Here is a 275352-nt window from a genome sequence, read left to right on the forward strand (position 1 = left end):
GGTTGAATTCCCACTGGGAGAAGTCCCTTCAGCAGCCCAAGATTTATCTCCATCACATTTGCCAGCGTAGCTATTTGGGCAAGCCCTTTCAAGAGTGATCAAGTCCACCGTGCCTCAGCGTAATGGTTTCTCCATTTATGAGAACCAAGAATGAAGGCAAGTGTTAATGAACAGGCCTGATCAATACCCCATCAATCAGGTAAGGCAATTTATGTTGAAATTTGTTACTGTAACACCATGTTACTGTTGGACTCCCAGTAGTATAAAGGAACACTGGCAACACAGTCTTGTCTTGCTTAAACCTTCTCTGCTGCTTTATTACAAAGATGAAGAATGATAGTGAAGAGCAGCATTAGGTCTGTAGTGGCCTAGGAGCATTTATGAGGAAATTAGGAAATATTTGTATTGGATGAAAATGTCAAACCAGACATAAAAGCTGAGCGACCAGCCTGCCAAGGGATCCTTATCTCTGTGCCTGCCTCCAGACATGTTATAATTTACAGAGAATTATTATTCTCATTAAGTGAAATAAATAATTTCAATAGCTTGCCATAAAAATTCAGTTAGTAGAAGTGTAATTAGTAATTGTTTAATCTTTGAGATCAAATACAGCCCAGCTGCACTGCTGGCTTTTAACAGCCTAAGTTCTAACACCATGCAGGTACTATAAAGTCACTGCATGCTGTCAGCCAGCTTGCTGCCAACAGGTTCTCTCAAATACCTTTAGATAGAAGGGCTTGGGTGCTCACCTGCTTTGTCAAGCACACATAGTTTAATTAAAGAGTTATTACCTAATTCTGTGACTTTGGCCTCAAGATTGCCAGGTTATGATGATGCCTATACTCCTGAAATTATCCTTCCCCAAACTTTTGAAATGCAGGTATTCATCATGAGAATGGTATCAGTTGATGTGCCTTACAATCCAGCATAACAAGCTAAGCAAAAGGACCAGCCACTGTGCAAACATCACACAGGTTCTTTCTGCACATCATTTCTGTCCTACAAGCTTTGGGCGTTGACGGAGTCTTACAAAGTCTTACAGAGGCCTTGCTGGCAGTGTCTGGCTCAGAACTCATTCATGGCACAGATCAGGTATTTCACACTGCATGATCACCTTCTCAGGCTCCTCAGTCTGCTGGGCAACAGCAACACCTTGATGTGACTCCAACCTGGCTTCCAAGAGTTGGCTTGTAACCACAGCAGGCAAAAGTGCCTCGACACTTCCCATGGAAACTGAGAACAAGTACAGGGCTGCAGCACATCTGGTGCTTCCCAGCCCTTCCCTGTACCCTACTGGATGCACTCAATGTTGTGTTGGGAAACACAACAATAAGCAAGCAAAATAAAAAAGGTGCAAAGAATATTCCAAATGTTTATTATGTATTAAAAATACTGCAGATAAGCCATAGAGTTCATTTCACAGTAACCTAAACAACATTGTTCAAGAACTTGAGAAGTCAACAAAGAACAGTGCAGTTCCAACAGTGACAACAGTTACCTTAATGCCATGGCTCCCTCTTTCTCTGACAGCAATTCTTTCCTGTTTAAAGTGGGAACAACACTGGATATGGTTCAGTATCCTATTTACCTAGGAGAACTCCTTTTCACGTGTGCTGTTCCCATTTCTGGGAGATGCTATTTCTAGGAATTTTTCATCTAACACAGTCGAGGATCTGTCTGGTCCAGGGTGAGGTGGGCATGATGCCCATGGCCTATTTCCAAGGTATCCATGTGCAGACTCCTTTACCAATTATTTGGATAAAGTTCAAAAGTAGACTTGAAAAGGAGGGATATTAGAAATCCTTTGGAGGAATATTAGAAAACATTTCCAAAAGGACAGAAAACCAAAGAAACTCCACGAGGAAGTGGTTTTTAAAAGACCATCTACAGAATTATGACACTTTTTCCTCACTTTCCTAGAGCAGGTCTCCTCAAAGAATCCTCTGCTACCAGTGCCCTAGCCAGACACCTGGTGACAAAAATAGTGACAAGAATCAGGCACGAAGTCCTGAATACATAACACAAGTTAAGGTCGCTGTCAGCTGTGTGAAAACTTGGAAATGTATATGCCATAGAAGCAATTCTGCTGATTTCATGGTGATTTTCCCTCTTGTGTGTTTTGGAGTGTATTATTGCTGTTGTTAGCACGCTTGTTATATATGGAACACAACAGGTGTAATTTTGGTCCTTCTCTTTCCTCAAATTGGTGATGATTTTACAGAAAAATCCCTTATCAAAGACCAAATCAGATCTTTCCAAGGAAGACATGGCCTAATCACATAAACAATCTAACAGTATGACGAAAATATTACTGTACCCTCTTGAAACTAATCCCATCCTTCCGATGTCCCTTCTAAGCACTGATCTTCTGCACCAGCAGCTGAGGATGCTGGCAAAGAAGCCTGTGATCACAAAGAATGAATCTCTTAGGCCTTAGCCCCAGGCAGTGTCACTTACCTCAGGCCTTGTTAGTTCCTTGGTACAGATTAAGGTCTCACAGAAATACACTACAGCTCAGCTGACCCTTGGTACACTGACCACACATCTGAGTCCCAGATGGCAGAAACAGATGAGGTGCTCCACGCCTGCTCCACTCTTAAATTCACCACAGTAAATAGTTTAAGATAGTGTGTAGTTTTGTTTCTTAAACCAAAACATCCCAGTAAAATCCTCAGTGAGTGCAGCAGTATGCTTTGGGTACCAGAACAGCTGTAGCCCTTCTGTGTGGGGTTATCTAGTGTCAGTGTGAAACACCTTCATGCCATTAAATATGTGCCCATGCTAATGAGGCTGTAGTGCCTTAGTTACACCACTACACTTAACAGTGGTACAACTTCACAGAGAAGATGAGCCCTTAAGAAACTCAACCCCCAACTAAACTCATGTTTTCTTAAAATAAAATTTAGGGGAAAGATAAAACCAAACAACAGAAACTCCAAAAACACTATATGGAAAAGAAATAGGGAAATAAGCAGAACTGTCTCTATTGTATTCTTATTCTCTTTGGAGGTATCAAATTGCTTTTTAAAAGAGTAAAAAACAGGGCATACAAAAGCTATTCTCCTTAACCCATTATTTGCCCAAGGAGCACCACTGCCTAAATGTTTTCATGTATTTTTTCTACTTTAACGAACAACCTTTCCACATCATTCCTCAGGTCATCTATTGAGCTCTTCACAGACTCCAAGTTGTTCTCATTATTTTCAATTTTCACTGAATAGGCGACTAAACTATCCACTGCAATTCTCATCATTTTCAAATCGGAATCAACCTGGCTAACAGAAGACCTCAGTTCATCTACAGAGCCTTCCATAGAAGAAAACTTCTCAAGGTAGCCTTGAGAAAGTGTTTGACCTGCCTGAACATTTCCTTGATCCAACAAAGTACTAATTTGCTTCTGGACATCCTGGAGAGCACTAGAGGACGGCAAGTCACTGATGCTTCTCTTTAAACTTTCCATGTCGTTGTACAGCGAAGTCTGTGCCTCACCAAGATTTTTCAGAACATCTGTGACTGAAGTTTCGTCTGTATTTGAGAGTCCCTGAAGACTGGTAATGCTTCCTTCTAGAGTACTGAGCTTATTCTCATACTCTGCCTCCTTAGAAAGGAAAGATTCCAACTTTTCACTGTTTTGAGCAGCAACAGATGCTAGAGACTCTAGGCTGTCTTCTATGTGCCTCAACCGAGACTCCAGTCCTTCACTGTTCTTCCCAAAAGTTTCTAATGCTTTTCTGAAGAGTTCATTATCTTCCCATTTGTTGAGGTTGGTTTTAACTTGCAGTAAATCTTCATCAAGTCTTTTAATGTCACTAGGGAGCTGCATAATAGCATCCTCAGCTCTCAGAACTTTCTCTTGTAAAGCTTTTAATGAAAGGTGTTCAGTGTCCGCAGCCTCTTTGAACTTCTCATGTTCTTGTTTGAGGTTGACTAACTCTTTCACTTCAGTGTACACATCAGACTCCATGGAGTCTATTGTACTCTTCAAGGTCTCTATGTCCTTTTCTTTCATTTTCATGGATGCTTGCATCTGATCAAAAGCATCTTTTAGCACCTTAATTTCATGTTTATACACATCTGCCTGTTCTAGTGAACCAACCTTTGTTTTCATATTGTTGATTTCATCTTGGCTCCTTTGCTGGACTTCAGTGAATACAGCAATATTATCATTTATAGATTTGGTCAGCTCTGTTAGTCTCTCTTCCACTGTGTTTTCCAGAGACGTGAAGTCTCGTTCCCTTGCATCCTTCACCATGTGAATGCCGTCAGACAAGTCTTTCAAAATTTCATTTTGCAGCTTCTGAAGCACTTCGCTGATCCGGTTTATTTCACTCTCCCCTCGTTTAACAGCCTTCTCGCTCACCTCCTGCTTCTGCTGAACAATTTTCATCATGGATTCAAATTCTCCAAATGTGGTTTGAAGAGAACGTACCTAGGCCAGAAATACATATGGTTAATACCAGTAATTTCACCCTTTTTGTCCAAGATCCTTATCACCCTTGTTATCAGATGAAATTGTTACCTTGCAATCCTACATGCCCCATACCTGGAGTGACTCAGTGGCATACAGATACAGGAGGCACAAAAAGCCCAGCATCTTGAGCCTTACAGCTCTACAGTATATATGCCTTCTGTTAAGGCTCCTTGGCCTCACTGACCTGCCACTCATGATCTATGAAATCTGTGGCAGTGGAAAAGGAACCCAGGTCTCCAGAGTCCGCATGCAGACCCCTGAACTATCCCTCCCCTATAGGATTCCTGGTACTAAAGACCACAAGTCTTTAGCAAAGGGGGGGGGGGGGGGGGGGGGGGGGGGGGAACCAAACCAAAGGAGTATCAGGCATCAACTTCGGAATACAGAAAAGCTGGGATTCGATTTCATCAGGCAATTCCTGACCATGAGAAAAAAGTTTCACGGTAGATTAAGAAAGAGAGAGACAGGAAAAATTAGAGGGAGGGGGAGCTGGGATGGAAGGATCAAGGAATGGAAATAGTAATCATGACATTTTGCCACTCCTAGACACCAATGGAAACACAAGAGATATTTTTTGTCAACTATTTTTTTAAGATTAGAAAAAAATAGGAAGTCTTTAATGTTCTAAATAGTTAGCAGCTTGTTTTTCCCACTCCTGCATACGCCCACACACTCGAAGTGAACAGTACACACAGAGAACAAAAGCACAGCAGCTGCCAAGGGCCTTGCATCTAGCTCAGGTTAACAGAAAGTTTCTACCACTGCATCAGGTACACTGTTAAACTTCTCAATTACAAAAACTATCTTTACAACTGGTTTTAGTAGCAGCGAGAGGGATAAGGTCAAGGGGTGAGGGGCAACATGTTCATTTACTCTCACATTTAAAGATAAGATCCAGGCTAGGGAAGCACACATTACTTAATTTTGAGGCCAAGCAGAGCATCAGTCTTAAGACTGTGGAGAAATCTTTTTGTGAATGTGTGGGTTGTACTTTCTTAAACTTAGTAAAGCTATGTAAAAACTCCCACTGGGTGCAAGAGGAATCCATCACATAGAAAATACCTCAAGGCTTTGGCAGGATGGCAAGTGCTGAGTAATGCACGTTGCCTTGCCTCACACTAGTCCCTGTGTCTGAAGGGTATATTAATCAGCCGTGCCACATGGGCTGCCATGTCTACTGATTAGATACACAGCTGGAGGGGTGGTTTTATTCTATAAATAGAAAGAAGTATATTTTATATGGTTTTAGAGAGAAATACACAGAGGAGCCTTTATTTCTCTTCAACTGAAGCAAGCTCCAGCAGTTCCCATGAACCTAGACATTATTTTCAAAAGACCTAACACACATCCTAATTAGAAATTATTTCTGTGTATTTTTGCAAATCCCTGCCTAAATCCTCCTTAGTTTTCAAGAAAGTCTACACTGTGCAAGGATTGTATAATTTGGCCATGAGACTTGCCCTTGCTTTGACAGATCCCTGCAGTTTGAAGAATACCCATTAAGATTATTTATTTTCTCCATCTTCAGCAAAAAGGTTTCTAATGCCTTTACATTCCCTACACTTGTATTCTCTAGTGTTCCCATAGGAAATTAGAAATGAACTAAGGTGGAGAAGGTAATACTGCCATACACATTGCAGCTGGGCACCCATCATTTGACTGATTTACCAACCTTATTTTCGTTACATCTTAGCTGTCATTCATTCTGATTATTTCCACAGAGAGCAGAGACCTTTTTCTGTATCACTATAAATGGAGGTCAGAAATCTAACAGGGTAACACAGGAAAGTTCTCCTTCCCTTCCTATTATGGTGACACATTTCAACCAAATCACTGAATTCATATTTGCAAGTAACTAGCTTTTTAGTCTAAGGAATCAGAAATAGCCAGAACTCTCCAGAGGGCTGAGTCTCTGCGACTGTATGACTGACAGAGATAGATCCCACCTCACACAGTGGAAGTACTTTATACCTGCTCTGCATTGAGGCAGTGTTCATGGTGTAAGTTGAAGCTATTCCCCATCTGGGCCAGCCACCTGAAGATCAGAGAGCTCTGATAAAATAAAACGGACTGGTATAACAAATTATACCAGCTTCTAATCTGATTTGTCCTAACCAAGAGCCATCAGGGCTCAGAGCAATACCCTTGCACAAGAGGGGTAAAAACTCGCAGCTTCAAAGCACTTGGTCTGTGTGTGAACCTTCATGTGAATTTGCGTTTTTGGCATACATGGCTGGTAAGATTTAAAGCCATAGCCCTTGAAAGATTTAACATCACAAATAGTACATAAAAATGTATCTTCAGCCAATGACTACTCTTTTCTCTAACTGGTCGTATTATCTTGTGTTTAAACACCAAATGATCTTGGCCTCTCTGAGAATGATGCAATGCTAAAGACTAAACTTCCACATAATTTCCTTTCTCCTTGATGTGTAAAGCAGATGAGTTTATATAATGCTTACTCCTGACAGAAGCTGTCTGCAGTCAGATGAAGGGCAAAGCAACACAGCAGCCTGTGTTGATCCTACACCTTCCTAAAGCAATGAAATACAGCCTGCTCTTCTCTCTCTCAAGTACATTCCTGTGTCGCCAAACCACAGCAACCGAAACTTCCAAGGGTTACATCGAAACCCTGTGATCTCTTTCTTTCCCCCACCTTTGACAGCCATCTGCTATACACAGTCAAGTAAGTTTCAGTTGTCTTTGAAATCAACTGTTTATAAACTTCTGTTATATACTCCTCTCCTAGAATTTGTAACTTATGATTTTCTGCAGTGACATGGAGATGGGAGGCAGCAAATTGTCCCCATTCCTTTGATTAAAAGGGCTTATACATTGCATGTACATCTGAGTTCTATACTCACGTATTGTAGTTTTACATCTTGCCACTGCAATTTCTTCCTTCTTACAGTCTACAAATACGGCTTAAAAGCCAGTAAAAAGCAACAAACTTTGCTAGTTCAAATCACTGTCCTGTCACCAGTGAGTCAACACCCCAGGATTTAAATTTAGCCTCAGACACAGCCCTATAGCCCTGAAGTTTACAACTCTTCTCCCTCACTGGCATGAATTTTCCTTTTCCTTCTCGTTGTACGGGACAGGAAACACCAAGACTGATGATATAATCTCTACATGTGCAGGCCACTGTGTTTCTGGAAGCACCAGTGAACAGCCAGACCTCTGCCAGTGCCTCTCCCCCCACTGCAGCCCAGGGCCAAGCTCACAGGGAATACAGGGAATCTGAATGGTCTGCCATGCAGAAAGCAGACAAGCTGAGACAAGAATTTCCTTTTCTTTGATCTGATTCAGTCATAACTTCACAAATTGTCTTCCAACCAATTAACCTACTCCTGGGGAAAGAGTTTATTTGTATGTTGATGATATGTAATCGCAGGTCCCCTTTTAAAAGGTTTTAGGCACCCTAGGACATATCCAAGTGGACAATGCTATTTGTGAAACTATAGCTAGGAGACTAAGGGCCTGAGTGACAAAAATGAGGGAAATGAGCATCTATTTCACTTCACTTGAGCCACATCCTGTGCCAGCAACTTCACAGCTTTTTCCATGTCCCTGGACTGCCTTGAACACTGCGAGCCTCACTCCCTTGGCCAGAGACTGCGGCAGGAACGTGGGAGGCAGGGTACTGCAGCAGTGTTTCTGGCACAGGCTCCGTCTTTCGGTGAAGCTCACATGGGCTTTGTTTTCTAGGGTGCGGGGCCGCCGAGGCAGGATCCTGGCCCAGCCTGACAGCGCTGCCACCCCGCGTCCCTCGGCGTGCTCACCTGCCTTCCCGACAGGCAGCGACGAGCAGCTCGTCCGCCCCGCTAGGTTAAAGAGATTTGCGGGCCTCGAAGATACAGAATTACAGGCAGCAGGCTCCTTCGGAACGGCAGGTCCGCACCGCTGCCAACACCTAATGCAGCGTGCGGGCTGCTTTCCATAAAATGGCTTCGGGCACAGGCTCTGGAAAAGCGAGCCGGGGGCTGCGGCCACCGCCGCGGGTCCCGTCCCGTCCCGCCCCGTCCCGCCCAGCTCCACGCTGCCTGGCAGGGATTTCTCGCTGCTCTGGGGCCACGTTTGCAGGCACGGGGAATACGGCGGCCCCGACTCCATCTGCCCCTTCAATGCCGCGAAAGCATCTTCGAGGGAGCACGGAAGAGGAGGGGAAGGCAAGGGGACACGCTCTCTTTCCCCAAGCCGGGCCACCCGGGAGCCGCACAGCTCCTCATTTAAGGGCGAAGCCCCGTGTCCGGCCCCCTGCACAGGCGGCTGCCGCCCCCCGCCCCGCCGAGCAGCACCGAGCGCCCCGACGGTTCCCAGCCCGCCAGCCCCGGCGGTGCCCGGTGCCGCGCTACCTTCTGCACCACGGTGTCCAGGGTGGCGGCCAGCTCCTGCCGCTGCCGGCCGGAGGCCTCCACCTCCCGGGCGCTCCGCCCGACCTCCTCCTGCAGCTGCAGCACGTACCAGCCGGCGGGCAGCGCGGCGCCCAGCACCACCGCGGCGCCCAGCAGCATCGCCCAGCCGCGGCGGGGGCCGGCGCCGGAGCGGCCCCCCCCGCCGGCCCTGCCGCCCCGGCCGTGCCCCGCCGCCGCCGGCTTCTTCGCCGCCGGCTCCTCGGCGCCGCCGGGCTGCGCGCCCTTCTCATTGGCGGTGGGCGGGCTGCCCCCCTTAGCGCCCCGGTGCTTGGCGGCCGACATGGCGGGAGGCCGCCACCGCCGTTCGTACGCAGAGCGGGAGCAGCGGGAGCGGGCGAGAGAGACAGAGGGGGAGGAAAGGAGGGAGGATGGAGGGAAGGCGGAGGCGCCGGCCCGGGCCGCGCCACGCTCCCCGCCCCGCCCCGGCCCCCGCCCCGGGGAGCCGCCACGCACACGGGGATGGGCTCCGTCCCTGACGGGGGCGAACGTGGCGCACAGGGCCCAGCCCCGTCCCCAGGGGAGCAATGGGACCGGGAAGCGGCGGGCGGGGCGGAGGGGAAGCCCCGGCCCGGCCGCGCGGTGACAGAGCCTGCCCGGACCCGGCGTGGGGGTCTCGGAGCGAGGAGCGCTGTGCGCGCCCGCAGCCTCCGGCGTCCCCCAGACCAAACCGGCCCGTCTGCCAGTTTCTGGCCCCGCGAGTAGTTTTGGTGGCAGAACGCGGCGGGATTCTGCCTCACGCAACTTCTGTTTTGTTTGGTTGTGATTTTGGCTGGAATAACTGCAGCAAGCTCCGGAATGACAAAGAGAAAGGGGTGGAGAGAAAGTTCCTTTCTCCGTCCTCAGCCCCTCTCCCCAGCCCGTTTCTAGCGCCTGCAGAGCAGAGACTTAGCTTCGGGCTGGTCCCTGGGGACCCGACAGCTGCTGCCCTGGCTGGCAGAAGGGCTCCAGGCCCCAAGCAAGCCCCTCTCAGGGCTCGGACGGCTCTGTCCGAGACGGAGAGACCGGGAGCTCAGCACCGAGCCTGCCCGTAGAGCTTTTCTGCTCCGAACATGCTTCTTTGGCTCCCCACGAGCCTGCTGCCTTCATCTTCCCCACGGAGCGGGTCACAGGACAGGAGGGGAAAGGGAAAAGCTGAGCAGGCCTTCCTCTGTGCTTTGGGCTCCAGCTGAGCTTGAGGCACTGAATGCATCTGTTTCACTATTTGATTGCAGCAAGAAATTAAACCAAGTTTTGTCTTGGAAGACATTTTATTTTCTTGGTCTTTCCTTTGATTACAGTATATTCTTCCTTTACATATATATATATATATAGACATACATAAAAAATAAATTTTATGTTGAGTATTATGTAGAAACAGTGAATCGTAAAGTCAGTAGGGTCACACACCCTGATGTCAGCCTGTCAAATACAGTTCCACCTCTGCCAAGCCTTAGGATAAACTGAACTGTTTAGTCTATACATGATGTTCTAGTAACTAATAGAATGGGTGATAAGAGGAGAATTTATAGTGAATTGTCTCAGGGATTTTTAAGCACAATTCTGTCAAATGCACAGACCTGAGGGGATGTTGGAGTGACTGCAGGCTATGGGCACCACAACAGAACTTACTGCCCTGACCCTAACTAGTGACAGAGAGCTTGCATGGGGTCAGGAGGTTGTCTTAAATATATCCTAGAGGTGGCTGAAGCTGGTATGATGGGACTTACACTAAAGCAGGTGAGGAGCCCTCAGAATAATATGTCTTCCTCAATATGAGGAAGTAGAGATCTTGAGAGTAGAAATCTTCAGCAGCAAACAAAGTACCCCGGGAAAGCTACAACAGCAGTTTCCACTGTGAACATCTACCCACAGCCTTAGTTGTCTCACACTTTATGAGAAGGGGATATCAGATTTCTGCTTAGGAAGGGCCTAGAAAGGCTAGGATTTGTAGCAGTACCCTAAGACCCCAGGACTTTAATTCTGAAGCCGTTTATTTCAGAGTTTACTGTAAAAACTGAGCCATATGGACTTCAGCAGAGAATAACCAAGAGGAGCATCAGTATTACGTATCAAGGGATGTAAATCTGTTTCAGGCAGCATAGGTAACTGTCACTATTTCTCCTTCTCTCGCTTGGTAGTGACAAGGAAAATGTTAGCAATGTACTACCTACAGTAGTAGGTAGTAGAAAAAAGATTTTTCTCACCGTGGAACCAACTCAAGCCATTCTGACCAAGAGTACCATTCTACAAATAGCTTTTTGTTGTATTTGATGCTGTGGGTCAACCTCTATTTCCTTTGTACAGAAAGACCAATTACTAGTGCTGAGGGGAGTGTGCATTAGGAATTTGCTGAGGTGGTGAAGTTGCTAGACTCTGCAGACAGGTGTGATTGGGGAAACTACAGATGTACCATTTTCTCTCACAAGTGTCAATGTTCTGTTTTGCCTTTGTGTGAATTTGAAGACAAATACTTCAGTGGGGAGAAGTAGCAAACCTGTTTGCCTCTCACGAGACTTACTTCTCCTTGGAATACAGGAAACTCCACAGAAGAACAAGCTGAGAAAGCATCCTTACACCTGCTTTGTAGTCTTTCTGTCTTGACCTTGAGCCCATTATCAAACCTGGGCCTGATGATCTCAGTCAACCCAGAGTCTTAACATCCATCTGTTAGCACTAAAGCCGGTCTGCCTGGCTGAGTTATTAGGATTAGGGAAAAATGTCTTGTGACTTTAAGTTATGTTCTCAATTTAGTTGTCATGGGCCCTGGTATAAACTATAACATACCTTGCCCTTTCCTTCTCCTCCCACACTAACCATGAGTTGGCCACATACTGGGACATTTCTGACTGACGAGGCCAAATGCAGCTGCACATCTTATCCACTCAGTAGCTGCCTTGCTGTTTGCTGGATAAAGCAGAGCATTAATTGCAGGCTTTACTGTCTTTGCCAGTTTTGCTAGTAACAGTAAGGAAGGTTACAGGCCAACTTGCTGCAAAGAGTGAGCACAAACTAGTCCTTCATTTCAATTAATGATGCTTCTGTAGTAAAAGGCCAAGAGTTAAAGTTGACTTGAGACACTAGTCAAAATTCAAAATGTGTACCTTTGTTGTGGTTTAACTCCATCTAGGAAATAAGTACCACAGCTGCTCTCTCTCACCCCACCTGTCCCCAGTGGGATGAGGGAGAGAATCAGAAGGGTAAAAGTCAGAAAACTTGTGGGTTGAGACAAAAGCAGTTTAATAGCTGGGAAAAAAAATAAAGTAATATTAAATTGTAGTAAAAATGAAAATAACAAAGAGGTAAATAAAAGCCAAGTGATGCAAATGAAAACAATTTCTCACCAGCAACAGCCTGATGGCCACCCAGTCCCCAAGCTGTGCCCCTGCACCAACCTTCCTGCAGTTTTATTGCTGACCATGACACCAAATGGTATGGGACATCCCTCGGGTCAGCGGGGTCGGCTGTCCTGGCTGTGTCCTCTCCCAGCTTCCTGGGCACCTTTCTCCTTGCTGCTGAGATGGGGTGAGAGGTGGAAAAGGCCTTGACTCAGTGTAAGCACCATGCACCAGTAACTAAAGCATCCCTGCATTATCAACACTGTTTTCAAAACATATCCAAAACACAGCCCCTTGCCACCTACTAGGAAGAAAATTAACTCTATCCCAGCCAAATCCAGGACATACATGCATGTACTATATAAGACACAAGGACATTGATCTTGTTAATTGAGCAGAACAAATTTAAAGGATGTACAATTATTTTTCTGGCTGACATTGGGGACAGCAGAAAATGAGAAATGAGCAGCATTTCTCTGTGGAGAAAATCTTTCCATTAGGTAATCTACTTCAAGATCCATATAGTGGCCTATAGCTTCAGTGCCTCTGGATAAGGAAAGAACTGAAACCAAAAAGAAGGGGAAGTGCTGAGTACTGCAGTATCTAATTTATTCTTGAATTTTGGACCACAATCTCAAAGCATGTCCTTGGTGCCTCAGCTATACATACAGATGTACATCTCTGATGTGGTAGATTAGATAGATAGATAGATAGATAGATCGATAGATAGATAGATAGATAGAGTGAGCTGTGTGCTTAAGAATGGGCTCCAAAACAGCTGGTGTGCTTGTGAGAGGAGGACACTGCACTGCTATAGCTTAAAAAAAAATTTGTTTTAAAGGCATTCCTTTCTGGAATCCCATCCCTTACTCCATGATTTAGGTGGTATCCCTGAGATACTTTTCCTCCTGAAGTTATCTTTCATACCAGTATTTAGACGCTACTTTACTTGGTGAAGCTGACCTCTGTCCCTCCCTGTGGAAGCTAGGCCACTGAGCAGCACAGTTTTCCACAATTGCCAGACCACAGAGACACAAAATGGACCCTGAATCACTGGCTCTGGTATTTTTGCAAGCACTCTTTGTGCAGTTTTAGCTCGTTAATTAATAAAAGGTGCCAGCAGCCATCACAGCAAAAACTCATGTTTTCCCCATATTTCAGATGGTGTCTAAGCAAAAATGAATGTAAAAACTAATATTAAATTATGTCCTTGGAAGTCATAACAGTTCTGTACAAAGCAGCCCATCTGTATACCATCACAGTCTTCTCCAAAGGCCTTTTGAGGCTCTTTAAGACTTGTCATTGCCATGTGACATGCATAAAGTGGGGCAAAGTAGTGCAAATACAGTGATTTAAAACATTGTCTTCTTTATGGAAGATATCGGATTAGGCTGTTGGACTTAATCCCATTTAATGTCTCTGAAGGCCGGGCTGACAGGTGCCCTGCAAGTGTTCCCTCTCCAACCAGGCCCTTGGCACTTGCATAGCCAAGCTCCATTCCTCACTTCGGGCCCTTGATTTTATAGCAGAGGTTAATGGGACATACATAATGGGACATAGTGGGCTTTGGTCTACCCGAATACAACGCCTATTCTGTGCAGTTCACCACGTGTGCTAAAGGTTATCTGCAGGAAGGGGAGCTCTGTCTTCATGACGGGCAAGGCTGGCGTTAGCGAGCTCTTGCCTCAGAGATGACGACCGGTGTTTTGCCCTCCTTGCTTCCTGGTGGGTGAGGCAGCAGTGGCACGTAGCTCCTGTGACAGGAACAGGTGATGACCCTGACAGGTATTGCTGGCCCGGTGGGTGCGTGAAGCTGCCTGTGCACGAGGTCAATACAGCAATAAGCAAAGCATTTATAATGATAGTGCTGCACTGCCTCACGCCGCGTTCCTCAGTGGGAGCTCAGCAGGCCTTCGGACACCAGAGCCATGAGCGAGACGGGTGACTACAAGTGAACTCAGCACGGTGCCGAGTGGCTCCCCTGAAGCTGCGCTGGTAGGGCTGGCAGTGGGGGGCCAAGATGGCGCGTGGGGGGCGCCTCACCGCCCATCACTGCTCATCGCCAGAGTAAGGAAGCCAGGGCAGGAACATAGTTAAAGCTCCCTTTGCAGCGCAGCGCACAAAGGCGGCCACACGCGGCCTGAGGCACGCTCCTCGTCCCCTGAAAAGCACACCCCTTTCCCCCCACGGCCGGGCTCTGCGGGGTCGCTGCTCCCGTCCGTGAGGCGGCCCGGGGGCGGGGCGGGGGCGGTGCCGGCCCGGCCGAACGGGGCCCTTCCGTAAACACCGCCCGGGCCGTCCCCCGGCCTACCCCCCGCACGCCGGCACGGCCCATTGACAGCGCGGGGGGGGGCCGCCGAAGCATCTTCCCGTGTCGCCTCATATTTCTCCACGCTTACCGCCAGGTCGCAAGCAGAATGAGGAGGTGCGTGCAGTTGCTACGGGCTTAAGCGGATGGTGGCCCAAGCGCCTCGGATAATTCGCCGTTGGCAGGAGGAAAGAGATGACGTACCTCCCCCCTTCCACCGTCAGAGATAGACGTGCCCGAGGAAGACACTAATAGTCCGGGCTGGGTCTTTAAATCTGAGGGGGGGCGGTGTGCGGGCCCGGCGAGCGCCGCGCAGGACGGCGAGGGGCAGCGGTGAGTGACCGGCTGGGGACAGCGGGGCAGGGCAGGGCTGGGCTGCGCCGCGCCGGCGGAGCTGACACGCGACGGGGTGCCCGGGCACGCTGGCCGATGAGCCGCGGGGTGAGTCCGGGTCAGCGCTGGCTCGGGGGCTGCCACCCTCCGGTGCGGTGTGAGTGGCAGGGAGGTGGTGGACTGGCCCGTCGCTCTGCTGCCCCGGTGGGGCACCCGTCGCAGCAGGTGGGTTTCGCAGTTCTTGCGCTGGGTCCGTAGTTCTCCCCTTGCCCCGTGTCTCCTGGGCTTCCGCCATCCCTTAGTGTCCGCCGGGCCGACCCGTCCCGAGGGCCGCAGCCGCACGGTCCCCCCTGCAGCCCCGGTCGGCAGGGCAGGGGCACCCCGAAACCTCCCGGGGCATGGGGGCCGGAGCGCTTGGGGACGAGTGCCCGGGCTCGCCTTCTCTGGGGCTGACAGGGAGCGTTTCCTCCTCACTTCTGCCCCGGATTCCCTCTTCCCCCCCCCCCCCAGGCACGTCCTTGGAAACGCTGTTTGTTTTGGTCGGCGAGTGCCAAACTCCTGCCTTTGCAAACTGTTAAAAACATGGGGCCGGGGGAGGAGACCGACAGCGAAACAGATGGAGGAAGAGGAGGAGCCGCCGGCTCCCCTCGGTGTCGCTCCCCCCGCGGGGAGCGGAGCGGGCAGAGAGCGGCCCTGGGCTGTCCCGGGGGCTGCAGTCCCGCGTCCCAGCCCGACCTGGGCGGGCGGAGGTCGCTCCCCCGGGCAGCGCTCGGCTGTATCTCACTCTTCGCCGATACAGCTTTTTAAGCCTTCACGAAGAGAAGTGTTCAAGGGGAAGAGCTGTGAAACTAGAAGGCTAGAAGGGAGAAATGTCGGCTGTAGGCTGTGAAAAATGAGGCGGGAGGAAATGCAAGTAACTCTTAACAAAGGCTCTTTTCTGTTCTCGTGTCGTGAGTGGTGACAGAGGTGGAGTCGGTGAAAGGGTAACTCGAGACCGAACGAGATTCAGTCGGTGCCAGCTTGAAAATAGTAAGAATGTGAGCCCAGCAGAATAAACACAGTTAAGACCTTCATAGTGGTAAAACTGGACAGAGCACTTACAAGTCTGTGTGTCCATGCACACTTACTTCTTTGAACAAAGCAGGGCTGTGGAAAGCTTTTCCTTGAAGATGGTATCTGAAGAAAAAAACAAAAACTGAATCTGTCCTCCTCCCCCAGGTGCTTCATAAAATAACTGCTAAAGCAAACCTTCAGGAATAAAAAGTGTGTTTGTGTCTTCTGAAACTAACCTGATCTTGCAGTCTTGATAAGTCCTAAATGAAGAACCAAGTTGGGTGATGCAGTAACCAATTAAGAGCAAGATGTCTTTAAGCATCTACAGTTTTGTATTAATTTTATTTTTATTGAAAAGAATACCTGTCTAAATAGAAGAAATGTGAGAATTTATTTCTTCACTGTTAAATTAGCTAGAATCTTGGGGTTGGTACATGTAGAAGATATTTTTAGCTTGGTCTCCCATAGGGTTTATCCGTAAGAAAACCCTGCAGCATGGTACTGATTGAAAGAAAGCAAATGGTGTAATGAAGCCCACTGTGACAGTGTCTAACTTAATGTAAGTGTCAGTGTGGGTTGTCTTTAATGCAGTGGAGTAAAGCAGGTTGTGACCTCAGGCTGACCCTTTAACAGAACAGGTGGAATATTAATATGTGTATTAAAACAGCAACCTAACATATAAGAATTAATGAGCAAATAAAGAATAACAAGATAGTATTGTTTATCCAAGATGGCGAGTTACAAAGGGACCTTGCAAGGCAGAAGGGCTTTTTGAAATATTTTTATGTGACCATTATGCTAATTTAAACTTGAAGTTCTAAATTAACTTGGCTATTAGTTATTAATGAGGACTTCTGTGCTGTCTACAAAAATGTAAGGAAAATCAGTTCTTCCAGTGTATGCTATAAAGCAAAGACTAAGTGACTCAGTTGTCTATTGTTGTAACTAATTAGAAGTGCCTTTTTTGGTTTGCACTCACCTTTCATATTCTCAATTACTCTATTTTTGCCTAGGTGTTTTAGATGGCCCCTGAAGGTTCTGCTTGTATATTCATGTATGTTTAGTTTGGTGTGTTTGTCTTTTAAACTGAAAATTTAGCAATAAATGTTCTGAATCTGCAGAGTACACCCATTCTTGCTTCCCACTGTGTTTGAAGCATTCTACTAGGAAATATATTTAGTGTGGCAAAAGATTGCAGTGGTTTTTTTTTGTGAGTCATCTCCTGTTGCAGTGTTGAAACTTCTTACTTAAATTAAGCCTTCTGAAGCACTCTACTGACAGCTCTGCTGTCTGTATGTGTGCATGTATTGTAGTAGGTACGGTCTTGATACATCAAAATGCCATGTGCCTCTTTGAAATGCAGCTATTTGTTGCCAAAAGATCCTTTGCTGGGATTGGTGCTTAAGGACTTCATGTATATAGACTTCAAATTCAGCCTTAACCACTTGATCTTCTTGGAAATCAGGATAGGGTGGAAAATGGCAGTGCTAACTTGACTTCATGGCTGGTCTAGTGCTTCTTGCAGAAGCACCTTGCAAAGCTGAGTATTTATCAACATTGTCATACATAGAGGTAAGAAGAAGTTCATGAAATGATGTGTAAGTTGTGTGAGAGTATTTGGGGCTTTAATGGTCATTTGCCTTCTTCCATGTTCTTATCCTCTGAACTGAAGCAGTAGACACACTGTGAAGTGCTCGTACTCTGCAAGCAATTTGAGCCACTAAGCTGCAAACAGCGTTAATCAAATCTTTTGATGGACCCCCTGCTTCAACATTAATCTCTTGGAGGTTAGTTATTTGTATGGAAATAAAGGGATGTTATACAAGATTAAAGCCTGCAAATAGTGTTCTTATATTGATAAAAAAAAATTAGTTGGAGAGTAATAAAAACTTTGCAGACTCTGTACAGTGTTACTGTATTTAAGTAAGCAGTTCAACATGAAGAACCTCAAGTATGGTTTATAACTAGTTTGTCACAGCTAGTTTCTGGTCGGCACTTACTTTGAGATCTGTAACACTGATTTTAATTGAAAGTTTGTTTCTTCTCTAGTGTTAACTAGTGACCCATTTATCGTTGTAACTTAAATACAATTTCCATGCCGAAATATCTCTGGATTTTGGGGTTTTTTTTTAGGTTCTCTTGCAACTCTGTCTTGTTTAGCTGATGGTGTTTTAAATATTTGCTTGTTAGAAATTATAAAATTGCTGTTCTGATAAGAGTTATGATGCTTAAGATCACAGGTAATGCTTCATTTCTGTATGCGTGACCTCTGTGTTCTTGTGAAGTGTCTTGTACTGGCTCCTCTGGAACAATGATAAACTGTTAGCTGTGTTCTTGCTAATGTGGCCAATTCTTTTCACGAAAAACCCCAGATAAAGTATGGCATAAATAAGGTGTTCAAGTGCATCCTCTTGCATCCTCTTTCCTCTTGGGAGAGCAGGAAGAGTAAACACACACTTAAGAAATGTTAATCATCTCAATTAACAGGGGAGTGTTCATCAGTGTAGTAGCTCATCAAGTTATAAAGGCCTATTCAGGATGAGGTGATACCCAAAAAATCAAATGCTTTAAATTGTAACTAGGTGCCAGCATAAAGAAGTCTTCCTTTTCACTACTTTTTGTCTATCCCAGGACTGTACAATATATTGATTCACAAAAGTACAGACAAAGATCTTCCTTCTATTGCTAAAAGCGTCTTTTTTCCCAGTTCAGCAGTTGTAAAGTGCAGTGTCTCCTGCCTGCTGAAGTTGATGTGGTTTAGCAATAAATGAAGTTATATATTAGTTAAATTTGCTGATGGAGATCATTGCTGGCTATGTCTCTTCATAAAGTCCACTACAGAATGCTTCATGGCCATAATCAGAGATGGACAGCTACTTTTGGTATCTGAGCCAAATTCCTTTGGTAGTAATTACAGCTGACTTCCAGCTTCTCATTTTAATATTATTATGAACATATTTTTCACTTCCTGTCATGCAGTTGTTAAATTATCTGTATCTCACTGTGCAGCTGTCCACATTTTCTGCAGTTGCAGATTATCTGCCTGGGAGGCAGTTTCTTTACATAGACAGAAACACTGTGAAGCACTTCACTTCTCAGTGGAGTTTGTTGTCTGTGCTAAATAGGATGTTAGACTCAGAGCTGCCATTCAATTTAAACCTGAAAACCTATCCACCATATCCCTATTTGGGACCCATATTTGGGTCTGTGCCATTGTTGATCTGATTCTGAGCACAGACCCACCTAAAGCAGCAGGCCAGACTTTCAGCTACACCCTGTCAGAAATGTAGTATTCTGAATTACTTGCCTGTTCTCCCCCTGCAACTTCTGTGTTTGCTTCACAGTCATTACACTTGGTGCAGCCTGTTTGTGGAAGGAAACTCATTGCTAAACACCACTTCTTCATGAAGTCAGGTGGGGGATTGTAACATCATGAGATGCCTTTATGGACATTGAACAATACCAAAATTCTTGCAACAAGCAGCTTCAGGGGTTCATGTGGGTTGTCTTTTATTTTTTTAAATATAACAAATTTAGGGATTGTCTCTAACATAACCATCAAGGTATGAAACAGCTGAAGGTGCAAATCTTTCTTACAGAGCAGGTACAGTTTTTGATAACTATATGATTCCGCATGTCAAGCCAGATCCTTCCTTTGCTTTTCCTGTTTAGGAAAGGCAACTTCATCTTAATTCACAATATAATGATCAGTAGCTGACTTTTGAGAAACAAACAAAAGTAAGTGCTGGTTTTATGGGAATTGTGTTTGTCATTCCAGGTCTTGTTTACTGTGTAAACAAGGTAAAGGGAATCAGAATGCCTCTCAGTGATGACCAGAACAGTGACTCAGATTCTTCACGCCTCTCAGAAAGCACAGCTTCTTCCAGTGACTCGGAATATTCCAGGCAGAGCTTTAACAGTGACTCTTCAAGCAAACCCAGCTCCCCAGCATGTAAGCCTGTTTCAGCCTTACCTGCACTGTGCACGGACCAATAAGGCTAACTTACCTTGTTTCTCTTTGCTGTCGTGGGTAGAATCTGGGATTCTGAATCTGTTTGAGTATAAAGAGGGAGGCATGGCTTTCTCTCTGCTGTGGAGCAGTGCATCTCCTGTGTGTGGAACACCAGCAGCAGCTGTATCCATGGGGGTCTCCCTGTGCACTCCTTCCCTTCAGAAAGTGTAAGAACAAGTGTGTCACCACGGTCTTCCTAACTTTGACATTGGTAGCAGCCTCCTACTCAACCAGATATGCCTTTGTGCAGAGGGTGGGTTTCTTCTGTTTGATCCCTGCACTTGAAAATTAATTCTGTAACTTACAGATTTGTAATACTGTATCAAGTTACATGTAAACAATCTTAAATTCACATTTTTCTTTATTTAATATTGGAATCAAAGAGAAAACACAGATTTGGCCAAGGAAGATAATTTGAGTAATGGTAAATAAAACCGTGGTTAGGATGTGGTTTGTGTGTGTTTATAAGCATTTGCAGAGCATGCTTCTTACATCTATGTAAATGAAATCTTACGTTAGAACAAGCTAGTTAGTGAAGCTGCAGTTGGTGGCTGGCTTTTTGTCTTTCCTTGTTACCAGTCTTCCAAATTAGTATTTGAGGATTTAGAAGCTTTGGGCATTTGCTCTTTTTTTCCAATGTAGAGTTTTTGTCATTGCTGCTATCTCCTTAAAAAATGAGTATAACTTACATTCCACAGCAGATAAAAGATCTGCTGATCTTAAGTGGGGAGGGAAGGGTATGCAAGTCAGTAACTTCAGAACCTTTTCAACAGGCAGTATAGCCATTGTGTGCTTGGAATTATAGTGGACATCTGGTGTCTCTTACTGCCCGTGCTTTTGGTTGGGTGGCTTTTGACAGAACAGTTGGTAGGAAATCTGTGGAAGGCAAGATCCCGTTTTAAAGGAAAAAAAGATGTCGTAATTCAGATGCAGAAATACGAAAATGCTCCCCAAAATGTTTTGAGGCTTGTGTGGTATTTCCCCACAAACACACACACCCCTGATAAGCTGGGAGTTTCCTGAGTTAGTGTTTTATGGAGATATAAAGACTTGGTAATCTTGGGTTGCTTCTTCCAGAGTACTGGAGTCCAGTTAGCAAGCAGTAAAATTTCTAGGTTTTAGTATATTCAATAACACTTATCAGCTGTAGGTATTTGGCTTGAATTGATCTTGTTTGTTCCAGCAGCAAGCCCTCCCAAGGTTATCACATTTGATGAACTGATGGCAGCTACAAGAAATCTGTCAAACTGGACTCTAGCTCATGAAATTGCTGTAAATGCAAATTTTTGCATAAAACACGAAGACTACCCACAAAACAGGTAAGAGCCTGGATTTTACGAAGAGAAGCGCTGGTGGTGGAAAGAGAGGAGAAATGAATGGAGCGGTGTAGACTGTATTTTGGGAGCTGATGATCCACCACCCAAGAAAGATGTGGTTGCAGGGCAACATATCTGGGGAGGAATGTTTCCCAACAAGTGATCAGTCTCATCTAAAACATTTACAAGGTTGAAAGCTAACTGGAGTATTTTCCATGTCTAATTGATTAATCCACAGCTTTGCAGGCACAGTGAAACAAATAGTACACAAGGCCTTTTGGGATCATTTGGAATCAGAACTGAATGAAGATCCTCCAGAATATGAACATGCTATCAAGCTTTTTGAGGAAATTAAGGAGGTAAGGTTCTTCCTTCTCTGTATTGTCAGCTTAGCTCTAAGAGTCATTTAGTTCACTGAGGGCTCTCCTTAACCTAGTTGAGCCAGCACCTTCTAGTTCTTCCTTTTATAATATGAAGCCATGATTATTCAGAACTGAAAATACCATCTATTTGTAGTATATTTATATTAACCAGGAGTAAGGCCACAAACAAACAGTGGCATGTTCACTCAATTTTCACTACACAGTTATCAGTTGAAAGTCATGTCTTTTCCCAAAGCTTCACATCTCTACCAGCCTGTTCCAGAACCACACTGTGAGCTTAGGGCATGAACAATAGTATAAACATGACTGCACCTGCCCACGTAGAGTTCATTGATTATCACACAGGTGAGCATACAGACCTTCAATCCTGGCACAATGCTAAGTCTTTCAGAATTTTGAGTTAGCAAATGTTTGTTTTACAGGGTAACCTCCCAGCTTTTGAGCTAGTTTAGTTGTTGACTTGCTTTTTGTTTTATTGGCTTTGAATATTTTTGCGGAACTGTACTGGTGGGGTTTCTTTTCCCCAAACAATCCTTTTTTCCCCACTACCTTTGATAATGTTCAGTCTTAAAATGTCTGGTTATGATCTCTCAACTATATACACCTGACACGAATATCAAAATTTCACTAGAGTATATTTACTTAGTGGTTTGGTTTTTATTGATCAGCTTTTCCTTTTTTCTCCCCCTCTAATTTAGATTCTTCTTTCCTTCCTGACTCCTGGAGCCAATAGGATTCACAATCAAATTTGTGAAGTTTTAGATACAGATCTTATAAGACAGCAGGCAGAACACAACGCTGTTGATATTCCTGGGCTAGCTAACTATATCATCAACACTATGGGGAAGTTATGTGCTCCAATAAGGGACAACGACATAAAACAGTTAAAAGCGACTGACAATATTGTAGAGTTACTGAGGTTGGTATTTGAGTATGGTTTTTGGAGGAAAAAAAACTCCTCTCTGAAAGGGTAGTAGACAGTGGAAGGTGGGGGGGGGGTGGGTAAAGGAAGTCTGAAATTGTGTCAGTTTGCATAACACAGTTCTCAAACTAGAGAAAAACTTTCTGAACCATTAAAGGGGAAGAGCTCTGACACACACAGATTGTGTATCTTACTTTGTAATGAAATGGGTAGGATACCTAGATGAAACCAGGCAGCTTTGAATATCTAAGTTAACAACTCTTGAAATAATCTCTGTTTCAGAAATTTCTTTAATTTTCTGTCTCATTCATTCTCACAAAATGTAAGCAGCATGCTTGTACTGTTTCTTATTGAAGTGTTTATTGCATGCTTCTTCTGGTAGGCCAAACTTTGGATTTAAAGCTCTTCAGTTAAGATCTTAATATTTGAACAAAACATTTGCATAACAGGGCAGAAAACAGTGCTCCTTAGGTACACTGAAATACGAAGAGTAAATGGTAGTTGTTCCACTTTGTGTATATATAGCGATCAGAAGGATTGTTTCTCTTAATGCAATAAGTGGCCAAAAAGTTAAAATCTCTTCATTTCAGCTGAAATACACCAATTCATGTAGGTTTTGAAAAACTTAACAGGGCTGAGTATTTAGTGATGCTACATTAGTCCTTTTTAACTTATACCAAGCCTTATATATACTACTCCTTCAAGAATTCCAGATGATAGGTAACATATCTGTTACTCTGAAATGCCACTGAAGGAGTTCACTTCTCCCAGAACTGATGTTAAAGTGATAACATACATTTGCTTTGCGGGTGCTAGTGAAAATCAATACGCTAAATTAAACTGTGAAATTTTAAATTCCTCTTTTCAGACAAATATTCCATGTTTTAGACCTGATGAAAGTGGATATGGCAAATTACACAATTAAAAGCCTTAGACCATACCTCTGGCATAACTTGGTGGACTACGAAAGAACAAAATTTCAGGAAATTCTTGAAGAAACACCAAGTATGTACCATGCTATATCTAATTTAAACTTTTATTTGAAAAAACTATTTAAATACACACTGTAAATACTCTGTAAATTGCAGTTAACTTAGAGGAAAACTTCAATTTCTTGTCTGTATCTAAGTAATGTGAAATTTTTTTGACAAGCAAGCTATCACTGCTTAAATTGCTGTCAAGTTTGTCTATCTGTAGTCTTTCAGACAAACTTACCTTTGCCAAATTGGTTGGTGTCTGAAAAACAAACGAGTGGTGACTCTTGCTGTCTGGATTCAGAAGCCCTACATAAAATGAGACTTCCCTCTTTTGTGTGCAACAGTTCTGTTGTTAGTATGAAGTAAACATGAAACCAGTGCCTGAAAGCTGGAAGGGGTAAGATCAATTTTTAGTAAACAAAAGACAGGCTCTGAACAAAATTTCTTAGATGATGCCAAGTCAACTTGGTCCACTATTACACGTTTTGTATAATTTGGTTCAACAGTATGCAGAAATATATCCTCCAAGAAGAATTAGTAAACTTGCTAACACCTGGAGCAGGGACTTCTAAAATGGGCGCCCTGAGCCACTGACAGAGCCTGCAGTGTTTATATATGCAGCCTGAGGAAAACTCTGCCACAACAAATCAAATGTTTTAATCTTCCTTCACCTCTGCTTTTCAGTCTTATACCCTATCTGATAAGGCCTCTCCAAAAAAAGGAAAACAATCCTTTGGGAACTCGAACTTTGAGACTTCTACTACCTAAAAATCTTGTCTGAAGTCTTACCAATTTGTGGCTGGGTTTGTACAAATCAGGTAGAATTTAAAGGTGACCAGTGGAAGATGATCACTATAAGAAACTGAGAGAATTACCATGTGTGAAGACTAAGCTGTCCACTTTCTTTGTCTTCAGAAGTTGAATTCTCTTATGTATGTATGCAACTCTTGTATTTTTTTTTTCTTCTCAAGGTAGTGCTTATTTTGATGAAGGCATGCAGTAAATCTGTGCTATTTGCAATGCTTAGGTGCCCTGAATCTCACAACAGAATGGATAAAGGAATCAATAGAAGATGAATTGTCATCTATTTCTCATGAGTCTTCGTCATCCCCTGGTGCTGATAGTAGTTCAAAACCAATTATTAGTCCTACACTGGTGCTAAACAATGGCTACTTGAAACTGTTACAGTGGGATTATTGCAAAACAATTCCAGAGGTAAGAAATATATTTTGGTGTCTTCAGTTTATTATCTGTATGAAATCATTGGTGTGATATAATAATCCTGCTGTTGATGCCAGTAAGTGAATATTGTCTTGCGTTCCTTTAAATTTCTGCACAGTAGATTTGAAATTTGGAGATTATATTCTAGCCCAGTTTCTGAAATTCAAGATGGGCAAGTCAACAACCAGAAAAGAACAAGGTAAAGGCTGTTCTCCCTCTTTACAATCGTAGCTCACCAGCTCCACCCTAAGAGCAGTCTTGGCTGTGGTCAAAGGCTGGGCCATGTATTGACAGTACTTGGCTTTGTCTATCTTCAAAAGGACTGACTGTAGCACCCTGTTTCCCTAACAGCAGCAGGAATTGGTGGAATCACTCTTTGGAACAGAATCAGTAAAAACTTGAGGCCTCTAAAGTAGGTATTTACCCTTTCTCAGTGCATGTAAACTATTGCTTCAAGACTTAGTGTTCAGTTTTTCCCTCCAATTCCTGATTACTGACCTCTGCGACTTTCCATAAAGCTGGTGTGAAATTTGCCATCAGTCAGGGCTAAAATTTGCATCTCCAGGGAGGGCCTTAGCTATATGTGAAGTGGCCTGGCAGAGAATTTGTTAAATACATGGGGATGCTCTCAGAGTTCTCTGTGTTCTTGGTGTTCTCCAGTCAGTGGACAGAAGGGAAACCACCTTCTTACCTTTCTTTGAACAGTTTTGAGTAAGAGCTACATACAGATGTACTCTGGTGGATCTAGCTTGCCATACTATGAAGTTGCTACCAACTACAGTTGGATGTTAATTCCAGTGTGCTGCTCAGGTTGAACTCTTTGTAACCTCAAGTTAATTCCAGCTACATCTTGCTGTGGGGATTACTTATGTTCTTGGTATGATCAGCTGGCTTTTTGCCTGGAGCAGGTTATGTATCACTTGCAGAACCTGCTCTGGTGGTTGAATTGGTGGTTGTCAAGCACAGTTGTTCATTATTATCCATCAATTACAAATTGTGGCATTTTTTCAAAAGACACCTAAAATCCAGAAGACTGTGCCATCTGTAACTTGGTCATTACAATGTCCTCTGGATCCTCTGAGCATTCCATGTCGTGGGCTGAATTGTTGGTTGCAGATTTGTCAGCAGTGATGAGGAATAAGGTGCAGTGTCCTCAGTTTCCTTATTACTTTTCTTTCCACCACAGGTTTACTTCTGGTACTTGTACGTAATGCCACTTGATGCTGTACTACATATTTGGGCTATTTCAGTTGCTGTCTCCTCTGGATATGTGTATTTGTGATTAAAAATAGTAGTGCTTCATGACTGCATCCTAGATCCATCCTTTTCCTCTCTCTCCATCTTTTTTTTTTCCTAAACCAGTTTTATTGTTTCAATTCTAGACTCTAATAACAGATGAAGTTCGTCTTCAGGAGTTAAGAGAAAAGCTCAATGAATTAAAAGTCATAGCTTGTGTTTCTCTCATAACAAACAACATGGTGGGTGCAGCAATTGTAGATGTGCCTGATTTTGCTGACCAGTTGAAAAGGATCTCCCTTCCTCTTCTTGAAGGCATGAACAAGAAGTAAGGCCTTTTCTTTACTCCCTTATTTTTTATTTTTTTGGACTGGGAACAATTCTAGTGTCATAGCTGGTGCTTGTTATCAATAGGAAGATACCAAATTTGATTCATTTATATATTCCCTTTATGATAAAAGGCCACTATATGTTAGACATGTGTTTTCAAAGGTAGATTTTAATGAAATCTTAGTCTTGATGTTAATGTACAGATTTTGGAACCTAGTAGTAAAGTTCATTCATACCCTCCTAATACTGGAGAGACTGGCAATACATTCACTAAATCCTCTTGGGAGTTGTTTCAAACTTGTATGTAGTTCAAGTTACTTGGTTGCCTGTTTCTTCAGCTGCTCCTACTACAAAACTAGTCTGGTGTTTGTGACTGTCTTTTTAAAAAGAGTTTTCCACTCTGTTTTTTCTCATAAAATGTTATGCACGTGGCCCAGAAAAACACCTAGGCACAAGGATAAAGTGAACTGGTGGCACTGCTGCACATTTGAAATCACTTTTCCCATTTGAGTCACAACTAGGTCCTTATTTTATCTTCCACATAGAGATTTTCCTGTGTATGTAAACTTACATAAATCTGCAGCAAAAAATGAAAACTTATCAAAATTCTCATTGCAAGACCAGGTTGAAAATAAAAGGGGGAGAAGTGAGGGAACTTTACAACCTATGCTACAGAAACTACAGAATTTAATGCTTTTCTGTTTCTTCCAGAAGTTTTGATTTGAAGGAGGCTCTGAATGCTATTGGCTTCCAGATTTGCAGCGCAGTGAACAAGTCTCTAAGTGAAAGAGGTCTTCCTACTCTTAGTGAAGAAATGCAGAGCAATTTAATGGGTCAAATTGCTCATATTGTTGAAAAGAATAATCCTGTCTGTTCTTTGATTGGTTAGTAAGAAGCTGCCTAATTGTCATACTGTATGTGTCTGTTTATAAACTTACTCCAAGCAATCTTAATCAGCTGTCTGATTATCTTCTAAAAGCATTTTCTTACTGCAGTAAAGTACTGGCTCAACTAAGACTAAGGAAATGTTGTTTACTTAGAGATGGTGTTCTTGGTATGCTGCAGAGCACGGTTAGTAACAGCTAGAAATAACTGTAAAAATGCATGTAGAGACAAGCCTAGACAGCCTAGTATTTTGGAGAAGAATTTAGAAAAATTAGTGTTATTTAGTCTTCTTTCTGTCCATTTGGGGTTTAAATCTAGTGGGTTTGTTTATTTTCCTTTGAGTCTACTTCATATTAGTCAATGTGACTTGTTGCAGTAGGTTTATGCTGTGTTCACCTTGCCGTAGCCAAATTTAAGAAGCTTACAGTATTGTTTCCCACCCCAACACAATCTTGGGAAAGAGTTGTTGCTTACATTGTTGGATTTTTTTTCTATGCTGATGTTCAGGGTACTTACTGAGTGACTATGGCTTCATCTCGGGTTTACATTTGTTCTGAGCATACTTTGTGTTCCATTTCAGACAAACGGATCCAGCTCTTCATGAGAAGCTTGCTTGCTCTTCCAAGTTTCCAGAAGTGTATGCCTACTGTGCCAGGAGGCCTTTCTGTAATTCAGACAGAGATAGAGTTGCTGGGATCTCAGTATGCAAGCATTGTAAACTTCAATAAAAAAGTGTATGGACCATTCTATGCAAATATACTAAGAAAACTGCTTTTTCCTGAGGCAGCAATGGAGAAAACAGAAGCAGAAACATCTAGCAGTTAAAAAACGTACCCTTTTTTTTCAATCTTCCAAGACAGTGGGGAAGTCGCATCTCTAAGAACAGCCTACTCCAGTGACTGTTGATGGGAAAAGGTCTTGTAAAATGTATACAGATAGTTTCTGAAATTCACTGTAAAGAAATTAATTTCAAGGTCATATATATATTTTAATAGAAAAATATTTGTTTAATGGATTGTCACTTATAACAGCCAGTGAATTACTAATTTCCATAGCAAGCATTTATTGTGACTCGCAGTGGGAAAGAACTGGCAATGTACTTACTGTTTTGCCACCATCAAAACAATGTTATTTTTCAACTCAAATATATTTACATATAGTGTGCATATTACTAAATGACAAAACAACTATAGATAAAATGTACTATGCTTACATTGTATTTTTGTAGAATAGCATCTCAGACAGCAATTATGTTTCTGAAAGTACTTAGAAGAAGAAAGTATAGCATAACTGCTTTAGTAACCAAGCCCAGGTTCATACTAGGCCAAGTTCAGGTACTCCTGCAATTACTGGACCCAGAACTTTGCCTCTTACATTAAGGAATGCCAGTGGTACAAGCTGTTTGCAGGATAGCATTAGTTACCGCAGCAGCACTCACCACTTTGAGTAGGAATCATTCAGAACCTCTGGAGTCTAATCAAGATTAACAAGAAACACCTGAGAAACATGATGGGGGGGTTGGAGTAAATTTCTGTATATAGTGTTTATTCAGTGGAGGTCATACAGATCTTTAATACTTGTATGTACTGGTCTTTGATCTTAATGGATGGGTATGAAGTATTTTTAAGTTAGATCTTTCTAACCTTTATTCCCAAAATCACTTAATACTGACTTTACAGTGTAGCACAGAAGAACTACCCCTTTCATGCCCTTATCCAACAGAATGTATGTTTTTTCACAAGATATTCTTAGGCATGAAAGCAAGAACCCATGTAATTAGTAATTTTTGAAAATATTAACAGATTCACTTATTTACGGAGTGTGTGAGAAATGCTCCCATTTTCCTCAAATTTCTTTGACCGTGCCCCAATACTTAGTTCCCATTTAAGGCATTGGGAATCTTGCATACAGAAAACGAATAGAATTGACATTGAGAAATGTGGAAGCGAACTTCTTTAAGTTTAAACAGGCTTTGTTTTGCATATTTCTGATTACTGGGATTAGGTAGTGCTGGAACACACATTATAGACATGTTCTTGTCTATTAAAAGTGAATAATTTACTTGAAAATTATATTTTAATATATTACCATATAATACTCCTGTAATGTGTCACACAAATTGTTTATGTACATAAAAAAACCTGGGCATTATTAACACTGTAGTTCATTTCTACAGGAATGTGTACCCTTTATAGCAAAGGAAATTACTTCTATTCAGTTCTTCTCCAGTGGCCAAGGACTTTAGTAACGTGTACATGTTAAGGAAAACTTTATTCAAACTGCCTTTTTAGAGAAATTTCTCTAGTGCACTTCTGTTCTATCCTGTGTAAGAACATTGCACAAAATAAAGATGAACACATATTTTAAAGGGAACTGTTTCCTGGAAAACCTGAGAGAAAGGAACTCTTAGACTATAATAACAGTGCCACTAGGTAAACCAGGCTTGCTCATATGAATATGAAATTTTGATAAGCAATGAAAAATCAGTAAGAATACATTTCAAAAGCAGGTAGAGGGAATAAATCTTAGTAGTTTCCTACAATTTTAGAAATATCTACATGATTTTGAGCTTCAGCCAAAAGAGAATTCTATGAACACTTGAAGTGTAATTGAAGTGAATGACACTTGAAGTGTCATTGGTAATATGATTATGAACTTTTAGTTGTAATATTTTATATCCATTCTATTGTACAAATAAATGTCAAATTATAGCTCTTTAATGAGCTGGGAAAGCTGTCATAATAGTTTTTACCAGTAAATAGTCAAAATACAGCATTTATTGGGTAACTTACAAAGGGCATTTTATAGCATGGCCTGTGATTTAAGTGATTGTTTAATGTGTTTTAATTTAATGTTTCAAACATGGACATTGCATCTGTTTAATGTCATGTGTTGCATGCTGTTCATGCTACTGTGACTGAAATGCACTTGCCTCTACTCAGACACTGTCCTTGTGAAACAAGATGCCATTCTGTAGCAGCTTTGTTAAAAACCAAGTATTTGAGGGTTTGTATGCATTAAATTTTATGCATTTCATCAGTGGTGAAAAGTCATTTATACAAACTTTATTAAATGCAACGGATTTTTAAATGCCAAAGAAATGACTCCACTAATATTCTGTTGTGACTGTTTTTCTGTTACTTCTCAGGAGCAGCTCCAGTGTAGTGACTTTAACCCAGCTGTACAAGTACTATTCAAAAGAGTTGCCTTGTTAAAAGTTTGACGAAGGATGTGTTGGGTTTGCACGGCAGAGTTGGGAGGGGGGGCGGACTGAAGGGGTGGCTTCTGGGAAAAGCTGCTGCAGGCTTCCCCCTGTGTCCGACAGAGGCCTTGCATGGACTAAAAACATGGATTGCCACGTATTAAACAAATTATCCACTCCCTGTGCGCTTTAGGCAGGAAATCAAAAAGAAGGAGTGTGAAATGTTACTCCTCTTTAGGGCTGGGGGCCTTAGTGCCGTGAATGTTAATCCTGTAGAACTTGGGCCAGAGCAGATGTGTGTATCTACTGTTTTCACACTCTGCTTTAGAACTTACTTACCAATTACTATATTTACATATATATATATATATATATATATATAAAATCTCAAAACCTTACTACCACAGGAACCTGCCACGATCACTAGTGCTTCGTGTTCAATCTTGAACTGGGGCAGGTGAGTAGCTCTCCATTTGACTCAGATTTTGGTGTCTCTATAGCACCGACCCTTGCAAAAGAGAACAAATAAATTTGTAGGTGATTCAGCTACAGCATTCAATGATAATAACAATAATAATAATAGTAATAAATAAAGCTAAAAGCGGATACCCCGCGTTACTTTATGTGCTAAAAACTGCAGGAAAGCAGTTTAAAGCCCAAATGCTCCGTGTTCTGGCTCGGGAATTCAGGGGGAACACCCAGGAGAAGCCAGGCTGCAGGGCTCCGTGAGGGCCGGGTTGTAGGACACCGTGAGGGCCGGGCTGCGGGGTTCCGTGAGGGCCGGGGTTGTAGGACACCGTGAGGGCCGGGCTGCGGGGCTCCGTGAGGGCCGGGGTTGTAGGACACCGTGAGGGCCGGGCTGCGGGGCTCCGTGAGGGCCGGGGTTGTAGGACACCGTGAGGGCCGGGCTGCGGGGCTCCGTGAGGGCCGGGCTGCGGGACCCTGGCCGCGCTCGGCGCTCGGCGGTGCCCGGTCTGCGCGGGGCCGGAACCTTCGGGCGCCGCGCCGGAGCGCGGGGGGACGCGCTGTGCTGCAGCGCCGCGGTGCGCGGGTGGCGATGGAGGCGCTGGGTCTGGGCGCGCTCACCCCGGAGCAGGCGGCGGCCCCGATCAACACGGTGGAGGTCAGAGGGGCGAGGGGCGAGCGGCCGGGAGCGCCTCGGGCTCTCCCGGAGCGTGGCCGGGCTGGGGTGTGATGGAATGGGGTAGAAGGAGTCGCCTGCCGGCGCACACGTGGAGTCCCCCTGCCCGTGCTGCGGCGCTCGGGGTGCGAGTGTGTGGGGAGCGGGGGGTGGTTTGGTCCGAGCCGCCCCTCATGAACCCGGGCTCGGCCTGCTGAGGTGCGGTCCTGTCCCCAGTCTCTGCCCGACCTGTGTCCCGCAGTGACGGAGCGGAGTGGGGTGGGGTGGAAGGGACCTCAGAGCTCATGTCCTTCCATCCCTGCCATGGCAGGGACACTTCCCGCTACACCAGGAGTGCCCCTTCCAGCCTGGCCCTGAAATATTTACTTAAGATTAAAATCGTTGGTCATCAGTTTAATTGCATTACTATTTGAAAGATTAAACCTTTTTTAAAAGGCATAGCATTTAAATCAACTGCTCTTCACCTTTCCAGACTGTAAACGCTACTGCATATAAGGCACAAAGGACCAGTAGTAAAAGCCACACTATACTGCATGTGTCTCTTTTTACGGCATTAGCTTTACCATTATTAGATGTTAAATTGGGATCACATGCAGGATTAGTAAATTAACACACAACAGCAGTGAAGGCTGAAAGCCAAGAGCACCATCAGCAGTTCTCTGGATATGCAACTTTCTATAGTTTTTTTGGGGTTTTTTTGTTATTAATTTTGTCGTGTTTTTTAATGGTAGTAGGTGGAGAAGCATGTGAGGGCTGGGAACACTCCTCCTGAATAAAGGGATTTTGTCTCTAGCCAAAGATATGTGCAAGCTTTTGCACTGCCGTGGTGGGGGAAAGTGGAGTTGACATAAAGAGATGTTCCCTGTGATCATTGAAGGTTAGAAACCGGGGAAAGTTTGTGGCAACCTTGCTACTCTAAACAATTGTCAGTACTTTTGCTAAATCTTTGTAGAATTTAAGGTCCTGATAAGTGTTACAGAAACTTGTGTCTACAAGTGCTACTCCCAGGACTGAGGTTCTTGCATGTATTCTGTAAAGTAAAAGTTGTAGGAACTCTTTGATTTCTATGAATATAATTCACAGTGTTAAGAGAACAAAACAAAAAAAGTTAGTTGATTCTAAACGAGGACATGATGCTATGAAATTTTCTAAGAAAAATATGTTTTCACATAATTTGCTCTTAGGAAGGGCTGTGTGCCATTGCATCTGGAGTAAATACTGCAGATATGGTTTACTGAGATGATCCACATAATTTTTATCCATCTCTGTTGACTTTAGACAGTCTTTTTGTTTTTTTCCTAAAAGGATCTGGTTTTAAATAATGTTACTGTTCAAAATACAACAATAACAATAAAGCATGCAGACAAAAGGCTCAGGCATGTTAGATATTTGGCTGCTCCTTGGAAAGGTGTTTCAAACTGTTTTTTGTTTTCAGGAAAAGTGGAGACTTCTTCCAGCATTTCTAAAGGTTAGTGCTACACACTCATTTCACAGTGTGAATACTTCATCTCCTTTCTAACTTTACACTCCCTTCTCGCTTTTACTGTTTCCCAGAATACCTGTCCTCACTTTCCTGTGGAATTTGTGGGTTTTTTTTGGTTCCTTACAGTTATCAACAGGCTTCTTCCATGTATTGTTTTCTTGATTAATTTACAGGTTGTTTTGTGGAGACATCCTCCTAGAGGGTTGCATTTTGGTTTGATTATTCTCAATCCATATTGTATCTATCTAATGCTTCCGGATTATTTTCCTGTTTTACTGGTTCTCAGAGGCCCTATCCATGTTCTTTATATGACAGCTCTGGTGTAAACTTGGAAATGTAGTGTAGAACCAGAGTGAGCACCCAGCCACTCACCAGGTTTGTCAGCCAAAAGAATTTAGCACAGTTATCCAAAACTAGTTATAAATGCTTATATATTAATTTCCACCTTGTGTGATTAACGTTATTGAAGCTGATTTTATCTGCTGTGTGCATGTACTTTTCAGGTGAAAGGCCTGGTGAAGCAGCACATAGACTCATTCAACTATTTCATCAATGTTGAGGTAGGCTTTCCTGGGGAAGGGGGGAGAGTGGCACTTAGTCCTCAGAGAAGGCTATGGTTCCATTTTGTTCTTTTTCTCCTCCAGATAAAGAAAATCATGAAGGCTAATGAAAAAGTGACGAGTGATGCTGACCCAATGTGGTACCTGAAGTAAGCATGAGATTATTTCTCTATCAGTAGCAGCATGAATACTGTCTCACGGGTTTGTTATCAGCCATAATGTGTTTGTAAGCACTTGCGTAGGTATAAATCAAAGGGATGTTTTCCATGACTTATCTCTTACTCTATGCAATGAAAGATGGGAAGATTTAAAGGTTTACTGCACATGCAGGCTAAATTTTAACTAATTCAACCACAACTGAAATACAGTGAGTTACTTTGATTAATAATGAGCAATGTTTTTTCCCAACTCTTGTTTACCAAAGTAACTTCATTTTTTGGTGTAAGCAAAATTTTGCTTCCTTCAGGTTGCCTGAAAAATATTTGCCTCATTGCTTATTTTGAAACTGTATTGCAGGTACCTCAATATCTATGTGGGTACTCCAGATGTGGAAGAAAGCTTCAATGTGACACGGCCGGTATCACCTCATGAGGTAATAAAAATGTTTGCATCTGTCTTCTTGTGTTTTTTTATCTTGAGAATGTCTTGGATAGTAGCTGCATGTAATTTGGAGTATGTGCATGTTACATTAGGTAGTGCAGTGCATTCCACCATCTATAAAAAGAAGCCCCAGAGATTTAAACATCACGGAATAAAGCTTTTTAATTTTATTTTAATTTTTTTTTTGCTGTATTCAGTGTTTTGTGTTAGCTGAATTTGAGTGGGTTTCCAGGAAAGTAGTGGAAGTACTTCTCTTGCTTAATCTTGTGGATCTCCTTATGACAGAGCTGAAGTCCTTGTGCTGTAATGTAGGGTTCTTTGATATTTTTATTAACTTATTTTTAATATTAGCCTTGCTACTGTCTGCACCATAGATCACTTCAGTCTCTGTTTCTCTTCTAGTATTTGGGGACATCTGATTTTTTGCTCATATTTTTAAAGTCTGAAAGTTCAGAAAGCAAACATGGAAACTTTAGGCAGAAACAGATGGAAATTGTTAAAATGACAAGCTGCAGAGGAACCTCAGCCTTCTGAGGAGTATATTTAATTTCATTGTAGTGCTGTAGACGTGTAGGTTAACAAATGGATTGTGTACTTCTGGAATAAAGGTGTGTTGCAGGACACACTGCTGTGACTGAAATCAGAAAATCTCTTGGTTTTGACCAACAGGTTGTAAAGGTTGTTTCTGTATGTATGAGAAAGCCATAAGCTAACAGAACCTTTGAACTTTTTAGGATTGCTTTCATGTATCTAGAGCCATTCAGTTCTCTTCAAAGTGCTCAGGAACACATTATTTCTCTCTTGCTACTGTGCTGTGAGATTTATACCATTGTTACAGAGGTAGTGACCACTTTGTTTTGGCCTCTGAAGGGGGAACTGAGCTTGAAACTTGCAATCATCTACCTGCATACAGCCTGTTGTCAGCCTCATAACTGAGTTCACATATCAGGTGTTTTTTTTTCTTTGCTATATCCACTTGATACTTGAAGTTGAAATATCTCTTTGTCATCTAATCTAGACTATTGTGGCATCACTCTATGCTGTGGAGGAATTCTGTAAGAACCAGCTGTCCAGTGGCTGCCACTTGGGCACAGCCACTTTCTGAGTCCAGTGACCTGGCTCAAATCTCATTTTGGTTTGATGGAGAGCTTTGAAATCAAGGCAGTAACTCAGACAGATGTCATACATGAGAGCTGCTGCATCTCACAAAAGCACAGCTAACATTAAACCGGTAGATGTGAATGTGCACAAAACACAACAGAAAAGATTTCTTTCATATGAGTGAAATTGCATGCAAAAAATGGTTTGTGGCCAACAACTCGTATTCAAGAATTCAGGTATTAATAGGCTTGCTTACTTCATAGCTAAAGTTACCGTGTATGTGGAAGAAGGCAAAATAAATGCTTCCAGAGCATATTTACCTTGAGTTTAGAATAAGATACACTTGTATCTCAAATATATTCTCTTTGATGCATAATGCTAGTTCATAATTTCTCTATTTTCAATGTCCAGTTTCTCTATTTTCATGGAGGCCACATTTACTTTCTTAAATAGAATGCTGCTCAGGTCAAACCTGGGCACCTTGAAAAAAAAAAAAGGATTGTATAGTTAGGAGTCTGCTGTTATATTTCTCTGTTGAAGGCTTATAAAATTCCTTCTTAAAAACACCTAAAATAATTAGAATTTTATGATAGTCTGAGTATATATCAAGTTATGCCTGTCTTTTGCTTTCTGTTATCTATGGTAAGAAGTTGTCTCAAGGAAGGTGATACAAAAATACACATACTGGAATATTACACTGTAATTTGTATTTTATACCTGTGTCTTGTGTTAAAAAAGCACACACAGAGAATGCCAAGGCATTTTTTTCGCCTCAAGTAGTACTGAAGAGCCTGTCTAACTGTCTTTTTCCTCCAGTCCTTATGGGAGTTTCATGAGCTATTCATACAGATGAATTTAAAATAATTTAAACATGGAAATATTCTCAGTTACTTTTAAATTGGATGTAGTTGCTGGGAGCAGAATGGCACCTAGTTTCCTGCAAGGCATGGCTGAAAGCTGCTGGAGTATATCAGTATTTTATTACTGAAAAAGAGGTTTACTTTGTAATGTGGGGAGCAAGAGCATCCAGTTTGTGATGATTCTTGGGGCATATTTTTCCATACAGCTGTATCTTCAATACATAGCACAGTATCAATTGCCTTTTATTAGTACATAATCAATAACACTGAAAGACTGGAGAATCGTGAATGTGCAATTCTGACTATTGTTAAACCTGTGATTCTGGAGCTGACAGGTGAAGCATGCTCAGGGAGGCCACAAATGACCTGCTGTGACTTGTTCTGCTGTGTTCAGCAGATGCAGTAAGTCCTGTCTTGCCTGAAGAGACTCAATACCTTAAGGGCTGGCAACATCTTAGAGTGGGGCTGGGGAGAGAACACCAGAAAGATTGGATTATAAATGATTGAGCCTTGAGATATCTAATGCCCTGGGTAGATTTTCATTCTGCTCCTCTTGGTCTCCAAGGAATTTTCAGACAAAATCTAGGAATCTTGGCAGGAAGTGATTCTGTAGTGAACCTTCTGTGAGTCATCTTTAGAAACAGTACCATACAGTGAGGTTGCTCATTCTGCTAATAAGATAGTGTGGTGTCTCTCTCCATCTTGTGCCTTTCCATTATGTCAGACTTCATATGGCAGCACAAGTCTTCAGCTGTTGAGAGTCTACATATATAAATGTCCCTGAGCTGAGCACTGCTCCAACTCACTGTGGCCTTTGTGCCAGCTCTGCTGATTAGACCTCTCTGTTTAGAGAGTTTAGAAGTTATGCTCTTCAGTGCTGCCTTCTCAAGGCACAGATCTGCTGGCCGCTTTTGAAAATGAGAATAATTGTATTTGGATTTTCTTGGATCTTGTTTTAAACAGGAGAGTCCGTCAAACATTGTTCATGTATCATGAAGGTCTTGCTGAAGCTTTACTTTGCTTGATTTCTTCGTGAGGGTTTACAGGACAGGGCAAATACAGGCTGTTTTAAGAGAGATTCTCTTGAAGCTTGAGGTGAGCACGTGACCGTGTGCCTGTTGTCCTTCCAGTGCCGCCTGAGGGACATGACCTACTCTGCACCCATCACCGTGGATATTGAATACACCCGGGGCAGCCAGAGGATCATCCGCAATGCCTTACCCATCGGCAGGTGAGACACCTTTGCTGCCGTGTCAGGAAGAGTTTGTACTGCAAAACAGTTGTAGGCCAACCTTGCTTCCTTGTTAAAAGAAACCATGAGCAGGCAAATCTTCATAAACAACTGTACAGGAGTTTCAGGGTCTAAGATCTTGTTTTGCAAAAGCTTCTGATAACGTCTCCTTCCAGAGAAGGATGGATATACGGATGAATGTTTTCTCTGATTCTGTTGATATAAAACCACAGAGGAAAATGCATACCTGGATCTGCAAGTTGCATTATTGTAAAGTGAAATCAGGCATACTTGCTTTGTAGCTAGATTACTCAGTCTTTCATACGTAATATGTAGAGTAGCATCTGTGGAAGGGGGATGGTAAAACAGTAAAGCAAGCATTAGTTCTGCTGCACAAGTTAAGCTTTCATTTTAAATTGCTTAAGTTATGTTATTAGACTGGCTTTAAGGGCATACATGCAAAGGGATTTTTGCTGTTAAAAACTGCTAATATCCAGTTATTATTTCCATGGGAAATAGTTTTCTTCATCTGTCCCTAGTATTATATTTGTTTCCTTTGGCCAGTGCACCCTTGTTTGACATACAGTTTGGACTTGGACAGATGGTTCACTGGAGTTTTCAGTTATGGCATTTGAGTATTCCATTTTACCTGATGCCAGCTGCTTCCTGTTTCTGATATAAACAGCCAAGGCATTAAGCTTATATTGTGTGTGATAGAAGATTTTGCTTGTCATATGAAGCTTCTTATCTCTAGGAAGCACTTTCTCAGTGAAATATAGTGACAAGATTTTTACTCCACAGAAATACATAATTTGAGTTCATCAGTTTTCTTTTAAGATATAAGAATATTAAAACAGCAAAGAAATTAAAATAATTTATAAGATTTGAATGCAAGAAATATCACCTAATGTTGTTTTTTATTGAAGTAAATTTGAATGAAAAATCTCAGAGGTTGGAAATAGTTGTGCAGTAGAACTCATGAGTAATTTTTGTCAATGTGTGTTTTAGAAAACACTTGGAACACAGTTCTTACAAAGGCTGTCCACCAAGGAGTGCAATTCTGTAAGCTGGATCCAAAGTCAGCTTTTTTGTAGAAGAGGCTAAAGGCATGGAGGTCTTTTGGTAGATGTAGTGGTAAACTCTTTTTGTCTTTTGCAAAATACATCTTTACAAATTACTCTTCGGAAGTAAACTGTACTCTCTTTCTAAAGTTCTAATGAAAAATGTGAGAGTGAACAGGTACATTATAGAGTTGACTGTAAAAGTACATGTTTCAATAATAACTGCAAAGTCATTGCTGGTTAGTTGTTGAATAAGCCAAATTGAAAGTGAGCATTCCATGATTTATCATGGGGTGATAGAATAATTCAGGTTGAAAGAGTACAATCTCCCGCTCAGCCTCTAGTACAGCCTCCAGCTCAAAATGGGTCAGCACTGTGATCAAACCAGGTTTCTCAGTGCTTCATGCTGTCAGGTCCTGAAGACCTCCATGAATGGAGACTGCCCAGCTTCCCTGTGCAGCTTTTCCACTGTCTGACTGTCCTCATGGTGAAGAAGTTTTGCCTCATATGCAGTCTGTGAATCTTTAGTTTGTCTTTTATTTACTTCCCTAAGCACTGAATTTGTTTTTAATTTCTTGGAATATCTTTCCACCACGTGTTTCTTCACAAAATGCTTGCTTGCAGGACTTCTCTGCTAGGACACCAGAGAAATCAGAGCTACTGCTGGGGAAGCTTCATGCTTTGGTTATGAATTAGAGGCACTATCTCTCTGCAGCCAGAAGGTGTCATTCATGTGTGGGAAATGAGAAATGACCTAACTTTATCTAATAGAAACTGGCAACAGTGGATCTGCAGGGGCATGTTCTTCTCTGCAGTGTGCTTTGGGGACCAGGAATCTTTGCACTAATTGTCATTTGCTATGGTGACCCTGCTGGTCACAATGCCTGAGTAGCTACATAACAGTTAAATAGGAAGGCGGTGGTTTCTGCTTGTAGGTGTCCAGTTTCAGGTCTCCTTTCAATTACATGTTCAATGAAATAAGGTGGGCTTAAATTAAAACCTGTTGGTTACAACATGCATGAGTTCTGAATGCCTTAAACGTGTATCTCCATTTTTTTCAGCATGGTTTTTGTTCTGAATTTCACTATTCATATTTTTCTGTCTTAGTCTGAAGTAAAATTGTAACTGGTTTTCTTGCAGAATGCCTATAATGCTGCGTAGCTCCAACTGTGTACTTACTGGGAAAACTCCAGCAGAATTTGCCAAACTAAATGAGTGTCCATTAGATCCAGGTACAGTTTCACTCATGTTCTTTTTTTTTTTCTCCATCTGTACTTTTAGTTTTAAATCTTTTTCAGCAAAGAAATGCCCCTTTGGTATGTTTCCTGCCACCATTAAGCCTTTGGGGAAACTTGTCAAGTGTGTGCTTGCAGCTAAAAGAAATTGTCAGGTTTTTGGTTGAGAACATGAATAATTGGTATTTGCAGACAAAGTTTTCAACCACAAAAAAAAAAGCCAAAAATTTGAATAGTTAATTTTGAATTTTATATATAGTGTTGTACTGTGGTGTGTTATATTAGAAAAAAGATGGAGTTCATGAATTGAAAATTAAATAGATTAGGAATGAATGGAGTATGATGTCCTCCAGAGTAGGAACTCTCACTTGTCATTACCTTTTGTAAAGCAAGAATAAAGTGATACATATTACATAGTATTATTTGATATGTAGAGATGAGTTGGAGGGTTTTAACAAGCAACTTCTTTGGTTTTTATCTGTCAAGTTTGTTCATTACTCTTTTAAGGGAGAATTTACTCTCCCTTTGTGTACTTAAGGTTTCCTTTCTAATAATTTATATTCAAAGGCATACTGGAGGAGGCAAGTAAGGTGCAAGGGTACTGACATGCAAAATATTTTTTTCTGTTAACTAGGTGGCTATTTCATTGTTAAAGGTGTAGAGAAAGTCATTCTTATTCAAGAGCAGTTATCCAAAAACAGAATCATTGTTGAAGCTGATAGAAAAGGCACAGTTGGAGCTTCTGTTACCAGGTATTGTAAATTCCTACTGTTACATGAAGGAGATAAACCTAAGGCTTTATAACTTCATTTTTGTTGTTGAAATAGCTGTGGAGGTTTCTTCCTAGTATAGTTTAACCAGAAAAAGCTGTGGACATCCAATGCTCCTGTCTTGCTACTGTCATTTTGTATGCTAAAACTTCAATCCCTAGATAGTATAGTGTTCCCACAAAAATAGGGGGGTTGCTCCCGTGTTTCAGGATTCATCCCACATTACAAAAAGCAGGTTCTACTTTTTAATGTAACAAAGTGCAACTTCCTAATTGATGGTGTTTGGTCTCAGTTTGCAGCAAGGAACATGAAGTTACTGCAGTGGAAATTGGATGTAACTTTTTGTCTGCCTTTCTACATAAAATTGGCATAAAGCTTTTAAAGGCAAAGGCAGCTGAGGAGGAAACAAACACAGTTTACTGAAAATGGCAAAGCAGTCTAAATTTGGCCTTTCCTCCATCAAGTTTTGTTTCTATTTTGTTCAGCCTTTGGTTGGTTGTTTTTTATTTTTCAAGCTGCATTCTGGTCTGTTTTATGGTGCTTGTCACTGTTCAGTGTGAGGGCTGTTTTTTATTCTCCAGAGGCCTCTCACATCTCTCCTAGCTACTCTGCTATCTCTCAGTAAGTCTGGATGAGGTTAATGTACCACCAAGTACTGTTATGTTGTTATCACTGTTGCTGCAGTACTTGTTCACAGTTTGATCTTGCTAGTTACACTACAACTGATTATTAAAGCATGTAAAGATAATTTTTAAAAGTACAGACTTCTACTTGCTTAAGTCAGATATTCCAAATAGTTTCCAGCACAGCACCCTGTTACCTTGAAGTTACAAGCTGATCCCTGGTTTGATGTAATTTTTAAAAGAGGAGGAAGTGGGATTAATTCAGCTGAAAGATTGTTCAAGCTTGCCAAGTTCTGTACAAAAGAGTCTGTGCAAACACTCTGTTGGACATAGTATTATTTTTATTTTAACTTCAGTTCCACTCATGAGAAGAAGAGCAGAACAAATATGGTTGTGAAACAAGGAAGATTTTACCTGAGGCACAACACTCTGTCAGAAGATATTCCCATTGCTATCATATTTAAGGTAACACAGCTGTTTGTTTGAAAAAAAAAAAAAGCGGGGGGGGGGGAATGCTGAGCTGTAGCTCAAGAATGAAGATTGACAGCAGCTCCTCTCAAGTTAGTATGTACAGAAGGACATGGCAGGACTTAGAAACTTCAAGTTTTATTTCCCCTGGAAAGTCATCTTTATTGTACAGCAAAAAAGAGAGTAAGTGCTGTGTTTTTATGCAAGGAGAGCATTTCTGTGCCAAGACCAATACCTGCCACCCCCTTACTCTGCCTTGTGAGGTGCTTCTGTTGCTACAGGTCAGCAGGATTTTGGTTTGTTGTGAGCTATGTTAAAAATTGTGTTAAAAAGTTGTGTCATTGTTGCTGTTTTTCTGTCTGTGGAATGGAATGCATGGACTGCAGCCGGAAAGGTGGTGTGTGGATATGCTCTGTCCAGCTCCTGGAGAAAACAGAAGGGCATGGCCAGGCCTTCCTGTCATGTAATGCTTTGCTGCTGCCTATGGGTTTACAGCCTGGTATGTTGTGCGTGCAGGAGGAAATGGGGCTGCGTTCTTGGGGCCACAAAAAAGCAAAACTCTCGTGTTGTGCTCTCTGTAGAGGACTAGAGCACGGAAGGTTCGGGGAGGCGGTCCCAGGAAATGATGTGCCAGGAGAGGGCAGCACGAGGTCGCAGATCCGAGCTGGTCGTGCCCGCAGCACGGATGTTATTTGTGGGTTTGTCCGTATTCCCGCAGTGTTTGGTGTGCCTTGGTACTACAAAATAGTTTAATCGTTGGGTTTAGACTTGAGAAGTAAATGTCTGTTACCTCTGATTAAGCAAATCTCTTCAAATAAGAGAGGAGATCATCTGTTTTTAGTGACCAGGGTTAAAGGAGTTTGAGAAGGTATTTATGGACCGAAATGCACATAAAAGTGCCAGGATTAAGTTCACAACTCTTGTGTTGCAGGAAAGTGTTCATGTGGCTCTTAATCCGTTTGCTGCAGTACCAAACTGCTGGATTCCACCTTACCTTACAGGCTTTTATTGCATAATGTCACCCTGTGCTGGTACAGATAAATACCTGCTCACATAGAGTAACTGCTCTGGGTTATTGTCTGAGGGGATGGTTGTTGGGTTGTTTTTTCTAAGCAAAATTGTACTGAGTATTTTATTTCCTTCTGACAATACTTGCTGTAATTATCCCCCTCTTCATAAGCATCTTTTATATTTTACATAATATTCCTTAATTTTTCATTTATTAATTGAATAAGGGTTTACAGTTGTTAGAAGCTCTCGGCTGTAGTGCTTTTCAGTGATTTATATTGATTTAATACAGTAGCAAATTAGCTACACCCACTTTAACTATTGTGAATGTTCCATTCCAGTGGTTCTCATGAGTGGTCATCTTTTTTTACCTTTCCTTTAGTGACATGAAGTTCAGGGATCTTCTGTCTACTTCTGATGAGTCTCCAACTGGAAATGAAAGCAGTCACCAGTCTCTCATTTTCCTTTCTTGGGCATTGCTGTAATGTGCTATTGCTTTGTTCTACTTAACTACTTTAGGAAGCAAGATTGACAAATGCAATAGCCCTCAGCCTGGGCAATCACAAATGTAGGGATGCCTAACTTCAGCTCTCTCACACAGCAGTATTATACACAGGTGATTTGTCAGAAAAGCAAGGAGAATAATTCCTTTTTGCTGACACCGAAGCCTTGGGCCTGAAGCGTATGTCTTCTTTGTTACTAGTAGCTGTTCTGCTTCTTGTGATGTAGAGATCTGCAAGGGACAAAATTAAGCTGTGTAGACAGTCCGAGGTCTGAAGTTTTGACTGCCTTCGAATCCTTAACTTGTACTGAAACAGCTGTGTGTATAATTTCTATTTAAAAACTAAAATGAGAAAGCAATGGCAGAATCAATTGTTCTGCATTTCATCCCAGACCAGCATCCAGGCTACAACCAAGTTTCACAGACCTCTGTGTTCTGACTAAGAAAACAAATGGTAATTGGTAGAGAGCTGCCATTTGGTCCATTGGCCAGCTAGAGGGGGCAGTTTGTCAGGAACTATCTGAGAGACAGTGAGCACTTTTGGATTGTCTTTCTAGTCCCAATATCTTTAATTGACCTGATGCTCTATATTGGACTTAAGAAATAGATCAGGTGCAGAAAATCACTGTAGCCATATAGAAAAGAAAGCAAGTATTGCAGATCTATAATGTGTATTTAAAGCTGCTGCATCTGTAAGGTGGAGGTGTACTGATATATCCTCTAGACATCTTTATCTAAAGCAAGCACTCTGAAGTAGAGAGCATTACAAACACTACCAACTGACAGAGCTGAGGCCTTAAATCCCTAGAGCTCCCTAGACTAGAACCTAAGGTCACTGTTGTGTTTCAGGTATAAAGTCATGGACTGAGCTGCTTGCTAGGGGAAGACCTGAACACAGTGTTTTCCATCCTTGCTTTTGCTGAGGAGTGAAGCCCAGGCACCTGGTCTGTGGGGAGCCATGGAAATAGAGTAGATCTAAAAGTGCCTTGATCTGGATAGATAGAGACAGGATTGTGTGGGCTCACCCTAAAGGACACATCTGCATTCAGTTTGCCCTCCATAACTGCGAGGCAGAATGACCTTGTCCTGTTGCTTTGTTTTTTCTGCCATCCAAACCTGTAGGGATCTTTGGGACGGGCATGCTCAGATGTTTTACAGCCAGTTGTGCCAAACACTTGTAAATTGTGGTTTTGTGAAATTAAACACACTGACTACAACTAACTGAAATTTAATAGGCTACAAAAGGCATGTGCCTGACATTCTTCCAGGGCACACTTGGGTTATCTGCTTTTTACATGTGGGGGACTTAGAGCTTTGTAGCTGTGCCAGCTTAAACAGTTTTCCCTAACCTTTCTTCTTATGAATGGCAGAAGCATTTATGCAGTCCCTATATATGGAAATGCAATTTTATTTTTGAAGTAGTAACATAAAGAAGACAATTTTGCCCTTGAAGATTTTTTGAAATGGTTTGTTGCAGTTTTTAAAAGGCTGTTAACTGCCTTGTAGTGGAAAACAAACACATCTAATTTGCTTTCTGCTTACTTTGTAACACTTCATTAGTTAATATACATATGCAACCACAGGGGTATTTAGGGTGTCTTGAGCACCTGTGTAACCCCAAGAGATCTTTATTTTAGCTGTGTCATTTGTGCAGATCTCATAGGGCTGTGTGAACTGTGCATAGTGCTCTTTTGAGTATGTCAGGCTAGGAAGTACACATGCTTTACTTGGGGAGCTTGGACAGTTTTAGGTAGCAGTGAGCATTGGAGGAGTTGTGGAATATTTGTTTGGTATGTAAGGGTGTTTCAATCCTGAAAACCATCTGCGTTAGAGGAAAGATGGCACTGCTACTTTTGCAGGAAGCTTCCTACATTGCAGGGAGTTAGAGCTGCTCAAAGGTAAGGACTGGTTTTTTTTTTTTGAATTTGTGGTCTCGATTTGTTAGGTTTCAGTGAGCCTTGGGAGCTGAAGTAAGTGAAGGTTGTGTGCTGCACCAAAACTGGTTAGGGAAGGAAGAGGATTATAAGTAACCTACAGGGACAATACAGATGAATTTCGTGACCTGAATCACTAGATGAAGTATCTTTAGTTATGTGGGAGCTGTAAGAAACTCCTCTAGGACCTGCGGCAAAAGATTTGAACAGCAAGTTGAGTTTCATTTTTACAAGGCTGCTTTAGCCTTGGAGCTGTTAAGATGCAGCTCTAGAGGAACAGCTGGATGGTGGTCTGACTGGATCTGCAGGATTATGGGTTCCCATGGCTGTTGTTTCATAGCTCGTATCTTTTGAATTATGAAAGCTTCAGTCCAATTCTCTCTGTGATGTCAACCTTGAACTTCCCTGACATCTTTTTAATCCAGTCATCTGCCCGTCTGTGTGCTGTAATTTAGCCTGATGGACTGCAGAACTGCATTCTAGGGAAGTGCCATGGAAACACCCAGACATCATCATTAAGACACAAGCTGGGGGAGGAAGAGCTGGGCTCATGCTGTCTCTACATGTGTGTGTGTACACAAAGATGGACACACACACATTTGGGCAGTGGGAAACTCCCCAGTCCTAGGAAGGAGTTGACCCCACTTGGACCACTTTCTCCCACTTGAACTCAGGATGATAGGAACATTCTGCCTGCTTGCTTTGCCTTGTCTGTTTTTGTCCATTGACTGCTAGCCTTCGACTGTGGTCTTCAGCAGCGTGATACTGTCTCCTTCCTCATCCTTTCACTGCCACTGTTAAATTATGCTTTTACAATGTCTGCTTCCCCCCTCCCCCATAAAATTATCCCTTTGTGCCTTGCCTTCCAATCCAAAAAAAAAAAAAACAAGACATCTTGTCTACTGCTTTGCTTTTATGTTAATTCCTGTTCTCTCAGCTTTGTCCTGGGACTGCGAGTGTTTTAAGCATAGGGCCCGTTCCTATATTATGTGTCCTTCACCCAAGGAATATTTTGTTACTGTCCTAATGATGTTACAAGCTAATTCTGGAGTAGTGTTCTTGTTATGGTTGGTTTTTTAGTTGTTTGTCTTGGAAGGGTAGCATCAGGCCCAAATTTACTGAAACCCAAAGTGTTAAGATTACGAATCTGCCTGATAGCAGCATGGCCCTGCTGCTTGTCCTTTCGGTGTTGCATGTGGGTGAATTTGTGGATTTGTATGCAACTCTGCTCAAGATTGTTGAGAGTATAGAGGAGAATAAATAGATTTACTGTTAGGCTGTTGTATTAGCACATCTTTTTCAGTCATTTGCCTGAGTTTTAGTCATTACTCATAAATTAATTTCTTTCAATTTGCACATATTTAACAACATAGCATATGTTGTTTGGTGACAGATCCTAGCCTTTCCTGCTCAAAAATTTAGAATTCTCAGTCGATTTTGCTGCTCCAAACTCCAGCTAGAAAATCTACACAGGCATAAAGATCTGCTTTATTCTCATCTGTTTGCTGTAACACTTTTGATCAGAGAATTCATCAAGGCAGAAGAAATCATCAATCCTCTTTAATTTACTGTGGCTTTCAGTTTTTAATGGATGAAAAAACATAATAAAAAGATTGACCTTTTCCCCTCTGGTTTTTATATGACACTTAAGATTTGATTGCCATCCTAAAATTAACCTGATGGACAGAAATAGGGTGATATCAGCTTGCAGTTGACATGCTTTAGATAAATGCATTTATGGTATATGTGCCTAGAACAGCACAAACATTTTGTTCTTCTAAAAACTTCCAGACTAAGTGCAATAATTGTGTGAATATAGTTGCTGTTCCTAAACTAGTTTGCTGGTCAGCTATTAAATCCTAGACACATGGAAACTTACTGTTGTGAAGCTTTCATGCTTTTGTAGACTTACCTTGTGAATCTGGCTCTCAGGTCTGGAGGGATTTTGTTGACTTCTCTGCTGAGGTTTTTTAACTACTGTGTGACCTTATTTGAGAGGGTGAAGAAGTGTAATAATATTTGAAAAACAGAGATCTCAACCACAGTGATATCCCATGGCCAACTTCTGGCTCTGAAAAGAGCCTTGAGGTCAGAGGGATGACTCCTTAATGGGATCAAACTATGATGAAACACTCTTACCTGGTGAAGTAACTGTATCCTGAGTTGGCACTCAAATCTGTCTGAGGCTGTGGAATTGTGATCTGGGCTTTGCCTTAAAAGAGGAGAGTCCTCACACTGTTCTGGGTGTGTGATACTTCTGCACCACTTTTAATTTCTAATAAACCACAAGGTGAAAAGACAGAGTGTGAATTTAAAGGAACTTCAACCACTTCTTTGTTCAAAAAGAAAGGAACTAAAGAAAAAAAAGAAGCTGAATACTTCACAATTAGGGCAACAGTTTTGCAAGGGAGTGGCTTAGCTAGGTGTTAAGCAAAGTGACACTCCATGAAGGCAATAGGAAGGGAAGGTATTTCTGCATTTTTGAGGAAAATGTGACTTTTTGGGGTATTGCCAGTTTTTAATGAGAACCAGAATACTAGAGTCTACATAGGCCATTATTTACAATGATCTTTGTGGCAGGCACTTTGGAGAATAATGTGAATGCAAACGTAACTTCCTCACAAAGTTCTGAGAAACATATTATAACTCAGCCAGAAGAGGTTTAGTGAGATTATTCCATTTCTTGATATGGCTGAGCTCCAGGCAAATGTGTGAAGGGGGGAAGCTTTAGCACCATCTGGAATCCACAAAAGCCTTCACTGCTGGCTGCCACCTTGAAACACTTACTGATAGAGAGATTTTTCTAAACCTGTTAAGCGCTTTCTTAGTTTGTTAAGCTTTTTCCGTGGTTTAAAGTCTAACAAGGTGTCCATGGATCAGTGGAATAATAGAATGTCTTTCAAGTGGAATTGTGTAGTGAAGTCATATTCTAAACGCAGAGAGCTGCAAAGGGGGGTAAATTGTAAACATTTTTCAAATATGATGAGCTACTTCACAGTGAACTGAGTTTGCAAAATTGCTTGTGATAAGAGACTGTGAGTACTCCGTTAAGAAATTTCATCTTCCTTTCTTTATTGCAGATTCTGACTTGGTTTTGATTGTTAAACACTTTGGTTTGTTTTTACTCAGTTTTTTTTTTTTTCCTTTAGAAAAAACACCACGGAATTTAATTCCTGTCAGTGAAGAAAGAAAAAAAAAACCAAACCAAAACAGTTCTGCAAAAAGTGTGTGTGTTCCTGCTGCTTATCAAGACTTCCATTTAACTTTCTTCCATAGCTGGAATATGTGCTGCCAGTGCCAGATGGCACAGTTTCTTAGAGAAGAACTAGCTCTTGCTTAATAGTAATGCAGACAAACAATACCAAATTAGCATAAGCAAATGTCAGTGAGTTAACATAAAGCCTGTGTTATTTCTGTCTTTTCTTCTTTTCCTAGGCCATGGGTGTTGAGAGTGACCAGGAGATTGTACAGATGATTGGCACAGAGGAACATGTGATGGCTGCATTTGCTCCTAGCCTGGAAGAATGCCAAAAAGCTCAGATTTTTACACAGATGCAGGTGTGTCTTTTCACATGGCCAGAGACCATAAAAATCAAGACAGTGGGTATTGATACTTGGCTGTGTCAGCAATGGACATAGACTTTGTGTTTTAAGGTTTGTTTTGGGGGTTTATTTCAAGCTGAGGCTTTTTAAAGGGTCAGGAGAAATGTGAGACTTTGCTGTCATAACCTAACTCGAGAAGAAGAAAATCAAAGTCAAGCAATGCTTTGTTTTCAGAAGCCTGGGGTTGTGTTTTAGTGGCATAACCCTGTATATAACAAGTAGTAATATCCATAAAATTAGGGGGTTTTGTTGAATACTTTTTAAAAAAAGGAATTGCATGCCCCATTTTGCAGAAGCCCTGTTGATGTGGCTATGACCATTTCATCATGAGTAGATGTTCTCCTGTTTTAGTCTCCTGTATGAAGCCTACAGTAGCAACTACCCTGTCTCCTGCTAGAGACTCAGCAGAATTCTCTTAGCTCATGTGCTTTTTTTAGTTAGCCAGAACATAGGCCATTTTGCTGGGAGCAAATTAATATATATTAATTTGGGTATATATTAATCTGCTGGAAGAAGCTTTTGGGGATTAATCTTATTTTTGTTCTTTCACTGTAAACTTTGTCAAATCATTCTATGTGTGATGTTAAGTGTTTTAAAATTAACATCTTTCTAGTTTTCATCTTTGGGGGGCTTTTGAGGGTTCCAGTTAGCTTAAAGAGCTCCTAATTCAGAGTCAGATGAGTAAGATGGTGAGCTGGAGCAACACAGAGGAATGTGAAGTATCCATGAAGTTAGAAAAAGAGGAATACAGAAGTTATTCTGTGCAAGAAATGTCAAATGAAGTTAATAGAAAGATAGCTCTTCGTGGGAGAGGGTAACAGATGGAAAGGATAATCTGTCATTTAGTGGAGGGAATGATTCTTTCACATAGTTTCATGGCTTCATTTCCACGGAGGAACTTCCTCTGTGGACTTGGATGGCTTCTTGACTCATCTAATTAGGAATTCTGCAGACTGATTGACAACTGGTAGGAGAGTAAGAATTCTTTGCAAGGCACTGCTGGAGGCAGATTTGGGTGCCACACAGTAGCTTTTGGGGATACTAAACAGGGAGTGCCACCTCATGGTTTAATATCTGAATGAAATTTAGCAAGTACACAAAAGAACTGAAGGTGAAAAGTCTAATTAAATAAACTAGCTATCTTTGGAATTTTTAGAATCCTCTTTTCTATATCTCTGCCTTATCCTTTCTTTTAGTATTGTAGTAATCATGAATTTTCACCACTTTCCATTCCAAATGTTATCAAACTGTGATAAACGTGTTGTATGCATAGTCAGTTACAATTCAGCAATTTGTCAGGTTACAATTCAGCAAATTAACTCAGGATAATTCCCCCCTTCACAGGCATTGAAGTACATTGGAAACAAAGTACGACGACAGAGGATCTGGGGAGGCCCAAAGAAAACAAAGATGGAAGAAGCCCGAGAGCTGCTGGCATCAACCATTCTGACCCACGTGCTTGTATGTAACATTCTGGGGGTTTTTTAAACAGGAGTAGGCTTGTATGGTTATTTATGGTGTGAGCCTTGTTGGCAGGGAAGAATGTTTTTGATGGCTTTGTAGCTGAGATAAAGTAAATCATGCTCAAAATAAAGGGGAAGACTTGGATTGAGTCAAAAGAAGTCTTTGTGAAATGCTGTACCATTGAGCTAATTAAACTATGCACTTTTTTTTGCATAGCCAGGCAGTATCAGGTGTTAATTCAGGGATTTCATCTCATGACCTATGCCTTTATTCTGATTTACTTTCATTTTCTGTCTGTTTCAAAGTCACTAATGTATACTTTTTGAGTTTTTAAAGAAAGTAATGTGTTAAAATCCCTTTTGTAACTCAGTCAGCCTAGATTACCAGTGATTTAAATGGATATGTTTGTCTGAATGAGAACTAAGGAGCTGATCCTGAAACATTGGTATGTTTTTGTTTTGTTTAGTTTTTCTGGGATTTTTATTTACAGGTGAAGGAATTCAATTTTCGTGCCAAGTGCATATACACAGCAGTGATGGTACGCAGAGTAATTTTGGCTCAAGGAGAAAATAAAGTAGATGACAGAGACTATTATGGAAATAAACGTTTGGAGCTGGCAGGGCAGGTGAGTTTTTTTTCTTCAGAGGCAAGTGTTTCAGGATTTTGTTATTGTCTCCTATTAAAAGATGCAGAATAAGGAATATCTCTTGTCAATTGAGGTGTTTTCCCTCTCATTTTATTTTTGTTGGCTTTTCTGTGTTGTCTCATAGATCTGCTTCCATGATTGAGACTTAACACATTGTATCCTCACTTCTGTATATCCTCTTTATACCAGATGAAAGGACAGAACAGTGCAACTACAGCATCAGTTCTAGTTTTGGCATTACACTGTTAGTGTTGAGAAGGCAGCAGTAAGAGCCATCCCCCAGTGTTCCCCTCCAAGCAAGGGAGGTAAGAGAATATACTGGGACTAAGGAGGTGCCTGCATGTCAGGTCCAGGCTGTCCCACTGTGGAAAACCCAGCTAGTGTAACAGCTCACAGAACCACTCAAGCCTCCTGTAATTTGGTGTCCGTAAGATTGCTCGTTTGTTGTCAGCTGCCTCTGGCCTCTGGAGTAGCACAGATTAACAAAATCAGTGGGTCAAAGTGGTTCAAAGTTAACTTGAGCAACTAATGGAAGTGGAGTTTGTGGAGCTTTCTGCTCGCAGAATTTTGGCACCGGAGGCAGAAACAGTATCAGAGGACTGTAGAGGAGGGAATGGTTTGAGGTATCTGGCTGGCACCATCCTTTTGCAGAGAGGGTGGCAGTTCACAGCTGTTGGCCAAACTGCATTCTCCTAATGCAGAAGGGGTTTGCCTGTCAGGTGAAGGAGCTGCTTAGCTAATATGGCATGAATTTTCCCTTGCCTTGTGCACTTATTTGGTTAAAAAGTTTATATTAGGATTGGACTTCTTTGCTGTGGTAAGTACTAATGTAAGTTAGAGTTTCAGTAGTTGATATCACCTGTGGTTATTGATCATGCATCAGAAATTCAGACAAGTACACAAAATGCACTGGATTGCATAAACCGCATCTTTAAATGCCCTTAGCATTTGTATTGGGATTTCTGTTTCTGCACACGTAACAATATTTGTTCCTTTTTGTTCCTATCCAGTGGAAATTCTCATTTTATTACACTTTTTAATGTGTGCTTGCATATTGTCTCATACTCCTCCTTTCCACCCTGCCCTGCCCTCTATGCACACATGTGAACATGCGCACACACAGTGCAATTATTTTAGAGTAAAATCCACATGCTTTGCTTCCTAGTTTTTTGAAGAAACTAAGATAGCATTCTTGAACACATTCAAAGCACAAATGCAATGAAAAAACTTCTTAACTGGTTAGGATAAGAAAATTCTTTCTTCAAATTATTATCTTCACTGCTCACAAAATTTTTAACCTGGTACTGAGGCAAGATATGTTTCTAAAGTGTAAGGAGTGGTAAGTAAATGGACATTAGAGCAACATACTAATGGGATATGTATTTTAAGCTGTGATGGGTTTCTTCAGTTTCTGCTGTAATATTGCTGTAGTTCAGTGTGATTGTAGTCTGTAAAATTTGTTGTTGATTTGTTACCAGACTGTTCTTCTTTAACTGGATTGAAGGAGTAGGTTGTTTTTTCCTATTATGTCTAGAAGCAGAAAGTAGAGCAGGTAAAGATTTTTCTAGAAGCTGTAAGAAAGAGGCCTCTGCTCACACAGATGTTAACAACCAAAGCTGTTTAAAATTATGTGGGAAAAGGTTTTAAATGTAGAGATCATCATCACAACAAAGCCAATGCATGTTTTTTCTTCATGAAGGACACGTATGTTTGGGGGTTTTAACACTCAGTTAAGAGTAGTTCTTTTTCTCTTGTGGTGTTTTAAATGCTCATTTCAAGCTGAATGGTTGAATTCCCCTCTGCCAGTTTTTTTGTGAAATACTAATTTTGTTGGATTGCTGACTAAATAGTGTAGAGTTTTGCCAGTTTCTAGATGTTTGTGTTTAGCTGAAGTTTGTGTGGATAAAATGGTTGGTAGTGGTTTGTTTTTGTTTTTTTTTTTAATGCCAGCATGTTCCTGGAATAAAAATCCTGTTGATTTAAAATCTGAATAAATAAATAAATAAATAAAAAAGAAAAGTTCCCATGTGAGGAGAAAAACACAGTGGTCTAAACAGTGTAAAGACATAAATGGCATTGTGTTTATAAAAATGTGTGAAAACAATAGCTGCTAATTTCACACCCCACGGGACAAGAGAGTACGAAATGTGCTTTAGCTTTAGATAACAGAGTTGTATCCTCTAGCCAAGCTGGTTTACAGAGCTTTCTCTTAGTCTGTCTGCCACTAGAGGCTTGGTAGGCCAGGTGCCAGCAGAGGTGGTAGCAAAACCTACCGATTTCAGGCTTAATCTTTTCACCTACCTTTTCTCTTCCCTTAATGTGTTCATTATTTGCTAAGCATTACTCTGTTCTTTGTCCTCTTTTTTTTTTTTTTTTTTTTTTTTTTTTTTGTGTCTAATGCAGCTTGCTTTGTATGGGTGAGATATGGAACAGCACCAAAATCCGGCACCCTGGAAAGCAAGGGATTTCTACCCTGTGACAAAAGAATACCGCCTTGACTTCAGAGATTGCCTAATCCCAGCTGTTCTGATAATATAATTAAGGCTACCTAATGTCTTTAATTTTGCAACCAGTTTGTGTGAAAGGGAGAATTTGGCACTCTAAAGGCTTAAACGCTAAATAGCAATCTCAAGGCGCCTAATTAGAATTCTCTGACATTAAGCTAATTGCTGAAACTGTATTTCAGCAGCTTAACTTCTTTATTAATTTTTCTTAGGATTTTCAATGAAAATCAGTTGATGAGCTGTCAGTATTTTTTTTCCTTAAATATAATTTGCTCTTTAGTGCTCCTCTGTGAAGAAGGCTTAAAGGCTCTGGACTAACTATGAAATCCATTGAATATTATCAGTGGCATTCCATCCTTTTTCTTTAATCTCTTGCACTTGACCTAAATAATGTGGTTATTGTGAGATTCTTCTTTGCCAGATAGTCAGAGCTCTTAGAGTCTGTGAGTGAAAGTAGGGAAGTATGGGGCTTTCCAGACTGGCAAACAGTAGCAAGTTGGTGTACTTGGGGTAACTGACTTTATTAGTTAGAGAAGAGGAAGGGTGATGTGGCTTTATAATCCCCATGACAGATGGAATTATGAGATTCTTGCAAGAATCAAGAAATCAAATATGAAAATGTGTTCTGAGTACTTTTTTAAAGTGCTTAGTTAAATGTTTCAATCCTGCTCAAACCTGTTGAGATCAAATGTTTACTGTAGTTAATTTCAAAGGAGTTTAGTTCTTATTTAACAAGACTATCAGCCATCTTAAAACATATCTTCCTCTTACTTTTTCCCTGCTTCTGAAATTCTTCCCTCTTAATCTTATTTTTGGGGACTCCAGTGGGTTCTCCTTCCTAATACAATGCTTCATAGTAGTTGCTTTTATTTCTGGTGGAAATCTAATTTAAATTAACTGTGATGTCGCAGGTTGAGTTGCAGGTGACTGGATTTCTTGTGACAGTGGTGAGAGAGTATAATTTTGCAGCTGTTAATGGTATTGCAAACATGAGGAAGGGAGAGAGGGTGTACAGCACCTTCCCCTCATGACCAAGGTCAGGTCTAAAAAGCCTGTTTGTCCAGATGGCAACAGGATTGCACTTTTGTCAAAGGTTAGCATACAGTGTTTTGTCACCAGCTTCACAGTGTCATTTGCCAAATGCTTTGGTCAGCCCATCTGGAGCATGTAGGTAGAGGAAAGCAAATGGAAGCTAGTAGCCCATCCCAGGGGCAGATGAATGAGCGTGATTTACTTTTTTGTTTCCAGAAGGTAAAGAAAGGTGGGGACTAGGTCACATGGAGACAGTTAAAATTCAGTTTAATTCTGTATATATAAAAACTGTGTAGTACACGCTACTCCAGAATGTCTTGGCTTGTGATGGATAAACATGAAGCTTGTTCAGCCCTACAGTGCTTTGTACCCTGGGAACTACCATTTCTGGCACTGGTAGCAGCTGCATTTTTGGTTCTTCTGACACTTGGAGCTGTTGTAGACTCAAGTCCCAGGACAGGAGTGCCAGGCTTTAGAGTTTACACTGCTTGCTCACAAAGCTGATCAGTGTTAACATTTAAAATATATCATGAAGTATGGATTTAAGTGTTTTGGAAGGCAGTTGGTGTTACAAGGAAAGGCTGAACAAACTGCAGAAACAAAGCAATTCAGAGAACTGAAGAAGTCGTATCACAAACTTCGGGTTTTTTTGGCTGTTTTAAGAACTAGAAGTAATTAATGTACCTCTAGAGGAAATTATTGTCTTAAAATGCAACACATGGGAACGGTTCTGTTGCTGGGTTGGGTTTGCGTTGTTTGTTTGGGTTTTTTTTCCTATTCATCTGAGTTATGTGGCTTTATTGCCTAAACTGTAGACTTTCTGGGTTGGTTTTTTTTGTTTGTTTTTTTTTTTTAAGGGAGAGATGTGAAGAGTATTGCACTTTCCAGATAGTGGCAGTGCTAGAAAAAAGTGACAGATGTTGAACCACGTGAACTTTTTGTGGGTATAATTGGTTTTCCATAGATTGTGATTGGCAGAAAGTAGCAGGATAAAAGTGTGTATGAGTGAGGAAACTTCCTATGAAACATGAGATATGTATTAGAGTAAAAACCAGTCTTACCTCCTAATCGTGTGTGTAATTCAGGGTTGTACATTTAGGGTATTAAATCTTTAGAAAGGTTTGTAACCTCAGGGAGAAAGAAGTACATCAGGTGTATTGTAATGTTGCAGATTAGGGAAAAGAGTTGGATAGTGTAGAGAAGTATGGCTGTGCTAAGATATTGTGAAGGAAGGATTAAAGCAAAGCAAAAATGCATAAACTTAGACCATTCTACTTAATTTTTATTGTGAGATAAGTTCTCTAATACTGTAAGAAGGCAAAATACTGGAGATAAAATTATCATTTGTGAAACAGAAAAGTTAGATTTTAACTGACAAGTAGAAAGGTAGAAATACTAAACTTGTGTCTCCCCTCTCTTTCCCCACTTCCTAAACTTGAAGAAGTATAAATTTTCCCTCCGCTGTTTTGTATTTCCAGCTTCTTTCTCTTCTGTTTGAAGATTTGTTCAAAAAATTTAACTCAGAGCTGAAGAAGATTGCTGACCAGGTCATCCCCAAACAGCGTGCAGCTCAGTTTGATGTCGTGAAGCACATGCGACAGGACCAGATCACCAATGGCATGGTCAATGCCATCTCCACAGTAAGTGTTCCTGTTCTCCTTCCAAGATGCAAAGCTTTCCCACCACAGTGAATGATGAGAATGAGTACATTTATTTTTGATGAATCTTCTGGTTCTGGTTTGAAAAGCAGATATATTTCATGGGGGTTTTTTAAGATTAAAATTGTAAAACTCTGGCACGGGCAGGGTGTTTGGAATTTACTGAAGAATCAATAATCATCAAGGATCTTTTATTTCAAACTGATGTTTTCATTTTTGAGAAGGAATGGTAGAAACAGGCAAATTTCAAATAGTGGTCATGGTTGTATTTATCCAATTGACTGTCCTCTAGGTCCTACTTGACTATGTGGTTTTTTATTATCTGGATTTAGCCAGGTTCAGGTTACATCATTTGTACAAAAGATTTTTGAAAAACAGCAGGAAAACATCATGAACAGGAAAAAAAAATCCCCTCAATCTCAATTTTGAGCTCCTTGAGGGCAGTGCCTTTTTATTTTGAAGTTGCTGGAATGAACAAATTTGCAGCATAGGAGTTAGTACTTCTCTGCTAATGGTTGGTACTGATCTATTTAACAGGGAAATCTGCTGCATGCAGTAATATTAAAAAAAACCTTTGAGAATTGCCCTTTAAATATTTGTCTTGGTTGGATTTTAGCCTGTTTCTGTCTTCTGCTGGAACAGATATTTTCATTCATGCCAGTGGACAAGAGCAATAATAGCTACTACTAACTTTGTCTTTCACCTCACACATCTGCAAGAGCAATTTGTGAGATTGCTCCTGAAATCCAGCTGGTAGCTTGTAAAAGACTTTGAAATGCATGATTTTTAAAAGAAATTAGATTAGACTTAAGTATTTTAGGAGCTGGTAAAAATTGTGGAACTTAATTTTTAATCTTTGGTTCTCTTGAGAGGGTTTTTCTGCCTAGCATGAAACTGAGGGTTGTTTTTGGTTCTTGTAAACAAATTAATTCCACATATTATATCCAAAACCACCAACAGTCTGTAACTTACAAAGCCCAGTGTTAAAGCTTATCACTGTTTAATTTTATGAGTGCCCCAAATGTAGTTAAATCTCTGCAGTGCACGTCACCAAAACAATTGACAGATTTGTTTCTCTAAATGCTAGTGCTTTCTTCTAGCTTGTGCCAGTTTTTCCATTTGGACTGACAGAGATAAATCTGCAAGTATTCAGTCCATATTCAGTAAAGTCTTCGTTCTTCCTCTGTCTTTGGACTTTTTTTTACTGCCACATAAGCAGTTAAACACCATCTGCTCTTAAGCATTGAAAAATAATTTCTCAGGAACAATGCCCAGTGCATACCATTCAAGAGATTAAGCAAATACCATAAAAATCATTCTTGGAAATGACAATCTCCAATCTCACCAGAATGCTTCAATGATAGTCTCAGAGAGCATGAAATAACGAGCAGATTCATAATTACACCAGTAGCATGCAAAAAGAATTCATAGCCCTACTGCATCAGCTGTACAGTGGTGCTTAGAGATATTTGCTACAGGTCCTCTCCTTACCCTGGAAAACCCCAGAAGAGAAGGTTGGGCAGGCAGTAGTGCCACAAGCCTGATGGACACTTCAGCATCTGAAGAATCACCTGATGCCACTTGAGGGGGCAACTTCCCATTCATAAGAGTTCTCAGTAGGATGTTCTCAATGGAGGTGGTCTTATAACTGCCCTGGCCCCTATTGGTTTTCTTTTTTGTGGACAACTTTTGAACGATCCAGTCTGTATCTTCCAAAGCACAAAGAATATTTTGTATGACGTCTTCAGGCAGCATTTTTACTTCCCCTGTTTCCCAGACTTTTTGATTATAGACTCTTCTGGGCAGCAAAGAAGAAACCACATACCTATTTAGCCTACAGATGCAATACTTTCTAGTGTGAAGAAAAACTACTGATTTATTGTATCCTTCCACTTACACTCTCATAACACCCAGTCTTTATAAAGAATGAAATGATCAGTGAGTGAGCTTTTCCCAGAAATGCTGAACAAATGAACAGGTTTCTTTTGGCTAAGTTGCTGTTGGGCACGATGTCTTCGCACTTGCTGTTATAAATTTGAGACTATTTGATAGCCTCAGGTGGAAGCAAATAACAAAATCATTTGTATGTATGGGTGGTATTTTCTTCCTGTTGATCACTGAATGGGATTGTGCTGTTAAAAGTGAAAATAAAAAAGCCAAGTAAATCACTCTCTAAAAGGGTTTTGATGTAGTGCAGCAAGCGAGCTTCAAATGATTTGTTGTTATTGGTGACTTGAGTTTGCCAAAAAGGGCTCAAGAATTAGCAGAAGGCAGTCCTTGGGAAATGTTATCTTTGGACTGACCAGTAATGTGGTGCCTGGAGTAAATAGTATTTCAGGCAGACACTTGTATCCACTGATTCAGGTCCTGAGAACTGGACATGGAGTAAATGTCATGAAAGCAAAAATTGTGACACCAAATTTCAAGATGGGAGTAGAGATTATTAAATCTGCTTGGCATGGAAATATATATTTTTGTCCTACAACATGCTCTGAGTTCCTCTGTTCTCCTAATTAAAACCACAAGTGAGAGTGCCTGTGACAGTCTTGGAAGACAAAGCTCTGAGATGTATATGGATCTCGCATTTCATATTTGGTGTAATCCAAATAGAAGCTGGGTAGACCTACTCCTTACACACCCCCACACACACACACACTCTTCTCTGGGAAAACACATCAGTGAGTCTTTTTCCTCTGGATTCCAAATGCAAAAGGCTTCAAATAAGTACAGAGGGCTTTGATGTCAGACTTCTCCAGCATAAATGTCTGTATTTCCTACAAAAGTAACAAATCATGGAAAAGGCAAAACTGAAAGCTTGTGGATTCTAAAAAAGTGTTGTATAAGTGTTATATCAGTCGAAAGACCTTTTGTTCTTTTTTAAATGCTAAAAAAAAACCTATGAAACAAGACCAAAATAATTTAGTTTAGCTAAATTTGAGTATTGATTTACCTGTGAGGGACAGATGAAAAAGTATTTGTGTGATTGAATATGTAATAGCAAAAGTATCCTCTCATCTGAAAGGGCAGTCCTTTTGTTTCAACTTCTCTTTAATACTTAATACAGATATGCTATAACTAGGAGTTTATATGCAGATAGGTAGTTAGAAACTTGATTTATATAAATGGGCAACGTTTGTTTTGCAGAGCTCCTCAGATACCATTCTGTCTAGACACTGGACAAAGTCAAGACAAGGACAGATTGCACAAATTCTTTTGAAACGTTAATTTTATTCTACAGGGAAATTGGTCTCTAAAGAGATTCAAGATGGACCGGCAAGGGGTGACACAAGTCTTGTCGCGCTTGTCTTACATCTCTGCTCTGGGAATGATGACCAGGATCTCTTCTCAGTTTGAAAAGACAAGGAAAGTGAGTGGTCCTCGATCACTACAGCCATCTCAGTGGGGGATGCTCTGCCCTTCCGACACTCCTGAAGGAGAGGTGAGGAATTGCTGTTTTGCTTTCTGTGTTTCTTGTCCTGAGGAATGGAGATACTGTTTAATTTGAAGCAGGTGGTCCTCCATCAGAGGAATAATTCTGATGAGGAGGTTTCTGGAGAGATAAATTATCCTCAGCCTGATAACACAACTCGCGTGACTTCTTACAGCCTACCTGTTTACATCCTGGTCCTCCTTACTATGTCGCCTTTTTTCTCCTGCATAGATTGTCTGGAAACACCTCTGAAATCCTTTGGCTATATGAGAATGACACGAACAGGTCCCATTTTTGCAGTGGAACTACTTGCTCTCTTTTGGTGAGAGCAGAAAGAGAGGAGTCCTAAACCCCTCTCCCTTTGTTCTGGTACAAACATTCTGTTTTGAAGTTGCAGCATCAACCTGCAGTGTTTCTGGAAGCATGTTACCAGTATTTCTGTAGCCATTAGCTGAAGGAAGAAGACCATCTTCGTATATATTTCAACCAAAGAATTTATTCTGACAGTCTTTTTGTTTTGTTTTGCTTTCTTTTTCTTTCTCTTTTTTTTTTTCCTGAATAGAAGATACTGGGGGGGGAGTAACTGTGAACTTCCTGAATAAGTCAATATGAGCTAGTCTCATTAGGCAACTGAAATAAAGTTGCATTGTATAATATACTTTTTCATTTAAAAATGTTCATGTTTGTCTTAGAACGTACGGAATACATGGAAAATTGATAAATGGACTGATTGTGTATTTCCATTATCTTGCTGAGTAGCTGAGGAGAGAAATAATAGGGTTATACATAGTTGGTTAGCTTAAAATCTGTTTCAGTGACTATATTTTTATTAGCTTGTGAATGTTGAAACATTACATTTCAGTGTGATAGAGAAAGTTCTGCCTCTTTTTTTCCTCCAAAATTTCAGGGTAATTAATTAGTTTAATTTCTTTCACTTTGTACCTCATCATCTTTTTGTGTTTGTCAGTCATAAATACAGTTTGGGGAGGAAAATGTAAGTATGGTATTAACACATAGAAAGAGAAGGGATAAAATTAGAGGGTTTTGGTTTTGCTTTTTTCTAGGCCTGTGGTTTGGTTAAAAACCTTGCCCTCATGACTCATATTACTACGGATATGGAAGATGGCCCAATTATTAAATTAGCCAGTAATCTTGGAGTTGAAGATGTCAACTTGCTCTGTGGTGAAGAACTTTCATACCCAAACGTGTTCCTGGTTTTTCTCAATGGTATGTTACTTTTCAGCAGTCTTGACTCTGATTTGTTGCTGATGGAGAGTTAGGCTTCAGAAAACTTCCAGTAATTCTAAGAGCACAGTCAAAAGCAGATGCTGCTTTCCACGTGCAAATAATTTCCTCTGTAAATATTTTGATAGCGTTGGGCAAAGTAGATGGGCCAGATGATGACACTTAGTTGCATGAAGTTGTGTCTTCAGAACTTTGACTGCAGATGTGTGTAGCTGGGAGATTGAATCTTTCTCAAATTTCAGCCCTCTTTTTAAGCCCGCTTGCATAAATAGGCACAAAAATATCTGTACATTCAACTAGAGATTTGTTTGTTTTTTCAAATATTGGCCAAAGGAGGTGCCATTCATAAAGTACTTTTAAAAGAAAATAACTTCAATTTGTTGTATGTAATATTGTAATAAATTTACAAATTCAGATCTTCCTTTACAGAGAGTTTAGTTTTTTGCAATCTTTATATGTTTTTATGTATATTTGTCCATTTTAAAGTGCCTTCCAAAACTGAAAGGAAACATCAAAATATTGTTTGCAAAGTTTAGCAATGCTGTTCTCTATAAAACTACCTTTGAAGGGCCATCTTGCTTTTTGTGTGATTAGAAAAATTAGACCCTGGAAAACAGGCCTCTCTTGTTAAAGGGATGGTTTGGCACACGTGCTTTGCATCTGCACATTCATATTTCTTTTTACAACTGATTTCAGTGTTTCTGAAACAACAGGTACTATGGTATCAGATTTCAAAATACTGACATTTTTAAAACTGTAACTGTGATTTCAAAATAGCTTTTTGTCAGCAGCATCCACTTCCAGGGACTAGTGTGTAACTAGTGTCTGTCACCATGAATAAGTTCTCCATTTACCCTTGAATTAAACAGCAGTTGTTCTTCAGCCCTGCCTGTTCCTGGTAACATAAAAGCAACACTTGACCAAACTGCATTCCTTTGCTCTGCTTTTCTGTAGCACTGTGTTGAAGATAAGGTTCACTGAAACCACATGTACTCTCTTCTGTCTTGTTTTATGGTCCAAAGGGGAGTGCAGAGCCAAAATACTGGACTCTTCCTTCACAAGCTCAATTTGCAGTATGGAACAAGGTAGTGTGTTCCCAAATGTAGATTAATTAGTAGTAAGTGAGGCAAGCCAAGTTACTGTTCAGTCCACTGGTTTGTGGATTCAATCCATAAAAAGTTGAACCTTGTGGATAGCTGACTTGATCCTGATTGAAATTTATGACCTAAGAAGGCAGATAATCTGTTGAGTACAAATCCTTTAAGCTGTAAAGACCTTTCTGTTGTCTTACAAACTCCCTAAACTTACCAGCCTTAGTTTTCTCCTTTAAAGTGTGACCATAGATGTTTATTTTATATATTAAGTTTACTTTGGTCAGGTGACTCTTTAAATGAATTTTACTCTCTTCTTTGTTCATCATGCATCAGAATATTTAAGTATGAGCTGAAGTGCCCTGCTAAGGTAGCTGAGTTGAGCTAAGTACCTGAAAGAGAAATTCCAATGCTGTTGTAGGTGATCACAATGTATCATATCCTGATATATCAAAGTATCAGGACTTTCAAATTTCTGACTTGGCAGCAGGGCTGTTCCTTGGCCTGTTCTTGGAAATGTTGAATCCATTTCAGTACAGGTGAAATTGCAAGCTTCAGACAGGTGAAATTGCTGACTTCAAAGTTGTTAACTTGTGCACCAGTTGATGAATAGGCACCTGAGCAGAAGCATACTTGAAGAAAGCTGGAAGAAACACATCATTTGTTTTCTTGGGCTGTTTGGAAGCATGCAGATAGATGACTTGTGAAATTCTGGCAATTTTGATTTGAGAGGAAAGAAGAGCCAATTCTTATTCATGTTAGAGAAGGGAGATTTTATAACAACTCATTATTTGCAAGAAGCAGGAAGTACTTCTATGCATACCACACATGGTCAGAATTTGTAAATAGTTTTGGATGTGCAAAGGATTCACCAGGTATTTATTCTCTTTCTGGACAGGTAACATCCTTGGTGTCATACGTGATCACCAGAAGTTAGTCAACACCTTTCGGATCTTGCGCCGAGCAGGTTATATCAACGAATTTGTTTCCATCTCTACAAATCTGTCTGACAGATGTGTCTACATTTCCTCTGATGGAGGGAGATTGTGCAGGTAAACTTCTCATCAGAACTACCTCACTACTGAACTGGCTATGAACACTGTTCTGTGCACTGGGTTAAGACTTTCATGGGAACAGATTTAAGCAAATTCAGTAAGACTTGAGAATCTCTTTTCTCCTTAAATAGCCCTCATTCAAAACAGGTATTGGACAAGGCAGAATGCGTTAATGAATATATATGCATTTTAGCATTGACATTCTGTGTGCATATTCTGTGTGCACTTAACAAAACGGCAGTCACAACTACTGTTGGCATTCCACTTTATTCATTAATGGAATCTCAGAGCATGTTGAATGCAGTTTGAGGCATGTCAAGATGCTCCAAAATAGTAAATGTGCAAACCATCGGTTAATCATACCTGATCAAGAGATCCAGAGTAGAGCATATTCAGTGGCAGAGAAATCACTTTTCCAGTCAGGGCTAATATGTGTAGTTTGGGAGATAGCAGTAAAGCTTCCAATTTTTAAAATAAAAGCAAGGGAAATCATGTGATTCTGCAAAGCTGAACCAAGTTTGTTTTGTGGCACCCCTCACCCTGCAATTGTTCAGATATCCCTATTAACCATTTAAAAGTGCTTATTAGTCTTCTAACAGTTATTTACTTCAGAGGGGACTCCACAAGTATCTTGTAGCTATTTGCTGCTCTTTATCAAAGCAACTTGTCCAAATAGCAACAGCCCTTGACGTTGCCTTCTTGCATGCCATCCTTTGTGTCAGTGTTTTTGTGTGGTGGGGAAGCCTTCAGAGATCCATGTGCTATTGAAATTTATGGATTCATCAGAGATCACTCACAGTAAATTGTACTTTACAGCATGTAGGCAATTGCAAAATGCAGCCTTGCATGTGGACACTTGAGCACAAACTGTTCATTTAGTGTTCTGTAAAATCCCTGAAATAACCATGATACCAAGTGTTGTTCTTAGCTTTGTGGTTTGGGAAATCTCAAATCTTTTGACACCATCATCAAAATCTGTGGGTACAACTTACAAAATTGTAGTTGTACGATTTAAAGGGAAAAAATTACTTTCACCTCAAAATTTAAGTCTTGATTTTTCTGATACATTTTTAAGTTATATCATACTAAGGTCTGAATAGTTACTGATTTTATTTATGTGGTTTTATCAGTTAAAGGCGGATAAATTTTAAGAACAGTTTATAGAATAGGTTGTGCATAGGCAGGGTTCTTAGTGTAAGCATAAATTAAGTTACCTAAGTATTTGCTATGACAATCTTTTTTTTTTTTTTTTCATTTCAGGCCTTACATAATTGTCAGGAAGCAAAAACCTGCAGTTACAAGCAAGCATATGGAAGAACTGGCTCAGGGCTACAGGTACACAACTCAAGTAGACCATATTAATCTTCACCAAGTAAATACTGTGTGGAGATACTTCAGTCAGTCAGTATTTCACAGTCTTGGGGTTAGCTAATTAGAGAAGTTTGCTCTCTTATATAAATTCATTATCTCCGTACTGGAGATTTTCTGTTTAAAGTCTAATTAAGGCTGGTGTTCTTGTTTTGTTACTACTGTGAGATTTGGTGAGTATACAGAATAAATACATCTCACAGCCTCATCTTTCTGCAAGTGGAAGGTATGTGGCAGTATCATCCTCCTGACTGAAAAGTCAAACACCTCGCAGGACTATCAACTTAAGCACCCTAAACTGGACACATTCAGAATTTTTGAAAGTCCTTATAAATTCTTAGCTTATGTATTTTTTAAAAGATCCCTACACTTACACAAAGGCATTTAAATTTAACTCTAATTAAATTTCACAAAATTATCACAAAAACGTACGTGATAATCCTTATATTTGCCTACATTTACAGTGATGATGAGTACATATGGGAAGATTTTATTTAGTTGTTCAGCTAAGTAACATTCATCTGTCAGACTGTGAAGCAGTGAAGGGGCAACAGGATTAAAAGCCCACATTTTTCTTAAATATGTATTATGCACAGAACTTTACATGTAGAAGTATTTGTCTGGTTTAACTTTGCATATTACATTCCTTTAATATATGTACTAAGTATTTTACATTTGCAGAAATATAACACAATACTTCTAGTGAAATTTTTAATTTATCTGTAGGAATTTTGAAGATTTCTTGCATGAAGGCCTCGTTGAATATTTGGATGTGAATGAAGAAAATGACTGTAACATTGCCCTGTATGAAAATACAATCAATAAGTAAGTGTGCATTCAGTAACTGGTACAGAAAAAGCCTTCATAGGGTGACTCTGAAATGCAAACATAAGTAATGTTACTGTTTTCACATGTACAAACTGCTCCCTTGCTGATGGTTGAAACTACTCCAGATAAAAGCTAAAGAAAGAAATCTGTCTGAACACATCCTAAATTATCCATGGGAAGTTACAAAAAATGGTTTCAGTTTTGGGAGGTCTGTTCCTGCTACTAACTTACAAAAATATTAAATACTTCAAAGGTATATCCTTTCTTTCTCTAGATGTGGCTCTTTTTTTTTGTTCTGATCTTTGGGCTGCTCATCATAAATAATTTTATCCGATAGGTATCCAGAAGGCAAATGGTTCCACATGTTATTTGATTATCTTAGCATGTCATGATTGTTTGGAAATTTATTTTCTGGTTATAGACACCCAACTTACAGTAAGTGGAGTGCTGGAATGGAGCATTCCCTTTGACTTTTGGATGTATAATAGGCCCCAATAAAAATGTCTGCATCATTCTGTGTATTCTTTACCACACATCTTAAAACCATTTTTGATATGTGATTTTAATTCAGAAAGATTTCCAGATTTGTTATGTTTTCTATGTATTTGAAGGACCTGCTGCAATTTTTTTTTACTCTTAACTTCTGACTGTGATTAAAGAGCCCACATTAAAGGAAGGATTCTTTTAAATTTTTAAGTCCTCCTATCTTTTTACTGGTTTTTAATGTTTCTCTGACAATATCCTGTAAACTGAAGGCTGAATATGAAATGCTTGAAGTTATCTCTGTGAAATGTTTGATCAGTAGATTAATGCAGAAAATTCTTCTTTTAAATAATCTGTCCTGGTCAAGTACTCCAAGCTAGTAGAAATACATCATTGATTTCAGTGGAGCTGGGTGAGCCCTTCAATTATCTCTAATCTTTGCTAAATGCAATGCATTAACTCTGCTAATTAAATTGCATTGCTCCTGCAGGCTTTTGAAGACTTTATTACTTTAAGAAATTACTCTTGCATGCTCTTGACTGAGTTCTGTATACATGAGCAAAGAAGAGCGCACACAATTGCTGTCATTTGTGCCAAAATTAAATAACTGCCACAAAGCACCAGAGCTGAAAATTGAAGTTACAGGACAACTGACTCAACTAGGAAGGTTAATGGGAACGTATCACATGAAATCATTGTTTAGTCCAAAAGAGGAGGAGAAAGTGAACTTCCAGTGGACCAGTGTGAGGAAAGGACTCTGCAACAACTCCCAGGAAGCTCAGAAGATTCTTGTATTGTCCATCAATTGTTTTGAGTTTGGCTTCAGTGCTAACAGTGCCAGAGTATCTGAGCTTACATCTTATGAGCGCATTGCTCCTCGTGTTTGGTAATGATACTCCCTACATCCTGTGTAGTGAGTTCTGTACTCCCTTCTCCCAGATTATCATCTTGCAGTTTAAATGGTGTGACCATGTTGGTACAGCTTGTTCTGGTAATGCAGCTGATACTTCAGATAGTAGGTTGTATCCCAATAACATTCCTGCTTTTGTAATATAGGCTTTTTTTTTTTTACAGTATCCTCTCTTTTTCTTTACAATCCCATTAGAGGGATTGGAAGAAGTCAAATACTATTTGGAGTATTTGACTCTAAAGTATTCCGTTTCTTCCTTACACATTTGTAACTCTGCTTTTCAAGCTCACGAGGTTGCCTTTCCTTTCTTGGGCTTGGTTCTGGCAGTAGCATTTTTGACCTGCAGAAATTGAACTGCCCTGTAAAGTCTGAAGGTCCCCTGTTAGCACTCTGGAATACTTCATAAGGCAGTAAGATCTGTGTAGGTTGCATCATCTTTGGTTGAAATAGGATGGACCTCAATGGAAGAAAACATTTATTGAATACCCTATATGCAAATGAATATGTACTTCCATGCACTTGTACCCTCTGGAGAAATCTGCAAACTTCACTATCAGCAAGTCTCAAGCCTCTAGTTTTATTGTTTGAAAAGTGTCAGCAGTTCTGTGAAGTTTTGCAGAATGGGGGAGCATTCTCTGCTTTAGGTGTGCCACTGGTTCTTGAGACCATTTTGCAATTACTTGACTGCAGTTTGTATTCTCCCATTAGTATTTTCTTAAGACAGGCTTTAGATAACATAGCTGCTTTTTGTCAAGTGGAGAAAAATAGTGGCTGTCTTCTGGCCAGCAGGTGATTTTTAGGTTGTTCAGGTATATTTGTGATTTATAAACATTTCTAAGACTAATAGATAATTTCATTGTCTTAATCCTCAGGATTTCCGTGCTTTTTTTTTTTTTCAGCTTTCAGATTTCATTATTTTTCCAGTAGTACACATATTGTTTATCTAAGTTCCTGCTGGCACTTGTCTTCAGTCTGTATGTGCTTGTGGATAATTCCTTAGCCTTTTTCAGCTTACAGTGCTTGGCTGTCTTGAATGTTGCCATAATAAAGACTTTTCTGTCACTTCCTTGGCAAGATCCTAAAGTTTAGTAATCAAATTAGTTTATTTAAATAATTAAAGTCTTCCCAAAGACTTCCAAGAGAAGTCAAACATTAAAGATGAGATTTTCAGAACGTGTTGGGTTTAGATGTCTGGGAGAAGCAATGTATGCACAAAGCCAAGCTCTCTGTAATAAATCCAGGACATGAAAGATAGGCTTTCAATAGGTTTAGTTATAATAATCTGTATTACATAATTCTCCACTTCCTAATTATTTATCTTGATTTAAATTCATATCTGCTTCAGCCAAGCTTTACTGTATACTTCATTCTCCTCCACTTGTATCCCTGCATGCTTGATTTGTCTTTGTTGAGCATGGACTTTCTCTTCTGAATCTCATGTCACATAGAACAAATTGTCTCTCTGTCTTTACTCCTTTTCCCTGTCTTTTTACTTCTCATCACTACTGTCTTTTAACAACACAATCACTTCCAAAATATTTGCAGAGCTTTTCAAATAGTGTTCTGTTATGTAATGTACCTGTGGCACTGGATCCGGTTTGGAGACAGATGTTTTCTCTTTAACTGATATAGCTGACCTTGGAAAACTAAAACAGGTTTTTTAATGCCTGAATCTGTTGTGCTCTTCCTTCTTCTGTCTCCCCAGTGGATTTCTGGATCTCTGAGATTAGGAATTTGATGCGGAGGGCTCTCATTACATGAGAAGACATTCCTTAAGGCATTTTGGGTCTTACTATATAAACTGATGTTTTATTGTCTTACTGAGCTCCCTCAGGTTGTAGTTATGTGGGGGCTTTTCCTACCTTATGGAATTTCGTAAACCCTGATTTATTTCTCTTTCTTTTTTTTTTTTTTCATGTGGAAACACTTAAAGCCAAAAGAAAGTTGTTGGGTTTTTGTAATAAAAATCCTGTAGTGAATCTGTGTTTTGAGCTCCTACTGACTTACATTCTCCTGAACAGAATTGAAGTGTTATGAGATACTGCTAAATTAAATAAATTCTACTGAAGTTGTTTGTTCACAGGCTTGCCATAATTGATACTCTTTCTTTTAAGAGATACAACCCATTTGGAGATTGAGCCTTTCACGCTTCTGGGTGTCTGTGCTGGGCTGATTCCATATCCTCACCACAACCAGTCCCCAAGAAACACTTACCAGTGTGCCATGGGAAAACAAGCCATGGGTAAGACTTCACTTCTTATTCCTCTTTGAGGTTTTATCTAGTTTTTGAAGCTATGTAGCAAAAGTGACAAACAAAATTTCTTTCCTGGTTCACATAAAAGCTTTGCTAGAAAAAGAGCTCTTCTTTAGCTGTGAGAAAAAAATGTACCTCTGAAACTTGGAAAGATAAATGTGGAAAAAGTACCAGTCAGTTTTACTAAATGAGGACTATATCTGCAGTTCTTAACACTTAAAATAAAATTTTAATAAGCTGGAACACTTTTGCATTTTTTATGGGGTTTTATTGGAAATCATCATGACTTTCAAGTTTTCAGCATATCTGCAGGATTGGAAGAGTGGGGCTTTCTTTCTCTTTATGCTGCAATGTGCTGTCTGTTTCCAGACAAAAAGAGTTAAAAAGTGTTCTCGCAAAGAGAGACAGAACACAGATTGAGGAGCATTTCCTTGACTGATTGAGTAAGTGTCCTAAAAATAAATGTATCAATAGTTAACATTGACAGCAGAGAATAAGAAGAATCAAGTGTGAAAGAGAGTGGTTAGTAATTTGAACACTTTCCACAGCTATAGTTTAGATTTTGTGCTTTTGCTGTTTTAGACGAAGAGGGCAAGTACTGAAACAAAATTAATTTTCTGATTACTTATTATTTAATTTGACAGTGTCTTAAAAACCCAACTGGTCATTAAAACCCGACTGTAAATTTGCTGCTGGGGGTAATTGACAGCAGTTAAGTTCTAATCCTTTCTTTAAACCTCAGCGAAACCAGCATTAAAGTGTCCATGTCTATGGCCTGTGATAAAGGCAGAGGAGCCTGAGCAGTTATACATCAATTCAGACAGCTGCATTCAGACTGGTGCTCCACAGGCTTGTTTCATGCCTTGTACTGATGGCTTGCTTGCAAGTTGGGAGCTGCAGTAGCACAACTCTGTTTCATGAAGGAACTGCCACTTCAGTTAGGTTTACTAAACTATTTATTTCGTGTTGTGCGTTCAAAGCTGAAACACTGCACCTTTTGTGAGACTTCTCCAGCAGAATTAATAGCAAAGTAACTGCGTTATGCTGAACCATCATTTTGAGCACACGAAAACAGAAAATAGCAAGATGCATGCTTTATATTTAAATAAAATAAAAAAAAGGGTGAGTGGGTGGAAAGAAGAGCAATGCCATCTTTTTCCTTACAGTTCTCCCCCATCCCATTATCTTTCCCCCACCCCTGAGTCTCTATTTTATGACTATTAGTCTCAGAAGGTTTGGTTAGTTACCACACACAGTTAAGCAGGATCAGTGTGTACAGAAAGCCAATTCAGTATCTGTGGAGTTCTTTTGTAGTTTTCTGTGTGAAGGTTTTTTTCCCCGTTTTGTTTTGAGTGTCATTTGCAATTCATTGTCTGTGTTTTCTGAGGTTGGTGTATTCAGCTGCTTTGACCCTAGGTCTTGCACATTTAGCTCCTTGGATACAATCCTCTGACGTTCCTGCTGACGCTGGGAACACAAAAGCCATTGAATATCTTGAGCAATAAAAAAAGCCTTTGTTTCAGTTTGTTATGACAAAACACCTGACTCAAAGAATAAGCAGCTAGATAAAAGTAAATTTTAAAAGTTGGCACATGACTTGAGCTATATTTTGTTCTGTCTGAAGTACCTGCAAACACCTGAAGCTTTTTGTGATAACTGCATTTAAGAAAGCCACCATAAGTGGCAATATGCAGGGGCAGAGGAGCTTTTTCTCTACATTTACTGATCAGATGAGACCTAGAGGGTATTCCTGAAACATAGCACATACTTTTTTTTCCGCTTTTTTTTGTGAAGAGATGCGATGTAGTGCTTCAAACCCAAACTCTAAGTAACCATTCACCTTTAGTGCTTTCTTTCTCCATACTGAAATTGCAGAGCAGCTCCTCATCCAGCACTGCCATGTGGAAAGTCTCATGTCCAAGACTTCTGTGTCACTCCCTCAACTGTCAAAACCTGGGGCAGTGAAGGGAGCCCAGGGTTCAGAGTGGGAGAGGAGAGCCTTGGGCTTGTCTGCACTGACCCACCCCCTCTGACCACATCACAGTGCTGTGCCAGCACCTTTGGACAGTCTTTCTTTATATAAGTCTGTTTTTTAAGCAACATCAAGCTAAGCAAAGGTGTGAAAGCACAAGTAAGTGGCAGAGATTGCAATGAGGTCTCTAATCCAGTGTCCCTGACAAGTGTTAGATCCTAAAATAGTAATGTTTCTTCTGGAGAGCATTACATGTCAGTAAAAATGCCTTCCTTTCAGGGGTAGGTGAGTCGTCTTGTTGGAGGAATAGATCTGCACTTAATGACCAGACTGGATTTCAGTAAAATTAACTTGAAATTACACCCCTCACTTTTGTCATAGATTATTTATCATATGATGCAGGTTGAACTGTAAGACTGAGAGGAAATAAGGTAGTAAATACAGCAGCAACTGCAAAAACCCCAGTTGAATGTTGACATTTCAGTTCAAAGTTAACAGTTGCAGTTTAAAGTCTCAGAAGTACTTAAGATGAAAATACAAGAGTCTGTACTGTTTGCATTTCATGTGTTGGTAAAATAATGCTTAAGAGGATCAAATGCTTCTACAGTTAGAGAAATAGTTTTAAACTGAGCTTTTAAATTCCATTAAGACATAAAAACCTAGTCAGTTTTGCACATTGTACATCTGTGACTGTGTAAAAGCCTAATATGAAAAATTAAAAAATACAGTTTTCCTACCAGTAATCCCCCATACTGCACATGCACATGTGCTGCTGTGTGAGTGATGGTGTGGATACACAAAGCAAGCTGCACACTCACAGCCCAAGTATGCACTCCAGCTTCCACCCAAATGACATAACACAGGTCTTGACTAAGGAAAGGAGGATTTGGGTGTTGATTATTACTTTAACCTCTGAAAGAAAAGGAAGTATTTGAGGGGACAGATGTAGGTGAGTGAGAGCTTTATTGTAGGAGCTTATCACTAAGCAAAAACTTTGATATTACAAAGCAAAGCCTCTTACTGTATCATATACTTTCTGCTTTGCTTCTGTGAAGTAGCAAAGCCCTTTATATATTGCTCTGCCTTGTACTGTAGCCAGCTGAATATATTGAGTTGAGAAGATAAATATGCTTCAAGGAACTGAGTGGTGGGGGGTTTTGACAGTTGTGAAAGTTCTTTGGTGAACTGGGAGCCAGAGTCATCCCAAATTCTGTACAGCTGGCCTAGGGGCACAGAATCTAAACAAACCTCAAAACAAAACCAGCTGTTGCTGGTCATCACAGCTGGATCTGGGAGCACTGTGGCTGCAGCTCTGTTCTGCCACTGCTTTTTGAGGACTGTTTGTGCTCTGTGACACCACCTCGTTTTGACACCTCTCCTTGGTAGCAGCCACAGAAGTGCTGAGGCAGAAATGAACTCTCCTCCCTGCCCCCCGATTTACCCATAATATTTTTAACCCACTCCTTAATCTTTCTACTGTGAAAGGAGTATTTCTAACAGTTAACCTCCAGATCACTTTAATGCATGTGCTGTAACAATCTGTCTGAGCCGAGTCAGAGCCCCCTCCACAAAGTTTATTGGAGCATTTAAAATTGTACTTCTTCCTCTCTTGTGTTGTGCTCATATTAAAGGGCAGAGTCATAGAAAATCCATGGTGAAAACAGGGGAAATACAGAATTACAGTAATTCTTTTCTTGGCATGTGCAGTAATAGCCCTTTTGACTCAAGTAGATTGATTTCTGTATCCTTGTTAATTTGGATTGTACAGTTTAATGTTATTGTGATACACTATAGAATTGGATTATTGCTTATTTTAGCTGGCTGTTTGTTCTGGTGAGTTTTTAAAACTTTCAGCATCAGAATAACAATGTTTCATTTATGCTAAATATCAGTAGATAGTGTTTTTATAGTGATTATTTCAGACTAAAGGATGCTCAAATGGTACTTATAAAGAAAAAAAAAACTGTCAGGAAACGGGAAAAAAGGAAAGAATGTACACGTGCATTCACAATATATCAAGTACCGAGAAAAGCAAGAAAATTATCTTTGTTGTATCCAGGTCAACCTTGTGTGTTTTGCTTTAACCAGGGCTAATTACCTATGAAAAAAATTGGTTCTTGCTGTTGGGATAATTATAAATGCAAGTCATTGTGAGCAGGGTTTGTTATGGTGAACTTTAATTATACTTTACTTTTGCTTGGTTGTTTGGCTGGAGCAAACAAGGGCTCTGTTCTTTCAGAGAGAAAACAGAAATAAAGCTAGTGACTTCCTTCATTTCAGCACCCACACAGAGGACTCATCCCAATACACCAGTCCTCTGAAGAGAGCTGCTGCTTTATTTTAAATAAGCAGATTGTGGTTTCAGGCTGTGGTTTGTTAGCCCAGTTTAGAGAAAGCATTATTTGTATAACCATTAAATCCTAGTAATTAGGAATAATATTGCTGATGTATGGCATGCTTTGTGGCTAATTTATTTCATTTGTGCTCTAGAATCACTCTCTAACCATTTTCTTCCCTGCTAGGATATCTGTAATTGATATATATGTATGTTTTCCATTTGATAGAGCATTCACCTCCTGAAGAATAGCCTGGATACAGTTTATTATTGAGGCTCACAATCTCAGTAATGTCAGTTCTGGCTCCCAGACAGTAGCAGTTCTGTTAGGCTTATCTGAATCTCTGATAAAAATGTTTTGAAAAATTTTTGAAATACAGTTTTGAAATACATGAAACATCTGAAAAGAAATCATTTGCATTACCTGAAATATGTAAAAGTGTCATCTGAAATCCTTGCTATAAAGGGGACTTCCACAGATTGTTACCAGGGTGTAAAGGACGCACTTAAAGTGTAAAAGGTAGATAAAACTTGTGCTCCAGGCCTCATCCTGTCTTAGCATTCCTAACCAGTGAACCACAGCAGGTACAGCATATAAACCTATCAGAGGAGAAAAAAATTGCAAGCATTTTGAAAGTTAAGTTTGGCATGACTTTCTCTTGGGAAGATTTCTCTCAACATCGGGAAAATGTACCTACCTGTGAAACATTTAAGCTGACCTTCACTGCAACCTATCCCAAAAGCACCCAAATTTATTCATTCTGGATGCAGAGGGGGGAAAATGGTCTAAACCTCTTGAGTTTTTAATCTGGAAGTATGTCAGAGTATATCAGAAATAGTGGGGCCTTCAGGTAATGGGCCTTGCAGGGTGGGACTGCAGAGTCTTCAATGTTGATGAATCCAGGCCCTACCAGCTTGTTATAGTGTTGTATTAGCTTATTAGAGACCAAAAATACTGCTCAAGGATGATTATCCTAGAAAAAGACAGAAAACAACTGCTTAAAAGCAAGAGACAAGCCTGTCAACTCTACCAGATTTTTCTTGTAATTTGAAAATTCTGTTCCTGTGTCACTGAATCTGCTTTCTAGAACCTGGGAAAGGCCAGACCAGCTGTAACAGTTCATTTTCAGACTGTAGCTGTTGAACTGTCTCTCCATTCCTGTCCTTGGGAAGGGTAGACCACTTGTGGTTTAGGAGAGAGCCCAGTGCCAGGGACAGGATAGTTCTTTGGAAATGCCTGGTCTTAGAGTCTGGTTTTCTAGACACTTTATGTAAATGGGAAGTGCAAGTAGATGCATGTAAAATGTGAAGCTGGCCTCCCCAGTGAGCAGGTTTGTGTTCAGATGTGCTTCCTGGCCGTGTGAAATCTTCCTTATACACTGACTGCCTTGACCTTTCCAAGAAAGCAGCCAGGCTCTGAAACTGCAGGAGAAAATGGAAAGGTTTTGAGAAACTTGCATCCTAAGGACAAAGTACTGCAAAATATTTAACACTTAAAACTTTAAAATGTTAACTTTTCAGACTGCAATTTCTTAATTGCTTAGAGACCTAGGATAGTCCTGGTACAGCAAACTCCAATAACGTATGATTGCCTTAACTTTTGTTCTGCTGCACAACGGTTTATGTTTCCCTGCTGGGTGTTAATTATTTTTTCCTCAGATTTCAGGAGACACTTTGGCATTCTGATGGGACAGGGCCAAAAATTTCAGTCTCAAGCTGGGAGGTCTATACAAAGGGTTGAATTCTGAACTGTAAATTTAAAATTAATTTCCTGTAAAAAGACAAATATATTATGAGTGGACTTCTACTGTAGTCTTTCTATCAATGATGCTTCTAATTTCAGAAAGTAAATCACTCTTGACTGCTGCTAGTGGTATGCTTTGTTAGTACTCTGTCACGTTCTAACACAGGCTGCTGTTGAACTAATTATAGCCCAAAAAAGGAAGGAAATATGATGTTGAAGATGAAGAGCTAGATCCACAGTTTCTCTTGAACTCAGTGATGTTCTTTCTGTTGATTCTCATGTAATTTTGGATCAGGTCTCTGAAACACAAGTTGAACTCCACAAGAAAAATCCCAAACTTGGTGACTATAAGAACAATAAAAGCAAACTTCATAGTTGCAAGATGGGTAAAAAAACCCATCTAATTTTGCATTTAGTCAAATAGCTTTTATTTCTTTTGTTGTTGTTCTTTTTATATTGATGCGTAAATTTTCCCTGTTTAAGAGAAAATAAATAATTCTTTCTGGGAGCTTACATTAAGAAAGCACTTATATATTTATTTAAATATAATAATGTAAAAGTTTTTAGTTTTGATTCTTTTGTTATTTCTCCCCTTCTTTTCTTGAAGAATTCCTATTTTATTTTAATTAATTTGCATTTTGGTAGTTTTTTAGCCAAGGCATTTCTGGAAAACTCACTAATGTTCACTGCTTTAAGTTTTTCTTTTACTTTTATATGCAGGTACTATTGGATACAATCAAAGAAACAGGATAGACACTCTGATGTATCTCCTTGCCTATCCACAGAAGCCAATGGTAAAAACAAAAACAATAGAACTGATAGATTTTGAGAAACTCCCTGCTGGACAGAATGCCACAGTTGCTGTGATGAGCTACAGTGGCTACGATATTGAAGATGCTCTTGTCTTAAACAAGGCCTCTTTGGACAGAGGTAGGATCCATCAACTCTTTACCACTTCTCCAGTGTGTGTTCCAGTATATATTCTAATAAACTTTTCTTCTAGTGCTATCCTGTAACAACTTCTGTTACAGTTATGAGCATTAGATCTTCAGTTAAGAAATTGAATTCCCAAAATGTTTTGAATATTTCTGTTTGTTTTCTGTATGATTAGTGTTTGTAACCCCATGCATTTAATTGTGTGGTGAAGTTGCCAACATGCATATAAATTTCTGAGTCTGGATGTTATAAGAAAGAAGGGCTAACTTCTGACCTCAAATAAAAAAGTGTAAATACTTAGTTTACAGAAAACATAACAGAGTTAATCTGTTCTGTAGGGCTTGCTTTTTAGATGGTTGCCTGAACCTTTGTTCATTACTAAGAGAGGTCTCGTTATTTGTACCCATAACAAAAGCAGTAGATGAAATTAGACTTGTGAATGTGTTTAGGAAAGGAATAGAACCCAAGGCAGTTTGTGCCTTTGTAAGCTTGGTGTTCTGCAGGAGCAGTAGCAGTATTGCCTGCTTTCTGAGAGAAAATAATAGTACTGTCTAAAGCAGAATAATTTAGTGTTTATTCAGAGCTAAATTAATAACCTGCTTCCTTAAAAAAAAAAAATAAACCAACTCTGTGGTGCAGTATATTTTAAGTAAAGTACATAAGCACCAAAGTGAAGGTTAACTAACAGAGACCCATGTTTGTGCAGGTCTGCTCTGTCTCACTCTCTCCACACTCCTTCAGCACTTCATGTTAATGCTGCTGAGGTCTGGAGGAGAGTTGCCTGAAAACTTAGTCTCTCTTCTCTCCCTTTTCTCAATAAATTCCTTTGAGAGCAGGCATAGTGATCAAATTGGTTTTAGTTTCGGGTGGCCAAAATCAGATTCTTCCATCACTTTATTCCCCAACCCCCCCAACTCCCTTCCTCCTAGTTGCTAGGCAGCAATAATAGTATTCTTAGACATGTATCTTTGGCATTAATGTCTGCTGCATTTAATTTATGCCTCCTTTTCTAAAACAACAACAAGCATGATTTAAAACTGAATGTTTTCTTTTCTGGTAGACTGGTAACATTTACAGGGAGAGCTGTGGTACTTGTCAGGAATTACTTGACATAATCTGAAGATATAGATGTACTGTATGTGGCCACAACCATCTTTCAAATGAACTAAAATAACGCAGGATTATTAGCAAGCCTTGCTCTTGGCTCTCTGTAATTCTAAGTGTGATTGAAGTCTTTAGTATCATGGTTAGTTGCTGTACTTGGATAGAAATTCCACAGATGGACTTTTCTCATCTAAAACACACTTATTTTATAACAGTATATGTAATTTCAAGTGAGAAAAAAAAGAATAATGGGTTGATTATACTAAACACTCAGTACTTTCCTGGTAGACTAGCTTATGCCAGCCACAAACATGAGTAAAAGTTCAGGTTTCTTAGAACTCATGAAGGGAAGAGGTGCTCCTCTCACCCTGTTACAGTCTCTTCTCCCATGTTACATCTTCCTGGAGACCACCAGAATTATTCAAGAGATTCAGTGATTTCAAGAGAAATGATGTGTGCATGTGTGTGTGTGTGCAGAGATACAGCAGCAGATTAGCACAGTTCAGAATTGAACTGTAGTCCAGTGTCTAAAAAAAAGTGGTGTACACAATCTGCTGTTGAAGTTGTGCACCACTAGGTATCCGTGCACAACATTATGCGTGTTCAAGCCAGTGAATAATCTAACTAATAAAAACCACTTTATATTCTGTAGATTTTATCCCGATCATGTGTTATAAAAGATCTTTGGGTTCCTAGGCAGATGAGTTCGTGTTCCATTTTAGGTTTTGGAAGGTGTCTTGTGTACAAGAATGCCAAGTGTACACTGAAGCGTTACACGAATCAGACCTTTGATAAAGTGATGGGGCCAATGCTGGATGCAGCTACCCGTAAACCCATCTGGCGCCATGAGATTTTAGATGCTGATGGTATCTGCTCTCCAGGTAGGCCAAACTGCATCTTCACTCATGGCATGTTCATAGCCAAAGTGGAAATTATTGTTCTGTCAGTATTTCTTGTGCACCTTGTTTTATATTTAGCATTTTGGGAGCTTTTTTGTCTTGAAGACAGCAGTATTGTGATGGAAAATATTAAAAAGCTAGTTCCTGAAAGAAGCATGTTAGCAGTCATTGGGGGGGGACTTTTGTGCATGAAAAAAGTAGCTTTATATTTAAGTAGAAGAGTGAGTTTTTAATAATGTGAATCTACTGAAGCATTAGAATTTGTATTCTTATGTTCCCAAGCTGGCAAGCTTTTAATACTGTAATTTTCCCCTGTTTGTCTGTCGTGTACTGTTGTTTTCTTAAGGATAGAGATAGACTCCTTATTATTTTGATTTCGTGCATCAGAATCTCCTAGCAAGATGTCAGTTGTTTGAGGAAGTAAAACCATATGGTCTTAACACTTTAGAACAATGTTTGGAGAGAGATAAGAAGAATAAATAGAAGTGTACAGAGAGGTGTGTAACTTTCCAGTGGTAATAGATTTGAGAAAGAATCCTCCCACAGTGTCATCCTTTAGTTAGAAAAGGGCTTAACAGATCTGTTAAGATCTAGTAAGAAAGGTGTTTTAAAGGCCACTAAACTTAATTCCATTATAGTAACACAGTTGGGTCAATTTTTCTCTTTAACACATCACAATAGAGCTTTCAAAGTTAATTAAGGAAAAAAAAGCAAGAATCTTCTGAAGTATTAGGCTAGATAGGACTGGGCTGGACTCAAGACTGAAACTGTTCTCAGCATGTAGGTAAAAACCTATTTGAGGTAGTTCATGTGGACAGAAGCGACACTAGCTGAAGTTCAGTGTAATTTAGTGGAGGAGGTGGGAGGTAGATACTTGATGTGCAGTTGTATCATTGGGCAGCCTCCTGATCTGATTTTCAGTGTAAAGGGCAGGATTAGGGAATGGAGTAGGAGAAAGCAATATATGACACCAGTATCAATAGGAATATGTAAATACAAGGAGAGACTGACAGTAGTCTTGCACAGCTCGTTGTGGAAAGATGGGCTGTCCCAAATTTAGATGTGAATTTCTAAAATTTGTCAGTTCTATCATGGCAAAATGTTCCCTGTTAAATTTCTCCATACTTAGAGCAGATGACTTCAGATACTTTTGTGCAGACTTTTGACCCAGGGTATGTTGAATAGCTGTTCTCATTGTGCACCCAGAATGCAAGCTCTTCTGCTTTGGTTTGCCAAAGAAAACTGGTTTAGTGATTCCCTTACCATTCAGTATTTAGTAAAACAACAGAGCATACTTCTTGGGCATCTTCCTCCCAGTTTGTCTTCCACCTTGCTTTTTTTTAAAAAAAAAGGCTTAAAATGTATTTCTAACACAGTCAGATTCATTTTCTTGGTGCTTTTTCTTTGGTTCTCTGCAGGTGAAAAAGTAGAAAATAAGCAAGTCCTTGTGAACAAATCTATGCCAACTGTGACCCAGACACCTCTGGAAGGAAGCAGTGTGCCTCAGCAGCCGCAGTACAAAGATGTGCCTGTAACGTATGTTGCAATATAACTTCAGAGATGGGCAAATTACATGAAAGAAAGTTGTCTGAGAAAATACTCAGTTCTAGAAAACTCCCTTCTTCAACTCTAACTATATTTGGTTGTTGTTTGTTTAATTGAAGATCAAGAAATTGGCGATATATGAGGAAGCTTTTGCTGTCCAGAAGAGCCCACGTGAAAAAAACCCACACCTTGTCCTTTACAAGTTGAGCTTAATTCTCTCTTAGTTTCTGTTGCAGCTCTTAAAACTTTTGTAGAAACATGCTGTACTCTGGAACTTGTATGTAAATATATAATCATTTTTCCTCATATACAAGTTCCAGAAAGATTATAGTTTGGTCAGGAGCTTACCAAGAAATAGTTGTCTGTAACTTGTGTTTGGTTCGTAGAAGTAAAACCAATGTTTTGGCTTCTTTTACTAGCTACAAAGGTGCTACTGATTCTTACATTGAAAAAGTAATGATTTCATCAAATGCAGAGGATGCTTTCTTGATCAAAATGTTGCTGAGGCAAACCAGACGTCCAGAAATTGGAGATAAATTTAGCAGTCGTCATGGGCAGAAAGGTAAAGGACACATTTAATAAAAATAAATTCATGCTGCATATGCCTACTATATGTACATAGTGTATGTTTGCATTGATTGATTCATATCTTTTATGAATACAGTGAGAGAAGGCCATATCCCTTTTTTTTTGTGAAGTTCACCTAATTTAGCAATGGTGTTTCTGAAACAGAAATGTGTTAGCAAAAACAAGTCTCAGTTGGTCTGTGAATCTGGAAGATACAGTAATTGCCCGTTTTAAACAAGTACAGGGTTTTTGAGGTAGGTTGTTTTTTTTTTTAAGTCATAGTTTGTATTTAGGTGGTAGATTTGTCAGCTGGTTGTCAGTAGAGAGATTGGAAAGGCTCTGAACAGACAGAAAAGATGAGAGATTAAATGGGATGTTTGCAGGTCTGTGCAGATATTCTGCTCTAAAGACAAGACTGACTGCAGGTAAATAACTCAGAACCATGGTGTAAAAGGGAAGCAAATCAGAAACACAGCTAGAAGTGCACCAGCAGAGAGCAGAAAGAAAGGGAATGTTTTTAAAAATACACCTGGGATATATGATCTGGAGCACTTCTGCATCTTCAGACCAAAACCTGAAAATGAGTATACTAGGAAGCTGCTTGGTGGCATGTAGTTCTCAAGTTTTAATGTTACTAGGAAAATAAAAATCAGGAACCTACTTCTCTATCTGCTGAAAAACAGCAGTGAACTCCCCTTGACCTGAATGTAAAAAAAGACAAGTCTCAGATCATCCTCTGAATCTCAGAGGGTTGGAAGGTGTGGAAAGGGTGTTAAGGAAGAAGTGACTGAAAACAATCTGACTGTAACCAGCTTTAAAGCATATTTTGTTCGCACTGGTGTCAGTGTGGGGCAGGTTTTGACATGTTTTCATCATTTTGTACGCTTGGAAAATCGAGATTTGTAGTATCTGAAGTGTGACCTGTGTTAGTGTATGTGCTGTGCTATTACCTGAGTGTTGTAATCTTGTTACAATTTTAGGTCTTATTTTGGCTTGAGAGCATTGCTTGGTCTCTTCGTCAGATGTGATGGAAAAGTAAAAAAGGTTGATATTACCAAATCCTTTCCATTGCAGCCCATACACCCTTTGCAATCCTGTCCTTCTGACTACTGACTGATGTAACTGAAGTGAAAGGCTGCATCCCTCTCATGAGACGCAGAGCTAACCACAGTAATCCGCATTTCTGTGATGTCCAAGTTAGGGGATCAGGACATCTACCTACATCAGACGTGTCAGTCAGAAGAGGTGAAATGGCTGCAGAAGGCAGTAGTTTATCACAGTGACAGCTGTTACCAGATACTGCCTCAAATTTGTGTTACCTATAAGAATAGTCAGCGCAGCCTTGCTCAGCACGTGCAGCTCTCTGCAAGATCACCTGTAATTCCACAGTGTCTTTCCACATACCACAAAACTGGTTTTTGAAAAACTATTTTCAGGAAATACTTCCATTGTTTCTGTTGTTAGTAAGGAAGAGAAACTCTTCTGCTAAGCATTGAAATGTTTTTCCGGATTGTATTTTCAGGATGGTTTTTGTTCTAAAAATGCAAAGCTAGTGATACGAGTGACTTGGGAATCAGTATTGTTGAAGGTTTCAAAAAAGTAAAGCAGCAGCTCTACATACCTGATTTTACTTCTAAAACTGAGTCTAGTTCTTGCACTGCAGCCTTATAGGATAGTTATGATAAGTGAGGGGAGGAAGACCATTAGCTTCAGAGGCAACCAGGAGCTGAGCAATTCAACTGCCCTGTTCTTCCTTTTCTCAGGGAAGATCCTCCTTCAGGAATATTTTGTGTAGATTCTCTTTCAAATACTTTTTCAGTCTCATACACAATGAAGTTGTGCAGTGCTTAAAAACTTAGGAGCATTGTTAGAGCAGTGCCAATTTCTTGATACAATTTCAGCTTTGTCTAATTAAACCCTTCTCCTTGTAAGTGGTATGCAGTATTTTAGCAGCAAGTTATTATACAACAATGCAATCAGTGCTGTGCAGGACAAATTTTCTTATTAGAATTTAAAAAAAAGCAAAAAAAGCCTCCAAATTCTATTAAAGAAGCTGCTTGGTTAATCATGATAAATATTTATAGGGATTTGCATGAAAAACTTAAGTAGGTACATTTTTTTTTCCTCCTAGTTTGGGCTGTTAATGTACACCTGTTGGAATAGTTGAGCAGAAAGTAAATGAACTTTTTTTTTTCATATCCCTCCAAAAAATAATAAAAAGAGTACTCCACAAATGCAGAACCATGAGTGGAAGTGGAAGAATGACAGAAGGAAACAGAATTGTGTCAGGCAGGCTGCAGTATGGCTTTAGGGTGCTAAAGACCTTCCATATGACAAAATGCACATAAGGCATCTCACAATGTAGAGCAAGCAGCCACCTGTGAAAATCCCATGGTAATGGAAAGCAATATCCTAAATGCTTTAGGAAACTTTGAGGGCACCATAGTTATGCCTGGCATTGCATCTGTTAACAGTATCATCCTGTATCTGTGCTTGGAATAATAATAATAATAATAATAATAATAATATAATGATGATGATGCAAACCCATAAATTATTTAGAATGTCCCTTTCAGACACGAGTGGGAACATTGCAACAGTTGTGTTACAGAGTTTGCAGGCTTGTGCCTGTAGCTGTCCCATACATAAGTCTGTAGTAATAGTCCCTTGTGATCAGGGGAGTGATCATGTTCCAAATTATTGCATTTTACTAGGACTCATAGCCTTCCTGGCAGTAAATCTCTCAGTTCACTGCCCTGTAGTGCATTATAGAAGAAGATGTTACAGTAAATGGGAGAAAGGAGGAATGCAGAGAAGACACATTTGATAGATATTAAGGAAAAAATACTGGCAGCAACAGTGCAGTTCACTGTTCTGCAGTTTAACTACACAGTGAATGAGCCAATACTGACAATAGCAGAGCTGGAGAAAAAGTATGAAAAGGAAAGGGAAAACCTCCTTTGATAACTTTTTAACATTGTATCTAGTATCATCCTCTGGCATCAAACTGGGGAAGGATCAGTCATATCAGAAGAATACAGATAATCATGAAACAGAAATCATAATACTAACAGTTTTACTAACAGAAACTATTGAGAGAATTTTTAATTAGCTCTGAATTTATTCTCTTATGTTGGTTTGAAGGCAAGCAATTACAACTTCAAGTTTAATTTTTGACTGTTAGGTTTAAGTCTGCCACAGGGCCATTTAAACATATAATGAGCTTAAATTAGCATGTACCTTGATTCACTGAGATGGAGAAAAAGCATGCCTGTCTGCATTGTCAGTCTTTTTTGTGAAATATATTTATTTTCTAGAAGGAATGCGTGAAGATGAGATTTGATTTAATGGCTGTGGCTTTCAAATAATTAAATATGTGCATAATAAGAGATTGTACAAACCACGTCTCAAACTTTCTGATGGTCTTTTTTTCCTGTATTCCAAATTGATTTGTATTTCAAAGCTGTGCTTTGTCACTGGAGCAGAAGGAAGCAGAGTAAGGGAATTAGAAAGTGTCTGGGATACAACAGATTAAATCTCACAAACCAGCTTTAGCCTTTTGTTACGGAAAAGCCTTTCGTTAAATATGTAGGTAGATTTTGTAGGCCTCTGTAATAATACAGATCTATGTCACTGCCTCTGTATTTGCTGCCTTCTTTGTGTCCTCTCACATGTCAACATGGTATTGGCAAGGGTCACCACTTCTGGCCTGTCCACCACACCCTCTTTTCACAAGAGTCCATGTTTTAAGTACACTTCTTCCAAGCTGCCTGTAAAAGGTTGCCTGTCCTTCAAGGCCTCTCAAAAAGAAGTATATGGAGAGAAGGAAAAAAAAAACTCAAACAATTGAGGCCACCATGCTGTGTTCTAAAATGCAAATATTTTGCTTTATTTTAGTAGTCATCTTGAAACTGGATGTTGCAGTAAGATCTTTGGGACTGAGACTGTCTCTATAGTCTGTGAAGTCATTAAGCTTCTAGTGTCTCACAAATAAATCCTCTCTGGTAGTTACATGTTTATCCTGAACTGCAGAACTTTGTTTTCACTATGTTGCATCATATATTTTCCAGAAGGATAGAAAAAACTTTTTTTTTGTTAATTATTTTGTTGTTTTAATCTTGTATTCTTCAAGCAAAGTCACTTTTCAAAGCACAGAAGGCAAAAGGATTGTTAAGCTAAAGAAGCTTCATCTGAGTTTCATACAAAGTAAATTATTATATTTCCAGATTTCCTCTTGCTTTGCTACAAGTCACAATGAGGAAAAAGTTGGGCTCCTTTGATGTGAAAAAAAGCAATATAACACTTCTCTGAAAGAACATTTCTCAGTCTCTCATGTGAAAAAGGATTAACACCTCCAACAAAGGTCCTGTAGATCACAGAACTAAGTAGCAATACTGAACAGTATTCCTGAGGAGTGGAAAAACTGTATTTAAGCAAGAGATTGTTTGAACTGGCAAACAGAAGCTTTTTAATAGCTGAAGATCTAAGATAAAGGATTAAACCTTTCTGAAGTATCTGCACTTAAACAACTCTAAAGACAAGGAAGCAAGTTTAAATTCATGAAAGATGGTCTTTGTTTTCCTAAATGAACCACGTTTTTTAGTGTCAAAACAAAATCCATTCACTGCATTATCAACTGTATAAACTTCATGACAATACCACTCATCTACCAAAGTCTGATCTTGCTTACTTTTTGAATTTTTTATTAGTTTGAGCATCTGCCATCTGCTTTCCTAACTTCATAATGGAGATCAACTTATCTTTTTCCTTTTCATGAGCACTTGTACAGTACAGATAAGCAGAACATTTAAAATAAAATGTTAGTTTTAAATGGCTGCTTGTGTCATTTTCCCCCATGTTGCAAGTCAGAATTAGTACTTTATCCCTAATAGAACATCAGTGTGTTTATAGTAATTAAATGGTTGTTGAAGTGGCATTAAAAAGAATTTGCTCTTAATCAACTGCAGGAATTTGGGATGATTACTAGTCATTAGGCATCAGAGAAGGTAGGGATTTCTTACCATATTTTTATCTTCAAAAGTTGAGTTTGAGAAAATGTCAGAATGCCATTAAAACTTCCCATACTGTTTTTTCTATTTATTTTCAACAAAACCACTGCTTAGATCACTGTCGTAAGAAGAAAAATCACAGCATTTTTTTTTTTTTAATCTCAAGCACCAAACAGGTAACCTTCTGACCTTTTCAGTAAATCCTCAACTGAACCTCTGAAATTAGGGTGATTTAGCATTTTATGGCACAGAATAAAAATCTCTAATTCTGTTTCCAAATAGTGTATCCTGAACGCACATTTTATTAAGCTCTTGACTCATTCAGCCATGTGTATTTTGTAAAGTTCCTATGGTTATTGTTTTACAATAGCTGCTTCCAGAAGCATTGTAAGGGTTTCAATTAATCAGCTCTTTGTGTGCTTCAGACTATGCAAATTTATCACATCAGACCATTCAGCAGCTCATGGGAAAGCAGTGTACAAACTGTATTGTCTTCTAGCACCTCCTCTCATTTAGAGTGATGTTTTTAATAAGAAAACTAATCAAGTTTACTTATGCATTATTTATCTGTTAATTTTAATTCTGTTCTTTACCTCTTATGTCAGATGGGATGTAGCAAGTGATATGATAGATCAGTGAATGATTCAATATTGAACAAAGCTTATGTGATGCAGCACTTTCTTCTTCTAGACTTCTTTTATGCTTAGTTAGTCAACACAGTATGTAATTAGAGAGTTTTGAAGCAGCTGTACATTTTTTGTTCGGCCTTACTAATTTTTGTATATCTGTCACTTGTCCGTAACATAGCACGATGTGTTACAGCTACAACTTTGCTTTATCATGTGATGTTGCCTTATTTCTCAAGAGTATTTCCAAATTCTGGCAAATCTGGCAAAGTTAAAATAGATGCCTTTGAAGTCAGTTTTAGGTCTTTTACCACCATATCATTAGAATGAGTAAACAAGCACGTTTGGTAATGCATTCCTTTTTATCTTGCTGATAGAAACTGGTATTGCTGCTGCTTCTATTCACGTCGTCTCCTTTGCTCGCTAATGTCCCTCCTGCTGGTAGTAATTAGTTTTCTATATTAGGTTGTTTTGACTTATTTGATGATTTTTTTTTTCTTTTTCATTTGGCGTGTGTGTATAGAAGGCACCTTATCGTAGCCTGGTGAAAAACTTTCCCATACTGTTGTGTTGTGTCCCTGCCCCCTCCCGGCCGCCCCCCTTCCCTCTGCTCTGAAGTGAGCTTTTACAAGTCTGGCTGTGCCCGTGTTTGTCAGCAAACTGTAAAGGCAACCACACGAGAGGTACCAGCCCTGGAAACCTGAGTTTCTCCTGATTAGGAAAAGAAACTGAGACAAAAGTACAGGGGCGAGGGGCTCTTTATGCTGTCAGTGCCTTGTGGAGGTACACGGGTTTGAGATGCTGTCAGCATTGATGCTGATAGCGTGTGTGGGGCTGGGGGCCATTGTGTATAGTCAGGGGGCTGTCATTTATTGGCTGCCATACAATAGCATTGAAAAACACTGCCTATGGCTGTTTTATACTTGCATGTTAAACCACTGTGGATGTCTGATTTTAGGTTATTCTAATTTAAACTGTTACCCTTGCATTAAGCTGCCATGCTTATTAATACACGTTTTTTCCTTTCTGATATTGTGGAAGAATTTCTTAGCATTTTCATTGATTTTCCTTCTAAGGTAACATTACAAAATTGGTACATGGAAGGTTGTTTTCTAGAATTTAATTTGTTTTTCAATTGACAAGAAATTAGATGTAGCAAGTTGCTAGATGCTTTCTTGCTCAAGCACACAATCATCTCGTTAATCCACATTAAAAAGCGTGTTTTGTCTGCAGCTTTTTCTGGTTGTTAATACTTGATTCTGGTCCCAGATGAGACTCCAGAATGTATAGGTGAGAGAGATTCAGGCCCACAGCAGTATAGAATTTAGTCTCAAGTTGTATTGCTCAATTCCAGATGCAGCATATAAAAATTACGAGAGGAAGGGAAGTTAATGAAACCAAATTATTTCATGTGTCCTCTATGAATGCTGGGGGATCAATTTTCATGTGATGTCTAAATCAGTAACAATTAAGAAATACTAACCTCTAGGAAGAACCACAGAGCAAAACAGTCTCCTAGTTTGAGTGTGCCTTATTTATAAATATTGTATGGGATGTAGTTGAGCAGCTGAGTTGTGAAACGCAGTTAATATTTGAACAGGGTTTGGAACTTGAGGGTGTTTTAAATCCAGCCTCCTTTACTGTTTTATCAGCCAGTTGCAAGAGATAGTTTCACTTACATGGTTTAATTCACTTGGTCACTTTCTTTCAGCTGTTGGCTTGCCTGGTAGTGCTCTGCTGCAAAAAAAAAAAAAAAAGAGTAGCAAATTCAGGAGTTTAAAGTGTAGGGCGACAAGCGTTAGTCTTCTGAAGAACTTCTGAAAGCAAGTGATTGTAAAATAAAATAAAATCAGGTTTACATTTTGAATTAATTGCAATTACTTACTTTTACAAGTAGCATCATATATAGGAAAGGTATCTTTCAGCTTTTTTAACAGTTGAATGAACTTTCTTAAAACATAGGGTCGGAAGAAGCTTCTCTGTCCTCTAAATACACACAGACATGCTGTAGATCTGCTACAGGCTCAGCAACTTTTTAAAATACAGAAGCTTAGAACTGAGGCTTTATAGCTTTCCTTTTTTTTCTCTCTTTTCCCTTTTTTTCCCCCCCCTCTGTAAAATAGAAACTTTATAAATGGCCTAGCGAGCTTCACATTTCTGGATTCTGTCTAAATATTTTGTTTTTAACTTCTAAGCTCATTATGCTGTCTTTGTGTTAACTTGTATTAAAATCTGTCAGCTATGACTGGTCTCATAACCACAGTCAGCGGACCAGAATAAGTTAATTATTTACTTGTGTCACTAGTGCTCTTCATCTAATGAAATGCACAGCTGTGTTAGATCTGCAGTTGGGTGTGTAGGTCCTATTGTTACACAAGTCAGCGGAGGGTAGAAGCCGCTATGATGGAGAGCCCTCAGTTCTTTCTGCTGTTCTGCCTTTCTGTGTCGATTTCATGGATCTTTTATCATTCACTTTCACACAAAACAAACAACACAGTGGCTGTCTGCTATGGGAACCAGCTTGGCATATAAAAGGTTTTCAGAGCCTAAAGTAATTTTAAGTTAGCTAAGATTTAATTCTTGGCTTACAGGTGCCGTGAAGTCCAGATGCAACCTAATGCTTTCTTAGATGTAAATGCAAATAAGGCAGAATGTATGCACAATAACACATATAAGAGTATTTATGTATAAAATTTTAGGACAAAAAAAAGCTGTGCAAGGAAGAGATAGTGGGTTGGTTTGAGTTGTTTTTTAAATTTATTTTCAGCAAATGATTGCTGCTTGGCAGGGAGGGCTGGAAGGATGTTATTGATTTATCACAGTAGAACAATGAAAATTAGTTTCAATAGGTTTAAAACCAAAATACAACAGCACACACACCCTTGCCCCAGACGTTTTTTTACTGCTCCCTTCCCCCATACTTACCATTCTCATTCTATTAACTACTGTCCCATACACCTATCCCTGTCTTGCTTGGACAGTGGAAGAGGAGCTCCCTCCTGAGCAGACGCTGATATCCCCCTGTGAGCTGGCTGGTCGGGGGATGCCTTTTTAGGGATGTAACCAGTACCCTCAGTCTTCCAGGAGCCCCCTCCACTCCAAGACTGTTCCCAAAGCATGCTCTGGCACAGTTGCAGCAGGCTGATCTCAAATAGCTTGCAGACTTTCTCAGCTCTAAAGGCTTCTGGAAGAAATTGTCCAGCTGAAACAGTAGCTTTGGTTCAAAGGAGTATGGGCTTAAGCAGCTGCATTTTAGCACCTGAATTTGAATGTTAGATCTCTTGATCATTTATAGCTGCAGTATGTTGATCTGCAGAATTCACTATAGAAAGTTGTAAGGGTTGGAAGGAAATTTTGAGATGCATGATGGACACTTAAGATGGGTTTTCATGTTTCTGTTTATTCTTTCTGCAATATTTTTAGTGTTTGGAGGGTTTTCTTTGTTTTATTTCCAACATTGATAGAGACTGAAAAAAGCTTCCAAAACTTTTAAAGGGACAGTTCGTGTTCATGGACTGACAAAATAAAAGCAGTCTGTGGAGTGGATTGCACTTTGTCATTCATTGATAGCAGTCTTTGCTCAGTAAGCAGATGTTACCTGAAAAAATCTTAATTGTTTTTTATTTATTTTCCCCTAGTTATCTCTTCTCAGTCCCTGTCAAAGTCCCATTTGATTGGTTTCTATTGACAGTATTTAGCAAATACATATGATAAATAAAATTCAAATCAATAATAATTCTATATGTCCAAAGACATAACCTAAGAAGCCACATTTCTGATTTTTTTTCTTTCAGGAAATTTAAGCACCAGCTTTAAAAACGGGGTCTCTCTTGAGATACTCCAGTCTGATTGGAAAGAAGTTTCTAGTTGCTTCTGAAAATAGTATCCAAAGCTTTCTTCCCTAATTTGCTAACTCACAAACAACTGGGAGCATTATGTAAGGGTATGCTAATTTTGCCAGTCCTGTCACAAGGGCTCTCTTCTAGTCTGCAGGTTGGGAGTACTGGTCATGGTAATGAATCTGGGTAAAAAGTGTTCCATGAGAAAGAGAGGAGGAGGAACACACTAAAGAAAATCTGGTGATGAGCATCAGCCCTACTGATGGTTTGCTGTTTTGTGAATTGAAATGTTTTCTCTTCTGCAGGGGTGTGTGGACTGATTGTTCCTCAGGAGGACATGCCATTTTGTGATACAGGGATCTGCCCAGATATCATAATGAACCCTCACGGCTTCCCATCGCGTATGACGGTGAGCACTGCTGCTCCACTCACGAGACACGGGCCCCAGGAGGGAAAGAGAAGGGCATCAGCCACCAGAGACAGAAACGCTTGAAGCGTGGTTTCACTGAGAATGTTCTCCAGTCATCATGCCATGCACTTGCTCTTGCTCTGAGTAGTCAGCCCTCTGTTTTGAAACATCCTGCTGTAAAAGGAGTAGGGTTGCAGACTCTTTGTGCATCATTGTCATTTTGTTCTGTATCAAGTTAAGAGGGGTGCAACTGAATGCTTTGCTTGCACCCTTTGTGTTTGAAGATTTCTTGCTCTTCCTACCCTATTGCCTGTGCTCACTAATCCGTCTGTGAGGTGAAGGTTGGAGAGGAGCTTCAGTTATAGATCCAGACCTATAAAGTTTCTTAAATTATACACACCTCCCTGGAACTGAGGCGCCTGACTCTTGCACCTGTGCTGCAGGGTCACTGCCTGCTAAATACCTCGCTGCCTGGCCTTTAATGTGGGACCTCAGTGCTTCCTTCATACAGCCTCTGATCTTTCTTCCTTAGTTAGCATCTTCCCTTCTGTTCCCCCTGCTGCAGGGCAGTCAGTCTCCAAGGCTGTTCCCTACAGCAGAAGGCCACATGGATCCTGCCCATTTTTCAGATAACTGGAAGAAGTGGAACTGCTTGACTTGGGACCTTAAAGGTGTTCCCAGACCCTGTGATGAGTCCAGTTTTCCCCGTCACATAGGAGTACTCCTGGTTCTTGGGCTTCTTCCACTCCTCCTGTTGCATGCAATAGCCCGGGCTGCCATCTGCCTAACTAACTTGTGCTGTGAGCAGTCCAGCCATGTGCCTGTCCTAATGACCAGGATGCTAACTCTGCTTTTCTTTCACAGGTAGGAAAGTTGATTGAACTCCTGGCTGGAAAGGCTGGGGTGCTCGATGGCAAATTTCACTATGGAACGGCTTTTGGCGGCAGTAAAGTTAAGGATGTGTGTGAAGATCTTATTCGCCACGGTTATAACTACCTAGGGAAGGACTATGTCACATCTGGGATCACTGGGTAAGAATCTCTCTTTAGATGTAGGTGTTTCAGGAGAGTGGGGAAATCCTGTTGACACACATCTGAAAAATCTCAGAGCTCGGGAGCTTCCTCCTGTTTGCAAACTGCTCTGTGAGATCGAGAAAAGAGCCTGAAGGATAGTATGCATTTTTTTCTCAGAAGAATTTTGTGGTTCCACATCTTAAAAATTGCTAGTGTATGTGTGGCTGTAATGGGAATGGCTCTTGTGGTACGTATGAAAATTTCCCAAGTTTTACTGCCTGGCACAAAAAAAGCTAAAATCAAGGCTTTCTTGCTGAGAGAGAAAAAAATTCTGATTTCTGTCAGCAGAAAGTCTTACATATGCTTGGAATCAGATAAGCATTTTCATGTTGACTTTAATGGTATTGTAAATACAGATTTGGAGGCAAGCGTCTGTTCCTTGGGAATATTCTGTATGTGCTCTTTTTTCCTTTTTCCTTTTTTTTTTTCGTTCGATTACACAATGTTTCAGTCTGGCATAATACTCTAATCTGCAAACTTCCTGCTGTGTTGATCAGACTGGCTTCTGAGAGACAGAGTTCAAAGAACATAAGATAGTTTAGGAACAGGAAAAGGCCATATGGCTTCACATGCCTGCCTTTCCAAAATGTATCTTAATCCTACCTTCCTGCTATTTTTATTATCCTTCCAGTCCCCTTCTTCTCAAGGAGCAAGTTTAGTTCTCTTTTGCAAGTTTTTTTAATATACTTTTTATTTTAATTGCCTTTCCTACCAACTTATTCCATATGTTGGTTCTCTTTTTGTTTCAGAGATACAATTTTATTTTCCTTATTCACTACATAGTCCATAAATTGTATATCAAGTATCCTGGTGTTTGAAAATCTTTCTGTTGGTATATCATGGTAGCTTTTAAAAAATCTGACTAATCATGTTTCCTAGGGAGAACAAAGTTACCTAACTCTAAAAGTCCATCCCCAAACTTCAGCTTTGTAGGGCCCTGTTTAGAGTTTGTTTAAGGATACTGACTTTTTCCAAGCAAATTACACAGGCTTAATCTGTTTGTTATGAAATTTGAAGGCATATTTCATAAGACTGTGAAAGTTTGCATATTTCAGATGTCTAATGAAGTTTCATTATTTTCTTCAATAGTCAGCTTTTGGAATAACACTGCATAATGTCAGTAATGACTCTGAAAGGAGGGTGCAATACTGTTGTCTCTTGCTTGTTTTTACATTGTACGTACTTGTTTTATTTTTCAATCAAATTAGTGGCCATGCTGAGTCTGTAGGTGTTAAACCTGGTAATTCTTCTGCTGAAGGCAGTAGCTGGGAAATTACTGCTTTTCACTGGTTGCTTTCTGATCTTTAGATGCTTACTTACACTCATTTTACAGTTGGGGGTGTTTTAAACACAGAAATCTTTAGCCATAGTCCAGCTCACAGGATAGAGTAACACCCTCTGTATTGCTCACAGATGTTCTCAAGCTGATGAAAGTGCCTAAATGCAGTTCTCTAGAGCCCTTTACCCAGCTCGTCTGAGTCCCCAGTGCCAGCCAGGGCAGCAGTCTTTGTCCCCTGGCTGCAGCTGCTGGGCAGTGCTGCCGGGGCAGCTGTGCTGATGCACAGCCACTCAAGGAGGGCTTTCACCATCTGGGCCTTGGGCTGTGCCCCAGGATGCAGTGCAGGGAGAATTAGTGGGTGAGGACACTGTTGGGCTCATAGTGTGCCAGTGCTAAGCAATTCTTGCAAATGCAAATTTCTTAAAGTGCTCCTACAAAAGGGATGTTTGGAGCATTTATCCCGGATGTATTTGCTTACATATATGCTTACCTTTATGAAGGAATGTAAACAGAAACACTCTAAGTGGCTCTTCAGGGTCTGACACATTTACAGCCTTTCCTGGCTACTGATGACGCTGTTGAAACCCTCCTGTGCAGATACAGAGGAGGGACTTACCATGGTACAGCTGAAACGGGTACCTGCAGCTGTAGCAGCATGTCTGCACAAGGTAAGACCAGAGTTCAGGAGCTTGCTCCTTGCTGCAGTGGGGACAGCAGCATGTGGTGCTGGCAGTGTACTGTCCCTGTGTTCAGAAGAATTCCCTGGAAGGGGTTTCAGGCTGATTGCCCAGAAAGCCCAAACACATTTTTCTAGGACCCATTGTTTCCAAATTGTTTCACATTTCTCCTCTACATTACACCCTTGTCTCTCTTAAGGTGGATGTATGCTAACTCTAGATGTCAGTTTTGCTTTGCTTTTTATTCTTTCAGGGAGCCTTTGGAAGCATATATTTATTTTGGTCCTGTGTATTACCAGAAACTGAAGCACATGGTGTTGGATAAAATGCATGCAAGAGCTCGAGGACCCAGAGCAGTGCTCACCAGGTATTATTACAGGCTAAGCACAATGTTCTTGTGTACCTGCAGAAGTGTGCCCAGCTGACTGATTGCTATAAAACAAAGTTTTTTTACCTTGTGATACTTGGCACAAAATACTATGAGCTGTTACTACATTGTTGCAGACTAAAATCTCTGACAGTGGACTGTGGCAGGAGGTTGTTCTGAAGGTTCAGGTGTGCTCTATGTGGTTCAGAATTGAAATTTGCTTCTCAAATTTCTGCTAGCAGCTGATAAAAACACTATCGCTGATTCACAGTACACACTGTGGACCCTTCCTGTCAAATTACTCATATCATAGGTATTGTAAGAGGTTTGTTTTTTCTTTGACATTTTTACTTTTACAAAATCAGTTATGAGTAGAAGGAAGAAATTTAAAGTATGGTCTAATATTTCAACATACTTTGAGAAACCCTTTGGGGAAGTTGAAGCCTCTTGCTTTTACTGGTGCTACTTAATTTTTCTCCTTAAAGCCAAGGTCTGTGTCTGCTTGCACTCATGTTCAAAGTTTCTGATATTCCTTGCTCACAAAGAAGAGTTTGCTGGCACAGGCTTTGCTTTGGGGATGCTTCTAAGGGGACATTTAGTTCACCTCTCTCCATCACAACAGGATTATTTACTGAAACTTGTGAGAAAATTAAATTCCAGCTAATCTTGAATAATCTAGTGAAGATCATTCCAAACTGACATTTGCCAGTCTTTCTGGGCTATTATGTAGACCCTTATGCCTCATCTCCTGCATGGTGGTACTCTTCTTTTTGGCCAGTCAGAACTTGTACTGATTCTGACCATAGAAATCTATGTACTGTTTTTAAGATGTAAAGTGTGTCTATCCCACCCTTACTCTTCCCTAGGAAGTGTGATTAGTAATCTTTAATTCTTAATTTCTTTTTATGCCTCTGATCATGGGAGGATCCACTACTCTTTCTTTTCCTGGCTGCACAACAGCTCTTAGTAAGTGCAGCTTCTACCTACTGATGTGCTGTTAGAGAAAGGAGGGGCAGGTCTCTGCTATACTTGATGCACAGGTGTCTTCCTCTTTGGTTTTTCATGGCTATGCCTTTTTGTTTTCCAGCCTCACCCCTTCTATAGGACAAACTTGTGCTTTCCATGGAAATAAATATCAGTGGTTGAATTGGGAAAAGAAATCATGAAAGGATTTTGTAACTCTTGTCTGAACTTCTTCAGCAACCACATTGAGAAAAAGTGGTGTAGCACAACCACAGCCACTTGCCTATATGAACATAAATGATATTTCCAAATAATATGCTGTCTGCCCTGTTTTCTGTTCTTCAGTGTGTTAAGCATTATATTGGTCCTTCCCATGAAAGTGAAAACTCTGTCTTAGCTAACAGTACACAGGATTTTCTGGAACTTCTGGCTTACCCACATCCATTGATCTGCCTTTGTATTGCCTGCCCAACTTCTCAGCTGTTCAGAGATACTGAATTCAAATGAAACCTAAATACCAAGTCAGTGTAATGTTTGCATGTAAAGATGAAGGTTGTCTGATTTCCCTCATCCCTTATTTTCTGCAAATTCTTTGTTCAGTCAGTAGCATCATACTAGGGCTCCTTATTTGACTTTCAGGAAAGCTAGTGGATGTTCAATTTATGCTGCCCCTTGACTAGGCTTTCAGGAATTTTCTTTTTTTCCTCAAATAATTAAACATTTGTTACTGCCGTTGCCTCTGCTGAGACAGTCGGCATTGCCAGCTTTCATACTCGCTATTGTTTCATCATCCATTGCACTTCCCGGAGAGTAGATTGCATCTAACATTCTTTTTTGATTTTTAAAAGTAATCCTGTAACAGCTTCCAACGTGGAATTTGGCTGTCATTGTCTTGAAATGCATTTTATTATATATCAAATGTACCCTAAGTGACAGAGCAAGGCTGTATTTCCATCTGGAATAAGGCAGAATACTTGAGCTTCTTGATCATCACTGATTCTAGCTATTGTTCTGATTAAAACAAGACTTTGCAGAATTGCAAAGCAGCACTCTTTGTCAAGATGGTCAAAACCCACCAGGAGTTGCCCTTCGGACTGGTACCTGAAATGAAATGCAGTCCTTCATTTCAGTGCTGTGGGTAGTTAACAATTAATCTGTGACACAGGTCTATATGAGGTGTAGCTCAGATACCCAGTCCTGCTGAATCTTTTCAGTAGATAAACTGCTTTTAATTTTTCTTACGAGAGAACAGTTCAAACTTTCTGCATGCCTAGTTGTTTTGATTGTCAGATCTGCCACCTGTGTGTCTTTGGACATGTCAGGTGTGCCAGGTCCAGTTTTGCTGCAGGGGAGCAGTGGGACAAACACTGCTCAGGGCTCCCTCTGTGCTCTGGGGCTCTGCGAGCATGGCATGCCCCCTCCTTCAGGCAGTGTTTTTTAGGTGATGTTCCACTTCTTGAAGATCAGTGTTTCAACAAACAGCTCCATTCAGACTAGTCACTAGTTTTCTCTAGCAGGCACAAGGGAGATCTGCTGAGACCATGGGGGTAGAATTATTTCCCCCACTGGCCAGTGAAACAAGGAATAAGACCATTCAGCTGAACTCACTGTTCTTGCAGAAAATGCAGAATTAGTGCAAATAAATTCTTAAGGTGCTTAAAAACACTGAAGTTAATCGTTCTATGATTTTTTTGTAAAGGCAGCAGTTAAATAGAATGAAGATCACCTTTTTTTTAATTTAAAGCATCGCTGCATTTTATTTAGCATTTGAGGATTTTAAGAACTTACATTTTTCCTTAATATTAAAAATATTCCTTTTTAATGATATTCCCAATCTTATTTTCAGCAATCTGCTTTGTTTTCTGCTGTTATATTTAGAATAAAGAAAGAAGTTAGTTGCCCAGGGCAACAGCTGCAGTGTGGATGTGTATAGTGGGAAAGGGGAAGCACACGTGCTTTATAAGTACTGTTTTAACATTTTAGTCAACTTTTTGTATGAGGAATTTTAAAACTTGAATGAGCTGGAAGAAGAATTTTATACTCTTAGAAAGCAGAAGATAGACTCATTTCAGAGGTTCAATCTCAATATTGAATTTTTTTGTACTTCAGAAAACTACTTTTTAGGTAGGCAGGGTTTTGTTTTCTTTCGATGAGATCATACTGACACTGGGAGTGAAACTTAACAGCACTGAAGATTCCAGCTGGGTTTTTTTGTTTGGGGAGTTTTTGTATTTTTTTAAGTGAAATTTCATCTGCCTTAAAAGTCTTCACCCCATATCTGCTGGAAGACCCATAGCATATCTGTGCATGGAGTTGAGGCCCCGTACTTTTTTCCGAGGTTTTGTCCTGCCATAATTGGGGTGAGACTTTATTTGGGCTCACATTTGTAAAACTATTTTGTCATTTTGTCCTGTAGATCAGCACCAGGTGAAACTTCTGAAAGCAGACTTGTGTATTAAATAATGTTATACAAGTCAGTTCATAAAAACGACTCTGGCACTTCTAGCACCGTAGCAAATGCCTGATTCCTTGGAGGTCCAAACTGCTTTTAAAATCTGCCTCTTGGCACTTCAGAAAAGAAACTGCATTCACCACAGGGTGAGCCCTTTAAAACAGCATCTGAGCAGTGATGGTGCCATCATCTGGGGAGGGGGCCCTGGGGAGTTTAATCTGGATGTAAACAACTTCTATCCATTCTCCCAACAGTGGGAAAAACAGAAGGTTATATGAATGAAAAGGACAATTTGAATTGCAAGCAGATTAGTTTTAAGGTTCCAGTGTGGTCAGAGTAAGAGAAACTGCTCCCCCCTAAAAACAAATACAACTTGCATCTTTAGAAGGTATTTTGGTCTGGTAATTAGGCTTAGTTTTTGCATATTATGAAAGATTATTAGATGTTGAAGGCTTTAATAAATTCTTTCCTGTGATTTGCAGCAAGTTGGCAAAATCTTACTATCTTTAGTAAGCTTAACAAATTAAGTTGTTGGAAATAATAGAAACAAAATGTACTCCAAAACTAATGGGCCAGATCTATCATTAAATATTTTAGGTGGATTACACTGCTATAAGTGTCAAAAACGGCATATAAACGTGAGGTTTCAGGGAGTGAAGCTGAATTCCTTCTCTTTGCTGTCATGTTTCAGGGACTATACTAAGATGGAAATACTCATTAAAATGCATGCAGTATATTACTGCTGTAGGAATTCAGAATTGGTTTTGTTTCATAGTTTGCTCTGATATTTGCAGCCTAAGTACAACATCATTGTGCTGGTACATGAGAGTAGAACTGATACTATGAAATTGCAGAATGACAAGCAAGACATTAAAAGTTTTGATTGTGTCCAACAAAAAAATTGGCTTAAGCAGTCTGAATGTTAGATTATATAGAATACCTTGGTTTTTTACTTCAAAATCTTTAGTGTATTGCTGTATTAAAATTTTCCTCTAGTACCATAAGGACAGAGAGTCTCCCCAGACAATAAATTAGTTTGATTTGTGTAAAGGAAGCTATAGAATACAAAAATGAGTCTATTAATCATCATACATGAAAAGAATAAACTAGATAAATGTTACTTAAAAACATTACATTGCTGTAACTGACGTTACAGCACGTCAGTCATGAGTTAGCAAATATGTGCTACTTGTTTGCTGACTTGTTTTGGTATTCTCTCACAGATCAAAACCATCTTTATTTTAGAAATTAGTCTTAGCTGTAGTTCAGCTGAAACATTAGGTTGATGATTGATTCATTAGCTGCTGAATACTGTTTCATTTTGTTAGCTACAAACGATAATATCTCATCAAGAAAGAGTGCCAAATCTGTATCCAGATTGTCTTGGGTACTCTTCAAAATCTTTTTGTTTTCACTTGCTCAGCTGCATTCTGTGAAGTAAAGAGCTGTGGCCTGATGCTGCACTTAGAGAATTGCATCACATTGCGGGCACAGGAGCAACACATTTGTGAGATCAGCAGCTCTGGTTTGTAAAGTTCATCAGCTCTGTGTTGTTCCTGCAGTCTGAAGACAGGCTAGAGTCACAGAATGTATGTCTTGGAATTCTTACTGTATTTCTCAAATATTTATTTCAAAGGCAACCCACTGAAGGTCGATCCCGTGATGGTGGTTTACGTCTTGGAGAGATGGAACGGGATTGTTTGATAGGTTATGGAGCCAGCATGCTTTTATTGGAGAGACTGATGATTTCAAGTGATGCCTTCGAAGTGGATGTTTGTGGGCAGTGTGGCTTGCTGGGGTACTCTGGATGGTAAGTTTTCAAGTGCCTCTGTGTCACAGAGCCTTGCCCTTGGTTGCCCTGCTTCTCAGTTTTCAGGAGCTCACAGGAACCAATTAACAGTCTCATACACTTTAATCAAAAAGTTCAAAATTGATATTTGGAAAAATGGTGACAGGGAATGGTTCTTTATTGTGGTCTGATTGAAGTTAGGACTGAATTGAGTGTATAGTCAATGGGCCAGGGATCACTCCTGTTGTAGGAGCACAGGTGCTCTCTTCCACAGCCAGGCTGTTCCCTTCAGTCTGTCTTGCTGACCTTCCATCCCACTGCTGACCTTCCGTCCCACCCTTGCAATAGATTATCAAGCACCTAGTGCCATATATCGTCTATGTTTTGAAAAGGGGAGAACAGCAGTGTCAATGTACTTGACACTTCTGCCAGCAGAAATGAGAATACTGTCTGGGTTAGACACACATCTCCCTGCTACAGTCCCATGTTGAACCTCACAAGGCTGAGGAGTAGCGAGAGTGGGCACAGAAGAATGGGAGAAAGCAATATCCCCTGTTTTCTTGTTCTCTAGCTATGGAGTTCATAATCCCATGCATTTGGTTTTCTTTGGCTGTGCCCCTCCCAAATGCCTTTTTCTTTGTAGTTTTGTAAAACAAGCGAGTTCCTCCTCAAAGCATCAGGCAAATGCACTGATCCCATGTTGAAGCTTGATAGACAAGCAGCTCTTTGGAAATTCAGCTGGCTTCTGCTTGAATGCCTTGTCCCTGGAAAGCTTCTCTCTAGACTGGCTAATGGTCTTGCTGTCTTACTCCGAGACCTAACACAGTACTGAGTTGGTCTTCTGAAAATGAACAGGTTTTTCATGTAGGGGAAGCATAAAACTGGATATCAAAGCTGTGTGGAGCTCACCACGTGTAACACATTGGGTTTTGTTTAACTGTCTTTTCTCTCCAGCAATGTTGAGATGTCAGATTTAAAGTTGTCTTGTAGCATGCTGAAAACACACCACTATTATTAGAAGATAAACTAAACTTCTGTTAATAGTTTTAGAGGTGAGGGAGATGTTCTGCTTTGACCTAGTTTTGTTTTCGGCAAGCAGAAAACAGACTTGTGAGACCAGTAGGAATTTGAGACAGTTTTCTTGCAAGCTTTTCAAAAACAGGTGACCTGAAATCCCATGACTAAGGGAAGAAAAAATAAGCGATGCAAGTTCAAGTTACAAGTTACTCTAGTATTTATGTTGTGGAAAGATGGAGAGTTAAAAGGAGGAGGAAAAAGATTAATATCTAATCCTCAAAAGACCACAGGTGGAAACTTGCCACATCTTGGATATCGGCATCAATCTATTGGAAGAGGCAGGAAATTGGACTTAATTCGCTTCAATGCCTCAAGAGTGATTTTTTCCATGATATAATGAAGGAGGAAAGTAAGGTGTATTCTCAGTCTGTAGCTGTGTAAAGGTGACAGCTACTGTTTTTGCCCTTGGTCAGACCTTTCTTCTGAGGCATGTGTCTTCTGGCCAGAAACCAAGCACCACCTTTATCTGCTTACAGCAGCAGCAGACCTGCTCCTGGGGGAGCAGATGTTCAGACAGAGGTGGGTAAACACATGTAATCCAGGGGAGAGATGAGCTGTCCTCTGGGCATCCTGTTGTCATTGGTGATTTTCAGCTGGGCATGGTCCTGATGGCTCTTGTGCCATAATTTCTAGTGAGAGTTTTTCTTGAGGGTGTGTTCAGTGTATGTAAGAAGCGAGGCTTTTTTCTGATCCTGGTCTCTTAAAACTGCTGCAATGCAAATAACAATTGTAGGAAGCAGTGTGAAAGGAAGGACATGCCATGAGTCAAAGAGCCAACCACTTCTAACTCTGTAAAGCATTGCCTTTAAAAAACATCACATGCTGATGTAGCTCAGTTATTTTTTCAATAAGACCTTGACTTTCAGAGCAGCCCTTGAAGATTTTCAGAGTCCACAGGAAGTAAAAGTACCTTGAAGAAAATTAGGAATTTGAACTTTAGAAGTAATACTGCATTTTATTTTTAAGTTGTTGCTAATACACTTCTTTTTATAAAGTTCATAGCAAAGTTTAGTAACTCCTTAAATAATTGTGAAAGAAACTGCTGTCTCAGACAGAGCCAGACATTCTTGCAGACTGGTTCTGTGAAAAGCTGTCTGATGTGTGAGAGTAATCAGTGAGAGAGCTTCTGCTAAATTTTACACTGTGTCTAGCAGTATCTGCAGTAAGCGGCCCTATAATGACTATCGCAGTAGAGACGAAATCATTATGAGAAACCTCCAAATGGGCCTTTTCAGTGACTCAGGCATTAATAAGACATTGCTGCAAGAAACGTTTTAGAAACATTGTTTGTGGCTAGCATTAAGGGCACTTGTCTTAGGGAAGATGAGCCCTTCCTCTCAGACAAACACTAGCCCCTGGGTATGTTTTTCTGCAAGATAGTAGCAGCACATTAGTATTGGGGCCTGAGCTGGTATTTTCACAGGGGAAAGGAGCTGTTGTGGCAGTGACAGAATTTGTCCCTGTAAAAAATGAGGTTGAAACTTCCTGTGATTTACTGGGTTTATGCAGATTTTCCAACTTAGACAGGTGCTTAGGAGCAGAACTCCACTGAGTGCAATGAGCACAATTTGGTCTTTTTATGATGATGAGTTATTCTGATCTCTCTAGTATGTGCATTTTAAAATATACATGAAGAAAAATTTTGTTTCTGGTCCAGATTCAGCCTTGAATGATACAGTTGCATTTTTCTGACCAGTTTAGTGTCAATTCTAGTACCAAATGGTCTTTCAAGCAGTTGTTTCTGTGATCTCTGTTTGAGGGAGTTTTGTGCTTACTCCACCTTTCTGGGTGGTCCCATTGCGTACAAAGCAGACCCAGAATGGTGTAGTTTTGAGCCTGGGTGCAGTGAGTAGTTTCTGCTCCTCAGTCCCTAGGAGCTGTAATCAGATGCCAGACTTGTGCTTATACCAGAGAAGTTGTGTCTCATCAGGCTTCCAGGGCCAGCAAGGAGTTCTGTCTGTCCTGTTGAGAGCAATTGCCTGCTTGCCATCACTGGAGAGCGGCTTCCATTTAGGTCACTTCCTCCCACCATAAAATGTGCCTCTCCCTATAAATATGGACTAAGGGAGTATTTATAAACCTGCAGTGACTGTGAGCCTCATTCTGTACCATATAAGCCTGCAGGAGTTTCACTAATTCTTCCTTAATTGGATCTTCAGACTGTTATGACTTTATGCCAGAAATACAAATTTGAAACACGGCAACAAAACAAAAAAAGAGCTTTGTTAGACTGTTAGGAAGTGCTGAGTCACTCTGTGTTCCCAAAGGAGTAGCTTTCTCAACTCTCCAACACCAGAAAATTTAATATACAGGAGAATGAAGAAATAGGGAGGTTGAAAATTGATTTTTATATTTTTTTACCACCACTGAATTTGAGTCCCATTAATGTAAAGATGTCTGGCTAGCTTATTTATTCTTTATATAGTCAAGATTATATCTATATGACAAAAAGTTCCTTTCCCTCTGAATTTTAAGATCTTTAGAGCAAAGAGCACAAAGAATATGTGTTAAAGCAGTTTTACTGAATTTCTACGCTGAATAAAGTTTAAAGATGTAATATGAGAAGGGCCTCTTTTCTGGGAAATGTAATGATTTGAGACATTATAGAGTGAAATTGCATATTATAAACCTTCTTTCTTCCTGACTGTTCTTTTTGTGACTTATATATAACAGAGAATTTGGACCATTAACCATTTTTTCAGAAACACTTGGCTTTGTTCACCCTCCTTTCTGTCACTTGGCAGTGCTGAATTCATTGACATTTATGTGAGTGCTGAAGAAGTAGAAGTCAGTCCTGTTAGCTCCTGAGCACTGTGATTGCCCTCCTAGAAAAGTGCAGGTTTAATATTAAGTTCCTATTTATTTCAGATTATTTAAGGACTAAAAGCTATGAGTTAAGCACTAAATGTGTCTCAAGTGTTTGGTGCTTCCAGGACTGTGGGTAGTGTTTAAATGCAGGTGGACAAAACAACAGTGGCTGGTGTCAATTGGGTTTTTTCAGCAGAAGTTATGGACCAACTCTAACTTTCTTTTTGTTTGTTTCCCTAGGTGCCACTACTGCAAATCATCATGTCATGTGTCTTCTCTGCGCATACCTTATGCCTGTAAACTCTTATTCCAAGAGCTGCAGTCCATGAACATTATCCCTAGGCTAAAATTAGCTAAGTACAATGAATGAACAAGATGAAAAAAGACCCAAAAAAGTACCATAAGGAATTGAAATCCAGCATGTATAAGTGGGAGTTTTTTTGGTGAACAGGAATAAACTCTTAAAGCTGAAGTGAAGAGTGAAGGGAGGTTCAAGACAGTAGGAAATCTTTCTTATGTATCCTCCTTGTTTTTAAGCTGACATGGAAGAGTCTGTCAATGAAATATATTAGGAGCAGTTCTGAAGCCTTGATTAGTCATGAACAGGACACCTGGGAACTGTGGAATAAGGCTAAAGTCCAGCAAAGCGCTTGGATCACTTCAAAAAATTCCATGCTAGTGTTTGTTTGAAAAGGCCTTTGCTAGACTAGGTCTTAAGCAGAGCTAAATACACATCTTATTCATAGAGGTTAAAAATGTTTTCCAAACCATTGTAATAAATGTTTTAAATAATATACTGGCTGAATATGTTGATAGTTGTGTAAGGATGGTAAGGCCTTATCATGTCTAAACCATTTTCTGTTCCTAAAGCAGTTTGTTAAAGTGTTAAAATTTTCTAAAGTGGTGTCAATGTTAGAGGAATTAAACTACTTTCTCAAGAGCTTGAAATCAGACATTTTGAGTGAGGTTTCAGTATGCAGGTGCATTTGTGTGCCAGCAGTAGTGTGCTTGTACAGATAATATGCTCTCAACTAAATGTGCACAGTTTCCATGAAGTTCAGGGGAGGAGGTGACTATATATGTCACAAGTGCATGATACAGCACCCAGATATCCATTCCATTCCATTCCATTCCATTCCATTCCATTCCATTCCATTCCATTCCATTCCATTCCATTCCATTCCATTCCATTCCATTCCATTCCATTCCATTCCTACTGAGGGTAGCAGATCTGATAATACACTGGCTTAAAGTCCTGAAAAGACAGGCTGCAAGAACTAGGTAATGATCATTATCTAGTGTGCAGTCATAGGACTCTAGAACTTTTTTCAAATATGAACATAGCCAGAACATTTTAAGAACAAAGCAAAACCAAACCTGTGTAAAACAACAAATCCTTCACTGACAAGTGAAGCAGGTTTGAATGACCTGAAAGGATTTAGAAAGGGAACAACTGGATTTTTTTCATGAGGTCTCAGGCCTAGAACTAAAGCAGTGGATGAACTAAGAATAATTTAGTACCCTAAACTAACAAGCTCATATTCAGCAAAGTGTGCAGTTAATTTTTTAGGCAAAGGACATCAGCATGTACAGACTTCATCCGTGCTTCAGTGAAAAGCAGCACTCTGAGTCAGTGAGGCTACAGGACACTGCCTATGATGCAAAAGCCCTGAGGTGCTCTTTGACTCTTCATATGGCTGAACTTTGTATGCTGATCCTGCTGATCCTGACGCTCCTCATGCAGTCATGTTGCTGCTGTTCTCTTAGCTCTGAGCATAGGTCAGTATCAGCCAGAGTAGATTTCTTTTTAGCCTTCCACGAAATGCTTAAACTACTTTTGTGTTTGGGCTTAGAAACCAAGCCTGAAGAGATAGATTCTACTTTCCTTCTCTTCCCCCTTCATCCCCCCCCTCCCCCCCCCCCCCCCTTTCTCTTGCAGTTGAACCAGTGACAACACAGATGTCAACACAGCACAGCTGGATTGGAAAAGCTCTTGAAGCACCTCTTCCAAGATCCAAACGGCTCAGGGTTATTCACAAAAGAGTTTTAAGAGAGTGAGAGGGTGACATCCTCCACGCTGGAGGAAGAGGTTAACCAAAAGCCTCAACTGAATGAGCAACCTCTGCTTTGGTGCCTGAGATGGCCCAGCTGCGGCTCCGGAGCACCAGCAGAGGGAGTGAGCCTCTAAGGCTACGGCTGCTGGGGGGCACCACGGAAACCCGCTGAAGATAAGGGCCCTTGCTCCTTGGTCCTCTCCCAGGTGGCCTCCCAGGTTGGGTGGTCAGTACGTGGAAATTGAAGCAGTTACAGCAGAGATGGAGGAGGAACAAAGAATGTGCTCATGACTAACCTCATTGAGAAAAAAGGTCTGTGTGCAGCCCTGAGGAGGAACCTTGCAGCTCATTCACCTCAAGCTGATGAAAGCATGGGGATGAATGGGTTTTTGAGGGTGAAGGATATGGTGTAATAGCTGAGGTTTAGGAAGAAAGGAGCATCCTTAGGAATGATGGATCCAGTAAAGCATAGAAACTAGACATGTCTGGCAGTGAGGGTCACCCACTATCAGCTGCTCTGGTGATATCTACATCAGCTGCATTTACACATCACTGCTGCCTGACCTAAGCCTGTGCCTGTGCTGGAGGCATATTTGAGTGCAGATCTGGGTTGAAACTGATACTTCCTACGTCTCTCTAAGAGTCTGCCTACGTTCCATCATAATTGACACCAGCAAGTAATCTCTTGGCAATGGAATGGCCATTACAAAACCAGCAGCAGCAACAGACCAGGTTGGCTATGGATTCCTGGAACATGGCTGGTCAAAGTGGCAATTCATGGAAGGAATCTTACTGCAGTCAGAAAAAAATTATAATGCATGGACTGATGAGGTAAAATACAGAACCCCAGAGCTGTCACATTACTTTAGTCTAGTGACCCTCATCCTTCCAGCAGTTTAAATGATCTTCCCAGACAACCTCCCTTCCCCCCCTTTTTATACTGTGAATGCCTTCAGAAAGAAGGTCTTATGTCAGCTCATGGCTGTACTGCTGGAGCTGGTCTTGCCCAGATCAACCCTGCTATCACTCTCTAACTGCTGAATTAGATATTCTGAACAACCCCTGGCAAAATCTGAAGGTTTTAGCACTAGGAGCTGTGGCTAGAAAACTACCACAAGGTTTTCCATTCCATTGCAACTACTTTATTCCTTGTATATAGTGCCCAGGAGAAGCTTTCTAGAATTGTTGTTAGGCAGGAAGGTCTTGAGCATCAGTCCTGGCTAAAATGCCAGATGTAATCAATTTTCTGATACGAGCTAGAGGTGTGTGCTGCTGTTGGAAAAGATACCTAACTCCATGTAGTATAAGTTGCCACTTCCTTTGCAGATAAAGGGTTAAATGCTATGTATCCTAATGAGTACTGTACATGTCCAGCCCTACTGTTTGTTTGTGAGAAACAGAATGAAGCCAGGGCTGAGCTGCAGAATTCTATCAGATAGAGAGTAAAGCACAGGGCTTACGGCCACTTCTGGAGCTGAGAGCAACACAGGTCACTAGTTTAGAATTCAGAAAACAGCTTCGCTTCAAGTCATTTACATAAACCTTGCAGGAATTTAACTTTTTATTATTTTTTTTATGGTAAATGTATCCAAACATAGAAATAAGGAAAACAAACTATAAAGGAAAATGAAACCAGACTGGCCAGTTTTGGCATTCAAAGACAATATATTATGAAATAAAGGCATACTGAGATGTAATAATTTTAAGATGAAAGTAAAGGAAGAGCTCCCACTAAGCACAATTGGTCTTACTGGTAATGCCTATATCTCGTTAAGAGTTTTCCTTACAAAGAAGCTTCAATGTGCAGCAAAGAGAGCTTTTTAATTCGTTGGACTCCTTATTTCTTGCTTAAACAGGAAGGAAAACCAATGAAAAACATAGACTTGATGATGATAAATTACTGTCTTTTCTCGTGTTTTCTAATGCAAAATTTTAAAAAAATCTGTGGTTTATAACAAAATGGGAGTATGAATTAAAAACCTGCAAAGGCTGAAGAATATTTCACTGATTAGTGGTAGCAAATGACCAACTAATGAAAAGTTCTGTGCACCTGACAATGGATTTGCAAGCCCTGATCACACGCAGGTGGTCTGACATTAACTGGTGTCACACAGCTGCCAAACCAGACTAGAGGGGCTAAAAAGATGTCTGTAGTTTGCCCCAAGGCTCCTGAGGATGACCCTAGTGAGGGGGAGCCTAAGCCATGAAATAAGGTCGCTGGCTTGCAGCCCTCCCACCGTGCCCCGCAGGAGCCCTCCTCAGCCTCAGCCGTGTCTCAGCACCTCGAGCTGTGGCAGGGAGCTGGCTTAGCACTGCTGAGAGCCCCTCCAGCCGGCCTCTCCTCCCGTTGGAGCTGAGGATTGCTTTACAGCCCTTTGCCGTTTCAGCAGGGCTATGGGGCACTTGATGAATTCCCTCCTCTGAAGGGGACGTGACTTGCCCAGGGCCACGGGAAGACTGTGCCAGAACTGGGATCAGGGCTCCACAGTCCCCAGGTGCCAGACACGTGCTTGCCTTGAAACTGAGCACTTCATCAAACCGTAAAATCCAGCCAGATGGTGACTCTTTGCTATTATCTGGACCAGTGCTGGGAGGCTTAACGTGTGCACAGCACGGTGAGGATCCAGATTCCAATTCCTGTGTCTAAGGCTCAGAAGCCCTGAAATAGATCCATGTTTTAGACCTAAATGCTGCTAGAAACTTGGACATGTTTGAACCAAGTTCTGACTTCATCTTTCTCATGAGATATTTCCATCTCAGCACTGGGCCACCAGTTTCAGTGGAGGGGTTCTTTGGGAAGGGGTAGAAAGGTGCAAGAGTAAGGACAACTACTTTTGTCAGTCTTTTTTGTCAATTCTGCCAGTCTCTGCCCTGGATATGTCAGACTCTGTGCTTTCAGGTAGTCAAGACTGCATGAGTCAGTTTTGCCTCTCTACAGTCATTTAAGAACTCACCATATGAAGCTGGGAGGCAAATACAGCCCCTCTGCCTTTCTTAATATGAACATACATCCCAAAACACCAGAACTCTCAGTTAAACTCTCCAAACCCAAGTCAGAGCTAATACAGAGAATTTTTGAAGCTGACGTTTTTTAAAAAAGCAGTCTACATGGCTTTATTCTCTTTCTGTCTCAAAATCAACAGCAAAGATTTTTGTTGTCTACCCAGCAAATGGACTTGGGCTTTTTTTCCATCTTCCAAAAAATTCTTCCAAACTCAGGAGCTGCCCATTGCTCTTTGCATCTCGCTGCTGGGGAAAAAAAAACAAAACAGCAACTATGTATGTCTCCCAGCTGCAGTTACCCCTTTATTTGTGTGTTTCCCGAGGCAGGTAACTCTGAGCTGGTTCCAGTGGCCAGGTATTTTTTCCAGTAACTTTGTTGTGCATGTCCTTGTCCCCTCCTCCCAGTCAGTATATAAACAGCATGTTATATCCAAATCAAAAGCAATTCCCTGCTGCTAACTGCAGCAGAGCCTTTGTTTTTCTCTAGCCTCAGTTTTGGGGAGCTCCTTGACCTATGCATATGCTTTGCCATTCCAGAGAGTATATGGTAGTTATTTTCTACTTGACAATAAAACATTATAAAGTGAGAAATAGCTCAAAAACTAAAAGAAATTGGTGTGCTTAACAGCGAAGTTCTAATTTCTTGGTAAAATTATGTTCTAATAATGGAAACAGTTTTCCCTTGAACTCCTGGTGAATTGGAAACTTAAACTTTGCATTCAAGCCTCCCCCTGCCAGTCAGACAGGCACTGAAGGTAATTTTCTGTGCTCCAGGGAGATCAAAAGAAGCTCATTATCAGTCGATCATCTAAAAGGATATGACAGCTTCACATCCAGTTGTTCGGCAGCTGAGATGCAGTCTGGAATGGATCTTTTCTGTGTCTGTTGTCTATAATAGCTTTTAGGGCTGGCTCTTCTTCCAACACACAGTACAAATCCTCTGGTAACTAGTACCAGCCACACACAACAAAAGCCAGCTAAATCTGGTGTAAGCTCGGAAATCGATGACTGCTTGCCCTTTTCTCAAACTCAAGTCAGCAAGTGTCTCCCAGGCTGAGTGTTCTGGGTAGCAGCCCTGGATGCAGTGGTTCTTCTCAACTCCTACAGATGCTGATACTGCCCAGGAGAGTGAATTTCCTTCCTCCATGCAGACCGGTGACCAGTGTGAAGGAGGTATTTCCACTGATCTTTTCTGGCAACACCGTCACTGCACTACTTTAGAAACAGGAGAGCTTGGATTGTGCACAATTCCTTTCACAGACGTTATAAAGTGAAGATCATCTAAAGGTGATTGTGCTCATCTTCAGCAAAACTTGGCTTCAGAGATGTCTACGGTTACATCATGCCAGCTGCAATTCATGTTACTTTTCTTTCCAACTAAGAGGAAGGTGCCCCCTGCCCCGTGCATGTGCAGTCCATCATTTGCATGCCTCTGTTCTTCTGCTGGTTTTCTCCCAGATACCTGCGTATGTCTGCCCTATGGTGCAAAAAAATAGAAACCTACTTTCTCATGGTGCTTGTGTCAATTAAAAGCTCTTGAAGGAATCGGTGCGCTTGTTTACCTAGGCAGCCTTTTGATGTTCCTCTCCCAGTTCCTGCATCTGTCAGCATCATGTTCCTCAGACACAGACACAGAGTTGATTCCAGAAGTCATCTGTCAGCTTACTCCATATCCTGTCCTTCACCTATACGAATAGCTTCCTCAGGGGTGTTAATATATGTAAAATAAAGTTAACATTTCCTGTTCCGGTAATAAAGATGAGTAAGTGGGAAAGAGAAGCCAGTACAGAAACAAGATCCTTCTCTCTTTTTTCCATGGGATTTGCCCAGTAGATGAAGATAGCAGAAACAGGAATGCAGCTGGGAAGGAGGGTTGACAGAAGCATGGGTTCATACTGAGAGGAGGAGGCTGCTGTCTCAGGCAAGAAAATATGGAACCACTCACTGATTGCAGGCCACTGCTAAAATAATGAAGTGTCACTGTGTGTTTGGCTATTGCCAGCAAGCTTACAGCCTGCACAGAGATACATCGGATCCAGAAAGATCCCCTGAGTCACTGAACTCAGATCCCTGGTATTGCAAAGAGCCATTTTATGTAACTCCTTTCACAAGCAATTCCTGTCCATTCCTAAAACTAATCCAGGCTGGTGTCTCTGATAATCTGTGGGAAGAGTTCTGTAAAATTTGAGCCTAAAGCTGCCTTTAAGTAGAATTAGCTAAATTAATAGATAACAGTTTATAATTTTTTATTTCTGTGCCAGTAGTTTTGTTGAAAATGCTTGCTTTTCTTGGGGTCCCCCCCCCCCCCCAAATATTTGTTAGAGTTTAGTACAGATGCTCAGAGTGTAGTACCAGCATAAAGAGCTTCTTTATGTCAAAAAAGGTGTGGTCATAGCCTACTGACACAGCTGCAGAGTAAAAGACAGGGCTAGAAATGTATTTTTCTGAAAGATCAAAAAATACCTGGATGGTAAGTTGATACAAACTATTGTACTTCCACTCTGCCTCTGTTTTGCTAACCCATCAAAAGAAACTCATTATCTGTCATCTAAAATGGTATGTCAGCTTTGCATCCAGTTGTTCAGCAGCCTGGAATGTGTCTTCTCTTCTCTTGATGATCTTGCTCTCCCTTCCTGCATCAAACACAGGTTTGTATTCTTTCTTGAATAATTGTATTCTTGTATTCTTTGCACAATAGCAGTAGAATCCCTCTCCACTAAAAATACATCATCTGATGCAGCATAGGGTTATTCTTCATATATTTTATGGCTTGTAGCTGATCTGCATGGGCAAGAATTTGGAGTGAAAATTCCCAGTTGTATATTTTTTACAACCTTGGTGAGACCTGCTCATTGCATCAAATCTAGCTGTGACTTGCAGCTATTGACTTGTAGTGCTTCCATCCGAAATCTGCCAGCCTGCAGGATAGGAGATGCTCTGTGCTTTCAAAGAATAAAGTACTTTCAGAAGAATAAAGTACTTTCATAAGTGTCATATAGGATATCCAGAAGCATGAGATTCTGTTTGAATAGGTAATCAAAACCTAAACAAGAAACAGTAATGGAGCTATGAAGTGCACTGGGGTGATCTGAGACACTCGAGGGGGGATTAGGTAAACCAGAAGGCAGCAGCATTGACAGGAACTAACCTGGAGAGTCAGGGAGTAAACACATTGCAGCAGGTACCTCTGATCTAACAGAAGTGCTGCTGCTGATCCTGCCCACGCATCATCCTCCACAAAGAGCGCACACCTCTGCATCCCGTCAAAGAGCAGCCCAAACTCCTAGACATCCAGGCTGTGCTAAATCCCGTCCTCATTGTCCCTAGAAAGTGCATATCCCTATGTTAACAGATCCTGTATTTTCATTTTGCTCATCTCTGGAGTATCAGCAACACGAGAGCATCTCTAAGACTTTACACCGGTGAAGATGAAATTTCTACAAGGGCAGGGTGCCCGTGATGGATCTCCTGCGGCTGCACCGGCAGGTGTTCACATTTCCAGAAACCGGGGCCCTGCCTGCGGGCACCTCCCGCGCCACGGAGCGATGGATGGCGAGTGCCCGCGGGCTTGTGCCGGCCCAGGGCTGGGCGCCTCAGCCCCGGGGCTGCGCCCACCCGCTGGAAGCCGTGCGGGCACCAGGAAACTCCCCGCAAACAGCCGGCGCCGACGGCATCTCCTGGGGTTTATAGGTGACGCGGGTTTCAAAACCCCTTGAAGAACGAGCCCCTGCTCAGAGACAAAAATGTCCCTGAGGTTTCTGGGGGGCTTCTTCCCCCGCACGGGGCCAGGGGCTCTCCCGAAAAGAGCAGGCTTGGCACCGAGAGGCCCTCACCCACAGCCCGACCTTCCCTCAGGCTCCCCTCAGGGCTTGCATCACCCGCGGTAAAGCCCTAGGGAAAAGAAAGTGGGGAAGAAACACAAAAAGGTGACGGAGTGTCACCGTTTTGGCGGCGACAATCAAACCCCAGCAGCACGGCCGCAGGGGCGTTTAGCGGCGGGGCTGAGCGCGTCCCCTGGCTGTGGGGGAGGCGGCCGGGCCAGAGCCCCGCGGGGGCCGCAGGCGGTGCCCGGCAGCCCCGGGGAGACCGGGGCGAGGGCGGTGGGTCCCGCCGGGCAAGGCTGGGGAGGCAGCGGGAGCCGCAGGCCGCGCCGTCCAGGGGAGGCGGCGGTGCAGAGCTGGCCGTGCCCGCCCCGTCGGGGCCCCGGTGCGGTCCCGCTTGGAGCAGAGCCAGCCCGGCGGCACCGGGTGCTGCGGGGAACGGAGAGATGGAAGTTCCCCGTCCGGATTGCCGTGGCCGTCGGGAAAGAGCAGAGCCTTTGCGTTGGGTTGGGGTTGTTTTTTCGGTGGGATAAAGGGCAGAGGGAGAAGAAGCATCATCCTCCTTAGGCTTTGCTTTCGCCTCGCCGGACACGTCCCCGCGGCGGACAGAGCCGGCCGGCGTCCCTGCCGCCACTGCGAAGGGTTCTCCGCCGGCTGCAGACTCGGTTTTTACACTGTGTTTCTCCGGTATTATCTTTACTTCGTGCGCACTGGGGGCTCCCCACGCCCAAACTCGGTCTGTGGGGGTGTGCAGGGCCCGAGGTGCCCCGGCGGCTCCCCCGCCGCCGGCCCGCCTGGGGATGCGAAGGCACCGCGGAGCTTCCTTTTTAGCAACCTCGCCGCTTGTTTTGCTGTGTGGGGTTGGCGGTTTTGTAAGGTTTTTTTGGTTGTTTTTTTTTTTTTTTTTTCCGACAGGGAGAGGGAAGGGGGGTAGTCTGGGTGTAGGGAGGGGAGAGGGGGAGAAGGGTGGAAAACGTTGGCTCTGTCCATGGTCAAAGTAATTCAGCTATAATCCCCCTTTCTCTTCCTCTCCTGGAGCTCTATTCATATTCTAATCACAGCTTTTCCTTCCCTAAACCAGCCACTTTTATCAGAGCCCTAGCTTTGCACTTTTACTTCCACTTCCAGCACATACGACCGCATGCAGAATAAGCAACTTTTTCCAGCCTCTGTCCTGCCCCACTCTCCCCTCCCAATCCTCTAACCCCCTCGCATCCTTAGACTAAAACTGGGAGGAAACATCAGTTCGAAAATGCACCCTTTTGGTTCTTCATTTCTCTTGCCAATCGGGCTCTCCCACCCCCCTGCTTTTCGCCCGGTCCCATGGAAAGCTCTCCGGATCAGCCGCTCTCCGCTGCCAGACAAGCCGGTGGCGAGCGGCCCCCACCCGCCTTGCCCTCTCTCCCCGAGGCCCGGGGAGACGCACGGGGGTCCCTGCCGCAGGTCTGCAATGCCAGCATCGCTTGCCTTCGAAATACTGGCAACTTCTCTCTATCCTCACAACCCCCCTTTCCTACCCACACACATCGCCTTTTTTTTTTCCTTTTTTTTCTCCAATAAACTAAGCTTGCAAGATATTTGGGAAGCTGTGCAGCTTCCAATGCCATGTGCCCGCGAAGGATCCCAACCCGGAGCCCACCGGGAGGAGGAGAAAGAGGAGGAGGAGGAGGAGGAGGGGAGCTCGGCCGCTCTGCACGCACACCCGGCAGCCCCAAAGAGCACAACCCCAAACCTACTGCCCGTTTGAAGATCTAAGCCAATTTTGATCTCGGTCTGTAATGAGCCAAGGACCTTGGGTGGGGGCTGGGGGAGGGAAGGGAGGAGTGGAAAGACCGCTGGAACTTTAAATAAGAAAAACGTTTCTAATGCTCTAATAGAAGAGGGAAGTCGAAGTGTTGGGATTGCGTAGATCTAAGGCCCCCCTTTTTGGAGGAAAGCTTTTCTTATTCAAAACAGCATCACAATGGGCTTCACATTGAGCCTTGCCACATCCCCATCTGAGTAGCAGCCATTCATCAGGCTGGCTGGCCTATCAATGACATTTCTCCCATCAGGGCTTCTATAAAATGATGCTTTTTCCCATGAAACATCCGCAAACATTTTGACGGGTCTGGCTTTGCCCTGCTGGATTACGGAGTGTCCCTCTCTCCCGCTTTACACCCCCCCTCCCCAACTATCTGCCTCTGCCCTGTCTCCCCACCCCCTCACCGCCACCCTGCTCCCTCTCCCCCGCGCATCTCTGAGATAGGGGCTCTGCACACCCCGGGACCTTGGGGCTCCCGTCCCGTCCATGGGAAGAGCATGCATTGCGGGTTGCTGGAGGAACCCGATATGGACTCCACAGGTAAGTCCCCCCCGCAGGCAGCGGGCTCCTTTCGCCCGTCAGGGAGGACTTTTCAACTTGACCGTGGTGGCGGGGGCTGCGCGGGCGGCAGCGGGGGGAGCTGCCCGCCGCACCGGCCTCGCAGGCAAATGAGCCCGGGCGTGTGCGGGGGAGCGGGGTGCGGGGGCCGCGGAGGGGGAGCTCTCGTTCCCGGGCTGAAGGAGCCCTACGGTTCCTCTTGCAGACACGATGGACCAGAGGGAGGTTTTTCTTCTTTCTTTTTTTTTTTTTTTCTTTTTTTCCCCCTTCCCTTCATCATAGACTGCCGGCCAGCAAACTAATTGCCTCTCCGCTTCTAGTTTTAGGCGCTCACTTTGGTTAGAGCAGCAACGAGGCAAGAAAACGGTTTGGGTGAGATAACTAGATTTACTAGGGAAGGTGGTTGGTGAGTTAGGTCAAACCCAGCACCCAGGTCATCCTGTTCCGCGGGCCGAGTCGGGGCTGGGCAGATTCGGAGTGCAGGAAGTTTGGGGAAAGGCAGGGCTGGGTCTCTCTCCCCGCACCTCCAAAAGATGCCGTGGCCGGTCCTGTAACCGGGCAGGAGAACGGCGGCCGAAGTACCAGCAGCGGGCGCCGCCAGCGAGGAGCAGCCCCGGCGGGAGGGGACAGGGACGGCCGCAGAGGCGAGGCCGCCCGCCCCGAGGGCCGCAGCCCGTGCCCCGCCATCCGACGGCTCGGGGGCGGCGGCGGGGGGCGTGGGGCAGGGCCCAGGCCTAGATCTTCCCGCTGTCAGCCGGCAGCCTCTCGAAACGCCGGCACCTGCTCTCCCGCTGCCCTGCCCGCGCTCCCGCGGCTCCACCCGCCGCAGCCCCTGCGCTCTGAGCGGAGCTCAGCCCCCGGGATCCGCGTACATGGGAGAGCGGGCGGACGCCTCAGTCATCTCTGAAAATGTCATTAATTTTATTAGCAGAGGAGAACACCCCCTCTCTCTGCCCTCCCTCCCAGGCGCTCCCCAGGCGGACCGCTCGCAGGTTAGGTAGGGCTCAGCCCGGGGACGGCTCTGCCTCTGGCCGCTCCTGATCTGTCCCGTCCCCTCCGGCCGCCGCTGCGCTGCCGGCTGTGACCGCCGTGCCCGGCGGAGCTCAGCTGCCCCAGCCCCGCAGCGGGATCCGGTGCCCTCCGCGCCTCCCCGACGGCCTCGGCGGGCCGCGTTCCGCCGCTCCCTCGGGGCCTCGCAGCTCCGTCCCGGCTCCTCCGCGGCTGCCGGCGCTGTGCCGGGGTAGCTGGTGCGGATGGAGACGGGGAAAGGGCGACAGGGAGTGGCAGTCCTGCTTCGGAACCGCTTCGCTCTGTGCCGCCACAAACCCGCCAAGGTCTTTCTCATCCCTCGTTTCCCAAAGCGGGATGGGCGTTTTGTAAAATTTAAATATTGATTAAAAACAAAGGGGAAAAGAGAGAAGGAAGGGGTGTTGCCCGATCCGGTTAGGCTGTTCCTGCAGTGATCCCGGCGCGGGGCGCTCGATGCACCGGGTAGGCTCGGCCCTTCGCCGGCCACCGGCAACACCAGCCGGGTTTGGGCCACGCTTACTGCCGGGTTCCCGGCACAAAATCCAGGTGGGCTGTTCCGGGGAGAAAGTGTTCGGCGGGGAAGGAATCGTTGAGTTAGGGTCCGAGCGTGTGCAGGAGTTAAAGAGGGTGTTAGAGAAAGTTGTCTTCCTGTCCGGCGGCACTGCCCAGGCGGGGTTAAGGGGACTGCCGGCAACATCTCGTTATCGAGAGGAACGGGTCTTTAGAGGAAAAAACCCCAAACCTAACAAAAACGTGCGGTGTTTTCTGTCCCTCCTTTAAGAATTGTCCGTTCCCAACTTTAGCCTCCGTACTATTCGTTTCCTAATTTCCTAGTTTCCTAAGGTTGTAATAAGTGGCAGTATGATTGATTAAGACAATATTAATCAGAAAACACTTTAGTCTCCCTAAGCAGATGGCAAGAAAACTGGAGCTTTGCAGTTGACTCATTCAGACACCTTAACCTCCCTTTCACAGGGCTTAATCCAATTAGCTTTTCTCCTTAGTTTCAGTTGTTATGTAAAGATCCTTTTGCATTGTGGAGAAATATGGCTTCATTGAAAAAAATCAGTCATGTTTTAATTCATCTTCAACAGATTTTCCCTAAACTACTGGGATTAAAGAAAAAACAAAACAAAAACAAAACAAACAAAAAACAAAACAAAACAAAAAACAAAACAAAACAAAAAACAAAACAACCAAAAAAAAAAAAAAACCAGCAACGAAAAAACCCACCCGCGATTCTAATTTTAAGGCAGGGGAACGGTTTGGTTCCTTCACCTTCCCGAAAAAATGCCATGTGGTTCCATCGAGTTTCTCTAACCTGTAGAGTGACCCGTGGGGACTGGCACCGAGGCGAAAAGGTTTTCTGGCCGCCTGGGCTCCCAGGTGTCCGGCGGGACAGCGGCAGCGCGCTCGCAGCAGCGCCCGGCCCCGACGGCCCAGCCCAGGCACGGCGCGGCGGCGCTTGGCGAGGAGCTGCCCTCGGGGCTCTCCCGCTGCCCTCGGGGCTCTCCCGCTGCCCTCGGGGCTCTCCCGCTGCCCTCGGGGCTCTCCCGCGGCCCTCGGGGCTCTCCCGCTGCCCTCGGGGCTCTCCCGCGGCCGCGGAGTGGGGCACCAGCAGGGCCACACGCCCTCCTCCCTGGGTTTGCGGCATGTTTTCATCGCATGGTTCTGCTGCCGCCTTTAACCCCGCCAGGCGGCCGCCCGCCGCTGGGTGTAGTTTCTGAAGCTCCTAACTCCCCGGAGCCGGGCCGGGAGCCGTCGAGCCGCCGGGGGAGCGCGCAGCCTCCCCCGCCCCTTCGCTGTGCGGCATTAAGGGGTAATTCCGGGGGGCTGCATCTGGTTTTTGGGGCTTGCCCTGTGCTCGACCCTGCCTTCACCCCATAGCCCCGCCGGCACCCGACATCCCCGCGCCCGCGAGCTGCCGGGGGACCGGGGACAGCGGCACCGCGCCCCATCTCACCCCGGAGGAGTCGGGGCTGCCAAGAGGGCGGTGGCGGGGCTGGGCGGTGGGGGCCAGCGCCCGGCGCTCCCCGAGGGGCGGCCGGGGCAAGCTTTGCGGGCCACCCCGAGCGCTCCTAGAGGCTTTCCTCAGCCGCAGCCCCCCCTAGTGACATCGGCACGGTGAGTGCGGGGCGCTCCCGGCGGGGCACAGCCCTCGCCTCCCCGACCCGCAGCAGCTGTCCCACGCAGGAGGATGCCGCCCGCTCGGGAGCGGCGTGCGGAGATGCGGGGTGCCGTGGATTTCCCGGGGGGGATGCTGCTAAACTCCCTGTCCCGCGACACTCCCTGAGAAGCCCCCGCCGCGCCGCTCAAAGAGCAGGAGCCCAAGGAACTGATGCGCGTCCTTGGAGCGCGGCTTTCCTGCACAACTCAGTAAATATCCCTCCTTGTTACAGTGCTGGAGCCAGGCAAAACCTCCGCTGGCTTTCAGGCGCTAGGTGGATGAGATCCTTGGGACTTGAAGCTGAGACTTAGGAGCTGATCCAAAGCCCATTAAAACGAGCAGAAAGCCTTTCAGTGCTGTCAAGGACGTTGGGATTAGGCCCTTAAAGCAGTTCGTTTGAACCACGAAAAGCTGCTTCCACCGCCTGGGCTGAAAACTTTGTGGCAGTGGCCAGATTTCAGTCTATCTTCTTATCAACATAGACAGGTGTTGCGGCCGTGGTGGGTGACCTTTGCTACTAGCTTGCCATTTAAAACGGATCAAGCATATTAAGCATTGATTGAAGAGAATTAATGGCTTTCATATCCTGGTTCAATTAATGAAATTACCAGTATTGATAATAAATACTTGAATGCTACTTGGGAATGGAGCTGTGACATTTCAGAATGTATGTATGATGCTAAAGTGTGCGATCCTAATTTATTTAATCCAAACAAATGATTGATTTTGCTTCTGAAAACTGTTTGTTTTGCTTATTACAACACGGTAAAGAGAAAACTTATTTTTTCTCCCCCCCTTACTTTCCTGGAATTCTTTTCATACTTTTTTATCCCAATAAGGAAAACAAAGTTATTTATTGTTTCAGAATTTGTGTTTATAGAGGTTCTAACCTGCTGAGCAGTTAGGATGATCCAACAAATTTTTTGAATCCTAAATTTGATATGATATGGAGATGCAGAAGAAATACCACTGGTCCTTTATATAGTTGAACCTGAGAATTTGTCCCATGGGATTTTGTATCTTATAAGATTTCACAAATGAAAGAAATGGAGCAGGGGTGGAAAAAATCCAATAAGAAATGTTTTCTTTCCTGCGAGCTGCGGAGTTTGTGTGGGCAAGATTTATGCAGCAGGGCCCAATTCCTGGCAGCTCCCTCTGCCTTCAGCAGCAGCAGCAGAACAAGGATCTAAACCCAGGTCCTGCCACTGGATCAGGTCTTCATTTCTGTGGGGTTTTAATAACTTTGTAAAATCTGTCAGGATTTTTTAAGAGGTTTTGAAATGTGGTGAAAATTACCTTGACTGAAGAAGTTCATCTTTTGAGTCTGACTCAGAGAAAATAATTACAAATTTATTTGTCTGCTAATTAATTAATTCTAAATTTTTAGGGAGAGGCAATTGTGGTATTTTTCACTGCCCCACAATATTTACCTGCAGTAAAAATCTGAAAAAGGATGGAAAGAAAAAAGAGCTAAATCAAGGTTTTGCATTAAAATAGCCATAGAACTGTAGAAAATGATTTAATTTCTTTAAGATGCACTTCATGGTTTCCAGTCCTCAAGACTTTATTTGAGTGTAACCCTCATTACAAAAGGGACTCTGGATTCTGACAGATAAAACTTTGTATGCAGACTGTAAAGAAACCTGTAGCCCCAACTGGTCTATTTCAGGTGCACTTTTACTATAGTAAACATATATTGAATAAAATACCTTCTCAAAATTAGAAGGGATCATTCTGCGCTAAGATACTTGTGATGCTGCTACAACTGTCCCACAGTAAGTCATCAGAAGAATATCCTGCTTCCATCAGGGCTGTTGGCTTGCTTGCCTTTAGAAAATAAGTCTGGTTTTCAGCCAGCAATGCAGTGAGTGTGCAGGCAAGGAGGAAGGTTAGCATAGCTGTAAAATCTGCAGTGTCTCTGAATGTAAACACCTTTGCATTTTGCTAGCTTAATTTGCAGCTGGTTTGCAAGTTAGGACAGTCATAAAAAAGTGCATACATAGGATTTCAGTATATTAAACTAAAGATCAAATCATGGGATCCCTGAAATCTGCGTGGTGATGAAATGTTAGTACCTCTTCAGATCAAGACCTTTGAAGAGGTGGCCTTAAATACAGCTGTGGCTTGATGGTCCATAACAATGCCTTGAGAGCAGTGGTGGGCTGTCATGTAAATAATACAAATATAAGGTGGGTCCTTTGAGGATACTTGATGTGACACTGGAGTCCAAATAATTAGCTCACAATTCTGTGAGTGCTGAGGTTTGTGATTTTCCTGAGTTCACCCACTTGTCTGTTTCCCCACATCTGTGCTGGATTTTCAATTTGTTTCATTGTGTGTGAAAACAAATACCTGGTATGATCCAACCCTGCTGGAGCCCAGGGTCCTGGCAGCCGAGGGGATTTGACTGCTGACAAACTGGTTGGGAAGATGGATAGTGTAAAGGGTATTTGATGACTGAGCAAACCTATAGATAACAAGTGTATGAAGGGAGAATATGTGGTGATGATTAAGGCCTGTGTGGGATTTTTAGGATATCTGGACCACTGGCATGTTTACACACATCTTTGAGAACTTAAAGAATTCAATATATGTTCTAAGGAGTTTCTGGGAACTTTAAAAACTAATGCAATTTGCTGTTAGAGATAGGTCCTGATCCTGCAGTGGCTCCACAAGGGAAACACCTGTTGAAATCCATGTGCGTGCCTGAGAGAGGGCAGATGCCCAGGGTTAACATGCAATGATCCCTCCCCACAGCTGAGAATGTGTAATAACTTAATTGCAGCTATTTTACATGCATAACTAGCAGTACTGGCCTGTCTTCATTTACATTTATTTTCTCTAAGGGGGTTTGCAGCAAGAGTAGTTTATTAGCTGTAAAATACCAGCCGCTGTTAGAGATGGTGCGTAAAGTCAGCATCAGAGCCTTTCTTGCTTGCTGCAAGAGCTGTGGTTTCATTCTCTGCCTATAAACACATGTTGGATGAAATGCTTTTGACCATTCTTCCCTTTCTGATAAATTTGAAATCAGGAAAAAGTGGAGAGGGTTAAGTAGAGCCTTGGCTCCCACTGCACCCAGTAAGAGAAAGCTCATTTGAAGCTTAATTTGCCTCAAGACTGAAATGTGGGCTCAGTGCTGTCTTGTTTCCTTCACTTCAGCTACAGTTAAGCACTTTGTTTTCTTTTATTGGCAATTGAACTTAATTTCTCTGAGATGGAAGTTATTACAGGAACCAAGAAGTTGATTCACAGCTATGAATTATGTGCTTACAATTAATGAGCAGCTTATGCTGAGCATTTTTTTGCAGGACACCAAATATTATCATAAGAACAAACAATATATTTCATATAGCCAGAACATTCTCTGAATGAGTGATTCCCTGAAACTTACAGCCTTGGGAATGAGAGGCCTTCATTTCAGAGTGGTAGGTTGGGGGCAAATGCTGGAATTTCTTCTGTTCTTTCGACTGGCTGTAGTCACAGTCTGATGCTGTGATCATCACTCTGACAGACTGCACGCTGGAGCTTTGGGCTCTCATGAACCCCATAGCAGGGACTGAAACAATTAAAACCACAAAATCCTCTTCTCTAGGGACTTTCATTTCCTTGCTGAAATTGTATCTAGAAAAAAAACTGCTTTTGCCTGGAAAAAGGACTACAAATTTCAAGTGTTAGAAATCACTGCCTTCTTTTTTTCCTTAAAGAATACTGTTGATAGAAGTATAAATACGTGTTATTGTTCACCTTCTCTTTAATCTCTTTTTAAGCTTCCAGTCCTTAGAATTATACTATCAGACTCCTGTTTCTTCAGCTGATTCGGCTACTTGGGGTAAGACTTACAGATGCTCATATTAAGTCAGGTAAAATCCCTTACATGAAAAATGTCTTATACACAAATATAAGCTTGCAAATGATATCTATAAATCAACAAAGGAAAAAAATACAGGAGCTTTCTGTTCTTGTCTGTATGTTCAGATCATGCTTGTGCTATACTTATAAAGCAAAAAAATACCAGAAATGCAGTGACAATGGTAATTTTAATAGTAGGGAAGAAAAGCAAAAAGTAGAGGTACCGCTAAATGCAGTGTTAGAAAGGCTAACACACTTTTTTTGGTTTGTTTTTCTCCCTTCTAGAGCCTTTTAATTGTTAAACTATTTCACAAGTGTTTGAACTACCTCAGCTACAGCTGAGGAAGGGAAATACTGAGAGAGAGCCCAGTTCCTTAGTGGAGTCACATGAGTGGTCATCCAGTGCTGGGTGGAATCACCTGTGTTTCAGAGCCAACTCCCCCATGGTGACAGCAATGCACACCTGATTCAAAAGACCCCACAGAACATAATTTTTAAAGCTAAGGACGCTTCAATACCCTATGATAAAGGTGTAGTCTGCTGCAAAAGACCAACACATGTGTCAGAGGCGAAGCAGGAAAGGCTGTATATTTTCCTAATATCCTTGGATTTCACTGAAACAGATCATTTGTTGATTAAAATTCATGGATGGATGTAGGAAGTAGACAAAAACCTACTCTTCAAAGGGGAAAAAAATCCTCAACAACCTGACTTGTGTGGTTCCCACCTTCATCTGACATTCAGTTTAACCATAGTCATGTGGCAGGATGTTCTAATTAAGCAAATGAGTACTTAATGCCATTAGCTTCACTCTATTCCTGGGTGTTGCTTTCTCTGATGCTCAGAGGAAAGTAAAATTCTTCCTGCTCCTTTATTCCTTAAAATGCTTAAGCAACGTGGGGAAACAGAAATTTCTAGCTGGTTCTTAAGGTAACAATGGCCTGATAGACACCTTAAAAAAATTTTTGGTGCAAGGTAATATGAAAGTGGAGTCCTGGTCCCCAGCTGCTCTGTGTCAGGGCATAGCAGATCTGCTTTTCTCTGATGAGAGATGCCCTCTCCTGCAGTGGGTGTTCCTGGGTGCACGGGCTGGTGTGGTGGTGGAGGGACTCACCCACCCCTTTAGCTCCAGCTCTCTGTCTGCCAGATCAGGCTAAGCAGCAGGACAGAGATCTGCTGGCTAACAAGCTTGGCACCCCAGGGCTAGCAGGAAAGGAGCTGTGCCCAGTGCTGCGTGTGAGACAGAGGTCTCACTGGGGACAATGTGATGCAAGAGCCAGAGCAGGAATTCCCAGTGTGGTAGGTCTGAAATGTACACCTCGTGTAAGTAAAAGGCTGCTTCTTTTGGGCCTCTTGGGGTTACAGGTAAAATGAGTTATGTTTTTGTTATCGAGGGAAATTTGGCCTTGTGAGAGGCAGTGTGCAAGTGACACATTTGCTAAATGGTGTGCTGTGTTAACCCCTGTCCCAGCTTGGCCTCCTGGGTGCTCACTGTGTGACACCAAGACGTCCTACCTCAGAGGAGGAGTGCTTAAGAGCCTTACAAGGTCCTTGGCAGAACAAGGCAGCTGCCAGGTGAGATTTGCTCCATACCCTGTGCAGACTGAAAGCAGAGGCTGCTCCCCACAGGGTGCTCTGCTCCTCTCTAAACTGTGCCTGTGCTTCCTTTTTCCCAAGCAATGTCAGTAACATATCCTGCTGGTTGGACTGCCTGGCTAGCACAGGTTTTCTGGAGCTGAAATTCACATTCCTATCCTAAAAGTAGAGTCACGGGGACAATACTGGTGTAGGGGCCCCTCTAATGCAAACATTTTTTGAAAATGAGTTGTGGTAAGGGCAGCAAATGGCCTCCATTGTAATGAGGTGGGGAGGACTGCATTTACAGAGCAGTTTAATCACATGGATGGAGCAGTGTGTTCACCTCTCCTTCTTGCTGGGTCATTTCCACTTTGAGCTCTGCAAACAGACCGTCTATTGAGCAGTTAGTATTCAGTGCTGAATATTCAATACTAGACTCTTGTTTTGGTGAGTCTTGGGCAAAAAAAGAAGGAGGAAAGAAGACTTCTCTTTTTTCTCGTGTTCCCTCCCTGAGTTTGCTTTGCATATTGTTTGGAGGAGACTGGAGTCTTCTCAGAAGAGCCAGGCTCCTAGTTTTAAAAGCACTGGTCTACTTTCATAGTACTTTCTAAGGGAAGGGAAGACAGTTTGGAAGGGATTAAATTCATACAAGTCTTACAAATCTGTAAGTCTAGGCACATTGGGACTTAGGAAAGGCTTTTTGTCAACCATAGTTGGACTGTAAAGATAACAGCATGAAATGCTAGTTCTGCATACACAAATTAGTTCTGAGGGGTACCGATCTTTGTGGGGGGATGTTATGATGATTTATTCATGTCCTCTCTGTTAGTTTTGGTAGGCAGATACTCCCTGTGTTAATCCTGAGAGCAATGGCGTTCATTTGTTTCTGTCTGGTGTGCCGTGTTTACCCACAAAATGGTTGTGAATGATGTGATGGCTGCATCCTTTGGCAGTAGTGAGCAACAGATAGATTTGGAGTAGATATCCATAAAGGGAGGAAAAGGGGTCACCATTTGAGTCCATGTAGCATCTCTATATTTTAGTTCACACTCTTTTTTAGTCAAGTGGTTGTTTCTTTCTTACTGCTATAATTATGCCCTAACACCTGAGTCACATAATCTGTGTACATTTGTGTCTGTCTTCTAATGTTCTTTCAATCTGCTCGACAGGATGCTGTTTCTAACGAGAAATATTTACTGTAGCCTCATTCCTTTAGGAGCTGACCTTTTTTCTCCTGATTAGAAACAGAAAATAGAAAGTCTCTATAGTTACTTTCTTTTCTTTTATCCTTTATTTCTGACCATGCCCTTTTCTTTCTAATTCATTCTTTTGTTTCCTTTCCCTTTCTTTCTCTCCTCCTTTCCAACAACCAGCCTTGTCCCTCCTCTCTCTCCTTTCTGAGCCCCACAACCAGTGTTTTGTGTACCCCCCACCCATATCTCACATCTTTTCATTTTGTCATCTTTGTGGGCCTGTCTTACTGATGTACTACCATCTCTGTGCCAAATTGGCCTGTCTGCTGGAGGCCAACTTTCATCAGCTCCTGAGGCAGAGGGAAGCATTTCATGGGTACTTGATGCAAATTCTGTTTCTTGAGCCATGGCTCTCCTGCTCAGCCAAATTATTCCAGCCCTGAGTAATAATGAAGCAGAGCTGAATTAAGGATTTGAGGACTCCATATCTTCTCATGCACGCTGGTGAGCTCAGGGACAATGGCAGCAGCTGAGAATGTCTAACCCAGCAGCTAGGGAGCAGAGACTGCTGCAGGATGTAAGAGATGGGAGAGGTACTCAGAATGTAAGGTCCTATGAGCTCACTTGTGTGTCTCAAATTAATTCTATTCCATAAGAAGTTAATGGAATCTGGGGCAAAAAGGGCATCAATAGAATCTGAGCTTTATCAAGAGGCATGTGTGGATTTCCTTGGAAGGAAATGTTGCAGTTAAATTGGAGACAATGACAGCCTTTCCAATGAGTCGTGCAGCAGACCCTGGAGGACTGAGGAGTCATAACACATCCCACTGTGGAATCATGAGGGCATGCTCTGCTACCTGGAAGGCACATGAGGTGTGTGATGATCTTACTGATAAAAAGATTGGCTGTGTGTTGCACAGCCATTAAATTGAAGTTCATCCCTGGGAGAACTGAGTGGGTCAGACGCTGCTGTCACTAAGGGAATGTCAGGAAATGGCACCGCACCGAAATCGGACTGAGTGCGGTTTGCTTTGCTGCTAAATGAGGATGGCCTTGATGAAGCAAAAACCAAGCAGCCATTTACTGGTCTGGTGAAACTTACTTTCCAAAATGAAACACTGAATAGCATCTGTGTGTGACTGGGAGAGGGAAAGGGCTACTCCTAATCAACATGCATATTGAGTTGGAAATGCAATACCAATATGTTATGTGATTCCAGAGGAGGGGGCAGATAGGAGTTTCTTGTTTGATCCAGGGTAGAGGCTGCCCTAAACACCAGAATCAATATGCAGAGGCATCCTGTATTATAGGACTTCTGAGGGTGTTTTATCTACATTTGGGATACCTCTTCTTAGCAAGGAATGCTGTTGACAGAATACTTAAATGAAAGCATCATATTCAGATGAACTTCTGCCCAGTGCACAGCGTAAGAAGAAGAGCACATCTCATAAATTCCAGCTTTTCTGCCCAAGTATTTTGGAGGAGTTAAAAATTATTAAGTGTGGTGCTTTTTGTTATTAGTTTAAGCATGGCATGTCAATTTTAAATATACTTTATCGAATAGTTTAATAGAAAATCAATAGTGGGAGTGAAGTTCTGGCTAAACAAAACAGACAAAACTCTCTCGCACTCAAGAGAATTATTCTTTGCATTCTTATGATATGGTGAATTTTCACAATGCTTTACCAGAATCACAAGTCAAAGAAAAAGAACAAAGACATTCCAGCCAACAAAGTGCCCTGGACCAATGTCCATTAATCCTGAAATAGTTCCAATAAGATTTCATGCCAAGAAATGAAAACAAAAGAAAGGACTGCAACAAGAGTGCCCGACATTTTCTCCTGTTGGAAATGAAATAAAAAGTTAGATTAGCAAACAAAACACCAAGGTATCTGGCAGCTTGTCAGGGTAGACACTCTGCCATCTGCACCAAGGCCATGTGTCACTGTCTTCCCTAGGGAGCAGGTCTCTTGGAAGAACAGAAGATGGCTATGCAGGACCAAGGAGGACACTGGCATGATTTCATGTGGAGCTTGAAGATGTTCCTGACAGCTCACACTCACTGACTGGAAGGTGTGCTCCTTGCCAGCCGATGGCACCAAATGAGGCAGCAAGGAGCGAAACCAGGCCCTGCATGGCAGGTGCTCCTCAATGGCTAGAGAGGAGCTGGTTTGTCAACTAGGAGTGTCTGTGTGCTGAAGCAGCCACAGCAACAGCAACTGGACAGTACCCCCTGCTATGCTCTCACAAACCTTTCATTTGGCAGTGGAGAGGAGGAGCATTTTGGTTACATCACCCGTGAACACCTTAATCTTAGAAAATTACTGTGTGTGATTGGCTGTCCCAACTAGCTTGTTCTGCTTGATTTAGTTGATTTTTGGTAAGTTCAGTGCCCTCAGTGGGAGCCAGTGCCAAGCCCTGTTGTGTCACAGACCCAGTTGTTCATAACAATGTGCAGAGGTTAAGCAAGATCTTGTTTAGGTCTAGTAGACTCAGTAGACTGAGGCTTTGTAGATAAAGTGGTTTTTGTTTGCTTTCTTTCAAGCACTGTGGTTCTTCAAAAGCTTAAAATGTGGTTCTGAAACCAGCCTGCACAGCACTCCAGCAGCATTATACATCTCAGGTGGCAGATGTGCCACAGCAGTGGCACAGCAGTAAACAGCAGTGATGTGCTGCAAGGTGAGAGAGATAAAGAACATGAATCCTGATGTTGTATACTGCAGGTACTAGAATAGGTGTTTAGTAGTTTGAGGGTCAGACTTCAGGTTTCTCTCCCAGTCATTACTTGTAAGAGAAAGGGTCCATCTCTTTTGCCTTTAAGGGACTGTTTAAAACTAGAGATTTGTCTTATAAGCTGATATGACCAATTGCTCCAAGACATTGAAGTGTTACTAGATGAAGTCTTCACTTGCATTTGTCAAAATATTGCATGTACTGGTTCATTTTTCCTTACTTCCATTCAGATAGTATTTAGAAATTAGATTTGCAGCTCACTAAGGGAGGGCCAAAGCAGGCATTCTGCTTAGGTATTATGAATTTAACAGCTGCAGAGGTCAGAAGTTCTCTGTCCAAAACAGTGGCGAAACATGGAGAGCATGAACAGAGAGTTTTTTGGGGTGCTGGCATGTTTCAGGCTATGTTCGGCAAGATCAGCTCTGCAGAGAAAAGCTCAATGGGTCTTGCACACCTCTGAGACAGACAACAGAAGAAAGCTGTCAGGGCACTGATGGTTTCCTTAACGAGAAAAGACAGAGAATATCATCCCATCAACTTTCCTGTTTGGTACCATGGGCTATCAAAATGGAAATGGGAGGTTCCATGTCCTTCAGTCAGTCTCTCAAGCTTTTGAGTTACTGTATTTACCTGCTAAATCTGCTGTTAGCAACCACTTGCTCTTGGCCTAACAGGTCAGATGAGCAGCTGAAAGAGATAACATGGCAAAAGAATTTGTCAAAGATATATTTAAAGCGTATTTCTGATAGTTCATGAAAGTTCCTGCCCCCGAGCAGCTCTTGGATGTTACTATCTTGGAACTCCCAACCAGTGTTGCTGGCCAGCTTGGTACTGAGACACTTGGCATAGAGATGCTTCAGGAAGAGATGAGTAACTCTTCCCTCTGAGAACATCGAACAAATAACTCAGAGGGGTGCTAAGACTCCTTATGCATGAAAGGAGTTCCTCCTCTGTACTGGAATTGTAAAATTAAGTCTGTCCTCAGACCTAATATTCATTTTTCCAGCTAAATATTCCTTTTTCCAGCAGGTCCTCTTATAAATCCACTAAAATTTGGTAGTTCCTTTATATTTGCATTATATACTTTTAGATATCCTTGCTCACAGTTACTTACAATTCTTTTTAAAATTTGCCTGAGAAACTGGGGCAAAAAATTACAAGAGCAATCATGAACAAAGATAAGGAGCTGGACTGTTGCAGCTGTGCCATCCAAGTTAGTATGTCGCTCAGGCAGTGGTTTGGGTCCTAGCAAACCATGTATTCTTATTCCAGTGATGAGTCTATTTCAATGACAGGCAAACTTATATGGAAGAAGTGCTGGTCTGTGTGTAGCTCCCTAAGTAAATTGTCATGCTGGTTGGTGACTTTAAAATTTGGAGTGTGAGTGCCAATCTAGAGCTGAAAGCACATGAGAGGGTTTTTCATGCAATTGCTATGGCTTTCATGAAATAAATGATTGTGCAAATGTTGTAATTACCAAAGCCTTGGCTATCTATCTCTAGGGCACAGGGATTCTCATCTCATACACTTTCAAAAAAATAGCAATTCCCAATTATTCCAGTGATACGACCACATCCAGATCAGATGGATCAAAGGATATGGAATAACTGGGCCAAACCAGTACTGTTTGTATTGCTGTAGGGAATGAGGTGAGCAAAATGCAGCTCAGATTATGTGACCACAGATCTTAATTCTGCTCATAAAACCTCTTAATCTCCCTTCAGGACACACACATACACAACCCCCAGGACTGTAGCCAGCGGCTCTGTGAACACTCAGCTCCAAGCTGTGTGGCACAGCTCCCCAGTGCCTGTGGCCACCGTGACTCACAAAGGCCACAAGAGGCTGTGATTAGAGGTAGTGCTGTTACTGCAGCTACTCTTGACCCTCCTGCCAGGACAGCAGGAGCAGAAGCCACTGTGGCTGTGATGAGACCCATCTCCTCTGCAGAGAGGAGCCTGAGTGGCTCTTGCCCTGCTCTTGCTATGGCATGCTCATGTGGGAGTAAAAAGTGCTTTGGGCTACAAATATACTTAGCTAATAACCACTGCACAAACAGGGAGTAATTATCTCATTCAATGTACTGGCAGTGCACAGGCTCCTCTGCTGTAGCACCTCAGCTCAGGCTCTGGAGGGAGAAGCCTTTCAAAGATGTCTTCCAGAAGCAAGTCCTTCCTTCTGAAGGAGATAACGTCAAAATAATTTATCAAAGATATATTTAAAGAATATTTCTGCTTCTCATTTCTGATAGTTCATGGAAGTTCCTGCTCCTGAGCCGCTCTTGAGTGTTTCTGTCTTGGAGCTCCTAAACCTGCCTCCCCAGCTCAATCTTTGAAACACCATACAAATGAAAATATACTGTTTGTTCAAAAGTGGCTTGGTAGGGATAGAGTAAAGCCGCACAGGCTCTACCCACTTTTGAAAAAAGTTCAGTTTAAACTTCTGTTGGCAAAAGTGTGGTGGGCACATAGAATGGAAGTGAAATACTCTGGTGCTTGTGTCTTAGTGATGAGTCAGATTTAGGAAGACTGGGATCAAAAAGAGAAGAGGCAAAATGAGGGTCAGAAATAATTCCATAGTTTTTTTTAAATTCATCTTTCAGCATTTGAATAATTTCAGCATTGAAATAATTTCTATATTTTTTTTTGTTTGTGTAAGTTATTCTGTCAGAAAATTTACACTGGGAAAATTATTGTAATTTGAATGATGATCTCCTCTCTGTCATGTAGGAATCTCACAGCAGATGCATGGTATTTCTATTTGGTGGTATGCAAAATTGTATAACAAAAGTTTTAAGGCTGAGACAAACAGTTGTGTGAATCACTACAGTTTGCTCTGGACCTGTGTGAAGTTATATAGTTGCTGTGATATTTGCAGATGGATCTTCAAAATGCCAATAAAAACATTATTTTCTTTGCTAGTAAGATTATGATAGTTTCCATGCTGAGTCAGAGTTATGAGTAAGTGACTATACTACATTTTTCTACTAGCTATTACTAATCTGTTTTTTTGTTTTTTTCACTACTGCTGGTCCTTGTTGTTTCAGTACAATTGAGGGCACAGTGTGCTGGGACTCCTGATGGGAAGGAGTTCTCGAGGAGGAGGAAATGCCTTAAGGCCTGATACGCTGAAAACACAACGAGTAAAAATACAGCCTATATGAGGATGTAGTTTCCTTTGTTCTCACAAGCACTTCCCATTAGAAATTTGGGGTTTCTCATGTTGTGTTAACGATTTATCATTGCCATCAGAGCTGATGTGCACTTGTGCTTAGTCACTGCCTGAACTTTCCATCATTCTGTGAGTTTTCCTGCTGTGAAATCCTGCCTGTGAAAACTTTGTAAGGTCTAAGTACAATAATTAAACTTTAATCACAGAAAAAAAAAAATCCATTCCCCCAAGATTCAATGCTTGTTTAGAGCAGTGGTGTGATGTTGGTGGTGCCAGCCTTGCATGGAACCACAGCCTAGTGACACCAGGGGTTCCCCATGGGCATTTTCTTGCAGCCCTGCCTGGGACAGGCACACCCACGTGTCATGGGGACAAGGGCATTCAACATGTGGAGGGCTCTGCCCAGAGGGTTCCTTAGGCCTGGAACAAGATCTATTGTTATTAGCTCTGAAAGAGCTTCTAAAAGTCAAACCCAGTTTTGACTTTTGATTTTGTTAGCTCTACCTCTTTCTCTTTTGTTTTTATTTTGGGCAGGTGTTACCATGTCTGGGATATGTGGGCTCCTGATTGGAATATTTAAAATTTTAGCAAAACTGTAGTTGTGTTTTCTTTTAATACCTGAAGACACTGTTATTAATATTGGGAGTTTAAAGTCTTGCAAAAATGTTTTTCTTTATACAAACAGTAGAAAAATGACTACTTATTGAATGAAGTCACATATTAAATTATTTATTTATACTTGCATAATTTGGTTTATGAGATAATGCAACTTTTAAATAGTTGGTTTTGCCACATTTTGTCATCTGCCAAATAATTTGATACATTTGCTATAAACTCCCTGACATTTTTGCTCAAAAGAGTTAGTTTTCTTCATTCTTTGCTGCCAGACAGGTCACGCATCTTTTCAAGCCTGAAGAATTTCTATCAGCTATTTAAATGCAAGGCCACAAAGAGAAAGCCAGACTCAGGCTGCAGCAAGCTGAACTGGGGTGATTCAGGACCAAAGGAGCTGCAGCACTTTAATTAAACAGTAACTGCATCCTGCTCCAGGCTTTATAAGTGGCAGTGTAAACTGGCTGCTTTTCCCATTCAAAAGGGGAAGTTATCAGAGACACTGCTTGAACAAGGATGATGAAAACAGTTACTGAGTGACACTTTAAAAGTTTTGTTTTGTTTTTTTTTCTTCCCCCCTACTACTTAGGCAGGGAATTTGGCTAAAAATGGCTGCTGCCAGTTCCCTGCGGCCGAGGGAAGAGGATGCATCCCAGCTTCCCAGCTCTCGGTGCCGGCAGGAAAAGAAAGGGCAGAGCTGGGCATCGGTCTCCCCTTGGCGCTAATGGCAGCCGCCTTTGCTTTTACTCCCTGCAGCTGGGCTCGGAGCCAAGGGACTTATATACAGCCATGGCTCTGTGCTGAAAGGAGGAGGAGGAGGAAGGGTAATCTTTCCCAAGGCTTCTTGCACCTCTCTCTGATGCTGCCCTCGGCAGCAAGTTTCTCGTCACCTGTTAGACAGCTCACAGTACTGAAACAGGACTGGAGAGATGCTATGGGCTCATTTTTAGGGCAACGAAAGAAATCTGGCACCAAAACAGCAGTGTCCTTGTGTTGGCCCTTAGACAAGGAGGTGATCCATCCCCACCCCATGGAGCTGAGCAGCACCAGCAGGGAAAGCCTCCGAGCTGGAGCTGGGTTTGTAGCTGAGCAGGGGCTGATTTCACAGCGCGGGCCCTGCTGGCAGGTTTTACAGCATGGTGTCAGCAGCCTTAGAGTGATCTTTGAATAAGGCTGTGTTGGGTTTGGTGGAAGAAGAAATATGCTTTAAAAATCTATTGCCAACAAGTGGGCTTCTTGATGGTTTTCAGACAAGTACCTCAAAGGAGCAGTCTGTGTGGCTGTGAGGCTTCTTAGGCGCAAGTGTGATGGTGAATGAGGAAGATGCACACAGGAACATGCTTGTATTGACAGGGGCAGCACTGCAGCATGTTCCTACTGTGAATACGTGGGGAGGGGAATAGCCTGGAGCTGCCACAATGCTGCCTGAAAACCACAAGCACACAAAGCAGCAGCACTTAGAGCCTTGTGGCCGGCCTGGAAATCAGTTCTGAAGGATTCTCAGCATACCCTTTCTGAGGTTCTGCACAGGTGCCATTGCCCTTTTGTTTACATGGCAGTGGAGGGTGTGTGTACCGAGGAATATGCACAAGTTCATGCAACTGCCTGGGTTTAGGAAGCATTTTTTCCTGTGGGATGTATTTGGCCATGACTATCCATTTATTTGTTTATTGGCATCTAGTGCTGAAATGGAGTCATACCAACTTTTATCTTCTATAAACCAGATGGGCAGCGTTCCCAAGATGCTGGGTTCCTGCTTTCCCTCCAAGCCTGCTGCTGTGATGGGCTTTTGCTGGCTGGCAGACTACTGCCTGTGCTGTGCAGGTAGCCTGGTGTCTGGTGGGGGGGCTTATGGAAAGGAATCTGGAGCCATTTCCATGTCTTTGAAGGTGTTTCTGGCTCTGGCAGTTTGCTGACAGGGAGGCCTGTTTCCCCTTACTTCTTGTGCATCTCTTCACTCAGTGGGGTTGTTTCCTGTCGTAACTTGCAGGCTTGCCTTGCAGCATTCCCATCTATCCCTTTTTTTTTTTTTTTTTTCTTTTTTCTTGGTTTGACCACGGGGAGCTCTCTGAGCATAAACTGCCCATATTCATGCCCTTGAAAAATAATCTTATTAGGGAGGTCAGTTTATTGTAGCAATACCCAGGGATTTAGGCAAACTCAAGAACTCATATTTCATACTTTGTCCAAGGAAACACATAAGAAGGTGTAACTTTTGCCCCAAAGACCTGTAACAGTATATTCTGCTGAGCCTGGTGCATCCTCTAAAGTCATCAGGGGATTAAAGTTATTGCTTCCAGGAAGAAAAGAGGATTCAAATCAATGTAATGCTGTAGGTAACTCATGTGGCTGGTGGGAATTAATTGAAAAAGAGGGAGGAACAGGAGTGGTTGCATTTGCACTGTGGGGTGACAAAGATTCAAGCAGCTCAGTGGCTGCTGACTTGCTATGTTGGATTTGTACCAGTGAAGACTGGTGCCTGGGACTCCACCAGTGTGAATGAAGTTGCATGACTGGGCTTCACAGAGCACTATTTGATCCTAAATTTAACCAAAATTCATATGAATGAGTGATTTTGTGCTCATTAAGATTTCTTCCAAAACTGGTGGAATACTCGAGGATTTGCCTTTGCCAGACTAAGACTTGGAAACTAGTGCAATTTCTGTGTTTCACTTGTTTTTTTTTTTAATGTATTGCATGACAGGGAACAGAGTATCTCAAGGACCTTTGTTTTGTACACAGATGGGTTTCAGCCTCTGTACTTTAAAAGCAAAAAAACCCCACAAATCTAACCAAAAATTGAAACTAGAAAGCAATAGCTAAGTTTGAAAGCAAGATTTTCTTGCTAAATATCCTCAGACTAAGCATATTTTAATAGAAATGTTAAAGATCACCATCTGTTGAATGCTGGCACTTTATTTAGATTAATCTGCTGCAAGTTTATATTTTATGCAAAGACAAACAAAAGAGCATCTTATTTTTTTAATTTAATTTTTTTTCAGAGAGTTGGATTGAACGATGTCTCAATGAAAGTGAAAACAAACGTTATTCCAGTCACACCTCTCTGGGGAATGTTTCTAATGATGAAAGTAAGTAACTTGTCATCCATTTAAAGTGAGCATGAATGTGTCTAAGTGCTTATTTCCTGCTGTATGAGTTTCTATAGCTTGATTAAATTTTTATTACTGTGTATTTAAGAGAGTAAACTCACTTGACATACTCAATAGTTTTATTAGGTTTTTTTTTTCTGGAATATTTATTCTTTTTTTGAAAGGAAATAATACTTTTTATTGGTTAAAACAATCAGAAGAATTTTTTGTGTGGCTGAATAAAGGTTAGATGACTGCTAAAATATGATGTTAGTATCAGCTTAGGAAAACCACCTCTTTTTCTTTTCACTGGGCACTTTTCACCGAACACCATGTGGTCAAAATATGGGGGGGGGGGGGGGGGGGGGGAAGTACTGTTTTCCAATACTACTATATCAAAACACAAAGAAAAAGTCCTCTAAGAATTAAACGATCATGAGATTAAAATAGCACATACTAAAACATATTGCTTTCCTTTTAGTGAAAGTCATAAAACACTAATCAATCTAGCTGATTTTAAAATAATAATTTTTTTTCTAGTGATAGTAATTTTAGATCTTGGCTTTTAGCAATAGTGGGTAATCAAAATTACTTCAAAGTAGTTTAAAATAGCCGAATTGTCTATTTTTAAAATTGTAAGACAATTTTTAGCTTCTAAATTAATTTTCCCTGTTTATGCAGTTTCTATTCGGCTTAATTTGCCAAAAGCAAAAGACTCTTTGTGCTACTTTTCCTCTCAGGACTTCATATATTCACATTATAAGATATTAATGTTGATTGAATTCTCTAATTCAGAAACTAGTAATTTACATTTCATAAATATGTATTTAGAAAGTATATTTTAAATATCTTCACTGGTGCAATTCCCTTTTACTTTTTTTTTTAAAGAGAATTATTGATTTTGACCTCATGGTAAAGTTATGTGCCTTGTAGCACAGTATTGTAACAGATCATGAAATTTGCTGTACTGGGGCCTTACTCTCATTTGTCTAGGGATATCTTTTGAGGGAATATTTCTGAAGGAGAAGGAAGATGTAGAAAAATGGTATTTATTCATGACTCCCAAGCTAAGAACAGTGGACAAGAATCTTTAAAGATCGACAGTGAAACTGGGAGACATTTGGCGTTTTCTGTTTTAAAAATTAAGGAATAAGAATTAATTTATCTTTTAAAAATTATAGTGGATTGTAGTATAAATATGAACAGCAGCTTTTTATTTTGAGTTTTATGAGAACCTGTGAGATATACAAAGCTCATTTCACTCTGATGCTACTGAGAAAGTGATGGAAGAAATCTGTAATGAATGAGATGTGTCTTCAGAGTCTTTATAGGGTCAGAATTCAGGATTGTTTAATGTGCTTTAAATATGACCATGAGAAACTTCCATGGTGTCTGGGGCTAGTAAAACAAGGACCTGTGTGGTTAACAAGAGCAGGTGTTTCAGACAGGGGCATTGTGAAGATGGGATGGTGGCTAATTCTCTTTCCTGGTTCTGGAATTAAGGGGCAAGCAATGATAATGAAATGCAGTGAATTTAGAACTGATAAAACGAATACATAAATGAATTTGTTCCAGTATTTGTGCACAGAAGACATTGTCACAGCGTATAATGGAAACCCAAATGAGAGGCAGAATTGATTTTATCTAGTTTCCTTCTTAATAGCCAGTTCTTCCAGATGCTTCCTTTGCACTGATTACCAGCATTTCTGCAGTGCAGATAAGAGAATTAATCCACCTGAAAAGTCATCCTTGTTTTGAGGGGGAGGTGAGGGAGGGGAGAAGGTGAAGAGGTAGGAAAGCAAAATAAGCCACTGCAATAATCTGTGAAATCCAGAACAAACTAGAAGTTTCACTGTATAAATCACTGTCCTACGTGCTCCTTTCTAGCTCTAGAGTTCTTTCTAACATTTTTCTAACATTTTTCTAACATAACACTGTCCAAACATCAACCAAGAAATTTCCAAACCATTCTGTCATCCTTTGTCCAGCCTCTGCCACACATTTACAAACAAAGCAGGAGGAAAAATGCTTTGAGAAAACCCACAAAACCCTACTTGAATTCTTCAGAATGGTGGTGAAATTGCCACTGTCAGTGTAGGTCATTTTCATCTGCAACCAAAGGAAAGCCTAGTCCACCTTCTTCTTGACAGGTTTTTTGTCTCTACATACATGAAGTAGCTGTAGGCTGAACTACCTGAGAAAACATGGGTTTGGTTTTCAGTTGGGGTGGACTTCTTTTTTTTTTTTTGGCCTTAGCTTCACTGATGATTATGAGAACTTGTGCTGTGAACTGATAATGTTCTTACTGGGCATAGTGCTTGCTCTTGTGACTGTTTTTTTTCCTGGATGATTTTAGAGTTCACAGGGTTTTAGGACAGGAATAATAGTTTTGCTGGTCTCCTTTTCTACAGCTGAAAATGCTACAGAGTATGCTATGAAAATGCTATGAGTATGCTACAGAATCATACTTCAGGGTTCTTTGTAATCTTCCATTCTTATCCAGATACCCCCAGGCTTCCTGAACCTTGTTCCACTGGGAAAGGAAGCAATGACTCATAGTCATGGATTCACATCATCTCTGTGCTTCCAGGAGTGCTTCTTACCCTTTTGGAACATTTTATGGCATCTTCTGAACAGCAACTTTTACATTCTAGTGTAAAAATTATCACTCAATTTTATTTCACTTTCCAGCTTTTAAAATATTTTTCTTCCTGCCACTTCCATATTCCAGGTTAGTCAAAATATTCATAGGAAAAGGGAATGATACAACCTTATAGCTAATAATTTACAAAAAACAACTACATAAAATTTTTCTGTGTACTCTGCATTGAACCTGGTTGTCCAAACTGAAATAGAGGTCTGGAAGAACACAAAAAAAAGCTTATGAAAGTTTCAACTTCAGTTCCCTGGGGAAGGAATCGTGATGTTTTTAGATAAAGTAGAAGAGTTGCTTGTCCAAATTTTCTTGCATATTAGGAATTGTGAATACGTATACTTCTGATGAGATAAAAGAAAATATTCAGACTATTTTTTGTTCTTCGAAAGTGGTGTTCAAAATCCATGTTCATATGGGATGTAATGGACTTATCCAGCAGCTTTTTTTGTTTGTTTGTTTGTTTGTTTGAAGTAAACCTCTTATTCTTCCATTAAAAAAAAAGTTTTAAAAAAAGCTACTTGTTTTCACTGAAATTATTCTTGGAGAAAATTCTATTTCAGTCATACCTACTCAGAGAGAACTATACCCCCATGTTTCTCAGAGGATTTTAAAAGATCCCACTGTTCTAAAAGCATGGAATACCTCCTAATGAGCCTGAATCTTATTTATGGCTACATGTGAGTAAAAGATAAGTTAGATTTGTACTGTAATTTAATTTTGGCTAAGGCCAAATCACTTCTGAGAACAGTCAGAACCTGGCCTGCAGGGGATACAGAGGAAGAGGATATTCCTCTGAAAAATGTGAAGCTACCTGAACCAAGGGAAGTATCTATGTAAAGATACTAACAGCATGTTAGCTCCTTAGTGGTTTCGAGACACGTGCAGGCAGCACTGGAAGGTACAGGGCTCTCCACAGTGGAAAGAAGAGCTTGGCTCCAGCTCAGTTATGCTAAACAGACTAACACCAACACTTTACCAAAAAAGGTGCCTCTTCACTTTGGGTTGTTCCACTCTGTGTTTAAGGCAGAAGGCTCCAAGCTGCTGAGCACAGCTCCTGTTGTCTCCATCTCTTGCACCAAGAAGTAAGAAACCCCTTGTGCTGTACCTAGAATCAGACAGCAAAAGTTAGAGGATACCACTGAGAGCTCTGGGAAAGCCACCAAGGTACAAATGCTCACAAGATACAAACACGACTACTTGAGTGGCTTTGAAACAGAATTTTGGGAGTAAGGTGGAGCAGTTAGCAAAGAAACTTCCATGGAGTTTGACATATAAGGATTCTCTGATATCTCTGGGAGCCAACACATACTGTTTTTTCTGGAACATAATTGATTCCTGGTTTTATTATATTTGAAGGCCCTTTCTGTGCTGAGAGTTTTATTTGCAATTGTCTAAGCTATTTTTTGTATTCAGTTTGGGATGAGTACCAGGTTTTCTATCTAATCAGGTACCTGGAAGACACCTTGCCTTGGGATGCTGGTAGTCTTCCTACTGGCACTGGAGTGAGCACACTTGATGGGTTTCTCCCTGAGATGCTGTGTGTGAACCTCTGAAACTGTGAATTCAACAAGATTTTTCCTTGTGACTTCAAGCCCTTTTGGATTTGTCATAGAAGAACTGTCAGTCTCTTCTTTGACAGTGCCTTGGAGCAGGACTTCTTTTCAGTGACTTTATTTCTTTTTCCTACAAAATAGTTTGGATTTTAAAAGGTATGACTTTATTTTAACCCACAGTGCTGTTTTGATGTGAATTGATAAAATGACAGACCAAAAAGTAAGAAATACTGTTCTCCCTTCCTTCTTTCAAGCTAGACAAAGTGATCTGGTATCAGACCTGAGTCAAAAGAGTTAGACATTCTCTGCTTGATATGGACATCATCAGGTGCCCTGCTGTCAGCTAAAATACAAAGTATTTTTTATATATATATATATATAATATAGGGATATTTATTATTTTCTGCTAGTCAATTATCTGATGATATTATAATTTTAAACTAGACAAGGAAGAATTAAGAGCTTGTATATGTAATACTGAAAGTCTGTATTTCTATGTCCTGTCTATTCCTGTACCATCTGTGATCCTTTCCACCTTTTTAATAGAAAAGTAAAAGTTTGGCAGACAGCTGGTCCCTTGGCAGAAAATAAAGTTGCACTATTTTCTTGTTGAATTGATTTTGGGGTGACAAGCACTAACTCTGTGAAAAATCTAGCTTTGTTGAAAATCCAGTTGATCAGCGGAAATTAATGCTTGAAGAAATTTTCTGAGTTACAGTCCAAGTCCTCCTTGGTTTCAAGGGACAGTTAGGGGACGATGCCGAGGAGTCTTGAAGTAGGATCCCCAGGCAGCAAACATACCTGAGGAAGGAGATACAAATTGCAGTTTATGACATAATTGCTAGCTTGTGTTGTTAAAACAAATCCTTAGGTGGGAGCAGCTGAGTGTGGCCGATGTGAAGTGTGTTTGAGGGCAGGTGCTCACAGCAGCTCACTCTTAAATGCAAGGGAGATACAGCTGGGAGCGGACGGAAAGGGTGTAGAGATATTGTGTAACTTAGTTATTGACTTGATGTTCGGTATCTGCCGCGTTTCCAGAGGGCAATTCGGGCACCTTACGAGGTGGGAGCCATCCCAGGGCAGGTCCCCGTGCGTGCGGGGCCGCTCCGCGTTCCGGCGTGTGCCCGGCTTCGCGGCACTCCGGCCGCCCGCGCAGGAAAAAACAAACGAAACCCACAATTTAAAAGCGATTTGGGATGCGTATGTTGGTCCTGAGCGATGAATAAAAGCGGGCCCTGAAAGGCAGGGGAAGGGAGTGTGCGGCCCAGTCATTAGGGGCTCATTGTGATGCAGATGATGCAGAGATGCGGGCGGGGGCTGCGCCGGGGGTCCGCGGGGAGCTGCGGGACGGGAGCGCCCAAGGGATACGGGGTGCTCGGCTGGCTCAGCATCCCGTGGGCAAGGCAAGAAATCCTGGGGGATGAGCGCTGCGCACAGCTTTCCGAGATTATTTGTTGTAGAATTGTGTGCGCGGGTTCCCCGCACGGCACAAAAGGAGTCCCGAGAGGGTGCGATGTGCAGAGGAGACCGCCCGGCTCCCGCACATCCAGCACCCTGAGGGGAACTTCCTAAAGTTAATTACGTGAAGAAATGCCACTTGCAGCGTGGTGTACATGTTCACCTCTTTGGTTAGGTATCGATGCCGTCTGCGCTGGTTGTTTTCACGGGGGACAAAGCTGTTAAAAATCTCAAAATGTGTTTGATACAACACTGTTTCCCGAAGAATACCCTTCTGGAGCTGCTGATTGCACTCCGCTCCGTTTTCACCCGGGAGTGTTTTACACGTTTAACAAAACATGATTTGCTCAGAATCATTCTATACGTATTTCTAAATTGTTTCAAAAGAACAAGTACAAACTGGAAATAATCCAATATTTGAAGTTTTATTTTAATTACCTTTTTCTTTAGTCATCTTTTATCCAATTTTTTTGCTAAAGTCAGAAAATCAGAGTTGCCTTGGAAACAGCTAATTGGGAAAATTATCAGAGAAATCACCTGTAAATTAATAAAGTATATTACAGAATACACACTTTTAAATTCAGAATTAATCTCTATAAACTTATAATCATCTAATACCCTGTGTTAGGATCAAACCATGGGTGTACCCCATTTGTTTAAATACCTTATCTAATATAAAACTTGTGTAAGGCAACAGTTCCTTAGAGTGAGTGAAACTGTCTGCATGCTGGTAAGAGATCTAAGAGTTGCTTTTTTTCCATATAAATTTATCCTTTTTAGTGTCAATATTCCTAGGCACCACTCTGCTCCTGCTACCAGTGATATTTGCAGGGTTTACTGCCTTAAACAGTATCTACAGATGGTAGTTTAGAGAACATCTTTATTTACATTTCCAGAGTTTAGCCAAAATTTTGAGAAAGCTTTGGCACTTGAGCACATTTTATTTCTTTTTTTAATTTTAATTAGTTCAAAAAATTGTCGCTATTCAAAAATTATTTATTTTTAAAAAAACAGTTCATGAATTCCTGAGAAATTCCTGATGAAATTACATAACTTTGTTTGTTTGTTTTTTAACAGATGAGGAAAAAGAAAATAATAGAGCATCAAAACCGCATTCTACTCCAGCCACACTGCAATGGTAAGATGCCTTTTAAGAAAATCAAGAAATGTATTGGTGTTTTTCTTAGGCTCTTTCCAAATGAAGGAATAGAGCTCTTGGCCATCTTAGAGTTCTAAAGATACTTTCACTGTAAATGTTTACGCTGCCTGTTTGTAACCCGTACAACATTTCTCAAAAAATGTCTTACAGGATTCGTTTGAGCAGAGCAAACTTCTGACACAGCTTAGAAAATCTACTTAGTGTATTTATTTGCCACCTTTCCAGCTGATTATTTGTGGTTTGTCATCATTGTTACATTTATTACAAGAAGAAAACTAGTAATGAGGTTTTTTTTCAAGTCTCATGTTTGTTTCAACATCTGATGCAACCCATCCTTACCAACTGTTTTACTGACATGAGATCTCTGTATTTTAATGTAGAAGACAACAAAAGGAAAGAGTTTGAGGTTTGATTAATTTGTAAAAATCCCCTTGCAGAGCTAGTGAGCAGAAAATAAAGGAAGAATAATTAGGAAGAGAGAGAGGATAGTTTGAGAGTTAGTCTACAGTGCTATAAAAAATAAATCAGTGCTGTTCCCTGTGATTTGCAGCAGTATTTTAGTCTGCATGTTCTGTAATGCACACCTGTAATTCTGACATCTCTTGCTATAGGTCATCTCTTGGACTTTTGTTGACTTTTGCCTCAATTTAGGTTTTTAATTCTTGTTTAGATTTCTTAACACTGTAAGTGACCAAGTATCTTTCGAGAGGTTCCATGTATCTGGCAGAACGAAGCTCTATTACAGAGAAGCTTTTGAACACATTTATGTGAAATCCCATAGTCTTTAACTTGTTTTAAGCCTTTTTAAAGATAGGCCTTTATTTTATCCATAAGTACCTGAAGTACTTCTTATACTCTCTGCATGAAAAGATAAGATTATTGGTAAAAAATATGAGTTTTTAAAAACAAAATGCTATCAAACTTCTTTCTCTGCTTCTGTCAGTCTCTTGGGAGATTTTACTGACAAAAAAAGTCCAGCAAAGAATAATTCATTCAGTGTATTTTGCTCCATTTTTCTTCCTGTGAAATATGCATAAAGATGATTCGAATTATTTCTTCTGTATTTGCTTGTTAAAGTTGATTGGTGAGGTTTATAGACTAAAAACCTCAAGACCTATGAGTTGATTTTGAATGTATTGCTGCCACTATTCAGAAAGCTACAGACACTTTCAGTGCTAATAATGAGATGGGCAAATATAAATAATTTAGTTATGAGCTATTGTTTCTTTGTACCTATTTGTATCACAAAAGTCCCGTTTTTCAGAAGTTCAAGAAAAGTGAATTACTTTTCTTTAACAGGCACTCAAGAAAGGGAGTAACTACAGACAGAGAGGAAATTATTAGAATAATAATGAAGCATCATGGTGCTATTTTATTATTTTTCTTTATTCATTCCCACAGCTTCAAGGATAGTAAAGAATTATCTAGCTAAAAGAATAGCAAGCAGTTCTTACCAGATTCAGAGCAGTGTTTATTTTGCAGTGAAGTCAGTTAAGAGCCTTTTCCACAGGAGCAAATAATGTCATAGCCAAGAAGCCAGCATTAATTAGAACATCCAGTGATACTGTTCCCAACAGAAAACCTGCAAATACTTTAAACAGTCTTTTGCCAAATACTTTCAAGCTTCATCAGTCATAAAGGTTAGTAAATCCCTAAACTCCTGGGATATTGAGCCCTGCTGGAATGTGGTGTGCACACTAATGTTCACTCAGCAGTGTTTGCAGTAGAGTCCTAGAATTTTGGTTCTGAAAAGGCTGCTTGTAACTTCTTCCCCTTGCTAGTGTGCTGGCTTACTACCTGTCTGTTGTATTATGTTTCTTACATGTTGAAGTAGGTCAGAACCCTTTGAGTCTTCTGGAGCATCAGCAATTTCCTCCATTCATTTTTCACCCAAAATTCCATGAGGTAACAGAAAGCAAAGAAGTTTTCATGTTTAAAAATCTTTGGCTGCTGTCAAACTGAATTATACAATTGGCTGAATTTAATAACAGGCATGTAGGTAAGAAGTTTCCCAGCTTACTAGCCATACCTGGAGGGCAGTTTTCTGGGAGTTTCCATATGCTTTTCAACATATGTACTGCATCTTTGAACTGGTATTTCCTGGAGAAATTGATATACAAAACAAAATGGGAAGCTCAAAACTTAGGATGAAACTGCTAAAATACCAAGCTTATTTTGAGTGAAGATGTGCAGTTCCCACTGTTCTGGAAAATCAGACACATTAGCCTTGGGTTATTTGTACTGCAGTAGCACACAGCAACCTGTGGGTTGGCAAACTTTTGTGATCAGCACTGTAGAATTGCTGCACAGAGCACTTCCTGGAGGTGTAGCTTTACATGTTGGGCAGTTTTGCTCGCTCAGGGGTGGTGGTTAAACCTCAGCCAACAACTAAGTACCACACAGCTGCTCACTCACTCCTTCCCCTTGCCTACTCTCACTGGCATGGGGAGGAGAGTTGGAAAAAGGCAAAAACCCATAAGCTGAGATAAGGAAAAATTAATAATTAAAGTAATATAGGATAATAATAATAGTAGTAGTAGTGTTAATGAAAAGGAAGAAGAGTAATAAAATCCAAGAAAAAACAAGCGATGCACGATGCAGTTGCTCACCACCTGCTGACCAAGGCCCAGCCCACCCCTGATCAGCACTTCACAGCCAGCTCCTCCAGATTATTTACTGGACATGATGTTCCATGGTAAGGAATATTCCTCTGGCCTGTTCAGATCAGCTGGTCTGGTTGTGGACACCCCCAGCTTCTTGTGAAGCTCCTCTCTGGCACAATGTGGGAGACTGGAGAGTCCCTGACTTGGGTAAACACAACTTAGCAACACCTGAAAGGGTTATCAACATTATTGTCACACTAAACCCAAAACACAGCACAGTACCAGCCACTAGGAACAAATATAACCCTTTCTCAGCCAAAAGCACAACATCTGGCTTCACACCAAGTATTTGCATGCAGGGAAGACTAAAAAATATATCTGAGTGTTGCTTGGGCAAGCATGTGTCCTGCCTTCTAACAACAATCTCTGGTGGTTGCTAGAATCTGTGTGATTCCACAAGAGGTGGAATCCGTGGGGTAAATTATTGACCAGTTTTCTGGATATAATACCAAACTGCCCTTGTTCTGGCAAATGGAAACCTCCCAGTTGTCTGCAGTATCTGGTGTCTGCTGAGTTAAAACTGGTTGTGTTTTTACTGTTAGATATTATTACCAGTTAGAGCTAGTGAAAGGTGATGGAGTGTTGAAAAACAGAAACTGAGGAAATGTCAGGTGGACCCAAAAAGAAGAGGAAGAAAGCAGTGGGGAAAGCATAGCAAAGACATAAAGGAAATATGTACATTTTGTCACATGGTTCATGTTGCCATCAGCTTTATTAGTTATTCCTTGTCTGGAATCTTGCTGTAAAGACCAAATAATATCAATCCCATGGGGAGATATCCTTAATGTTTGTGCCTCTCTGAAGGTGAAATATGTTAAACATTTTAAATGTGGAGGATGAAGAATAGCTGAAGAAACCAAGAATCGTGTCTGGATGACTGTCAGCCTGGCTAAATAGCCTTTTCCTGGAAACAGGAATGATGCTTTTGTTTTGTTTTGTTGATGATACAAAATGAAGTGAGAGGCCTGGTGAATGGAGCATTACTGCCAAATACATCATAATTGAGGAAACTGCCAAATACATCATAATTTGGGAAACTGCACAAGCTTGAATTTAACTGTTAAGGCATGAATATAGCAATACCTGGTGTTCTGTGCTTATCCCATGTTCCTGTGCTCATTATCATCTGTAAAGCTGTACCTTGGCTCTAAAACATTTATGTTTATTTCAGTGGTGAACTGGTTGACCAAGGTGCAAGTGTGAGACTTTACTTCATTTTTGGGGGTGTGTGTGTGTTTACTTCCTCAAACACAGATTTATTCAAAGTACAGACAACCTAATCCCATGCAGTTTGCTGTGTAGGTATACTCTGAATAATAACAGTATTTTGAAGCTGAAGTCAACAAAGCTACTCTATTTTCAATGTTTATCAAAATAACTTTAAAAGAGCATGGTAAAGCATAGCTAGGGAATAGATTCACCCCAGATTCATACTTCATACTTTTATGTTGTTATACTCCATCAAAATTAATCTGTTCTAGAATCTTCTATGTGATTAACAATGGTTAGCATCACAGTTGTTCTGTGGTCTTGAGATATAAAAATAAATGTTTTACAACACTACAGACGTGACTGCTCTAGAATAATCTCATTTAATCTAGAACTATGTAAGTGTGTATGGAGGGAAGCAGTAAAGACAATAATAGGACAGATAAAATTGTCATTCCTGTAGAAGGATTATGGGCTTTTTTCCTATACTGTAGTGGTACAAAAGGTCTCATGGTGAGCTACTGGATTTCACATGGCTTTATTACAACATGATATAAAATGTTTATATATATATATGTATATTTTATAACTGATAATGGTTTGTTAGGTAGGAGATTGCATTCATTATTTTTCTACAATACTGTAGAATGAAGCTGGATTCAAAATATGATAAAGTTGTTAAATAAAAGACAGGAAAATAAAAGAAGTGGAGCAAGATGGGTTTTTGATCATTAAAAAAAAGTTCAGGTATAATGGGGCATTGTTCAGTGTCAGACTAATGACTCCCTGTGAAAGAGACGAGAAAAAGAGAAAAATTCATCAGATATGAAGAGAAATAATTAACTGCTTTTCTTTCTGTCCTGTCCTGGTCACGGAAGCTGACATTCCAATTAGCAGCTATAGTATACAAACGAACTCTCCAGGTTTTGAAAGGAGGTTTTGTTAGAGCACTATGAAATTGAGGAAAGATGCCATGATGATATTTCTGTAGAAACCAGGGAAGAATAGATGTTGCCCATACAAACTGATTCCATTCATCTAGCCGGATATCTTATTAAAATAGTTTGCAGTCACAAATGATCACGATAACTGAAATGGAAGGTAGGTAGATCCTGAAAAAGGCAATGAAGAAGAGAAACAAGATATTTGGAAGGTGTTCTATTGCTATCAAATGGCAGGGGATTATTTGATGTAAAACAGGAGTTTTTGGAAAATATATATTTGTTTTTTGATGCAATTAAGAGGAAGTTACACCTAAATTCTTCCCTTACCCAGCAAGGCAGACAAGCACACACGTGACAGATGCCTATGACTGACATCATCAATAATAAGACTAATTATGGTTTAATGTTAAGTGTGTATGTACATATCTCCTGAACACATTTGGGTCAGCAACCATAAAAAATGGCATTTTAAAGGAATGTTTCTTCTACTCTGTAGGTTTATAATAAGACCAGTTTCAAGCTTTAAAAATGAAGCATATGCTTGCTCATATATTTGACATATAATTTAAAATTTTATAGTTGTATATTTGCATGCGTAAAAAAGATAAGTATAATTTCTAAAAGGTAGAAGATGTTATTTCACTGAGGTTTTTTTTCAGCATTGTATTCAAATTGTGTTTTCTTTTTGTTTTTTTCACTTTGTCCATAAACAATAGCAAGAAAATATTACACAATAAGATTTTGTGGGCACTCCTGAGTATTAGCAAATTATTTGCTTTAGCCATGCCTGCTTCCTCAAGGTAAGCAATTTTGCAGCTGGACAGGAGTGAAAAGAGTGTCATGAACCAAAGATGAAGTGTTCTGTAAAGAAAGAGGGAATGCTTCTCCTCAGTGAGTATTTATTGCTTCATAGTTGTACATATATTTATTTACTGTAGAATGCTTTTAAGGTATAACAGATTGCTGGGAACTCACAGCCTATGGTTTTGATAGCAAGTGTGAACCAAATGAAGCAAGTAAGTTTTACGGGAATGAATTGGAAGGAACACTTAGGAATGAAGCAGACAAAATTTACTAGACAAGTGGAAGTCAGAATATTTGGACTTAAAAGGTGAGGCTTTGTACAGTTTACCATGCAGAACATCCAACATACTTGCAGTTCTCTCTGTCTGATATTTGCTTTTTAAGGCTGGAGGAGAACTATGAGATTGCAGAAGGTGTTTGCATTCCTCGAAGTGCTCTCTACATGCATTACTTGGACTTCTGTGAGAAAAACGACACACAACCTGTTAATGCTGCCAGCTTTGGGAAGGTAAGTCTAAACTGCAGTATGACACCTTAAAATCTCACCTGGTTCGGGTGAATTTGTATTATTGAAAAGATTTAAATCTTCTACTGTTAGAGACAGAGTTTAATGAATGGAATCTCTTGTGCATTCAAGTTATTGGACAAAGGCTAAGATTATAAGTATTTTGATGGTTGGAATAATTTCTTACTGTGGCTAGGCTCCAGAGTATGTCAATTCCCAGCCTAACTGATGGTTGTATGATACAAAAAATTGGCAGTTAAAATTGGATTGGAAGTTGGATATAAGCCAGTGTAAACACATCTGCATTATGACCTGCACTGCTTAAACAAACATATTATTTTTAAAAACAGAAGGGCAAAATTGAATTCTGGACATGTCTGCGCCATTCTTGTAAATATGATATGGAGATCCCTGAATTAATTATATCAAATGATGTGGCAAATTCACCTGTTGGAGTACAAAACCTCCAGATATGAATGTCCAGGAAGCATCTAGCTGCTTTTGTGTGCACTGCAGGTACAGCCTGCCAAACTGTCCAAGTTATCTTTTTGCTCTGATTCCTCATGCTCCCCTTTCCAATCCTGCTCTAGTAAGAGCCACTCTGGTTAACTGCAGATTCACAGTGGAGCTGCACTCCTAGCACAGACAGAGCTGTGCATCATCTGTGTGTGAGCAGTAAAGCTCTACACTGGTAGATGTTAATAGCTGGCTAGAAGGGTACATAAAGTTTGTATTTTGGATTTGCTGGTTGGGTGATGTTTTCCTCTCAGTGAAAAACAGGATGATATTCAAAACTGAAATTCTACCACAGAGTGTGTCACAGGCCTTTAAAACCTGTAGGCTGTGAAGAAAACAAAGTGTAGTCTGCAACTGTTTTTAAAATGCTTGCAAGGATGAATCTGAAGCCCATTATCTTGCAAGCTCTTAGTGTTTGCAACATTTGTTCTATAGAAGTTCTGGGTATTCAATGAAGGAAAAATGTTTGTAGGGTAAGTGCCTGTCTAAAGAGTGGGTGAAGGATGTATTTAATGAGGTGACATTTTCTATAGTGCATCTTTAAGCAGGCAGTTTGGCAAGGAAAATAAAATGTACCACGTTGCAACATTACTGTTTGTTGTGTCTTGAAGACCTGCATAACTCAGTGGATTCTGTGTCAGATTTCTCTTTAAATACACTGCAGAATTGTGAATGAAGCTGTTCATTGTACATATTATTGCTATCAAGTGATAAGTGTAGCGGCAACATGTAATTTAGGAACAGTGAAAATAAGAAAGATTTCATTCAGGCTCACACATTCGGAACGTGGCTCAAATTTACACAATGGTACTTCTGCTGCTGCTAAAAGCTTCTGTAAATTGTAAGGAGTAAATATTGCAGAATTATTCCATCAGAACATAAATTTACCAGGGATTTCACTATTTATCAGTATGTGGCAGTTTTGTTACACTGTTTAATACTTCATCTCCCTTCTCTCCTGCCTCTCATACATAGACCTGTTCATTGGTAAGAGTCTCTTGACCTAGCAGGACAGGTACTATGGCTTCCATCCAAAAATCATGGCATTCCAATGTGTTTTTCATGTGCTGTGGTCCAAGTGTTTTCCTCTCTGTTGCAAAAGAGTTCCTAAGCAGTGTTGCATGAAACTTTTTACCTTTTTTTGTTTTTTGTGGAGAGGAAGGAAGCCCTACGCAATCACCATGGTACTGTTTCACAGTAGTTCTTTAGGTGGCCATAACTTCTGTATTTGAGAACTGGCACTTCTGCACTGGTATGTCCAGGAACTTCAGACAACAGGGGGGCAAACATTGAAGTGAAACAAGCCTCTTAATCTGCAGAACCTGAGTAGACCCCACGGATACTTTCCAGCCTGTTACTGCTAGCAAAATGTACTGCACAGTTATAAAGGTCTGCAAGGCACATCTGCATTCTCTCAACAGCTTGCAGTCAGCTTCTGCTTTGGAGCACATACATGTGTGAAGTTTTAGCCAAGGTTTGTTATCATGTGCTTAAATACCATATTGGCAAGGTGAGTTGCATCAATGCCTTGGAGGCAGTTGAAGCAGTGCAGTGAAATAGGTGCTATTTAAGGCATTCTGCACTTAGCTGCTGCAACAGAGACCCTGGACCTGTTTGTCCTCGTTGGGAAACATCAGGAGCCCTGCAGCTGTCATCTCCTCCAGAGAAAGGAGCTAGCTGTTCTGTGAAATTGTAAACAGTTTGCCTTTCAGTAGACCCCATTGAATTAATAATTCATCTCTGAACTTTAGCTCTGTGTGCAATGTTAAATATTAAGGTTTTTTTCTTTAACAAGCTGGTAGATTTTAGAAAGAGACGTGGAGTTCAGCACATTAAAACAAACTAATAAGTAACAGTGTTTTTTCTTAAACTTCTAGGACATGGATTGACATCAGACACTTGGTAATATTGCATTAATGAAACTAAAATTGGTCTGGGGAGTAGAGATATTAACAGAGAGACAGTTAATACAGACTGCTTTCTGAGGAAACCCAGCCAGTAGCTATTAAAGGAACAAGAAGCACAAAGAACAGAAATACTGTATAAATAAACACCTTCTAAAAAGCAGCCTGTACTCCTAAGCCATATAAAGAATATATAAAATCAGGAAAACTCTAATATGGCTATTAATGGGATATAAGTATAATTGTCATATGACAGAGACAGCTGTAACTTTGTTAGTCAAGATTTTAGTGTTTTACTCACTCATTTAACATGCAAAAATTGCAGGCAATTTTATGTAAACAAACTTTGTCAATCTGCGATGCTACTTAGTCTGTCATTACAGAACTATTTATTGTCTACTAAAGACAGGACCCAGCATTCTTTTATATACCTTAACTAAATAGTAATTAAGGAGGGCCCTGTAATTTGGTGGTTACAGCTCAGCATCAAGTGCAGAGTCCAGCTTTAAACTCCTGCCCTTACTGTAGACAGCCAAGCATATTATATTTTGATTTTGTGCAAAAGTGAAGCAGAAAAAGTAAAACTATTCCATGGAACCAGTGAGAAGACAGGAAGGTGAGGCAGGGCAGGTGTGTCACTGAGTTATTAACAACTAAATGTTGCATATGAGAACAAGCTCTCTCACAGTGAACGTGTTTAGACTGTGAATTAGTCTGCAGGCAGGAGTGAAAGCCCTGTTGCTGAGGTCACTTCAATAGGATGGCAGCCTTGTGCCCCTCAGCCGTGTGCTGTGAATGCCTTGGGGTCTGCTCTGGGACCCTGGGGCTCTGGAGAGCAAGTTTAGGGTGTTTCCAGCTGAAAGGTCTGCCCCTGCCTGCTGCAGGGAGGCTTGTGCAGATGTATGTTTGTTTTGAGTTTTATCTGAGCAGCATGTTAACATAAAATGCTGGTGATTATTAACACACTGTGCAAAGAATTATGGTGGATGATGACACTGACTTCTCATTCTTATTGTGTTTAATTGCAAAAACGAAATAATTCTTTATAAGGGCCTTCACTGAATCAAAAGAACAGCGGGAATGTTTTGAACATTTCCAAAGGCTTCAGCAGCTATTGTGCAGGGGTGGGTGCCATAAGGCCCTCCTGGCTCTACTGTTCTGCCCAGCTGTTAGCTGGGTTGGCATGTTTTTGAGCTTCTCTCTCACTTTTATTTCCACAGTTATGATTTTTGTTCTTTTGTGACCCAGGATGTAGACTACTTTCTTAGTCAGGACCCTCGAAGATATAATCTTCCTCTCCTGCAGCGATCTCTCCTATCCTCCCTGTCCTCAGTTCACTGCTTTAAATTTACTGGGCAGTGCTAATTCCCCTGCTGTGCCCTGCCACATCTCTCCCCCAGAGCACTGAGAGACTTGTGATGAAACTGCTTTGCATCCTCCTGAAGATGAGTTCTTCCCAACTCCCATGTGCCCCCTGGAGGATAAATACTTTCCTCTTCTGCTTTTTTTTTTTTTCCCTTTTCTTTCGGGGCTTTCCTGCCGTGTCTTTTGACAAGCAACAACAAATTAATATGTGAAAAGGAAAAAGAGGGTTGCTGACACTTCTCGGGGTGCTTCTCCCCTAGTCTGAGATCCCTTTACATAATTTTGGCATCTTAAAGAGGTTTAACATGGGTGCATGCTCACACAAATTTTGTTGCTCCCTGACTGGCTTTGCTGTAAGTGAAAATTGCATTCCAATGAATGCATTTCACTAGATAAAGGGCAAAGTCCACAATAGACTTGTAATATTGGTTAGGAAAGAACCTTTTTTTCCCAATAGTTTACTTGCTCCAGGGAGGTACAAGCTGTACCAGCCAGATTTCTTTTTCATCACGATGCACTGTTTCTATGCCCAGAATTTTTGTTTGCAGGACTGTTCCTCCAAGCATGACTAGGATAAATAAGATTTACAGTTTCTTGCTGTCATACTTCATGATTTTAAAGTTTGAAAAGGACAGAAAAGACCTTTATTTAAACCCCTTTGATAATGACATTGTGATGTGATTTCATTCTGATTTGTCTTTGTATTGAAATGCGCATATCAGGAAATTGCCTGCTGTTGTTCATAGTGAGATACTTCCTTATGTGTTTTTTATTTCTTTACTCTCAATTTGCTGTTAAGTAGACTCAATAGTAACTGGTATAGCAAAGCCAAATTTACTCTTAGTGCTCTCTTCTGATAGATTAAAACAGCACGTTGCTTTATTATGAGCAATTTCTACACCATTGCATGCAAAAATAGAACTGGGGAAAATCCATATAAATGTGAGGATGTGCTTTCTCTTATTGCACCAAATCAATCTGTCAGTGCTGTCTGAGCAGCCCCCAGCTTTCCTTCATCCCTTTTGAACAGCTAGGATTCCTGACCGAAGAAAAGTTACCACCAGTATGAGTTTTCTTCCCAATTCTGAATCTTCTAGGCCAAGTTCCTCTGATGAAACCATAATAACACAAGTCCTGCAGAAGCAAGCAGTCGTACTGGTGTGGGGAGCAGAGATCCTGCAGTGTAGCTGGAAAGTCTTTGCTCCCTTGGCTCTACTTAGCTGATTCTTGTGTTATTGCAGGTTGCTGACTACTGCCCTCTTCTTGGGCTTGGGGAGTAAGAAAACCAGTGAGGACACCTCAGTTTCTCTGGAGTGACTTTTCCTTTCTCAACACCTACAGCAATGGGATTTTTAGTGTCTTTACCACTTGAAGCATCTGGCTTCCAGTTAGGCCTTAAGCATGGAGCAGCCCCAGCACTGCTTTACCTCATGCCTTGTCAACATGTCCCAGAGGCTGTGCTTACAGCACGGGGTCTGCCAGAGAGCAGGGATCCTGGCGCTCAGCCTTTTCCCACAGATAGGCTGGGTGATGGCAGGCAGAGTGCTGGCACCAGCACAGAGCAGGGCAAGTTGTGCAGGGTTTTAGATCTGCTTGGCTTCAGCAAGTCAGCACCAAAAGTGGCTGCAGCTCAGCTAAGGATCTGAGGCAGAGCACCCCATGTTCACAGCTTTATTGGGATGCAGTAATCTGTTTGATCGTGCCTTGGGCTGAATTCTATCTGGCCAGAGGAACTGCTGAAGGAGGATGTTGTTTTACATAGATTAATTTGAGGAGAGGTCTGGCAAGCTTCATTGAAGTGTCCAGTTCAGTTGTAGTTCCTCACAGAAACTAATCTCCATAGCAGGCAGAGTTGGGCATGGACATTAGAGAAAAGGCCAGTAGGTTTTCTGCCTTGCTTTGCAGTGCCATTTGAGCTGCACCAGTGATAGAAACAAGTTCTTATCCTAGAGCTAGGTCATGCCCTATCCCAAAACTTAGGAAAGTAAGTGAAGAGAAGTGGGAAGGTTTAGTCTTAACAGACAACAGATCTGCAGTCAAGAGTACTGAGCCTGTATATTGCAGTCTTCCCTCCTGGCCATGAAAATAAACAGGCAAGAGGTAGAGAAGGTATAGACACAATTATGCCTCTTCTCCTTTTGTTTGCACAGTTTGGTGGATTTGAGAGACAGAAATGGTGTTTTGGACTACTTTGATTATGCTCATAATTGGATGTTTAACAGTCCAAATTTTCTTGACTATTTCCTCAAGACAATATGATGTTGAATCAGCCCCAAGCCATTTTGAGCCGAAAGAAACCTCTTAACACAGGTGTTAATAACAATATCTGTCTCAGAGCAGGATTTTGAAAAGCACTGAAGCAGCTGGGGAAGCCCTGGAACAACCCAGCTGGAACAGCACTGGGTCAAAGACAAATGAGCCAAAAACACTTACAGTTATAAGATTGAGGACATCAGTATTGTTGGTGTTTCACAGCAATGAGAATAAGGAAAGCATAGCTCTTTGACAATGTAGCTATGTTTGGTATCACTGACTTCTTTGCTGCTGCTGTGGTGAAGAATATTAAGACTGAAATATGACAATAGAAGCTGGTAAATAAATACATATCTTCTGTACCTGACTTCATAAAAGAAAAGCATGCTTTCTAGATATGGGACCTGAAATCTGAATTGACACAAGAAGAACCAGGTCTTGGTATGAAGAATTGTTATGGGAGGAAAGAGAATTTATTCCATGGCATGTAGACTCTCTCTAGAATCTCATAAAGCTAGGGAGTGCAGAGCCTGGAGTCCATTTCTCATTCTGGCAGTGTGTAATTGCTGGGTTGCAACTTGATTTGGTCTTATTTCTCTGCCTGGTGAAGTTCTAGAGGTAAGGCTAGAATTATGTCAAATAGAAAGGAACATGAGTAATGAAGAATAACATGCCTCTAGATCAAGTGCACTAATGAAATGATCATGCCTTTTGAAAAGCAGAAATTTAAATTCTTCTAGCAAAAAAGCTTCTAAAAGCCATCCTCTGCCTGTTGCCCCAGAGTAAAATTTAATATTTTGACAAAAGAAGGGGAAATAAGTTACTTCAGAAGTTTCCAGACATCTCTGATTTCTTCCATCTTTGGAATTTGCATGAAGACAGATACATAAGATGCTTTATAAGATTTCTTTTCCCTGATTTGTTTTGACATTTCATAGATGATTTTAGATGGAACAGCTGGGAAACATAGTGTTCACAGTTTGATAGTGACTGTGAAGAGGAGCAGTGGGTCACAGTGTAGTGGTGAAAGCAGAATGTCTGTGCCCGTGGCAGACTGTTTGAAATAAGGTGATCTTTAAGGTCCCTCCCAACTCAAGCCATTCTGTGATTCTGCAATTCCTTATTTTAACACTGAGCCTGGATCTGCCTGTGCTGTACTGTTACAGTACTGGAGATGTGGGGAGAGAGGCAGTGGCAGAAATGACAGCTGGCAGTAATCAGGTTGAAGGAATGCACCCTTGCAGCCATTTGTGGGTAACAGAACAGCTCCTGCAGTTTGCAGTGCCTAAGGTTATTAGGTTGTGCAGACTCTAATACAGACCCTTACAGAGGAATTTTTCTAGTTGTTGCTTATAAAATTTTCTGTGTTTTACATGGATGCTCAAGTAATCAGTTTCATTTTTATTGCCTTAAGAATGACCAAAAATACAAGTGACTAGATATTTAATTCAGACTTATCCAGACACCTCTGTTGGTTTAAAAAGTTGAAGTGGGATAAAAATCCTGTTATCTCCCCATGTGGTCTACCTGTACAGACATTCCAAAACCCATTTGTCAAGATTGTCTTCAGCAATGTTAAACAAATGCTGATCTGGATATACTAGTCCCCTGAAAAAGTGTAAATCACATATATGTTGTTTTATAATGTAATGACTACATTCTTCATCTTATGTATGCAGTAGGCACTCAGCAGATGATAAAGCAGTTCTTAATATTATTGTTTTTAATCAAGAAAGGTATAGAAGATTTTCTGTAGGCAGAAGGCAAAATCATGTCTTAAGTAGAGTACAGACAAAGAGAGGGAAAAGACATCGAAATTCAGTAACTGAGAAAGAAATTGTCGGATTTTTTTTTTTGTGAGGCTAATGTGGTAGGGACATAAGGTATTTCCATGTGTAATTCCTGGTCTACATCTGTTTCAAAACCAAAAAGCCAGGAATCCTAAAATAACGCCCAACAATTAAAACTGCCATTTTGCTTAGGTGAAATTTCACTTGGAAAATCTAAAACCTGTACCTTTTTACTCAGCAGTTCTTACAGGGCAGCTGGAATTATGGTCACTTTGGAGAAGTGTGAGATGAAATTTTAGCTCTGCTGAAGGACAGTGGTAAAAGATCTGTTCACTCCAAAATTTCCTTGGATACCACCCATGAGATCTTTTTACCACTGTTTCTGTCGAGTAGCCAGAACTGCTGTGAGAGCAGGGACTTTCCATTCAGAAAGCAGCTCAGATTGCATGCTCTGGTCTTGATTCATTTGCTTGTGCAAACCTCACTGCAGTGATGGGAGGAAAATCATCAGATCCAAACCTGGATTTTCATGTCTGACAATTAGAACCCACTTCCCTCCCCACACAGTTGTAAAATTAACACGTTTTTTTCTATAGGTCTTTAAAAGTTAATAAACATGAAACCAACAATAACATATTTGTGCAGTGATTTTTCAGGTTGACGATGATTTAATTTTTTAAAAGACGTGTAGTGGGTTCTCTGCTTTTTCCACTGATTTCAGCACACAGTGAACTCCCCTTTGTCTTGCCTGATCTGACTTCCTCTCTGCTTCCAGGGTAATCTTCCTGCCTTTACCAGTATCATTGCACAGAGATTTGCATAAGCACAGCTGAATATAAGCATTTATATGAACAGAGAGTTCTTTTAGTATTTGACATGTTTTATTTCAAATACAGACATTAATAACAACACATATGTGCACAAGCACCTCGGTGTAAGTACACTGTGTTATATTTTACATATGCAACATTAGATAAAAAAGCCCTGATTTTTTTTTTTTCAAAGCTTTGCTTGATTATTTTCTTTGGTTTTTTTTTTTTTGTGTGTGTATGGTTTTTTTTGATGTTGTTTTGCTTTGTAAATTACTGGGAAATTGTTTTTTAAGTGATGCATACTTTTAAGATACATTCTGAGAGGTGAATCTCATTTCAAATGGGCTGGATTTGAAAAAGAAACAAAGGAAAGAAAAAGGGATCATCTGATCAACTGCCTCATTATTATTCTCTTTTCCTGATCACCTCTGCCCTGGTATGTAGAAATTGGCTGATTTATTTAAATCCCAGTAACTCCCATGGCATATGGTTCATAAAGTAACATTTACAGTGTGCATTGTAGCACTCCACTGCTACTAGAAAGACTTGAAAATAATATGGTTTGATGCTGTTCCAAAAGGAAAAATAGAGTAAAACTATCTTTAATATTAAGTCAACTGCTGTAAGAGCAGCTTTTGGAGAGGGATAGTACTTTCTGAATGACAACTGACACAACCCCCCTCCAAAAAAACCCACAAAACAACAAAACAATCAAAAAACTAACACAACCAATCTTTAAAAAATCCCCTAGCCCCAAAAAAACCCCGTCCTCAAAAAGTAGTTCTTCAACACTGCCTTTTTTCCCACAGCCTTGTGGAGCCCCCAACCCTGTCTGCAGAAAATGAAAGAGAGAGGGGTGGGATTAATGTGTAATTAAAGGGAATTTGGAAGGCTGAGATGTTGCGGAATGTTAGATCAGTAGCTGGAACAGCATGTGGTGTTCTTTAGGCAGGCTTCATTGAATCCATACAAAAAAAGAAAGAAGGGCTGCTTGCCTGTCTGCTCATTTATCAAACAGCTAGGCTGAACTTTCACAGCTCCACAAAAGTGTTTTACTGTTTGCTGAAGTTTTGCTCCAGAAATTAAAGCTGAACAACCTAGCCACTCTGAGTCTCTGCTGCATTTTTGACATCAGATGCCTTGTTCAAAGCTCTTGGAAACCAACATAAGTAATTTTTGCATGGTACTAATGGAAGGTGGTTGTACCTTTGCTAAAACCTCCCCAAAAGTGCTGAAGAAATAGTCCAATATGTGACATTGTAATGTCTTTATTTATATAGCACCTTTTGATCTAAATACATGTTGCAAAGGTTTCAGTCATCAATCAGGATTAAATATTTATCATGGTGGCAAAATGGCTAATGGGGAAAAAAATCTATATTATTTAATCAATTTTAATGTACTTTGTTCCTAGTTGAACAGTTATATTCCATCTTGCAGGCTTGTTTTCCTTTAATATTTGTTAGTGTCACCCCCCAAAGAGGAAGCATTTAGCACTTTATGTAACAAAATCACAATTAAAATGGATTACAAATTTTAAAAGGAAGTAACTCCTTCAAGGCTTTTTTTTTTGCATGACTGTTGTTGCAGAAAATTTCTCCTCCTACTGCAGACCCTGGCGAGAATCTGGTTCAATCCTCTGAGGTGCTGAGCATGTCCTTTCCATCAACAACAGCAAAGCTTTTTCATCAGGATTAGCCTGGGTGATAGAGGCTCTGATGACTTAAGGCACAATCTACTTTCATTGATTTATTTCCTTAAATGCAACTGGCACTGAAGAAGTTTTGGGTTGCAGTAGCAGTGCTCTTTTAATGTCTGCTGACACACTAGAGTTTGCATTCTTGATGACATCCTGCTGTTTCTGAGATCCACTTGTTTTCCATAGAGGATAAATTGATTATGAGGTATATTTACAAATGTCATGATGAGTTTTCCTTGGTAGAAATTTTGTCCCTGTCAAATACCAAAATATTTTCAGAGAATCATATTTTAGAATAAGAAGTGTTTAGTGGTTGGTTTGTGAAGGTCTGTAGAGAGCTTTGATGATCCTGCAAAGTGACATAAGTAACAGGCCAATTTTAATTACAGTGCTTCTTAGTTTAGAGGCAGAACTGATCTTAGATTTTTAAGGGAATATGTTCTATTCCAGTAACTTCTGAAAGTATTTAAATTAATGGTAGTTAATGAAATTACAGTGAAGCTTAAAGACTTTTTTCACCTTTCAGAAATGGAAAAAAATGGAGAACTTTATTTCTGATTTCTCCCACCACATATTTTGTAGACATCACAGTACAGTTTTTTCTGTTTTTTTTTTTTTTTTTCTTAAAAGTTCATATTGAATTAAGCATTGGTTTATGTGCTTTTCCATTGTCTTAATATCAGTTCTATTTATTTGCAGATAATAAGACAACAGTTTCCACAACTAACGACAAGAAGACTTGGAACCAGAGGCCAGTCAAAGTAAGCAGTGTATTATTGTCATCTCTGGCTCTGGCTTTTCTGAAGGGGAATGAGAACAGGGAATAATTTGTGCAGTTGGGGACTTAAAAACCACTTTCACGGAGGTTCTGTTGTAGTCTTTACATTATCTGATAGATCCAGCAGTGATCCTGCAAAAGTGGTCTAATGGAGCCCTTTTACTGATTTGATTAGCCATGTTTTCCATGTTGTTTTTCATCTCAACTCACTTTACACAACGTAAAGGACATTCACACTCAGGAGTAAGGGAGCTACTGTTGGAGGCTGGGTAGCAACAACTGGTTAGCATCCTGCTTCAGGCTGGAGAACAAGTGTCAGGATGCCCTTTAGAATTTAGGTAGGAGCATACATTGACCTAAACTGAAATTGTCCACAAACCTGTATTTAACCACCTTTTTCCCACATAATGAAATCCAACATACCTTTAGGTGATTAAAGAAGTAACTTACTACCTCGCCCAAAAGATGGTATTTTCTGAAAGCAGTTCATACTAATTCCAGATGGAGAAACTGATTCAGAATTAAAAATGCGCTTTCTGGAGTAATTTTTTTCCACTTGTTGATAAGATGTGATTCTGCCAAATTATGTAGACAATACAGCAATATTTTTACACTTTTTTTTCTGGTTGTGGACTCCAATATATTTTTCCAGGGGATCTTTGAATCTTTTTGTGACAAACATAAGGCCCCTCACATAATAAAATCTGCTTTTCTTGATTAGCTTTCACAGAATCCTACAGAGTAGCAAAAGCGTAGTGTCTATAGATGACAAGTGAAAAACTATGGAAAGCAAAATGAAAATGTGAGATGGTGTGTTTGCAAAATGTTTTGGTAAAACTTCTCTTTCAAAATAAAGCCTAAAAAACATGATATGGCTAAATGCTGAGAATGAAATATGTTATTAGGATTGATCTTACAAACTAAAGCTAAAATAACCAGCTCTTTAAAGAGAAAAAGAAACTAAGATGGTAAAATAAATGCCATTAAAGACAGACTTACTGTGGTTTCCTAATAAGTGGTCCATGACAAGCAGTATTTATTTGGCGGGACAAAATATTGTTTCCCCCAGCTTGATATTTGCTTAGGTTTCATAACTAAGTTTGCTTTTTCTAGAGCAGACATATTTAAGCAGCTAATTGAAGATTTGATTTTGGGAATGGTCCCAAATGCAAATTCAGAGTTGCCATAACATCACTTATCAAAGCCACCAGAAATCTCTCAGGTGGAAATTCTGAGCTAGCCATACCAGGAAAGGATATCTCTGGTTATGGATAGGACCATAATCAGAGAGTCAGGATTTAGTACTGAATATAAGTTTTGTGGAGGCTCACAAAGACAGAGAGTGTGTACAGGTTTCTTTGTGGGCACATTCATATGAGTACTCCCTATTGGCCATTAAATCATCCTGGCATCAGCTACAACTTCTGTTACTTGTCCTTCCATTTAACCGGAGGAGGGAGCACTGCTTTATTCCCAAACTGAAGCTCCTCCCACGGCTCCAGGAGTCTCTCAGAGGACAAGATGCTCTTGATTTGCTGACTAGGGTTGTCTTGCATCTCCAAAAGCTGTCTCTTTGCTCTCACTGAGACTTAATATTTCTTGCACAATTTCCCCCTAACCTGCCTGTCTGTCGGAGCAGCTTTCAGGTCACCTACTCCTTTCATGCTACTTGTGCAATGGTTCTGCTCTCCATCTAGCAAATAAGGGGATTCTGTCATACACACAGAGACTACCTGCATGCTATACTTTAAGATAAATACTCTCCTTGGTAGACCCAGCACAGATGTATCTGAGCCCTGGTTTTGTTTTCAGAAACATCTGACTGCATTCCAGTTAAGTGTTACTTGAAGAAATTACTTCAGGCATTAACACTTCAGTCCTTTTATCACCAACAGTGCTGACCAATTGCTGCCAGTATTATTTTCGTTCCACTTCCCTGCTACTGCCAAAGGAAATTCAGCCGTAGAAGTGGTTAAGATTATCTGACTTCACACTGTTCTGCCTTCAGTCTTTTTATAGCACAGCTGCCTTGTAACATTACAAAGTTCAGAGCTCCAATGGTGCTGTACTCTTGCTCATCAGTTGTGAGGTTTCTGTTTTGCAGCTGGTTTATTGATGAGAGCATGCAGCTGTTCTCTGTTGCACTGAGCTTAAAAACAGTTCCACCACAGGTGAGCTGTGAGAAGGCAGCTGAATATAAAAGCCAATTTCTTTCTGTGCTGTGGTCTGAAACTCTTCAATTTGGTACACAAGATGTGAATTTAACCAGTGGAAGCTGCATGGTGTGAAGGGAATTTTGCTTTTTTTAGGAGAGTGCTGTATATAACATATTGATGAGGGTAAAAAGTATTTCACTTTAACACAAAAAGAATTTTCTTGTTTGCATGTTATTCTTCTACAGATCACACTTACAAGCCCTGTTTATTAAACTAAGTTGATTTCTCTTTCTGATAGGAATACAAAAAAGTATTTGGAAAAGAATCTGTGTAAATTACTCCAATGAGTTTTTGCCCTTTGGGTTAGTAAAATTACTGAAAGAAGAAGCTATGTAGAAAAATTTTGGAGTTAATTTTGCTACTGCTGCCTATATGATTTTGAAGCTCCATGGAAACCTCCTTTATGCAGTTTACTACCAAGTGAAATTCTACTACATTTTCTAGGCTTGCTTTTTTTTTTTCCTTCACTGATTTAAGACAAAACTTGATACACGACTGACCCCTGTTTAAATTATACAAGCCTCTCAGTCCTGCTTGCTCAAACTTTTTCCCTCTTCCTGCCCCTCCCTGAGCAATGTGTGCTGCTGGCTCCCCACAGCATTTCCTTTAGGGTTCACTGCCCCAGATGTAGCACACAGACCACGTGTGAGTTTTATGGCTCTTATGTGCAGTGCTCGCCTGGCAGCTGCCAGGGACCAAACCAGGCACTTAAACCAAGAGCTGGAGGTGTTACCATTCAAGCTAAAAGGGAAAAAAGCACCAAACTTCTACAGCTGGTGTTCTAACCCTTGCCATTAGTTACCTGTAACAGGTTAGGAACAGTCTGGAGCTTGGTTTCTTGTATAGAATGCATGTTTTGACCTAAGCTCTGAGGGAAAAATTTGGAGCCAATACTGTTGCTTTCTCAGGTATTGAAGCTAGGAAATTCCACTCACACCGTGTCAGTGTAATGTTTTAAGATATGTCACTTGGATTATTCAATGTGGAGTTCAAGATAGCTTTTATTTTTACGGGAAAATAGGGAATGTCCTCAGAGGGTATGGCCAGGAACCATGTACTAGAAATTTGCTACAACACCCCAAGCCTCCTCTCAGCTCATATCTGCTGATAGAAAAGTTTGGGCTTCCAGCTCTGCTCTGTTTTTTACTGGGGATTATGACATGCCTTGTTCTGTGAGTGAATGACTGTGAGTGGAAAAAGGAAAAGTCACCAGTTAGTTTAAACTACCATCACTTACATGCTACTCTTCAATTAATTTCATTGATGACCTTTGTAGAGCTGCCTCAAGTGAATTTGTGTCTATTTGAATGAACAGATGTGGCATCAACACGCTGAAATAGAAACTGACTGAAGAATCAAAGAAACTCTTTTTATTTTTCCAGAGATGGAAACTTCTCGTGCCATCATAGTGGGATCCAGAAGACAGAGTCTCATGATGATCTGATAGGATTTTGATAGGCTATAAGGAGAGAAGTGCAGGATCATTGCAAAGTCTGTGTAGGATGTGGCTGAAGCAAAAGTATACCAGCAATGCAATCTTGTGATGCCTTTTGTAATCACTACTAATTTAGCTGACGGGTTGGGTGCCTTCAGCTGAAAACCTGAAATAAAATTTAGGAAATTACAGAAGGACTGAGATAAAAATCTCTGCTGCTTTGATGCAAGAGTTTTACTTGATAACCAGTGCTTCCACCAGCACCTATAATAAAGCTGAGTAGCTGGTAGCACACACTTGTGCCATAAGGCCACTGATCTGTTTCTATAGCACAACCACACTGTAATTCCAGCGTGGCCTCACAGACACAGTCAGTGCTGTGTCCTATCCCTTACTGATCAAAGCCCAGTGTTGATGCTAGGGTACGCAGCAAATAATTGGAACTGCACATCTCCTGCCATGCATTGCTTTTCAGCACAACCCTTTTCCTCCCCTCTTTTCGTTGAAGTGTTTTCAATTTTTGAAACATTTCTGATCAGCTTGTTTGCAATAAAGACTTGTGCTTTTCAGGGACCAAAACAGCTCTTAACAACCTGAGAATCTGCGAGCTGAAATAACAACAGAAGGGCCAGTCCAGAGGGTCTGTACCTCTGCTTATTCCTGAACTAAAGGAGCAGCTGCACAGCAGAGCTTTGCCAACAAATAGCTTTAGGATGTTTTGTTTTTCACCAAGAAGTTAAAAAAAGGAAGTACATAATTTTCCTACCCTACAACAGAGTCACCTTACTTTTACCCCAAGGAATGAAAGTTGGAATCTCAGTATATAACCATAGTATTCCACTGCTGAATCAATGCTTGTTAATAAAGTATTGCTCAATCTATTTTGCTGTAGAAATCATTTGCTGTAAAAATAATTTGCATTACCAGTTTCCCTTGCCTCCATATATTTTTCTTTAATTTTCAAACAATCTGCTTTACAAAATACACATCTCTATGTATCAGGTACCATTATTACGGAATTGCAGTGAAAGAAAACTCCCAGTATTATGATGTGATGTATTCTAAAAAAGGAGCAGCCTGGGTCAACGAAACAGGAAAAAAAGAAGTAACCAAACAGACAGTGGCGTATTCACCACGATCCAAACTGGGAACATTGCTGCCAGAGTTTCCAAATGTCAAAGATCTAAATCTGCCAGCCAGTCTGCCAGAGGAGAAGGTAACACTTTGGAAATCTTTTCTCAGCTTGTCTTGGTTTCTTTTTTTTCTTTTTTTCCCTCCTCTGGATGAAAGCTTTGTCTAATATATAAAGACTTTAAACTAGAGTAAGTTTAATAATGCCTTGACTTGATTTATGGGGGGCTGAATTACTTCATCTAATAGGAAGAAATATCTTCCCTTAAAAAGGGCAGCTGACACTACCAGCTGTACAGTATTTCTAATGCATGTGCACATTTTTTAAAAGTTACATTACATACAGCAGGGCAACTTTTAAAATTATGTGATGTTTGAGGGCAACTTTTAAAATATGTTACAGCCCTCTGATCTGTGAATGCACTTGATGGCAAACTGACAAACTGTTCTAACACTCTCTTGAGCAGAGAGGGACATAGTGCATTTCTTATTCTTCTAGAGTAGAAATTCAGAGAATCCCATCTGCACATATGACAAAAATGCTCTGGCTCCTCTTGGCTGAGCTTGCTAGGTTTCTGGTTCTATTCACATGTGTAGTATCAATGTGAAGTGGACAAAAGAATAGGGTTTTTAGTTCTTTATGTCCTAATTAGGGCCACATTCTCGTCTTTGATCTCACTGAGGCTTTTTGCTCCTCTTATATTTGAAGAATCCTATTGACAGAAAAATCCATGAATTCAAAGGGAGAATTTACTTTTGGGAAGAAAACTCATCTTACAGCTAATCTAAATACATTTTAACTGATTTCAGTGGTTTTGCAATTGCAAAATAAGGAAAAAAATTGTTTTTTTTCTGTGTTCTGATATTTTAAAAGTGGACTTCTTAAAGCAGAATGATATTTTGTGTGTCTGTGTGTCTCCCTCATTGTTTTTCAGGTTTCTACTTTTATTATGATGTATAGGACTCACTGTCAGAGGATACTAGACACTGTAATAAGAGCAAACTTTGACGAGGTATGGTTAGAAACTGCTGTTGCACTTTCATGATTCGTAAGGTACCAATGGATTTGAGACCTTATTTTGTATGTTATATTACAGACTTAGGAGTTTGTGGTGCTCGGTGCTTTTCAGGAGCAAGGAACAATAGCTGTACTTGAGTATATTTGATATGTGATTGATAGCACTAAATCTCACTTATAACACTGGGTGAGTTGGAGGAACAAAAGCAGTGAGAATGTTTTTGCCCTCTGTTCTCCAGCAGGATTAAGGTAGTAATATCCCCTTACAAGATGTTGGACAATCCAGCTCTTACAACTCGAGAAGTGTGTCCACCACCACTTTTCAAAGCTTTTTGCTGGGACTGAGCTGTCTGAAGGAATTCCTGAGTGTTCAGCAGAGCCAGGGCAGGTGTCGCAGCAGCAACAGTGGGCTCTGCTGGTCTGTTAACAATGATGCAGAGTGGTGGGGAGATTACAACCTCCCAGATATCCCAGACAGCCATAGCTGAAGGCTCCAGTTGCTCAGCTGTACTGCAGTGCAGCTAGGAACACACACACACTGCTCAGCAGTTAATTCCATCTCTTGGATAAGGCTTGTACCTGCTCATATCTGACTGAATCTGAGGGGTTCCTGGCAGTGCATACAGACAGCTCTATAATTAGAGCTGAAAAATAAAACATTACTGGAACACCAGCAGGTTTATATTACATGGGAAGATGGCTTCTTATCTAGGATAACAAATCTGACTAGAGAGATACTGAAGACCTGATTCAAATATGATAGTCATATCCTGGGAAAAAAAAAAGTCAAAGGAAATGTCTTTTGACTCTGTTTTCTGAGCAATGGGAAAAAATTTTTTGCTTTTCTTCTTCTTACTCTTTAATTCTCACACTCTTCTGGCTTAAAGCTGGCTTTGCACCATTTTACTGAGTCTAGAAGTTTCCATGTGAGAAAAACACTTTACATATTCAGGAAATTTAGCTGGGCGAGCCTCAGAATAGCTTCTTAAGAGCAAGATGCTATATTTTGTTTATCAGGATCTCTGGTAGGGAAGGGGCTGAGCAGCAACAATATATAAATGGGAAATACTCTTTGCTACACGTGGTTTTGGTTGCTTACTTCACTACAGATTACGTGCAGAAAGTTACCATTCGTGAGTGCTGGTGTTCTGACACCTGTGGAACATATGTCATCATTCTCTGAATAGCACTTTTATTTCCCACATTAAAATTTTCAGAGGTATATTTTGCTGTGTCTCAACTCTCTCCCCTATTTTTAGGGTTTTTCTGCCTTTCACCACTTTTTGTCTGCTTTCCTTCATAGAGGAGGAAAGATAAAATCCAAAAGTATAGTGTTTCTTTCCAAAGCAAAGACAGAAAATGGTATATTGACCCTTGTAAGCCATTTGTTATCTACTCTCCCCCCTCCCTGCCTCCCTCCCTCTCTCCCTTCACCAAGGCCTAGATTGTATTCCTCTGTGCACAAGGACAGAGTGCAAAGAGACAGAAAAAAGCTTGACATGTGGAAGCCAAAGAGTTAAACTCATCAGCCGCTGATGCAAGGTAAAAATACAGTGATTGTCATGGGTGTCTCTACTACAGTGACACAAAGACTCCCTGTCACCAGCCCAGAATGTCTTCTTACCTTTGGCTGATTATCCCATTGTGTGTTCCAGTACAAACCTGTCTAGTTAAGGAGCATGCCTTGTCTGTGTTGCACCCCATTAGCCCAGCTCTGAGGCTAAAACAAACGCTGTGTAAGCAGGATCATTTGAAGAGAATGGTATTTGTGGCCTTTGATTATTTTAATTTTAACGCTCCTGCTTCTTCTTGTGATTGTAGGTTCAAAGTTTTCTTCTGCACTTTTGGCAAGGGATGCCTCCTCATATGCTGCCTGTACTGGGTTCTTCAACTGTAGTGAATATAGTGGGAGTTTGTGACTCAATTCTGTACAAGGCAATTTCTGGAGTTTTGATGCCAACCGTACTACAAGCCTTACCTGACAGGTAACTGACCCCTTCTAGCTCAGCTGTCTTTCTTATATTTCCTTTCTTCAAGAATGACACCAGTTCTTGGAGAGCTGCTTGCTGCCACCCATTTTCTGACTTTAAATCAGAGTGTCATTTGAAAGGAATTGAAGAGCTTATATGTTCCTGAAAAGATGTTCAGGTTTTAACAAGACCTCTATTAAGAAAAACTTGGAGAGTTGGGGGCTTTTATGTGATGAAGGGTACCACCTTCTTCTTGGTTTCTTAATGTTCAGCTAAACCCAAGCTAAATTCACTTTTCCAATCCATGTGGTAGATTTCAGCTGTTCTCTTCCTACTTGGCATTTGTTCATAGAGGTAAAGCATAATAGAGATCAACAGTTCACAGCAAAAAGTGTAATCACTGAGTGCAGTCAATGTATTTCCCCCCTCCCCCGGTTTTACTTGTATGTGCATCAGGAAGCCATCTTTTTCTAAATAGTCTTGTACACCTTTAATATCATTTGACTAATGTGTTCTTGACATTGAGTAATTTAATAATAGTGCCCTAGGAGTTTTTTATTGCTACTGTGTGTTTAGCCCTTAAGATTTTAAAGTGTCTCTAATGAAGAAAAATATTTTCACAATGTTGTTCTGCTCTCCTATGTGCATTTCATGACTGCAAAAGTGACAGTATTTTACACAAGAGATCTACTATAAGCATGGGCTGTTCTTGATAAGACATGTACATTTTTACAGGCTTTACCCCTCAACCCCCCCTCCTCCAATCTGTTTCACTGGAAGGATTAAACAGAACAGCAGTCCTTTTCTCAAGCTGCTTAGTTCTTTCATAGCAAATAAGGAGAGACTTGAGTGTGAATATAGACTTTTGTAATGCATATAAAGGGCCAGATTGTGGCTATTAAGCCATAGCCTGCACTGGAGGGGGTGAAGAAGGGTCTCATTGCAATGCTCCTGAAGGAAATCTTGCTGACTCAGCCAGAATCCTCTGAGATACCTCCTGGGAACAAATTCTGGCTATCCAGAAAAGGCACATTTTAGTGAGCCCAGCAGTGTCATCCATCCCCTGTTCTCTTTGGGTGTTTTTGTGGAGCAGAGCAGGCTTGTTTATTTTACCACCTCTGCTGTCCATGCAGTGTGCTAGGAGTACCTGATGAAAAAGCTTCTTGGGTCAAAGGGGGAAGTTCCTTGGATCTTTTCTCTCTCAGTTGTGCATTTCTAGCATTGCTACAGGCTGTGCAGCTTTGTCTGTCAGAACCAACTCTTAGAATCCTCTGCACAACACTCTGCAACTCTTCCTGGAAACTGTCATTTTTTACTGAGGATTGCAGCGAGAAGGGCAGAATGAGCTGCCTACCAAGTTTAACAGGAAATGATGGAACTACCAGGAAAGGGTAGCGAGAAAGAGAGAAATTTCACTTGTCTGGGAAAGTTCCAGTCCTGTGCAGGGCTAAAGCAGGCAGGTCCTGCTCCACCTCCAGCTCACCCACCTGTGTGGGCTTGGCCTGAGAATTCCTCCCCACCACCATCATCACTCAATAACTGGCTCTTGCCTGCAGGAGAATTGCTGGTTGCTCCACTTGAATATCCCCTTATACATCTGTATAAACATAGGCAAAACCAAGCTGAAATCTGAAGCTTGATTTATTGTCTTCTTTTAACAGTTGTGAATTCATATTTGTAGAGAGTGAGAATGATTTTATTTAAAGTAAAAACACCATTTGTAAGTATACATACAGAGATGTCAGGTTTTGAACATGGTGATAAATTTTGCTTTCCTTGCAAAAGTTGTCAGAAGTTTCTCTTCATGCCTACAAACCAAAATATGTTAACAACTCTGCATAATAATGAGTTGCAAATAAATGGCTCATGGTCTTCACACGTTCACAGCTTTTATAGTCCAATGCACAGAGTAAACATGATGTGATGCTGTGATTCCTTTTTTCAGTTTGACGCAGGTGATCCGAAAGTTTGCAAAGCAGCTGGATGAGTGGCTGAAAGTAGCTCTCCACGATTTACCAGAAAACCTACGAAATATCAAATTTGAGTGTATGTATTGCCCAATCTCTCTCCTGTTAAACTGGGATGGACAATGTTTATTGATTACAAATTAATTAGAAGTAAGACTAGTGTTCTTTTAGGAATTAAAACCTGTCATCATTATAAATCTTGCATTCACTTAGAATGTCCACTTGTTCATGAGAACCAATCTCAGTGAAACGAGACATTGCTCAAAACAAGAATTCCTTTTCCTTTCTTGTGGATTCTGATAAGAAATTAATTTTGTTGATAGTAAGCAAACATTAAGCATGATATTAGGCAAAGAAAATTATTAAACAAACCTTTAGGCTAGGAGAATTTGAATACAGCTTGAGGCCCTTGCTCAAGAAAGTGCCAGAGTTAGAAATGAAGGAGATCAAATTACCCTGTCACCACAGGAAAGGGCACTAGTCCTTTTCAAATGTGCTTTGTAGATGCCTGCAGTGCACATCACCTATTGATAAAGCCTGCTTTATTTCACAGCTCTCAATTCTTTGCCTTTCATGAGCACTAAATTCCACACCACAAAGTTAAAGGGGAAAAAAAAAACTAATTTAGGAGAAGGATTAACTATTTTGATCAGCGTGGAAAATTAGGTGTATATGTTACTGAGAACAGTCAGGATGGAAGTTGAAACAACTAATTTCAGGGTGGTTTGAATTGTTTACTAATTTATTTTAAAAAAATAAACTAAGTCTGTACTGAAAATATGCTTTACTACATCTTTTTTCAGTTCAGAAATATCAAGAATCTCCAACAGCAAAATATTTGCCAATGTTACAGACAGAAAGAGATGGACAGTGCACTGTCTTATCATTCTCAATCTATTTTTTAACTGCTTTTATGTACAGTATGGAGGGAAAGCTCACTCTGTGACCACATCTAACATCCCTTTGGATAGATCTGGAAATCTGGTCCTTTTGATATAAGGAAAATATTGTGTGCACCCTGCCTTTTACATGAGTCTTTGTTGCTTCTGCAGCTGTTTCCTCCTCATCAGAATTTGTGATAGGGTACACAGCCACTAGAGGTACTGACAGGCAGAACTGAAAGCTTTGGTCATTTTTGCAGTTCCCAAGTCACTGATTTCGGACCAAAAGAAATGCACAATACAACATTTTAAAAGCTCATTTTCCAAGAGTAGGAAACACCTTAACACAAGATGTATCACTTGCAAAGAGCTAGACTGGGAACAGAGGACTGGCAAATACCTCCTGGACCATTTCAGCCCATAATGTATTAGTATGTCATTCAATTGCCTTCAGAATCTTCGAACAAATTCTACCTGAAACTGGATTAGTGTTTAGCCCCTACCAGTCCAGTCAAAAGACTCCTCCAAAACTTGATTGCATGAAGATTTAGCAACCTTTACTCATTTCCACACATAATGTAGCTATTGTTATTTTATGTGCACTTATTCTTGCACCAGCATTTTTCTTTCTATTAAACAGTTCTTTCTGTTCTCCAGTTCCTTTGTGTAGCAACAGAAAATTTGCTGTGCTGAGCAAGCAAAGCTTTTCCATTGTCCTGTTTCTCTTGTCATCTCATTATTCACAGCATCTATAAATAATTGCTTGTAATATGCCTCTGTGAAATTGATTGAGCATCCAGATTTAAGGGTTTAGGTCAAGGTTTAAGTTAAAACTGGGCTTGCTGAGTGCGTTTTAAGTAGCCACAATTTTGTATAGGAAACTGGATATATTTTTGTTGCTGTTCTTGTTTAATTTCATACTTTCTGGAGTAATTATCCTTAATTAGCACAGTATGCCAATAAGTATGTCTTCTTTTCTGCAGTGTCCAGAAGATTCTCACAAATACTACGGCGACAGACATCCCTAAATCATCTCTGCCAAGTAAGTATTGCAGTTAACCAAGTTTGATGAATGCCATTTTTACTGACTTTTCAAATAATTTTATTAATTGGCAGCTTGGACTTTATTCAGAGGAGGAGATACCTTAGCAGTTTGTCTCCAATATTTGTTATGGCCACCTCTACAAAATCAAAAAGTAATCACTGAAAAAAGCTTTTCTAGATAACTGGCAACTCCTGATCATTAAATTCAGCAGGGTACTCTAATGAAACAAAATTATTATTTGATTTGAAGACATGGTTCTTTTCCAGGAAATAAATGAGAGACATTCCATTGATTTCAGAGCTGTTTGTATGAGGGCAGCTGCAAAGCAAGAAAAATTTCTACATGCCCAACAATACATTTCAAGTCTAATTGTATGTTGTAAATCAAATGCAAAATAGCAAAAGGGAAAACAGCTGAACTGGGTTGCAAATAAGTGTGTTCTTGTAAGCACAGCCAGTGAATATAGACTTCTCCAAAGTGTTTGGTTTTCACCAGTTTACATCAGAATTACCTGTAAAAAGTCATGAAGCCAAATTCTGTGCAGTATAAAAAGGGAGAGAATGCACTGAATTCATTAACATTTGATCCATGTATTGGAGGGGATAGGCTTTTTTCCTGTCACTTGAAAGCTCCACTTTTGGAAGGTGTGTCCAAAACCCCAGGTTAACCCTCTTGAGGGGTGAAGCACACAGAAAGAAGCTCTAGGGAAATGAAAAACACTCCTGCAAGGAATTTTTGGTAGATTTGTTCTGCCATTATTTTAGTGGTGGAGACAGAGGTACCTGTGCTACCTTTCCCCAAATACCATAGATCATCACTGAACTCTGGAGTTCCACAGCCATTCAGAGGAAATCAAGATAAAGAAACCACAACCTTCTGGTATCAGATCTCTTAGGTGAAGGACTCTTCAAGTCATCACTCCCTTGGGGAAGCTGATAACCTTGGTGTGTGTTATCATCTCTGCTTAACTTAGAGAGATCTGTGTACATGACTGTGGCCTTGTGTCACTTCCTTTACTCTCAGTCCATCCTCCCCATTACCAGCAGCAGATCCGTGTCTCAACCAGCCAAGACATGGACCTGATGAGGAGGCCAAGGAGCTTTTACCTATTCATGTGGCTGAGGGAAGAATGAGAGTCTTCATAGACTGGGAGAGAGGAGGGTGCAAACCTGAGTGGGGTTTGTTTGGTACTAGTTTGATTTTTCTTGTTGCTTTTTTGTTCTGAACTGAAGCTTGAAATGAAAACCAGCAGAGCTGTTAGAGAGTGAGGGGTCTAGCAATGGCAGCATCAGATTAGTGTTGCTCATTAGGGTTTCTGGTGGTTGCAGTCAAAATACTTGCAGTTGATTAAAGTAGGCAAAATGACTGAAGAGTTCTCTTGTTAGAGGGCCCTGTAATATCCATAAGACATCAAGCTGGTGGGTGGGGGTCCATGAGGAGAATCAACTTAGTGAGCCCAGCTAAGGAAGCGTAAAAGGGGATAAAGCCTATTTTTTAACCTAATAAAGCATGAACTAATGAATAGATTGGATTGGATTACAGGCATCAAGAACAGTGATCCACAGTGCAGACATCACATTTCAAATGCTGGAGGACTGGAGGAATGTGGACCTGAATAGCATTACCAAACAAACCCTCTATACCATGGAGGACTCACGGGAGGAACACAGAAAGCTCATCATACAATGTAAGAGCAGAATCTCCAATTAAAGCCAGTTGAACTTGGCTTCCTGCTGCAAACAAAGCTCAGTGAAAGTAGAGCTGTTTTTGCAGCTGTTGGTTTGCTTGGAGGCTTAAGATAAATATAGAGACATTTACCAAAATGTAAGGCAAAGCCCTGTCAACAAGGTCTTATGTTTTGGGATATAGATCTGGGCACTGCTTCTTGATGTGTTCCTTTCTAGTACCCATAAATGGCCAATGGCACAAAACTTAGACCCATATTCAGAAGGATTTTTTCCATGAACCCGAGCAAACTAAATCTATGAGTTAACCATTGAATGTGTGAAAGTCCAATCTTTCCTGCTGCAGAATTGAAGAATTGCTTTTTTAATGGCTTTGACACTTCAGTGGGTGTGTATTTGAGTTCTTTGTAAATTGCTTATAAAAAGCTCCTTTTTACACAGTGTTTTCATAACCAAGAGCATTTGATGGGATAAGCTTTTGTCCTGAACTTTTATGACCAAGTAGAAGTCCCATATCAGACAAGCTCATTGGCCAATTTAGCTTCTGTCTAGTATGAAGGGCATGGACTTGAAAGTGACTTCGGAGATATTCTCAAATTGTTTTTACAATTAAAGATATTTTGCAAATACAAAATATTCCTTCCATCATCCAGTAAGTGTTGCATAGTTATAAACTCAGGTGTAACCCAAAGCACATTTAGTTTCATTGTTTTGAGGCTACAGAGCTTTAACATCTTTCACATAACCTCATTTTCTGTGAGCCCACCTGTTGTGTTGCCATCTCTCTCCTGAGGAGGACCAGTCATCTTTTACCCAGAATCAGCCTGAACAGGGCACAACCCAGACAGCCACTTGTGGGAGCCCAGCAAGGGTAGGTTTGTTAGTGAGGTAACTCTTTCAGGGAGTGGTTGGGAAGACAAGGGGTGACACCTTCACATGTAGCCTGGACTCTGAGGTTGACTTTGGCAGTCATCCCACTGTGTTAACACTTGAATTCTTCTCCTTGGTTCAGGGATGGGCCTTGCATTCTCTGATAGTTCTTTTTTTCAGGGAGAGGTTCTTGATGTTCTTTCCTCTTTCTCAACCCTTGATTAATTTCTTGGCCATCTTCCCTTTTGAGGAGATAGGAACTCAACATGTCAGCAAAGGAGGTAGCATACAGGGAGGCTGAAGTCCAGAAGCTGAGTGAATCCTTCTGTGGCCCGTTATGTTTTCAAGATCTATCCAGCATCCTACCACTGGCCAAAAAAGAGAGTTTTCAAAGTTATACTCCCTAGTAGCAGCAACATTTTTGGCTGCTATTCAGAACATCTTTAATATTTAACAAAGCTTCTTGTGTATGTGCTATTAGTGTAATAAAACCAAACAGAATTTTCCTGAATGCTGTTGGATTTGTGGAAGTTTTTCTGTATTTTAGGCCTGTATAGTCCAATAAGCAGTTAGCCAGAAATGGTAAGCTAATAGCTCATGAGATGGGTTGCCAATGAGGTGTTCAGATATGCACAGAGAATATTCTAGAACTTAGATTTTTTTCCCCCCATCTTTGATGTTTATTCTACTTTACCAAAGGTTTTTTTCACTATGCCTCGTATGACTTACATGGCATTGATTTAAAGCCTGTTTTCATACTCCTGTTACTAATAATCAAGGAAGTACCATTGCAGCTCCTATAACTACAGAAAAACCCCAGATTTATAAGCCTGTAAACTAACTTAAGAGAAACAGACAAAAATCACTGGGTATAAGAGAACCTCTTTCCTGTTCTGCTGGACTACCTGTCTCTGCCATGCTTTCTGCTTTATTCCCTCATTCTCAGATCCTTTTGAGGTATTTTTAACAATCACTAAAGGCTAAACATCTAATTTTCTCAAATAGGTCATTGTACACAGTTGCATTGCTCCAGCAGCAAAGCAGGCAACTGATTTGTTTTTCTGCTCTTGCTCCCCTCTTTGCACAGCATATGAATTACTTCATCTGTTGTATCAGGCAGTTTTTGTCCAGCCAAATACTCAGGTAAGGAGACAACATTTAGATTTCTCTGTGATCCTGTTCTGAATAAATGGGAGGTTGCCCATTAAATAAAAGAATGAAAGGAGATAAGGGTGGTTCAAACATCCTTTCCCTTCTTCCTTGACTAATGTTTCTGGTAACTCAGCCTTTCCAAGTCTAAGTTAAAAGGTTGTGGTCAGGTATTTAGCAAATGCGTTCCTGCTCATCCTCCTGATCCAACAGAATCAAGAAGGTTGTTCTTTGCATTATTTTTAGATAGCCCCTCTGGCTCATTTCCATAGCTATCATCTCTACGCTTTGCCTCCTCCAACACCTTCACCCCCATCTTTCCTATGTAGAGAAATTCCTTCCTCCTGTTATTTATAATTAGCTGTAAATGGAATTGCTTAGTACATTGAAATCATCCTGTAATACAGCAGAAAAACAGTATCTTTCTTCTTGACCTTCTGGGCCTTTTACCTTAGCTGAGTTGAAGAATAGTTTGTTGAGGTGTCAAAGCATGTGGTTCTTTGTCTTCCAGACATTCGTTCCCATATACAAATTAGATTTGACGTTTTAAGGACTGCAGTTAAATGACTGGCTTTTACTTCTTGTATTAAAATATTAACATGTGTACTTGGGAAAGATCAGAAAGTATACAGGTTGCTTTTTGCAACTCTTCTTGATAATAAGTAGAGCATATCTATACTGATAGCAAATTTTTTTGAAGGAGAACTTTATGGACATTCTTTTTGTGTGTGTCTGGCATTGCAAATAGATTATTTGCAGCAGTTAAATAATGTTTTTGCAACTGAAGCATTATACAGATGAGTCCCCTATCAACAATACTCATTCACTTGGTGCCTAGAAGATTCTTTATGCGTTTCTGAATCAATTTCATGCATGACATTTTTTCATCACTGGGGTCAAGGCCTAGATTCTCCCTCTTCATAGAGAACACCGTAAACATTTCACTTCTGGGCACACCAGACAGCTTAAATAAAAACATTAATTTAAAAAAATAGGTTCTGATTGACTCACTTAAAATAACACTTTCAATGACTGCATCACTTTCAGTAGGAAAAAAATAAGAGATCCAGCAAACTTTTTGGGTCAGCACCAAGAAAGATGCATTTGTTTCAGCTAAGCAATCTGTTACAAAAAGTACAGTAAACCCGTGATTCTTTTGTTAGCCTTTTGTGATTTGTTTTTCTTTTGTTTGAAACAGAATCTGGGTTCTAAGGTGGGCTTTTTTCTTTGGTTTTGTGTGGCAGTGTACCAGGAGTTTGATCACCTTTTGGAGGAGCAGTCCCCCATTGAGTCGTACATCGAGTGGCTGGATTCCATGGTGGACAGATGTGTTGTAAAGGTTGGTAAGGAGGAGGGAGTCACTGATGTGCACTGTGGGCTCTCTTCAGGTAATACATTTTTAGAAAAAGTAAAAATTATTACAGAAAAAACAAAAAGAGTTGGTAATGGGCAGTAGTGCATAAAATCTCATTGGTTTTCAGGGAGAATCACTCACATTCAGGATTTTGCTTTATTCTGCTTTATTGCCTTTTTGTTCTGCCTTCTGCCTTTTAAGATTTTAATGGAAAGGATATTTAAGTTAGCTAATTCATTTATATACAAGCAAATGTAAGGATGAAAGTCTACATTACTTTTCAGTCAAGGACATATTTATGTTCATTTTGAGCTGATAGGGGATACCAAGGACTTGTATTTTATTTTAGTTAAAGTGCGTGCAGAAACCTACTAACAAAGTTTTAAAATGTATTTTCAAAAGCAATCCAGCATCACCATAATTTTACAAGGAGTATGAAAATATATAACTATTCTAACTTCTGTTAATTATTTGTATTAGGGTGTTCTGTTAGAATTTCAACTCTTCCTTCCTGTTGTTAGAGCTCAGAAGTAAAACCAAAGCCAACAAAAATATGCTGCCTCTCTCTTTGCTGCAAAACAGCCATATAGAAAACAGATCACTCTCCAGATTACTTGAAATACTTTGATTGTTTTGGGGAACTTCTTTTCTAGTCAGTGGAATGCAATTTGAAATTCAGGCCAGAGCTGTTAATTTTAATGAAGAACTTGATGTGAATTTTAATAAATTATTTTTAATCACTGATTGGGTGAATTTAATCCTTTAATTCACATACGGCAAAATTAAATACATATTTGAAGAGCTGATGTCTAAAGTGTGCTTTTTGGAAAGTATTTTTCCTAGTAAAACGACTAAGTGAATTCACAAAAATAAAAATTAGAAGGAACAAAAAGCTTTACATTCCATATTAAACCAATTTGAAATAGTAATATAAATTTGTAGTGTAGATCAAACATTATTGATTATAAATTGCTTCCTTGACTAGGAAGCAAGAAGGATCATGTTAGTAAATAGGTTAAGATGAAGATCAGTGCAATTCTTTTGCAGTCCTTTTATCATGTACAAAGGACATCCAGTCTTGAATAATACTTTATTGTTTCCTCCTGAAGGTTGTCCACGGTTATAAGGTGGTTTTCTGTCTAAGGCCATTCTGAGTTGTGTAATTTGTAGTGTATATTTTAATGTGAAGATGGTGGTAAGTAGTTTTTCAGTATAAAAAGAGAAGGTGGATGGATATATGCATCATTCAGCTGTACTGCTGGTAGAAATAAAAGTTTCTCCATGTCAGACACACGTCTTTTCTTGCAGGTAGCTGCCAAGAGACAAGGCTCTTTGAAGAAGGTAGCTCAGCAGTTTCTCCTGATGTGGTCCTGTTTTGGCACTCGAGTGATTCGAGACATGACTTTGCACAGCGCACCCAGCTTTGGTACTTGGATTTTGTTGAAATAATTGCATGCCACAAAAAAATCTGTATGCCAGGTTGTAACATACGTTTTAAGTGAAAACCTAGCCAGTTTTCACACGTCCAGTGCTCTATTAAAAAATAGGTTGGGGCTGTTGGCATTTGGAAATAACGCTTGGACAGATGTCTGTCTGCAAGCCACAGCCAGGGGAGATGAAAACATTGCTACTTCCTTCTGTTTGCTCTTAGGAGCTGCAGGGATCAGGGCAGCTGGGGGAGTCCATTACAGGAGCATTCCCTAATGCACTTCAGTGCAAAGTGAACCTGTTTACCCAAATCACTCTGGCAATGTGTTGAGCCAAGAGAGATGACTTTGTGCTGAAGTGGATGAAAAGCTCTCCAGTGAAACACTTTGCCAGCTCTCCTCTTAAAGGACATAGCATTTGAAACTGGTGCTTGCAAAGTGAGTGCACTTCTATTACCTGGAGAGAGTCTCTTCCATTTTTTAGGGAAGTCAGTCAGCACGAAAAAACCAGATTTTTACATTTTAAATGAAAAATCGTGCTTCTTCTCCACACTGTTTGAAAGGGGGCTTTGTCCTCAGATACAAAAGGTTCAGATTAAAATCAATTAAAAGCAAGAATGACTTGACTGGTGTGCCATGAACATGAGCACTGAGTCACTTCAGACCAGACTTTTCATGAGGGAGGTTTTTTATAAATGCACTTTTGTCTGAATATGTTTCTAGAAAGATCAATAAAGAATGATTTAATAGGGGTATTGCATTGAACAACTGCGAGGTTTTCTGCTGGCTGAGCTTTGATGCCCTTTATGCTCTTAAAACCATCTAAATAATAGATAATATCAATTTGGCTACTGTCAGTGAGATACAATATGATATTTTAATATGTTTTATTTATTTATAATACATGTAATATTTATTTATATAGCATGTTTATATTTTAACCTGAAACTACTTTCATTTCCATTGTAAAAGAGTTTTCCAAACAGGTGTTAATGACATCAGAATAGTGAGCATCCCCAAGGTGATTACAATTACAATCTCAGCAAAAAACACAAACCTGTTCAGGTGTAATGCTAGTAGAGGCAGGAGGAGCCCTGAAGTTTTGAATATCAAAACCATATCCTTATCCTATCAGGCAGCAGCCTGGGTTATCCCTACTCAAGTCTCATAAATTTTATTTAGCCATGGACACGAATTTATAAAAATCTACATTAATGATGCTGTTCTTTCTCTGCAAAGCCGTTTGACATATTGTTCTTGAATTAGAGTTGAGCAAGTTCCAATAGAATAACCCCTGAATGTAAAAAGCTCAGAGCTAGATGGCAGAAACTTTTCTGCACTTAATTTATACAGTTCTTTCTAGGTTTTCAGAATTATATATCCATTAGGTGAGTTCTATGGAGAGAAACTGTTATAATCTGTTTATAACTGTTATACTGTTATAAATATTTACGTATATATACCTTTGTTCTTAACTTAGATAAAAAGTTTTTTATTTTTACTTCATTGGGAACTGCTTCAGTGGACTGATTTTTAGTTATTTTTCCACCTCAAACAATATATAGACTCAGATGCTCACAGTGTAGGTTTGTTTTTTTTTAAGTGAAATAATGTGTTAGATGATGGGATCTTTACTATGTACAGGACAGTTTTTTATTTTTACCTTTGAAATAGATTATTCCAAAATCTGATTGAAGGAAGTGGTAATACCTGTCACTGGAATGACTGGCACAAAACTTTTAAGCATGGTGACATGGGCTTGTTGAAACAATCTCTGGCAGGAAGAAAATAAGCTGCTCTCTCTTGCTCCCACTCTTTTTATCTCTGCCTGTCTCCCTCCCTCCCTGCCTCCCTCTTTCCTGCTTATGCATATCAAAGGCACAGTTGGTGGCAATGTTTGGGTAATGCACCCAGTATATAAAGTAACTAATTAGTAATAGAAACTCCATGTTTTTCTCCAGATCTGGAAATCTCACTGTTGTTTACTACTTGGACATAATTGCTGTATCTCTTAATAGATGCTGATACTCATTGTGCCTTAGCTGGGCATTGCCATGATTTCTGTTAACCCCTGAAAATTAGAGCCAAATGTTATTTATTGTTGTAACCACAGTCTCTTGCATGATTTCTTACCTTTTCCTAAAGAAGTGATTGATTTGCTGGCTACAACTGGATCCATTTCTGTAGTTAAAGATAGACTTGAAACAATCCAACAGTCATGTGAGAAACAATAGCTTTCAAACACAGAATAAATTATGGTACATTGTGCTGAATAGCCATTCACTGTGAGACTGAAATGCATGCCCTGATATCAGTTTCACTCTATAGCTTACATTTCATTTGACTTATTTAAAAATATAAAAATATTGCATTCATTGCATTCAGTTCCAAACCTTGCTTGTCTGGTGTCTTTCACACAAATTCTGGGCTCAAAAATTCTATGCAGAGCTTAAAAATACACAGCGGGAGAAATAATAGCAGAGGAAGAGAGACATTCAAAAGAGTGACAAGGGCACTGGAGTGTTTTTAAATTCTGCATTCAGTATTGCCAACCCCAAGTCTTCAAAATAAGGCATTAGACCCCCCAAAAACAAAGACATTTTTCAAAATAGCAGACCTTGGGTTCTTCTTGTTTGCTTGCTAGCAAACACAATTACAGTGTTTAGAGTTCGCACTTCCTAATATTTTTATGAATCTACAAGCAACTTTCCTGTTTGTTTTCTTTTTTACTGAAGCCTGAGTAGGAGTTTGATAGAAAATAGTAAATACCCTGAGCTTTATACCACTACATGTAGTTTGCCAGCATTTTAGCCTGTTTTTCTTGAAGTTACTTATCAGTAGTGAATGCACAAGAGTCAGTAGAAATTTTCCACTGAAAAACTGTAGTCAGGAGAAGAGTGAACGTTTTGTGGAGATTCTTGAAAATCTAGGTTTCCACTAGGTCAGTAACAAGGTGCTCAGCCATGCCTGCTGTTTTTATTGCACTGGTAAATCAAATAGGACTTAATTAATAAGACTTTGAGCCTAAAGAATTTTTAAAAACAAGTTCTCAGCAGTAGCTAAGTGAAGAGCCCCAGTTTTTACCCCTGAAAGTCTGGGGAAGCCTGTTACCATTTTAATCTGCTTAGTCACATGAAACAAATGAAGAACTGGATGCTTCAGGTTCACCAGCAGCCAGAAATTTCCTTCCCATAGCAAAGGTGTTGCAGTCAGGTGTGTCCTGCTTCTGTGCTTCCTTGTCCAAGAGCACTGGGGCACATGTTCACCTCCCAGGATGTGTGCCCAGCTCATATCAGTGACAACAAAACCATGCAGGAGTGGAGGGAGGGAATGGAACACAAAGACCATCGGAGTCACAAAGAAAAAGAATGTGCTCAGAGTCACTCTGAAAACTGAGCTGCCAGCTAGAATTGCATAAGTGTATTGGGTCTTTGAAACCACTTCTGCCCTCCAGCAGCATGCTTGAGTACGGAAGTTGCAGTAGGGGTAGTTATGCTTCATTGTGATAAAAACTAATATCTCAAGATAAACCTAACTTTCCTGTGAAGAAACCAGTCATTATGAAATTAGATCGAATTTGAGACTTGTTTGATCTTTTCTCCCTGAAAGTATTTATCTTCAAATGCAATAATGGAATTTCCAAAAGAAATACCTCCACATGAGGTTTTTTGGGGTGTATTTTGTCTGTCTCAGATGATGACTTTTCTCTGGTTTAAGCTAACTGCTGGATCAGCTATTATTTTAACCTCACTGTACTTGTACATGTCAGTTACTTAGTGACTTAAACACGTGCTAAATACTCCATGCAAGTCTAAATGAACAAAAGAGCTTCAAAAAACCAAACCCATTGTATGATAAATTCCTGTCTGGGATGATTACCGGTACTTTATGTCATGGAGCCTATTGCACAAATTGAACAAACTCCACCTTGATACTTGTCAGTGTCCCCCTGCAGATGGGTGTTAGTCTTTCAGGAGGGCACAGCACAATGTCCCAGCTCTGATGTTTTGCATCTCTTACTTCCCCCCTTCAAAATGTATCTGTGGTCTCTTCTTACACATCCTCTTTTCTTGTGATTTGTGATCTAGGGCAAACATTCCTTCACCATCCCTGGTACGTACATATATACAATGTCTATGTATGCATATTCTATAAATATATATAATAATTATAATATATTGTAATGTATTATAAATATATATAATTTATACATATATACATATGTGCAATATCAGCTATGGGAAGCAACTCCCTTTCTTTGCAGATAGCTCAGAATATTCATACCAGGATGTGTCGCTGAGGCAGCCAGTTCGAGATTCTACTTCTCACAGGAAACGATACGTCCTTTAGACAACAGGAAACAATCCTACTGCATTGCAATTGTCAAAACTGACACTCAGTGCTAATGTAGGAGAAGAAGAATCCTTCAAGTGGCAGCTCTCAGCTAGGCAGTCTTCTTGCACCCTAAACCACAACTGATTGTAGAAGCCTGTATTAATCTAGGAATGAACAGCTCGCTATTCCCTGCTTTTACTTAGACCTCTCTTACCTTGAGTAAAAGAGATATTTCAGTACATGGAGTACATCAGCTTGTGCTGAGTGCTGTAATAATTGGTTTAATGAGTGTATTGAGACAGTCAATGGCTTTGTTTGTTCACTTTATTACCAGGGTCTTTTCACCTTATTCACTTGATGTTCGACGACTATGTATTATACCTGCTAGAATCACTCCATTGTCAGGAGAAAGCTAATGAGCTAATGAGGGCAATGAAGGGAGAAGGAAGCACAGGTGAGTCTTTTATTCATTATTTGTTGTTTTATTCCACTGATTTCTCTACTTTTTATGTTAGGATTTATCTTTATTCTTATCTAACCCTCTGAGGCTTATCCAGGAGCAAAGCACTTCTATCCTGAGGTGAAATAAATAATTTGGGAGGCATCTCTGGTTAATCCATTCTGAAAGAGAACTACCAGCTTCACAGTGTCACTCTGGGTGTCTGAAACCCCATTCCTAAGCATTCACTTGTTATTTCAGTAAGATATTTTTGTGTTGAACCTTTTATCTTAGTTAATATTTCTAAGCCACCATTGAATTTCAGTGGATTTGGTGTTAATAAATTCACTCATCAGTGGTTTTGTACCAGTCTAAATAAGAGGAAGAGATAGCAGGATTGAGAAAAGATAAATGGCAAAGCTGTTGTTTCTGGTACACTTACATTCTGAGTGCCTGTACAGAAAGAGATTCTGAGTCCTGCTCCACTCCACACTGACATGCCAGAACAGAAGCAAATAGGGATTGCCTTTAGATTTTTGTACTCTGGGCAACCCCTTGTAGTGAGAGGTCCTCAGTGATCTTCCTTACTTGCATCTCCCATTCATTTTGGCAAATTAAGGCTCTCTCTCACCTTTGAAAGTTTGATTTTCCATTTTAGCTCTGACTTAATTTATCACCCTGTAGATTTATGGGAAGAAAAACATTTCCGTGGTTGGGGTACTATCTTCTGTATGGTGAAATACTTGAATTTAATTCATTCCACTGCCATAGCCTCTTGGGATTTTGACAAACAAGTTGCTTATACTTTCATATTTTCCACATACCTTTAGCAGCTAAAACTATCCAGAATATCCTCCTTTTTAAGTCAACAAAGAAAGAAGATCGTGGCCCAAAGCCACAGGGATGCTCTGGAGACTCCTGATTCTTTCCCACGCCTCTAGAAGGTGTAGGAATGCCTAACTCAAACTGGACTCCTAATTTTAGATATGTAATAACACATTTTAGGAGTATAACACTTAAGCTGTCCATGAACCAGCTTCCTGCCTATGTAACAGGAAAAGTACTACATTCCTTTAAGAGATCTTCTAAATGTACATAGAAGGTTGTAATGGTGAATATTACAGAAGCATTTCTGTTGTAGATCTGTGGTTCCTGCTCTGTATTTCTTGAAATACACTCTACAGAATCTAACTGCTTGCACTGTTTTTAAGTTTCTCAGTGTTCCTTGACTCTACCCTTAGCTATGTTTGATAGGCTTTCTCTCTCATTTTGCAGCAGAAATACGAGAAGAAATTATTCTGAGTGAACCAGCTGCTCCAACTCCCTCCCCAGCACCGTTCTCCCCAGCTAAATCTGCCACCTCTGTGGAAGTGCCCTCTGCCCCATCACCCATCAGCAACCAGTCCCCAGAGTATGGTGGCATAACAGCTACCACAGGTAGGCTGGCTTCTGGCAGATAAATCTGCTTGAAGGTGGCTTTTGCAACTGGTTTCCTAAAATTGAGCCTCAGAATATGATGTAGTGGCTTGCAAGGTATGACAAGCTTTCCCAAGAGAAATCTGTTCTCACTGCATCCACACATGATGTGCAGTCTACCAGGAAAAATATCTGATATTTGGATGTTTTATATACTTGAAGTGCCAAATATTTCAAGTTTAGTGAGGTTTGCAAAATCCCAAATCACTAGTGGTTCAGGAATTCCTAGCTGGTAAATGGGAAATGGGTATCTTTCAACATGTTTAACACCCAAATATGTTTAAATATCTGTGCAAGTTTCTTTTGGGAATTTTTACACGTTGCTGATGACTTTTATCAACCAGTGTTAGAGATTAGGAATTAGGTGTTTGAAGCCTATTTTCTGTGTTATACTCTATTATAGCAGCTGATAAGGTTATTGTATTCTGGTGGGCCCACAAATTAAAAAAAAAATCTGCACTTAAGTGACATCTTAAACTTGTGGGTAGGATTGACAGGAAACAATAAGCATAAAACTGGCTTCTTGTTTGGGCTGCATAAATGGCCAGCATTCTGTGTGCTCTAGAGCAAAACTCATTACCTTTTGGATTAGGGCAGGACAGTCTGTCTGTATGATCAAAATACAGTGTTCTCTTAATTCATGGAGAGAAAGGCAGAAGTGTGAGTGACTTTCAGAAGGCATTTCAGGAGCTGAAATCCCAGCTTTGCTGCTCCTCATTGAATAGGATGTACAATCAGAATGTGGAAACTATCGCTTTTGTGATGTACTAGAAAAGTTACAAAATCTTGAAAGAATGTCATAAAGTGATGATTTACCACTCTAGAGTATTTGGCAGTGGCTAAAGAACTAATAAATCTTTCTGAAAAATGTTTTTCATGTTTTCAAAGGCGCCACAGGGAGGCACAATGCATGTTGTGCTGGAAAGAGATTTAAAAATATTTGTCCCTACATCACAACTTAAGATTTTTCACTGTTGGAGGCAATACAATAGTTAGGAGGGAAATAGGAAGTTATTACCCCTCAGGACAGTTATACAAGAGACTGATGTTTCCTAGACTGGGTTAGGTGACCACACAGCTTCAGTCCAGGCGACAGTGAGGAGGTGGTGAGGATCTTTGACTCTTGTTGAAACCCTGATGTTGTGTGGAATTTGGCCTGTAGGCTTTGTGGGATGTTTATGATGCTGGAACCAGCACTTGGTATGGTGCAGGGCTGGATGCAGAAATAAAGGACTGAAAAGAAGGGAACTGCGTGTTCTCCAGGGCCATTGACTGGAATGGAGGTCTGAGGGACTTGTATTTGGGCTGCAGATACCCTAAGTCCACGTGACTGCCATGCAACAGTTAACCAAAAGCCTTCTGCCCTTGACCTGTCACTTCAGGTCCTCCTAAGAAGTCCCTTTCTGTCCCTGCAGGTACAGAAGGACCACAATTGATCCCATACTAGAACTTTTTAGGCAAGAAAGCTATTTCTGATTATTTTAGTTCTTTTTTCCCCTCAGCTTTACATTTTTAGGTTGTTTTAAAGGCTTTCTTTTGGTTTAATTGGATTTTACACTTAAGATCTGGTGCAGTCTCACTTCTGAGAGTGCGAAAATCATTTTATCTTGCACAGGCCAAATTTGCCAATGGAAGTAATGCTCTGGTTAACACTAAGAACAAATATGTGGCTATTTATTTTTTCTTAAATTGAGCAATTAGAGATACCTCTGTTTCCTATGTTCATCATGTAGATGGACTAGTTTTAGTCTGCTTTTTAGTTTGCTAAAACTAAACGTGGAATGCACTGTTTATTCACATAAAGCAACACAAAGTAACAACTGTGTCTCAGCCAAAGGAAATCGCTACACTTTAAAATAGGTGTGCTGAAGATGTATTACACACACAAACCACTTTATGTACAAATCTGTGGCATTACATAGAATATTTTGAAACAGGAACATGTGTTCTGGAAAGATCACACTATTGCTTTTCTTCCGCGTCTTTCATGAGGTAAATGTAAAATTCTACAAATGCTTTGCAGATCTTGAGAGCTAGTTCCATTGGTAACCATTAGCTCTCAGTTCCCCAATTTAGGGCACTATTAACTCTTTCTTGCTTGTGACATTCACAATAAAAGTTAACTATTAAACTTGTATTTTAACCTTTTTGCCTTCAGTCAGTGGTCAGTACAAAAACAGCAAATTAAACTGTTGCAATGACATGATACTGGGCAAAAGAAAGGTAAATCCTATGTATCACACTCTGTGGTATCTGTCATGGCACCAGTAACATTTTATTTAAAACTTTTTGTTAGGTTACTAGATAGTTAAAAGGCTAATTAGCCTCCATCCTTTCTAAATCACAAAGGCCAGATTAATGATTGCTCGAACTGCAACAATATTGTAATAAAAGTGATAGCTATATGGCTAACTATGCTGTTCTCTTTTAAAGGCCTTCTAAAAGCTCTGATTACTCATTTGCCAATGCAATTGATTCTAGACAACACAAAATGAATTCTAAATTGTTAGCTCCTAATATCTTAGTAAACAACTAAGTTTACTGTTCAGTTACTAAGTTTGCTGTTGAAAATCTATGCATGAAATAAGTCCTCAGGTCAGCAGTGATCAATTAAAAGTCACTGTTCTTCCATGTCTGGCCTTGGTATTAAAGTTTTGGGAATACTGGCACAGATTGAGCACCTCTCATATTTGTGTGTATGAGTAAACAAATTTTTTGGTTCTTTTCCTAAAGCTTCAGCTCCTGGACTCACATGAGTATTTGAGAACATCAGCTCTTGCTCAACAATCAGAGTTTAATTCTCATAGCTGCAGAGTGCAAACCTCAAAGATCTCAATTTTAAAAGGCAATTATTCCCTTCAAATGGAAGGGCTTGTGTTTTTCTAAAGCTTTGTAGGTGAAGTGATCTGTTTGTTGTGTGGGGGCAGAATGGGGGTCTGACTCTAGATTTCTGACTGCTTGAAGTTGACAGTACTGCTGATTATCAGACATAAAGCACAGTGCTGGGAGTGTTTCACTGTGTCTTGGTGGTCATTTGCTCCAGCCTGAAGCAGATACAAAATGCAGCATCATTAAACAGCTTCTGGGTTTTCTCTGCACTGGTGTACGTGACGGCACCAATGACAACAGGGCTGTTGTAGGACTAACAGCAGTTCCATTTGTATTTGGCTCCCCTACAGATCAGATGGCCTCTTGATTAGCATCCTCAAAACCACTTTTTTAAAAAAAGAGTAAAGAAAAAAGATTGATAATAAATGAATTTTCCTATTTTAATCAAACCCTGCATGTTCAGAACACAAAGCAGAGCAAATTGTTGCTCAATCACTATTGTTTTTGCTTATTTCAAAAAAGCGGTTCAGTTGGGTTCAGTCATATCTAAAAGAGACTTCTCTCTTGGAGTTCAATTCTGAAACCAGCTGAGAAAATGAATCATAAAGGACTGGGACATAGGTAGACATTAGAAAGCTAATTATGAAAACCTTTCACACTTAACTCGTTCCTCCTTTTCCACCCACCACAACATTGGCAGTATCCTGGTTGACCCCATACTTAGTTACACACAGTCTGCAAATCTGTTGTCATCTTCCATCCTTCCTCCCTGTCTTTGTAATTTGGTCACTGAAAATAATAGCATCCCTTCCACAAAGGCAAAGGGAAGTAAGGCCAGAGTAAAACCCAACATAGTTTTGTTTCTAAACCACAACCTGCAAAAGAAAGGGAGTACTCCCTTGAGCAGCTGTGTAGGTACTATCCTGCAGTACCTCAGACAATTCTTGGTTAGGAGAATTGAACAAAGATATTCACAGCTCTCCAAGTGTAAGACCTACTTTCTACTTTTATTTATGTGACACCTGGACAAGCACAAAGCTTGTTACTCTCCAACCATTTATTTTAAAGTTGAACTGAGGTGGCTGCCAGTTAGATTTGAATACCAGGAGTGCCATCTCTCATCCAAGGAATTTGACTTCCCACAGGGAGCACATGAAACAACTTGCTGTCCTGGTCTCACTCATTTTCATCAGACTGTGACAAGATCACTTCTATTTCTCGAAAAAAGAAAAGGAGATTGTCACAATGTCTGAGGCCAGTCAAATCACTATATTTGATAAAATGCAAAGGGTCTTTTTGCCTCTGTTATTACTGCTTCTTATTAGAGCTAGGAAGGTCATGAGATTTTTGGCTCAATGGCCAATTTTTGTTGGAAAAAAAATCAGGTCAAAGTAAAACTTTTGTTTTATAGTGAAGTGAAAAAGTGAGAAAAAAAGCCCCATACAATATTACTTTAAAATAAGTATTTTCAACCTCTTTGTTGTCCTTTTTCTTCTCTTTGTTTTTACTTTTTGCATTCAGGCCTGTTTTGAAAAAAAAAAAGTTGCAAATTCTCTTTTGGAAGATAACACTGGGGAAATATGTTGACCTTTTGAAATTGAAATGTTTCATTAAAATATTCTGCAGACAAGTTGTTGATATTTTCAAAACTCTTTTTCTTCAAATGAAGCTAATTGGTAATAGTATAATGATACTGCATAAGTACTTCTGGTACCTTCCACCTAAACTGTCTTTTTTAGTAAAGGTGGACTTCCTTAAACATTTTCCCAACTCAAGGAGCTGTGAATGTTTATTTGTCCATGGCAACAGGAGCTAGATTTTCTCCTTGGGGTCTTGGGGATCTCAGTGGTCCTCTGTATTGTGAGGAGATAAAGACGGAAAATTCAAGAGTCAGTGGCAGAAAATGCAGGCATGTGAAAACAGACCTATCAGGAATATGCTTGGCCACAACACAGCCATGGATTTCTATTGTAAGAGCACCAAATCACAGCCTGCTGAAGCTCCAGTTTGAAGTTGGACTTACCTTGTGAAGCTCAGAATGCCTTCAGTTGCAGAATTAAGCATTTTCCACACAGACACACACACACAAATATTTGCCCAATTTTGCCAGATAAAATTACACTCACCTGAAGAAAATTATACACATTTGAAATAGGCTTTTCATTTCCCAAAGCCATGGAGTGGACACAGACCTGGGAGTACAATGACTTCCCCCTCTGAATTAAACCCTGTCATGGTACAGGAAGTCCTAGAATCCATACTGAAAAAACCTGAGTCACCTCCTGCAATTCCTTTTAGCTGAAGAAAAAGAGTCAAGAGTGCCCAGAGCCCCCCAAACCAGTGTTCTCATTGGGTTAAATTCACTGTTCTGGTCCTCATTTGCAGGGTAATCTCAGCCAGTATGGTCATGACCTCCAGCAAGAGTTGTGTTATACTGGAACAATGGATCTGTCAGCCTCCTGAGTGAAAGGGGTGTGTGCAAAGGACAAAGGTTTCTCAGCAGCTGGCTCATGAAACTGGAGTTCCTGCCTGGAAGGGATCAGGATGATTAAAAAACTCAGCACCTTCTAAGCAAAATGGAAAAGCCACTTCTTTGCTCTGCTCTTCCCACAAATGCTCTACATGACAAAAATAAATTAAGTCCAGTCTCTGCTGCCACTAAAAAAAGAGAAAGAAATGTTATTTGCAGGAAGGAAACGACTAGGCTATTTTTGTCTATCTACTTGTTGTAATTTGGGGATCTTTGTAGTGTTGCCACTACAAGGGCTGGTACTTAGTTGGGTGGAACAGGTACAAACTGCAAAAGGTTTCAAGATATTTATTTGCATAATGCTAATTATTTTCTAATCCTTCATTGTTCTGATCATACTTCCTTCCTCAGTCCAGGCCTCAGAGCTGAGCAGGCCGCCAGCCCTGTCCATGTGAGACAGACCTCAGGGTTTTGTGCATCATGCCCGAGAAATCTTAGCACTGGTGTTCTTCCATTCCTATGGAAGTCCTATTACAGGGTTTTGTTTTTTTTCTGCAAAATTATTTCAACACCACACTGAAAGTCCCCAGTGTGAGCTGTTCCATATACACTTCATTCTTCTGGATCCTTGCATGCTCCAAACGATCTCTATGTGTTGATATTTATGCCTCAGATAAAACAGGTCTGTTCACTTTGTCAGTGCACTTTCCACGATCACTGTTTGGTTGTTTTCCTACAACTGTCTCAAGGCACGGCACCTCTGTGGATGACAGCCTGTGTTAACTCTGTTCCTTTGGCTCCTCTCTGTCTGCAGGGGCTATGCAATCCTACACGTGGTCACTCACCTACACTGTGACAACAGCTGCTGGGTCACCTGCTGAGAATTCCCAACAGCTGCCCTGCATGAGGAGCCCACACGTCCCTTCATCGTCCGTCACACACCGGATACCTGTGTATCCCCACAGGGAAGAGCATGGGTAAGGCACTTACAGTGCCTTGGGGTTTTTTATATGTTTTTGGTGGGATTTGGATGAACTTCTGCTTAGGTGGTGTTTTTTTTTTTTTTTTCTTTGAAATACAGTAAAAGCTGTTTCTTGATGTAGTTAAGTCTGTATTGCAAAGATGCTGGTATCATAATTCTCTGATTGTTGTTGCTATTCTATAATTATATTATGTCTTAATTTTATAATCTCATTTAATTCTATTCAAAACCACAGTAGGCCGGGAGGAGATTTTCTAAAAGAGAAGCTTAAGTAGATTTATTGTCTGATTCCTGTTTTCCTGTGCCATGTTTGAAAAGACTAGATGTGCCTAGAGAACAACCCTACCATAGCACGTGTCTGGAGAGGTGATCCTTCTTTTTGCTCAGCACTGCTGAGATCTGCACTGGATTTGGATCCAATTCTGTACTCTCCAGTACCAGACAGACCCAGGGACACTGGAGTAACTCCAGAAAAGGGCCACTTTGTTGATGATTGTGGGACTGGACCATCTGTCATATAAAGAGAGGCTGAGAGAGCTGAGGTTATTTAGCATCAGGCAGAGAGGGCTCAGGAAGGGTCTTATCAGTGTATATAAATACCTGCTGGGGGATGTAAAGAATACAGAGACAGGTCCTTTTCAGTTGCATTTAATGACAGGACAAGCACTAAGAAAAGTACAAGAAATTCTATTTGAACATAAATGTACAAAAAACTTGTTTTATTGTAAGTGTAATCAAACTGCTGCCCAGACAAGCTACAGAGTCTCCATCCTTGCTGATGTACAGACTCCAGCTGGACAAAATCCTGGGCAGGCTGCTCTCGTGGACCCTGCTTTGAGCAGGGGGCTTAGACTAGATAAACTCTACAGGTCCCTTCCAACCTCAGAGATTCAGGGACTACTGTTAACCCTCAGATGAAAAAAATGTTTGAAATTTGAAGATACTGACACACATCACCCATAATATTTGAATATTCTCTGTCACCAAAATTTGCTCAAGGGTCAATTAAAATAATTACAGGTATAGATTTATGTAACATTATCTCATCTGGAAAACCTTCAGACCCTTATTAAAGCTCTCAGCACAGTTTTTATTAAGCAGCACTTCTGTGCCATCCTCATTTGATTCAGTGCATAACACATAGATACCCATAACTAAAAAAACAATCCTAAACTAATCAATGGAGAAATAATAGACAATACAGCAAATGCCCAGGTACTGCTATGATGCAAGAAGTTCAAAAGGTTTTACTGTGTTGCTCAGTCTTGTTGCAAACTCACTAACTTTGTAGAAGTGTTTTCCCAGTGTGAAAGACTCTAAACTGTTTGGAAGGGTATCAGGAGATTAATTTGAACCCTGCATCTTCTTCCATCTTGGATGTGATTAGGTTTAGATATCTGTTTGAATGTCACTGCTAAGCCCTTACTGGGAAAACCTGGATAAGGAGAAATCTTAGTAAGAGTATCTGGATACTTTTATCCAGAAATATGACTGTTAGGTGGAGGCAGAAACAGAGCAGCACAGAGGTTTGGGAGCTGAGAGTATTCAAGACTTGGGACAGACACAGGCAGTGTCTATGTTATATTTATGTGTGTATATATGTGAGCATTCATTGTTTCTGCAGAAATCTCTTGCCTCTGGTGTTGGATTATGGTGATTTGAATAAACACCTTAATCTAGGTCAATCAGCTTTTCTGAAAGACAACAAAGATCAGACGTTCACATGTTCACAAAAATGGGGAGATTGCAGAAAGTGTCCATGCATCTTCTGCTAGTGAATGGTCCAAACCATGGTGGCCAACAAACACTAACTCAATAGCTAAGGAAACTTCTCCCTCCTTTGCCCCTGGATGTCCCTAGATAGGAGACTGGGATTCAACAAAGAAAGTAGACAGGTTCTCCAACCTCAAATCCCACTCCTTTATTGAGTTTGCTGTGCTAAAGCTGAACATTGTATGCTGCACATTCAAACAATTCACTTCTCTCCCTCCCAAAAAAGGAACATCTGACTGCAGTACAAGGAGATAGCTGAACTCACTGTAGTTCTTCAAGTCAGGGTTTACCATGCTTCCTCAACCTGGAGAGCAATTTACTGGGAATATGGCATTAGATAACAATAAAAGGGAAAGACATTTTCTCCTCAGAAAGTGCAGAGCTAAAGCTGCAGTTCAAAATTAGTCACAGAAACACGCTGGGTCTCTCTATTTGATGTTGTGCTGGACACACTTTCACTGGTGGCATCTGCTTCCCATCTAAGCTGGAAAATATATTTTTGGAAAAGATTTAAAATATGATCCTCCAATTAAAAAAACAAACAGTGGTATATTCCATAAAAGTTGTGGAATTATTAGTGGGAATAAATGATTCTGCTTACTAACAGTGTTTTTTGATGTATTTCAGATACACAGGAAGTTACAACTATGGTAGCTATAGCAACCAGCATCCCCATCCAATGCAGAGTCAGTATCCATCCTTACCACATGATACTGCTATTTCTGGTCCACTTCACTACTCAGCTTACCACAGAAGCTCTTCACAGGTAATCTGGATTTTTTAATTGATGATATTTGTTATAACATTTTAAATAATTCAGTTTGTAAATTTATCAGTGTATTAGTTGTCTGAATCAATAAGCTGTCTAGATATTGATGGGCTCCTATATTTCTTATTTTCTAATATTACCTAGGAATCATTTAATTTTAGTGGCAATCAGAAGTAGCTTTAGATTGTCAGTATAAAGCATTTACTCTAAAATCCAGCAGTCTGAACCAAGGAATGTGTCTCTGTTTTAAGGAGTAGCTAAAGCAAAAACGAATATATCTGGTTTTATGATTCTTAGTTGTTGGGAGCAGGAAGAGATCCCTAACAAGAAATAAAAGTGCTCTCATTTAGCTGAAGATGCAGAAGCCATAGTGAATTCTTGTGGCAGTCTCTGCTTTTGAGCATAACCCTGTTTAGGAATTTGCCAAAACAGTGAGTTCTGCATATACTTTGAATAACTTCAGGACACCACTGCAGAGATTGTTTAATCTGTATCCTATAGTCTCCTACTTCAATGCTGAGAAATATCAGTAACTCTTCCACCTCATGAAACGGGGCCAGTAGGAGCCAGCACAGTTTAGGTGTGAGGATCAGATGTGGCAAGAGTTCCAAAGCAGTGCTGCTGTGGGAGAGCTTTAGTGCCTCGTGCAGCTGGTGCTTCCCCAGTGTAGGCAGCTGCTCTCTGGGCTCTCTGCTGGAAGATCAGCAAAGGGCAGATACAAGGAGGAGGTGATAGCATCGGGGTATTCCACCCACATGGCATCACTTACCCTTTACTAAAAATTTATAAAAGTGTATCAGGAACTGCCATGCTTAACTATCATCACTGGACTGCAACGGTTTCATACCAGAGTCAGAGATGTGAATTTGGTAGTGCTTTGAAACTGAGCACACAAAAGATGCATCTCATTCTGGTCTTCAGAATCAGTCTGCTACATGATCTTAGAGGAGTTGTTTCTCCTTTTTATGCTTCATTTTCCATAGCTGTAAGATGAGAATCATGGTATTGATCTCCTTAAAGCTTATTGAGATCTGTACACACCCAGTATGCTCATTTGGAACACAACAATGGCTCCCTGGCCTATGGAAAGGACAAGCTACAACTTCTCACCCATTTGTGTCACACCTGGTCTGTCAGACTACACAAGGCTTTGTCTGAGAATTTTTGTAGCTGCTCTATCTTCAGCAGAAAAGTGCGTGAACATTTAAGTGCAGTGTCCTGGCACAGCTTTGTTTTCCTCCATTTTTCAGTATAGCTCTTGCCCTGTTATCTCCAGAAACAAGTAAAGCAAATAAAGATCAACACATTTTTAGGTTACTCATATCCTGGTTAACAGGCTGTATGCAAAAAGTAGCAAACATTGAACTCAGGCAAATCTCTTTCATATTGTAGTAGGCTGCCTCTACAAGTGCAGATGTCAGACCATTTTTTCCTCTCTTGCTAGTCTTTGAACTGTCTTGAACACATATGAAGAACAGCTACGCTTTAATGATCACACTTTAAAGGAGAATTGTTTCAATTTCTATGTGGCATGCTCTTTCTCATGCTGCTTATAAACTGAGATGGAGTTGCACAGCAGGACACAGCCAACAAAACCCTATCAATGTGCTTGTTCTGTACTGAGAGGAGCTACAAACTGGAACCTTACTTTTGAAAAATTATTTCAAAGTCTTTAACAGTTTGATATAAAATTTGCTGACAGTGTTTTTAAAGCTAAGTTATCATCTTTAAAATGCCTGCCCTGATAATAAGTACTTTCTTAGCTACTTTTAACCAAAAAGCAGTTTGTAAGATGACCCTAATAAGATGTTAGGGAACTGTTCCTTTTCTAGTGGTCTTTGTGTGGGGGACACGTTGCAAAGGAGTTGCAGTAGAACTCATGATGTTGCAAAATAAAAATACACAAAGCCAAATTTACAGTGAATGTATCAACAGCTGCCACTATACTGAAACCAAAGGAGCTGCAATGTGCAGAGCTGTGGGAGTATAATCAGCTGAGAAGAGGAGGCATTGACCATAACTTTCAAAAGAACTCTTTGTTATAATCTACATTCTGGCCAAATATAGAACTTTGGCTCAAATTTAGAAACTATTCTACCATGCTCTTCAGGATAGTGTCTAGGGATTAACTCCTAAGAAAAAAAATCTCTGTGGATTCAGGGAGAGCCCTTGTCCCAGACAAGGGTCTGAGCCAAAATAGGTGACATGCAGTTAAGGTGGGGTTTAAGCTACAGCTATTAATAATTATTTTGGTCTTGAAGAACATCATATCCAATCTCTTTCTGTGGAAAAGGTTGACACATGCCAGGCTTTATCAGCTACTTTGAGAGTTTTGATTTTGTCATTGGAATCCTTAGAGTGAGGCTGTGCTGAGGAAAAAAGTCACAGAGATGTAGATATTTTGCTATTTATTATTTTAATATTTATTATTAACTATTACTTTACAGACCTCAAAACGTGCAGGTGGGGATCTGGCATTATAGGCTAATTCCCACTGACGACTATGACTCTTTTTGATGACAGGAACAGTCTGTTCAAACCTTGGTCTTAATCCGAATTTTTCCTTCCCTCTCCACCTGTGAATAATTCTCAGAATGGTTCCTTACTTGTAATTCCAGGCCTGATTGTTCATTTCTTGACTTGTGTAGGAGTGCATACACTCTGATGCTATTCCACTACCTTATAGAAGGAGATTGTTTAGTGTGTGTGTGTACATAAACACATCCACTCTGAGACTTTATTTCATCAGTTCTTTGTCTCATCTGCTTCTACAATTTTAAGTACCAGGTGCCAAGACAGAAAATAGGCAACAACTGTGTCTAAAAGTCTCTGAGAGGTCTCAACCTACGTTGAGTTTTGCAGAGTTACAACACCTTCATGAAGTCCCACCTGATCCACCTCCACAGTGTAGGCTTGACTGGCTTCTGAGCACAGCTTTCACCTGCAATGTTCACCCTGGCTGGACAGGTCGTAATCCTCTTTCAGACTACCCAAAGTATTTCAATTCACACAGCTCTACCTTTTCTTTAGACATGAACTAATTCATGCTTCAGTAATTTTTCTTTGTAAATTTCAAGGCTAACCCTTTTAGTAGGAAAAATATAATTAGAGAAATCTGCAGCACTATACATTTTAACATATCTGGTGACATATAAAGATGCACATCCTTAACTATAACTTCTCAAATGTGTAGCTGTAGTGAATCACACTACATGTAGGTTCAGTTATCCAGATCTTATCTCTAGCAACAGCCAGAAACAGATGTGTGGAGGAAAAGTCCTAGAAATAGGGTAAGTGGAAGGTGGTCCTTTCACCAGCATAGCTGTGATGACTTTGGCAAGAGCTAACCTAGGGATATAGGGATATCCTGAGCAGGAAACAGCAGCTGGAATGAGGTCTTTTGTAGCAAACCACTCTCCACTACACTGTCTTTGAGCTTTTTTTGTACATACAGACTTTGTCAGAGGTTGTATGAAACACTGACTATCTTGTTAATTTTAAGTCTGTTATCTCATAATCGCATTGGGTGCCCTAGGGTTTTTTTGGGTGATGAGGTATAGTGAATATTCATTCCCTGTTTATCCACTCTCACCATTCAAGACATTATAGATCTGCATGATTCCTTCCTGACCTCCTCTCTGTCATTTCACTTGCAGAATTAAGCATTATCATCTCTTTAGTTTCTGATGTGGCACGTGCTCTGTGAACAGGAGTTGTCCAAGGACTGCAGGGCAGGTGTAGTCTGAGGAGGGTGTGAATGTCTTGTTCTCTCAGTTGTGCTGAGCAGGGAAACCTGATGGAGCTGGAGCTCCCCTCCAGCCTTTCTGTGCAAACCTGATCTCAGAGTAGGTAGCAGGGACTCAGTCAAGAAGCTGCCAGATCAGCCACCTAGACCTGAGAATCCCCCCTAGATGCCACACCAAACACAGCCTCATTTTACTTTTTCTCCTTTGCCGCTCCCAAAATGGAACAACCATCTCCAAAAGGTCGATGTTAAGTGACAGAGAGCCATGGAAGTAGCATAGCAATGTTTCTCCTTTTGTCCCATGCAGCTCCTACCTTAAAGACAGGAATGAATCTATTTATTTATTTATTTATTTTTGCTGCCTTTAAGCTGCATTTATGAAGGTCATACAAGTTTACTTCCATGTCCTGTACAGAACACATCACTCTGGAAAATGCTGCAGCAGTTCAGTCTGCTGTTCAGCAGTAGACCAGGTCTGCACCTCTCAGAGACCCAGAGCACAGTGTTTGGGCCATAGTCAAAGGAAATTTAAGCAGTGTTTGTACTCTGACTCTCCTGAACTGCTCTGGGCAGTGCAGCATATGAGTGGTCTCATATCACTTCCCAGGGTGCAGCATGCAGCACTACCCAGTTTTTCTGTAAAATACTGCATGCCACAATTCCACTAAACCATGTCTTCCCTTCATATACCTCTGCAGCAGGATTTTCTAGAAGCAGTACTGGAAGACAGTAGTAACTCTTTTTGTGACAGTGGGGGAGCCAAGGATATCCTTTCTGAGTCAGAGTCCATGCTTCAGCATCCATTCTTGTTGTTCTGGTTCATCTACTTTTGGAAAACAAAAAGAAGGGGAAAAGTTCTTACTCCTCCAGCACATACACATTATAAACTCATGGCTGTACCAGTGCAGTAAGAATAACACCCTCCCCAATAACCACTCTGTCATCAAACAGCTGGTAATGACAGAAAGACAAAAATACTGCCCAAATCCCACCCATGCAGCAAGAGTCATTGTTCCCAACTGTATGGCTTCATAAGGGCCTTGAGACTGTTAGCATGTAATTGAAGTAATTATGCATTGAATGCAACAGGAAACAGATGTCTTAACTTCTTTTGAGATAATTACAAATAGCATTTGCCAAAGGCTCCAAATGCCACTCCCAAAAGTACCAAAATCACTTGGACTTCAAAGTTTCACTCAGCTTAATTAACAGATTCAGTAAGGTTCAATGTGTGGAGATAAGGGTGATAAAGATAGATTTAATCAATAGTTTTGGCTATGTCATTTTATAAGATTTAAGCATATTTTTATGAAGTTAATTTATAGCCAGCTCTCCACAATTCAGTAGTTTCTGGTATGTGTTACTTGCAAGTCCTAAAGTGGTGGCTAACACGCAAAATTAATTTATAGCATTCAGCAAAAGTGGGACTTAATACAATGTAAAGTCAGAGCCACAGTCATAAGGAAAATATTTTGTTTGGACATTGAAACCATTTATAATTGGTTGGTGAGTTGAGAATAAAGAAAAAGGGATTATTTTCCATCTTTTCACTGTAGAACCTCAGCCTTCACTTCATGGGAAGATACACTTAACATAGTATTTTCTAAAATGATACTAAAAGAAATCAAATTCATTTTACTTTTGTGGGCAAGGCCTTAACAATAATCTGCTCAAAGTCCCACAGGCTTAAAGGGCTTCTTGTCTAGGTCTAACGGCAGCAGTAGTAACAAGTGTGAGTCAACCCAGAAAATGGTGATTTCCTGTCAAGAGTCCTCCAACAAATGTCGCTTTTATATCTGGCAAAGATCACTAGGCCCCAGTGTTTTGAGTTCAGCTTAAGCACTCTTCATTAAACCGGATGTAGAGTGTGAAAGGTGATTCAGGCAGCATGGGCAGGCATCCGCCCAGATGGCTCTGCTTTGGACACTCCAACAAGGCTGAATAGATGCTTCATTGGGTGAGTTAATAGTCAGGCAGGGGCCAAGGAGTACTTTAAAAATATTGTCTTTCAATAGTCTCTTCACTGTAGGGAAAAAGAAGCCACTGAGTCATTTGCGATTAGCTGACCTACTGTTACAAAACTTTCCATCTTGCATTCAGTCATAACAGAATTTATTGTAAAATACTGGATATTTAGAGTCCATGTTATTTTCAAGCAATTATTCTTTTTACATTCATGACACATTCATAAACACAGCTGCATCGGCTGCACTCGATGAAAAGGAAAAGCAGCACACTGTATCCTGTCCCCTCATGCAGAGCCATTCCCCTGCCTTCTCAGCAAGCCTAAGCATGGCCTCTGGGCTGCATGTTGGAGGAGGAAGATCTTTCTTTTTTGGTGCATCCTGAAGTTCATTCTGGGAGCCAAGATTTAATTTGCTCATGGCACAAGTTTTGTGGTTCCAAACGACCAAGAAGACATAATGTGGCTTCCCCACATAGTGCTGTGTACAACAAGGAGACCCACCACAATATTCCCAGAGTTCATTAACTTATTCTTGATGATAGGTGAATGTTTTTACTGACTACAAATTTTCAAATAGTGAATTATACTGGCTGAAGGCAGGGATTTCTCTTGTTGTTTGTAAGGGATATGAAAGCAAGTAATTCCCCCATTAGAAGTCACAACCTTCGTTTCAAAACCTCAAAGGAAAATTGCACTGAATCAGGACGGCAAAGGCTTCTGTTATAGTTAAGAACAGAACAGATCAATTATCTCACTGTGAAGAAAACAAGAGAGAATCGCTGGTGTATTACAGTAGAAGGCTAGGATAACCCTGTTGTAAATACACTCTTTAGTACAAGAACCTACAGTACTTTCAAGTATAGATCAGCAGGTAATAAAGGCAAAGACCACCATAACTGGTATCAAGTAAAACACTACTGAAGACAAAGAAGGAAATTTTTAACTTGGGAAACATTACTTCAAAGCTTGAGTTTCATTGTTGCTGGACATTGGAAGTTCTCATCTTCAGTGAAAATTTTTGGAAAGCCAACAAGTCTGAAGACTTGATTCTCCTTCAGTGGAATAGAAAGCTTTTTACACTCAGTGTGTAAGCTCTGCTGAACTTCCCTACTGAAAAAATTTTCTCTGGGGTGAACATGGAAATTGAGATGGTGTGGTATAGACCTGTTGTCAGTGTTGCCAGGATGGCTTATTCTGGCAGCTGGATTAGCAGAACAGTGTTGAAATGTCGATGTTCCAGGGTGGTGTTGCAGTTTAACACCCCATTTCAGCAGCTGTGATCGCACAGGTAGATCCAGCCTGTGTGGTGATGGGAAGTACAGGATAGATAACACCTTTGATGTCTTCTCTCCAGGACACACAGGGATGTGCTAAATCACTAACTACAGTAGGTTGATCAAAAAGTCTTTTTCTCCTCTCTAGTTAGGAGTGGCCAGTGTGTGGCTCTGAGCTGCCTGAGGCTTGTGAACTGATCAAATATGTTTGCCAAGGCTGGGCTGCCTTCCTGGCTGTGGTCTGAAGGGAGACAGCACAAACTCCTCATGGAGACACTGCTGCAATTGCCTTGGGCTTATGCAACAGTTGCTTATGCAACTGATTGACCCCGGGCCCATCCACAGTGGTGTAATGTAATGAGACCCCTGGGGAAGTTCTGCTACCTCCCTCCTAGGAGCACCTACACCAGCTGTTCTCTCCGTAAGCCTCCAAAATATGAGGGAGGTGATTTGCAGCCATAGAAAGCTTTGGTATGCAACTTGCAAAGTCTGTAAGCATCAGAAGCGATAGTGCTACTTTGGTAATAGCCTTCTAGTTAAAGAAATACCACAGGGTATTTCCAAGATATGGAAATCTTAAATGTGACACTTGGCAGAAAATGTATAAAGATGTAAAACGTAGAAGGTCTGAAGATACATGGCTGGCCGAGAGTAACAGGGAGCCTCACCATCTCTGTGATGCACATGGATAACGGGGACCAAACAGGGAAAGCTGCTCCTCAGGCACAGCACACAGATGATCTGCTGCTGCAGGATAGACAATAAGATAAATACATGCTAAGCAAACCCTCACAGGCACAATTTACTTTCTGTTGCTGGACAGCCTATGGCTATAGAGGGCAAAAGCAGCTCTGTTTTCCTTCCTATCTTGTCCTTCCTTAGTGGAAGCCATTTGTCAAACTTCTTTGATTTCTAGTTTCCAAGTGCCACTGTGAACAGCTGGGGACTAGAAGGATTCTTCTCCTGCTTCCCTCTTTTCAGAAGTTCTCCAATTAGCTGCTGGCTCTGGGACCAGACCACACCATTTTCCTGCAGAAACTGTGAGGATGTCTTTTGAACATTTTAAGGGAAGGCACCTTCCCAGAAATAAATATTCTTTTGCTCCCCCCTCTCAACACTTCGTTGAATGAGGAAGAGTTTGGTCATTTTATTTTCTGATTTTTAGTAAATAGCAAGTTTTTGAGGAAAAGCGGGAGAAAAAAAATCAATCTTTTTTTCTGCTCCCAGATACACCTAGCACTTTGATAAATTAATTCTATATTTAAAATCAGTGACTGTTCTGCAAGACTTCCCCTGAAAATTTGGTTTACAGCAGACATTGATTATCTTTCACCTTCAGTATGATACCTTGTTGTTGGATAGCTCCTAATTCATATGATTTTGGCTTTTATAAACACAGAATTGTAACACCACCAGCACTTATTTTAAAATGAAGTATGTGGCAGATGATTCTTTGATTTAATTTTTTTTTTAATTGTAGTACCCTTTCAATGGCCCAACATCAAGAATGGAGCCCTGTTTGATGAGCAGTACCCCCAGGCTGCATCCCACACCAGTGACTCCACGCTGGCCAGAGGTCCCAGCCGCCAACTCCTGCTACACAAGCTCCTCCATGCACTCCACAAGATATGGGAATTCCAGTGACATGTACACGCCCTTGACAACACGCAGGAATTCTGAGTACGAGCACATGCAACACTTTCCTGGCTTTGCCTACATCAATGGGGAAGCCACCACAGGCTGGGCTAAATGAAGATGACTTGTATCAGCTGAGCCCGCACACTCACAAGAGTTACAAAAGCTTCATGCTGTGTGGGACTTTTCGTGGATGTTCTTCAAGGGAGGTGAAAATGGAAAAGATCCCAGGCAGATAAATGTAGTTCCTAACGTGGGCAGATTGCAGATCAGTATGACTGAGTGTTCCTGTAGCCGAAAAACACTTTTGTGCTCTTCTAGACCACATTTTGGGCCGATCTGTGCCTTTTTAAATTCTGGGCCAACCCTGCGTGCTCCCAGTTTGAGTGAGCCATTTTTACCTCCTCTCTCATTGACAAACATTAATGAGTCTTACAAAAAAGAAGTACTGAAACAGGACCTATTTATAATTTGAACTGAAGACAGGAAATTCACCCTAAGCAAAACTCCGTCATCTGTTCTTCTTGTAAGCTCTTAATGCTTTCCTTAAAAACCATTCTGCCAAGTCATCACTTACTCATATCAATTCCTCTATCTGGTTCATTAAAAGGACACCTGTTGCTGTAGGTTTCAGTTTACACCTAACTTTGTATGTTGATGCACCTTTCTGTTGATCCAGTAAGCTTGACCTTTACAAAAGAGAAGGAAGGACATGTATCATTGAATTGTACACTGCCTTAATTTGACTATTGTTCTTATTATATATGTATTTGTGTTGAGTTTGCACAATCTGGAAAAATCTAACTTCTCTGGTCAGTAATGACAAGGTAAGAAGGGACTTGGGGACTGGGAAGATTTTGGATTCAGAGCCACATATGTTAAATATGATGATATGAAGCAATTATATAAAGAAAATGACAATGCAAACATGATTATTTGCTTAATTATCTATTGACAGGTATGAAACTTCTCTCAATTCCTTCACGTGGTGATAATTCTCTATTACGTCTACAAAAACAAAATTCAAAGCTGTGCCTTTGAAGTTATTCTGTACTGTGTATGTGTGGAAAAATGTATTGTATTTTGGGGAGAATTTTTCTTAGACATTTTCTGTCAGATTTGTAGCTATTTGTGAGTTTTTGTTAGTTTTTATTAACATAGCTTTTTCTTCTGTATTATAAAACACACCAAGCAATTATGGTGGACCTATTACCCTATGGGTAAGAAATAAATAAATGGAAATATGACAACAGGCATTTTAGTAATTGTTTTGTAAATAAAATCTTTGATAGCACCCAGTGTGACGGTAACCATGTTTATGCCTAAAATGGACATAAGTGTTATTTGTACAGTTGTGCAAGATACATGAGGGATTTTCACACCCAAATAAAGTTCTTGAAAGTAAATAGATGCCAGTTAAATTTACTTAAATGTAAAAACTTCTGCAAGCTGCAGACCTTCAAAAATGTTGGATGTCATGATGTATGTTTTTATCCAAGGAAGGACTCAAGAACAGGCACAATTCATGGCAGATGGGTGGTGCACCCCTACTTGCCTGATGGACTGGTGATCATGACCTGCCACGGTCCCTCCAAGGACCAGATGCCTTGGTGAGATGCCTGTGTGTAGAACTGACCAGAAACTCAAGACTCGGTCTTTGGAAGGATCAGGATGGAGGTGAACCCAAACACCACTCAAGGGAAGCCAGAAGCACTTCCTCTTTTTTACAGGAAATTGTTAAACCAGAAGAAGCCTGATCCCCATTGACTGAAAGAGAGGGGAAAATTAGACTCTCTTAGCATACAAATATTTCATATCCTTCAATACTTTTGGGGGCAACTCCATTACCCTGATTTCAAGAGCTCAGGTAGACTATTCAGGAAACAGGAGTGATGTTGGATGCAGTGTGAGACTCAGAAATAATAAAACCTTTCTGTATGGAGAACTGCAGCATCCTGGGAGAGCAAATTCTGACCAACAGCAGCACCACAAAGCTGCTTACAAAAAAGAGCCAAGTACATCATCAGTCAGACAGGGTTTGGAATGTCTTTTGCAAAAAAAAAAAAAAATCCTCCACAGTATATTTTTTTTTTAAATTAATTTAGAAACTTGTGTTGATGCCTCAGGAGTGTTGAATGTGTGCTTCCTTTGAACTGCTTCCTGATGAGGGCTTTGAAATTTAAAGTAGACATTCATGGGGGCAGTATATAGATTGGTGAAACAGAGGCCACCACATGCATGAGGAGAGCTGCGAGGGAAAGCAGAACTTGTCCTGGGCCACTGCAGCTCAGAGGCCACCACAGCAGCTTTCAGGTCACAGGGTGTGCACCAGGCTGGGGAGTGCAGCAGCTCGGGACAGCACCATAAACTCTGTGTAGAATGTCTGGTGAGGGTCAAGAATGTCTTAAATCATCCCATACCAACTGCCAAACCTTCTGAGTCAGAGTTTGCAGGCTGTTATTATCTAATCCTTTCCCTCAACCATGGAAAATAAAAATTGGGCGTCCTTGCCTAGCCACGCATTCATGTGCATACAAAGTAAATATGTGACTATGCAAACATTGCTGAAGAAACTTTTATACCACATTCTGAAATACTCAGTCTCAATTGCAGTTTCTCTTCAGTTATATTTCTATTTTCTTCTTTCTCTTTCTTATCTTTTTTCTATGTTTTCCTTTTTTCTTTTCCCTTTTCCTTTCCTTTATTTTCTTGCTTACATTCTTTTTTCCTAACTCGAAGTACACATTTTTATAGATATGTGATCCTTTCCATGAGCTAAAACATATAACAAATGATAGATATATAATATATACAGTAGAATAGAAACTAATATCATATATTACAACATAACTGACGTAACACATTTAATATTTTTAAATAGATCTACACACTCAAATATGTGCGTATGTATGCCTATAAAAATCCATTACAATGCTTTGAGATTTTTCATTACCAGGTAGAAAAAAGACTCAGCAGGGGAAGAACAGTGAGAACTCCATTCAGTAGCAAGAATCCTGTTTTTGTCAGGCTACCTCTTGCTGCTAAGGTCACTACCCTTTGACAAAAATGGCCTCTGACCTCCCCAACCCCACAATTCTGTTGTGACTGACCCTGAAACCCATGAAATTCAGGGGCAGACATTGCTTTGGAAAGTTTAGATAAAGCTGACTAACATGGGAAGGGTTCATGGTATGCACCCATCTGAAAAGGTCTGGCAGTTCTTTGGTAGAGGATGCAATTTATTCTGTCCCTCTCTTTGATTGAAATCCTAATCCTTCATATGCTACATAAAGTGGATACTAAAACGCGCTGATGATGAATAACAATGTGCCTTTAAAGGGCAGTAACAGTTTCCTAACCTTTACTTTTCAGGTTTTGTAATTTTAAAACAAAATCAACTGGCTACGTGCAAGTAAAATGAGTGTTTTGCAGTGCTGTGAAGTAAATCTAAGCAGGCTTATACTTTATTATAGAGTTGTAAATCTAAGAGGCAAAAGACTCTTTTCACTGGGTTTATCTCCAAAGCTGCATCAGTTTACAGATGGATCTGACTCAGAAAGAATGCCTGCACTGGGTGGCTGGATTTTGTTGCTCCTTGCAGTCCAGTGACCGCGATGTTCTGGATTTGTATCCCTGTTCTTGTGGCAAGAAACCCCTAAGGAGGAGATTCAGGTTCTGGTCTGGGTCTGCATCTTAAACACTGCAGACATGGATCGTCACATCTGACCATCTCCGGGCCCTGTCCATCTGCAGGTGCAACCTCCCTGGCGTTCTCCACTGTGGAACCGGTCATCTGTGAGATGAAAGGCTGCTCTTCCTCACGGATTCCTGAATTGAAGGAGTAAAGATTTCAAGGAGAGACCGGCCACAGCTCCGTACCAACATGGTTGGGATTGTTTTCTTTTGTTTCTGTTAACTTCAATATATCACTGTCTGCTATCCGTACAATGAGTTTCGATTATAGGCACTTTGAGTATGGAAACACCGTGTGTCTGCTCGCTGTGGTTTAAACCCACAGTCTTGCAAAACCTTCCTAGAGACACGGCTCACCTTTGCCCGTCTCTGCCGATGCAGCCCACCTTCCCCCCCGCCACCTGAACAAAGCGGAGAACTTCCCAGTGGTGTACCACCATTGCTCTGCTGGGTTAGACTTGAGAAAAACTGGCTTGGTTTTGCTTGCCAGGCGCTGTGGCGAAGCCCCCCTTCAGGGGACACACAGACTTCGCCCGCGGTGGGAGCCCGATGACCTAAAAGCTCAAGAAAAAGCGGCCAGTCCTGGCTGCTGGCAGCCCTTCGCCTTGTGACAGACACGGTGCGCACGGGGCAGGGGGCAGAGAGCGCACAATCGGGCGAGCCTCAGGAGAAGGGAGGGATGTGCCGGGCAGCCCCGGCGCCACCGAGCGTCCCGAGGGCGCGCTACCGCCGCTGTGGGCACGGACTGCAGCACCCATCGTGCCCCGCGGTAGCAAAGCCCGGCGCGCCGCGCCGCTCGGCACGCTGGGAGATGGAGTCCTCTCTCCTCGGCGGCCGGCGGCGGGACGGCAGCCAATAGGAGGGCTCGGGGGTGCGCGCCGCCGGCCGCTCCAGCCAATGGCGCGCGGACGCCGCCTGCCAGTCCGGGCGGCTTCCGCGGGGAGCGTCGGGCGCGTCAGGGGGCGTGGAGCGCGTGGAGCGCGTGGGCGGGGTGCGGCCGCTGCCGGCGGCGCCGGGCCGGGCCGGGCGGGCCGGGACGGTCGGGCATGGAGCCGGGCGCGGAGCCGGCCCCGGAGCTGGACGCGGTGCTGGAGGCCGTGGAGGGGCGCGGCGGTGGTGGCGCGGAGGCGGTGGAGCGCGTCCTGGAGTGGTACAACGAGGAGGTAACGGGTCCCATCCCCCCCTCCCCTCTGCGCCGCTCCCCCGGCGGTGTCGCCGGCCCGCCCCGCCCGCCATGGCCAGCGCCGCCAGCATCGCCCTGGTCCCCCCCGGGCTGTGCTCTGCGGCGGGTTCCCAGCGCTCGCCGCTTCACCGCTATGCCCCTGCCCCTCACGGCCCCTGCCAGGCGCAGCCTCCCGGCCCTTCCCGTGCGCTCCCGGGAGCCGGGGCAGTGTCCTGAGGAAAGCAGACTTCCAAGCGAGCACAAGCCCGCGGCCAGGCTCGGCCCCCGGCACCGGTAGCGTGGCTTATCGGTGATCGGGCTGTAAAACACGCTGTTTGATAGCGTACATTTGCCCGACAAGTCTTCTGCCTGTAGCACTGGGCAGGGGTTGGGCAAAAGAACACCGAGGCGTCGTTAGGTGTTGGTACCTGGCTGAGGTGCTGCCCTTTGTCACCGGGAACAGAGAGGGCTTTCCATCGCCTGGACCGTGACCGTGTGCAGGGGCAGGGGGGATGTGAAATGGGCTGACACACCTCGCTTCATTTTCCCGTGTTTCTGGCCAAGCAAAGCGAAAGGGGAAGCCTAGAGCAGGTTGGTTTTTAATGCCGGCAGGTATGCCAAAGTAGTAAGTGTCTACTGCTGCTGCTGTCTGATATGGGTGTGTTCAGTCAAGAAGTGAAAGGGTTTCTTGCTAATGTAGGGAGGTGAAAATGAGAGTGAAAGTAGACGTTGGGTGGGTTTTGTATTTTTTCCCCGCCTCTTCTGCTAGGGACATTTTGACACTTCGATTGTATTTAGATTGACACTTAGTAGAGCAGTACAGTCCATTCTGAAAGATTGCATCTCAGCCCATCAGGTGTCTGCCCTTTGTCTAGGTGCTTGTGTGACTGGTACACGAGTCTCTAAAGCTGGTACTGACTCCGAGTTTGGCTTTGGCTGTCATTTAAATGCAGTCGTGTTGAATTAGTTACTGACTGAAATTTAGGAATGTGTTACAGGAATGAACATTCAGATGTTTGGTTAAAGTTTTATACCTTTGTGATTATGGGAGAAGCCAAATGAGTGTGGATGTGGTGTGGGTATTCTTCAGCCTCCAAGAGGTGTCTTGAAATTTGCTATCCTAAGTGCAATATGTTTTACATCTAAGAATGGCAGTAGCTGATTGCTGCACTCAAACTTGAGCTCGTAGTAGAGCCTTGAGTAACAGTGTTGACATAGGCTGCCTTTGTGCATGTGAAATTCAAAGGCAGAGATTGATGCAGCTGCAGGGCACTTTCTCAGAAGGATTGGTAGATCAGGAGTTCATGAGACACATCTGTTTTAACTTGCTGACCTCTGAAGTACAGAGGAAAGATTCTAATTAAAGGAACCTTTTGTCTTTGTCCTTACTCTTCAAAATAACCCTGTGTTAAATGTGTTCTTTCAAAAAGCATATACCAGCATAATTTCTTAATTTTGTTCTACTAGATTTTCTGCATTCTCAGTGGCTTTCCCAGATGAATTATTTAGGTTTGAGTTGAATCCTCAAGGACAGAGTGAGAGCTCATGCAGCTTCTATTCTGCCATTTCAAATATTTGCATGAAGTCTTGGAGTTAAATGTGTAGCTAAATACTTATTTTGGAGCGGAATGAGGAACTTGAATGCTGCCTCAATATGACATTGTTTTTACTGTGTTTCTTGTTCAAACTTTTTAATCATATTTCCCCCATCTCTTTTTTTTTTTTTTTTTTTTTTTTTTTGTACACTTTGTTACTGACACTGTGTCTTTGGGCCAGCAAAGACTGGGCAGAATCTCCCGTTTCCAGAGCTTTCGGTTTCCTTAGGGTTTTCTTCCAAATAATAAATTAAACATGCTTTAATTGAAAAGAAAGGATGGATCAAGTGTAGTTCCAAGGTAGAATAACCATAATGAGAGAAATGAATAGGTCTGTTGGTGCTTCTCTGTGCTGTCCCATTTGCAGTGATTATTCCAAATCTCTGTTCCTCTACTGCTTAGGCTTGTTCTCACTACATTGCTTTTGTAAATTTGAAAAAATGTTCATGTGCAAACGTCAAGGTTGCGTTCTCTTGGTTAATTGCTCATCATTTAATGCTCACCTGCTTTTGATTGGCATGTTGCTGAACTCCTGTGGTCCAGTTGGGAGCCCTGTAAGAGAGAAGAAGGGGATTATTTGCCTACCATCCTCAAGGCTCCAGCTAATGCTTTGGTGGTTGGGTAGATGTCCAAGGCCTTTCTGTGTAATTGTGAGTTTGGTTCATGAAAGGTAAGGAGGCCATGAATGTGCTATGGAAAGACACTTTCGTTCTCCAGTCACTTGCATGATGTGGCAAGTTGCATATTAGAAGCAGAAATTGAGACTTCAATTTTTTTGGAAACTGTTTGTCATGCTTGATCACTTAGATTGGAAGTTTTAAAATGCTAAGAGAGTTGTCTGGTATTAGTGCTGTTTTCTTTGTCTGGCAGAACAGCTTTTGCCATATGAGTAATATTTCACTAATAGCATTCTTCAGGGTGCTAACATAGAACTAAACCCAACTGCTATTTGAAGTGCTTAATAGCTGTTAGACCATGTCTATCTTGTGTTAAACTGTTTACCAGAGAAACAAATATCTTGGTAAGGTGTTTTGGAGGCTGCCAGAACACAAACTAGTATTTTCTGTTAGCAAGGCTTATCTGATTTGTACTAGTTGTTTTCTGGGCAAGATGATGCTGTGGTGGTTCTGGTTTAGAACAGTCACAGTAGTCGAAAGCTTGTAAGCAAGATCTGCTTGGGGAAGAATCTGGGTGATGAGGTATGTGTAAAACACAAGGTAATCTCTCTCATTTTTCACCTTGTCAAGTGCCATGTGTGAGGTGGTTGATGCACATCCCACAGATTAAAGCTTGCCCTGCACCAGTAGTAATTGTGAAATTACATTGGAGTCACTTGCTGAAGCTTTTGCTGTTGGGGATGATGGAAAAAGGGATGACATGGTTGTAGCCTCATTATCTGAGGCTGGGTTTAACCAGACCCCTGAAGTTTTGAACAGTTTTGCAGGTATTACATCCTCAGCAGCTGCTGTGCACGTAACAAACACAACCTCTTGTCTTTACTTACAGAATCGGGCCACTTTCAAATTTGACCCTGCAGATGAAGAAAAAAGAAAGGTGAGTAAAATAGGCTGCTGAGCTGCACACCTCAATGTAGAAGTATAAAAGAGTAAAGGCAGTCTCTTAACTTAGCTGCCATTGTGAAATGGTGCAAGCGATGAGTATAAAGTTATATTTTAATTTTTGCTTTTTCAGTCCAAGAGGCATGGTGACTACACATTCCCTTTTTTTTCTGTAAGAGAAATTCCCCTAGCAAAGCACCCAGTCTTGAATGAAATAGTTACAGAAATGCTTATAAGTTATTTTTCTGGGTACAGATTTGAGATGAGGTGGAGGAATAAGGGTAAAGATGCTTTTCTATATCTACTGAGAAAAGATTTTGCAATAGATGTTTCCATTTTCTCTCTTCTCAGCAGGTCACAGTATGACAGATGTATTTCTTGTCTGTGTGAGATGCTTAAAGAGCACTAGGGATTAAGATGAAGGGATAAGTAGAGAAGAAAGCTATTAAGCTGTAAGGAAGACAGGGTTGCAGAAGCCTGTTATTCCAAAGGTGGCTGTAATCAGGGAGATATGGTACGTGCATGTCAGGTGTCAAAGCTGGGAAATGTGAATTGGGCTGTCCAGGTGTGGTAGGGCTTAGCATACCCCTTGGGATCTATCCACAACCTTGCATTTAAAGCTTGGACATGGAATTTTTTATTTTTTCCTGTTGTTATTTTTAGGGTGTAATACGTAATTACAAGCCCCTTCCTTTCTGTTGTGTAATTAACTTTGGGGCTGATTTGCATATTTATTCAGAAATCGTTCATTAGTGATTGAGGCTGTATGTTTCTGCTATTTCTGGAATAAACTTAAAGGTTTCTGCAAGGATAACTTGTCTGAAATTGGGTACACATCGTTTCATTCCATGATCTTATGATAAATCTAAGTATTTTAAGGTATTATGTTTTTTTCTGCTAGAAATGGGTGGGATGATAAGTCTGGCAGTCTTTTGCAAACCCATCAGTTTGTACTTTAATCTTCAGTTGCAATTCCTTGTTACACAGAGGACTCAAAGACCTCTCAGCTTTGCTTTATCTGTGGCTTTACTCGAAGCTGACGCTCAGTGACGTGCTGATGGATTGTGTGTGTGCTTTTTGATCTGTAGAAGAACTCAGCTGGGGTCTGGACTTAGTGTTCCTACCTCTGTTCCCTCGCCATCCCTACCATCCCTTTTTACATTGCAAATGAGCAAATGTCTAGTCTGAAAAGTTGATTGCCAACTACAGAACACAGGAAAGGAAAAGAGAGCAGAAACCAAATTGGCAAAAGCCAAATAAAGACAATGAGTTTAGAGAGGTGAATGTAAGTTATACAGTATAAGGATTTTTTTTTTTTAAGCAACCCCTACACACCAGTGATGTGCTGAAAATACAAAAGATAGAAAGGCCAAAACTATGGCTTGACTAGAAGCTGGGTTAGTTGGACTGGGTAAGTTGTTCTGCAGTGACATATGGCTATCAAAGCATGATGCTTTTAGGCTATAGCCTAACCAAATCAGCAGTGAGTTTGTGATACTGAATTCCAGGAGGAAAGTAGGTTGTGTCCTCTAGAAGAGAGGAAGAGAGGTAATGCTGTCAAGCTTGTCTATCTGGACATAGACACAGGACTGTAATACATCACAATTGTGATAAAAACACAAGGTGGTAATGTGAGCTGACCTCTTGTATTTGTCCTGGTTGTTTGTTTAATGATGTATGTGTCTGCCTTGGCCTGTGGTGTTGAGTGTTCTGGATATAAATCAGATGGCAATCTGTGTTGTACTGGAAGGTCCACTCAGATATCAGGCACATCAGGTCAGTCCCAATCCTTCTTAACTTGTTATATAATAATAAAAAAATACACATTTCTGGAAGCCTGTTTTCAGTTTCTGTGTATAAACAATATAGAAATTACCAACCAGAAGTAAGTGTGTTCTGAAATAGCAGCTGAAATTAAGGCAGTGGTGTTGTTTCTGAGGAGCTTAATGAGCTCTTAGAAATCTAAAGTATTTGTCTCAAGCAGTCAAGAAGTTGTTCACAGTGTTTTGCTGGGAAAAGTTGAGTCCTCGGAACTGCAACACTTCACAGCACCATAGCATGGTTGAGGCAAACAGTTGATTCTTTAGGTCTGTTCTGGAATCCATTCCAGAAAAGTATCTGTATCTATTGACTTGACCAGGCAGCCACCTTGGAGAGGGTTGTCTGGTGCAGTGTCTCCCTCCCTGTGGCACAGCAGGTGCTTCATATCAAGCTCACATCCTAATACAAAAAGGAAAGGGTTTTTTGGACCACTTGATCCTTATTTAATAGCTTTGCTTTCAAATATTTATACTTTGTTGGGGTCAAATACTGCTTCTGAAGTAGCAACGCATTTATACTGTTTACAGACTTCAGATGGTAAGAAAATTACAGTACTATTTGTGCCCTGGAAACGTCTCTCAGCACTGATTGTCTTTGGTCATAGCATTCTGCAGCTGGAAGTTGCCACAGCACCATTTGCTGCGATATAACAGATAAGTAAAATCTGTCCAAGATGGCAAATAAGGCTTTGTAATTTGGATGAAGGCACTGAGTTTGCAAGAGGAAGGGGCAAAAAAGGAAGCAGTAGCCAAATGTAGGAATATGATGTACTAGCCATATTATTACCTGAGAAGACTGAACTATTTCTTCTTCAGCTCCACACCTTTGTCTGCTTCACCTTTTGTAGTACTTGCAGCATCTGGTTTCTGCTGTATTAGGTCGAGCTTACTGTGTTGGGTCTCTTAATAGAAATCCTCAGAATTTGAGGCCAGTGTTCTTGAGTTATTGTCTAGGTTCACTTTTAACATGATGGATCTAAAATTCAGTGGGAAGAAGATCACCAAGACAGTCTTTTCCCCTTGCATCGCTGAGTGTTTTCAAAGTGTTGAAATAGCTGGTGGCAAATCATATCAAATGTGTTGCGGGGCTTTCTCTGCCAGTTAAATTCATGATGTGGGAAGATAATCTCTAAGTCTGTGGACAGTACTGTATTTTAACTCTGGACGGATGGAAGGAGTGAAGTATGTTGATGGAGCAAGATGCTGTCACACTCTGAATCTTAGAAGAACTTCATCCTTAGATAGTGCTGTTGATGCTCTGATGGTTCAGGGAGGTCTGAAGGTTCCTGCAGCCACCAAGGCACAGTTTTTCTCCTCCCAGTAAATTGGGGGCAAGCTTTTGAAGTCTATTAGTGAGTGTGCTGTAAAAATATTAAGCTCAAGTTCTCCTGTGGGCACTCCGTGTGGTATCTTAGTGTTAGTTGCTCTTGTTACTGTTCTGACTTCACCAAAACCCTTAAGGGAGTACCAGTTTGCAAGAGGAAAAAAGTACTAAGTATCCTTCATTAATACTGAGCATTTGTTCTAATTCTCTCTGGTCCTGCCCATTCCCATCCAGCAACCCCTTACTGCAACCTCTAAGGTTCATGAAACCTGTCTCTCCTTTTAGCATCCTCCTTTCACCATGGGATTTCAGAGGATGAAAGGGTTTTCCTCCTCCCTGTCCAGTGGGGTGAGCAGGGGCTGCTGTGAGTGCAGCTGTGCAGGGTTTCACCTTTCTGTGACTCTGAAGCAAGTGTTTAACCCACCAGTTCTGACAACAGGCATTGCTCAGTGTGCTCCTCACCTCACCTGCAGAATTGTCGTGCTCTCACATGTTCAAACCTTCAGCTTGGAGCTGTGCCGTGTCAGAGCTGGCAGGCTCCTGCCAAACAGCCAACCTCCCACTGTCAGTGCGGGCTCAGCAATGAAGTGCTCAAAGTAAAGCAAGCTGAATCCTCAGGAGTACAAGTATACACCTTCCCTCCCCACCCACATCTGTCCACAAAGACTAGGAAAAATTTGGCACAGCCTTCTCAGAGGAGGCTATCTCATTGTCCTGTTATTCAGCACACTTGATGACACATATTATGTAAATATTGTCTTGACTTCCAGAGAAATGAAAGTTGTAACTAACATTTCAATATTCTTGGGCTTACTTTCTCACTGCCGTGGATGCTTAGCTCTGAAACCTAATAGACACTTATACATAGAAACTGAAGAGTTGTGCTCCCCTTTCCTTCCCCAGCCTAATCAGCCTGTGAACAAAGATAATGGAAGATAATGGAAGCAAAGAAATTATATTGGCCCAAAGCCACAAAGCAGGTCTGTGGCTGAGCAAGTGAGAAAACACAGGTCTCTTGTATCTCAGGAGAGGTTTTTTCCTACTGGGTTGTGCTGCTTCTTAGCATCAAGACTTTATGCTGTCAAGATGAAGGACCAAAATGGGTTAATAGTTTGTTAAGATGACAAATGGGTTTTTCTGGCCTTCCTGTTCTAACACAAGATTTAACACTACAGCATAGACAAAAGGAACAGTGTGCATTGTTCTGTTAATCTTACTATTAGCACAAAAGCTAAGAAATCTTGAATTTCAGAGAAGTTAATGGATTTTACAATAAAAAAAGTTAAAACTGGAAGCTGACTTGAGTCTGTGAAAAAGTACATAAACACTGCTTGCTGTAGCATGGTTGATGAAAGTTAAAATGTTACCTGATGTTGTTTGGATTCTATGAAGAACAGAAGTGCTAGAATCCAAACAAAGAAATGTTAAAATCTTATGGTGACCTAAAGGGTAGCAACAAAGCCCCTGAAACTGGAAGGGGGAGGTACCTTCCTGTCTGAATTTTCACTTGCTGTTGTTTCCAACCACATAAATGAAATTTGTGCCCCTTAGTTTATGCCATGCTAATAATGGGTTATGGGCTGGTAGAAGGAGCACCACCTAAAGAAAATGAAAATCCTGATAATGTTGTTGTGGTCACATCTCTTCCTGTTTCTCTGCTCTCTGTGCATCATTTCCCTTGTACCATTAAGGCCAAAACAGAAAATATGCTGTATGGCATTTGGTTTTAATTGTCTCCAAGTCCATTTCCTAATAGGGTTAATCTTTGCATGGATAATTCTGCCATTATAATCAGATACTCTAGCTTTTCCTGAGCTGTTGGTGGCTCTTGGGATCAGCCAGCAGTGGTTCACTGTCACAGATATCCTAACGAATTGCTGATCCCTCTCAAATCACTCTTGATGGCTCACTGGGTCTTAACTCCAGAGAACTTTGTCAGCAGTTAAGCTGTAAGCAGATTGCTAAATCTCAAAAAAAAGTTCTATTTAATATCTATCTTTAGTACAACTATTCAGAGTTAAGACTTCTGATGCTGTGTTTCACTAAGATTTGAGGGCAAGAGGTGATTTTATATTTTTTAATTAAATTGCATGTCATTTACTGTATAGAGGGAAGGTTAAGACTTCCACCTCTCCTAGTAAGTCAGAAGGAGGTTGGTTCCCTTTGGGATCCCTCCTGCAGTTCTTTTGACATTTTGCAGTGACACTTTCATAGCAGCAGGTGGGTAAAACTTACAGAAAAAAGTCAGAATTTAAGTGGCCTGGTCTGTCTGTAATCAAATGAGTGTTCAGAATTTGGATAAATTGTTACAGACCACTTTGTAGCAGCTGTTACCAACAAGGAAGATAAAAGCTGCTAAGTCTAGTTGAAAAGTGCCTAGCACAAAATAAACTAGCATTTTTCTGAAGTTCTGTGGACTGTCCATTCGGTTGTGTGTTATTCCTCAAAACCAAACAGACTGTACACTTCAGCTTGCAAAGCAGAGTCAATTGTATGGAAAACTCTCAGCAACAGAAAGGTTAGAAAAAAGTCAAGCTGTGACTAATTTGACTGTGGATCTAGACTGGTGATTTTTTTGTTTTGGACATTTTTAAAAACGTCTAGCATACATGCTTAAGTCAGGGAGTTGTGCAGATCTGTGTGAGCTGCATTAGGTTAGTGGTGAAGAGCTCTGAGGACTCTGTACTTGAGTATCTTTTTCCAGCCACAATAAATACCTATGTGCCTAAACAGGCGGTCACATGTGGGGTTTTTAGTGTTGTAGTGTCTCTAATATTCTGATAGTTTTCTCATGTTGCCTATGTGATAAGAGGTGGGGCTCATTCCTTGTTTTCAAGCTCCTACTGGATTAGTCTAGTCATGGCTGTGGAAGTGCAGTCAAGATCTTGATTGTCTGGGTGGTGCTTTTGGGTAGGCTTAACCTCAGGACAAGCATACTAGAAATCATATTGTGAGTTCCTACTGTTTGACATTGTTTACAGCTTTTCTTTTAACATTGTTGAAGTTAAAAGAAATGTTTTCTCCCATATTCTTCTGGAGTGTTTGTTCTAGATGCGCTTTAGACTTGATCTTTGTTGTTATTTTTTTAATTTTTGCTTTAATTGTAGGTCGACACAGAAATAATACTGGCTTAGATGTCCCAAGTGGAACCTTTGTTTTCAGCTTTGTGTCAGGGTCATGGGCTTCTGTGCTCCTCACCTTTTCATTGTGATGGTGACGGTGGAAAGTGGAATTCCAGAGGCCATTCCCCAAGAACCATTTTATACTTTACTAGCATTCCTATGTGTTTTGTAATCACTTTCTTGACGCAGACTGCCTGGGATCACAATATTAATTTGGGGTCCTAAGTAGACTTCTGCACTAGGGCTCTTCAACTCAGTGGCTGCTCTGGCTTCTTTGATAATTTATTCATGTTGGTAGTAAAGACACCAAGCTGAGGAGGAGAGGAGCATGGAGGAGCCATGTCCTAGGAGTTACAGTGCAGTTTCTGTTGTGTTGGGAACTTCTTTGTGACTACACTTCTGACTCTAGTACCCATGAGTAGTAGTATTTTCTTGGGCATAAGGCAATAAAAACCCATGGGAGTCCTCTCACATCAAGCAGTCTCTTTTGGCCTCTCTTTTCTCTTGTTTAATTGATTGGTTGTCCATTTCTGTCTTATGAAAGGTAATACTTCTGTAATTCAGATGTTACAGTTCTGACCTGCAGATTACTGGAGTGTTGTATTTTCTCATGCTTCATTTATGTGATTTTTTTTTTTTACCCCTGCAGTCCTGTTGGTATAAGGAATCCATGAACTATTCTGACATCAAGAACAATCTGTGTTGATAAAGCAGCAGCTTTGCTGGTTTGGTAAAACTGCTCCAGTCTGGCTACAGTCTGCCTTCAAGTAAAACTGCTTTATGTTTCTGTGTCAGAGGTGTTATTTCTGAGAATCATACTTAAAATGGAAAAAGTCTGTCGATGAGGTTGAAGTGGCCACACAAATTAGAGCTGTTACCAAACAGGGAGTACTAATCCTTGTATGTGAAGTAGCAGTTATTTTGGTTTCTGCTTCTCCCAGCCTCCTGACTGTAACAACCTTAACTTAAAATTCTGCAGGTGCTGAAGGCGTGACTGTTGTACTTTGACATTTTTAAAAGCTTTCACTTCTTTCTATTTTGTTATTCTTCTGGAGTTTTTAGTCATGATACTGTAACTGGCAGTGGTGGGTAGCAGCTGCCATTTTGGCTTAATGCTTTTGCAAGTGTTAATGTATTTGGATTGTGTCCATGAGGAAAGCTGTTTTTGGTGCTCTCTGAAGGCCTTTGGTAACAGTTCATATTTTGAAGTGCTAATATGGAGTACCTAGTTTCTCTAATTAGATAAAACCTCAAAAGTTACATGGAAGGTTAGCTTATCGCTGCCAATATTTTCACACTAAAACTGTTCCTTTTTTCTTTGTTGCATTTGCCTAGAAACTGTGTGAGGGAATTCTAAACATCCTTGAAAAAGACACAAAAACTTCATGTCAAGTTGCCTGCCTGGGGGCTCTCCGGATTCTCTCAAGGGACAAGAAGGTTTTAGTGCCTGTAACCACAAAGAGGAACATGCAGATCCTTATGAAGCTAGCAAAGCTGGACACTGTGGAAGATCCTCTGGAGAGAGTATCTGAATTTCCTGTGATAGTAGAAGCCTTAAAATGCCTCTGTAACATAGTTTTTAATAGTTCAGTTGCACAGAAGCTCAGTTTGGAACTGAATCTTGCAGCGATGCTCTGCAATCTTCTTCAGAAATGTAAGGACCAGCAGCTGGTTGATGACATTAAATGCTTTGATTTGCGTCTCCTCTTCCTCTTGTCACTTCTGCACACAGATATTAGAGCACAGCTGCGTCAGGAGCTACAAGGGGTGCAGGTTTTGACTCAGGCTTTGGAGAGTTCCCTGAGTGTAAGATGGACAGAAGAATATAAAGCAGCAGAAGATCGTGACAGGCCTCCTCTATCTTTGCAAGAGACAGATTGTGCCATTGAGGCACTAAAGGCTCTATTTAATGTAACACTTGACAGTTGGAATGTCCACAGCAAGGTAAGGCTTAGCTGAAGTGCTTTTTTCAATTGCTTTTGTTTAGCCTGCAGGAACCAGCGGGTGGATACGCAGGAGGCAATTGTTGTTCCTGTTCCTACTCGGGCAGAAAATCATATCCATGCATTTTCTATGTAATGGGAGAACAGCTTGGCATGCCTAATGCAAGTTAAAACTATATGTTTTCAAATGCAAAAAATGCTATTTTATAGAAGTGTTAGATTTCCAGAAGAAAATAAATGTTGGTCACTAATAAATATTGTTCGTGTTACATATGGCTAGGAAAAACTTCTTTCCCTAAAGTGTACCAGATGGATACGTCTCTGGAGTTTGTGGACTATGGCAATAGGGCAGTAGATAAAGCTGAGAGGACTGCCTAGTTTTTCTGTTGCATGATAGGTACATCAACTCTGATTTGTAACAAATAACTCTGATGATAGAGTGCTGCTCTTGCAAATATCTTTGTCCATCCTCCCAACACCAGCTTTGAATTTAAACATGATCTTTTAATATGACATCCAATATGAGAACCAAATACACTTTCATTGTTATATCTTATGAATGAGGTTTATCTTTGTTTGTTTTCATTATTAAGTCAGATTTTTTTTATTATTCCTTAGATAAATATGCTTCCTATGTGTTACATCCTTAAATTTATAAACAGAAATTACAGGGGTAACTTTGCTGAATAACCTGAGCCTGTGCTAAAGCGGAAGAATTATATAGGGAACCTTTCTTTTTAGTCCACGTCATAGTGTCTAGAACAGTGTTATTTACTTTTCACTAGACATGGTAAATATGCAGCAGATAAAGCTGATCAAAATTCTACAGTAGCTAAAACTTGCAAATAGTTTTCTTTAGTGCGTTGGACTAAACTGCAAATCAGACAATTATAACTGTAAAGAATGTTAAACTTGATCAAAGTTGGAAGTTTATTCTTTGCTTTAATGTCTCAAGGATATGCTGAATTAAAAATCCTGGAATTTAAGATGAAGTATTGGAGGGGTCAGAGAAGCTAATATTTGAATTTCAAGGAAATATAAAGAAAGTGAGGTTTCTTTCTTCTGTTTATATTCATGACTTGGACCCTTATTAGAAGTGTCTTTGTCAAAGTTCTTTGTATAGACAAGTGGTTGTTCTGGAGGTAAAAAAGCATGTAACACAGTTATATGGAAAGTTGGAAAAAGAAACTGTATTACATGTTCACCTCTTGAGAAGTAAGCTCTTGCTATCTGGAAGTTGGTTTACTTAAAAATACTGAATCTGGAGAGTTGTAAAGCTCAGCTCACTGTCTTCTCCTTAACATCCCAAGCATGTGTGCAGCATTTTTATGTTTTTTTGGTTTGTTTTTTTTTTTTTTAATGAGAGTTTAAGACATCTCAGGGCGGGAGAAGCTTGTGTGCATTTTGAGATAAAGCTTAGATATAGGAATCCCTGAAAGCAGAGAACTTTTAAATTAAAGAACTTTTTAGTGGCTGTTAGCCAGATATGTTAGGTGACATTCTGCTTAGTGAATATTCCAGTGGCAATTTTAATGGTCTGGAAGAAGAGTGAAAGGCATGTTAATGAAGTGGGCTGAAGATGCAGAATTTGAAGAGATTCTAAACAGCACAACACATGGAAAATAAAAGGAGAGCAGAGAGGTTGGGCACGTGGGTGGAAAGCTAAACAAGATCCTTCCTTAATGACTGGAGATGGTTTTAAAGTAGCGAAGCCAGACAAGAGCTGCAGGTGGTACAGTTGGCAAATTTGGATGCTGATGCTACAAAAGATGGATTGGATGCTTTGTGCCAGGTCAAAGACTCCAGCACATATGATAAATGCCAAGAAGAGCTGTTGAAAAAGGGTGAGGACAATGATACAGTTAAGTGGTTGCAGTTCCTGGTGTACTTTTGTGTGGCTGCATTCTGGTGGGAGATTGGAAGGGGGGATTGCTTGGAGAGAGGAAAAGGTAAGGCAAGTGAGGTTGCTGAGAAGTTATTAATGGAACAGAAGAAAGGTATCAAAGGAGCAGAAACAAGGGAATTAGAAAAAGAGACAGACTGGGTGGAGGGAATGAAACTTGGCAGCAAAAGGCGTAAATGAAGAGAAGACAAATTAAATGAACGTACGTAATCTAAATGGATAAAGAGATGGCCTGATGCAAGTGCAAGGAGGAAGAGAGTGGTATGTTAGAAATAGCAGTATGGAATTGAGCAATCACTTGTAACTGGGTTTTCTAGTAATGAAGGCTGATTTAACTGGAAAAAGCTCCCCAGTGAGTTTTACAAGGCCTGATTCAAAGCCAGCTTATGAGAGTTATGTAACATTAAGCATTCAGTGAACACTAAGGTACAGTCCTTTTATTGATAGGGATGGATGTTATGATCTAATAGGTATTTTCCATCTTTAACTTTTATTATTCTAGTGACCTGAAACCCTCACTTGCAATCTTCAAAATGAAAAAATATCTTCATAATTTATATTTATATAGAATGAATCTCATCAATTTCGTTACATGGCTGCCATCCTTCGACACTGCTTATTAACCACGGGCCCTACTGAAGAAAAAACTGAAGAGTTGCACAGGTTGGTAGAATTGCAGAACCAATCTAAGTTAAAAGGTTTTTCTTTGGTTGGTTTTCCTAAATAGAAATTACTTTGCCTAAAATCTAAAGTGGAAATCTGAGAAACAATGAAAACTTAATTTATTTTGAGTTAATATTGGTAATCTTTTTTGATGAAAGCTGTTTTCCTCAAACATTGTTTAAACATATCCAGTTTTCCAGAGAGAAGGTGGCTGGCAAGATTGTTATTTTCTAACACTGATAATGAACCTTGCCTTTTTAAAATTTTGTTTTTATGTTAATGTGTGTATCTGAAGATGAAAATACATATGGAAGTTCTAAGTGTAGTTCAAATTGAAGTGGAATGCAGCTTCTGTTGTTTTGCACAGAAGCTGGTGGAAAGACTACATTTTGAGATTTGTATATATAAGTTTTGCATGTCTGATGGATTGGGGTGGAAGTAATAAGTTGATATTTTATCCCAATAGTTCTAGGCTGCTGTATTTGAAGTACCAATAATTTTCCTTGGTAATAATTTTTTTTTTCAAAGATGACTGAATCATACAGTTTTAAGTGTGTGGTTTGTTGTTTTTTTTCCCTCTGTTCTACATACTGTTATGTATTGGCATATTGGCAGCCAGTAATTCAATCAAAATTCAGATCATTTGTGGTGAGGTAGTGGTTCTTTTAGTATTACTGTTCTTTCTCTATGACACCCTTATTTTTACCAAGTAGGTCAGCTGTTCACTGGGCTTGACAATACAGTAGCTTCCCTCAGCACTGAAATGTTGCCATTTTCTTCTTCAGAAATGTCTGTATATCTAACTATAGAATCTTTTGAAGGTCTTCTGAGCCAGTCTCTAGGAAGATGGATACACAGCTTTTCACACCCAACAATCTTGAAAGTGTTAAATGACCCTGATTAAAATCTTGGACAGCTCTTAGAGATCAACAGTCTTGGGAGGTGAACACTAAAATCCTGCATCAGAGCCTTCTCAGTTGGTGCAGACTACTTTGGAATAATTTAGGATACTGCTGCAGTAGTTGCTGTGACTGAAGTTAGTACTATATCCTAAAGGGCACTATGTGTTTTCTCTTTGTTGCTGCTTATGGTAGGTGCTTTGTGCTCTCAGCCTCCTTTAAGGGAGGGATTGGAAGGAATAAAATCCCTACTGTTGGGAGAATTTAACAGTTTTGGATAAAATCAACAATTATGAGTGAGTTACAAGAATTATTATACAGCTGATGCTCTTCCCAAGAAGAAGAATTCTTTCTGTTTCCTTTGTCGAAATCTGTCTAGTCTGATCTCCTTGTTGAATATATTGCCCTGTAAAATTTAATTGTCTTGTGCTATTGCAAAACGATGCAAGTTATGCAGGTCCTTTTGCAAACACTTGCAGCTGAGATCCAGGAAGGGCTTTACATAAAGAAGTAGGAAGCTGTGAAGATGGTGTAGTGCTGGGGTTATTTCTGTCCTTGCTGTTTTCAGTTGCAAGGGAGATTTTTTTGTAGCTGTGCTGCCCATATGGGCCTTATGGAGACAAAGTCAAAGAAAAGGCTTGCCATAATTCTGAGAGGGAGAAGCAGGAAAGAAATGAGGGCACACATCACTGCCTTGTATCACTTTAGCTGTTCCCCCATCTCCTGCAGACTCAGTGTAGCACTGCATCAGTCTTTCTGCTATGCTGAGAAAACAACTTTGTCACTCAGTTAGCAAACTGTAGCTGGTTAAGTTAGCTGAAGAGTAAATAATGCAAATATGGCATCATTGCTTGTGGTATTCAATCTTGATTATGTGGTACAAGAGCACCGTGCAGGATTTGACTGCTGTGATTCAAATATTTCAGCTTTTTTGCTGAACCTGAGTTTTGTCTTTGAATGCTAGAAGGATGCAATAAAAGCTGAATAATTGAATACACTTTTCCAACAAGACTGTTCATCAAAAGGCAACTCTGGAATAGAAAAGCTATACTCAGAAGTAATGGCCCTGCAAATCCTCAAAGGGATTTGGGCCTGCATCAGAGGGCCCCACTTCAGTCCGCTGGTCTATTTGGACAAGCAAAACTTAGTTCCTGATAGGAGCTGCACTAACAAGTGAGTAAACTGTTGTTAGCAGTCTGTAGCTAGAAAAGAGAGGTTGTGTCATCATTTGGGCCATTCAGCATGCTGGACTCTGGCCATGCAGTCTTTATTGCTGGAGATGAGGTGTGAGTTAGAGAGCAGAGCACAACTTCCAGCTCTGCTTTCCCTCTGGAGCCTGTCATGAAAGCAATTATGAAAACTGTGTTAAAAATAAAATTACGTACAAACAGTGGTGAATGCAGAATAAACTTTATGAAGCATCAGGGAGATATATTTATATTTCTTAAGATTGCTGATCACTTGCACTTCCCTAAGTTTGTAAATCTGCAACACCCAAGATGCTTCAGTGAAAGGCTTGGGCCGCCTGTTAAAGTACATAATTTGAATGCCTGTGCTCTGAATGTGTAAGTTGAGGATTTATTTTAGGTGAACACTGAGTGTTGGATACATGCCCTGACCCGTCATGTACTGATTGTCAGTGTGACTATTTCTAATATAAAAGCAGAAGTCAGCCATAAAAATATCTTAACTACTTTAGTACTCAGTATTGTCGTTGTGGTTCTGTTGCGTCATTACTTAATGTTTGAATATGAACGAGTTGAAGTACCACATGTTAGAGTGAGTGCCATTTTTACCCACTAACAAGGTTTTAATCAAGGCATTCACTGGCTTTAAATAGGCCTTTGCTTCTGAGTTTGCATATCAGGAGGGGGCTGGGAGCATGAGTGGGTGGATGTCATGTCCCAGTGATTAATGATCTCTAGGAAGCCGAAAAGGGGAGAGTAATATACGCAGTATTTCTACCCCCTGGAGTAGGAATGCAAACACTATTGTGCATATCTGTGCATAGTCACTGACTTCCTGGTAGCTGGAGAATTTCATACACTCCTCTGCCACAAATAAAACTGTCAGTGGAGTGACAAAGATCAGAAAGCTGGGCGTCATTTATTGAAAAGAATAGCTCAGGCACAGTGATCCAGAAAATTAATTTTGTAGGTGTTTGGGAACTTGGTTGTTTAATAAGAAACTGGTAAAAAGCGAACTTTTGATGAAAGGCCTGAAGCCACCAAATATTTGTTGAATTTCTTCTGTTTTGTTTCTGACTATTCCTGAATTACTGGAGAGGAATAACTTCTGTGATATAACAGGCATATCTTGAACAGGATTTAGAAACAAAACAAAGAAAGCAAGATTTCCCAAAAGTAATAGTGGTCTGAATTTCAATTACAGAAAGAGCAAAAAGGAGATGGCACAGTGTGGAACAGCCACCCAGTCTGATCAAACCAGAGGCAGCACATTTGTTAGAAATCCTGTTATGGTCTGATGGCCATGGTTTGCTTTCTCTTTTGCTACTTCTTTGTTGGAATTGTATTAATAGCTTAGAAACAGAGGGCAGCTCCTAAGTAGATATTATTAAAAGTCTTAAATGAAGTTGTTTGAAAAGTTTTCTCCATTCTTGGAACACTTCACCATTCCTTGAAACATCAGTGCTCATTGGTTCATTGATACTTTGAAGTCTGCCTGGGTAGACCTGAATAGTTTCGTGCCATTTCTGAATACATCCATTTATAAGTTTAGCTGGACACCAGCAAGTAAATAATGAGAGAATTCTAATTTTTTCAGCATCTGCGTAATTTCTCCCAGTGTTCAGGAACAGCACAAGCCCAAGTCTGTACGGTGAGAACAGGGTAGATAGCAAATTCAAGCCATGTGTACCCTTCAAGAGTCCCTTGCAAAGTAAGTCCCACCTTACTCCATTAAAGAGGAGGGAGGGACCCTGTGGCCTAACTGAAGTCACTGAATGTCTCTGGAAATGCTCTTCTTTTTGTTGTAGAACAAGAACAGTGCCAATTACTGAAGGGTAGTACTTTGTAAATAAACCTGAGTTTTTTAAATGTATTTAAAGCCTTCTGTATTTCATGTATACTGCAAGCTAAATAAAAATGAAAATATTTCAAGGGACCCAAGAAATGGCTGCTTTGGCCCCCTGTTACAGCAGGAGGAAATGTTGTCCATATTGTCTTTTGCTACATGAATGTTGGTAATGTGGATGTGTGGTAAAATGTTGGGTTTTTTTTAAGTTTCAAGGAGGGAAAAAACTGACTACTGCAAATCAATGCAAGAGTTCCCTCTGCTGTCCTGCAAGATCAGCTGCTGTAGCTTGCTGCTGGAAGCTGTGCCTTATCCATGGGATGGGATAATTTGGGGGCTGGAAGTAATCCTGCACTGCTGCTTTTGGAGCTTTTTGTCTTTCCTTTTCCTTGTCTGTTCCAAGAGCCAGCACTCAGGCGATAATGCAGGCCACCTTCTTTAAAACCCAGAGAGGACAAAATAAAGCATTGTTTGAGTTGTAGGGCCTCTTTTTGATTGCAGTTGTACGAGCAGTTTATGGTGAGTTATACTCTGTTTTTAATTCTTTCTTCCAAATGAATAATGAATTTTTAAAATCTGTTTCAGCAATGCAATCAACCTCTTAAGCAATGTTCCTGTTTCTTGCTTGGATGTTCTTATTAATCCATCGTCCCAAGAGGAAACAGATATAAAATACAATGGTATGAATATGGGAGCTATTCAGATTTTACTGGATTTCATGGAGAAGAGAATAGACAAGGTATGGACTGCAGGGATTTTTCACACAAGGGGCCTCTTTCACTAAAGCAAAAAGTGCACATATATCAAGCTTTATATAAACCTTTCAGCTAGTACTTAGCACAAATATGGATGTGAAACTAAACTACTAAACTACTTCTACTAAGCTGTGAAACAGCTCAAAATAAATAACAAATTCCTGTGAACATCTGAAGCGGTTTGCTGTGAGTCTGAGGGTAACCATTTGGCTCTTTCTGTAAAGTTCATATTTTGGCTGTCATATAGAACTTTATTGAAGTATTCATTGAATTTGAAAAGGAAAGTTTGCTCTTAAAATGTTCTATTTGTCTTTGTTTTTATTTTAGGGAAGCAGCTATAGAGAAGGTCTGACTCCAGTTCTCAGTTTATTAACTGAATGCTGCCGAACTCACAGGAATATCAGAAAGTTTATCAAAGCTCAGGTAAGTAAAATGTTCATCAGAATTTGAATATGAAGCTAATGATGAACTTTGAGGTTTGTACATCAGTGCAGGACAGTGCTGTAGAAATAATTTTTCAGTTATGTAAATCAACAGATATTATGTCCTGAGTTCCATGATACATTCTGTGGAGCTGTTAAATAATATTATCAGGGATGTTGTAAAGCTGTGTGAATAACCATGGATCGTGTGAGATGGGTAAAAAACTCAGTAAGGTTTGTTCCCTTACACTCAGCAAATAAAAAACATTTCAGTGCAGTTAATTAAACTTTGCAGGTCTGTGTGGTGGCCAGTGAGGATACAGGTGAGGTTGAGGTTTAGTTTTACCTCAGCAGGAAGAAGTTGTTGGGATTAAGACTTGTGTACCAATGTGCCAGAGTAAAAGTGTCCCTGGACAGAGGCACACTTCATGACTTTGTCTCTTAAAAGAGCTCTTTATTACAGTATGGGCTGTGGCTTTTGACAGGGAAAATATTTCTGTGCCATGGTTCAAGAACTAAAGGATTTGTGTAGCTTGGTGGTTGAGTGTGGTGTTTTCTATTTGTTTTGCTGCTTTTCCTGAGGTCAAGCAGGAAGAAGTTAAAAGATGAGTAAAAGAAAGCTGGTTTCTGCTGTCCTCCTAAGCTGCAGTGACTTTTGAGTTGCATCCTATATTCTCCTCCAAGATCAAAGCTGTGCCTGAATTCTTAAATGGAATTTAAAATGAAAAAGAGCAGATATATTTTATGCCACTTTCATCTATACCAGAAAAATGTTTTTGAGGAATTTAAAAAATGTGTTGTTTGTTTGTTTTTCTTCACAGCAGTTAGTTTTTAGGATACTTTGCTGATCTGTTAACTTAAAAAAAAAAAAGTTGCAGAGCCAAGTGTTCAGAAGCTAGAAAATGAAGTTGTCTGCATGTTTTTACAACATCTGGGCATCTCGATGTCAGGATATAATTGCATGCTGACTCCTGCCACAGGACCACTGCCTCATATAGTGCAGAGAATGGATGGATGTTGCTAACTGCATGACTGGATGTTTGATATTTTGAATTACACTTATTGTTAAGTGCTAGCCTTGGGCTTTATTTATTGTGTGCTATTCAAATTGTGATCCGAAGACAGGATGATTGATTTCCTCATGGACTGTCCTATGGCACTCATCACTGTATTAGTATTAGAGTACTCTAAAAACATTAATTCATTCTTACAACACACTGGGAAATGGCAGTCATGGTACTATCCCCAATGGGGGGAGTAAGCAGGGACAAAGTAAAATGTTTTTGCTAATTGTTTGAATACTTGGTTTGAAAAAGACAGGGTCTGTTTTGTCCAAAACAGTCAGTACTGTAGCATTCATCTAAGGATCAGTTCCCAGTGAGTCCAATTTCAGTAATTGTGCTTTAATTTTGCACAGGACATGACACTTTATGTTAGAGACCTAGAAGACAAAGGACTTGCAGTTTCTGATGATAGTGACTTACTTAGTTTTCATCCCTAATAAAATATTGAAGATCCGTAATTCTTACATACCATAAGTTTTCAGATCATGAAATATTTCATATTATGACCCAGAGTTGTTTACAGATCATATAATATATCTTTTGAACATGAAAAATTTACGTAGATTTTGAGTCTGAAGGCATCCATACAAAGAGGCACAAAAAAGTGTTTGCCAAAAAAGTCATCATTTGTGTACTACCTACCTTTCTTGAGGGTTGAAGTTAACAATATTAATGACCTCTAATGAGGAGAAAGTGTGTTTGAGGAAATGTTAAATTTGATTTCTCCAGAATATTTCTGAGATTTAGCTTGAGTTTTTAAAAGTGTTTTCTGGTTGAAGTATGCATTTCCTCTATATGTAGTACCCATTTTTGAAATTTAGTAGTAGAAACTTGTGGAACTTGCAATGTACTTATTTTCCTGCTTTTTTATTAAGCCCATTGTTCTTCTGTATAAATTACACAGCATTTTAAAAGTGTAAGTTTCCTTAAACTGGTATTTCTAATACTTTTACAAGATACCTGAGCAAAACAGCAGAAACAGAGAACATGAGGTAATGGCTGTGCCTGATGACCAACTCTCCTGGGACGCCCATTAGTGCTCATAAACTCCTAGTAATTGTATTTTTAAAGTCTGCATTTGAGACTGAGTATTTTTCTGCCCAAAATGACAGACCAGAAAGCTTAAATATATTAAGCAAGAGTCACTGCTAATGCATGTAGGCATAGCTGTTTGATTTTGTTGCCTTTTTTTTTGAAGGATAGAGTATTTTTTTTTTGTTCTGTTGACGACATTTTAAATTTTTTTTTGCAAATATTGGCTTTTTAAGATTATTTCCATGCATTTTATTCTTCTCTTCCCTTTCTTTTGTGCTGTCAGGTACTGCCTCCACTAAGAGATGTCTCAAACCGTCCTGAAGTTGGCACAACAGTGAGGAACAAACTCGTGCGCCTTATGACACACGTTGACCTTGGAGTAAAGCAAATTGCAGCAGAATTTCTTTTTGTTCTTTGTAAAGAGAGAGGTAAAAGTTACTTTTTCTTCTCCTTTTTGTATAAAGTCTTGCTATAATTGGTATATTTGCCTCTTGCTGTAACTCAGTTCTTGTAGCACTCTGGTGGGGTTTGTTTTATAGCTGATTACAGCTGAATAATTTTCTGTATCCTCTTTGCAGTCGATAGCTTGTTGAAATACACAGGCTATGGTAACGCAGCAGGATTGTTGGCAGCCAGGGGCCTGCTAGCTGGAGGGAGAGGAGATCATTGGTACTCAGATGATGAAGATACAGACACAGAAGAATACAAATCTGCAAAGCCAAAGTACAGTATTGTTTTCAGTTTCACATATCCTGTTGCATTTTGGATTCTTTTGACGTAATTTTGGGGTTTTTTTACCTTTTTCAGAGGCCAGTTTTGGAATTATATGTGTTTATATTAACTCATGTCTTGTGGTCTAATTATTGAGAAACCAGCCTCTAATAGTGACCATCATGTAGTCAGATATGGTTGCAGGGGGAAAAAATGTTATTATGATAATGATTTAACATCTGAATAACTCTTAAAATTCAAGTGTGGAAAGAGATTTTAAGGAAGTGATAGGGAAAAAAATTAGTAGCAAACTTAGCAAGGATGGCTTTTGTCCCAGATTTTTGAGGAACTCACATGAAGTTTGCTAAGCTGCTATTGTTTGTAGGGGGTATATCTCTGTAATGGAGAAAGTAATGGTGTCAGATATGGCTAAAACTTTTAGCCAGAAAATTGTTAAAAAGGAGAAAACCAGGAGGCTTAGTTTCAGTTTTGATTGAGTTTCAGTTTGCCTGGTACTAAAATTTTCTTAAAGAACCAAATAGGTCACATATGTAAATATGGAAGGAGCAAAATCTATAGAAGTCATGCAGTGGGAATCTCATGTATTTGTTTGAAGGATTCAGTGACCACACAGAAGCTCTGTTGATTTTTATTAGTTGTATTTGATTGGGTGTTAGAAGTTTTAGTTTGTCATACTACATCTAAGATTTGATGCCATTTTTAAGATCTTCAGAAATTGCTGATAGTGGGGATCTGAAGTGCTAACACTATTCTTCTGTTTTACTGTGTTTTCCTTGAGTTACACCTTACTGGTTTGGTATATGGTGGACACTTGTGGCTTATTGAAAGATTCTTATTAAGGTACATGAACAAGGGACAGGATTAAATGTATGAGATTTAGGAGTTACATTGCTTCTATGCGAATAAATAAAAATAAACCTCCTGGTTTAGAGTTAATTTCTACACTCCAGGATTTTTTTTTCTTGCTGTTTTCTCTCTGCTCTTCTTTCAAAAGCCTGACATTCAATTATATGCATATAATTAAAACTGTAACATCCATTTAGTTAAAAGCTAACACTTAAATGAAACAGTCAAGATAACTGTCAGTTGATTAATGCATCTGGTTTTCTGTATTGCTGTTAAATGTTTATGATTAAAATGTTTGAAAGGATAATGTGCCCTGAAAGTTTTCTTTAAAACTACTTCTTTGCTTTTGTTACCATTTCTGTATCACTGTTCACTTGTATTAACAGTGAAAATAAAGCTGGCTTTGTAAATGCTCAAAGTAACTTAATCTGCTTTGAGCAAGAAATCATCATCATGGAAGGGCAGCAGTTAACTAATTTAATGGAAAATTAACTGGAACCTGTCTATTATATTTTTTCAAATTAAGTCTGTACAGAATTAGTTTCAGATATGTATCTGTCATTCGGTTCCCTATTTATGTCATTAGTACTAATGACATTGTCATTGTTACCATCATCATTCCCCTGTTTTCAAACTGTTCCTCTCTGGGTTCCAACAACAAGAACTACTAGCCTATGCATTTTTGAGCACGGGCAAGACATTAGTACAGTGAATTAACATGAAGGTACAGTCATGATTCATGAGAAAATACAGTATAAATATGAACTGTCTGTTTATAACAAAACCTTTCATGTGCAGTTTTAGTCTTGATGGTTTCTGTGAGTTCTTCCTGCTATTAAGATAGAAAATGTACCTGTTCTTCCAGAAATGTAAACTGTGTTGTTTTTTCACCTCCAGCATTAACCTTATCACTGGTCACCTAGAAGAACCAATGCCCAATCCAATGGATGAAATGACAGAAGAACAAAAAGAGTATGAAGCTATGAAGCTTGTCAACATGTTTGATAAACTTTCCAGGTATTGTATTATAGCTGCTTTTGAGAGGCAGCTTGTATCCTGGCTCTTTACTAAGGTCTAGTGCTTCAAAACAGTGCTAGAATCAACTACTTTTTAGGATTGGGACCACTTTAAATGAAGAGAAAAATGTTTAGCGCTGCAAAGAAAGGAGTGATATGGTGCAGGACTTCAGAGGGAACCTCTTGGAGAAGATTGGACAGAACTGGGAAGATGTGGTGGGGAGGGGACCTGCCTCCTGAATAGATAGGCTGATTGTAATGAAGAGAGTTTCTTTTTTTAAGGTAGTATGGGACATAATCTAGGCCCAAGGTGAGTGTGCTTCTTTTCCCCAAGTTAATGAGCAACATCTCATTGTAACTACTTAACCCTGCTGCTTATGTGAAGAACAAATACTGTGTGGAAATAGTTATTGTCAGGAACAATAAATTATATAATGGAGAAGGTAAAAGAATTTACAGTTAAGTGCTGATTGGAGTACAAATCAGCCTTTGTAATTTGTTTTATGTGACAAAGGTAATGCCATGAAAGAAATGAGTACTTTGTGTGACATAATGGTGTTTACAGTATTGATAGAGAGAGTTGATTTTCAGTTCATAACTTTCTATCTACAAAAGAACATAGACCTGTTGTCTCTAGCTTTTTTTTTCTGTTTGGTTCAATATGCCTAGAATTTACTGGTTTTTCTTTTCCCATACTTCTAGCCATATTGGAGTGATTGTTTTTAATTTTTTTTTTTAATTAAAAAGCAAAGTAACATTCTTGAGAAACACGTGCAATACTAATTTGCCATTGAACTGAGCTGTAGGAGGTAACTACATAAGTGCATCCATCCTTCAAACATGGAAAAAACTCAGCAGCTAGAAATGTGCTTGTCATAGTCTAGAGATAGTGAATTAACAAGATCTATTGAGAGGGATTCAGCAAAATGAGTATTTTTTACATCTGTTAAATATTAGGAACATAGCAGAGGATATAGGAGAATATGGATTTTACATTAGCTGTCAAAACCTGAATTACAGGCAAGATTGAAACCAGGGAAGGAACTTAGAACAACTGAGCTGAGAACTGCCAATGAAGTAATTAGATATTTTTTCACATTATTTGCATGGAAAACAAGTGTAGTCCTCTTAGGAAAGAGAAGGAAATGTAATGCACATATAATCTTAATTGAACTACTCTGTAAAAAGGAATCATTACTATGTTAAGCTAGAGAATTAAGATGCTGAGATTCAAGGGTGCCACTACAAAATGACTATATGGTTTAAAATGTTCTTTGAAAAGAAAGTTTGAGGCTTCAGATAAGCTGAGACTGAAGACAAGTCAGTTACTGTCCCTGGAGCAGTTACACAAAAACTCCCACTGGTTACTGTGGCACAAGAGCCCTTTCAGTTTGGAGGGTTGGAGGCACCTGCTGCAGTGCCTGCCACAGGCTGACAATAACTGAGCAGCTGCTGCCCTGTGTCACCACTTATCCTCTTGGCCAGCAGCATTGCTGTCACCTTGGACTTTCTGTGCCCCTTTCATCCACCTGCAGTTTCTTCTATAGCACTTACACTGCTTCATGGCTGGCACTCTTTGTGGTAGGGCTTTTGCTTGTTTAGTATTGTGGTTACTGTGGGACAGTGTTGTTGATGTGACCCCTTTAAGTGCTGTGATAACATTAATAAAATCATTTCACTGTTCTTCCCACACTTCTTGTTTTACTAAAAATTGGGGAGGAGGGAAATGCTGGCAGGAAGGAAAAAGAAAGTTAAGATTTGGAATGGGGAGACTGTGGGATGATTTTTATGAATGTAATTGAGTGCAATAATGGGCCCTGCAGATGTTAAACAGCATGGGAAGTTGCCAGTCTTGCATACAAAGAGTATGATACCATGCTGATAGTAGTGGGAGTCCCTCCATGGTTTTGAAATAGAGCAATTGTGCTGCCTCCAGCTTGAGCCCTTCAATGCTGGGAGTTTGCAATTTAAATCTATGTAGAATGCACTTCTTACCCTTGGTTTGCACCCTATGGATGCAAAGTAAGGGTTGCTTGGTTGGAGTTTTTGGTTGATTTGGTTTGAGTCTTCCTTTGAGGCAGAGTGCTCGTGGCAGGTTTTCTGCTGTTCTCTCTTGTCATCATAGAAGGGGAAATGTGCCATGAACAGGTTCAGTTTGATGGAGTGCTTTGCTTATAAAAGGAAGTTGAGCAGGAACAAACAACTTCTCATCTTGAGCAAGTTTATGTAACTCAGTGTAACCTGAACAGGAGCTTAGAGTAAACTTGTGTGATGTACAGCAGAACAGGTTTGCTTAGTTCACTGGTATTGTCCCAGCAGTGGAAGCTGAGCTTTGAAGAGCTGCCACGCTTTTATTGGAAAAAAGTATGAAAAAAAAAAAAAAACAAGTTGAAGGACTGACAAACTTGTCAACTTCCCTCTCTGACTGATGAGGATAATCAGGTCAGTTTGTCAGTGGAACACTCCAGATTTGGCTTTGACTGGCTGATTATCAGAACTTGGAAAACAAATTTACCAGGCAGTACTACTTCATTGGGAAATTATAGCCTTCATTAATGGCTGCTGAATTTTCACTGTACCCTTTGTAAAGGTTTGTTGAAGATGTAAGTACAAAGGGACATCTTTTTCCTAGTTCTATACTATGCCAGTGGATATTTGCTTTTCAGGTTTCTCTTTATTTTCAGCCTTGGCACTGAAAAATTGAAACTTTTTGAAGTCATATAAAACCGATTGATGCTTTTGGTCATTTCAGGTCATACTTCCCAAGCTTTTCTACTCTTTTAGGTTGTTGGTGTTGGCACCTGTTCCTGAGGTAATTGACCATCAACAAGGCTAAATTAAAATTAATCACCCAGTTTTGATTTCTCAGAATACCTGTCAGAAAGCTGAATATTACTGTGAGCTCATTTCCCCTGTGCCAATATTTTAATATAGACTTGGATTCTGCAAAAGCTCTTCTAGAAATCAGTATTTTGATCAAATTTGGCTTTGTGAGATTACCTTTTAAAAATCATTAGATATATGGAAATTATAAGTATGAATGAACATGGGAAATAATGATTACTGCATTTCTTGGGACATGTAATTACTACTTAGGCTGATCCTGGATGCCTGAATTTGGCCCTGATGTAACTCTGTGGGTTTTGTCTGCAGTAAGTGTCTTGTTGGTTCTTTGGGAGCTGTTTGGTGACTGTAAATCAGTGTCCTCTGCACATGATGCACATCTTTGAGCTTTGAAAAACTCCACAGATCTGCAAGGATTTAACTCAGCCTTCCATTTTTTTTTTTTTTTTTGCAAAATGTCCAGTTAGCCACCTTAAGCCAGCGTTGTGTTAGACAGATATTCTGTCTATATAATAGATTATTGGAGATACTCTGTGTTAATTAAAATGTCTGGAAAAAAATGCTAACATTTTTTCTATTATAAATGGTAGGTAGAATTGTATATTAATTGACTAATTTAGAATGTCAGGATGCTTTTTCCAAGCCAACCTTGTATTAATAGCAAGAATCCTTTTGCTGATAAAATGGTCTCCAATTATCACAGCTTGGGTTTTGTTGTACATTGAACAGAAGTCAACAAAACGAGTAAGAGAACCTGTCTAAATAAGGTACCCTACTCATTAAAAACACAAAATTAATCATAGGATCAATGAAGAAGGCAATGCTACATCGAGTTTGGTTTTTTTTCTTCCTCTTTCTAATCACAGAACAAAATAATGTTCCCTGAAAGGATCGGAACTATTATGTGGCACTCAATTATAAGGAGGTGAATAGGTCCCCAAGACGCCGTTTTATCAAAGGGGCAGGCTGGTGTTTACATGATGGCTGTTTGATTACAGACACCATCATTAATGCTCTGTGGCAGTGCTGCCCTGCAGCACAGACAGCAGGCAGGAGAGAGTCACCCTTCGAAACAAGGCAATGATTTTTGAGTCGTTATCAAGCTAAATGGCAAGCAGGAAGGCAGAACTTGTATGGATATATTTGAAGGGACTCTTAGGAGATCTGAAAGTGGAAGAAGAGAATGCATTTTACCAACTGTTTAATTAGGATGTTTTTCTAAGTACAATTGAATGAATGCTTTGTTTGCATTAGAAAAATGAGTGTAACAAGGTGCATCTGAGTATGTGGGAGGTCACCTAAGGATGTTCAAACATGTTATAACTACACACACTGTGCTTGTATAGAACTTCATGGACATGGAAGAATTCCCACTGCCATCTACCGGGCTGAGGCCAGTGATGTTCTGCCCTATGGATGTGCTATAAACATCCAGTTTCTGGACAGTGACCTGTTTTCTGTCAGTTCTTGGCACTTCCTTTCCCACCTTGTCTCTCCCTGTGGACAGTGAGCACATCCTCAGGTAGCCCAGGGTGTCAAAGCACAGTGGAGGTCTAGATTGTGGTTAGAAACAAAATAGGCTGATCCTTGCTTCTCCTTTTTCTTTGGTGGCTTGGCATATTTGTCTTCACGCAGTTCAATTTTACTGGGTAGCACTTGCCTGAGGAAGGATGTGTGGAATTCAACCTCCTAATGCAGAGAACAGCAAACCCCTACCAGTCCTCTTCCATCCTGCTCAGAGACTTGCAAAGCAAGGAAGCTCAGGTACAGAAAGGTACTTGTTAAGCATCCTTGTTATTCTGTGCAATGTGAGCTCAGCCTGGCTCCCATTGTTAAAGCTTAAAGCTAAAGAGGGATTTGAAAGTGAGGCTGGAAAAGGGAAGCCTCAGAGAAACAGCTTTGCCTTTATAATTGACAAATTATGAGATAGGACTTTTTGACAATATTTAAAGACCTAAGATTTGAAGGGAGGAGAGGGAGGTCCCCACATAAAGGGGACCTTGTTTTTCTGTGTTTTTTTTTCCTTTTTCATGAACAAATTCTTTATCCTTTATCAGCCATTATAATTCATTTATTGCCAAAAATAAATCGTAAATTCGTAGAAAATTGTGATTCCTTGACTTCTGGCTGCAGTATTAAATGTTGCAACTTGAGTACACTTTGGGATTTTTAAACAAAAATCTAGGATCCTTTCAGCCTAATGGGCAAACAGTGGTGATTTTGTTCTTTGCGGCTACACTCTCGAATTTTAGAGGATACTTGTTTTGTATGATGTTTAAAGTTTGAAAACCAAAAGTACCTCAGATGTAAAGGATTGTTTACTCTGTGTGGGGAAAAAAAAAAAAAGTCTTTGCTATTAGACACAACTCCAAAGCACTCCAGGATTGCCTTTGAGGGACCCCTACAGCAGGCAGGGTTCTTTCCCTCTTTGGACAGTAGATTTGCAGTCTTCATGTTTTGAACCCATTTGCATCTGACTTCAAGGGCTCAGAGGTGTCTTTTGTCTTTTCCACACATCTCAGAGATTCTCCGAGTGCTGTCACTTGGGTAGAATCTGCACACTTTGGATTGCATTGGCAGAAGGGAGGGGACTCGCTGGCAGTCCTGAAGTAATGGCAAGCTCTGTCCAGTCTGTTTAAAAATGAATCCTACTCTTCCACGCACGCTGAGGAGAGCCTGGCCTGTGCTCTTTGTTGTGGTCTTGCAAACCTCCTTCCCTGGCCTCACACTTACCACCAGACCTGGTCAGCCAAGCCACAGCAATTGTTTCTCATGTGGCATTTGTGAGTATCACTGTAGGATCTGATTATCACATCTGCACTAACAGCTGCTTTTATCTTGCTGGTCTCTTTTTGAGGCCTGACTTTACTGCACCTTGACTGTACAGTGTCTGGCATATGCATGCCGTGTGACTCAGATGTTGCCTTTCTTGCTGTCCCTGTGGGTGCATCAAGGCTGGATTGATTGCCAGCTTTGTACAAGGAATTGTTTTCCCTTTTTTCAGCCAAGGTAGTAGTGCAAACCAGGCAAAGAGCTGGTGAGATGCCTTTGCTTCCCCCCCACTGAGTGATGCAGTTTTATTGTCCATGGCTTGCAATGGTGGTAGATATATGTTCAATTGACAGTTTTACTGGCCTGCTTTTGAACCAAGGGATAAATTAACATCAAATCTCTCCTCCTTTATTTAAGGTGACTCCTCAGTATTTAGAGGTGTTTTCCCTTATTTTTTTCCCCCAGCGAAATGTTGCCTTTGCCATAATCCACATATAGATGAGGTGATAAAAAGTAAGGATTAAATAAATCTTTGCTAATACTTTTCGATTGGCTTAATCAATAATTAATCATCTCTTAGATGAGGCTGTAGTTTGTGGAGTAGATATAATTGGATTAACTGCTGAGCGGCCTTTGGAGCTTTGAAGAGATTAAAATGGCTGTAAATCCTGTAATTAAACTGCCACAAACAAAAGCAACAGTATTAGAATCAGTCAGCTTTTTTTAAATGAATCAGCAAGTCCTTAACATACCCCTAGTAGTGGTGTAGGCAGAGTCTGTTCTCTTAACTGATTTATTTCCTTCCACAACATGAATATGTATCAAATCATTGTTTTAATTGCTTGGGCATATATTAGCCAGAATGGCAGGTGAAATTTTAGGAAGAGCTGGCTGTCAGAGAACTCTCAGAAGAAAAGCTAGTTTGTGTATCCAAAACAGTGAACCTGCTCCTTGTCTTGAGCCTATTAGGCACTGACTTCTCATGGTGTCTTTAATTGGTTAAGTAGTTTTGGCCTACATGAATGAAGTCTTTATCTGTCCTGCTCCTCCCCTCCCACCTATTTGGGAAGTTTTTTTTGTGCCTTTTTCTTTAAAACAGCGGGCTTTAGCAGGAATAACTTCCTTTTAGAGGCTCATTATGAAGCATATATTGTATGTGAGTGTATTAGACACATGGGAATTGATGTGTGCACGTGCTAATATGGATTCTTTTTTTCAATGTCTCACAGAGATGAGCTCATAAAGCCAATGGGAGTGCGGCCGGATGGGACAATGGCTCCTTTGGAGGAAGCAGTCAGCCAGTACCATATCAGCAAGCAAGAGAGCTCAGATTCAGACTAAGGCATCACCTGCTTCACTCTCAATTCTCCTCTAATCCACACTTCTCCTTAGAGCCACATCTTTTATCCTCACATTAGCCAGCATCACTTTAACTGTTCTATTATTGGCATATTTAAATGATGGTCCTGTGCTGTAATGTCTGAATTTTTATTATGTCTGTTTAGAAAACATATCAATTTATTAGTTTATGATCTTTATTAATTTAAAATTAAATGTTTGAAAATGATAAAAAATTAAAGCCTACAGTGTAAAATAAAGTCCACTTTCATTTTCCAGAATCCTGTTTTCTGAACTCTGTAGGTTTTCCCATTCTTGATAATCTTTTGTATTGTCTTGCCAGTCTTCCTCTTTATAATTGTATTAATGAAGCGTATTTACTTAATGGCATTAGGAGCAGAGGGTGTTTAGACTTAGAAGTCTGGCCTTGTGAGGTTGCTTTAGCTGGCATTGAGCAGTGATTTCCAAGTTCCCCTTTTTGAAGTGCCCTGGGGTTTCTTACTGCTACAAACTTCTGCAGTTAAGCAGCTGCTTAAGATTTTAAGAATGTGTCAGTGACAGACTGCTTCTAAAACTGCCTTTAAATTGGGAGCAAGATGATGTGTGTTGTATGTCTTCCCTGCCTGTCTGGTTAAGACCACACAACTATCCCCTCCTCCCCTCTGGTTAAGTATAAACATCCCTATTGAAAATGGTGTTCAAGTATTGCACTTAAATGGTGCCATCAAAGGGAGGGGACTAGAGTGCACGTGCCAGTGTTTCACTGAATTGGGGTCTACTTTTGGAGATTAGCTGCTATTCCTCAATTGAAGGGAAGTCAAACTAATCAACAAAGAAATATTTCCTCCTAGAGAGAACTTAGGAAGCAATGGGATAGAGAATGGGAGGGTGGAAAGGAGAAGAAAGTGTCACTTTCAACTCTGTACTCTTAAGAAAAGATTAAAGTTTTAGGCGTGCTGCACTGCTGTTGTTGCCTCTCTGCCTGCTTGATTTCTTTCTGTGTGTTTCTCCCAGCATGAATTACATGAAGAATATTCCATGCCATAGCTTCCAATTCCATATTGTGTGCAGAAGCTTAAACATGCTGTTCACTGAGGACCTTTCAGAGATTGGTGGTGCTTCTCCAGTTTGTTTCCTATGACTTGTCACTGGTTCTCTGAACTAAGGAAGTTGGTGTTCAAAGACCCTGTAAAGGGGCATTTGGTATGAAATTGTGCTGTGGTTGCTCATGTGAGGAGCTTCTAAAGATGATCTTGGTCTTCCAAAAGAACTGAAAAGAAAAAAAAAATGCACTTGTGTCCTCTCAGTGGTTCAGTTTGTTTTTCCAAAACACTGCCCAGCCCCAGCAATTTCTATCCTGGTACATATGTATTTAACATATGTAATATGTAATGTCATAGCTCTTCTATATGACTCCAAAAGTGGAAGGGACCTGTTGTCCAAGAGCAAAAAATATGCTTGGCTGCATTTAAGCTGGGTCTCAAAAATGTAATTGCAAGTTTAGCATCATGCACTGACTACTCTGAGCCCAGCACAGGCAAATACTGTGTGCCCTACAGGTGCAAAGAATTTGTGATCCCTCCCTGAGGAGCAAAACTTCCCTGGCCCTGTTAATGAGGAACTGTCTTGGTGTCAGCTGGGGCTGGGGAAGGACTTGTTTCAGTCATGAGCTTCTATAAGGGCTTCTTGCTGTAGAGCACTGAGTAAAGAGTATGAAAAAAGAGCACAAGCTCAATTGTTGCTTTACAAGCTATAGAATATGCTTCTACAGTTAGCAGGCTAAAGAGATTAATAAAACAATAATAGCTCCAGGGACCTTGTTACAAGCAGTATAGCACGAGGCTCTTGTGCTCTGCCCCCGTCATTCACCACAGGGCAGCAAAACTTGCAATAAATAGTTCTGTTTAGTTTATCTTGGAAAACAGATGCTTGTAGAAGGTTCTACAGACATGAGCTTTTGCTTCAATTGAAAAAAGTGAAGACCAAGCATAGGAGGTTTTGCCTGAATCTTCCAGCTCAAGAGTGGTTGTCACAGCTGGATTGCCTGTAGTGCAGGTTAATGTAGATAAATTAACAACTTGCACTAGTGCTGTGCTCCAGAGCAGCTCTTGTTCCAAGGGGGTACTTTGTGAAAAGGCTTGTTTTTGCAATGTAACATTGTACTGACTGGATATCTGGGAATATTTTGGGACAAAGGCCCTTCAAGTCAGCAGTTCCTCTGCCTCCTTTTGTGCTGGCTGGCATTTTAAGAGTAACTGAGCACATGGTAAGATTTCTCTTGGATGGGAGTCTGGAGAAAAGTGAGTTTTAAAAGAGGAGCTCCCTGGAATTTTTTGTGTACTGTGAAATTTTACTCCTGAATTTATTTTCTGAGTTGAACCTCCAAAACTGGAGGCTGGGGCAGCTGAGTCTTGCTTAAACTGGCAAACCAGGCTGTGTGGGGAAGGGTCTCTAAGTGAAACGTCTCACTTCAGTCAGTAGGTTTTCTAGTGGTGATCATAAAGTTGTTACCTAGTGGGTTTTGGGGACATGTCTGTACCTTTCATTCCCAAAAAGTGTTCCACCGTCAGTCCCAAATCAAAAAATCTTGTGTTCCAGTCTTTATTTTAGCATCAACAGTCCAACACAGTTCTCATTAAAGCTTATCAATTATTTGGAAGCTTAGCTTCTCTTTGTTTCCCATTAGAGTTATGAAACAAAAGATGACAGGAAATTGCTGAAATTTGTCAGAATACTTTGTTCTTTTGTTAAATGATACAGATATATTTGTTTAAATGTTTGTGAAAACTTCCTGGCAGGTATTCCCAAATGCTAATTGAAATTTCATGTGCCCCAAAAGTGGTTTTCAGGAAAAAGGGTTGTTTACAATCTGTTAAAAATGTTGTGAGAAAATTACCAGAACTTTAAAGAAATTTGCCAAAGAGAAAAAACACATTAGCTTTGGTGTTTTGAATGCACAACATTGCTGTATGTGTGTGTGGCCAAAGTAGATTTTTTTACCCTATATGTTGAGTTTTTCCAAGTACCTGAAAATCTGCAAAGGCTTAAAAAAAATAGAACAACTACACAATAGCATCTTTTTCTTCATACAGTTCTTCAAATGGTAGATTTCCCATACCTGGGTGAAAAATCAGTTGTCAAAGGTGGCTTTAAGGAAGAGAACATTACAATAAAGCTGTAGCATTAGTGGGTTGCCAAGCACCCTAGTCAGAAAGAGGAAAGTAAACCCCAAAGTACACAAGATCCCAAATCTCCTGAAGGAGCATTCCACAACATTGTACTTCAACTTATTACCACAAAACAGCTAATAAAATCCTGTGCTTTAATAAGGCTGGCTGTAAAAAGACTCTTCCACTGTTCAAACAGTGGAGAGACAGACTTTGCTGGTCTTTGAGCAGCAACTTAAACAGCTGCCTAGGTCAGATTCTTTTCTGGTCGAACATGGAAAAGCAGTGATTTAGTAGGCATGCAAAGATGTGGCTCACTTTTAGACAGGAAAAAAAAAAGCTATTTCATGCTACAAATGAAAATCCTTCTTGCATTAACATCTTAGTTACGTGCATGGATCTGGTCTTTCAGGAAAGTGTCGGGGAACATTTCTTGTTCTCCATGCAAAAGCTACGTGTCACTCTGGCGATGCAATATTTAGGCCAGGCATTTTGGGGGAGGTTGATGTTCTTTTGGCTTTTGCACGTATCCTCCAGCTGTGCCTGGAAAGCAGCTCCCTCAGCAGCAGAGGAAGAGCCTGGGAGGGTGAGCCGGGCCGGGAGCCCATCCCGCCTTCCCTGCCGCCTGAGGGAAGCTGGGCAGGCCTGAGGCTGCCGGCAGGCCCAGGTGATGCGAGGTGAGGGAAAAGGTGGTGGCCGTAGCAAAGCCGAGTGTTTTTCAGGGCTCCTCCTCTCACCTCAGCAATGCAGGCCAGTCCTGTTGATCCTCGGCTCGTCCCTGTTGCTCGGCCGTGGGAGGCCGTGCCTGCCTTAGGCTGCTGCCCTGGCTTGGAGGCCGCGGTAACGCTGAGGGTGTTTGCGACTCCCTCAGTGCTGCTGTGCCTTGCTGTCCTCCCCGAGAGCAAGCCCCTCTTCCCTGCCCTGTGTGAGTGAGGAGGACAAGGGGGTCCCAGAGGAAGGCACCAAACTAATTTCTTGGGAAGGAGGTAGGAGCAGCCCCGTCTCCTCTCTGTGCAGCATCGGAGCCGCTTTCAATTCCACCATGAGACAACTCCGAGGGCCAGGCTGACCTGTGGCTACTCCCACCACAGTGGCCTCTGGCCAGGCTTAAGGACAGCAAATGCGGTAGGGAAAAAGCCCCAAACCCCAAATCTGGCCATTGCCACAAGCAGGCCTACAGCATCATCTACAGCAGGTAGGTCAGCTCAGCTCTCTGTCCTGGCTGGGAGCTAGAGGGTCCAACAGGACCAGGTGAGTTCCTCGAGCATCCCGGCTTTGTCCAGAGTGGGCAAGAGCAGAGATCACGGAGCTGCTGACGTGCCTGGGAATCGATCCCTCTGACAGCATGCCAATCTCTGTGGGGTACCTAGGCAGGCTTTCAGAGCATGGTGGGGAAGGAATTATTCAGACCACCCATCTTTAGCTGGCTAAATTACCCGGATAGTCTCTTCTAACTTCTTTTCCAGTCACGGATGAGAGTAGAGGACAATTCAGAGTAAGGCTAATTTGGGTGCACTGAATGACCCTCTGCAGGAGCTTTGCTTTCCCTCCCTCGACTACAGAGGGAGCCTGGGGAGACCAGCTGGTTACATTTAACTGCTAAATTGGTTGCCAAAAGATGGGTGGTGAGAATTCCTTCCAGTTTCCCCTTTGCCATGGACCACACTCTTCCCACAGCAGGATGCTCGCTTGCTCTCTCCTGCAAATTTGGAGATTGCTCGGTGCAGTGGGATGCAGGTCCCCAGGAGCCACCACAAGACAAAAGCTGCATCACACCCCTTGGCAGGTACTGTATAATGTTGTGTGCAGGATTTCATGGGCTTCCTGCTTAAACAGGTTCTTTAAGGCAGCTTTGCTTTTGGGAGCCTGTCTAAAGACTTGCCTTGGTATAAGCCAAGCTTTACATATGTTCTGAAATTTGAAAAACAAAGTGAAACCTCCAGCAAAAACTGTAACTGGAGAGAGACAGATAACAGAAAAGACTTCTAAGTTCACTCTAGATGTTACAATAGAGAGGGAGGTGAAGCCATTCAAAAAAAAAACCCTGCTGAGATTGCCCCTTCCTCTTTGGCCTGATAAACTCATTACAAATTAAAAGAAAAGCAGCCGAGATCTTCAGGCTTCAGGACATCCATTAGCCCTCTTTTACATTTTAGAGCTTGTAACAGATGCTGACTGTGGGTGTTAGTCCTTCTCTAATCAAAAAGCCCAATTCTTCATTCTGGAAGCTTAAAATACAAGAATTTAAACCTGAACCTAAACTACCAGGATTCTCAGGCTTCAGGATTATTTTGTGCTCTAGAAGTGAGCATGCCTGGAAAATCACAACACTGTGGCACATCACATGCCTTCCAAAGTCATTTGAAAAAATCAGTAGTTTATTAGTGGCTCTTTTTTTTCCTCTTTGAGAAGAGATGAGTGACTGTCTGGATTCCCTCCTGTTTATTCAGTCCCTAAATGTTCATAACACTCTGTTGGGGTGGAATAATTCCCATCCAAGTTGTAAAACACACTTATAAGTAGATGGGAAAAGCATGAACAGAGCTGTAAAGAAAACAAAACCTCCAGGAACAAGGTCTTATTTTGCATGCTTCTCACTGTTGTATTTTTGCCCCAATTAGCATATTTTAAAGACAAGCCTTTTTTAAAAAAAAAAAAATTCTGCTATCTGCCTGAACTATTCTCAAGCTTTGAACTTTTCCATCCTTTCTATTGATTATGGCCAAGTGACCCATATTTAAAAAGCATTTACAATAAAATTATAGCACTTTCTTTTGTGCTGCCAGCTTTCCCAGTGAAAAGCTAAAATGTTTTAAAATTGTCACTTTTTGACAGAGGTAATGGCTGTAATATATTTAGTCTCTTCCCCCTTGTTGTGCTTAAAATGGCTATGCTAATAAAGGGCACAGCTGTCGATACTTTATGGCCTGCTGGGGGGAAGAGGGGGAACGAAGGAAAAAACAGATTGACTGTGTGTCAACAAATGCAGCTGGGAAAGAAAAAAAGAAGCCCCTTGAAGGCCCCTGCAACTTAAAGTCCAAGATAAATGATGTCCCTATGCTTAAAAAAAAAAATGGAGGTTGGAATTCAATAAAGGGGAACTGAAAAGGAAACTGCTTAAAACTGAAAGCCTTTTCTCTGCCTCTAGACAGCTTACAAGAGAAATGAGCAAAACTGACCACAGAAAGAGGGTGAGCGGCCAAGAAAGAAAACAAAAGCCTATCCTGGAAAATATATTGCATCAGAGAATTATCTGAAGTGCACTGCGGCCGGCGGGCGGAGTGCGTACAGTTTAATGGAGATGCAACAACTTTTACATGCCACTGCCTTTGGGGGAGTGGGCAGCTTTGTGCCAGGGAGGGAAAAGGGGAGCTGGAATTTTTCATATGAAAGCAGTAAGAGTGGGACACGAGGGCAGAGGGGTGATGGTGGATGTCCTTCCCTGGGGAGCCGGGCTGGGTTGTCCCATGGCTTGTGCTCAGCCACTGAGACTCACGGCTTGGGGCTGCTCCTGAGACAAGCAGGGAGCAACAGCAGGGCTGGAAGGGGTGCAGGGATGGGCAGCTGGAATTTATGCAGTGAGGAAATGGCAATATTGGGTGCAAACCTGCAAGAATCGGGTGGTTTTCATTCCCCAGGTCATGAGGCAGCTGGTTTGCATGGAGGCAAACTCCTAACTAAACAACAGGTGACAGGGAGCCATTTGTTCATTGTCATTTCTTGGACAATTATGGAAGATGAGGACAGTTTTTCCCAGCCTAAGGCAAAACAGCTTTGTAAGTGTGGCTTGTGTTCCCCAGAGATGTCCTGAGAGCATGGCCTGGCTGCACCAGTGCCACCAGAGCTGCTGTATCCACCTGCTGAGAACGAGGGTCCGGGCATTCCCACTGCCTGTTCTGGGCCTGGAAAGAGGCTTCCTGGAAAATAAACCCTTGGCAGCAGGCAAGACCAGGAGAGCTGGTGAGCCTGCAAATAACCTCTGCTTCTGCAGTGGGAGGAGATGCAGTCTGGGGTGGGATATCCTGCTCTGAGGAACTGTCTGCTCTTCTCTTCCACTTTCCCACTTCTGTCATCCTTTACTCCCACCACTTTTTTAAAAATTATGTTTCATTCAAGGCCTTTTTTTCCCTGGTGTGTTGTTCCCATTTAAGAACATCTGGAAAAGGCAGTCAAATGGGAGAAAAAGAGTTACCTGTTTTCTCAGTTCTTCAATTTTTGCGTATGTGTATGTATTCCCCTTAACCTCTGCAAATTCTGTAAAAATGGGAGGAAGGAAAAATAACTGAAGACAAGGCAAAATCAGGAAATTGAAAAAAATCCTGAAATTATATGGAACAGTCATGTCAAATTTTTACTAAAGCAGCAGGACATTAATATTGTATCGAAAGTTCTGATTTCCTTCTGTAATTGTTTGAAAGAGTTTTAAAAGGCCATAATTTATACTATTCTTGCTAGATTTCACTTGGTAAAACTCTTGCACTGTTAGAGACCAATACCTCCCAGTGATGCTATGTTTGTGGGATGACCAGTTTGGCTTTGGTTTTCTCCAGAGAAGAGTGGAATTTGGTATGGCTGATGTGCAAGAGGAAAAACTGAAAAGTTGATGTGCTCAAGGACAGAAGAGTTAAGAGATTCCCCCACCCACAACTGGGACTAAGGGAAGCAAAGCTCCTTGCCTGTGACAGTGACTATTTGAGTGAGTCCCACTGCCTCTTTGTAGTTGACAGCTGGGAAAAAATGGAGAAAAAGAAGAGCAAAACACCTGAACTCTTGATTGTGTTCACTGATGTGGGTTGGGGTGATTCCACAGGCAAAGGTTCCGCTGCAACTGGGCTGAAGGGAACACATGAGCCCTGCTGGACTAAGAGGTCATGTTATGAGAAGTAATGCTCTAGTTGGTGTGGCACATGTAGCATGGCTGTAAAGTAACTCAGCAAGATCTGAGCTGGAGCTGCTGTTGGAGAACATTCTCCACATGAAAATCCATCCATCCCTGGGGAACTCAATGTCCCATGTACCCATGATTTGGGAAACCACCTGAAGGGGCTGGAGATATTACAGAGCTGGTGTGTAATGGTCAAAACCAACAAGTTGTGCAGAGGCTGCACAGTCCCTGCACAGGGAGTGTGTGACAGTGCCACTTGCCACAGGGAAATTGATCCCTCCATACAGTGCTGGAGAGACCATGGCTGTGGCCAGCTCCCTGCCCATAACCCACCATCTGTAGAGGCCTGGAAAATCCAGGGAGATGATTTATGATTGTGCTGCTCAGCACACTCAGGGGAAGGCTGAGAGGAGGCTTTGTGGGAGCCAGAGCAGATGGGTTTTTGTAACTTTTTCTTTGCAGACCAGCACAATTTTCCAGGGGAGATGCAAGCCTGGGATAGTGGCTGTTGAGCTCACAGACTTGTTTTGTTTAATTAGCATTTGCAGACTGTTTAATAGGGTCCTGGAGACCTCAAGAACTACCAAGAGCCAGAGGTTGGCAACCACCAAATATCTCTGTAGAAAGAAGGTATGTGTAACTTTCAATTATTTAATGGAGCTGAAGAGTGCTCAAAACAGTATTTCATGTGCATAATTGGGCATTGAAGTGACAGACTGTGAGCTCTGTTGGGCTTTGCTGTCATCTGAAGCTCTTTGGTTGGTCAACTCACTTTTGAACCTGGGCAGCCCTTCCTGCTGCTGCCACTGGTGTTTCATGTGCTGTGAGGGGTCTGGAGACCCTTAAAATGTCTGTGCTTTGGACCAGCTACTTCTAATGCAGTTTTTATGTTAAAACCTTTCACGTATCATGTCTCCCACAGTTCTTCTAAACAAAAAAATCTCAGCAAGCAGCAGGTGAAACTTTACCTCTTGTTTTTACTACTTATTTATAATTTCAAGTACCTCTGGATGTTGTTCTCATTTCTGGCTCTGTCAGCTTTAGTAGTTAAGGTTGTCAATATATTGTGTCTAAGCCAGAACCTGGCCTTTGGGATTGGTGTTGGCTCTCTTATTTCAACCTACGTGGTGTGTGGGTGCCTCTGCCTCCCTCCAAGCCCTGCTGCTCTCTGCTGGTCTCCTTCCACTGTATGTGGGTTTCTCAGAGGTGTCAAGTCATCTAAAATTTAACTAAAGGAGGCAGGGATAGGGGAGGGAAGGGTTCAAGTGTGCTCTTTGCCCTTATGAAATGGGAAAAAGGGTTTGGGTTCAAGCTGGTACTTTCTTATGTACTATCAGGACATGGGCAGTAGAACATGGGTTTTGCTTATTCTTGGGTGCAGGAGCAGAGGTCCTTTTTCAACAGTTCCTTTGGTAATTGTTTCATCCTTCTAATAACACCAGCAATGTATGGAGGCACATGTGTATTCCCATCCTTTCCCTGTGTGCCTTCTGGTGGTTTTAAATCTACTGTGGATCAGTGCCAGGCAGGCTCTTCCACCCTCAGCTCACTCTTAGCTGGGGACAGAGCAGGAGCAATATGGTATAACTGCAGCATGCAGCTCTGAAAATACCTTCTTCTTGCAGACCCTTGTATCGCCCCAAAGGATCCTGAGCAGATTGTCAAGGGAAGATGTTACAGTGTAGGATCCCAGAACTGTGAAAGGATTTAATCCAAACGTTTGAAGGAGTCAGCCAGCTGGATCTTGACAGGAGGGACATTGGTGCAAAGCCCTTGCTGGGTCTCTGATGCTCAGAAATCTTTCTAACAATCCCCATGTCATGAGTGTTTTGGTGAGGAACTATATAAACAGACCAAAAATATGTTATGCAATAAGGTGTTTGGGGTCACAGGGGAGACCTTGCAAATCTAGCCATGAGGCATTTGCATGTAAAAAAACCAAAATTAAAAAAAAATAAATTGTAGCTTCTTTCAGCTGCAACCTAAACTTTGTGCTAAGTTAAATCTCCCCAGCCCTGGACTGATTCCTGTAGCCCCTCCAGGGTTTTCAATGCATCCAACAATGAAAGTGAAATCCAATCCCATCCAATTAGAGGAAAATGAATGGCTCATCTACAATAAATGGGCTCTGAATAACAATAAGCCAACAAGAGAGCAATGAACTGGAGACAGAGTACAATCTTCCTGAATGTTAATCGACAACTAACTCCACAAGCTTCTTAGAGGTGGAAAGAATTGGAGGAAAATAGATTAGGGAGGCTTTAGAGAACATTGCCTTTTAACTGCTTAGGCCTCACATTTTTACCTAAATACAAGAATCTTTCTAATGCTGCCTTTTGCAGGATGAAGGGTGTGTGTGTGTGAAGGGGTGTTTGTTCTCAAAGTTAAATGTTTTCAATCAATTTATAATTTGACATGGTAGGTCCTACTGTATAGCCTCTAGTATTATTTCATTGTTTCACTTATTCAGAAGGCTATTTTTAAAATTGCAAAGTAAAATGGCAGAAGCCTTGAAAAATGCTTTCTGGAGATCTGAGGAATGGGGCTGAATGAATCCATGAGTTAGCCTGTGACTGATATGAAGCTGGAGAGGTGAAAGGATAAGGAAAACCCTGCAGTTCAGTGGTCGAAGTGCTAGCTGTACCCACAACTTCCCTGGTGCTGCTCGTTGATCCCCCCATGACACCTTTTCACCCTGTCAAGGCCTGAAACACCTGCAGAGCAACTCAGCTGCTGCTTTCCACTGCCCGCAACCCCACAGGTAATTTTTGTAAAGACAGGGAAGATGCCAGGTGTCCTGACCCATCATTAAGAAGCTCCCACAGCCACACAGGTTCCATATCCAAGGCAACAAGGTCTCACCCAGCTGAGCTGCATTGCCCATCCTCTCTAATCAGCCTATTAAATCCCAATAACCTTTGGGATTTTATCCCCTCCTATATAATTCTCTCTGAATAGGACAGCTTATTCAGCTTGCCCAGCACTGCTATTCCCTCCCTCCCTCCTGCCTGCCTTTATCTACAGGAGCCAACTCAAAGGCCGTGGAGACCAGGTGAGAGCAGGCTCACCTCACTGCAGGTTGGGCGCCCACCTCAGCTTATGGGGGTAGAGGGTTGATCCTTTGGGAACCAAGATTCCCCCGTGCTGCTGCTGCTACAAAAGACAGTGTGGTGAGGTCTATGCAGAAAACAGAATGGAGTAACTTTTAAGGTGAATGATACTCTAAGTATCTTTGTAATTTGTTCTCTTAGAAGGGTTTTATGTGTTGCATTCTTTATCACAGAAGTCTTCCCAGGAGTAGCTCCTGATTTGCTGTCTTGTGGTCTAAAAAGCTGGTAAACAGGTCTATAGGACACCAAAGTCTGTCTTTTCTCTCCAAGATGGTAATGAAGAGAGGAACCCTATCCCCCTTTTCCTCTCCTGATCTGCTGTACAAGCAAAGGCCTACTTGTATTCCTTCAGAACAGTTAGCGTTTGATAGGCATATGGATAAGCTATTAAGTAGCAGAGCTAAAGGGGATTTGGAAGAGAGAATTATTAATTTGTAAACTAAAATACAACTTTGTCTTAGTGGCATTAAAATAAATTTCCAAAGACAATTGTCTGCTTGAACAAAGAAAGGAAAGGAACTGCTAGAAGCAGTTTACATAGTTCAGATAGGAGGGTATGTGTGTGTAAATAAGACCAGCTCAGCATGTAGCACAGAGAACACGTTTGCTGCAGTGTGCAGGGCATGCTCTGGCCAGCACTTTGGAATAACAGCAGACCCTGCTAAAGCTTAGCATAGAGAGCTAGAGTTGCCAAAGGGAATTTGAAATTTCACAAATGCATTTTTTCTAAAAACTGACTTTAACTGTGGGACAGGAAAAGGCAGTGGCCAATAGAACACCCTGGGTTTGGCCATTTTGGGGCAAAATACTGATCTTTTCCCTTTCATCATCCTGGAATGTCCCACCTTGTTTTGTGTCTCAGCTTTGGCTGCCACTAACTGTAAAGGTGATTCTTTGGTTAGCTGGGGATTTTCAATGCAAGAGGGTTCTTCTGCAAGTCCTGGGAAGAGTTAGGAGTGCTTTGCTCCCAGATAAGGTCAGTATAGCACTTAGACCAGGCACCCTAAGAAGCATTAAAAATCTTAGTACATTAGCTTTATTGTGCAAAACTGCATGGCTTTATATTCATTGTATGGCAAAAAGGGAATGGTACCAACAGGTTCGATTGTTGGTCTATAAAATCAGATTCCGGTAACTCAGTTTACCTCAAAGAGCAGCATCTGTTCCATACGGTTGTGTCTGTGGAGACGGGGTACTGCTTATGTAACAACTGCTGCTCATTGTCGAGTGTCACACTGAAGCTGTGGTAGACAGCTCTGATGGAAAAAAAACAATACTCTGTGAGAGTTTCAGAGCAGTCATTATCATTTAGAAGAGCAATATCCTGTGAAACCAAGTTGCCTTTTCACAGGTGCTCATCATGTTTTCATTTTTTGGCAGAACCGGCTCCACTTGCTCCTGTGACTATAATACCTGCAAAGCACTGCAGCCCAAGAGCTGCTGTCCATTTTCTTTTGGCACCTCTCCCATGAGGATCTGCACCAGGAGCTCCTAGAAAGCTCCTGCCCCTGCTTCACACAGTGGGCAGCTGAGATGCCCAATGGATGGACAGCCTTCTCTCAGCTTGGAGAGCTTCCCCACTGGAGACTATTAACGTCAGCCCTGGGGTAAGGTTGGCTGTGGTTTGGAGGCTTAGAGCTGTCCCCATCTCCCTGTGACCTCTGAGTGGCAATCTGGCCTGGAGCAAGCTGGCTGTGATATTGGCAGACAAACACTTTTTACAGCATAAAGCTTAGCCTTGCTGGGATACAGAGAGAGCTTTCTGCTGAGGTTTGTGCTCATGGATGGATGTTCTCTGTCATATTTTGTATTCCCAACCTGCTGAAGAGGCTGATGCCCAGAGCAGAGAGCAAGGCCAGCACTGCCCTGGCACTCTTACAGGGCTGCTCCCCCAGAACAAAGCACTGTTTGAGACCAGCTTGGGTGGGCCATGGCTCCCTATGGGGATCTTGTCCATTTCAGAGAAAAATTTGGCAAATTTTTGCCTTTTCTGTCCTGACATTTGTGACTGTTCCCACGTCAGGAGGGGTAAATCAGGGACAGAACAAGTAGAGTCCTGCAGCTCCCAGCGCAGTGCTAAAGCCAGATACCTTTCTCTTGACAAGCTTTAGGGATGTTGTGTAATTTGTAGATTAATAATTAAGAAATAACTCCTATGTGAATGTGCTTTTGCTTTCTTCTTGGTTGTTGGCTGTCTGGGAAATCAAGCTGGGTGAGAACTTATTTATAGGGTAAAAATTGTGCTTGGGTAGCTCTTGGAGGAGATGGATGCTCAGATGATTTTTCTGATACTGACACCAGGAGTATCAGTAGTCTGAAAGGGAGTGCTTACTGAGAAGCGTATTGTTTACTAAGCAATACTTAGAGAGAAAAGGTTCTGTTGTAGAAAAACACTGGTCCAGATGGAGGCTTTCTGTGCTGAACTGTGTTGTACACATGGGAATAAAAGTGGCCTTATGAGGATGGGAGATGTGGCTCAGCCATGAGAACAGTTGTACCTGTCATGTCATCTATGCCCAGGAGAGAGTGGGATTTAGCATTTCTTGCCATAGTTACCCCTTTGAAAAAAATGTAAGCAAATTTGTGTCTCTGATTCCCAGAGGGCTTTACAAAGGGAGCTCAGGCCAGAGGTGACTCTTTGGGCTGAGGTGTAAAGTAGTCACTGTAGTACCCAGCTCCTTTTTTAACTTCAGACACTTGCCATCTCCCACAATTATCTTATAAATCCATGTTGCTTAGATTCAGATTTATTCCTGGTACTGTCTTTCAAAGTCTCTTGGTAAACCCTTCTGCAGTCAGATCACTTTTATTTGTGTGACTGACTCTATCAACAGTGGCAGACAGACACTTGTTCCCTTGGATCTTATAGAGGAGCTCAGCATCTATATCCAGTGTGTCCATCCCCCTCCAAAAATTCAGGAGCTCCCATAACGTTGTAACACTCCTACAGCACCACCATCAGCAGGAAGCTTTTCTAACATGCAGCTCTCTGCTGCATCTTTATTAGCTGTAGCACTGCAGGAAGGAACATCTCAGATCTTCATGGGCGCTTTTCTCTGTTCAGCTTGCCTGAAAAGAGATTTTAGAATATCTTTGTCCTGGAGCAGCCAGGATTTAGTCTACAAGTTCCTGCTGTCCTCTCTACTCTCTGAGGTGTTGCAGGCCTGCCACATCCTTGGAGGCTGCCAGAGCATAGCACAGTTCATTTGAATTTGAATAAAGTACTGAACTTTATTTTGAGCCCTAAAATTCAAATCAGAATGCGATGAGTGCAGACTTGGAGGATGTGCATTTTAAAAAGAGCCACTGAATTCTTTTTTTTTTTTTTTTTTTTTTTTTTTTTTTTAGAGCTGTCCGTGTTCCCCATCTGTCTGGTTTTATCATCTGGAGAGCAAATACTGGAGGGGAAAAAAAAAAGCCTCTGCATTAAAACATTTGCTAAAACATGAACCTCACTGAGAGATTTTTCAATGGCATTTATCTGTGACAGGGGGAAAAGTGACTCCTTAGACATTATGTCCTTGTTTCTTTTTCATAATAATAAAATTCTGATTAACTCAGAGAAACTATCGTAAATATCTTGTGTTTAAGAAAAAAAGGGGAAAAACCCCCACCCAAACCAGTAACATTAAATCCCAACTAAGATTCTGACAATTTGGGCAGAGCTATGTTTTTTTTGGAAACACAGTCAAAACTGAAAATTTTTCTCGAAGTTTGCTATAAGAAAATGGTTGCCACATTTAGTGGGTGCTGCAAAAAATCCTCAGTAGTTCATTAGAGAGAAAGAAACAATCACCCTGTCCCTGGAGTTATCCAGGGCTCCCAATTGGCAAGACTCACCAGGTAATCCTTTTTCAGCAGAGGTTTGCAGAGAAACTATCAAGTCATTCCAAGAATAATAAAAATGTTAATTGTAGGCTTTGTCTCCCTAGAGAACACATGGACTTTAATGCCTCTTGCAGGGATTTATCACACACGAGAATGTGGTATATTTTTACTGCTCCTTCTTGCTCTTTTACTCATTAAATACTGGAGTTTTCCAAACATGGTGCTCTCAAAGACCAAATCCTCAGCTGGTAGAAAATGGGATCAGGCAACTAATTCCCTCTGCAGCTATACTGGTTTGCACTGGCTGAGGATCAGTCCTGTTCTATTGCCTAGGAACAGAGTAGAGTTGGTTTAATTCTTTATTTTTGTTTGATTTCAAAAATAAAACTGTCTTACAAAGTACATGTTTACAAGTGAGTCAAAACCCCTTACATGGAAACTAATTGTAAGCAGGTTAGATAGCTTTCCTATGATAACATCTTCTGATATTGGTGTCTCTTTCTTGTTCAGGCTTAAAACTTTGCTTACAAAATCTCCTTGTATTCTTTTGAACTCCCCTGGGGGATTAAAAAAAAAAACAAAAAACCCCCTCCAGTTAACATTCCCTCATTTCATTTTTAAAGGTCATGCTTAGAGCTGGCAGTTGTTATAGGAGCTGTCTTCTGTAAAGAAAAGTCTTAACTAGCCAGGCACAGACTTAACCTCAACATGGAAAAACTAACATTGTCACTAGGATATGGAGAAACCATGGTGAAGAGCTAGCAACAGCCAGACCACGGCAGAATGAGCAGTCGGCATCTGCTCGGTGGGCCTTTATCATGCAGTGTTGTATGTACGATTCAAAATGCACAGGACGATTGTTAAAATGATGTAGACAAATTGACTCAAATTAGTTTAGCATGGGCCACGCAAAGTTTAAGCTTGTTGAGCCCAGACACATAGCAACAGCTCGGCGAGGCCCCGCGCTCGCAGGGCAGGCACACAACGGGCACTGCAGCCCACGTTAGCAGCGGCTGCTTTTGTGCCTGCCTGCCTCTTTTCTTTCCATTTTGCCTGGCTCTAGACAGTCTTGGCAGAAGCAAATCCTGCTGAAGACTACGCTAGCACTGATAATTTTATAGAAGTACTTGTGAGCTTTAATGTCATTTTATACTTCCTTAATCTTTTGACTGGTTACTTAATGACAAACAAATCCCCAAAGAACTGGGGAGGCGGGGGGAAGATTAAAAGGATTTTGAGATTGTATTCTCTGCTTTCAGTCAAACTATCCCAAATCCTGCCAACACAATTCTCCAGTGCCCTATGACACTCTTCCCCAGACCACCAGGAGTGAGTTTCTTATTGTATTTACAGTAATCTAATTACAACAGTTCTTCAATTCAAAGCCAGCTTTGGTATACAGATTTTAGCAAGAACTCTCCTCTAGTGCAGATTGCAAACTTTAATCTTTTAAACTAACACAGAACACCCCTTCCCCCCCAAAAAATTCTGAAATGCCTGTGTAAGCTACTAAGATGTATTCTCCCCTCCCACACCCGCCAACCCTTCACTCATCTTTTTGTTAAGTTTCTTTTGTGCCGATTTACTGCCTAAGGTAATAATAGAGTTCCTGAGAGATAATTCTGCCAGGTTATAAAATCATGGTAAAAGTAGGTTGCCTGCCAGAAAATTCCTTTTTAAAAAAGATATTTCTCTAAATATGAGTAGTTACCTTAATTTTTCAACTTCTCTCTGTTCTTCTAGTTAAAGAAGCAGCAATGTAGAAAGAATATAGACTCAACATTTTACTTTAAAATTAAATAGCCTTGGCTTAAAATTGTCATTACTCAAAGCCACTTGATGCAAACCTTAAAGATGGTTAACTTTATTTGGAAGAAACAGGATGAAAGTAGATGGAATTTGTACATAATAAAAAGGTCAAGAGAATGAAGACGGGAAAGATATTTTTACATTAAGAAAAATACAGAACAAAAGTACAGCCGCGAGGAATTAGCAAATCTGGACATTCTTAGTGTGCCACCGCTGTCATCTAGCGCCATACATAAGTATTGCACCGTTATCTTTCAATTCCATCGCAGGTTTTCCACTTACGGCTTTTGCAGTAATACTGAGTTTACCAAGACACATCTTCGGCAAGTTTGAGGCAGCTTTTCTCTTTTTTTCTGTCTGGCATTTGACTTTGTGAGTTGTGCTCATGTACAGTCTAATTTGGAACTCACTAAAGTTAGTGAAATCTTCACTCCCAAAAAGATGGCGGATAATTTAGGTCTCCCGCATTACTATGTTCTTTTGAAGATATGCAGAGGGCAGAAATAATGCATTTCATATTACATTTACAAGTGTTTCAAATACTCAGTTTCTGGAAGATACATCAATCATTTTGCTTTCTAGTACGCTATCAGCAGTCCTTGTCATGTCAAAATTGTTTTAATATTTAATTCCTCTCGTTGAGATTCATTGCTCTGCAAGTGGAAATCTACTGGCCAGTCAAAGCTCAGCTATTTCCTACTGTTTTCTGTAAATCTTGAAAAACTAGGAACACAACAGTATCTTTTCTCACATTAAGCCTTGAAAAACTAATTCTAAAGCACCTTGGTGCTATTTTCCTTCAAGCAAGCTGTCGATGGCAATGCTCAAAAAATGATGCAATTATTTGGCTTGTGAAATCTTTGGATTTCTAGATAATATTTATACTCTGCTTAATCTAAAGAATTAAGAATAATGAAACAGCTTAGAGAAGTTCATATGAAAGAGCAGCTGCATGAAAACTCTCAACTTCCATCAAAGTGTCCTGCAAATGACGGGTTGTATGTAGTAGCTAATTTCTGTGAGATCTAACTTCAGTTTTAATTTCTGATATAATAGATCTAATCCTCACAGTCCGCTAATTTATCAGGTTGGGCTGTGTACAGGAAATACTCCAACCCTTATAAAAACAAAGTTCCTTAACAGTTTGGGAGATATTCTCATGTAGGAGACTCATGCTCCTCCAATGAAAGGAAAATATTGCGTTGCTGCAGTGGGAAATGTGGAGCAGGCATCCCGAAGTGTGTTGATGCCATCTGCTGGCACTAAAGAATATGACCCTCCCTCCACCTTGAAGAAGATGGATGTGGAGGGTCAGACCTCATTTTTCGTATTGGCGTGAGCCACTCACATTATTTTATGTCTAAACTCACGTCAGTAGAAGAACAATTAAACTGAGATTATACAAGCTGTCCTTTGCGGGGTATCTCTGTGCTTCCGCATTAGGTTTGTCTAATGTTTTACATCATCAGGGTGTAATGATTTAGGAATAAAAAGCATCTCTGCTTGCAGTTTTGCTGAATATCATGTTTAAATATACTCATCCTCATGTAAGTCTATTAGACCATTGTTTCACATGCAGTGCTGCACAGAAAGGGTTCTGTGGGCAAAGCCAGGTTTAGCCCAGGGGACTTTAATCTCTCTGGGTTTGTGACCTTTATTGCAGCAGTGCAGGGTACAACCTTCCCAAATTTGACACAGGCCTCCAAACTCACAGGACCTGAAAAATACCAAATATCAAATGGGTTTAGCTCGCCCTTGCATGCCTTCTGCCTCCTGAGCTGTTAAGATTTATAAGCAACTCATTCTCTCTTTCCATAGCATTGTTCCAAATGCTGTAAGATGTCAGTGTGGATGGAACAGTTGGCATGGGAGCATTCCCATAGAGGAAGGTGTGTGAGTTAATCTGTATAGGAATGGGATTGATTTCGGTGGTTTTGCCTAGAAATGCTAGGGTGAATTTAGAGAGTGTGGTTGTAGTTTATAATCAGAATTACTATATTGTCTTTTCAGGTAGTAGAAATGAGTAGTAGTAGCCAGAACAAGAAGTCAGACCATTCCTTTCCACATTTTATTAATTTTCTTGGGTCTATGCATGAAGACAGGGCACCTAGCTCCATCATACTCCCCATAATGCACAGTAGATATGATACACTATATTGTTTCCAAGGATGATCCATTCTTGTGAGGCTTTCCTCATTCCACTCTTCTTAGAAAGATGTCTTCTCTTTCTTTCTTTTTCACTCTAGGCACTTCATGCTGTTAGAGATGACCCTGAGCCAAGCAAGCTGAGAAGCCTGTCGTTATTTAGTGCCTGAACTCCAAAACAGGGTCAGAGCCAACCGTGTAGCTAATGATGGGAAGTGGTTAATGAGGGATCAACAAAGGGATATGACTAATGAAGGGAAAAGGATTGCAGAACTGTAAAGTCACTGAGTGCATTGCACGGCAGATAAAAATCCTCTTAAGTCCTTGTAACCCCAAGCCTACAGCTATGTTTTCTCCCTCCCACTCCTCATCCTCCTAGGACAGCAAGAATTTCTGAATCGCCCATGGCAGGACCTGGTAAAGCTGCAGCTCCCACTGCTGGAGTTCAAGCTGACCGCACACACACACACACGCACCTCTCACACCCAGCCTCTTCCTGCTCCACAGGAAGCTCAACAGAGCTGTACTGGAGAGTCCCCTAAGCAAGGACAGAAATCCCATTAATTCTTTCCCCCCTAAAAAGGTGTTCTGTGTCTTCCAAAGACTGTTAACTGCATTAAAAGAGTAACTTAGTGCTTTAAAATGGAAGTAATTAATTATGCTGCTATCATCATCACTGGTATTATTTATATTCTTTTCTTAAATAGGAAAAATAATTAAAGTAAGTATAGGGTTCAATTTGAAAAATCAGGAGACAGAAGAAAACTATATTCCACATAGAGAAGAAGGGTTCAAAACCATTGTGCAGAATTTAGATCTAGTTGTGTATGGGATTGTATTTGATGAAGTCCAGAGGCTTGAGTCCGGGGTTTGTGAAATCACATGGTTTCCTTTACTTTTGAATGTTCCTTTCATCCACTCAATATGCCAACTCTTGATATGGAGTGGTCAGGCAGAGATCAGGCACAGCATTAGGAAGCTCTGTCATCAAGTATTCACTCCTTAGCAGTATCAATAGGATCTTGCTTTGTATTTCAGTTAGGTGACTTGCAGTTCAAAATAGACTTGAAGGTACTTCTTGTGAGCATTCCCACACCTGTTTTACAATTCTGTGTTTTGTATTTGTCTTTTCATTTGTAGGAATAAACACAGTAACAGCAAAGAGAGTCTCTGGTATGCCACTGCTGTGATATGCCCAAGCTGAGAGCCAGTGGCACGCTGATGAGTCTCCTGATTAGGAGCTAGCAGTGATCAGACCATTTACTTGACCTTAAGACACCATGGAGCAGTTTATTGTTATGCTGCCACCTCTAAAAGGTACCAAAAAGTACCTGAAAGCATTTGCTTATCTATAACCTGATATTTAAATAGATGTAACTAAGTCTGGAGGTCCCGCCTGATTTTCCAAATGCTTGTGTGTTTCATCAGTCCAATGGGAAGAACAAGGAAGCAGAGCAGGGAGTTGAATATCTAACTAAACTGGTGGAAGGCATCCACTCAGCTCTGCAGAGACCTCTTGGGAGAGAAAAGCAAGGGAAGAGGTGCTCGGTGCCTTTACATGCCTGTGTTTTATCTTTGCTTTGTTTGTAACCTCAAAAACATGAAATGACTTCTTGCTGTGTAGGTCTGTAAATCTGATAATGTTTAATTTCATAACAAAAATGGAGGCATGGTAGAGATAAACCTGAGGAGTGACTTCATGCTAAGCACAGCGTGTTATTTTAAATGTCAACCTCTCAGGGAAGGTTCCCATGCCAACAATTTTATTTGGAGGTTATGCTATGAAAGTGGGTGAACACACACCCAACTCATAACTCACTCAACCTTCCACCTGCATAAAACAGAGCAAAAACGCTTTTGAAAACACACTAGCAAGAAGAGCACGCAGATGGGAAACAGAGAGAAGGACATTTTATTTAAAATTGAGTAAAAACCCAAAATGTCACAGGAGTTGCTGCACTTCTATGCAGTATACCACACCTAGGAGATTAAACAGCAATACTGTCATTTGTACCTATTTATTCAAGGCAGGGATCTGACCTTTCCAGGGTCATTTATTTCAGCAAACTTTGCTCATGCTACTCATGACTGCTCATATTCATAAGGCTTGCAAGATTAGAACATCAAATAATTGCTGATAATATGAAGACAGTGTGATAGAAGGAACAATAGTGTTTCTTATTATGTGATTATCTTTCTTTTTTCTTTAAGGCTCTGAGAAACCACTTCAAATACTTTGATCATTTTCCTGTCAAAGGTAATTTTTAAAATTGGCCACTGTACCTCTATAGATATGAACTTTTCTGTGATCTCTGCAAGTCTCAATGAATGCATCAAACCAGGTAGTATAGTTCTACTAAATAATATTATTGTAATTGTTTTGTTCAGGGTTTGTCAACCAAACATTTGGTTTGCTCCCAGTCCAGTCATTTTCTCAGTTGTACGGAAGAAATGCCACCCTGCAGGTTGAGCAACAGATCAGACTGCTTCAGGGGATGGGTGGCTACAATCTTGTCTCTTGACCCCAAAATGACACCATGGTCTGACCTATAAAATGAGGACAATTAAATCTATTCATTTTGTAAACACTAGTGCAACACATGGTTGAATAACACTATGTAAATTTAAAATCTTAATTAAACTGAGGCAGAGCACCAAGTTATCATAGTGCACACACACTGCTTGAAACCAGCTCATTAATAGTTCTGCTGGCTGGAACCAGTTTCTTAATGGCTCAGTAATGAGCTGACTACAATCACAAAACCATGTTTCTTGATAATTTTTTTAAGAATGTAATTATAAAGTGATAATGTCTTGAACTTGTGTGTGCACAGGTAACCAAAAAAAACCATCTCCAAACACTTAATGGCCCAAGACTTAAAATCTGTTATTTTTATCCACAATTGGTATTAGTATAAATCTGTAAAAAAATAAGGAAGGAGAATACCTTGTTTTGTTTTTTTTTTTCCGTTGGTAGCTGGCAATGTTGTGGTACTTCAGTAGAATGTTTGATCTCTGTTACTGCCTGACCCCTCAGCCAAAAATCTTGTGCAACCAACTCACTTCTCTGAGTTTCCTCCCTTATATGCTACAGTCACCCAGAACTAGCAGACAGTTTCCTTTCCTATGAGACGAGATGCATCTGCAGATGAGGCATCATGCTTAACCAAGCACATCTCTTCATATGCAACAAAGACCTTATATATGTTTGAGTGGGGTATGCTGTTCTTTCATCCCTGCCTGGTTTTGTGAGTAGTAAATCAGCTAGCAGCCTCGCTACCAACGAATGTTGGATATTAACCTCCCTCCCTTCCTCCTTCCTTTCAGGTTATCTGCTTAGGGAACACATTTTTAAGCCCCATAACAGATTTATATTTGGAACTTGCAAAAGTACAGTCCTTGCCTAATTCCTCTCCATTACACCATAGGCATGGATCTGCAATGGGGAGGTGTTTACGTCCATGGCATACAAGTCAGGAGATATATCCCATAAGGTCCATCTCTGGCCTCGGCTGCTCCATTTCAGAATCTTTAGAAATGGATCAAATATAACAGCACATCTCACAAGCTTTCCTGTTTCCTTCCCCGTTCAGGCCTGCTGTTGAGCAAACAGTTCAGCTGGAGTTTGTTGTCAGTCACATGCCTATAGACTTCACCAGACACGTACCAGACACAAACCCCACAGCTCTGCCTTTTCACAATAGCTACCTACAACAGGAAAATGGAACTGCAAGGCTGAGGAATTCAGGAGACACTCATCACATCTTAAGTTCTGCACTGAGAGAGAAGGGCTTCTTTTAGGGCTCTTTCCTAGTCTGCATCAAATCCCACATAGTAAAACTCCAACTCTGGCTGTAGTTCCCCACAGCTACTGCAGCAGAAGCAACCACAATCCTCACAAAAGAATACAAAATGTATATATTTTGACCTTACTTCAATTATTTTCTGCATCTATAATTATAGTGTATTCACAGACAAAATGTAAAAACCTATAATCTAAATGAAGGAACCACTCCTCCACAAGGGAAGACAGAATGTTGTATTTTTTTCCATTTTAAAATTTTTAAGAAGGTAATTATATGCTATTTCCAGTGAAAGCATGTTATTTATTTCTCAGACTATATGAACAGTAGACCATCTTTGAGTCTGTTTATAAATGAAACATATGAAAAATTAAATGAGACCAAAAATAGTCATGATGACAACATCTCTGCAACCACAGCCTTTCCTTCATCTTCAACATTGGTTTAGCAAAGTAACAGGCACACTGTTCATTTGTTTTCTGTTGTCTGCAGAGATGTCAGCCTGAAGTTATTTCAGTTATTACACCTGTCAGTGAGGTTCCTCTCCCTGTAGCTGTGGCTTTACAAGGAAGTTGTAAAAGTCCTCTTTCTGTGGGCTCAGCAAAACATTTGGCTGACCCAAGTCCTGTACTATCCTAAGTATTCTAGTGTTTGAAAAGAAGAGATGTTAATCTTTGTGATGCCTTTCGTTTTCAGTTACTAGGAGGCAAAACGTTCTTCCATGCCTCATGCTGTAAAGTTTATGGGTGATTACCTCTATTACAGAAAAAATACTCAAGCAGCAACTCTTTCTGCTGCCATGAGAAGCTTCAGGCCTTGCATTTGAAGCAGAGCACCACATGTGCAGAAAGCACCTTGGACAGCTGGGCCTTAGGGCAAGGGATGAATGGCAGCTATAAGAAAATATCCTTATCTTAAAGACCAAAAACATGTCAACAGTCATGGATGTCTCTATTAGAACCAGGCAGGTAAACGCTAAATAGTAAACACTCTCTGCAAACACTGAGCTCAGAGTTGCAGCCTCCCAGACAGAAATCAAGATCCCAGACTAGAACTCCTGTGTGTGTAGTATTATTTCCAAAGAACGTGACTAATCCATGCACTGTTTGTCTCCCACATCCTGACAGAACCCTACCAGACAACACCCTCAGTTTTCCAGTTGGATTCTCCCACGTTGATGCTTTCACCCATTCAGATACAAAACAGAGAAGATGGATATTATTTGTTAAGCAGGTCAGGAATGCCCAGTCGCTGTGATCAGCAAACCCCTCTGAGGCCAAGCAGCATTGCTCTGGTAGATCACATTGATGCACAAATGAAGGAGGAAGCAGAGGTGGTACTTTGTCTATATAACTTTTCTAAACCTGTGAAGCATTTAATAAGATATTTAGTATTCCTGTGCTGCTGAAAGCAGCTCTGTTTCTAAAAAATGCCTGTGACCTTCCACTCTCCCTTGGCCATATGGCATTTCCTTGTCTAACAGACTTGAAAGTCACTGTTCATCCCCAGGGATCCTTAGAGATATACATGGAGAGGTCCCAAAGAAGGGGGTGAGCATCAGAAAACCTGTATTTCCCCAGCTATCCTCATTGGTGCAGTTACCTATAAAGCCATTACCACAAATTTATTCTCTACAGGCGCCCATGTGAGAAGCTCAGCTCACTCAAATAGTAGCTGGGAAAAAGGGTGCAACGTAAACATTGCTTAACATAAACCTAGGTCCTTAGGATTAGTGTTGTGGCTCCATAAGACGACGCTGGCACTGGACTGGGTGCAGCTCCCTGTCGGACCGTGCAGCTTTGTGCTTCAGGAAGGTTCCGCGGCCTCCCAATCGCGCTAACAGCACGGGCAGGGTGCCCCAAGGGGTCATCTCTTCAGCAGGACCTCCCGGCCGAGACGCTCCGCAGCCCAGCTAAGCGCCACAAGCCAATCTCCTGAGCCCCGAAGCATCTCGGTCAGCTACAGCAACACCGGCACCCCTTCTCTCCTCAGCCCTGCCGCTCCCCGGCATCCTCTTCCACCTCGGCGCCCGGCCCCCGGGGAAGAAGGCGCTGCACGGGGGTCGGGCCGTGCCGGGCCTGCGCAGGCTCTGGGGGGCGCGGCCCCTCTGGGGGAGCGGGCACGGTTGGCGGCGGAGCGGGCGGGGGCCGGCACCCCCGGGGCGGACAGGGGGCGGGAGCGGCGGCGCCCCCCGGCCGCCGAGGGGCCGCGCCGGGCGCTGGGGCGGGGTCTGCGGGCGCCGGCAGGGCGGGCGGCGGCGGGCGCCACGTCGGCAGCGGGGACGGGCGGAGGAGTAAAGTCTGAGCGGAGCCCGGGCGGGCCGAGCGAGCTGTGAGCGCCGTGCGGTGAGCGAGCGAGCGAGGGAGGGAGGGATGAACGGCCGCTGCCCCCCAGCCCCGCCGCCAGCCGGGCGACCCCCGAGCGCCGTCGTTGCCTCCCGGCGGAGGAAGGGGAACTTCGAGGGGAGGAGGCGGGAGAGCACCCGGCGGAGCCGCCGGCGGGAGAGGCGGGTCAGGGATGCGGAGCCGCCGCCACCTGGCCCCGGCGCGGGCGCAGCCCGGCTGCCTTTGTGCTTCCTGCCGCGGTTCCGCGGGGCGGGAGGGCCGGGCCGGGCGTAGCGGCTCCGCCGCGGCCTTGGCCGCCACGTCAGTGCCGCCGCCCTGCCCCGAGATGCCGGCGGTGCCTGCGGCGGCCCGGCCGGGGACGTGGGCGGGGGTCACTGCCGGGCCGCCTCCGCAGCCCCGCCGGGCACGCAGGTAGCTGCTACGAGGGGAGGACGCGCCGGGGTCTGCGGGGCTTCGGCCGCCCGAGGGTAAGCGGAGTCGGCTCCTCGGGTGCGGGACCGAGGGCGGGGTGGGCTGCTCTGCCCTGCCGCTGCCACCCTCCCTGGGCCCGGCGCCCATGGAGGAGCGGGCCCACCAGCTGGGAGGGAGGGCAGCGGAGGGAGCCGTGCTCGCCTCGGCCTGGCTACTGTATGGTCTTGTTCTCCGTCGTGGATTTCTCTCACCCGGGAGAAGCTTTGTTTCGGGTTTTCTTATTTTTACATTTTGCGGTGTTGGGATGTTTGCTGTAGTAACGTACTCTTTGTTTTATCCGTGTCTCTCGAGTCCAGCTTGATGGAGTAGCATATTAAGAGGTTTTTTGTGAGCTGTTTGGGGCCGGCTTAGCTTTCCACATTCACCTAGCCTAGGCGTTTTTCTGGCCTAACCTGGAATTCAAGGCAAGTTATTTAGCCATATGCCTGGTTCTGGTCATTGTATGGACCGCAGAGACAGCCTCTGTGGATGTAATTAAATGCTTCCTTCTGCTCATTTAATCGGGGTGAAAATAAGGGCTGTGTATCCTTAAGGAATGTAAATACCAAGTGCTTGTAGCTTGTTTCAGTGAGTCCACTGTGTTTCTTTAGGCAGGATGCCCCTGTATAACTGGAGAGGTAAGTATAAGATAGCTTAATTTAGCATGTAAGTACTGGTTTGTATGCACATCAGTTTTAAGACTGCTCAGTAAATATTATCCAGCATATCATGTAAAGCTTTCTGTTAAACTGTGGTTCAATATTCAGAATAATTAGTATTGCCTCTTCCGTGTAGAAGTGGACAGTGCTGCAAAAGCACAAACTGAAAAGTAGTCTTTGTCCAGCAAGTGACCAGGTCTAAATGTCAGGTAGGAGCCAACAAACAAGTCGTGGATGCTAGGGAAAAGATAACTTTGTTAGCAGAGATGGCAGGGAAGTTTAGAAGCTGCTTTATCGCTGGCTGTTAGGCTCTGTCAGGTTTTGTCTTTGAGGGTCTTCTGGAAAAGGAGATCTGAGACTGATCTGGAGCTCAGGCATTAGGAAAGTGTTGAAAGAAATGGGGAAGGCTCTTCTGAAAACTGAGCTAGGAGGAGGCAGAGGATGACAGAACTGATAAAATGGAGTTTTCATGGTCTTTCTGAAGCTGTGCCATGCACCTTACTGGAATTTACTATGTACTTCTTAGGAACTACTTTTGGAGAACTAGAAAAGGGGAATTCTGGTTCATGCCACCTTTGATTTTGTATCTTGTACATCACTGTATCAGAGAAAACTTGGTTGCCAAAATCCGTTGTTTTGTAGAGCCTCTTCTGGACCCTGATCTATATTTTGGTTGACAGAGATGGATTCTCCATCAATGATAGATATGATATAGTGATGTCTTGGGCAGAGTTAAGGGTTGTGTGGTTTTTTTGAGCTATTATACCTCTCTTTCGCTCTTAATCATGGTGTGTGTTTAGTTTTTAATACAGATATGTTGCATTACCTTCCCAGCTGTGTTCAGTACCCTGCACACTGTGGGCCTGTTATGTATATTACTTATGGCAACTTCTTTTGGAGGAAGTTATAGCCCATCCTGCTGTAGGCTTGGAAGTAGGTTGTGGTCCGTACCTGGAAACTCCTGAATCAACTTCTTGAAGTCTTAACTTGAAAATGCAGGTTTTTTTGTTTTTTTTTTTCGTGGCAAGTTTGCTTCTAAGCTAGTCTTGCTTTGCATATAAATCTGAATTTTGAAACTTGGGTTTTAAACTGAAGGCTTGTTGAAATACTAGTGGTGCACTTGGATTTTAGCTACATGCTTTCTACATGCCTGGATTTGTTTTTTGTACTTTAGTGATGTTAGCACTGACTCTTCTTGCAGTAACAAACTGAAACACACGTTTCCATGTTGGCTGTGCACTGAGGATTGTGTCTGAGAGAACTAAGAGCACCGAGCACAATTGCCTGTGACCAGTTACAAGACCTAATCCAAGGAGTAAGGCAGCGAAGCTGATGGTGAGGGGCTGCTTGTGCAGCTTGGAGCAGTACCCTGAAGAGCAGCCATAGCTGGGATTACCTTTCTTGGCTCCATGCTTATTTCCTTGTTTAATTTGGAGAGTAGAGCACTGCTGCTCTTCCAAAATTTTACTTCCTAAACTATTATCCCTAAAAATATATTTTTTCAATGTATGTGAAATACATCAGGTTCGTTCAGAAATCTGCTGCAGCTGCTGAAAGAGGGGAGGAAGAGCTGTGCATGTGGCAAGGGTTGTTTGTTTTCCATCAGCTTTGTAGCCAGGCATTCTAACTGTATAGCTGGTAGCCAGAAAGAAGATAACTTCTCTTGTGGTGGAAATAAGACAGCGCTCTGGGTTTGTTTGCAGCTCTGTCAGGTGAAAGTTCCAGCAGTGGCTGCTGCTGCAGCCATCTGGAGCAGCATTAAGCTGCCAGGTGAAATTGGCCCCATCCTTGGGTGGTTTCATTGCTGCCCACAAATATCTGAGTAGTGGCATTGAAACAAGCCAGTTTTCACTGGCTGCTGCTTGGGCCAGGTTTGCTGTGCTGAGACAGAAGGGCTTTTTGTCTGTGAAGTCAGAAAGACACCAAGAGCATCCGCTGAAACCCGGGAAGTCACACACGTCTGTAATGTTTAGAGCCCACTTCTCAGTGGAAGGATAAAACTTCACACAAATTACTGTCCAAGAACTTCAGGCTCATTAAGGAGCATTTGTGTCTTAACATGGATTATCATGCTTCATAGTGATCCTCATGGCAGCAAGCCAAATTATCTTCGTTGCCCTGAAGGAATTGGTGTTTTCATGAAGTCAATCTCTAAAAATGTGGCATCTTAAGGCCATACCAAGCGTGCTGCTTCCATACTGTGGAGATTAGTATTCCTGATTCCCACTGTACACCCAGTGACAGTCGCTGTTTCCTAAGATGTCATTAACTTTCTGCCTTTCTCATAGGTCTATGCAGAATACTTTTGTGGAAACAACTAACTAGAAATCTTCACAAAGGAATATATTTGGTGAGTAAGTTTTACTTCAGTCAGCTTTGATGTGTAGCTGTGCCGTTGCTTCTAGAGTTTCTTGTTGCTTTCATTGAGGATCTTTTAACACTGTTAGCGTTACAAATAGCTCCTGAATTACCCTCTTCTAAAAAATTTCCTTTATTTTTTTTTACAGCTGTGTAAAACATTTAAGCTTTCTACGTATTTATCATTCTGATAATATGGAAGTGTGTTTTCTTTCAAATCAGTTGAGTGACTTCCATCTTTTTTATTTTTTGTACTAAGGCTACAATTTATTTTAATGTATTGTTAAGAAAGATAATAAGTTATTCCGTATCTCTTGAATGAATAACATCTTCATAAGCACATGGGGAATAAAACCCAAGAAGTAGTTTACATTTATTCCTGTTTGAAATTTCTTTTAAGATCTGGGTTTGCTTTCACTTCTTGACATGAGAAAACACAGATGAAGAAGGAAACTGGAGTGTGGCAGTGATATGATGGGTTTCTGCTTCATTAATGTCCATATGAGTTTTGCTGGGCCTCATGGAGATCCTGTCTCATTCCATGTCATTGTTTAATGAAGATGTTAAATGAAGCTGGAGGCTTTTCTGCAGTAACACAAGTGAATTTGGCATCACAGGATGAAAATACAAAAGAAAGATCTCTTTGCTTGCTCTCTTCCTCCCTTTTTCTTCAGCCTGTCTTAGTGTACTTTGAAGAAGGTTCTGAAAACATATGAGAAGAGTTCCAAAGTTCAGGTTTCTGATAAATCTTTGCCTTGTTGCAGTACTGGTAATCATTGTGACTAATGATTCAGTGGATAGTGGGGACTTTGAATCTGCATCTTCCAAGTCTCCAGAGTTCCTTAATCTATAACTGTCTGAATGACTTAACTCTGCACGAAAGTCTTACACTTTCTTGTCTAGGTCACTGCCTACCATTTCAGCTGAGTTGTAATCTGTTGGGTCCCATGAGCTTTGCTTTCTCTTCTTTGTGGGGACACATCTTCAGGGGAAGGCTTGAGATCCTCCTGAAGGATATGCTGCAGTCTGGTGACAAGGGGATCCTAATGCAAAGCAGAACATAGAAGCCTAGATTTTAGTAGACAAAGGAGGCATTGAGTGCTTTTACCTCCATGGTATTATGGAAAATGCAGTGAGCGGTTTCTGTTTTTCTATCTCCAGTTTTTGAAGAAAAAAGTTGTATTCCTGCCCTCTTGCTCTGAAGACTGGATGAAGTAATCTACCACCAAGTGGTTATTCAGGCCTTTGACCTCCAATCAATAGAAGTACTCATCTTAAATCTCTGGAAGGGAGCCAGGTTTAAAACATGCTCCTGTGCATATCTTGTTCACCAGATATGCTGCACCCTGTTTAGTACACGGGATTTTTGCACAGAGTCTCTCAAGTCTCCTGACGTGTTAAATTGGATACAAGCATATATAACACAAACTGTAATGTAGATATTTGAAAATTTTCTGTAGAAGTCCTTTGTTGGATCTTGGTCTTGATTCTGGGATTCCCTGGAGAGCTTCTACAGAAAAACAAAAGGACCTGAATTGTGCTTTGTGAGATCTTGTGTGCCAAGCTGGGTTTCGGGTCAGGCTGTGAGCCTTTTCTGACAGTGATGTGATTCTGTTTTCACTTGCCCTGGTATCATAGAACTGGGAGTAAAACCTAGTACAGGCTGGTTGGGCACATCTCTTGCAGCATCATAGAATCATCAAGGTTGGAAGAGATTTTCAAGATCATCCAGTCCAACCATGTACCTAGCATCTCTGGAGTGCTTCCAGGCATCTGTGGAACCACTCATCAAATAATAGTTTTCAACTTCCTGATTTGCAAATCCCTGAAGGCTCCTTTCTGTGTTGAACAAATTCAGTCCTACCAACAGTGACTTACTTGCCTTAGCTGCTGTTCTCAGATGTGTGTAGTTCTCCATTGACTTCTGGGACCTGATAGAAGCAGGTTGCCAATGCCTGAAGAAGACCACTGAGGTCTGTCTAGTTGCAAGTGAGTGAAGTATTTCTGTTGCAATTGTGTTAAACGAGTTCACGTGAATTATATATGTTATGTAATATTCCAATGTAACTTTTAAGGGGAAGCCTGGGATCAACAATTACGTGACCTTGAGGTTCTAGGAAAGGTAATGGGAAGGACTGTGTAATCTGAACCACTTTTTGTATAGAGTGATTTTTTTATGTGCTGTGATTTTTTTTTTTATTTTATTTTTCTAATATGCATTTTAACTAGACTAGAAACTGTGCTGTGCAATTCCCCTACCAATACATTGCTTTGCTCATTTAGCTTAGCAGGAACTGAAACCAAATCTAACAGTCTAAATTAAATTGTGGAGAGTTAAGAAAGCAATCCTTACCTGTCTTGTCTGCCAGTCTTACTCTTAACTTCTTCTATTGGACAAGTCTTTTCTTAATTAAATACTGGTATTATTTCTTGTACAACAGATTCCAGGGGCTTCATCTGGGTTGTGCCTGCTCTTACTGTTGCTGTATCCAATATGTTCTTAATAGCAGAAAATACTAAACTTTGTGTGAAGTCTTGTGACAGTTTCTAGTGTTCTACCTATGTCCAAAACTGGTAACTTACTCCAACTCCTTGCTAAACTTTTTGATAATCCCTGACAGTGTTTTGTCTGTCCTCTTAAAATTAGATAATTTTTCTCAATCTCCTATGTGAAATTGTTGACAGATGCATTTTGGAAGCTCAAACGAGCAGTTTCATCTGGTGTTCTTTTAGGAGTTACGTGCTGTCTAGATACACATAAATTCGTGAAGGTAGTTCTTTATGAAAGATAATTTACTTCTGCCTTTACTCATTTGTCTCCATTGAGTCTGCTTTAAAACTGTTTTGATCACTTTCTCATTCCTGTGTTTGAATGAAGACTTACTAGGTTCTGACTTTTATTTTACTCTTTTTAGGACTTTCCCTAAAGGCAGTAGTTAAACTTCTTTTGCATTCCTGGTAATCATCTTCATGACCAAAATGGCTACATGTTAATTAGGAACATAGGTGCTTCATCTTGATACAGATATTTTGACTGAATAATGTGAGGCCTGACAGTTTCTTCTTTCTGCTCTTTCTTACAGTGCTTTATACTATTTCAGGTTGGAAAAAAGCAACAAACCTACATGGAGCTTCACACAGTGAGGATGATAACCTTGTATTTCTTCCAGCTTGCATTAGATGAATGCAAAGAAGTCATGTAGGATCTGAATCAGGTCTTTTCTCAGAACCTGATTGTTCTCAGTTGCTCCCTGTGATTGGTCGGGTTCTTTTTTTTTTTATATTTTTTCTTCCCTTTATTTGTGATTAAGTAAAATAACAAGTAGTTCTATAATTGATACTTTTAAAAATTGTGTTTTAGCCCCCATGTGTTTTAGTTTTCCAGCTTGACATGTCACTACTCTACAACTTCCTCATGAGTGGAAGCAGAGGGGGGCAGACATTGATATCTTCCCTCTGGTGCCCAGTGACAGGACCCAAGGGAACAGCATAAAGCTGTGTTGGGGAAGTTTCGGGTGGATATTAAGAAAAGGCTCCCCCAGAGTGTGGTTGGGCACTAGGAACAGGCTCTCCAGGGAAATGGTCACAGCACCAGCCTGGTAGAGCTCAAGAAGCATTTGGACAATGCTCTCAGGTACATGGTGTAATTCTTGGGGCTGTCCTGTGCAGGGCCAGGGGGTTGAACTCCAATGATCTTTGTGGTTTCCTCTCAGCTTGGGCTATCATATGATACTTTCCTATTTCTTAGCTAATGCTATGTTTGCATTCCTGGCTTTTGAGCGGCACTTGTTCAGTGTTTCCATCAAACTGGCCGTCCTGGTAGTGGGTATTCTGGCTTTTCTGTTTGGCTTCTTGTGTGAAGATACCTGTGTTTTCTGAGCTCTGAGCTGATAACCCTTAGGGCTGATTGAGATGACTCTTGAATATTAAATTTAAGCTTGCTTCTCATCCAAAGGTCTGTGATTTAGTATGTGGGTGCCAGTTTTTAGTATGATGTTTTAACTTTGTAATAATACTGTGAGGGTTTTAGCTTTTGTTTTCCAGATGAGTCTTCCCACCTGCTTCTGCCTCTGCATTCCTTCTTCAGATCCCAGCCACTGCTTTCTCACCCAGAGCATGTACAGAGAGATCTGGACATGGCAAGAGAAGCAGGAATTATTTTTGTGGTGCTTGTTGACTCTGGGAAGAAATTAAATTATTTAAGGACTTGTGCAGCGGGAAGGGAACTAAGAGGTCACTGGCAAAAAGAGAGGATGCTGACTGGTGTAATGCAACTTGGTTTTCCTTTTTCTGACCTTGGTGCTTGCTCAGGAGGGAAAGCAAGATTAGCAGGAGGACACAGGGGATGAGGCAGGACTTAATATCAAGGCATGCTTTGGTGGGGGAGGAAAGCAGGAAGGAAACTTGGACTGGTTCTTATTTTCTTCTGCTCCAGAGGAAAAATTGTATAAGCAGAGCTGCTGTTTGCTCTTTCTCCTATGCTTCCCCTGTCAGGGACTGCTGTTCTAGAACTGTTCTAGGAAACAGCTTCTGATGTAAAGAAATCTTCCCTGAAATGTTTCCATTGGAAAGTTTGTGTAGAGTTAAAACAGTCTATTTCTGCTGCTATCACTGCACCATTTATGCAGTTGTGTGACAAGGTAAATCGTGTGTTTCTGTTGCTGTTCTTCCATCTTGTTTTCATGACATTTGTTCAAATTACACTGCAAGGACTTGGCCTTTTTGAACAGCTTTCCAGGTACCAGCAGATCTCACAGGCCTGCTGCTGTTGTTTCTCTAGTGGCCACCACTTCTGTGATCACTAGGTTTTTCTTCTTCAGTACTTAAACATAAGCTGTTGTATGGCAGTAGCTGGTTTGTTTTCCTACTTGTTGTCTTCCTGATTGCTTTTTAGGTTTGAGATGCACTTGGTGTGGCAGCTCTCACCAAGCCTGCCGATGTGGTGGAGAGGCCGTTTTTTAAGTATTGAGTCTGGCTGAAGAAGGCAAAAACACAGTCTGATAATAAAAATAGGAGCAATTTTGAGAGAACCTGCTAGCTTGTTCAATAATGAAAAAGGTGTTATTTTTGTCAGACTTAATCTACTTGAATTTTGGATTCATGGATTACATTTATGCTTTGCCAGAAAAGATGTGTAGCACATGTGAATTTCTTTTTTCAGGCAATAATGAATCAAATGGACAAAAATCAACAGGAAGTCCCATCATACGTTCATGATGAACCACCAGAAGGTATGTATTGGTTTTCATGATACGAGGTAAATTAGTCTGAAGTTCAGATTTCTCTTCAAAAAATGGATCTGCAAGCTGAACACTTTAACTTTCTTTTACATAAAGTCAATAAACCAACCCTGGGATGAGATGGGCCTGGATTATTGTTCACTTCTGCATTATCCTGATTACAAAAAGGCCACTGAATATAACTGGGTAAACAACTGTGTCTATGAATTATAGAGAAGATGGGCAGTTACTGAAGGACTTAATTTGCAGATTAGTTTCCAGAGGTATGAATTGGTCTAATGGGTATTTATTTCTACAGTTCATTATGTGAGACAGAGCCCAGCTTAATTTTTGGACACGTTGCTGTGTTCATAGTGCATGTGACTTTTATGCAAGATGTGTTAAAAATATGTAGAACTTCATTAGTGCTTCTGGAGACTGTTTTCCATCATACAATCAACAGTGGTTCCAACTGTTCACAATTTCATGGTTTCATAAAAACAACCACGCACTTGACTTCGTTAATGCAGTGACATCGTGGTCTCCTGAACCAACTGAATATTAAATTGATTATTAGATCTGCAGAGGAAATGCAGTTGCAAATGAGCAGAATTTCTTCCAAGCTGTGGACTGGCAGGATTAAGCAGAGTCCTGTTTGCATAATGTGACTGGAAACATAGTAGATCAAAAGCCATTCTTGGCAAATAGGTTGTCTGCGTTCTGTCTGCTCTTGCTTTCAAATCAAATGTGTTGGATGTAGAGGTCGGTGAGTCATGATTCCTCTCAGTTTATTGCTGTTCAGTTTATAATGGCCCCTTAAAGCTCCGTTTGTTGTCTGGGTTTTTTTCACCTCAGCTTTTATATGTTGTATAACTGAACAATTTACTTCATTTGAAACAACAGTATTATCCACTAACTGTAGCAGAAAGGATTGAAGTGGAGTAGCTCACTCTATTCTCAACAGCTATTAGGAAAGAAACACAAGTAGAAGATGAAAGAGAAAAAATGGTTTTCATGGCACAGTAATTCTTCAGCTCTGTTATACTTGTTACAGTAGCATCGTGTGAGGACAAAAAATCTTGCCTTTTTGGGGGTAGGATCCCAGAAGCATTTCTGATAGCAATAGCCTGATTGGAAACTACACTTTGTTACCTTTAAGGTAACAAAGGTTAGGGGGTTCTTTGCCTTAAAGATTTAATTGTTTTATACATGTTAATTATCATGCATAGAAGGTGAACAGTGGTCTGAAAAACAGAACTGATTCTTTATTGAATAAGGCAGTGAAACAAGCGGGTATTTTTTATCTTACTAGAATATTCACTAGGTTTTCCAGATTCAGAGCATAACAGCAGAATTTGATCATCACTGGTTATTCCAAAGTTTTACTTAAAATCTGTGAGTAGCTAAGACTTATCTTCTTCTGCACATTGTTTTCTTTCAGTATGACAATAATTAGTTTGAATATGAAGTCTAAATAGAGAAAGTTGGTGTAGTTAGAGGGAGTAGAATGAAGCACAGCTCATTGTAATGTAAACTCCATCCTTGAGGAGGCATTTTCCTTTTGGTTCTGGTTCACATGCACTCTTCAAGCCTTACGAGTTTAGTTAAAATATTGGAATACCCTTGAGAAACAACCCCATTTTGAATGTTGTGCAAGGCCTTATATATGATACACTTACACCATTATAGAAAGATGGCCAAATGTGGATGGAAGGATACCAGTTCAATGCTGGCAAGATTATCTCTCCGAAGAGGCTGCCAAAATACTCCTTAGAGGAAAGGCTCAATTCCAAAACCAATTTGCAATTTTTCCTAAAGATAGAAATAGTTGTAGTTTGTTCAGATCATACTCAACAACCTTGGTGCCCAAAGGCTTTAAAGAATGTGTGGAAGAAGCTATTGTGCTCCTGGCTTTTTATGAGTACTGCTATTCTAATGCTCTGTTTTCTGCCTTGCAAGCAGCAACCTCTGCAACCTAAGTTCATTCAAACTCTTCTTTATTCTTGGATTCTTTTCAGTGGGAAGCTGGCTGCACGATACCCTGGTAGAGCCAACTCCTGGATAGGGAACTTGTGTCATTTTCTCAGTGCTCTATAAATCACAGAATATTCTGAGTAGGAAAGCACACACAAAGATCATCGAGCCAAAGTCTTAAGTGGAGGGCCCTTGTGGGTATCAGCCCACAACCCTGGTGTTATCAGCACCATGTCTAAGTGACTGAGCCAATCTCCTTAGATTCAGGCATGATCTGGTACTGTTTAGCAAAAAGGAGACCATGGATGTGTGTCCTAGAATAGAAATCAACTGGCAATAAAACTTGGCAGCACTGGGTGCTTGCTAGACCTCATGGATAATGCAAGCAAGATGGAAGTGGAATGTGCCAACCATTACCAGAAATTATTTATACACCATCACATTCTGTATTTACATCTGTGAAATTAAGTAGATGTCAAAGGACGGGCTACCTGAAGTAAGGTAAACACATAAAGATTACATTTGTTGGTTTCTCTAATTATTTATGGAAAGTTAGTGTGTTGGCAGGGCTCTATGGAGGTCTCCCATGCATCTAGAGCTGGTTTTTCTTTCCTGCCACCTCCTAGAGTAGTTGTCCTCCTCCAAGCATATTATTTCTGCTCCTGACTCCCTCAGCTCTTTATTTCATGTCTGTTTATTCCCTAGCTCTGCCCACTGTGGTTCCACTTGCTCTTTTCTTAGTTTCCCTATTGTTTGTTATTTGGAACTAGGTGTTGCACGAGCATCCAAGAAAAGCAGCCTGCAAAGTATAGACTGCGTGCAGTGGCTGTTAGGCTAGAAAAGGAAATAGTTTTGAGTAACACTTTTTTGAAAATGCTTAAATCCTTCTGCTGAGATTGATTTGCTTGTTGTTTCTTCCCTTAGGGTCACTCAAAGACCACCCGCAGCAGCAGGCTGGCATGCTTTCTCGTGTGACTGGTGGCCTCTTCAGTGTCACAAAGGGAGCTGTTGGTGCCACGATTGGGGGCGTTGCTTGGATTGGAGGGAAGAGCTTGGAAATTACCAAAACAGCAGTCACATCTGTGCCTTCTGTGGGAGTGGGTCTAGTCAAGGGAGGTGTTTCTGCTGTAGCTGGAGGTGTTACAGCTGTTGGATCTGCTGTTGCAAGTAAAGTGCCTTTAACAGGGAAGAAAAAGGACAAGTCTGACTAAAGCCAAAATTGAGACATACTCGATTCTCCAGAATATGGCATTAAAATCTGCTAAGATTGGGACCATGAGAAGCCATGTGTCTTAGACACTCTTTATCTTCTAAGGAGTTGTGCAAGTAACTCGATTTCATCTGAAACGGACAGAAGAAGCTTGGCTAGCACAGCGTATGAGGATTTATTAGAGCCTAGATTGAAGCTTTGTATTCTGGTGAAGTGTTACACTTGATAACTATAGAAGTGAGTGTATCTGAAGGAATAATACATATTTGAATAGTCATTTACTGTACATCTTCAGCAGTTTTGGACTAAAATGTGAATGTAGGAACTCGGTAGTCTCTGTGATGTCATCGTTACGACAAGATGCCAGTTACTGTTCTCAGTGGTTTCCACATCCTCCTGCTAAGGATCCTTCAGCTGTGTAAAAGCACTGTTGGACGTACCCAGTCTTGGTTATGAACCTGTATTTGAAGGCAGCCTGTAAATGTCCCTGACTGCATTCTGCCAGTGAAGACTGGAGCAAAGAGACTGGAGGTGTGCAGAAATCGGTAATGAGAATGGGAGATAGAAGTGAAAAAGTTTAACAACGTGATAAAAGGATCATAAAGAGTTACCTAACTTAATGCCTTATTATTAGAAAATATTTTTACTAGGTGAAGCTGTGTAAAGAACTGTCCTGTCATTTCAGTGCAGTTTACAGAATGAGCTTTAGGCTCTTTATAAATCCTGATATCTAAAACTTGGTTGGTTTTTATTGAAAACATGATTGCTTCATCTCAGGTGTATTTAATAATATGCATCTATCTCCTGCAAATGAGAACTTGATTCTAATAAACTTCTTATATACACTAGAAAAAAATGACAGCCTGTGGAAACTGGGCTGTTGTTTGTGGTCATCTAGCACAGCTGTGTAACCTGCTAGGAATTCTTGTGGAGCTGGAAACCACTGAAGAACTAGCAAGCTGTTCTTTCAACTCCGTGATGCACCAGGTTAGCTTTTTGCTCTGTTTAAGCATATGCAGGGCAATTTTCACTACATTTCTCACCTTTCACTTTGATTTCTGAGTAAAATGCAATACTTTTATTTAAAGCAAACCAAAAATAGTAGATGAGGCCTTAAAAAAAAAACCAAACGTGATTCAAGTAATTTGTATACTGACAGATTCCAAATATTGACACCTCAAATGGGAACACCTGCACATCTTCTGCAGCATGTGAGGCAAAATGCACATCGTGAGGTTGCCTTAAAATAGAAACTATTTGTGGTCTTTTATTTGTTTACTGATTTTGCAAATAAGTAACCTGTTTGGAAGCCCATAGAAGGCATCTGTTCATGTTGTGTACGCAGTATTTTCTAAAAACTTGTGTTTCTATGGAGAGCTTGTATGCTTACTTTTTCAGTGGCTGTGGTTGTACTAGAGGGTTATATGGGAGGACTTTTTAAAAATGAAAAAAAACCTGAAACATATCACTTGTCAAACTTAGTCCTCTGTTCACAGATGTTGGAAGTACACCATGTCTCAATTAAGGTACTGTAGTCACGCAGTCTCTCTGAGCCATTGGTACTTTAACTGCACTCTGTACCAACTTTATATCAGAAGTCATATGTTAGAAGCATGATATTTGTAAGCATGGGAGCTTGGGGCGGTGGGGAGAGCAAAAGCCCAAGAAATGGTGTCTGCTCCTTCTGTTAGATGCACCAGCTGCTTGGTTCTGATCTGCTGCAAGGGTGTAACAAGGTAAGTTGATGCAACAAATACAAGGATTTAACTGTTTTTCTGTAGTCAAAAGCAAATTGCATAGAATATAGTATTGCTTAGAGGTACCAGTTAGCTCTAGAAATGAGCTAGCATGGATATCAGAGGCAGTCCTGCTGCAGCATATAATTTAGTATGGTCTGCTCCCCTGCAATTTCCAATGTAGTAATATCCCCCAAGTGCTGCCACTGAACTCTTTAGGAGTCACCTGTTTGGAGCACAGTGATAATTTGTGGCACTCAACCAAACTCTTCCTAACAGTTTTTCTGTAAATGGGAATGTTGAACTGGTCATACCCATATAAATTCTTTAATTTTAAACTATGAAACTTGCAGCAAAACAAGCGTGGTCTGAGATAAGCAATATTAGGTATTTAAAGAGTTGCCAACACTTCATTATGTTTTGTTCTTCACATATCCTGTAGCTGTTATTTTGAGTCTTGTAACTGAAACACTTTTACATGGCGCATGCTTTTAGTTTTCCAAGAGCTTTGTCCTATATCCTGTGTGTTTTCCATTCACTTATGAAACTTGCTTCACCTTAAAAACTTGTTCCGATTCTGTCCTGGCACCTGTGAAACATTAAATTGTTGCTGTTTCAGACATTTGAAAGCTTCCTTAGTTTTGTGGAGAAAGGCATACTTAGGTATACATCTTCCCACAGTACCATGCTCCAGAGTGTCTTTTATTTATATCGACTTGGCACCAACCAGCTCTTAACAAAAGCTGTAACTTCAGCGTGTAAGCTGTGCACAGACACAGCACAACATCCTTTGCACTATTTTTCTTTTCCCCTGGTCAGTGATGCTTGGGAATACCCAGTTTTAAGATCATAGTGAGCTGAGTGGAATATGGAACTTAAATTTTCCGGAGGAATGAGGTTGTTCTTTTGTCCTGGGATTGTTTTTGTGGTGGCTTTATTTCACTTTCAGTCCCTGTTTCAAAAGGGGAAATGTTCATGAAGGCAGCTTGTATGCCTGACTGCTCTCTAGGTAGTGAAAGGCTTACTCTCACAGACTGGTCCACAGTTAGTGTGAGTAACAAAAGATGAGGATTCCAGCAATTCAGTGTTTTGGTGACTGGCAACTTTCCTGGGGTTTTATTGCAAAATGAATCCTGTGATGAAGAGAGAAACAGGTCCCAGGATAAAGTTATGAATGAAGGATTGAATGAATTTTCATCTGGTAGTAGAGAAGAGCATTTCTGCCCATGATTTTTGTTTTGAAAGGGGAAAATAAACTGAAGCATCCAGAACACAGAATGAGTTTGTGATAACTCAAGCTGTGACTTAGTTAAGGAAATGCATCCTTGTCCTTTTCTGTTGCCACTGGAAATAATTTAAGTGATGGGAATAAGCTGTTTCAAGACTTGTAAAAACAGGTACCTGTGGAAATGTTAGAACTAAATATTCAGGGAAGACACCATATCTTGGTTTCCTTTTCCTCCTAAGCTACTAGTCAGGTCTCTGGCTCAGTTACACAAGGAGGCTTTTTGAATTCAGATAATACTGTGGTCTGCTTAATAGCTGAGCAAGGAAAGACAGTCAGAAAGTGGCAAAGGCAAGTTCCTGTGAATTTTTAATACGGCTGTCTTCCTAGTTTCCTCTTAAAAAACAATAATGTGTTTTGAAAGAGTTAGCATAGACCCAGCCTGGTGTCCCCTTCTTGAATTCCTGGCACTGTCACACGTGCTCCTGCAAGTGGCATTTTGCCCCAGAAACGCCTGGCACGTCTGCACTCGCCTGCAGAGTGCTCAGTGTAAGCCCTTCAGCTGTTGAGATCTTGGCACTGTTCCTACCAGGTGTTCCCAGCCCTTCCCCACTGCACAGCAGATAACGTGGCAGACGATATAAAATCATCATCCTGCAGCATCATTTGGTCCACCCTCTGCACCAGTAATTCAGTACCAGCTTTCTTCAGTAATTACAAACTACATTTTAAGATATGGAGGCCTGGACTTGCCTGCCAAAATGTGTTAAAAACGACCTTGAAGAATGCCTGAAGTGAGGGTGGTGTAGCTGGCTTTTATTCAGCTGTGGAGAGGGAATGTGTGTGGAATAGCTACTTAGGAAAGTCTGAAAAATCACTGATCTTAATTCTATTGAGATGATTGTCAGTGATGCTACTGTTTCATATTATCATTTGCAGCCCATAAATGAGAAGAAATCAAATCCCATAAGAACCTAAACACTGTCTGATAGTTACTATTTTGAAAGCCAGCACTTGTCGCCAGTTGTCATATGGTGTTATCTGAGAATCAGTGCTACCCATATATTTAGAAACTGTTGCAGCTGTTAGCAAATCTGGTAGTCATGTTCAATCACCAGTGGTTTACAGACCAGAGTTTTGTTGCAACTGATAGAAAAGCATGACTTTCTCTTTTCTCCTGTCATCATTTGAGACTTGAGTCTCTCCCTTATCTTTCTTGTCCCCAAACCTTGCTAGAAGGGATTAAGAACTATACAATAGCAATGAATGTATTTCCTCTTCTCCCAAACCATTTGAAAAAATAAGTAAGTTTTGAAGTCTCAG

At 41.0% G+C, this 275352-nt stretch overlaps 6 protein-coding genes across 20 annotated transcripts; 5 read left to right on the plus strand and 1 right to left on the minus strand.

Moving 5' to 3' along the window:
- Nucleotides 1–1352: 1352 nt before the first annotated feature.
- Nucleotides 1353–14565, minus strand: CKAP4 (cytoskeleton associated protein 4). The gene is given in 5 exon segments (XM_062492521.1): nucleotides 1353–4429; nucleotides 8827–9189; nucleotides 9191–9372; nucleotides 9375–9756; nucleotides 14512–14565. Coding segments are annotated over 5 exon segments (2313 nt in total). The 3' UTR covers nucleotides 1353–3097.
- On the plus strand, nucleotides 14509–30212 carry TCP11L2 (t-complex 11 like 2). Of its 15 annotated transcripts, none has more exons than XM_062492111.1 (10): nucleotides 14509–14841; nucleotides 19673–19846; nucleotides 21090–21225; nucleotides 21461–21581; nucleotides 22304–22524; nucleotides 23396–23532; nucleotides 24532–24719; nucleotides 26108–26289; nucleotides 27003–27175; nucleotides 27757–30212. In XM_062492111.1, exons 2-10 carry the CDS (start codon nucleotides 19711–19713, stop codon nucleotides 27999–28001), a joined length of 1539 nt encoding a protein of 512 aa, XP_062348095.1. In that variant the 5' UTR covers nucleotides 14509–14841; nucleotides 19673–19710; the 3' UTR covers nucleotides 28002–30212. The 15 variants fall into 15 exon arrangements, 10 of the variants coding, with proteins under 10 accessions (XP_062348095.1, XP_062348094.1, XP_062348096.1 ...); XM_062492110.1 differs by lacking the exon at nucleotides 14509–14841 and adding an exon at nucleotides 15620–17681; XM_062492112.1 differs by lacking the exon at nucleotides 14509–14841 and adding an exon at nucleotides 15620–17681 and having other exon boundaries at nucleotides 21093–21225.
- Nucleotides 30213–31435: 1223 nt separating this feature from the next.
- On the plus strand, nucleotides 31436–102920 carry POLR3B (RNA polymerase III subunit B). Its single transcript, XM_062492121.1, has 28 exons — nucleotides 31436–31501; nucleotides 32955–32987; nucleotides 33506–33562; nucleotides 33647–33711; nucleotides 34079–34154; nucleotides 37254–37354; nucleotides 39556–39647; nucleotides 40285–40402; nucleotides 41400–41508; nucleotides 48391–48513; nucleotides 49903–50019; nucleotides 50513–50647; nucleotides 55683–55844; nucleotides 59101–59301; nucleotides 60357–60519; nucleotides 62527–62680; nucleotides 63944–64018; nucleotides 64778–64876; nucleotides 68387–68514; nucleotides 75298–75507; nucleotides 77340–77498; nucleotides 78935–79052; nucleotides 79481–79623; nucleotides 89408–89511; nucleotides 90376–90542; nucleotides 92794–92907; nucleotides 97959–98132; nucleotides 102237–102920. The coding sequence occupies exons 1-28, from the start codon at nucleotides 31436–31438 to the stop codon at nucleotides 102364–102366; spliced, it is 3393 nt and encodes a 1130-aa protein (XP_062348105.1). The 3' UTR covers nucleotides 102367–102920.
- Nucleotides 102921–115560: 12640 nt separating this feature from the next.
- RFX4 (regulatory factor X4) lies at nucleotides 115561–198684 on the plus strand. The gene is made up of 20 exons (XM_062492522.1): nucleotides 115561–115979; nucleotides 116153–116389; nucleotides 120200–120261; nucleotides 132571–132657; nucleotides 139402–139462; nucleotides 145488–145611; nucleotides 156647–156708; nucleotides 161379–161592; nucleotides 162443–162520; nucleotides 164347–164510; nucleotides 166441–166541; nucleotides 168327–168385; nucleotides 169931–170075; nucleotides 173337–173431; nucleotides 174755–174872; nucleotides 179543–179662; nucleotides 180923–181084; nucleotides 187237–187399; nucleotides 189805–189943; nucleotides 198412–198684. The coding sequence occupies exons 1-20, from the start codon at nucleotides 115561–115563 to the stop codon at nucleotides 198682–198684; spliced, it is 2883 nt and encodes a 960-aa protein (XP_062348506.1).
- Nucleotides 198685–203314: 4630 nt separating this feature from the next.
- Nucleotides 203315–234182, plus strand: RIC8B (RIC8 guanine nucleotide exchange factor B). Its single transcript, XM_062491277.1, has 10 exons — nucleotides 203315–203422; nucleotides 206523–206570; nucleotides 214177–214785; nucleotides 217256–217350; nucleotides 221868–222021; nucleotides 222365–222460; nucleotides 224842–224986; nucleotides 225137–225281; nucleotides 227034–227153; nucleotides 233998–234182. Exons 3-10 carry the CDS (start codon nucleotides 214309–214311, stop codon nucleotides 234107–234109), a joined length of 1344 nt encoding a protein of 447 aa, XP_062347261.1. The 5' UTR covers nucleotides 203315–203422; nucleotides 206523–206570; nucleotides 214177–214308; the 3' UTR covers nucleotides 234110–234182.
- A 28443-nt stretch (nucleotides 234183–262625) lies between these two features.
- Nucleotides 262626–271196, plus strand: TMEM263 (transmembrane protein 263). The gene is made up of 3 exons (XM_062491279.1): nucleotides 262626–262657; nucleotides 267827–267896; nucleotides 270783–271196. The coding sequence occupies exons 2-3, from the start codon at nucleotides 267833–267835 to the stop codon at nucleotides 271067–271069; spliced, it is 351 nt and encodes a 116-aa protein (XP_062347263.1). The 5' UTR covers nucleotides 262626–262657; nucleotides 267827–267832; the 3' UTR covers nucleotides 271070–271196.
- Nucleotides 271197–275352: the final 4156 nt, after the last annotated feature.

Source organism: Cinclus cinclus, chromosome 4, assembly GCF_963662255.1.
Source record: "Cinclus cinclus chromosome 4, bCinCin1.1, whole genome shotgun sequence".
NCBI lineage: Eukaryota > Metazoa > Chordata > Aves > Passeriformes > Cinclidae > Cinclus > Cinclus cinclus.

Bases quoted from the DNA above. Each gene is read 5' to 3' on its own strand.
- TCP11L2 (XM_062492111.1), top strand. From the start codon at position 19,711: ATGCCTCTCAGTGATGACCAGAACAGTGACTCAGATTCTTCACGCCTC. The intron at 21,582-22,303 runs GTAAGGTTCTTC...CCTCTAATTTAG, and splicing joins TTTTTGAGGAAATTAAGGAG to ATTCTTCTTTCCTTCCTGAC. The intron at 23,533-24,531 runs GTATGTACCATG...TGCAATGCTTAG, and splicing joins AATTCTTGAAGAAACACCAA to GTGCCCTGAATCTCACAACA.
- POLR3B (XM_062492121.1), top strand. From the start codon at position 31,436: ATGGAGGCGCTGGGTCTGGGCGCGCTCACCCCGGAGCAGGCGGCGGCC. The intron at 31,502-32,954 runs GTCAGAGGGGCG...TTTTGTTTTCAG, and splicing joins CCCCGATCAACACGGTGGAG to GAAAAGTGGAGACTTCTTCC. The intron at 62,681-63,943 runs GTAAACTTCTCA...TTTTCATTTCAG, and splicing joins GATGGAGGGAGATTGTGCAG to GCCTTACATAATTGTCAGGA.
- RFX4 (XM_062492522.1), top strand. From the start codon at position 115,561: ATGTGGTTCCATCGAGTTTCTCTAACCTGTAGAGTGACCCGTGGGGAC. The intron at 145,612-156,646 runs GTAAGTCTAAAC...ATTTATTTGCAG, and splicing joins ATGCTGCCAGCTTTGGGAAG to ATAATAAGACAACAGTTTCC. The intron at 173,432-174,754 runs GTTGGTAAGGAG...CTTTTCTTGCAG, and splicing joins TGGACAGATGTGTTGTAAAG to GTAGCTGCCAAGAGACAAGG.
- RIC8B (XM_062491277.1), top strand. From the start codon at position 214,309: ATGCAGATCCTTATGAAGCTAGCAAAGCTGGACACTGTGGAAGATCCT. The intron at 222,022-222,364 runs GTATGGACTGCA...TTTTTATTTTAG, and splicing joins TGGAGAAGAGAATAGACAAG to GGAAGCAGCTATAGAGAAGG. The intron at 225,282-227,033 runs GTACAGTATTGT...TTTCACCTCCAG, and splicing joins TACAAATCTGCAAAGCCAAA to CATTAACCTTATCACTGGTC.
- TMEM263 (XM_062491279.1), top strand. From the start codon at position 267,833: ATGAATCAAATGGACAAAAATCAACAGGAAGTCCCATCATACGTTCAT. The intron at 267,897-270,782 runs GTATGTATTGGT...TTCTTCCCTTAG, and splicing joins TCATGATGAACCACCAGAAG to GGTCACTCAAAGACCACCCG.